General features: G+C 46.3%; 14 protein-coding genes and 4 long non-coding RNA genes across 24 annotated transcripts in view; 8 read left to right on the plus strand and 10 right to left on the minus strand.

Annotated features, from left to right (window-relative positions):
• The window catches only part of LOC139060959 (uncharacterized), a 7,143-nt gene extending 3,939 nt beyond the window's left edge, over positions 1–3,204 (plus strand). The window contains exon 2 of the mRNA XM_070540316.1: positions 1,962–3,204. Within this exon, the coding sequence (XP_070396417.1) occupies positions 1,962–3,083 (1,122 nt within the window). The 3' untranslated portion in view covers positions 3,084–3,204. The remainder of the gene's footprint in view (positions 1–1,961) is intronic.
• A 10,406-nt stretch (positions 3,205–13,610) lies between these two features.
• On the plus strand, positions 13,611–16,346 carry LOC139060960 (uncharacterized). Its single transcript, XM_070540317.1, has 2 exons — positions 13,611–13,924; positions 14,983–16,346. Exons 1-2 carry the CDS (start codon positions 13,754–13,756, stop codon positions 16,099–16,101), a joined length of 1,290 nt encoding a protein of 429 aa, XP_070396418.1. The 5' UTR covers positions 13,611–13,753; the 3' UTR covers positions 16,102–16,346.
• A 16,623-nt stretch (positions 16,347–32,969) lies between these two features.
• Positions 32,970–34,588, minus strand: LOC139046843 (iripin-2-like). Its single transcript, XM_070520755.1, has one exon. The coding sequence runs from the start codon at positions 34,363–34,365 to the stop codon at positions 33,157–33,159; it is 1,209 nt and encodes a 402-aa protein (XP_070376856.1). The 5' UTR covers positions 34,366–34,588; the 3' UTR covers positions 32,970–33,156.
• Positions 34,589–44,669: 10,081 nt separating this feature from the next.
• Positions 44,670–66,941, minus strand: LOC139060961 (histone deacetylase 1-like). 3 transcript variants are annotated; one of them, XM_070540319.1, is made up of 13 exons: positions 66,789–66,941; positions 63,154–63,266; positions 61,960–62,077; positions 59,990–60,064; positions 58,507–58,645; positions 56,875–57,016; positions 56,439–56,531; positions 55,227–55,476; positions 53,755–53,863; positions 52,000–52,058; positions 48,650–49,024; positions 47,240–47,302; positions 44,670–45,300 (listed from the first exon to the last, which is right to left on the minus strand). In XM_070540319.1, exons 1-12 carry the CDS (start codon positions 66,835–66,837, stop codon positions 47,247–47,249), a joined length of 1,578 nt encoding a protein of 525 aa, XP_070396420.1. In that variant the 5' UTR covers positions 66,838–66,941; the 3' UTR covers positions 44,670–45,300; positions 47,240–47,246. The 3 variants fall into 3 exon arrangements, with proteins under 3 accessions (XP_070396420.1, XP_070396421.1, XP_070396419.1); XM_070540320.1 differs by lacking the exon at positions 66,789–66,941 and adding an exon at positions 66,718–66,744; XM_070540318.1 differs by lacking the exon at positions 66,789–66,941 and adding an exon at positions 66,177–66,315.
• Positions 66,942–67,267: 326 nt separating this feature from the next.
• Positions 67,268–102,167, plus strand: Src64B (Tyrosine-protein kinase Src64B). The gene is made up of 12 exons (XM_070540321.1): positions 67,268–67,575; positions 72,949–73,073; positions 79,924–80,250; positions 80,522–80,615; positions 82,506–82,604; positions 83,599–83,702; positions 87,772–87,921; positions 88,688–88,852; positions 90,232–90,491; positions 91,711–91,864; positions 92,346–92,477; positions 93,467–102,167. The coding sequence occupies exons 3-12, from the start codon at positions 79,968–79,970 to the stop codon at positions 93,679–93,681; spliced, it is 1,656 nt and encodes a 551-aa protein (XP_070396422.1). The 5' UTR covers positions 67,268–67,575; positions 72,949–73,073; positions 79,924–79,967; the 3' UTR covers positions 93,682–102,167.
• LOC139060964 (uncharacterized) lies at positions 90,490–92,326 on the minus strand. The gene is made up of 3 exons (XR_011515120.1): positions 91,986–92,326; positions 91,732–91,891; positions 90,490–90,599 (listed from the first exon to the last, which is right to left on the minus strand). It is a non-coding gene; the product is annotated as an uncharacterized lncRNA (long non-coding RNA).
• A 2,882-nt stretch (positions 102,168–105,049) lies between the features above and the next one.
• Positions 105,050–135,912, minus strand: LOC139060963 (uncharacterized). The gene is made up of 4 exons (XR_011515119.1): positions 135,827–135,912; positions 129,152–129,209; positions 110,930–111,049; positions 105,050–105,834 (listed from the first exon to the last, which is right to left on the minus strand). It is a non-coding gene; the product is annotated as an uncharacterized lncRNA (long non-coding RNA).
• Positions 135,913–139,732: 3,820 nt separating this feature from the next.
• LOC139046844 (uncharacterized) lies at positions 139,733–141,316 on the minus strand. The gene has a single exon (XM_070520756.1). The coding sequence runs from the start codon at positions 141,157–141,159 to the stop codon at positions 139,918–139,920; it is 1,242 nt and encodes a 413-aa protein (XP_070376857.1). The 5' UTR covers positions 141,160–141,316; the 3' UTR covers positions 139,733–139,917.
• Positions 141,317–146,378: 5,062 nt separating this feature from the next.
• On the plus strand, positions 146,379–176,384 carry LOC139060965 (chitin deacetylase 8-like). The gene is made up of 10 exons (XM_070540322.1): positions 146,379–146,548; positions 149,033–149,161; positions 149,871–149,999; positions 151,330–151,434; positions 151,505–151,591; positions 151,662–151,751; positions 154,774–155,083; positions 157,856–158,041; positions 166,888–167,136; positions 170,925–176,384. The coding sequence occupies exons 1-10, from the start codon at positions 146,425–146,427 to the stop codon at positions 171,280–171,282; spliced, it is 1,767 nt and encodes a 588-aa protein (XP_070396423.1). The 5' UTR covers positions 146,379–146,424; the 3' UTR covers positions 171,283–176,384.
• Positions 176,385–176,527: 143 nt separating this feature from the next.
• Positions 176,528–187,559, minus strand: LOC139060966 (uncharacterized). Its single transcript, XM_070540323.1, has 2 exons — positions 187,090–187,559; positions 176,528–177,850 (listed from the first exon to the last, which is right to left on the minus strand). The coding sequence occupies exons 1-2, from the start codon at positions 187,372–187,374 to the stop codon at positions 176,609–176,611; spliced, it is 1,527 nt and encodes a 508-aa protein (XP_070396424.1). The 5' UTR covers positions 187,375–187,559; the 3' UTR covers positions 176,528–176,608.
• Positions 187,560–188,843: 1,284 nt separating this feature from the next.
• Positions 188,844–196,275, plus strand: LOC139060968 (transcription factor MafK-like). Its single transcript, XM_070540325.1, has 3 exons — positions 188,844–189,028; positions 189,672–189,996; positions 195,606–196,275. Exons 1-3 carry the CDS (start codon positions 189,013–189,015, stop codon positions 195,820–195,822), a joined length of 558 nt encoding a protein of 185 aa, XP_070396426.1. The 5' UTR covers positions 188,844–189,012; the 3' UTR covers positions 195,823–196,275.
• A 514-nt stretch (positions 196,276–196,789) lies between these two features.
• On the minus strand, positions 196,790–215,721 carry LOC139060967 (threonylcarbamoyladenosine tRNA methylthiotransferase). Its single transcript, XM_070540324.1, has 11 exons — positions 215,335–215,721; positions 214,629–214,730; positions 210,767–210,997; positions 209,648–209,768; positions 207,373–207,476; positions 204,979–205,145; positions 203,167–203,312; positions 202,969–203,029; positions 200,962–201,081; positions 199,860–200,006; positions 196,790–197,917 (listed from the first exon to the last, which is right to left on the minus strand). Exons 1-11 carry the CDS (start codon positions 215,489–215,491, stop codon positions 197,600–197,602), a joined length of 1,674 nt encoding a protein of 557 aa, XP_070396425.1. The 5' UTR covers positions 215,492–215,721; the 3' UTR covers positions 196,790–197,599.
• Positions 215,722–219,594: 3,873 nt separating this feature from the next.
• LOC139060970 (DNA mismatch repair protein Mlh1-like) lies at positions 219,595–222,810 on the plus strand. Its single transcript, XM_070540327.1, has one exon. It carries the CDS (start codon positions 219,822–219,824, stop codon positions 221,844–221,846), a length of 2,025 nt encoding a protein of 674 aa, XP_070396428.1. The 5' UTR covers positions 219,595–219,821; the 3' UTR covers positions 221,847–222,810.
• Positions 222,811–227,198: 4,388 nt separating this feature from the next.
• Positions 227,199–238,244, minus strand: Vamp7 (Vesicle-associated membrane protein 7). Of its 4 annotated transcripts, none has more exons than XM_070540333.1 (9): positions 237,992–238,244; positions 234,671–234,854; positions 233,109–233,166; positions 232,748–232,797; positions 231,534–231,621; positions 231,377–231,470; positions 229,902–229,969; positions 229,682–229,774; positions 227,199–228,067 (listed from the first exon to the last, which is right to left on the minus strand). In XM_070540333.1, exons 2-9 carry the CDS (start codon positions 234,814–234,816, stop codon positions 228,005–228,007), a joined length of 660 nt encoding a protein of 219 aa, XP_070396434.1. In that variant the 5' UTR covers positions 234,817–234,854; positions 237,992–238,244; the 3' UTR covers positions 227,199–228,004. The 4 variants fall into 4 exon arrangements, with proteins under 4 accessions (XP_070396434.1, XP_070396431.1, XP_070396433.1 ...); XM_070540330.1 differs by having other exon boundaries at positions 234,671–234,874; positions 237,992–238,243; XM_070540332.1 differs by having other exon boundaries at positions 234,671–234,874; positions 237,907–238,243.
• A 207-nt stretch (positions 238,245–238,451) lies between these two features.
• Ddx1 (ATP-dependent RNA helicase Ddx1) lies at positions 238,452–281,686 on the plus strand. The gene is made up of 30 exons (XM_070540326.1): positions 238,452–238,587; positions 238,950–239,001; positions 239,399–239,462; positions 241,770–241,899; positions 242,271–242,390; positions 244,826–244,870; positions 245,678–245,764; positions 246,944–247,027; positions 247,185–247,261; positions 249,022–249,094; positions 251,283–251,359; positions 252,997–253,050; positions 253,150–253,210; positions 256,321–256,379; positions 256,506–256,582; positions 257,606–257,666; positions 259,060–259,131; positions 260,624–260,650; positions 262,153–262,242; positions 263,379–263,429; positions 264,387–264,461; positions 266,920–266,979; positions 268,080–268,278; positions 268,724–268,815; positions 270,961–271,033; positions 274,154–274,226; positions 276,403–276,445; positions 279,175–279,273; positions 279,529–279,649; positions 281,427–281,686. The coding sequence occupies exons 1-30, from the start codon at positions 238,572–238,574 to the stop codon at positions 281,552–281,554; spliced, it is 2,340 nt and encodes a 779-aa protein (XP_070396427.1). The 5' UTR covers positions 238,452–238,571; the 3' UTR covers positions 281,555–281,686.
• LOC139060974 (uncharacterized) lies at positions 266,025–268,790 on the minus strand. Its single transcript, XR_011515122.1, has 2 exons — positions 268,707–268,790; positions 266,025–266,278 (listed from the first exon to the last, which is right to left on the minus strand). It is a non-coding gene; the product is annotated as an uncharacterized lncRNA (long non-coding RNA).
• LOC139060973 (uncharacterized) lies at positions 276,562–284,954 on the minus strand. Its single transcript, XR_011515121.1, has 5 exons — positions 284,816–284,954; positions 282,331–282,408; positions 280,728–280,749; positions 279,889–279,958; positions 276,562–277,228 (listed from the first exon to the last, which is right to left on the minus strand). It is a non-coding gene; the product is annotated as an uncharacterized lncRNA (long non-coding RNA).
• Positions 284,488–286,939, plus strand: part of LOC139060971 (homeobox-containing protein 1-like) — a 41,095-nt gene continuing 38,643 nt past the window's right edge. Inside the window, exon 1 of one of the 2 annotated variants that reach the window (XM_070540329.1) lies at positions 284,488–285,305. In XM_070540329.1, coding sequence (XP_070396430.1) covers positions 284,834–285,305 — 472 coding nt within the window. In that variant the 5' untranslated portion in view covers positions 284,488–284,833. The remainder of the gene's footprint in view (positions 285,306–286,939) is intronic. The other variant, XM_070540328.1, reaches the window with a different exon arrangement.

Consider the following 286,939-nt stretch of genomic DNA (forward strand, 5'->3'; position numbering starts at 1 on the left):
GCCTAGCACTTGCAACGTGCCCATAGCAACTGATTTGTCTTTACTCCCCCTTTTCAGCATTAATTTTTGTTGTCATAGTTTGGGCAAAATCACCGAAGCGGTGCCAGGCTACCTGACGCGAGAAGTCGCATTCTCACTTAGAGGAATCGTCGGTCAAATTTTTTATTACATTGATCAGGTGAAGTAAAACATGTGACGCCGACGTTTTTTTTTGTTGTTGTTTGTTTTTTTCTCCTCGGAGTCGATACCCGCCGCATGCGAATGCTGTTTGTGTTCGTTTTGAATGCGTAATTGGAAGGGGAAATCTATAATCTACGTGTCCGTTTTCTAGCTTAATTTACCTCTTGCCGGGTAATTAAGCCGTTATTCGCTTCTATTTCATTTCAGTACTTCCTCGGAATAGGCCGTGTGCATATTCTCACTAGCAGATAATAATTTGTTAATTGTGCGGTATACGGTACGAAGCGACACATTGCCTCTGCATTACGCCATAGAGGTGGGCATCGCATAAATTTGGAGAGTAGGAGGAATTGATTTCTTTCCTTTTTTTTTCTTTTTGAGGGGGTAGGAGGGGGCTGGGCATAGTATGTAAAACTCAAATGCAGACAAGCGATGCAGTTGCCGTCCTGGGGAAGTGGCCGGTCCGTGTGTTGGACGAACGCGGCCACGATAATTAAATCGGCGGTCATGAGGCCGGCCCGGTGTCGCCTGCCGACAGCATGTCGGTGGTCGTCAAACGGGCTCGCCATTTGTAAAACCCAAGCCAGATTGCTGTAGTCGGGCCAGTTTACTTTTTAACTGACCATGGGCGTGAGCCCGATCTGCCGCCGAGCCCCCTCTCCCCCCCCCCTCTTATTTTCTTGCTTAGGTCATGGTATGCCCCATCTTAGCTTAATATGATGATGCGGTGTAGCCAACGGCTACTCAACTGAGTGACCGGCCGCTCACGAGTTAAAGATTCTCGGATGACTCGTCAAATCGAAAGACACCACAGGTGTTTCCCTTAAACGCATTTCTGTCGACTTGCATGATGAATTGCATTTTGTTCGGTTACTGGTTGCCATGGCACTTCGGCGATAAAAACGCTGTCACATTGCAGGATAATTTCATTTCCCCGGTGCACTTTCGGAAACTAGTCATGTCGCGGGTAACGGAAAAAAGAAAGATGACGCATTGTATATCTGTGCCTACAAAACTATTCCCAAGGCGTTATATCCGAGGTGACAAAAGGGCCACTGAAAACTGTGAATAGAATCGCTAGGCTTATAAGAAGGATGGAGGAATTTTACGGGATGCTCCCCGTAAAGTTCGGCAAACAGTTACCACTGAAGCTGAATACATGAGCATTGTTGAGCAAGTGAGCAATACATGAGCAAATTAACAACAGCCTCAGGTTGGGCGACGTCTCTGACACGACTATCATGCCTCTACGACTATCTACGACACGACTATCTACGCCTCAGCCTAATAAAGAGCACGAAAAAACGACTGTATTTTTGCCCTCATCACTTATAACACACTAAATGATTTATGTGGCGAGAAAGTCGTTTCTGCTAATGTATATTGATTAAGCAGGCAGTTCACAAGCTCTAGACCGAACCATCTGGGAAATGCTCCAGTTGGTGAAGTGCGCCTTCCCGCGACGCCGCCTCTGGCACTCAGTCACCTGTGGGTCCGGCGACGTGTGCTTTGCAGCAAAGCCAGAGCTCCAGCGCAGTAGCAGACGACGCGAAGCGCCTCCCCGAGGTCCACGTGCGCATGCGCCGCTTCGCTTCGATGAGCCGCCGCGCCGGAGGCAATGGAGCCCCGCGGAGCGCGGCCACGGTGAGCCGTGTTCACCCTAAGAATGGACGACCCTGTACGTTCTAAATGTTAGGGGCAGAGATGGTACGCGCCTTTAGTAAAAATAGTTTGTGTGGCGAAAATTCTAATGCGTGTAATTTATTTTATTTACTCTTAAGGCATACTGCTGGAACGAAGCGCACGGCTGCGAGTACACGGGCACCATGGACCGCATGCTGGAACACTACGAGAACGAATGCACATTTCACACCGTGGAATGTTTGCGATGCGGCGATGGAGTCCAGCACAGAGACCTGCCGACGCACTACGCGGCCGGATGCAGGGCCGACGTTTCTACTGCGATCACAGAGTCCTCGCAACCTACAGCAGTGACACTCGAAGACTTGAACGCTGCCCTTGAAGACGTGAAGGCGATGCTGGGATGCCTCAACCACGACCAGCTGCTGCCAGTGATTCGGAGTCAGTTGAATGAGCTGACAGAACAAGCCAGAAACCAGGAAGCCAGGTTCACTCGCGAGCTGGGAGCACGCGAGCAGAATTTAAAGGCCGAGATGGAACAACTCATCGCCACGATTTCCTCGACCGTGTGGCACCAGCGGACGTCTCAGCAAAATCCAGTGGAAGAAGCCAGCACGTCGAGGTCACTGTCGTTGCGCTCGGAGCAAGAAGATGAGATACGTCGAAAGTGTGAACACTTAGCCCACCTGGAACACTCGCGGCAAACTTCCCCGAACCCTCATTCCAGCCGTGTCATTGCCCGTTGTGAGACTAAGTACGGTGACGTTCGGCATTTGAACAGTGCGCTGTCGCAACCCGCGATACTTAAAGAAATGTTCTGCATGCCATATCGGCTGACCCTCGAAAACTGTGAGGAAATCATTCAGTGGCAGGGAGACAGAAAAAAGTTTGCCGAGATTACGGTGCGGCACATGCAGGACACGTACTTTACCATTGCCGTTTGGAAGTACGGCGATTGTGCAGCTGACCTCGTTCTGAAGATCGAGTTTAACGGGACGCTGGTGGACTCCAAGTGTTGGCCGCCTTTCTGGAGCGTGTCCGTGCTGCATCCAGCAGGACCATCCCTTACACGTTCGTTGACTGTCGCTGTCGAGCGTTGTTGCTGCAACCGCGATGACCCCTCATTGCCACACTTCCACCTCAAATTTACTACAGACATTGCCTCGCTGAATCACTGCGGATGCTTCCGAGACGGAAAGATAGAGTTCTTTATCTTCCTCAGAGATACAGGTGAGTTCGGTGGGATCAGAGGAGCACCCTAACGTTCGTCATCGCAGAATGTGCACTGCACCGGAGAATCCTCCTCGCCGCTTCACAATATGCGTCACAGGAGCATAACGAATTTTTTTATCTCCTTTCTCGTAAATAAAATGATCTCTGCGACATCTGGTTTTTGAAAATTTGCTATCCCTAGTAACCGTCAACCTATTCTGTTCTGACTTTACTGGCCGTTCCTTTTGTTTATTTCTTGTGCTAATACAGTTTTTGTTGCGAAACGTTGTGTTCCTCGAGCGGTTTCTGACCTTATGGCGTTCACGTAGATACTTTTCTCTCTATTATTGCCGTGCGGCTGGTAAAGCGATTGATTTCAATGCGACGTTCGTGTTTGATATTACGCTGGAGTACCGCGTTGTCCCGTGTCCCAAATACACGACCAATGCTTATGCGTCGCATCGCAATTATTTATTTTATTTATTTATTTATTTATTTATTTATTTATTTATTTATTTATTTATTTATTTTACCTTAATTCAATGTCCGAAGGCGTTAAAGAAGGGAATGGATCAAAATACAGAGCATGTGCAGATAACAGGGTATAACAATATTAAAAAAAAGTGAAAGTGCGGATTAACAAATGCATCCTTCAATAGTAGTTCTAAAAACAGACGTATCGGTTATGTTAACAATTGAGGCCGCCAGATGATTCCATTCGATGGTAGTATTAGGAATAAATGAATAAAAAAATTGGTTCGTGCGACAGTGTGGAACGCTCAATTTATGGCGCTCGTCAGTACGCGATTATGTGTATGCAGGTTCGGACAAAAGTTCCCTTTTTAATTCCGGATTGTAATAATAAATCTTTTGAAGCAGTGATAAGTGTGCTAACTTCCTACAGGATGAGAGGAGAGGGAGGTTTAAAGTAGCCTTCATCGATATTACGCTTGACGTCCGACAATTTAGTAAGAATGAAACGTGCGCTACGATGTTGTATAGACTGTATTGCATTTGTTAAGTAATCCAAGCCAGCGTCCCATACAGAAGAGGCATATTCAAGCTTAGGACGTATTAGTGTTTTGTATAGAAGTAGCTTTAAGTTAGCGGGTGCCATAGAGAAATTGCGACGGAGGTAACCAAGCATACGGTTAGCATTGTTAGTGATGTGGTTTAGGTGTCTTTGACAGGAAAAATTACATGTTATGTGGACGCCTTAGTATTTATAGGAACTGACTTCTTCGAGTACAGAGTTCAAGTGATAGTTGGATTGGTTAGACGAAGCAGTATGGCGGGAAATCCTCATTAGTTTGCACTTTTGGCTGTTAAGTGGCATTTTCGAAGTGTTGCACCAGGTAGTTACCGTATCTAGATCAGATTGTAGTTTTAGTGTAAGAATTTGATGATATTACTCTGTAAATGACACAATTCGTCTCCAAATAACCTTATGGAGGACGCTACACACTTAGGCAAATCATTAATATAAATCAGAAAAAGCAAGGGTCTGAGAACCGAACCTTGCGGCATCCCGGAACTGACAGGGCAAAGCGAAGAGTCAATTGTTAGCAGCGACAAAATGTGTTCTATTCGATAAGAAGCGTTCAATCCATGAGATAATATTACGCTAAATGTTGAGTGTAATTTTAGACAAAGTAATTCGTTAGAGACGAGATCAAATGCTTTAGAAAAGTCTATGAAGATGGTGTCAGTGTGAAATCCATTATCCAACGCGGCACCGATTTGATGTTTAAATGAAATAGGTTTAGTACCACAGGAAAAATTTTACGGAACCCATGCTGACGAGATGAACAAAACGAATTTGTTTCTAGCAAGTTGACGAGATTAGAGTATATTATATGCTCTGGAATTTTGCATGGCACACTTGTTAGAGAAATCGGCCTATAACTTAAAGGTGAATTCACGACGCCAGACTTAAATAATGGAACCACCTTGCCGACTTTATTCTATCGTGCTGATTACCAAAGGATTTTAGATTGCGAAAAGATGTTCCACAAAATATGGATGAGTACACTCCGGTAGTTTTCAAAAACTTAGAATTAATATCGTCTATTCCTGACGATGACGAGATCTGCAACTTACGAATCAAGTTCACGACACTATCGTAATCAATTAACAAGGGCTCGATCTGAGGAAAATTGATCTTAACAACTTCAGGTAGAGAAACACAGGGCAACACGTTATGCAAAAATGATTTCGAGAACACTTCATTGAGTGCAGAAGAACATTCTTCATGCAGAACAACAGCACCATATAACTTTTGGGAACCCTTGACAGTTTTCCAAATTTTTTTAGTATTTTCAGTCAGCAGAGATGGAAGTGTATTGTAAAAGAAAACGCGTTTAGCTTCTTTGACTGCGTTTTTAAACAGTGAAGCAACCTGCTGATACGCACGCCAGCTATCAGTTGTGTTCCGCTTTCTTAGTTTGACGAAAGAGCCGCTTCTTCCTGTTCAAGATACGTTTTAGGGATGCATTAAACCACGCTCCTCGATGGTTAATTACACCGGACAACTCGCAGGGGTATGTATTTTTCTACTAATTCATTAAAAAAAATTTTAAAAAGCGACCAGCTCTGTTCAACGCTGCGAGTGTAAAAGTCCATTTGTCCAAAGTCCATATGGACCATTTACCATCGCTAAGGTTTACCGCAATCGCTTGAATCTCTGTCTGTTGTGCCTCGCCTATCCATTCCGCCGTCCTGGAATGGTTGCGTCCTTGTGATCAGCTTCTGATGCGTCACACCCCCTAGCAACAGCCAATCGCGCCCACCGGTGACCCCCGAGGATGGAACCCCCGACCCTTCAGAAATTAAAAGTGAGGAGCAGAACACAGGACTGATTGCGTCACCGCGCTCCTTCAGTGCTCGGAAATTCGGGTGGCGTGTTCCACGTCATCCAGACACTGCCTGTCGCATCCACTACTTCGTTAAAAAAAAAATATGGGGTTTTACGTGCCAAAACCACTTCCTGATTATGAGGCACGCCGTAATGGTGGACTCCAGAAATTTCGACTACCTAGGATTCTTTAACGTGCGCCTAAATCTAAGCACACGGGTGTTTTCGCATTTCGGCCCCATCGAAATGCGGCCGCCGTGGTCGCGTGATTCGATCCCGCGACCTCATGCTCAGCAGCCGAACACCATAGCCACTGAGCAACCACGGCGAGTGTCCACTACTTCCTCTGGCGTCCCGTCTGAAACCGCAATTCTTTTCCTCTTTAAACAGAGATTCGAGGCCCCTGTGCTCGTATTTCCAGCACCCACAGAAGGCAATGCCGTAGCGGAAGAACATGGCATTATACTACTGCGTGTTTGATTTAAATGTTGACAGAAATACTTATTTTTTTATTCGCCTGTGGAGGTCGGCACAAATCTACTTATTCAACTGAAGTACTCGGATATGTATGCATTGAACAAAAAACCAATGCGCATACGTCACTAATAACATAATTGAATTGAATCAGTATTCACCTGATCACTTGAGCAGATATACTGCAACGCTCGCACGGCAACCAGCGATTTCACCAGGTTCGTCTGATGAAATCTAGAGAGTAGCACGAGGTTTGAGAAAAGCCCCGTCAAACTTCCGGTGAGAATGGGCTGTTGTTCCGCTTCATTTTTTTAACAAAGCACCAAACACGGCCGCAGCGGCCGCATTTCCATGCGGGAGAAACGCAAAAACACCCGTGTACCATGCACACTTACGTGCACGTTGACACAATTCCCGGAGGTCAAAATTAAACCTGAGTCACCCACTACGGCGTGCCTTACAATCATATCATGATTTCGGCACGTAAAACGCCAGAATTTGAACAAACACACACACACACACACACACAACAAAAAACGCTTTTTTTGCGCATTCAGCCTAGAATGTTTACGCAGCACCATCGCATGTTGTTGCAAACTTTCAAAACGCGGATCCCAAACTGATGTCCATACTGAGAATTCGTTCCTACTAAATATAGCCGTGTAATTCACCGGAACATGTGGTGTAAACGAAGTAGCTTAATATCTAAATAACACAAAAATTTAAGCTTTAATTGTACGCCAGAATTTGAACACACACACACACAAACACACACACACACACACAAACACACACACAAACACACACACACACACACACACACACACACACACACACACACACACACACACAACACATAACGCTTTTTTTGCGCATTCAGCCTAGAATGTTTACGCAGCACCATCGCATGTTGTTGTAAACTTTCAAAACGTGGATCCCAAACTGATGTCCATACTGAGAATTCGTTCCTACTAAATATAGCCGTCAAATTCACCGGAACATGTGGTGTAAACGAAGTAGCTTACAATCTAAATAACACAAAAATCTAACCTTTAATTGTACGTATAATTAGTTTGATAACGGGGAAATCGGACATGAACCAGTACGTAGCAATTGCTACAAGGGAAACCCATACGGGTTCCTCGAAAGAAAAGCCTCACAGTTGAAGAAAAATTCGTCCTGGTCCGGTACTCGAACCCAGGACCACGTCCTTTCCGGGGAAGCCACTCTACCAGCTGAGCGTTGCGGGCTTCCGCAGAACTACTACGTCAAATAATTAGTTTGATTTTTTATGCAGATAATGTCTGCCTCTGAGACCAACTCAAAAAGTGGAATTGTGCAACGTGTCATAAGTGCTTTGTAAAGATCATGTTGACAATACAATTAAACATCCCGTATGTATTGCAAGCATTAAGCCTCTCCCGGGTCTGTGTTTGCTGTGAGGCGTCCTTCGCTGCTTCAGTAGATACGATATCAGATTAGGAGATACTTCGGATAGCTTCCCTGCCCTCCCCTCTTATGGAACGCTTTTTAATTAATTTTATTTTATTTTATTCGCGAGCATCCGATATATAGGAAATGCGTTTTTTCTCTACTTTAGACGAACTAGATTTTATCTTGGTGCCCAATTCAATCAATCAATCAATCAGCTTTATTTCCTTGGAATAGGAGTACGGGACTAAAAGTTTGAGCAGCTCGTCAAGCCGACCCTAACTCAAGCCGACTCTAATTCCAACTCTAATTCGCCGATTTATGTTAATGCTACACTGTAAGTGTACACCTAGTGGACATTGTTACAATAGGCCAGCAGGGTTAGTGACCTTCTAGCTGCTACCGCCCCCCTGCGACGAATCGTTTCGCGAAGCCAACAAATGTGTCTCCCTCGGACACTCTAAAGAACCTCCTTCCAAAGCCCCTCCATCCTCCATCAACCTGCCTTGCAAGGCGAGGCAGGTTTGGCGGACCGAGTATTGTTTGTTGGTCCACTGTTGCCTTCGCAGACCGATGGGAGCAAGAAAGAAACTACTGGAAAAGAGTGTTCTAAGGCGTTCCCTCAAGGACTCCGGTAACCGCGACAGTCAGCGTCATCCCAGGAACCGAGACGCGCCAGCTTTAGTAAAACGAGACAACCCCTGTCTACGAGTCTCCCCCCTCCTTTCTGTGTGTTAAGAACGGCCCAGCTGAGGTGCAAGTTTTGCCAGTCAGTTACGACAGCGGCGGCAACCTCATCTTGGAACGCCATCGTTACGCTCTACCCTCGTCGTGATTGTGACAAAACGGGTTCGGAGGACCAACTACTGTTACTGTGCCCGCCATTGCCCCGAGCGCGGGGGCGCCCGCGGGAACGTCTACTGGTGCCTCTTCCCAACCGCCGTCCGAGACGCAAGACAATGGGCACCCGGCCGCGCTGCGGGGGTCAGCTCGGGGAATAATGTGCCCCTACGGTGCCTGGTCAACTTACCGACGGTGTCTGGTCGAACGTTTCCGTCACCTTGGGATCGACTGAGGACCGAGTGTTTATAAACCGCTGTTGTGCGGATGCTCCACACACTCTCTCAAGCAGTCATGTTAGACTGATGTACTTTCTCAAGCAGTCCTGTTAGACTGAGGTACTTTCTCTCGCACTCATGTTAGACTGTTGTAGATACTGTAAATAAACCCATATTCCTTGATCTCGATGAGAAGCACTCCTTCCCTTCATCAAAGTCCTCAGCGCGGATAAGTTGGACAACGGCATGGGCCAGCTACCTTCTAATTCATGCCGGACTCCAATCTTGACAACCTGTTATGAGCGAAGGGATTGAACCCCCAATCCTGACAGTGTGCAGTGAACAAAGGTGCGGGAGTGAACTCGTGCCCTCAACGAGGTTTCTTCGACGACTTTGGACGCTCCGACTTGATGACGGATGGACGGCAGTTTCCCTGGTCTAGGGATCTAGGAAGGACAGAGCATTCTCAATTGGATGTTTGTAGGCTCCTCGGTGTGCTTTACTTCCGTCAGGCTGGACTGATGGGAAGTAACGTTCATTATTCTTCAGGTAGATATCGTAAATAAACCCACCACTCGGCGTTCTCGACGTGACAAAGTTCCTCCCTTCAAACACGTCCTTAACGTGGATGAGTCGGACGACGGCATGCGCCAGTTACACCTTTTTACATGACCGGTACCAACCCTTACAGCATGTCCATTTCATCTGCTGCTGAAGTTTTGGTGTGCTGGGCTGGGTATGCGTCTAAAAGTGAGAGGCGCTCAACAGACAGTCAGCAGCTCAGCGACAGACGAAGTGGACATGTCCACAAGGTGGACACTTACAGAGTAGATCCCACGTGATGCCTTCTGGTGGAGACTGCAGTAGACGGCCGAAAATGAAAGAACTTGCACTTCGTGCTGGCACGTTGTGTCTTTCGACGTGTTGCCCCGCTATTAGGGCTCTGTTGAACCCTTCGTTTGATAGCACTGGCACAAGAAACAGGTGTATTAGTCCCACAGAATGTCCGAGTGGCACCCACTTGCCTGCTCCCACAATGAGAATTGCAGACCATTTAATGCGACATCTCTTTCGTAGAAATATCTAAGCGGGCGCCAGAAGCACATATACAATTCCATTTTCGTGAACTTCGGGAGAAGTACTCCTGCACAGTATACTATACAGACGCTTCCAAGTCCCCTAATAGAGTTTCTTACGCAGCTCTGAGACCTTCATTTTCAGTATCCGGGGCACTAAATACACACATAAGTATCCTTACAGCGGAAGCCTACGCTATACTCTCGGGTATTCAAAAGATAAGGTTCACAAACCTTGCTAGGGATATTGTGTCTACAAATTCATTAAGTGTAGTCAAAGCCCTACTTAGTACAAGAAAATATAGGAACTCAATTTTCAGTGAGCTGTACAATCTGTAATAGGAACTAGGGATTGGCAAGGATCAGATGTATGCGTTAAGAGACAAAGCTGGAAGTATCATTACTAATATGGATGCGATAGTTAAAGTGGCTGAGGAGTTCTATAGAGATTTATACAGTACCAGTGGCACCCACGACGATAATGGAAGAGAAAATAGTCTAGAGGAATTCGAAATCCCACAAGTAACGCCGGTAGAAGTAAGGAAAGCCTTGGGTGCTTTGCAAAGGGGGAAGGCAGCTGGGGACGATCAGATAACAGCAGATTTGTTGAAGGACGGTCGGCAGATTTTTCTAGAGAAACTGGCCACCCTGTATACGCAATGCCTCATGACTTCGAGCGTACCGGAATCTTGGAAAAACGCTAATACAATCCTAATCCATAAGAAAGGGGATGCCAAAGACTTGAAACATTATAGCCCGATCAGCTTACAGTCCGTTGCCTACAAAGTATTTACAAAGGTAATTGCAAATAGAATCAGGAACACCTTAGACTTCCGTCAACCAGAGGACCAGGCAGGATTCTGTAAAGGCTACTCAACAATATATCATATTCACACTATCAATCAGGTGATAGAGAAATGTGCAGAATATAACCAACCATTATATATAGCTTTCATTGATCACGAGAAAGCGTTTGATTCAGTCGAAACCTCAGCAGTCATGGAGGCATTGCGGAATCAGGGTGTAGACGAGCCGTATGTAAAAATACTGAAATATATCTATAGCGGCTCCATGCACAGCCACTGTAGTCCTCCATAAAGAAAGCAACAAAATACAAATAAAGAAACGCCTCAGGCAAGGAGACACGATCTCTCCAATGCTATTCACAGCGTGTTTACAGGAGGTATTCAGAGACCTGGATTGGGAAGAATTGGGGATAAGAGTAAATGGAGAATACCTTAGCAAATTGCGCTTCGCTGATAATATTGCCTTGCTTAGTAACTCAGGGGACCAACTGCAATGCATGCTCACCGACCTGGAGAGGCAAAGCCGAAGGGCGGGTCTAAAAAATTAATGTGCAGAAAACTAAAGTAATGTTTAACAGTCTCGGAAGGGAACATCAGTTTACAATAGGTAGTGAGACACTGGAAGTGGTAAGGGAATACATCTACTTAGGACAGGTAGTGACCACGGATCCGGATCATGAGAGTGAAATAATCAGAAGAATAAGAATGGGCTGGGGTGCATTATCAGATCATGAACAGCAGGTTGCCATTATCTCTCAAGAGAAAAGTGTATAACAGCTGTGTCTTACCAGTACTAACGTACGGGGCAGAAACCTGGAGGCTTACGAAAAGGGTTGTACTTAAATTGAGGACGACGCAACGAGCTATGGAAAGAAGAATGATAGGTGTGATGTTGAGGGATAAGAAAAGAGCAGATTGGGTGAGGGAACAAACGCGCGTTAAAGACATCTTAGTTGAAATCAAGAAAAAGAAATGGGCATGGGCAGGACATGTAATGAGGAGGGAAGATAACCGATGGTCATTAAGGGTTACGGACTGGATTCCAAGGGAAGGGAAGCGTAGCAGGGGGCGGCAGAAAGTCAGCTGGGCGGATGAGATTAAGAAGTTTGCAGGCGCGGCATGGCCACAATTAGTACATGACCGGGGTTGTTGGAGAAGTATGGGAGAGGCCTTTGCCCCTGCAGTGGGCGTAACCGGGCTGATGATGATGATGATGATGATGATGATGATGATGATGAATAGGGCGCACCCACCAACGTTTGCGGCTTAGCAGCGTCATGAACATTTTTTGCTCACACAATTCGTTTAAAAGGAGAAGCTGCACGCTATACAGGTCGGGAGACGCACGCCGCCTTCAACATAAGGCGCGTACCCACTTGATCGCCACAGTCGTCAACCTCTTCATCGCTGCGAATTGCGCCAGCTGCTTGTATATGCACACTCAATGGTAGCTCGTTCTTCTGCAAAAGCAAATACTCATCCAGGAAAAAAGTTGTCGCCTCCATAGTAACAACAAAACTACAGTGTGCTAAACGAAACCACTCCACCGACGCCGCACAAGCCGCACGCTCATACGTGCGGTGTTGTGCAGCACCTCACTCGCCGTATCTGCAAGCTGTCGTAAAGTCTCAATGCGTTTAAACGTTAAAAAAATGGTGTACCCATTCTATTATCGAATAATAATAGGAAAATTCGAATATTTGACTAGTTTTCATGTTGTTCTACTTTCACGATGCAGGCATGGATACTTCGTGGGCAGGAGGCAAGCTTGCGCATCGCTGCGACGAAAATCGCGCTGCCGCAAACGCATGCTAAAGCTGTCAGCGAAAATCGCCATGCGACGAAAATCGCGCTGCCGCAAACGCATGCTAAAGCTGTCAGCGAAAATCGCCCTGCGACGTGCGCGGCAGAACCAATTTTTTTTGACACTTATCGCGCATGTGAAACAGCCTAAAGGCGCCTACTACGGCATCCGCGATTCGGGTGGCCAATGCCGTAGCAGACGCCGCGGTTGTCTCCACTCTGTACGGTGCGGCGGACGAGGAGGGCACCGAGACACCGCAGCAGCCGCCGGAGAAGAGCGCCCCTCCTCCCTCGCCTCACCCCCATGCTTCGCACGCCACATGAGGGGGCAAACATCCGGGCCGCGTTCCTGGCTAGCGCACGCGAGATTGAACCGTGCTCCCCGGCTCACACACTTACACTCATACGAAACATCACGGCGACGGCAAAAATCGACGTGGAGCGTCCATATAAATGCTATCGCAATAAAGGCGTGGCAAAAAAAAGGGGCAATGTAGGAGAAAGCCAAGACGAAAATGGAACCCTCGATTTCCGCTACATAAACGAAGTTGGCTGGGCCAACTTCGTTTAGTTAACGATTTGGCTGCCGCAGCCAAAATCGCAAGAGGGCCGCTTCGCGGCTGCACTCGGTTATCGCCGGCGAACAAGGCGAAAACGTGGAAATATGCACGCGTGCAGACCCGGAAGAACGCGCATGCGCGCAGAAGTCGGTCTCCACGACAGGGGGTGCGACGCCAGTAGGCGAGGAGGGCCGTTTAGCCACGCGCTCGCGTGTCCCGCCATACTTTGTGGCCGAGTGCATACGTGACAACGGAGCAAGCCCTATGTATATGCACCTGCTGCTGCGGAATCGGCGGTAGATATACGGAACGGCTGTCGCCGACGATGACGAAGCACTCGTTCCCCGCCGCGTTGCGAAGGCCAAGGTGCGATAAGTGTTCGTCATTGAAAGCGATAGTTCGTGCACAGCTGATTCTATCTCACGTTGACGCTACTCTAGCCAAAGTATACGAGACCCCTCAGTAACGATAAACTTGGTATAAAAAGGCGCCGCGCTGTTTGGTGAGCGTAGGATTCGTACCTGATGACGACGCCATGCCGGATCACGGACGAGGGCGGCTGCACCGTTTTCGCGACCACGTCGTCGCCGGCGTCAACTGGCGACCGACGCGGCTCTTCGACGAGGTGCCGAATTGACGTGTCTGCAGCCTCCGCCGGATGATCCCAAAACGGACGGTGCTGTTGCCGTGCGGTCACGCTCTGTGCCAATCTTGCCACGCAGCCAGTCTCGAAGGGGGCGTTGGCCAGTGTCCGTTGGATCGAGAGGCATTCGAAGAAGCGGAGTGCGTCGGTTATGAGTTCCCTGCCAGGAAAGCGAACACCGTGCAGGTGAGGAACTAAGAAACAATTTCTGTTGCTTTTCTTTGTGTGGGGTGGGAGGGGGGGGGGGCTGAAAGCAATTATGCATTCGCATAATTCCGCTGCGGCATATCCGCAAGCCTAACGATTAGAGTGCCCCTTTTACTATTGCCGAACGCTAATACACAAGTTCACCCTGACTAAATGTTACTTTTTAGCATCTATCAAAACTAACTCGCTGTAGGGTCATGTGAAATGTTCTGTTGGAACTATTTATTCATTTCTTATTGCGACCGATAAGAGAGAAATAAAAAAACTAAATACTTTGAAATGTGCGACGTCACACTGACGTTTTGCGGTTGTCGTTTCTACGCTAAACTGAAAGGCAAACCGGCGATAATTAATCAGGAGACTGACAATCAGTTTCTATTCATTCTTTTTCCCTTGACATTCGCACTGAAACGTCAGAAAAGTTGCGTACATCACAAAATAATTTCATTAGATATTCTTCTAAAAAGTAGTGCTGTTTCTGAAAAAGTACAATTTCTGCAAATTTTTATTTTATGACATTTTTTTTTTAAGACTCGGCCCCCCCGACTCCCCCCCCAAGCGCCGCAACCACCCTATAACAGCTATCTCGGCCCGTAGTGGGTGAGCGCATCTATATGAGGAGCAAGCTTGCAAACGAAAACAAGATGGCGGTCTGCACTGCACAAAATGCCGCTGTCGCCAAAGATAAGCTAGGAGCTGAAGAATAGTTGGAATATGGCGTCCTTTCTTCCTCGATTCTGGCTTACCAAGCCTGCTTTTTCTGTAAGAGTAGATAAGGTGCTATTTAGAAGCACAATTAAGTGATTCCCCTTGACTTAATATTCATGTTTGACGCATCTTTAGTGCATAGACAGCGGCAAATGCTACTAAGTGATTTCAGCATATTTACTTCTCCATCGAATCTCGCGTATGTACTGGTTCACACCGGAATTCAGGTAAAGGTACGTTCTAAAAGTTAGGGACAGGAATGCATCGCGCCTTTAGTGAAAAAAAATTGCCTGCCAAAGAAACATTATTTTCTTTTGTTTGCTGTTAAGGTGTACTGCTGGAACGAAGCTCACGGCTGCGAGTACACGGGCACCATGGACCGCATCCTGGAACACTACGAGAACGAGTGCACATTTCACACCGTGGACTGTTTGCGATGCGGCGAGGGAGTCCAGCACAGCGACCTGCGGACGCACTACGTGGCCGGATGCAGTGCCGGTGTTTCTTCCGCGATCACAGAGTCCTCGGAGCATACAGCAGTGACACTCGAAGACTTGAACGCTGCCCTTGAAGACGTGAAGGCGAGGTTGGGATGCCTCAACCACGACCAGCTGCTGCCAGTGATTCAGAGTCAGTTGAATGAGCTTACGGAACAAGCCAGAACCCAGGAAGCCAGGTTCACTCGCGAGCTCGGAGCATGCGAGAACAACTTAAAGGGCGAGATGGCTCAAATCGCCGCCTCGATTTCATGGAACGTGTCGCACCAGCGGACGTCTCGGGAAAATCCGGAGGAGGAGGTGCCAGCTTCCTCTCGGCTGTCGTTGCGCTCGGAAAAGGCGCTCATACTTCGAAAGTTGGAACACATGGCCCACCTGGAACACTCGCAGAAAGCTTCCCCGAAACCTAATTTCGGCCGTGTAATTGCTCATTGTAGCATTTCCCGCGGTGGCGCTGGGCATCTATGTAGTGCGCTGCCAACGACACTCGCGTCGATTGAAGAAATTGGGAACGTGGTGTATGATCTGACCCTGGAAAACTGCGAGGAAATCATTCAGTATCGGGGTTTCAGAAGAAAGTTTGCTGAGATCACGGTGTGGCACATGAGGGACACGTACTTTAGGGTCGCCGTTTGGAAGTACTGCGAATTCTCCCCGAACGACATCACTGTTCTGATCGAGTTTAACGGGTTACTGGCGGACTCTAAGTGTTTGCCGCCTATTTGGCACGTGAGCGTGGTGGATGGCCTAAGAGACAAAGTAGATTTGACTTCCAGTGCGAGGCTTTGTTTCTGCGGGCGCTACGATGACCCATTGGCACACTTTCACCTTCAATTTCGCACAGACACTGCCTTGCTTAAGTATGGCGGTAACCTCCGAAATGGAAAAATAAAATTAAATATCGTCCTCAACTATACGGCAACGGACCACGGGATCATAGGAGCACCCTAACGTTCGTCATCGCAGAATGTGTACTGCACTGTTGAATCCTCCTTGCCACTTGCAGTGTGTGTGTGTTTGTGCGTGACTACCTTAGCGAACTTTTGATGTCCTTTCTCCTAAACAAAGTTTTCGCTGCGAAATTTATTTTTTGAGATTTGCTATCCTTTGTAAATGTCAACCTATCGTTTTAGGACTCTACACTGGCTGCGTTCATTCAGTTTATTTATTGTGATAATACAGTTTGTGTTCCTAAATATTGTGCTTCTGGAGCGGTTTCTGACCTTATGGCGTCCACGTCGATACTCTTCGCTCTATTAATGCCGTGCGGCTCCTAATACGATTGAATGAATGAATGTGTGGTGTTTATTGGCGGAAGGGCCAGGTATGGCCAAAGAGCGCCAAGCCAGTGTTGAGTTTGCAGTGGAGTTGTGACTCCACTGAAGTTGGTCTGACGTGACTCTAAAGGGGCCTTATCCTAATACGATTGCTTTCAAGGCGACGTTCGTGTTTGATACTGCGCTGTAGTACTGTGCGTTGTCCTGTATCCGAAATGCAAGCTCAATGTTAACGTTCGCAGTGCTGAGGCCTTCGTTGATGACCTCGAACCCTATTTTTCACAAAGCTCATTGTACTCCGCCATCGATGAACAGTGTATTCAAAGCTCTAATATCGCAGAAGATCAGACCATCCACTGGTACATCAGCTCCACTGGCCATATAATTGTCGTAGAGGGAGATAACGTCTTGAACTGGGAATATCTTGTTTCGATACTTCTAGATTGGGATAAGACTCTAGACTAAACTAGAGCTGCTGATGATGACGAGCCTGCGTCCTGACAACAGACTGAGTGATCTTCGTAATTCTACTGGCACGTCTGCACGAACAACCGACAAGATCTAAAAAAATGTGCGGATCCCACGCATTGTGTGGATCGATATAAGGGAAGCTTTCTGTGATGTCTCCTTTGATTGAGGACAATTTGCGGTGCTGTTGGCGGTGACTGCTTCGTTTCTTCAACGTTTAGTCCAATACGCGAGTGGTGAGTTCGTCTTAAACGTTATCTTGCGTGCAATACTGCTCTTTGCGTAGTACACAGAACAGGCAGGGTAGGTGTTTGCTTGAAGCGTCCTTGTACGGCATACTTCAGAGCATTTGAGGAGGTTGAGCATATTCATTGCCTCACATCGAATCTTGGCAGAAGCACCAAACTATACTTGAATTACTAGCCAAAACCATAACTTGTTTAGGGAAACAAACGTGTCCCTAAATCTAAGCGCACGAACGTTCTTTTTTTTCGCTTTTTTTTTGCCTCTCGAAATGCGGCTGTTGCAATCGAGAACAAACCAGAGACCTCGAACAATGCCACAGCCGCAAAGCTACCGCGGCGGGCCCAGAAGCGTTGACGTGTGACCGCTGCCGTAGTGTCGCCTAGACCCTACGGTGCGCCTCAATGCGGCTCTGCGTCTGCACTTCCTATACACAAGTTGTCCGCTCAACAAATTTGGATGGTGTGTATTTTTCAGAAATAGTAGAACCGTACCGGATGTCGAACTTAAATTTATACTAAGTATCTAGGAGTTACAATAACGAAAAACCTTAGCTGGAATAAACATGTATCAAACGTATGCTCCTCAGCCTTTCGTAAACTCTGCTTTCTTAGACATAAACTAAAACTTGCCCCACCTGAACTTAAAAAATTAACCTACTTTTCAATAATAAGGCCATCACTAGAATATGCGTGCACCGTCTGGGATCCCTACACTAAACGTAATATCGAGGCCCTTGAAATGATTCAACGCAAAGCCGTCCGTTTTATTTTTTCAAAGTATCGTGCAACTGACTCACCAACGACCGTCATGCGAACTCACGGTATTGAAACATTACAGCTGCGCCGGAAAATTCAAAGACAAACTACTTTTCTTACTAAAAAACCATAAACTGTCTATGAATGCAGACCCCTTCCTTAAACCTAACACTACGCGCCAAACACGAAATCATCATGCACAATCATTAATCCCTTACAGTGCTAGGATTAACGCCTTTAAATACTCATTTTTTCCACGCACCATTGAGGAGTGGAACAGGTGTCCGCCAGATCTTTTAAACAGAGCTGATTCTTTTGACTCAATGTTTTCTTCACAGCATTTAATTTGAGAGCCATTTATTTCTACGTTTACTTTTTGTATTTTGCATCTAAGCCTTGTATTTATTACTGTATTTTGTGTTACAACTTGTATTTAACATTTTTCAATTTTGCTAATCCTGTTCTTTTTGCATATATTATGTATTCGCCCCTCCTGCTTGGGCCTACTGTAGGCCTGCAGTATGTTCTAAATAAAATAAAATAAAAAAAATACTGTCTGCCCGCAACCACTGTCGCGTCCGTAGTAGTAGCGTTTCCTTGCCTTCTCACGTCACCTTTTTCCTTATCACCCCCCGCCCCCTCTGGTATGGGAACTGCAAGCGAAGAGTGGAAAGGCTGTTATTGGAGAGTTTTAGTTTAGGGGACGCAAGCTGCTTGCGTACTCAAGAACTAGGGCCCACGGTACTGCACAAGCGCAGAGCCCTACATCTGGGTCTGCGCATGCGCAGTACCTTCACCCCCTAGTTATTGCGTACGCAAGCCGCTTGTGTCCCTTAAACCTGCGTCTGGGTCTGCGAATGCAGACCCACACGAAAACTTTCTAATATGGTTTAAGTTTAGGGGACGCAAGCGGCTTGCGTACGCAAGAACTAGGGGCGACGGTACTGCGCATGCGCGGTACCGTGAGCACCCACTTCACCTGCTTGTCATACGACGTCAAAAAACCACGAAAACTCACCGCGTCCGACGTGTACAGCGACAGCGACGTGTACGCGTTAAAGATGCATTAATATGCCGAACAAAACGGAATTTTTTTCTCAATAGCCGCAGGCTGCCCCGCTCGGAAAGGAATAAAAGATGGCTGCTGCCGATCACTTTGGCGCTGGCTACTGGAACCGGCCGGAAAACATAGGTTTATTTGCGCACAATAAAACTTTTTGCGCTGCCGTGTACCGTTTTCGAACACTTTCGGCACGTTAACGACCTCTCTCTGCCCCGTTGCCCCACCATATAGCTTTCTTTTATTTACTTATTTACGTACCCTTACCTTACTTACTTGCTTATTTACCTACCTTACCTACCCTTACCTTACTCACTCGCTTATTTACTTACCTTACCTACCCTTACCTTACTTGCTTATTTACCTACCTTACCTACCCTTACCTTACTTACTTATTTACCTACCTTACTTACTTAGCTACCTTACCTACACTTGCTTGCCTACTTACCTTACCTACCCTTACCTTACATACCTATCCTTACCTTACTTGCTTACTTACCTTACCTTACTTGCTTACTTACCTACTCTTACCTTACTTACCTACCTTACCTACCCTTACCTAACTTGCTTATTTACCTACTTTACCTACCTTAACCTTACTTGCTTATTTACCTACCTTACCTACCCTTACCTTACTTGCTCATTTACCTACCTTACCTACCCTTACCTTACTTGCTTATTTACCTACCTTACCTACGCTTACTTTACTTACTTGCTTATTTACCTACCTCACCTACCCTTACCTTACTTACTTAATGTACCTACCTTACCTACCCTTACCTTACTTACTTGCTTATTTATTTACCTACCTTGCCTTACCTTACCTGCTTGCTTGCTTACTTATTTACCTACCTTACCTACCCTTACCTTACTTGCTTACTTATTTACCTACCCTACCCACCCTTACTTACTTGCTTACTTATTTACTTACCTTACCTACCCTTACCTTACTTGCTTACTTATTTACCTACCTTACCTACCCTTACCTTACTTGCTTACTTATTTACCTACCTTACCTACCCTTACCTTACTTGCTTACATATTTACCTACCTTACCTACCCTTACCTCACTTACTCATTTACCTGCCTTACCTACCCTTACCTTACTTGCTTATTTGCCTACCTTACCTATCCTTCCCTTAATTGCTTATTTACGTACCTTACCTACCCTTACCTTACTTGCTTACTTATTTACCTACCTTACCTACCCTTACCTTACTTGCTTATTTACCTACCTTACCTACCCTTACCTTACTTGCTTATTTCCCTACCTTACCCAACCTTACCTTACTTGCTTACTTACCTACCTTACCTACCCTTACCTTACTTATTTCCCTACCAAACCTACCCTTACCTTACTTGCTTACTTACCTAGCTTACCTACCCTTACCTTACTTGCTTACTTACATACCTTACCTACCCTTACCTTACTTATTTTTTACCTACCTTACCTACCCTTACCTTACCTTACTTGCTTACTTACCTCCCTTACCTTACCTACCCTTACCTTACTTGCTTACTTACCTCCCTTACCTTACTTATTATTTTACCTACCTTACCTACCCTTACCTTACTTGCTTATTTACCTACCTAGAGTTTGAGTTTATTCAACCACATGCCAGGTACATGAAAGTGCACATGAACGTGGGTAAGTGTGATGGGAAAGAAGCTGCATTTAACAGCTTGACTGGCCCCAACCTTACCTTACCAACCTTACCTACCCTTACCTTAGTGACTTGCTTATTTACCTACTTTACCTTACTTACTTGCTTATTTACCTACCTTACCTACCCTTACATTACTTGCTTACTTATTTACCTACCTCACCTACCCTTACCTTACTTATTTACCTACCCTTACCTTACTTACTTGCTTACTTATTTACCTACCTTGCCTACCCTTACCTTACTTGCTTGCTTATTTACCTACCTTACCTACCCTTACTTACTTGCTTATTTACCTACCTTACCTACCCTTACCTTACTTGCTTATTTACCTACCTTACCTACCCTTACCTTACTTGCTCACTTATTTACCTACCTCACCTACCCTTACTTACTTGCTTACCCATTTACCTACCTTGCCTACCCTTACCTTACTTGCTTACTTATTTACCTACCTTACCTACCCTTACCTTACTTACTTGCTTACCTATTTACCTACATTACCTACCCTTACCTTATTTTCTTACTTATTTACCTACCTCACCTACCCTTACCTTTCTTACTTGCTTACTTATTTACCTATCTTACCTACCCTTACCTTACTTACTTATTTACCTACCTTACCTACCCTTACCTTAGTTACTTATTTACCTGCCTTACCTACCCTTACCTTACTTGCTTACTTATTTACCTACCTTACGTACCCTTACCTTACTTATTTACCGACCTTACCAACACTTACCTTGCTTACTTATTCACCTACCTTACCTTACTTGCTTACTTATTTACCTACCTTACCTTACTTACTTATTTACCTACCTTACCCACCCTTACCTTACTTATTTACCTACCTTACCTTACCCACCCTTACCTTACTTATTTACCTGCCTTACCTTACCCACCCTTACCTTCTTTATTTATTTACCTACCTTACCTTATCCACCCTTACCTTACTTACTTATTTACCTACCTTACCTTACCCACCATTACCTTATTTACCTACCTGACCCACCCTTACCTTACTTACTGACTTATTTACCTACCTTACCCACCCTTACCTTATTTACCTACATTGCCTTACACACCCATACATTACTTACTTATTTACCTACCTTACCTTACCCACCCTTACCTTACTTATTTACCTACCTTACTTTCTTATTTACCTACCTTACTTACCTACCTTACTTACTTAGTTACTTATTAAATGCGAAACATTTCTTCGCGGACATTTGCCACTTTGATTCTATCTATCTACCTAGCCGCCTATGTCCTGGTGCTCTCGTGGTCGTTTCGTTAACTTGGTATGTATCAAAATTGGCCTGGTATGACAAGACCCTGTGACGAAGACAAATGCTAGGTCATGACATGCGTGTCATGTAGGTCATGAAACAGCAGCCTACCTCTTGGCATGTACCAAAAGTGGCATGGTATGACAACAGTGCATGACGAACATAAATGCTAGGTCATGACATGAACGTCATGATATGGGCATCATGTAGGTCGTGAAACAACCGCCTGTGTCTTGGTGCTGTCGTGGTCGTTTCGTTAACCTGGTATTGGTAGGCTTCCTGACCACTGCTTCGCACAACATCGATTCCCACAGGGCGTGGGATCTGCCGGTTTTTTTATTTGTTTGTTTGTTTACTTATATATTATTAGTTGTTTTTTGTTATTCACGGTTTTCTTCTCATTGCTTTCTTACTCTCACAAAAGCTTTGCTTACTTAAGCTACGACGTTCAAAGTGTTAATTCCCTTGTCTTTGTACACCCGCCGTGGTTGCTCAGTGGCTATGGTGTTCTGCTGCTGAGCACGAGGTCGCGGGATCGAATCCCGGCCACGGCGGCCGCATTTCGATGGGGGCGAAATGCGAAAACACCCGTGTGCTTAGATTTAGGTGCACGTTAAAGAACCGCAGGTGGTCAAAATTTCCGGAGTCCTCCACTACGGCGTGCCTCATAATCAGAAAGTGGTTTTGGCACGTAAAACCCCAAATATTATTATTTTCTTTGTATACCCAATTCAACCACCCGATTCATGGCCAATCCCCCACTGTACATACGCGCCACAAGCACTCAGGACAACAACAACAACAACAACAACAATGCGATCGGGATGCAGTAGCAGCCGGCAACACTTTGCAGCAAGGACGGCTGAAGTTCATCGTTGCAATTTTTCTCTTTGTTCGCGTGCCAGAGCGCTACTTGAGCGGTGACAGCAGCAGGAAAGGCGCACTGCTTGTATGAGAGCAGACATGTATACGTAACTCGGTGTAACCGAAGTTTGGGACAAACCAGTCGGCAAACATCCCGAATGGGTCCCGCACACAAGCGGGACGATGCCCATTTATATGAAGTGGAGCTCCCGTTAAGTGTCCGCTTCGTTTCGCTGACGAATGAGATGTCTTGATTGCTGTTTCCTTCAGTTCTACCCTTGTAGCAATTCTTCATTCAATTCTACCTTTGTAGCAATTGCTACGTACGGGTGGATGTCTGATATTCACTTTATTCATTACTTCTCTCCACCTTGCGAGTTTCCGCAGAACTACTACGTCAAATTCTACCCTTGCCGTAATACTGTTTCTTCACCTCGGTAATAAACGCGCGTCGTTCGAGCAGAGTTATATCTTAAACGACACGACACATTTACCTTGTATATTGTATGTACCATGAGTTTCTTACGTCATAGTCTTCCTGTGAAAACGTTGCGTGATAAGTCCTGGTGCTTGCGTGAAAAGGTTATTTGATATGTAATCTTGAACCCTGTACGTTGTATGATGGAACCATTCAAGAGATCAGGAGTAGCCGGCGCCTTCAATTGTGTATCAACATCTCCTTATATCATGTCAATAAAAAAAAAAGCAATCACAGCGATAGCCAAGCACGCGAGCCTCACGCTGCTACGCAGTGCAAACACCGTCCCGGGACCTAGGTACCTAGGTACCTATGACCTAGGACGTCATAAGTATGTACATCCGCCGTGAGTGCGTATGTGCCCGAACCACGTGGTCAAATGTGAACCCCGGATGGATGGACGGATGCTACGAGCGCCCTCTTTGGAGCGGGGTGGTGGGTTGTGCCACCAAGTTCTTGTTATTATATTGCCTAATGTTCTACCTAGGTCAAAAAAAATATGAGAAAAAAATGAAAACGAAAAAAAAAACATGAAGAATTCCCATAACCAAACTTTCTGAACCCCTATTGGGAACATTGTTTTTGTACGCCTCCGTTGTTTGTCGTTTCCCTACTTTTCTTACACTGATCTTCAAGTCACCTATTACTGACCTCTAATGCGGACGTGTTTACTGCTCACGCTGAACCCAAGGGCTTCGAGGAGGCCAGAGGTGCCTAAACCAACCACTGGGCACATTGTAATAAAACGTGATCCACCGTTTCCCTAGCTTTACCGCAGCAAGCACGTGCTTCTTCTTCCTTCTTATATCTCGCTTTATAGGTGCGTGTTCTAAGGCATCCTGATCTCGCTTCGAAAAGTAATGAGCTTCCCTTTGAGCTATCATAAATTGTTTCTCTCCTGATTTCGTTTCTTCCTCTTAAGTACTTACTCATAGCAGGTTTCTTTTCGATTGCCGCCGCCCATGAGATTATCTCGGCCTCTCCGACTTTCTGCTTGACGATCTTTGTTGATATATGTTGCTCACTATACCGGTCGCACACTTGCTGGTAAGCATCCTAGTTATTTTCTTCCACTGTGAATCAATGTTTTCCATGTGAAAATACCTGAACACTCTCCCAGCCCATTTACTTTCTTCCATATTCCTCAGTCGCTCCCCATAATCAATTTTACTCTGAGCTTCTCTCACTTCAAAGCTTGTCCAGCCCATATCACCCTGCGCAGCTTCATTTTCAGTCTTCCCGTGAGCGCCCAACGCGAGGAGTCCCACTGACCTTTGGTTCACATCGAGTCCTGATTGCACGGCTGACTTCAAGCAAAGATCCGCATTTCCAAATGTAAGTCCTGGAAACATTACACCTTTCCACATACCCCAGAGCACCTCGTACGTATTAGAGAGTTTTAGAATAGGGGCCCCAAACGTCTTGGGCCCCAAAGAAATAGCGTCGAAGGCACTGCGCATGCGCGAGACACGAACTGCGTTTGGGTTTTGCGTTGGGAACGCTATTTCGCCGATTTAGCGGGAGCCCAGAAAACGGCCCCAAAAGCTTTGCGTCAGCAAACATGGCGGCACCCATTGAAGCGACGGCTCCAACCTAGCACCAAACTGGGTTCGATTCGTAGTAACGCGTGAAGTTCGCAAGCTAGGAGAAGTGACTGCGGTTATCGCTTTCTCTCAACTAGCGTGTGCTGTGAAAATTGATTCATTAGATGCCACAGATTCCGATTTCAATTGTGGGTTTTATGGCTGGTAGGCCTAACATGGCTAAGCTTGGCTGGTGAAGGCACGTAAAGTTGGTTTGCTCAAAACTAAGCGCAATTAATTGTTTGCTGCTTACAGAATAACCTCTAAATTATAATAAAACGCGAATACACGCAAGTCAAACTTCCTATTCCTATCATAAAATGGTATACCTTATTTAATTATTTCTAATAGCTTTTCTTCGACGCCGTCGTGGCGCTGTCAGCGCAAGAGGCTATCTGCAAACGTAAAACCCTATTCTAAAACTCTTCACTCCTGCGTGCCCCAACGCTAACACCCGCAAAGCTCTTTGGGGCCCCAAGCTATTGGAGCCCCTATTCTTAAACTCTCCATTGTATCCCCATAGCGCTCTGTGCTTCATTATGGCCGTATTTCTGTTTCTCTTTACTGTTATTGTTCTTTTTGTGCGTTTACACATATCTATTACCTTCGTTTATCGATATACCAAGATATTCACATTCTTCTACGCGAGATATTTCCTGGCCCTGTATCGACACTGTAGACTGTTTTCATTGAACATCATATCACCTGATTCTTTCAAAGCTAAATTTCAGACCTATAGAAGAAAGGAAGGAAGGAATGCATTCGAATGCATTCTGTTAAGAACGGCCAGCTGCAGTGCAAGTTTTGCCAACCAGTTGCGACTGTGGCGGCAACATTCCAGGAGCGTCACCGCACACCTCTAGCCACGGCGTGACTAAGTCGACTGTGTGTGAACAATACGTGCGTCCTCGACTCTCCGTCGCTGGAGCCGAGTTTGACGAAATCGCCATTGTAACTAAACGGGCTCGGCGGACCAACTATTGTTACTGAGCCGCGGGAACGTCTACTGACACCCCTTCCCACGCGCCGGCCAAGACGCCAGACAATGGACGGCCGGCGGGCGCGCTGCAGTTCGGGGAATAAATGTTAGCAATTCGCGCATTCGAGCTTGCAGGCGGTGAGAGTGAGAACAATGCGGTTTAAGCCGTAGGCGGCACGTTTTTGTTTGGATGTGCGAGAACACTCGGATTGTGTAATTAATGAATACAGCTCCGCATAGCCGATGCAATCGAGGCAACGGCGCAGCTATTTTCAAACGATGCACAACGCAAGCACAGCTAGAAACTGGCGGGCGTGGAGAATTAACTTCCTAAAAAAAGCGCAAACAACTAAGACGTTTTTCCATCCCGGCTTAAGTACCGCCCTGCGAATCAACATCGAACAGGGACTTCGGTAGGTAATTTCTAGATGCACCCGCTGTGGTTGCTCAGTGGCTAAGGTGCTGGGCTGCTGAGCACGAGGTCGCGGGATCGAATCCCAGCCAAGGCGGCCGCATTTCGATGGAGGCGAAATACGAAAACACCCGTGTACTTAGATTTAGGTGCACGTTGAAGAACCCCAGGTGGTCAAAATTTCCGGAGCCCTCCACTACGGCGTGCTTCATAATCAGAAAGTGGTTTCGGCACGTAAAAACCCCCGACCGCAAATAGCTCGGGCAAGAGAACTACAGAAGCAGAAAGAGTTAAGTGCCACAGAAGTAAATCCGCGCGTTATAAGGGCGTTTCACAGTGAAATGCTAAACGAAATATACTTAAGCAAAATAGAAAATTGGGCGGGTTGGTATGGGCTGAACAATTTGAAGCGTAGGGCAAGAGAAAAGAACGGAACACGAGAGAAAAGAAGGCGCACACGTTGTGTGTGTGTCACCTCTCCTCTCGTGCTGCGATTTATTTTTATTTATTTTTTGCACTGCAGTTCGAAATGGCAAACGAAATGAGTGAACACAGTGCTTCATGCCACTAGCGGACGATAGAAAATCAACATATAGGAACCTTAATGAAACCAACACTGCAGCACCCCTACCGGCGGAGAAAGGAATTAAGAGCGAACAGGGCCGTATAGTCAACACACTCCGCCGGCAGATGGCGTCGTTGAGACATCTTTCTATTATCTTTCACCGTGTTCTGCGTCAAATTCCGCCACATTGTCAAATGCTGCAGTGGGGGCGCCTCCAGCAAATCAGCATGCAGGCCGATAGCGGCGCTGTGAGCCAATCAGAACTGTCAATATGGCGGAATTTGAAAAAAAAATGATACCGCTCACCGCGCCGTCGTCGTTGCTATTGATCGTCGTCGTCATTACTGTCATCCTTTTCAACGTCGCCGTATCCGCTAGTCGCTGTCAGAGGTATGAGTGCCGCCTGAAAGGAACATTCACGACTGCCAAAGCATTCTTTCAAAACTCTGCCTTCCCTAATTTGAAGGGACCTGCCGCGGTGGTCCAATGGCTATGGCGTTTCTCTGCTAACCTGGAGGTCGCAGGTTCGACCTCGGCCGCAGCGGTAACGTTTCCATGGGAACGAAATGCAAAACCGATTCTTTTTTTTAATTTCGCGCCGCAACCTATAGACGCCGGTACGTCATGCGTTTGGCGTTGAATTGTTGATGCTCACATGCTCGGTTAATTCTAATTCTGCTCGGTTAACATGTTCGATTAATTCTAAGGCTCCTTTAGAATGCATTTAATGTGTAGTTTCTTCTTTACCGATTTAACTATAGACCAGGGAGTTGCCAAAGCGCATGACCTCAGGGATAACTGTAGCGGGGACTTCAGGATGGCGCCGGCGCTTGATCATTTATGCGTCTTTTCTAGCGTACGAAAACTTATGTCACTCTAACGTTTTTGCAGTTGCTTAATTTACATCTTAACTCTCCGCCCTCTCGAAATGCGGTCGGTACGAGAAATTCCCGACTAACGTTTTTAGCAACAAAACACCACGCCAGATCGTACGTTAGGCACGGGTGCGCGTGTTAGAGTAATGTATTGCGGTGTAAGCCATAACAGGAAGACGCAGTGAGTGTTCTAAGAGGAAACGCCAAACGATAGTGACTGCAAGACAGGCTGCTTTCCGTTCCTCTGAGCAAATAAACAAAGCAATAAAAGCGCAATGGCGAGGACGAAGGTCTACCTAACTCCTCAGACACCGGCGGCAAATTACGTCACGGCGAGGCGAAGAGCAGGCAGCCTGCCCGAAACGTCGTCGGCTCGCCGAGGGAGGGTCGTCGACGAAACCGGTTAGCAGACGACACGCGCAACGCCACAGTGGCACGCACGCGTGCCTGCGTTCGCATCTGGGAAAAAAGAAAGCAACAGTACACGCGTCAAGTGCGGTTGATTCAAAGCGCCCGAAGCCGCCTTGACGTGCGCAGAAGAAAGCGTGACGAAATCCCTGAAGACCCTTGGAACAAAACTACATACGCGACTTGGCAACGCGGGGGCGCATGCAGTGACAGGGCACGTTACAGCCGCGCCGCGACAAGACGAGCAAATCATTTCCGCCAATCAAAAGCGAGCAGACGACTTCCGCCGCGTAAGTCAGGGGCATCAGCAGACGACGACCGTTAGCGTAGCAGACGATCCCAGTTTCGAGAGGCCGTCTGCGATACAGCATCTGCCAGCGCTGTATCTTACAAAAACGGGCGCCGTCTGTTGCGAAGAGCAAGAGGGCGGAACAGTTCCGCGAGTAGGCAGAAGCCGGAAGTGGTGTCGCTAGTGGATTGATGGAAACAATTGCTTTCGCCGCGAACGCCCGGAACAACGTCCGGGAATGGCTTCTCGTTTTGCCCTCCGCAAACGTGTCGACGTACAAATGCGGCTATTTTGCGACGGTAAGTAAATACTCGCCGAGGCCCCGACGAACCTCCGAACAGAAGTATGCCAGAGCTCCCGTGAACGGAAGCTAAGAGTAAATGGAATGTACACCGCGACGCATTTGATCGACCCTGTGGCTGTCAGGCCAATTGCCATACGCGAACTAAATAGCCTTTTCCGGATTATTCGTATTTATGTCATCATGCGTTCAGGAGATGTGCATGCCAATGCAAAAGCCGCCATATTTGACACACATCTACGACGACCCAACGGCATTCCATTGCCCACGACGACATGACGTGTACGCGGTCACGCGTTCGACTCCCCTTCTATGCAGTCGTGCCATACGTATAATCCATAGTGCAAAAACAAAAGCGTGCCAAACACTTTCGCATACGAATACCTGGTGGCTAAAGCTTTTTGGTTCGAGCGTGATTCGTGTCGCTGACTTGCCATTATAGCGTAGCACTACATAATGATAACATGCCAGAAGTCCACTGTAGGCTGTGAGGCGGGCCGTAGTACAAAAATCCGGATTAATGTTGACTTGAACGCGCTAGAAATCTGTTTGCATACTGCTTTCATCGATATGTGGACGCCGCAGCAGTAATCCGGCAATATATGCGCGGGCACCTTGACGTGAAAATCATATGAACGTACTCCGTCATTACGCCAGCGCATCAGCTTGAGAAGCGGCTAATGAATTTGAGCACGCAAAAGGTGAGCGAAAATCGAGCGCTCGCAAAGCGTCGATACAGTGCCATGAAAGAGCGAGCTACTTGAACAGAGGACCGAGTCGTGCTTAAAAACTGTGTTGTAGCGCACAGTCAAAACATAATGTGAAAATACGGGATATGGTGAGGTCCGCGGAAGCATCTTAACTGTGTTTCCATCGCTGGGAATTTCGTTACTCCAGCAGAGACTTGACGACGACGTTGACAATCTTGAACGCGTCCATGGCGCTGCACAGCATTTCTACTTGAAGACGAACGCATTGTGGAAGCGAATATTTACGAAGCGTTGATTCGCGTCGGTTGGTAATCGATAGTTAATACTGTAAGTACTGTTTAGGTAAACAGTATTAAGTACGGATATTTACGCCCATTTCTAGAGCGCGCATGCAGTTATGTTGCTAGCGCAACGCGGGCAGAGCGGTCCGTGTGTGCCAGTGTTGACTCAAGCTGCCGCCGGAGGCGTCGATTGTTGTTAGTCCGACGCGCCACCTGGGCAGTGCCTGGAGCCTAAGCATGCTTCAGTAGGCGTTTTTTCCCATCTCGGTCTCCGTGTGTCTCCGTTGGCGCTTTAACGCCATACGAACTAGGCAAGCTCAGAATCAGATTTTATTACTATGCATATAACCGTTGTTATTATAGAGAACGGAATATACAGTAAAGGTGCGGGTTTCGGAGTCGGCGACTGAATTGTCTATGGTGTAGGGGTTGAGGACGGACTTCGGGATGAAAACAAACTTGGAGGATTTATTTTACATTATATACAGAGAGGTGACAGTCAAGTAACAGTCGTACAGTCATTACGGGCCGGCAGCAACTCGGACGCTGCGGCCCGCGGCAAGAAGTTCGAGAGAGGTGAATCAGGGAATGCTCTGGTCTCTCTGGAATGCTTCTTTTAAACCCTTCGAGGACTGGAAGTCGCGTCATGTTCGGCCAATGGGAGAGTCCGCTCAGATGACGCCATTTTCGGCCAATGGTTGGCGCCCGTGTCGCGGTGTCACACCCGGCGGCTCTCTGCGGTCTTGTCTTGCAGACTTGCAATGTGCTTCTTCAAAGGCGAAGAAGGGGCTCCATTGTCCGAGGGCTCACCTACTCCCGGCGGTAAGGCCCCGCTGTGGTAGCAAATGCCTTCTTCAAAGGCGAAGAAGGGGGACGCTTGGGCCTTCCCGGTACATCACAGCCGTCCGGTTGTCACGGCGCATTACAGCCGTCTTGGTTCGAGACCCCCTTTTCTTCCAACAGTGCCGGGCTATCCCCTCGCTTTCTGGAAGACGAGCAGTGAATAGTTCCCCGGCGGCACACGACCTGGGGCACCGCCAGCTTGTTTGCACCTGTCTTGCCTCAGGAATGTGGCATCCCTGCTTCTGCATTCCTCAGTTAGCTGTGCTGCGATTCGATGTGGTCTGGGGAACTCGAAGTAGCCTCAGGAAACGGCGCCATATCTAACAATGGTAGACACGAAAAGAGAAGTAACGAAGCAATAGCAGCCGCAGTGAACAAAAAAATTAGGTATCAAACAAATCAGAATGGGATCAATTATCAGAACATACCAAGGCATCACGAGAAGAACGCATTTACACAAAGAGGTTCATAATGAACGAGTAAATAGAAAAGTTAAACTATTTTTAGACGTAAAAACACAACGCAATAGCAAAGACAACTTGGACTGTTTTAACTATTCCGCAGGTAAATCGAATATAATGTCCATAAAGCCAGCAACCAGCTAGCACATCTAAGTCTCCTAATCGAACGTAGCAAGTCGTAATTATTTTAATTAACAATGAAAATGCAAACGGATGCATTATATAATACATGCACAAAAAATAAACTATGTTGCGATTCGTCTTACGCAAGATAAACCTCAATTCCGTGATTAAGGAGTGTAGTACGTGTCGTTAACTTCAAAACAAATCGCACCCAGTTCCAGAATGAAAAAGCGATGAAATGAGTATATAATATAATATAATATAATATAATATAATATAATATAATATAATATATATAATATAATATAATATATAATGAGTTATAGTTTACATTGCCGCAGTTCGGGATTTGGGCAAGATGAGGTTCTTGTTTCTATCAAACCTTGTAAAATAAAATGGCGGTGCCAAACAAAGACCAACGGTTCACCCTTCTGAAACTATGGGTGCGATCTTGTACGCGTCGTTCCAAATAGAACGGAGGCGGTCCGTTCCACCGAGCCGCATACGATTGGTCAATTTGAACCGTGACGAACGCCATGACGTCAATTGTGACATGATTATCTGCTGTCAATCATTCCGTGTCGTCTGCTATCGGAGGAACGCAACGGAACGGACCGCCTATTTCGTGACATAAAGAACGGACCGCCTCCGTTCGATTTTGGAACGCGCACAAAGATCGCACCCTATGTCTCTGGCATTGTCATATCTGTTTCTAGATTGAAATTGCTGCGCATATCATTATGATGAGCCGTCAGCGCGCCAGGTTGACGGCGAATTCGCTTCTTGATTAATTACTTCGCGGCACGTATCGCAATTTACGAATTGCAGGTGGTTAGTTTGCACGTATCCATTTGAAATGAATCTCCAGAATAACACCTGTTTCTAGATCTTTTCGCAAAGTGGGAGACAAAACACATCGTCGTTTCAGTTACTTCTGTGCCTCAATGCATAAAAGAGCATTTTCAGTAAATGGAACGTTGCATTTTTTACGGCATCTGATGTCGCATACCTCCAGAGTGGTGTCATTTTGGAAGTTCATTCCAAGTGGCTACAAGTCCTAAATTGCAATATGCAAGGTAATCATCTATTATGTTAATCAGTGAACGTTTCTAATTAGTTGAATATGTGTTTCGATTTCTCGTGCATGTAATGTCCGACTCTATGAAAAACCCAGCTCAAGGACTAGCACTATGTTACCTGCAACAGGCCACCTTTAAAAACTCCGTAAAATACGTACGTGTTTATCCTGCTTCGATCTCTTGTGAGATTGTAGCAGTACTATTTTAGATACCTTCACTAGCCATGTTCTGATCGAGTGGCATTGACGAACGCGGTAAACGGCTGTATCCTTTTCAGAAATTAGGGTAATCGACTCGCGCATGTGAGATATCTGCCTGCTTATGTGGGCGGTGAAGCTGTACACACAAGTGTTGATTGAGGATATAAATAAACAAGACTTATTTTTTTCACTTCTTCCTGCACACTACATTTTTTATATAGAATAACTATTTCCATCTTTTTTGTGTGTGTTCTCGTTTTCATGCCTGTCTTTTAACTTTCTCATTCATGGCCAATCCCCCAGTGTGGTTATGCGCCACCATTATTCCGTACGGCGATAGCAACTGGCCTCTCTTTTCCACCGTTGCAGGCGATGATGATGACAATGACCTCAATCCTTGGCGCATGGCCATAAAAGTGGATTGGCCAAAACCTGACTGACGCTAATTGCGTATGCATTTGAAGCTCAATAAATGAAACGAACAAGAGCAGAAAAAACAAGTGGAGTTTGTTGTGCCCCTTCAGACGGCAGCTGCCAACCTGCACTTGTCCTTCGTTACGTCCGGTTGAGTTCAGGTTACATAACCTTAATGATAAAAGACGCGAACCCAATTCTCTGCCCGCAGAAAATGGTTTATTGTTAAGTCCCAGAGCAACACATGGAATTCGCGCGACGACGTCGAAGCGAAGAGCCTCGCGGTACAATTACCATGCAATAACTCCACTTTGCAAATTGCTCACACACTCTTGGGGAACGTTTGAGGCACTTCGTTACACGTAAACGTAACGACGGATCAGTTGAGACTCCTAACCGCCCCCATGAAAAGCGCCTGCATGCTCACTTTGTCCCAAATGAAGAACGCGAACGGGTGCTCGACGCGGAACGCAACGGGAGGCACACGTCGAACGCTTGTCGTCTTCCACCTCACACGGACCGACGTGACGGCAGCAGCCACAGTGCCTTCCTCGCCAACTTCCACCGTGGCCTTGTGCTTGACGTCGGACACCGCCAGGTCGTTCCTGCCGCTGATGCCCGAGAAGTCCGCACCGTCGCCAAAGGCGCTTTCGAGCCCCAGCCGTCGGAGCGGCTTCACGAGGTCGTAGTCGGTACGCAGCTCGAACTTGGGCAGCCACAGCTGGACGTCGCCCCGCGTCAGGTGGTTCGCGATCCTGTCCACCAGGCCGGCTGTCAGGCGGGCTTCGACCGCCGGCAGCCCGGTCCTGCTCTTCGGAAGCACGATGACCATGCTGAACCTGTCTCCCGCGTAGGGGACTTCCAAGGCCCTCGCCTCCAGTTCGTCCACCACGGCGTACCCGAATCGCCGACGAATCGACATGGTGGCCACTTTCACCGCGTCTCGACCGTGGTTGTAGAAAGGTAGCGGCTTGGTGTCCCGCGCTCGGAACTTGGTCGCCCACGTCCCGTTGAAGTAGACGGCGTTGATGAGAAACGCGGCGGTGTTCATCGGCAGAGCCTCGTCCAGGAGCTTCGGGATCTTTCCCCCGGTCTTCTCTTTCACCCATTCGTTAATTTCGGCCGTCGCTCTGGAGCCGTCCCGAATGAAGTCCACCGACCTCACCTCTGCTTGGAAGTACTTGACCACGTCACTTCTGTACTGGTCCAGGATCTCGAAGTCCTTCTGGATGAGGACCGTGCTGGCTATGTCCAGCGTGGCGTTTGCGGGCTTGGTCTCGAGGAGCGACTTGTACGCCGTTAGCACGACGTCCCTGTCGACCGGCCCGGCGTCCGAGAGTCCCAGAACGGAAGACAACTCCTCGAGGGTCTCGCCCCCAGCTCCGGCGTACAGCATTCCCAAGGCGATGCTGACGCTCGCGGGCGAAAAGAAAACGTTCTGGTCCGCCGTCTTCGAACAGAGTTCCTTGAAGAGCGCAACGCCGAAACCGTTGTTGGCCCGAGCGTGCCGAAGTTCGGCATCTTGTGCGCAGCTTGGAGCTAGGAATGCTCCGCACAGCAGGACTGCGGCAACGACTGAAGCCATCATTGAAAGCGCCTGTGCTTTCGAGCGATGCGAGGTGCTTCACCGGCGAACGCTTATAAGCAAGCGCGGACTTTCACATTGTTTCCTTATCACTGCCCGTGACAAACATCGCTTGAGGACACTCCACGAGTGAGCATGCGGGACGCCCCGTGATTTCCGTTATCGCCTTGTCCGGGGTCCTCGGGTTTTTACGGATAGTTGTTCATTCATAGCACCGTCAAAAAAAAAAAAAACACTGATTACTTTCTGCACGGTCGAGGTATCGAACTGAGTGTTTCCCACGAATTAACCGCGCAATGTCGTTGCCTGGCGCAATTGGAGAGCACGTGTTTCGAAGTCACGACAGCACGAATACTTGGTCGAGTACACTTCAATCCACATGTTATTTCAATGCAGCGAGTTGTAAATTATATTTTAAAAAAACAAATCTCTCAAGGTTTGCATCGCACACGGTGAAAAATGGGGGGGTATTGCGATTGAGACAAATTTAAACTAGTGCTATAAAGTGTCGGGCTTCGTAAAAAAAAAAAGCGCGACTATTGCCTTCTCCATTAATTGTGTTGTCAGTGTTCGACTAGCAACTGCTAGCGCCCGCAAAAATCTTTCGGCTGTTCGGATGCCACGACTGGACGTACCGAATTTGTGCCCGGGGTTCTTATTTATTTATTTATTCATTTATTTATTGAGTGACTAACATCCCAAAGGGAGCCTGTGGCTACGCAGGACACTGTCGTAAAAGGTTCCGGATTGTATTGAACATTTGAGTCCTCAAATGGGCGCCTGAATGTAAGGTACATGGGCGTTTTTGGCATATGATATTTTGGGCAAGGGCAGCTTCCGAGCGTGCATACCCAACTCTCTCCCACCTATTGGACACGTCATCAGTGACGCCACAATTGCGTCGCTTTGTTTTTTTTTCTGATTTGAATTGAGTAGGACGCTCGGCAACCGATAGCGATCGAAGCGACACCGTCGATGCCACCGCGGGCCATTTCAAATTCCCAATGGAGGTAGGTACACGGAGTTTCCGCACTCTGGTTTGGTAGGAAACTTCAGCTACCTTCACACGGGGGGCAGGAGGGGGAGGGCAGCGCTTCAACACCAGGAGGTGGGAACTCCGTATTGGACCCTTTTCGCGGAGCAGTTTGTTCTAGAGAAACGAGATGGCGCTTTCGGCGGCGCGCCGCACGTCGCCTCAGCGACCAGCGCACGAATACGAAAGCACTACCGCTTCCACCTTGCTTCTGCGCGATCAGCTGTCGGAAATGGCACTGAGTTTTCGATAACGCAGTGTGCTCCAATCGCGCCGGATTGAATCATGTGGATTGGAGACGTGTGCAGTGGTTGGCTGCGAAAAATAGCGACTGGCATATCAAGGAAAGGTATGAATCCGCGTAGCCAATTTCGCGGACCGCTGCTGCACCTGCCCGCACGTGTTACCGGAACTTCGATCTGTACGGCTTTCTTCGAGATGCAGAAATTTGCTCATCCGCCGGCGTTGTAACGCTAGCGTTCAAATAAAGGGCTTCAGCCCCGGGACGTCGGCATGAGTGAGTCATCATCATCATCAGCCTGGTTACGCCCACTGCAGGGCAAAGGCCTCTTCCATACTTCTCCAACAACCCCGGTCATGTACTAATTGTGGCCATGCCGTCCCTGCAAACTTCTTAATCTCATCCGCCCACCTAACTTTCTGCCGCCCCCTGCTACGCTTCCCTTCCCTTGGGATCCAGTCCGTAACCCTTAATTACCATCGGTTATCTTCCCTCCTCATTACATGCCCTGCCCATGCCCATTTCTTTTTCTTGATTTCAACTAAGATGTCATTAACTCGCGTTTGTTCCCTCACCCAATCTGCTCTTTTCTTATCCCTCTCTTCTTATCCCATGAGTGAGTACGGCTTGTTAAACACTAACAGAACGAGTAGCGCCGCTTCCTGTCATAGCAAGTTTCACGCACCTTATCTACACACATATACCCCAACTGGCCCGGAAACTTACGCCCACTCTATCGCCAACGTGTCAATAAGCGAATGGGCGCGCACTTGAATACATGCGCACCATATACGCAAAATAAATGACGGACCACACCGATAGCGCACGAATGGTCGAAGCTGAATGTTTCGCGAAGGTCCACAAGAGTAAGCGAGTTACTAGCGTTATTTGCTACAAAGTGTTACAATGCACAAAACGGCTACGTTTCAAGCCTTCCGCGCACCACGAACAAATATATCGGAGCTGTGCACACCCGCGATCGATTAGGCAGATATAATCAAGATAGTGACCGCATTAAGGAAATTTACTGAGTAAGAAACGCGACAAGCCGCCGCTTCAAAATGAATGAGGAGGAGAGACACGAGGAACCCTGCGAGACTTATTATGAAATAGCCCATCGGTATCGCTTGAGGCGTCGCGCGCTCCCACCACCGGCCAAGCAACTCGACAAAACGCAAGCGGTCGCGTTTCGGCGACTTCAGACAAACACATACCCACACCCAAAATACATTAACAAAATCACAGGGGGCAGGGAAAGCGACAAACGTAGGCTCTGTTCAGAAACAGGAACACTCACACACATAATGTGGGAATGCACCTCGCTCCCGTTCTCTCATCCCCCGTCAGCAGCGAGACTGACTGGACAGCCTGGCTCAGTTCCGGGGACGTCGACCGACAACTTGAACTGGTGGACTGGGCGGAAAAGGCCAAGCAGGCCCAGGGCCTTACTTGAGCCCTAACCCTCAGCCACGTCCCTCTTTACCCTTCCCCCTTTCAATAAAGTTTATCACCACCACCACCAAAATACTTCCCAAATAAAGAACGAAGAGCAAAACACACTAATCCTGATTCAATTCAGGAGAGGAAGGTTTGAACAACTTGGAATACATATTTTGTCTCGATAATAAAACAAGTACCATATACGCTGCTCGCACCGTTTGGACATAGCTCAATCCGCTTCCAAAGCGCTTTTGCATGTTCTCTGAACCTGTGGCGAAAGCTTAGTGTCGTCCACCCAGTCATCGTCTACGATATTTCCCGAAACATAGATTTGCTAAGCCGCACAGGCGTAATACACACCTATTGTAAACACGGAGGCAACGAATGTAGTAGAGGCAAACAATGGATGCGTTACCACGTGATCAAGCATAGCAGCGTCCACGGGGGATCGCCGCGTCAAGGGTCAATACCTCACGCGAGCCGTGTCAAATCATGTCGCAATTACGCCAGGCCACGGCCGCGTCTCGCCCTTATCTAGCCCGGCCGTGGTTAGGCCTACAATCAGCGCCAATTTAGAGACCTTTAGCTTGTCCGCTTTTCCGGCAAACGGCGGTGGCTATGGCGGATTGCCGGATGGGCGGGGCCGTAAACATGAGCGACCGGAGCAGTGCAGCCGCCTGGTGGCGCAGAGCCCAACCAGACAAACACTGCTAAAAATGCAGCAATCTGCTATACTCTGCTTCGCTGCTGGTGCAAACCTACCGTAGCGGCGTAATTGTGAACACGATTACGCCGCTGTCGAAAATTTACTCCAGCAGCTAAGCAGAATATAGTAATTGACTCGGTGTTTGTGTGGTTCAGCTTTGCACCACCAGCTGGCGCCACCAATCTGGCCGCTCACGTTTATGCCCCCGCTCATCCGGCAAATCACCCACGCTTGCCGGAATACTGGACGCACTAAAATCCTCTCATAGAGACTTTTAGCTTGTAGGCTATTCCGGTAAACGGGAGCGGTTTGGGCGGATTACCGGATGGTCGGGGCGTAAACGTGAGCGGTGAAGCCACCTGGTGTTGTAGAGCTCAACCAGACAAACGCATAGCTAAAACTGCAGTAACTCACCATATCCTGCTTGGCCACTCGTGCAAATTTTTGGCAGCGGCGTAATTGTGAGCACGATTACGCCACTGTCGAAAATTTACGCCAGCAGCTAAGCAGAATACAGTAATTAGCTCTGTGTTTGTGCGGTTGAGCTCTGCGCCACCAGCTGGCGCCACCAATCTGGCCGCTCACCTTGACGCCCCCGCTAAACCGGAAAACCGCCCGCGCTTGCCTGAATACCGGACACGCTAAAAGTCTCTATTGTCTCTCCTGGCGGTGCACGGCGTAAAACAGTAAATCGCAAACAAATCAAAGACAGCGGTGGCGTCACGCTACCCTCCTTTCGCACTCTGCCCGCATCTCCACCGACGGCCCTTTCTTCGCTTCACCGGCCTCCACGTACTAGCGCTGACCGCTGCCAGCGGCTAGTGACCTTGTATATATAGCATATACAGGAACACTAGGGCTAATGTTTTTACCTACACTTCGTGCAGGCTAGTCTAGACGAGTGTGGTGTCGGGCAGAGGCTATGACGCTGCGTGGTGTACTTGGCTGGCTGGGCTGTAGCCAATCAGAGCAGACGGCGCGTCGTCTTCTGCATCAGCAGACTAAACGCGCCTGACTCTGCACTTCGCCTGACTTCGCATTTAATGGCTGCGCATATGACCTTGACTGAAATGGAACGTCAACGTACGATCTTCCCTTCATCAATAAATATAGACCTCTAGCGAAATACATCACGAACGCGCAGTGCACGAAGGCTTGCTTCTCAATGGGTATAATACAGCGTGGAGTCTGAAACAGCCCGCACCATCCGTGAGTAAGATACATTGAACTTTTTTGGAAGATTAGCTCACCTTAACCTGTGACCTCGGCCGCGTCTCGCCCTCTATCTAGCCCGGCCATGGTTAGGCCTACAATCAGCGCCAATTTAGATACTTTTAGCTTGTCCGCTTTTCCGGCAAACGGCGGTGGCTATGGCGGATTGCCGGATGGGCGGGGCCGTAAACATGAGCGACCGGTGCAGTGCAGCCGCCTGGTGGCGCAGAGCTGAACCAGACAAACACTGCTAAAATGCAGCAATCTGCTATATTCTGCTTCGCTGCTGGTGCAAATCTGGTGGTGGTGGTGCTGGTGCTGCTGGTGCAATTAACCTCACGGCAGCACTTCGCTACCGTACTTGCAGCGAATATTCGCTGGTATTCGCCGTCGATATATCAGCGCCGACGGTCAGACAAAATGGCGCCACGCGTTTGCAACGCCAGCCTGCTTATTTGTAGTCTGCTGCCTACACTCATCGAAACCGCAGCGTAGAAAGTGTAGATTTCAAGCTACACTGCAGCTATAAAAAATGGCTTCGTATAGGTTGGCGGAGCTACTCCTTTCTACACCAAGTGAAAAGAATGGCGACTTCTTGCACTAGAGTGACTTCCATCGGTCAGGAGAACGCGGAGGAGGAGATCTGGAGAGAAAAGGATGGATTAACAAGATTTGGCGATATTACCAAATTCTATCAGAATCGGAGGCGAGTATTACCACCGCCTCACACTCAACTAAACAGAGCTGAGTCCGTTACTTGGAGGCGATTACAAACAGAAACTCATACGAGTCCAGTGCAACTAAAAACTTTCTACCCCGCTATATACGAGAGCGATATGTGCGAGCTATGAAAGTCTGTTAGAGCCACCCTTCTACACATGTCGTGAGGAAGTGAAATATATATCAAAATAAAATGGCAGTCTCCCCGGAAAATCTACGGGCGCGGTGGTCGGCCGCGCTGCTCAGCTCCAGGACCAACTCTGGGCCGTCCAGCGAGCCATGGAGGCCGCACGGGAGCAGCAGCTCCCAGTGGCCATCTATATAGGCGGCCCCAGGCCCGGGCCTCCCAATGGGCGGATGCCAAATGAAGTTATGACATCACACCTACTACCAGCGACTAAAACATCTTGATAATTTGAAAGTAGCGACGCCCTCTTCTCCTCGGCGCTCTCCTCCTCGATCCCCCTCGCCCACCGGCTGCGCACGGCACGCTTTTTCTCCTTGGCTTCCGCGGACAGGCCGCAGCATTCGCTGGAGGCGCATGATTTTAGGCCAATTTCGCGCCTCAGTTGGTGCAGTGAATTTTGAAAAGTGGCGATAGCAGCATCGAGAATGCTGAGGGTAACGTTCATGAGGAGGTTGGTTCCTTCTTAAAGCCGTACGAGTGGGGCATATTGATGTAAAAGGAGCTTCGAGGCGAGTTCTATACAACAGACTTTTTTTTTTTCTGCCACATGATGGGATGCTTTACTTTGTGCACCTGATCTAGTGTTGCTTGTGGCCCATGCCTCTGTGTACGGCTCTTTATTTTTTTTGTCTTGCATGTGAGCGCAAGTGCACCGCAGGTATTATATTCAGCGTACCTTAATATAATGAATTAGTCGCGAGCGCATCGTCCTTCCATGCGTTTGTCTCCTCAATGTGAAAGTATCTTTTGCGCTGTGGTCTCCAAACTAAACAGGACGGTTGCACAAATTCAGTGCGACCAAGCGTGCGCGATCATGTGAACATCTCCTGCACCTTGACTGTATCCGTGAGAAAACCAAATAATAATCGTCACCCGCTCAGGCGAGCGAGGCAGCCCAATTGAAAGCAAATTCAAGGACTGAAAAAAAAAACGCAACGTGAACTAGCTAGCGCGCTGAACCGCAATACCGCGGGCATACTTGCTTGCCATTAACTTTTTCAGGGCCTACATTCATTGTATCTAAGTCACTGGCGCACGCATCGAAGTAAGCTGGAAAGGGAGCTTCTCCTCAAGCCACTATTTCGACTTTCAGTAAAACAGGCAACGGTATCTTAACAATCACGATAAGTGTGGCCGAGACTGCATCTTCGCACACAATTGTTCACAGTGGAAAACAGAACATGCAGTGCTGTATTTCCGACTGAATAACAGCTGACGACGCACGAGGTGATCGAGTACCGGCAGAATATTTAGTATACTGAGGACAAACCCATTTTTTCATGCAACGTACACGAACTGTCGCAGCAAAAACGCTGATGAGCTGGCCGGAAGAATTTTGAAAAATGCAGCGTTGGGGGATGCTTCGATACGGGCGATAAGAAAGGAGCCTTATCTCGCAAACAACGCTGTACTCTTAAGGAACAGAGTTGTTTCGGCCAATGTTATGCAGCCACTGCTTCCTGCGCAAGCCGTCGCGCTTTTCTCGCGGTATCATAAAAAAGACTGCATTACCGGCTTCAGGCTTCTCGCTGCAGTCGCATGCGCTACAGCACAGCATACCGCTAGCACTACGCCGCAGGAAACACAGCGTGCAACGTTCGCTGCGCAGGGCCGAGAAAAATGGCGCCAACGAAAAAAGAAAAACACAAGCAAAAACGCGGGATCCGCGCGTTTCCTACGGCAACGGCAGGGAGACCAATCGTCGCGCAGAAAAAAACAGGCGCGAATCCGTTTCCCGCGCAAGGGCTGAGGAGGAGTCGAGGAGGTCGCGCGGCGGCGGCAGAGTTTCAAAGTGTGGCGGCACTGTCGAATTATCGAGGGACTTTACCAGCGACAGGAAACCAAACACAAACCTTAGTTTCACTCCTTGCTTTGAACACATCAAACGAACTGTACGGTAAACGAAGCTTCCATCAAGCAAGAGTCGCAAAAAGAAACTGAGCTGAGTTCGTCTGCAGTTTCCGCGGCTACGCGGAAACGCTCGAATAACGGAAATGAAACGCGTGCTGTACAGAATGTCGCTTACCTGTCATCTTTTGGGAGTCGAAAAAACCCTGGCGTAGAGCGCAGAGCCGCACAAGCGTTGTGATGCCCCAACATGGACGTCTCGTCGTTTGATCCGAGATCGTCTGCTTCGGTCGTTTCTCAACGCCCCGCCAATTCGGACGGTTCCGAAGTTTCTTACGGTCAGTCTTACAGTGAAAGCAGTAACTGTTGCCAAAGCAAACGAATACGCGCACAGCACTCACAGCAAGTACGAGCACGTACGAGCGGCTAAGTCATCTCTGGTCAGCTGAGCTGGGCATCCGTCAGCAGTCGCTGGACATCATCAATGCCGGACTGACTATCGAACTGAGGTGAGGGGGAAGAAAAAGCTCTTTCGTCGTTTATTTCACGCTGTAAAAGTTATTTTAGTTTATTAATGCATTAGTTATTAAATAACACTGAAGCCATGGCAAACACAAGTGATACATCTTGATTTACGATATTTATAAATTCATGACCAACAGATCTTGCGCGCCCGTTCACAGACACACTGCGCCATCGGACGTGAAGGAGGAAAACTAGATTTTTGTTTTCTAAGCAGTTCTATTTTTCCCCACCAGGCGGTAACTTTTGAACGCGCAGGTTTTAAGAAATTGGTGAATTTTTATAACTTACAACACAGTTAAGCAAAGATAAAAAGCTGAGCATGGTGGCAACTGCCATCACACCGTTTCAAAGGGGACCCATGGAGACCCTCCTACCTTCCATCCATCCATCCAGTCTTCTGTGGTTTCGCTATGGTTCCTAGCATCGTGGCTCCTAGTTGCGCGATCTGGCCGCCTCTGGAAGCGGCACGCGCGCTTCAAGAGATCGCAGATCTCGCGATTCCGCTGCATCTGCGGCTGATTTTTATCGATGGATCGAGCAGCCGCGAGTCTGAGTATGCTGCCTTTTTCCCCGGACTTTGGAAGCGACGACAACGCAAAGCAGTCCGGAACAACTGATTACTTTATGCCTAACCGCTCGCGGTTCTGCTCAGTTCAGACAGAGTTGTTCTAGCTGCGCACCAGGCTTGAAACGTAGCTATCTCATACATTTTAATACCTTGTAGCAAAGATGAAGAAGTCCGAGGTAACGAAGCCACTCACGAGCTCGACCGAGCACTGTACCACCGGGCAACTCTTGAGCAGCCAGTTCCAGGGATCAAAGATAACATTATCACGTACAGGGGAATCGTAGATCATTAAAAGGCCGTAAGAATCTTTTCACCTCCGCATGTGTCCCTCTGTGGAGGACGCTCGCATTTGGCGGCGCCTCCAGGGAAACAATTTTACATCACCATATTGGATCTAAACTCAGACGAGAGACTATAACGACGCCCTCTGCTAAATTTGTAAGGAGAAAGGTACGCTAGACCACGTAAAATGGGAGTGTGCTGGCTCCCCAGGGGCCAAGGAAAAGATTGACAGTAGAGAAGCCTGGGAGGCCTTTCTCCAGATCGAGGCTGATGACGAACAGCGTCGAGCAATCAGTCTTGCCGTTGAGGCCGTGAACACTCACCGTCCTCAACGCGCGGGGACTGCTTAGCCCCCCCTACCTGGGTGTAGGCCAAGAGGCGGGCACCCCAGCTCGGTGGAATAATGAAGTTTTCAATCAATCAATCTGTCGCTAGTGTCTGGAGGGTGCATGCATTCAGTGTGTATATATAAATACATATATTGCTGTTCTGCAGTTCTTAGCGGCATATTAGCTGAATTGTGTTTAAATAGCTGTTTTATATTTTGTTATTAGTCTACTATTTTTTCTCATTGCTATACTGCTTTGTTTATTAAGGCACAGTTTCTTGTGCAAGTTGTCAAGTCTTTGTCATTTCAATCCTTGTCATGGTTTAGCTGCACTAGTGAATTGTGAACAAGTTTAAATTGCTTTGCGAAGTTTGAATTTTCTCATTTGCTTCACAGCCGATAATAGTCCACAGGCCTCAGCTGTAGAGAGATTTGTTTCTGGGTGCAGGTCATCGGATTCCGAGAAAGATGTAGCGACTGCTGCATAAGATACTCCAGCATGTGACTGAAGCATCGGTGTAAAATTCTGGGCAAAAGCATTTTAACTGAAGTTTAAGCACACGCACTTGGATGGACACTTCCGTAGCATGCTTCACGATGTGAACAAGTGATGTGTCACATGCTAAAATTCACTACTGCCATGGTGATAAAAGCTTTGCCAGAGGTATTACACTGAATTACATTACATTAAATTTTCAGTACGTTTAGCTTTGAAATACTCAATGCTCGGAATGACAGTCTACAATGATGCCTAAAAATGTATGTTCATTTACTGGTAGTTCTACAACAGGATCTACTACTAGCACTCTCTTTTGCATGAATAGAACACGAGTTTGTATTTTCGGTACCACACTTACGTACTTCTTTCAGGGTACTTGAACTTTTCGCTCACACACTGTAAGGTTACAGGACTTGTAACCCATCTGTACATCGTTGACATACACAGAATATGGTCGAAAGTAATGATGCTCAGAGTGGATTCACCTGGATGAATTGGTCACATCCGTATTCACCTATTTAGAGCCGGGTGAAAATTTCTCGTAGCGAGTTTCGGCTGTACTGCCGCATCCCATGCTAAACTACCCAGCACTTTGCAGAACTCTACTTTCCAATCTGCAAAATAAAGCCTACTTATGTGCTAGCAGATAAACAGGGTTTATTTATTATTAGGCTTTATTTATTTATTAAAAGGCACACAGACAAATAAGAAAACAAGATCCATCCCGAAAGTTTTAATGAACAATGATAGACAGGAGCACAATCATACAGGGCAGACCAAGAACCCTCAATCGCGTTAGAGACTCAATTTGTTGCCAGCCACTGCAGATGCAAGTCGGCGTGGTTGTTTTGTTTCTTTAAGACCTCCATTTAAAACTTGCAACACACTTTCGGGGGAAGAAAAAAAGAAAATGCCTATAACGGAGAACAGACGGGTGCAAGGGGCACTTAGATGACGAGTTGAACACTTTGTACACATGGGAATGCACCATGGTTGGACTGGAACACGAGCAAGAGAAGAAATGCGTTTTGATGAGAGAGATGACAAAGACAGACGAAGGAAGGAGGGGAGGTGTAGGCAAAGGGTGGGGGGTACACATGTTTGGGGCTGTAGGGTGCACAAGCGTGACGTGACGATAAAAACTACTTTTGTTTCTTCTTTTGAAGAGTCTGATAAATACAACTACTATGTTCCCACACGCGCGATGGCTTCTTCGCCAGGGTTCGCACCATCGTTGGAAGTGGCTGTTTCCATCCTCTCAGCAGGGTATGATGGGGCGTGTGATAAAAAGAAAATGTCTGTTTGCATCCCCTCCTCCTTGCATGAAATGTGGGCGGAAGGCATACTCCCTGCAAAAGAAGTAAAAAGAACCTTTAGCAGATCAGTGATAACTAATTGATACACACATCAATAACCGTAAGCTATTAAGTAACGAACGTCTAAAGGCCAGCAAGGATTTCTGTATACAATCTTCAGCTGATCTCAGAGTATTCACTCAAGCTATCTCAAGTTTGCCGAAGTTTGGAAACACTGAGAAGGCACAAGAACTGTTGCCGCAGCACCACAACGCTCTGCCAAGGATTAATTTAAACTAGTTAATCACGAGCTTTATATAACAATTTATCCTAAACTCTCCAAGGGATTCATTAGTAGTAACATAGAAGTTAATCATATCAAGGTTTAACTGTACTAATGCAGCGTCTACATGCTACAATAGGTTAGTTTTAAGGCTCTTGCATTTATCTCCTGCTGTTTTTTTCCATAGTTTCCTACGAAAATTTGCAGCGGGAACTCTGGCGTTGTAGGAACAATGCACATGTACAGCAAGCTTGACCAAGTATATCTCGAAACTGGTGTCATACTCGGGCTTTGTTCCAAGTGGACATGTCTTGCCGAACTCACTATCTACAATTTGCAAATTGCAATGTGTGCCTTAAAGTGATTACTTATAACTTAATTAGCACAGCTTCTTTAATTAGTAGATTATGCATTTTGATTTATCGTGAAAATGATGTCAAGTTTGAAGACTACAATTGCGCTATCTGCCACAGGCAACCTAAAACATTTCTTCTGAGTTTAAAAAAAGAAACAGCCAGCAAATAATGACTATATTTTGTTACATTTACCTATGCCATACTTCATAAATTCATGTTAGCTTTACACCCATGCTTGACGACATAAATGATGCCTGTCACGAATGTGCCAAAGGAAACACAATGAGCACATTGGGTATGCTCACAGCCGTTGCAATTTAGATCAAGTCAAGCATGGGGCTCAAGTTAAGATGCATAAGAGCCACACCACCAATTATAAAAGCCCTGGATAAAAAAAAAAAACTTGCATATACCCTGCATAAAACAATGCTAAAGTTCTGGCAAAATGTCTCCCCCCACCTCTTCGGAGATACCGATAAAGGTTGAGTCACAACGGTGTGATCCCAGACGAATCAGATACTTGATATGTGACGTGAATCAGATAACTTTGCAGCTAACGTTCACATGACAATGTATCACGGCGCGATAAGAGCAGGTCTTGCACAGGCAACGGCAATGAAGCAAACGCGACTAAGCCATGTTGTAAAGCGCTCTGCGCAGACCGAGGGAATACCGCGGGCACTGGTGACATACGTACAATTCCGTGATATGTGCAATCCGCAAGCAGCATTCATAGCCTTATCATCAGCTTCTGCTATGCTAGAATGGCTGTTGAGCACAGCTCATTGTGATCCGAGTTACAGTTTGCCGGCACCGCTTGCACTATTCGCTAACTACTAAAAGCAAAATGGCAATCTGTAAAGAGGAGAATGGGCGACTACGAAGAGAAGGGAGCATCAAAAACACGCAAGAGTGGGCAGAGGGTGGGGTTCCCCAGGAGATAACAAAACTAAATTGCAGAGAACCTAGCCTTAAAGCTTTGTACCTTTGTACTTGATTTTATGTTTTGTTTGTGGTACCCACTGCTGCATGGGCCCAAGGATAAGCAGGAGTATCAGCTAAAAAAAAAGAAAATAAAGAAACGGCAGCGTGTGCCGCAATGCCGTGAAGCCACACTTACAAGGCTGAATTCGTATATAACACGCGCACCTACTTTACTGCTAAATTCTTTTGCATTTTTGTTATGGGTTATACGCATTCTTACCTCCAGCAACACAAAGGTTGACATAACAAAGTGTGGATGAACTCTTTAATATCTGGCACTGTAAAACATGCAGTAGAGGGTCTAAAAAAATCAACAAGGGGAACAACAAAGCGTTGAACTAAGCTAAATGCAGTCACACTACACACTCACCTCCAGTTCAAGGCTTTGCATCTTTATCTGACGTTGAGGTGTCCATCTTTTTGTCGTCCTTATCTGCAAAGCAATAAATGAAGAGAGAACCAGGCATCATTAACAATCTGACATTTGAAATAATTTAAGCTTAGGCTGTCCTTCTGTCAGGCTAGCTGCGCAACCAATCCATTCTACTAATACTAAAATATGGCGTGGAAACTTCACATAAAAGCTCGAGAAGAAGCCAAAGACTGTGCAACGAAGCGATGGAATGAAAACCAATAAGGCACAACGTTAAAGACAGGAGGACAGCAGCGTGTATAAGCAAACAGGGGAAAGGCCCCCAATATCCGAGTACAAGAAGAAATAGTTGGGCAGGCAATGTCATGCATAGGGCATATAACCGATGGTCTACAGTCGGCTTCCATTAATTTGACTCGGACGGGACCAACGAAATTGATCGAATTATCTGGCGGGTCGAATTAAAAACAAGATGGAGGAAAAAAATGGCAAAACACAACGCCGACTTATTTGAAAGTATTTGCTCAGTTCTAACAAGCCCTTGAATCAAAAGGATGTCCGCTTTCTATGTGTCCAATGTATAAATGATGTTAAAGCTCCTAAACAATGTAGAAATCTAACACGTACCCAATTTTTGGCCAAGAAAAATTGGCAAGGGTTGTGTGTTGCACAATGACAGCTGGTTTTCTAAAGCCAGCTTTGCCACACAGTTTTCTTTAGTCAGCTTCGCCGCAACGCATCCCTGCTAGGCGGTAAAGCATATGAATACCGCAAAGGTTGTTTTGGCTGGGTATCCAATTGCACCACGCAGGCAAATTTTGGCCCAATCTTCTCAAAAGAAGAGAAAGGCACCCGTTAGAATAGTGCAAATACTGTAATCTGACACTGTGAGCTATTGTTATTGGTTGAAAATCTTCCTAGTGCAGGTCGAAAATAGGCATTTCCGATGAGAAATGACATGTGTTCGACATATTCACTGTCCCTTAAACTACACTGAGACAGGCACTGCCACTTAACATCGATTGGTGTATATTGGTGCCAGAACGGAACGACAATTAGGTTGGCTAACCTGGTTAAGAGGCCACTATTGGGGTAATTATAGGGGTCAGGTGTGCTTGTGCGTGCTGATTGGTCAAGTTCCTTATCTGGTGAAATTTTAGGCATTGAAATAACGCAAGTTTCAGCCCATAAAAATGCACGGGCACCAGCCAGGACCTTCGGTGGAGGTCGGGTTAGCTGGAAAATCTAATGAACAGGAGCCTGCAGATTTAGGTGTAGTGATGAACTTAGAAAACCTGCAGGCACTACTTGGAATCAGCTAGCACAAGACGGGGTAATGAAAGACGAGCTGGGAGGCCTTCGTCCTGCACTGAACGTAATATAGATGATGACAAATATAATACTCACCATCAACGTCTTTCTTCAGTGCCTGTGGTCCGTCCCCACCAGCAGGCACGGCCACCTTGACGTCCACGGCAGGTGACGTCCGGGCTTCGTCGTCACCGCCCGTGGGCGAAGGGGCGACCGCGGCTCCGCCCCCAGGTGTTGCGGCTGTGTTGGCGCCAGGAGTCGCGGCGCTGGCCGACCCAGGCGCCGGCCCCTTGCGGTGCTTCTTGGGTCGGTGCGAGCGGTTGTCACGGCGACCATCGCCCTCGTCCTCCGAGTCTGAGAACTCCTCGTCGCAAGCGACGCGCTTCTCCGATGCCCGGATGCTGATGCGCTCGTCTGAGTTGACCTTGTCCTCGTCCTCGCTCTCCTGATCCATGGCGTCCTCGGGGATGGCTGCACGTTAGAAATCATATGTGCTGTATTTTAGTGTGTACTGTAATTGAAGAGCTGTAGTGATGGCTGAGCGGTTACTGTAGACGACTTAAAATGCAAATAGCTAGTCAGGTAACTTTTCTTTCTTTGTGTCCAACTGTTTTCGCGAAGCATCCAGAACTAATGGGAGCACCTGTGTTCTGCAAAGCTTTGCATTGACATCGAAGTTTTGAAGAAAATTTGAATAGAGGACCCTCGTACTGGAATCGCTTCTGTTGTTCAGCTGAAATAAGACTTGATTTTAGCATGAGTGACGATCTGCGCTACAAAAAAAAATACCGAAGCTTGTGACACTGTGAGGGGCCACACAAGTGTGATCCTGTTCTGGTCATGTTGCTCCCACAATGCTCCAAAGTCACAACGTGCGCTCACTCCGTCCTGGGCACATGTGGATTTCTGGAGACTGCGTGTTTGATTGACGAGCGAGTCTAACCCATTCAGTGCACAATAATTATATTTTCATCTCAAGATAATGCTATTCGCATTACCTAGACAGTCACCGTAGGTGAGCTCTGCCCTAACCTTTTTATTACTTGTTGAGTTATTTACACATGACTCATCTTTGCAAACTATTGCCTAAGCAGCCATCGTGCCAAAATTTGTCTACTAAAATTACGACTACTAGACTACAACAACTATTACTACATTTACTGCTTATACCGTCATCTTGCATACAGTAAAACCTCATTAAACTGGTACCGCTTAAACAGTAGTTTTGTTTTAAACGTAGTAAAGTCAAGTCTCCCACTCAGCGGCCATTGAACATAATGCATTTTGTATCCGCATAAAGCATACCAGCCTATTGCGTACGTATCAGTTAACACGTAGTGTTTCTACTTTTCATTGTGCAATCGCAGGGGTACGTCGGCCCGGCAGAGCAACGAGCCTCTGATATCAGAACGGCCTCCAAGCGCAAACACAAAGGGCGCTTGGAAGGGAGAAGCCACATCAACACCATTTTGGCGCCATGCCAGAGACTGTTGTGGCACCATGCAAGCTAGAATTCGTGTCATGCTGAAGCTTGGACAAAAACCGGGTGCTCAGCATAGAAGAAACATTGGTCATTGTTCGTGCTATAGAACGTGGCAAGAAGTTGGCGCTGGCACGCAAGAGGGATCTACCGTTTACTATGGTGCGCGGCATTTGGAATGTGAAGGAGAAGTTGGTCGGCAGTGATGCTGCGACTGCAAAAAGATGTCGGCTACGAGTTTCCACTTTTCGAGTTTCGACTTTATGGCATCGTTGCCTCTGTTGTTGTCAAAGTGTTGCCTAACGACAGTGATGAGGACGACACAGAAAGCGACAGCACGGGCAATCAGGCCCTACAGTGGCAGAAGCTGCGTGTTACGTCAGCCTCATGCGGCTGTTTTGCAGAGAAGAGGGGGCTGGAGGGAAAGCTGGCTCGCAGCTTAAGCAAGCTTGAGGGTGCTGTCGTTGCTGCTAGGCCACCGCAGCATCAAAAGAAAATAAGACTTTGTCATGCGAAGTGAATAAATACTGCATATATTTTGCGCTTTCATTGCACTCTCGCTGAGTTTCGTTTCTGACATGTTGAGTGATCTCACGCTATCTCAAGGCTACCATTTAGCACATACTATTTCCGAGCTCTAGCCAACTACGGTTTAATGAGGTTTCACTGTATAGCTTATACAGTCGCCGACCGTTTATTTGGACCTCACGGGGACTGCGGAAATGTCCGAATAAACAGGTGTCCGAAAAAGCAGATTAAGAAAAAAAAAATGAAATTCTTTATTTCCACGCACTTATTCGGGCTCGGCAGTAGGCTTGAAGAAATCGTGAATGCGCCGTTGCACGCTGTTCCGTTTACACGCAATCAGATAAGCCTGAATCTCGGAGAGGGTCGTACGGTCACTATAGGCGGCTGAAAGCACAGTCACTACTTGTACACGCTCCGCATGCGACAGCAGCGTAGCACATGGTGCGTCATCTTCCGACTCGAGAGTCATCGTCCGGCGGTGCAACAGAAACCTGACTAATGATCTCGCCATCGTCAAGTTCTGCGCATGTCAGTACAGCAGTGTCAGCACTTGTGAAGCTGTCAAATGAGACGGTGTCCGGAATCACAATGCAACCACTGCGCAAGTCTTGGCAGAACATTTTCCGCATCGGTAGGGAGCACATCGGAAGGCGACAAATCTTAGGCCTCCCGGCACCCGCTTGCCGGCATTCCGCAGCGCAGTCTGCGCGGGCACTGTCGTCGCCATTAGAGACTTGACGCGATGTTTCCGTATGCCGCGTTGGATCACCAAAACCTCGACACAGCACACAAAGCAAACACCACCGTGCCGACACCAGTCACACAAACGAAAAACCCGCGGCCTGCTCGCAGCATCGTGCGCGAAGAAACAAATCAGCTGCTGGATTGTCTTGACATGGCTTACTAAGCTGAAACCGGAACTGCTGCAGAGCCAGTTTATCGAACTAGGCCAATCAGAAACGATGATGATGAGCGGGGATTTCCAGTAGCGCCACTTCGTGGGGCAGCACGGAAGCTCCGTTCAAAAGAAAAATGGCGTTCAGCAAGTCGAATCATGCACCGGTCAGAGTCGGTGCTTGGTGCTCTCAACCGAGTTGGCTAAGGAGTGTCCGAAAAATCAGACGAGAGGTTGCAAGGTGTCCGAACTTTCGGCAGTTGTTATACATTATGGTCTATGGGGAGAATGGCGGTGCCGCGAAGCTGACCGAATAATCGGGCATGTCCGAATTTTTGGAGTCCGGAAAATCGGTCGGCGACTGTATTAGGGTTGTTTACCCAACCTGCAATGGCCTGGTGACCAACAATTTTACAAACAAGCATATATAAATTTTAATTATTGTAAAAAGTTGCACATCCAGAGCCAGTTGCTGCACAAATAAGGAGTTAGCACTCATTAAAACGGTGGCAGCTAAGCAAAATTATGCATCTGCCAACTCACGTTGCATCTGGACACCAGGTGCGTGCGGAAGCATGCGGAGGTTCTCGAAAAGCCGTGTCCTGCAACAGAAGTTAAGGACACAGTTTGTAGCAGTTCTAGTGAAAGACAAAAACAAAACAAAAGATTGCGGTTTCACCAGAAAGGCAAAGAAGCACTGATAGTAAGAGCATGCAAATACTGAATAGTAACTTTTGAATCAAATATCAAATATCAGAAAATTTAACACAGTATTTTATGCTCCCAAATTTTGCGCAGAAACCTCGGAGCTGCACGTGCTCAGAAGGCTACTAACATTACTTAACCAGAATCTTGCTAGCTGCCATTAACTTAGGTAGTTAGGAATCGTGATGCCTAGTATGCTGAACTCTTATTACAGGGAACCCCAAATTAGTCTGGAAGGTCTGGAAAATATCTTTTATTGATAGAATGCCTGTCAAATAGAATCAAGTGCTTTTTTCCTACCTCTGAAACTGAGAAGTAGTGAAGTTGTTCTAAATACCAACGGGGGTTTTCAGTTTACTAGTGGGTCATACTGTGCTTATGGCAAGCTTCTGTTGCTTAAAAAGGCCTTCTTTTCAGTTTTCTTTCATAACAATGAGAGTTTTTCGCTCTCTATGGAAGGCTGTTTCCGTGGGTCAGCTCATCAAGACCAATTTGCGCGACAGACAAAAGCGAGGAATGCAGTTATCACGTGACTCAGCCCAGCTCCGCACGCGGTCATCGGTTCCACACCCATCGACTGCGGTTGGTGTTAACGGTAAAGAGTTCTCAAATTGGGAGGCCCATGTAAAGTTTACACGACGAAATCATGCGCCACAGCGCATGGGTTTGGAAAACCCGAGACGGCGCCAGAGGAGAAAAACGGAGGAGGGTAAATTATTATGTTTTTTATTGTGGAAGCGACGATGCATCAGGTTTTGCGAGAGTATGCTCCACCCAGACAAGCGTTGCCTAGCAACGGAGGCACGTCTCTTCCCTTTTTCTGCAACTGTACTAGCTAAGCATGCTGAGATATGTAACCACCGTGCTCACGGGTTGCTACACGGTCCCGTGAATCATTGAACTATGGTGTTGTTTACACATGCTTGCACTTTGGAATAGTTCAAGTGTCCGCCTCGAGCGAGACAGTTGCGGCGTGCATGGCAAGGTATGTGAAAAACAAACAAAAAGAAACACTGCACTTTGAAAAGCAATATGGAACTCCCTCTGTCGGTTGTTTTCTTTTGGCACCAGCGTCTCTTTTGTGAGCATCACTCTTACTGTACGGTGCTTCATCGGTGTGTAGTAGAGGAATCAATGGAAAATAGCAACGTCACAGGCCGAGGGTCAACAGCGACGTTTCTGTGAATAGCTCACACGGCACCAAGTGATAATCTGATGGGGAGAATGGATAATTTTGGAGCTTTCAATTTAACGACCTTTTAGAATAACGAACAATTCGCCACGGTCCCTTGAAGTTTGTTATATAGAGAGAGAGAAGGGAAGACGGAAAGGCAGGGAGGTTAACCAGACTGAGTCCAGTTTGCTACCCAACGCGTGGGGAGGGGAATGGGGAGTGAAAGAGAAAGAGAGAGAACTTAAGTGTAGGTTGTTATATAGAGATTTCACTGTAGTCCTTTGAGACGCTCTGTTAGACTTCACTGCCTTGGGAACCAGTGCAGATTTTATCTTAGATGATGGACACTTCCAAAGTGAGTGTAGTCCACCTGCACCACCACCGATTTAACAAGATACTTCAAAAGTGCTCCACCATACCTGATCTTTTCAAGGTACTCTGGTGTGTTCTGATTGGCCATGTTGGAAGGACTGATGTGCAGCTTGAAATCAGGCCCGAAGTACTCAAAGTAGTCATTGTACGGAAGCTCTGCAAGAGGACAGCACAAAAGCAGGGAGCACATTTGAACAACCTATCAGTGATAACATGAACACTGGAACTTCACAAATCAAGCAGGAAGAGGTGGTGAGAATACACGACAACACAGGGCAACGGTGAAGTCCTGTAAGACCTCTTTCTTTTCTCTCGTAACAAAACCTCTGTGGGAAACCTTGGTACGTCCCCCAAAGTAGCCATGCTATAATACAGCGTTGTTTAGAGGGCACGCAGCCATCGCCTCGAGGAGGTTATCTGGCATGCGTACTTAGAGCTGTGCAACATGTCCTATTGCGTTGTTGCAGGAAACAGCTTAACAAGCAGTGCATTTAAGTGCAAACGCCACAAAGTGCACATCTTTAAGTCGAAAGCTGACAAAAGCCCGCTAAATGAGGAGATTTCAGTGCAATTGCTAAATTCAACACCGATGCAATGATTTTCAAGTTTGTGAAGATTATTCTGGTAAAAATGCATGCACGAAGGTGGGCATGATGTCATGCAGGAGGAGGTCCCATAGTGAAAACACTGTTGGGGGACTTCCTATAAGATGCAACGTAAAACTACCAGAAATTAAAAAATAATAATGATAACAAAAACTGTTACAATATAATACCAGCAGTGACACAATTATTAATACAACAGTTAAACAAGTACAATCATTTATGTGATTGAACAATACTAGTCATTAAATAAACAGTCATTATACCCGCAACTTGAAGTTAGTAAGAAAATTAATAAAACACGCGAACTTAAGTGTGCTCGGTTCGAAATCAATAGAAGTCTAGAATTCTTGTTCTTGCTTCGCTTGGTACAGGTTTAAGGCAAGGTAGCTAGCTAAAAAAATTGGCAGCGGTGCATAAAGAAGTGCTGTCCCATTTAAAGGAACACAAGAGAGAAACGCAGAGTCAGTTTGCACAAACTGGTACTCCTTCAAAGCTCTATTTTTCATTAGTTCGGCAGCGAACCCCTCGAAGTATACGTCCGACAGCGCACTTGGAACTAATAGCGAGCTTGGCATAGTGCCAGAAACATTTGCCGGGTACACTTCCGGTGCAGAGTCGGATGAAATTTCGCAGAAGTGAAACGTATCTCTGAAAGTGTGATAAGTAGGAGAACTCACTCCCGAATGGCAATTCCTTGAATAAAGCTACCATTTCTTCTTAGGTTCAACTACCGTTACATTCACAGTTGTATGTTTTATATTTCACCTGACTGAAAAGTCGAACCTCGTGTTATAATCGCAGTTGCGTTACCCTCAAGTAAATATGGTTATACAGCTTAACTTATCTTTATCTCCTTTTTAAGAGGTTTCAGAGGACTACAGTATGGACCACCACAATGCACAGCGGACACCCACCATTGGCAATGTCGACGCCCAGTGCGACGGCTGTCTCGTAGGTCCAGCAGCGTGCCACGTTGCGGATGGTGTATCCGCCTCCCCCAAGTTGGAGAAGGGGCAGGTTGTAACGTCGCACGAATTCGGCACACTTGCCGTGGCCTTTCAGGGTTAGGTTGAAGCAGCCGAGTCGGTCGCCCGACAGGGAGTCGGCGCCACACTGCAGCACCACCGCGCTGGGCTGGTACATCTCCATCACTTTCGAGATGAGCTGTAATGGCACCGCAGCGATAAATTTAAAAAATAATAATAAATAAATAAATAAATAAATAAATAAACAATTGACATAATTTGGCAAATAATTATCACCGTCACTTCGACTTTTCACTATATGTAGAGTGTTGTGGCCGCAACATAAAAGCTTTGTCCGCAAAAATCTGCCAGCACTGCTCTAATCCCACAAAGTGCTCAATGCACTCCGTTTCTGAAAGCAACCTCTAGTGATCTCTTACGACTTTTGAAGCGAAAAGCTTCACTACGCTAGTCAACACCGCACTTCGCGCGAGCCGGTGTGTGTCGGAATTGGCTCCGTAAGCATGTTTGGAGTCGGCGCAGGGGGCCACTGCTGCGCGCTATGCGTCATCGCTCGACGTTCGCCGCAAGCGCGTGTTTATCGCGAAGGCCGACTACTCGTATATAACCGCTTGCCAGAGAATAGGCGTGCACATTCAACATGGAAGGAGAAGAGAGTGATACTACCGATACAGAGAGCTGTGCTTATGGCTGTACAGAAATCGCAAGACAATGTGCCGAACAATGATGAATAAAGAAGTTTAATAATCCTGCATAACTTATGGTATATATCATTAATAAGCAATTTGCATAACTACACAAGGCACACGTATAGCATAACCATAAGCTAACCAAAGCATATCCATAAGTTAAACCGTAAGCATAACTATAGGCTAAATCATAAAGCATAACCATAATCTAAACCATAAGCATCACCGAACCTTTTCACTTCGAGATATCCTAACTAAGCCCCATCCAATTTTTTTTTTATTGAGGGAATTTGCCACATTTTTTGAAATTTTTCTTTATGGACATCGAATAAAGGCATGATGTCCCATTTGGTGCAGGTGCTGCGACAATAAGTTAGCAAATTCATTGTCTGTTATCTAATGATACGGCCCTCTGGAACATTATGCCCGTGTTTAGCCATCCTGAACTTACCGGCTGGAAGATGCTCTCGTACGACTCGTCATCGATGCCATCCCTGAGGGGAAAATTGACAGCATAGTACTTGCCCTTGCCAGCTCCAATGTCCTGGGCAAAAGACAAGGCGGTGGTCAGAGCTGCAACAATTGTTTAACAGGGCCAATCATGAGCAAAACATGGTAATTACCAGTGCATTGCATTACTTTCGGCTAACGGGGGAATGCTGCAGTTGTAACTACTTTCACTATTTATGCAGCTACAGTGAAGCATTGATACCAGGAACATGCATAAAATGTATTAATGGTTATAGCACATTAAATTCCACACGTTTTTTTGCCAACAACAGAGTATAAAAGCAGTTTTGGCCATGAACGAACTGACCTCACCTAAGCACTTTCCAAGTTTTTAAAGAAAACGCATAACTCGAGCAGCCTGTTGCAGGGCTACCTACCCTGAGATCACCCGTGCCGGGAAAGTACTCCCCATACTTGTGGAAGGAACACGTCATCACTCTATCTGTTGTGTAGAAGGCCTCTTCGACGCCATCACCGTGGTGGATGTCAACATCTATGTACAGCACCCTCTGGTGGTACCTGCGGATTTGAAGAAACGTTAAACAGAGACCAAGGTGAACATCTCCAACCACAGCAAGTTGATGTGGCTGCCTCCCAAGTTGGCCAATTTGGCTTCGTGCACCGTCGTTAAAAGATGTGGTGCATCTCTGATGTGATCCACTATTTCAAAAATGGCAAGGTGCATGGCATGCCTTCAATTGGTATCACGACTTTGTGGTGCTGCATGTGCTAAGCCGTTTTTATTTTTTATTCTGATGTTGAGGAGCTTCTAAAGTGTTCAGGAGGCATGCCCTCTAATAAAGCTCTTCAATTTCAAAACACAGTGTTTTGCTTTTTCGAAGCAGTAATTTTCTGGCTCTCCACCTTGAACTCTGCAGCAATACCAAATGAGAGTGCTCTTCCCAACATTCTCCATACAATGAATCCTCAATTACACGTCCCCAGGTCATGCAACGACCCGCATTTTGCGATGAATTGGTCTGGTCCTGGCAAAAACCCCATAGAAATAATCTATTAAAAACCTGGATTATACGACATGATTTTGTGTAGACTCCACCTCGTATGATGCCTCTCTTCCTTCGCCTCTCAAGCTTGGGGTATATTTCAGGTTTTTGACACTCCTGCATAGCTACAAAATGATAATGTTTGTGTTACAATATCTACTCTTTCCACTCTTGCGACGACTGTGCTTGTTCAGTGTTGTGAGCTGTGAGTTTGTTAGAGGAGACTTGTGATTTTTCACGAGCACCAGCCTTTGTACAGGCCATCAAACCGATCACTAAGGTAGGTGCGTTTGCGCTACGATATGAAACCGTAGACCACGCTTCACAGGCAGCTAAGATAGCAACAAAGTGGTGACCTGAGCTTGACATGCCCAGCTGAGTGAGAAGCATGTATGCATAGGCCAAGCTGGAAGACACGTCAATAAATGGCTTAGAGAGCCCCTTCACGCATGCCATACACTGCGTAATGTGTGCCTGTGAGCCACAGTTCAGCAATACAAAAATCAACACAGTCAAAGTACCAAACTGAGCAAGAGATAGTTGACGTATTCGAAATGTATCAAACTGATAAGTGTGGAAAGTGTACCATCCCTATTGAAACATTCTGTATGCATTTCAATAACTCTGTACAATTCTTATGGAAATATTACGGAATCCGTATAGATTCCGTAAGAATTATACAGAAACATACGGATTTAATGCAACGCCATTACAAGAAAGGGATTATCTGATCACGGCGTGAGCCTGAAATGGGAGACAGCACACTCTTATGATAGCGAAGAAAATGCAGAGGACAGAAATAACTGCTTCGCTTGCAGATATATATTTTTTGACATCCACCAGTTATGTGTGTCCATGTCCCTCGGTGCCATAAGCGTTTTGCCGGAGAGCAAAAAGTTAATGCACGTTTCAGCTGGATTGCAACAGGGTCCCAAGTGTTGGCTTACCGGACAGACAAATGACAAGAGGCAGTTTGACAAGGGGCTACAGAACCGAGCTACTCACTTGAGCAGTTCGAGGATGGCCAAGACAATGTCGTTGACGTAGCAGAAGCCAGATGCTTCCGACTTCTTGGCGTGGTGGAGGCCACCGGCCCAGTTGATCGCGATGTCTGTCGCTTGTTTGTTCAGTTTCACTGCCCCAGCTGCCGAGAAAAAGACGGGGAAAAGAGGACGCCTTATAAAGAAACTAATTCACTGTGAGCTCCCTTTATGTAAAGGCAACTGTCTTGCACCTTTCATCTTACAGTGTTTCATATTTTCCAACCGTAGGGATGGTGAGGAAGCAGGAGACACTACTAATGACAGCAGTGAATACAGTCGCTCACCAATTATTTGGACAGCACCGCAGCAACACCACTGGCCCTACAGACTTAATGTACAAAGACAATCGAAATTTCAGACACCTTATAGGTGGGCCGCGCAATAATTCGGACTCCAACTGCGTGACTTGTGCAAATTTGCCCACCAAGTTGAGCAGAAATGGCGATATTTTGGTTTTGATATGCCGCTTGCATGATCATCAGCCCTGTCACCGGAACCTTCTTAAAACTGGAACTAGTGAAGTCTATTCAATTCAGCAGTCGTTAACAGTGCCTACGTCTCAAAAGAAGTCAAGCCAAGCCTCTAAGTTGCAACGGCAGTATTTGCAATTTGTCATGCAAGTTCTGCGCATTCAGGATTTGTTCATTTGTGTTAAATAGTGAGACAGTCCTGGATAACTTCTTGAAGCAGCTTTAAGTGGCACCAACATTATTTTCGATGCCTGTGCCGACAAGAGCGCCAAGAGAAGCGCTGGTCCGTAATAATTGCGAAGAGACTCGTGATCATTTGGCTATCACAGCACTGTAGATGTTTCTTGTGTTGGCAGGGGATGGAGATCTCGTGCACACATTTACTTTATCTATCTGTAGTCACAGCATGACAAAGGTCGAGGTACGGACTGTGTAAGGTGAAAGGCTAGCATATGTGCACACAGCAATGCGTTTACAAACTTGGGTCGCATTCTCAGATGATCACCTTCAAATAAGTGGTACTTTTACTTTCACAATATTTTGCGTGACTAGGACCCAACACGTCTATGGGGAATTGTGTTCCGAGAACCGTGCCAAGAATGCTGATGCTCGTAGACGCTCATGCATCTTGCACTAGACGTGCAATGGAACGTATCCCAGAAAGGAGCCATCCAAGAATGTGCACACATTTTCTGGCAACTTGTACGATAAGATCACTTATTTTCTGGTGAATCTAATATTTTGATCTCCCAATTATTCAAAATTTTCAGTGGTTTCCAGCGAATCTGAATTATCGGTCAGCGACTGTAGTCCTTTCACGCTCAAACAAGATTTTAAAAGTAATAATAGGAGAGAGAATACGAAGAAGAAAAGAAATACAGACAGAAAGAAGGAAGTATAATAATCATAACAGGACTATCGGCTTAGGAATAAAACAGCCAAAATCGCACAACGATCTTGCAAGCCCCAACTTACCTACGGAGCCACCTGTGGAGAGCTGGCAGAATTCATACAGGCCGTCGAAAACAGGACAGTCCTCACCAACATTGACTGCAAGCAAGAGCAAGAGAGACACAAAGTTGTGACACAATCTGCAAATGAAATGGGGACTGAAAAATTGAGTTTTAGTAACTAAAGATAACACGAGTTAAAGTGGCTAAAAAATAAGTTAAAATGAAAGAAAATACGAAAAGCCAATTAAACGAGGTGGCTATAAAACTTACAGTACTGCAATGCAGCCTGACATGAAAACATATCAAAGCTTTTTTTTTAGTTTTATGTGGTTTTATGTGCCAACCCATGACATGATTATGAGCCGTAGTGGCGGATTCCGGAAATTCGGACCACCTTGGGTTCTTTGATGTGCACCTAAATCCAAGTACATGGGCGTTTTCACATTCCGCCCCCATTGAAATGCGGCCTCCGTGGCCAAAATTCGACCCCGCGACCTCGTGTTTAGCAGCTCAACACCACAGCCACTAAGCAACCAAGGCGGGTCAAATATATCAAAGTAAATCAAAAATGTTTTCCCCTGATATCAGTGTGTAAAGAATATATATGCCTATAGTGAACATCTAACATAATAAAGTTATATTGAAGTGACATGACACTACCGTATATTGAGGTTCAACTATTTCTGATCAGTGATGTCTTTTTGCCCCTGCTCTTGCCAACATGGCTTTCCTAGAGTGCAATCTCGATGATACGAACCTCTCGGGACAGTGCAAGGATTTTTATCACCTAAAAACTTCTTGCTTTCTTCTTTTGCATAGGCAGCGCAGCAACTACATATTCTACAATCTGATGTGTGCTAAAGTAGAAAAGTTTCGAACTGTCATCAGGCACCGAAGATGACGGAAGGCATGGAATGCAGAGATAAGGCTACCCATGGAAGCGAATGCCACCGATCTTGCAGACGTGGCAAAAATGGGTCGCATGATTGCTGGCTCCCGATAAACTTGCAAGGTGTCTAAAAACGGCCAACAAGTTGCATGATATTGCACAAAGCAAAATAATTAATTTTTTTACGGAGGGGCGCACGAGGGGGTGGGGGGAGGGTCAAGGCAGGGAGGCAGAGGTCGCCTTGGCAACAGGAATGCGACAGATGCCTCAGCGTGGCTGCTCTGCTGGCCTGACAACAGTCAGTGTCTGGAGCTACCAGTACATCAGCGATTGCTCAGCGAAACCTCGTGATAGCGAGCATATGTCCAAAAGCGATTAACTGAGAACACCATCGCAGCACCACCATCGCTAACCGGACGCATGGTGCACGCTTTAGTCTGTTGTTTGAAACAGAACAGCGCGGTTTTGACGGGGACAAGCAGAGAGAAACGACACGGACGAGCGCTGAGTTGCAAGTCAGCGCTCGTCCGTGTCATTTCTCCCTGCTTGTCCCCGTCAAAGCCGCGCCATTCTGTTTTCAAATATGGCTTACCAACTTGCCCGAACGCCCGTTTTAGTCTGTTGGCTATGCGATTACACAGCCTTGAGCAAGGCTTGCCAAAGCAGGTTAATGTAATTTGGACAGTAATGTTTCACTTTGCAATGCATTCCCCCATCTGTGCTGTCTCATTCTACAACAATCTAATTCTATGCAAAAGTGATTTCTTTTTTTTTATTTCCCCGCCAGCTTCATTATTGCGAGGTTCAACTGTATAATAGCCCCTTCCCTCGTAATGCTCCCTTGAAAATTGAAATTAAATTACATAGTTCAACGTCCCAAAGCAACACACCAGCTAGGAAAGACGCATTATGGAAGGCTCCAATTTAACCTTAAACACTTCTGGTTTTTCTATTCTGCCCCCATTGGAACATGGCCGCTGAGCTAACACAGCAGATAATACTTCCTCAAGAGAAGCATGGAAGGTAAATGAAAAAAAAAATGTTTTAGGACTACAGTGAAGCAGCGACAGGTAAACAAACAAAGTGTAAGACAAGGCACTCACATCTCTGCATCTGTTTGTTGTACTCGGACATGTTGTCGGGCCGGATGCTACGCAAGAAGCGAATGTAGTCATCACTGTGGTACTTGGTCATCTCCTCCTGCGTCGCCTTGTGTGGCCGCTGTACGAGGGAGATAAGAAGGCAAAAGATTAGCCATGTCCAAAACGGAACGGTGTCATCACAATGCTTTCAACACGGAGGCAATGACTATTCTGTCCTAAATACAGAATTAGCACAAAGGCACCCCGGTGACGGATAGCACAAGAAATCACACGCGTGTAGTACACGCATATGTATCTGCACACATAGTGAATTACGCATCCATCCTTGCAGGCATGATTCTTGCACACACCTGGATTCAGTGAGAATGCACTAGCTGCAAAGGTTCATAGATGTACAACCTGCGCCAAAAGCAATGTTTTCTTTCTTTGGTTTAAGAATTGCATGCAATAGCAATCAGTTCAATTTGTAATGAAGTGCGTGCTACTGACAAACCAATAAAAAGATTAGGACACATCAGACAAAGATGCGCAAACTACCAAATGTTTAATTTCATTGAAACATTGCCCTTTATACGGGCTACGTCAAGAAAAGGCGTGAAAACACCTAAGGGCATTGTCTAAAAACGAAAGTGCATATACACACCCACACAGAAAAAAAAAGACAGGTTTCTTCGACGGTTTGAGTTACTGTTTTTAGGCAATCTAGTCTAGCCTAAAACATTGCCTCTTGGCGGAAGCCCACATCCTCCCAAGACTGCCTGTAATGCATATTGCCGCGGTGTTCCAATTAACCCTCTTTCATCTAGCTCTCTCAAATTACAGCAACAATGCAAGTTCATAAACATAAACCATTCTTGGTGACAGCCCAAGAGTTTCGCATGAGCTCAACCCACAAAACTTCCCTGTGCTTGAATGCCCTCGGTGGCTCAATGTTCCAAAACACATTTTGTGAGGGATACCAATGTTCGAAGAAGTCTGCCTCCACCATGACATCACGGAATTGAGCAAATGTCCTTTGAATTGAACAGTGGTACATCTGCCATTCTATTTCTAGGCTGTCAAGTTCTTAGTTCAAGTTAAGGACTTGTCACTACAGCGATTCATAAGCCAGATGATGGAACACATCTAGCACACCACCCAGCTTTATTAAAAAGAGAAGAAAGAAAAAATAGACTCAATGGTTCACCAGCTTACATAGATTTCCATCTTCCGGTAGAGCCCATAATTAAGAATCAGATTATGTGTCATCCGCATGCGATGGGGTTTCATGGGGTGCCCTTGGCCATAATAGTAGTTTCCAATGTCCCCTGCAGTCATGAAACGAGAACACAACGTCAGTGCACATTTCTAGCAAGATGTGCTTCTGCATTAAAACTCATTCATACACAGACCCCGAAGTGTGCCACCTTGCGTGTATCGAGTTGCTGCCACAATATATCCCTCCCCGTTACTGAACGTACTACACTACGTTTCACACATTGCGGGCAACACTACAGAGGCTAGAGGGACCTCTCACACTGCTTGCATCTGCAACCACAAAGCAACATGCCCCGCATGAAAGAAAGAGAAATCTGCGCCGTGTAATTCAAAGCAACATTAAGTGTCTACCTTTATGGCGTAAAGTATGACATACCTGTTACACAGAAATCGTCACATATACGAGCCTATTTACCGCCAATTCACACAATTATGTAACCAAACGGCCACGGCGCACCACTTGCGACTAGAACATAGTACATCACATAGGAAGCACTAAGATGTGTAAATAATGTCAGATCACGAAAATAAATGTCCGATTGTGTGTTACTATACGCGATCTGACATAACCTTGCGCCCGCGAGTTGTAGCTGTAATATATGACGTTATTATTCCGAAAGTGTGTGATAGATCAGTGTGATATTGTCAGTGCGAAGAAAGTGTGATAGATCAGAACACTCCATTGCAAATGCACCGAATGAGACTTTTTACGACTGCACGATTTGCATACGTCCCCAACATTGTATGCTATGTATGAAAGGAATACTGACACGGACACTTTTTACCTGTCCGTTTTCTTACATTAAATGAAGGTTTAAGCACTAAAAAAAATAATAAATTTGGCCGTTTGCCTATATAACTATAAGGGGCATGCGGGCCATAGTGGGGGACTCTGGACTAAAATTTTGACCACCAGGGGCTTTTCCTCTTTAAACGTAATCTAAGCACACAGGTGTTTCTTTCTTTAATTTTGCCCACATTAATACGTGGCCACAGCAGCAGGAATTGAGCCCACAACCTCAAACTCAGCTGCACAATGCCATGGCCACTGGCCTGCAGTGTTGGGCAAGGTTACAAGCACTCTGAGCCCTAGAAAAGATACAGGCACGCATCATATTTGACTTAGCTATAACACTTGTTTCTACGACATTAACATGATTTGGAGACACGTACATGTCACACCATCTTTGCACGGCGGCACTATGCCCTGTCGTCGCTGAATCGGCGAAAAAAAAGGGAAAATCACACACAAAATTTGTTATCAAATATGCCTCACAGCGATACATACTGAAGACCCACTGGTCTATGAGAGCGCCTATCGGGAGTCTCACAGGATCTGTTGCGAAATATTTATGTCCCGGGGACATACATGTTTTGTAGCATGATACTGGAATTTCACGAGATCGTCGAAGTGGGTCTCTAGTACGTATGAGCGTGAGTCATTGTTGATAACCAATTTCGTTTGTGGAATATTTTTTTGGTCTGTTCCCCGTTCAGTTGAGGCGCAGCACACGGCCACTGGTGAAGGATGGTGTGACATGTACAGGCACCGACAAAAGTGGTATACTCCACGCAGCGGGAGCCAGAGCAACGGCAAACTGCATTGCAACGCCATCGACAGGCAGCATCTGGGATCATGCCCGCAGATAATAAAGGGCACCCATTGGCTGTCTCGATCCCAGATGCCGCCTGTAGATGGCGTCGCGATGCAGTGTGCCGCTGCTCCGGCTCCCACTGCGTAGACTGCGTGGAGTATACCACTTTTGTCGGCACCTGTACATGTCCCAAAATGCTGGTCACGACTGGTTTAATGCCATCACTATACGCTGGCTCACTAAATTTCAGTGATTGCCACGACTCCGACACACAAGCACCACGAGAATGCGCACAAGTATTAACACTTATATTTTTTACCCGGGTAACGTCATCCCACTTAGGCTTACAGCTGCACATCAGGAAATTTCGCTCTGTGCCATGATGTCACAATAACATCTGTGAGACCAGGTACAGCATTTCATGAACAACTTTAGCATGAAACTAAAATATCTTACAGGTGCTTCCTAAAATTGGCACTTGCCAAGCGTCACCCCCTTACTTGCAACGAATGCGTGAGAATTTTCAAACTTCAATAATGTGTTAGCACACCTCTGACAGGTCAACAAATTTATTTTTAAGTGACAAAAATTAATTGTAATGCAAGCCAATAATATATATAATATAATCACATTGATTCCTATCATGCCTGCTAACTGGCCAAAATGAGTGCTAGCCAAACTTCTTTCACTACTCGAAAAGAAAGATTGACATTTCACAGAATTGCATCATCTTACAGCTTTCGCGAGCTGTCGGTAACAGCGAGCGGAAAAAAAGGAAATAATAGAAAGGAAAGGAAGTTCGAGCCCCTCAGCGTTAAACGATTCCTTTATCAAAATAGCAATTTCGCAATTTTCAATGTTACACATTGCACGAACCTTCGCGGCGATACATTTCACGGCTAGCATTACATTACAACGGCGCAAGCACGAACGCCAAGAGGTTTCTAATAGAAAGACCGCTTGCGTCGTTGTGCAACCTTGTTTGCTTTCTTGTAAAACTTTGCAGTTTCGCAATTAAACAGGTCGGCGAGCCATCGATGACAGAATGCAAATGAAATTTCGGTTCCACATATTTCCGTTAGAAGACATCTACGGCGAGCTTCCTTTAACTTCGGTTTAAAAACTCGATTTGGCGTCATAGCCGCGAGTTAACTACATTCGTAATGCGCGGTCACAAAAATTCGTGCAGGGGGCAGTCCGAATATTGTACCGGTGCGAACTATTCGAGATTGCCGCCCCATAACAAGCTTTTAAGTCTTACGCGAATTGTTACGAAATTTCGCGCCGTGAACATCGCTGCTGAATGCTTTCTTTACAGTTCTGTATCGGGGGGAGGACGAAAAAAGAAAGAAAAACGGCACTTACGAACACCAATCGATCGCGCTGCAACATGGTTTCGAAAATAGTTTAGAAAATTCGGCGAGTGCGAACCGAACCGCCCCGCCCCGTTTTTGAAGCGAAATGCAAGCAACACAAGTGACTGCAGCATTCCAAGTAGCAAAAGTGCGCGAGCTGCAAACTATAAACAATGCATGCAATAATCTGTATACCTAACACCGACTAAGAATGTTTACACACCCCAGACGAACTTAGGCGAACTCTAATGCCGAACTGGCGAACACACATTTTCGAACTTTTACCGCAAAAGCGCATATTTTTTTGACCGGCTTGACGTTTTTGCAACCGCCGGCTTTGTCACGAGCTAACTCACGAAACACAACGGACGTAACATTCTATTTGAGAAGCTAACGAGCGAGTTTTCCTGTAATGTAGGCGCGATAGTTTTAAATTCGCCATCGTGAACAAAGCGAAACGTTTTGTCAAAGCCGCCGATGCTTGTTGACGCAAACTTCAGCCGGCTCGCGCGACAGTAGTGGTTTGACGCAATTAATAAAATTGCACGTACGCAAAAAACGCTGCTACGGCTTTTCGCAACACCAGTAAGTTTAACTATTCACAAAAATTAACTAAACTTACCATCGTAATAGTAACAAACCCGCTTTTTTGAGTGCATCGTGGCGGCCATATTTGTTGGAGGTCACGTGTTGATTAGCGTTTTTACAAAAGCGGTGCAATTCTTTATGTAAATGCAGTCGGCGTAAAATAAACCTTCTAAATCGTTTTCAGGAGCATGTTATGGAACCTAAAATTTACACAACTATGCAAATGGCAATTCCCTATAAAAATTTTGCTTATTACTTTTGATGCATAGATGGCGCTAAAGTATTAACAATAGTAATGTGGCGACAGCTCGTGGGACGCGTTGATAGAGACACATCAAACTGCATAACAACTAATACTTCATGACTAATATCTTTACTTTATCTTGAACAAAACAGAAACAAAAAACATTTACATAATATTTTTGTTGTAAAAGATTTTTTAACTGTTTTACTTTCGCTTAGCAGCGTCCTCTACTTTAAAAAGACCAACCACCATCAACATTTGATTGCCTGCCGCCGACGCTTTCTGCAAGGGCTGCCAACCACAAAGGTGGCCTTCTGTGTCGATGCCCTGTCAAGATGTCTCCCCGCAAGCTCTCGCCGTAACGTACTCGCTTAGCATGTAGGTCCCGTCGCTGCGGCGAGGAGCGAGGGAAACTAAACAACAGGAAAAAAAAGCGAAGAGCCGGAATCGCCGCAAAACCTCGCCGTCTCCCCCCTACCTCCGTTCCTCTGATCTCCGCCGGCTCGGCTGAACACCACTACGCTTTGGAAGACGATTTTTTGGGGGAGCTCAGTCATGAGCTGATCATCGTGGCGAGGTGAGTGTATTGTCTGTAGGCCTCATTCACACACGCGCGCAAACCGTGCCTTGTTTGTGACGGGGCCACCAACGCACCATCACCTCGGCTAGGAAGGACGCCCGTTATAAAAGTGACATCGCCACGACTGGGTCACGGAGATGCGTCGTCCCATTCTTATGCGCGCCCCGGGACCGTCCTTCGCTGGACGTTCGTTTACGCGGTCGGTCGGGACTTTGCTCTCTTGGGGGTGTTAAAACCTCCGTTTTCGCGAACCCCCACTTCGGTCCGCCGCGTCTCCTTTGCAGGCCGGGGCAACTTTCGAAGAGTGCGACAAGTTTCTGTTCTGCTTTCTTTTGTTTTTTTTTTTCTCTCAGCGGGGGACTATTTTTAGAAAACGCGTCGACCCGAATGAAGCCAAAAGCCGCGGCTTGTGTGAACGAGACCTTTTTGGTGTGAATAACCAGTCACGCGTGTAACCAGTTTATAAACGGGCGGCTTCTGAAAGCGCGCTGGCCGAACTTTCTCCCCGATGGCTTGCCGCGTAGCTTCTGATGTGCATTGAAACGTCTCGTTTCATCGTTTTTGCTGGTTGTCGGACGTCGTCTTGCGAGTTTGATCCGACGACACAGTGGCTCGCTTGCAAGAAGTCTCTGGCAGCCCGTGTAGTATCGCCATGTTGTACCCACTGATCAAAGCGTAACAAGCTGGTCGCATCATCAAATCGAACTCAGACGTTGTTACGCGGCCCCGATGATATGACGTTGCGCAGAAGGACGCTCTATTGTGTTGCGGGGTGGGCGCGTATACCTGACGGGACGGTTGGCATACGTGTATATAAACTGGCCGGGCGACTATACGAGAGAAGATGAAGCAGCGGCGGTCCGTTTCTTGGAAAAACGCCAGGTCACGGTTTAGCGCGAACTTTGCGGCTCCTGAGCGGGGCGATCATTATTTTGCTCCCCCCCATCACCGACCTCCGCGTCTTTCGCTTTAACGCGTTCTCCCCTTTTCTACTGACGGCCGGCAGCTTTTAGTCATCGCTTGTTTGGGTTTGTTTGTGTTCACGCGGTTCTCGACGGGGTTGCCGACGGCACAGTTCTCCTCTTGTACATCATTAAAACTTGCGGTAACGGTCGGTGTCGCTTCTTCTCGTGTTTGTCGGGGAAACCCCCCGTCTTGGATGCAGCAGGTCTTTTTCGCATGAGCCGTTTTTTTTTTTTTTCTGTAGTCATTAGAAAGGGTCCGCAGCCGTGACAGCTCAGTTGTGACGTTTGTGAAGTGTTGAAGCAAGCGTGCGCCACTTCACAGGCGTTAAAAAGAAGCTGTCATGACCACTTCCCTTCGCAATCTCTTCAGTGGCACTGGAAAACAGTTGGGAAGCTGTCATATTAAGCAGTCTTTGCTGCTTAGTAGAGTGCCAATCAAGTATTTGCCTCCTCAAAAGCAGTTAATTAAGACGGCTTTTAGTGACACTTGTAGGCATGCTTGCTATAAAGTGTGGCTGTTGTGAACATTGTCCAGCTGCCACAAATTTCAAGGCATGCTCGTTAGAGTAGTGCAGCTCTTACTAGTGTTCAGCTGTCTTGATTTTCAAGAGATGCTTGTTAAAATGTTGCTTTTGTGATTGTTGCCCAGCTGTCACGCTTTACAAGGCATGCTTGGTCCAGTTAATGGTGCTTAATTCTCCTAATTTATTTTCTAGGCATTTTTGTTGAGTAGTGGCTCCTGTCGCCATTGTTTAGCAGTCACATATTTCAAGACATGCTTGTACCTTGTCCTGCGTGGCATGGGGAAATGACAGCATGAAATGTAGGGCGATTAGCTCACTGCGATGCAGGCTTCGCGGAAACTGTGGTGTGCCTGCCCCATGTGATAACAGCTAGCGCGTCTATTGCGCAAGTGAATTGAAAGTTTATTGATATTATATTCCTAAAGGACAACTGTGTCGAGCACATGATTGACAGACTTATAGGAGGCCTCAAAATTAAAAGTATTTCTGTAGTATATACAGGAGTCTGCGATGAGCTGGTAATATTAGATACAAATGTGGCGATCACAGAGTCTAATGAAATTTGATACATCTCAGTTCCCACATGTTGCTTCTACAAGATTCGTTTAGTGGCTATGGTGTTGGGCTGCTAAGCGTGAGGTCGCAGGATCGAACCCCGGCCACATTTCGATGGGGGCGAAATGCAAAAACACCGTGTACTTAGCTTTAAGTGCACATTAAGGAATCCCAGGCGTTCTAAATTCCCGGAGTCCTCTACTACGGCGTGCCTCATAGTCAAATCGTGGTTTTCATCATGGTTTCAATAAAATCAAAGCACGTAAAACCCAAGGACTTAACTTATAGGATATTCTGCCATTAGTTCATTTAAGTTCAAGTTCCATGCTTCCTTGCAATATTCATAAGCTTTATTTAGTATCTTTATGTAGTTTTTGTGTTTGCATAGTTACATTGTTGTGTTCATCCATGTATTTACGCTCGCAGTTTATCTATACAACACATTGCCTACTGCTGTAGTAATTTTTATTTTTTCTATTTGTTAGTGTTAACTTGAGCTGTAGCCTGATGGTCACTGACTTTGAGACCTCCTTCTGTATATGATGAATAAATAAATTTACTTGTGCATTATATAACACAATTGAAGCAAAAAGAAATTTAAAGCGTTATGCAACAGACTTTTGTCGTATAATGGCATAATGCAGTTATCAGAAAAGAATATAAAATTAGTGGATATGAGAGGGAAATTAACAGGCAGTTTTTAGGTGGTCCTAATGTGTTGGCTCCCATGAAAGGAGCTATTTGTGTTTAGCTACTAATGTCAGTAATGCAAACAGATACTGTATTCGCATTTGTTCCATTCAGTGCCTTATGGTACTTGCAAGCACTGCATACCGAAAAGTGCATTGTTTTGTTGTCGTCGTAGAACAATTATTGTTTGCTGAGCTCAAGTGGCAGACTGTTTCCAGGCATGGTGTCATCACATTTGAAATGTGTTCTGTCTCCTTTCATGGGCATAGACTTTCAGAGAACAGTTGTTTGCCTTACTTTAAAAGCCTTATGTTAATCTGTGAGCGCTCGCAAAATTCATTGGCATAGGTAAATGCTTTAGAAACAAAGTGTTCAAATAATGATTTACAAAATTGCATCATAATGGAAGCACAAATGACACAATTTTTTTTAATGAGTACTGCCGCACGATCAGTCTCACATACAGACACTTTGAGCATGGCTAGCACTTACTGGTTTAACAACATGAGAAACATTATAACTTCATTTGAATTTTAAAGTGTTAACATTGCAGTTGCAATGTCAGCTCTAAAGGATGTGACAAAGCATTCATTATTATGATTATCCTTTTTTTTAATTACCTGAGGTTGTTCAACATGCTCCTAAATTTACATTCATAACCATCTTTTTCCCCATTGTGTTCCCACCAGTGCATGGCTGTCATAGCTGGGACCCAAACCTCTGGCCTTATGAAAATCAGTTGAACACAATATCCACAGTCACTTGGTCAGAGTGTGCCTGTACTGTCAGGAAAAGCCAAGAATTGTTGGGAAATTTTGCAATTCTAGAAGAGTCGGGGAACGGACAGCAACATTTTTAGAGTACATTTGCCCACAGTGAAAGAAATTAATCTTTAACAATAATGGTAAGGTCAGGGGGGTACACAAAACAAATAAAATTTTCCCCCAGACACATGAAATTGATGACTCCAACCCACTTTATAACTTACGTAAGTGCTGCAACTGACCTAGTGGTTAGAACAAACTACATATGTGGTTCTATTCAGCATCAAGACCCCCTAAAGAGCATATCCTCATTGGTTGAAGTTTGGGCACCTGCCATTTGTGATATCGATTGGCACAATAACAGGATGTCTGTCATAGCAATGGCCGATTGCCACGGCCTATGAGATACTGATTGGCATGATAACAGGATGACAGCCACGGCAATGGCCAATCATGCAGGACGCTTTAAGGGACACTAAAGGCTAATATTGAGTCAAGTTAAAGTGATAGATTCATTCTCAAGAATCCCTAAGGCGTCATTATTATTGCGAATCTCCCGCCTTAGAAATGGAGTTAAGTGGAGGACATGATTAAGACTCCCCTGGTACATTCAAGCACTTGCTCGATGACTAAGGCACTCCTCATTTAAAATTTGTCGCTAGTACTCAACCGCTCGTCATGAAAACATCATTAACGTCAGCATTATGACATGAACGAAAATGCTACTTGTCCAGTTCTATTTCATTTCTTGAAAAAAAGCGCTCATTGGCATTACCCTTGACGACAACGCGAGTGATCAAAAGGTTTTGTTTTCGCTCGACTCTGCGCCGCCCGCACTTTCAAGTTTCAGTAGTTTTGTTAATGTGTATTGGCATGCTGGTTTTCTTGGCTCGCGAAACACACAAACTGCAATTAGCAGAGAACTGCACATCCATGTGGTGTTATGGATGCCCAAACAGTCCACACCCCATCACCAAAAGCAGCAGTAGGGAATCCGCTGCTCTGTCCTGGTTCAGTCTCTCCGTGGCCACACATTTGCGTTTTTTGCAAAATTCCATACTGCCATCTGTCAGGCAGTGTTTTAGTCACTGATGGCAGCAAAGGGCAGTGATGGCGTATACAACGTCACCACTCCCTGATTGGGTGGCGGGAGATTGGAATTGCGATAAAGGTATTTGTAGCCTTCATACACAATTTTCTCGTAAACTGAGTCTTTTCTTGGCACGAAACAAGTGCTGCAAGGTTTCTGGAGTGGGATATTAACAGTCCACGTCGACTTAGTATTTGCCTTTAGTGTCCCTTTAAGAGAAGTTTATGAATTCCGGCCCAGAATATGGGGGCGGGGGCTCCAATCTAGCTTAAGACTTGCTCGCAATATTGCGAATAACTGGCCGGCATAATAAAGTTAGCACATATTTATAAATCCATTAGTCTTCCCCATCATTTAAAGCCACAATACTACGAATTATAAAAAGATGCTGTATCAAATTAGTCGGAGACAGCCTGGAGAAACTGGAAGAATATGAAAACACAACTATGGGGAATATCCCTACGAAGGTTCCGCCTTTGGTATCTTTTACAAACCAAACGATTTCCCCGCCTCTGCGTTCAGTTCGTTGGACTTTCCGTCACCCACACGAGATCCGCGATCTTTGCACCAGCGTCTTAGCCATCGAGCCTGCCTGCAAAGGAAATGGTTCTTGCATGACTGCGTTGACATCTTGACACACACGCGCATTCTCAGCTCGCTTTCGTGGCGTCTCCGCGCAGAGGGGGGTGGTGACAGGAAGCGGCCAACTTCCTCTCGTTGCGATTATACTTCCTCGTGTGAGCCTGTGGGCCTCGCCGCCACCTCCTTTGCCCCCGTCGCAGGGCGAGCGTTCGTTGGCGGCGCACGTCATCGCAGTGTTCAAGGGGGCCCGTGTTTCGTGGAGGGCGGGCATGGATGGGGACTGGCCAGCCTCCCACGCCAGCTGTCACCACTTCCAGACGGCCAGGTGAGGAAGACCTCCTCTGCTGCATTTGCTTGCTTTATATTTTTTTATCAAGTTGACACTTTCACTGCCTCTTGAAATGGCCAGGGCGTGCTTACGCTTTCCGTTAACAGTGCAGAAACAGACTTCACGCAGAGAAGACAACATGCACAAGCACCACTACGAAACTGTGTACTGAAAGTAAGGCTTCAAAAGAATTAATAATTTTCACGCATGCGCAACACGAAGGCAGTCCAAGCATTGCGACATGTTTCTTTTTTTTTATGTGTGTGACGCCATTTGCTGTGATGTCTGCCTAATGTGTGCAACAGCGTGAAATCTCTTTCAAAGCTGTTTCCTATAAGAGGTGTTCTGCTTTATACCTACCTGCTCATGTTTGGCTTGAGGTGTCTGTATTGAACTTTATTTGTCTATTTATACACGAACCCAGGGGTTCCAATTTAGGGACATCATTTCATTATGTACAAAAAAAGCAAGAATTATCGGGGTTCAAATTCCTTTAACCACTTATTTGTAGTCAGAATGGCATGCACTGTGATGTCTGGTTTTCATCAGTTATGTGTATCTAGCCTACACTTGAGGTCAAATTAGTCAGTTGGTAAGACATCATGTCGGGCTGGTTAAATGCCTTCTCCATCTAACAACGTGCGAGCTGTTGCGCGAGGTCAGAAGTCTTACTTGCTTCGCCTGTTCAATTCTGTACATTCTATAGTAGCCTGACCTAGCTTCGAGCCATCATTTGACAGGAGAACTTGTCTTCATAAAGGCCACTGCTCTTTGATATCACTTCTATTGCATTACGCAGTTTACTCTTTGGCTTGTGTAAGTGAGTGAGTGTTAAGAGTGCTGGAGTGCCAAATAAATTGTGCAAGTGTTATCATCCATTTGTTCTCGTGGCATGGTAAAAACTAATGTGCCTGTGTGACGTTTCTGACTAAAATTACATCTGTCACCTTTGCTTGCAGCAGAACAGGCGATATCTCTTGCAAAGCTCATATAGCTTATCTTCCCTCCTATCACATGCTCGTAGGAATGAAACTATGTTTCATTCTCATGAGCAAATAATGCAGTGGTAGCACAGATATGCCTAGGAACATTTTTTATCAGAAATTTCAGACCTGCAGCAAAGATGTAGTCATTCACTGGAGGCATGCTGGAAACGGCAATAGTTGGTGAGCACGATAGCAATTATACGCTAGCATTGGTGGGAGGCAGACAAGTACGGTCCTAGCTGCAAGGAAGTATTATTTTGTTTATCGAGCCAACGTTCCTGTGATCCCTGTTTTTTTTTTTTTTTCGAGGTGTTAAATTATTTCTACAATAATAGCTATGTGTTTTCGCGTCCCGGTAGCTGTGATCATTAACAAGTCGAGAGTTTTTTAGCCAAGCCAAGTTCTCTAAAGTGAAACTATGCTTTTATAAGTGATATACACAGTTCAGCATCTTGCCGTAGCCACGCAAACGCTTTTGATTTCCAAAGCATGTCGTCTCTTGAAGACTTGAGCAAGCTGGAACAAAGGATTTTAGCTCACACGTATGCTCAGAATATCACGCAAGTACAACAGCAATCATGTGCGCGCTGCTCGTTAGCATGGACTTCTCTTTTACATCGCAATACACATAGAACAAAGTACCGAAGCCTAATAACATACGAACTGCAATATTCAACAATAAGTGCGCAGTACCTAATAAAAGCCGACTTGCGTACAGTAATCTCGTATACTGTGTCCAAAGTACCAAGGCTTCACCACGAGTTTGCACCACTTACTGGTTTTTGAGACTTTCTTTGCCAGTTTAAAATTGTAATTCGTGCTTAAATCGCGAACAGCATGCTAGATTCTATCGCTATGAGTCATGGTCAATTTATTTCCATCAACATCTTGCAACACATTTTTGCCAGTTGTCAGTCCCTTTAATTCCACCTGTATGTTGTCATTGTCATCCTGATTTGTCATATGCCATTTTATTGGGGCACCCTCTTATCTTTACTCTTTATTAGTTGTCGTGTTGGTGCTGCCCTCTGGTTCTTGTTAAGGTCTGTACTCTTGGCATTGTTTTTTGCACCCCACCTCCGACTTATTGAGGTTCCATGAGCTTCCCCCGTTTGGTTCCCATTTCCATTGTTATTACGCCCATCTATTGAAACGACTGCGTAGCCTTGCCGAGCTGATGACTAACGGCAAACGTGAATGGGGAGCACCTCAATAATGCAGAGGAGATAAGCTTATCTTTGTCGGCATGCGGCAATAGCCTCCTATCAATCATTGATGTTTGGTACTTCAGTCTCAGGTGTCACGATCGACACTCGTTGGATGGCAGCATCAAAAGTGCTTTGCGCTCTTTTTTCGACTGGGTGGGGAAGTCGACGTGAGTGGCTGGGATCGTTTACCCAGAACGAGTTACTTGCCTTTGGTGCCACTTGGGATTGACGCACGTGTTTGTGTGTTTAGGATGTGCCGAGAATGTGAGCATGTGTTGTGAAACTTGCCACCTGCACCAGGTGTGGTCGTCATCGAGTTCTGTTCGCCACTAGGTATGGTTGTGTCGTCACTTTTTGTTCCCTGGACGAAGATCGCTAGCAAAGTGCTCGCATCCGGTATAGATCAAGATTTCAGTGTCCAGGCTGCACAGTTTGAATAGGTTATTTGGTCTTTTGTGTTTCGATGGAATGTAGAGTTGGAATAGCAGAAAATGACTGCTGGTTGCATTGCACTACGCCTCCTCATTATCCTGCTACAATGTGAACTGCCACTACTAGGGACATAAAGTTATAATGATGGTAATGAATGTGGTTGTTGCATGCAACAAGAGGTGGGGAGGCACTGACATTTGTCACCTGCTTCAACCGACTCATGTTATCATCCGTCATAGTAGCTAAGTGGCTATGGTTTTTTGCTGCTGAACTCAAGGTCGCAGGTTCAACTCATGGATGCCTCGGCCGTATTCTGATGGGGTTGGAGTGCAAGAATGCTAATGTACCATTCTAGCGTATTATGGAACTCCACGCATTGTAAATGTACCTGGAGCCCTGCTTATAACTCACTATGCAGTTTTGGGACTTGTTAAACCCCATAAATTATTAGTAATGTTATTCAGGAGCAGCATTTGAAAGATACGTTGCATGCGCAGCAACATCAGCAACAAATTGAGACTGGAAGAGGCGTGAAATTTTAAATTTTTCAGTTAATTCTTCGTCTCTGTTAGTTCTGTCTCTGAATCTTCTGTGTTTTGTGCCACAACTTTGAAAGCTTTTTCAGTTATGAGGGCAGGATAACATATCACAGTATCATGTGAGATGCGTACTTAAAAATTGCCCAGCTATTTCGGGAAACATGAGAGAACCCTTAACAAGGCCAGGTACTGGCATCGCCACCACCCAGACTCGCCTATCTTCCAGCACCCCATTTTGTGATTATTTATGCATAGAATTGGCCAATTTTCGAGCACATGACCTATTAGAATTGTTTTTAAATACAGGCAGTTTGTCAGAGTACTGACAAAGCATTTTTGGCTCGTCATTTTTTGTGTGGTATATGCTGTCCAAGCACCCAGTAAATTCTAAAAAGAATACTAACAAGCATCTGGGATATGCTCTAAATAATGTATTTTATCAATTGTTCATATGAAAAGCTTCCGATTTTGGTACATTTAGGTGGTCATTTGCGCCAAGTCCGGCATAACGAAAACACCTTTAGTACCAAGTTGGAATATGTGTCTCCCAACCTTTATATACTTGCCAAGTGTCATCCTTTATTGTGCAAGGAACATGTGGCAGGTTTTCTACAACTTCAGAAATGTGTCTTTACTTCTTTAACTTCGCATGTAAGATCGTAGATATGCATGTTTGATTTTTGTTTATTTATTTATGCATTTATTTATTTATTTGTCCCTTCTTGGGCCGTTAGTGTGGGCACAATAGAGAGAAGAAAAAAACACATTCATAACGTATGCAAGTGTGCGTATGTGCATCTTTTCATACACGGTAAGAGCAGCACTACATTTCAAGGCGTAATACATAGAGTGCAGTGATCTTGGAACACGGTCACTGGTCGTGCACAAGCCTAATTTCTTGCAGAGTCATTATACAATGCACAAGTTCTATGGCAGATAGGATAAGTATCTTAGTATACATTGGAACTTAAAAGAAATGCAGACAAAGCATGAAACAAAGAGCCAGTACGAATTATTACTTTTTGTTCCCACAAAGATTAAGAAAAAGGCGTGGCCGTATCTGTTAAATTCATCGATGTTCAATGTTTAGAGTGGTTGAGGGATTACATTTTTTTTTGCAATGTGCAGAAGAGGTTACAAAATGCGCTTACAAAATGCGCTGCCTCACTTGAGAGCCTTGTGTATTGCACATTGAATGATGTCAATTGGAAAAAGCCAGCGATATGGAATTTCCTGGTTGGCGGCTGTAGCATTGTGCCCTTCACGTAGGAAGTCTGCATCATGTGGCTGTTGTTTCCAACATTGGTCTGCAGGCACCTTTTTCTTATTGATTATTATTACTCGGGCTGTGAAAGGCCTTGGTTGCAAAGTAAGATGAATGCCATGAGGTTGCCTGGGCATTGTTATGCTCGCAGCTGCCACAATGGATATGTTACCATGACATTATATTTCTGATGACAAGGTTGTGGGTTTGGTTGCCAGTTGTGGTGGTGGCATTACAATTGAGGCGAAATGCAAGAATGCTTCTTTCTATATGCAGTAGAACCAGGTTGATGGGGTCATGTTACGTACGATTTCCCGGCTCCAACGTTCGTGATCGAGAACACAAAAAATGACCTAATACAGTTGCGCTTATTTTTTACCGGTTAATATGTTCCCAGAAAAAATGATCTTTTGGCACCAACGTTGAGTATATTGCTAAACTGCAATCGTATATGTTTACCAGCCCCTAGAGCCCATGTAAACCAGAAACGGCGCAAGGCACACATGATCGAGTATAGTAAGCCACCCGCCCCAGCAGATTCTCTGCAGTACTCCCTCGTCCTTCCCTGCATGTGGCACAAAGGGAGCGTCATGTATCCCTCTGGCAGCATTGTAGGCATCGTGTTCCAGTGTCGCCCACACGCGTGTCAGGTCACTTAGGCCCTACCAGCTAAAGCGGGGCAGCGCGTCTGTGTTTTGTGCCACCACGATTCCTGCCGAGTGAGCTTGTCAAAACTTTCCGCCAAGACCCAGGCGAAATTCGAGGAGCGCAAACGGCCGCTCAAGCCCCCTCGGCTCACCGATGCTGCAACACTTCACGCAACACTTCGCATTACGTAAATGTCAACTACAGTTAAGTCTGTCATTTGTTAGTGACCTTTGATTGTACATTTTCTCAGTTAGTACGTCTTTCTCATATTTTTTTCTAAAACGTATGAATGAGGTTTTACTTTATATATAAAGAAGCGAAATTCTTCAGGCTACCTTTCAAAATAGTTAATTTCAACAGTTTTGACTGGTGGGTTGGTCTTCATCAGGGTTTACAAGAAACAATTTAGAAAAATTAAGATTAAAGAACATTTTTGCTTGAACATTTTTTAGAAGGTACGCTCGGCCTTCCTCCTGCAATAGGCATTTTACGGTTTAGGTTAGCAAATTTCTCAGTGTTGAAAGACAGTATCGTTAAAGTTTTATCATGCACTTTGCCAGTGTGCTTTCTGCCACTTGTATAACATCATCCTTATTAATTCAGTTCCATTCTATTTCACGTAGAGCATACAACGCTATTACAAAAGCTGTCTGGACTAGGACTGGGAGATTGATCTATTAATCTTTCGATTATTCAAATAATGTTTAATCACAAACCTCTTTTTTTTATCACAATTAGTCATTTAGATCATGTGAACAAAATCAGGCAAGCCCTGGCACTGGCATCCTGAGTTCATTTGTTCAAAGGAATAGAACTGCTGACTGACTACGTGTCCAAACTCAGTCCGTGCCTGCGTGCATGTCTCCCAGAGTAGGGAACAAATGCCGCATATGCATGCTGCACTTCAAACCAGCGGGAGAGTTGTTCAAGTAAATAGCCTAACTGCGTCTGGCCTTACGGTTTCGTCTGAGTGATTTTTATACACTTAATGTAGGTACACTCAAGCGAGGTGTCGCTGATGCGTTACTATATACTGTCTGCTCGCATGGCATGGCTTTTCTCTTTAAAGGATTATGTACAAAAATTATCAGTTCAGATTCTTTATTTTTAGGCTACATACATAAATCTACAAGTCCAGGGAATTGAACAAAAGATTCCAATAATAGCATGTAAAATTTTCATCGATGCCCAGCCTCAATTTCGAGTAGTAGCCAAAGACTGGTTAGTAATAGGTCTATGATAGAAGTGCAATTTTGCAGGAAAGTATACAAGGGATTAGTATAAATGGAGTATAGCAAGCATCTTCTAGTTGTTTACACAATGAATGGCATTGCCCGCAGGTCAGGACAAGATGAGGTGATCGACCTCCTAATGGGCTCCTTGCTTGTGCTGGGTGTAACAGCAGCAGTGTTCATTTTTATAAAAACCTCATGTTCTGAAGTAACTTGAAAATGTTCTTTAGACCTGTTATGCAATAATTTCAGGTTACATAATAGCCACAGGTACTAATTAATGTGGCAACATTTCACACTTTTTGTAAGCATAGCTGCCACTCATTGTACAGACAATACAGAATAAAGAGCCAAAGGAGGCAAGAGACGCAGCAAGGTCAGATCTACGACAGGCTGCAGTTAATCATAGCCAAATAGAATTTTGTCAGAATCAAAAAGTGACTGAGTTTTTAATTTGAAACTTTCTGCAACTGGTGTACATATACATTTCATGCAAATCATATACGTTTGTTTGTTCATTCATTCATCTACCCTTCAGACACGCCAGCTGAGTGACGGTGCAGCCCATAGTGTGCCACCAGCATGGGCAACCTCAACTGCCTCACGTCGCCAGATGCCCGGGTGTCACACGATGGCACCTCGCGGCACGGCGATGACGGCCTGGACAAGACCGGCGTCGACAGCACAGCGATGCACCAGGTCTCGGGCAGCACTGCCGACAACAACGGCGGCTTGCGGCCGCACGACGGCCGCTACACCAAGGCACCGGTGGGGGCCGTGGCCGTGTTGCCGACAAACGGGCCTCACCTGCTGCACCACGAGGGGCTGCCCCCGAGGGTGCCCAACATCGCCGGCTCAGCTCAGGGTGAGCGAATGGTGTTGTGTTGCATGGGCAACCCGTGAAACGAAATTATCTGGTAGACGAGGGTTGACATAAGGCCTGGTTCATGTGACAGTCATGTTGGAAGTACAGGATGACTCTTCTACTTGCTTTCAGTCTGTATCTGTGCTAAACAGGAGCTTAATGCACTTAATATATATGAATTCGTCTATGCAGTCAGAACACTCCTAGATCACTAGTGCATTCTGTATTTTTTCTTCAACGTGTCATTTTCTCCTGCCTGTTTCCATTGCAGGCAAGGTGGTAGTGGCCCTTTACACCTACAATGCGAGGGACGATGGTGACCTCAGCTTTAGGAAGGGAGACCGGCTTCAGATTCTCAACGACAGGTGAGCAGTAGTCAAGTGAACTGTAACACACGCTACAGTAGTACTTGCATAGTTATCGCGTACATAGGGGCTTTGGACATACTTCTGAGTCATGAATGTCATGTGAACAGTGCATGATAAACATGTCATTGATGCGATTTCAGGTTCCCAACAGCAGGGGAGCATCAATCCGGTGCACTCGAGCACTCACTAGTCCTCCCACGGTGCTCATAAACATGGGTCGTATTCTCAAACGCTCGCCTTCCGCGGTAGTTTCACCGCCGCGATAGTCGCTTTCAATAAATGAAGTGACTGCTTACCTGTGATGTCAGCCTGCACTACCAATACGCGCTGTCGAACGCTTCACATCACATGAGAGAGCGCACCATGTGAGTGCAGAGCGGCTGAGGCTTGTTGTTTTTGAGTGTAGTGGCCGCAGTACAGGTTCTGCGCACTGATATGAGCCGCGTTTACATGAATGCGACAGTGTCGCATCGCATCGCATTTCCAGCGCATCACATTCATGTAAACAGCAGTAATGCGCTAGGAAGGCGCATCGCATTAATGCGCCAGGCGAGGGTAGATTTACGGGCGCGAGTCGACTCTCGCGGAGCATGTAAACGCAGGATCGTCGCATTAGGAATGATGGGAAGGAATTACCCGCCAACATGGCGGCGGTCCCGGCTGCCCGCTTCGAATTGAATTTGGCGTTGCTTTTGTAAACTGCACTTCGTTCGCAGCAAATGATTGTGTAAACGGCTTTCGCTTAGTCTCGGGCCGCTTCGACGACAGGGTATTATGGATAACCTTGTGGTGCTTTCGAGATCGCTTCTTATTTCGAACGAGGCGAAGCCTAACGAAAGAAACATTCGAGATGTCAGCAGTACCTATCGCTATAGTCGGAAAATAGCTGCAACGACGACTAATGGCCTCCTAGATCCGAAGATCTCGCTGGCCAGCTAAAGCTGCTCAAAACGTGCACTGCTTCGCGTCCGCTACACTATAGCATACGCTATAAATTGCGTACGCTAAACTAAAACTGTCTATTTCTCGGCACTCAACCACCAACGTGCCCTTGGCCCACAACCGGAAACCAGTTACACCGGAAGTCGGTTGCACTTCACTTATACGACACCATGTGGCGCTACGTTTTTGCGAGAGTTAAGGCGCTACATGTAAACGGCGTCGCATTGCCTTTCCCAAATGCGCTTGGAAATGCGATGCGCCACTGTCGCATTCATGTAAACGGGGCTATGGTTAGGCTTTAGGTAAAATACATTGAATAAAGAAGTGTGAAACGCTTTGTTTTAAATGAATCAACAAATATCGCTGCGAAACAATGCGTGTAAGGCGCCACCGATAAGGCTACTATAAACTACCACCTACCTTATCTTTACTACACTCCACCACCAACCGAATGCCAAAATACGTGTTCGTTAATGCAACATATGTCAAGAGCACCCATCGACACCATGACGTTAAAATGACATAGGTCGGAACTACTAGATGGCGCTGTTTATTTTCTGGTTTTGCTAAAACTGCCAATCAGCGCGCGCCGTTGGCGGAGGCGTAGCCAAGGCGATAGTTTCGCGGAAGGCAAACGTTTCAGAATACGGGCCCAGAGGTGAACACAGTTAAGCAATGAATGTCACGTTCACAAAGCATGGTAAACATGTCACTAACATGCTACTCAGAAACAAAGGCGGCTTTGGACGCCGAGTGATGAACGCCATGTTCACTGTGCATGATATACTCTTCGTTAGTGTGGCTTTAGACTCGCAACCAAGAGCATGCTAACACTCACTGTTGTCTTTACATTCTGCTCATAGACAAAGAACTTGTACACGATTTTGAGTCATGAATGTCACATTTGTAGTGCATGATGAACATGTCTTTGATACGGTCTTCCAGTGATCCAGACTGGTGGCATGCTAAACAGCTCAACGGCCCACAGACTGGCTACATTCCACAGAACTACGTGGCATTTGAGAAGACCGTAGAAAGTGAAGAGTGAGTCTTGATTTTCTCTCTCTTCAAATGCTATTTCTTCTTGTCACTTTTGTAATTCCCTTTCTCTGTGCATTGAAATTCAGGCAGTAACACTTGAAAGAAGATGTGAAAACGTAAGTTGCCGTGGTAAGGCTCCATGGTAGCACATGCCAGCCTCGGGTCCTCTGGTGTTAAATTGTCGAGTTGTATGCCCTTCTCAAACATTCGGAGCAAATGTGTGTTGACAAAAGAGTTCAAGTTTAGAATCTTACTCAAGGACCTGGCTAGTTTGAAGCGAGTCCATTTCTTTTTCTCATCTTGCTAAGCTGTCAAATCTAAGCCGTCATTTAACTCTCTGTGAGCTAGCTGGGCTCCAGCAAGGAAAAAAAAATCTAGAGCAATGAACAGTGTCATCTCATTAATGCCCTTCTTCTAACCAGAAAGCTATGTAATTACACTATTTCACTGGAAACAAAGAAATACTTTTGTATTGTGCTTAATGCTTATCTCTACCTCTTAAGCAGTTTTGTAACAAACCCACCTTGTCATCAATCGGGACTCCTTTTATGGTCCATGACAAACCGTCAGGTCATGTATAGACATTGGCATTGCTTAGGCATTTTATGACTTTACGTTTATTTCTCCATCATGTTAACTTCGATTTGGAGGGCATACACTGAACTCTTGAGCAATTAAATTTTTCTTTTCCTTCTTGTTCTCCTATCCTATCCTTGACCCTCTCGTTGTCCTTCTTGTTCCTTTTGTGTCCTAGATTTCAATGCTTAATCTTTCAAGCTGTGAAGATATCTGCTGAGTGTGCTCCTTATTTTGACCAAGCGAAAAGAAAAATGCAGATCTGTGCACTTATTAGTGCCTACAGAGTCTTGCACATCAAATAGCTGTTTTGTTGTAGCCCCTATCCTGCACCATCGTTTATCATTTGGTCTTTTGGCTGTTAACATTTATTGCCAGCATGCCATTTCTTGCCTCATGCTTGCGAATTCTTATGTTACAGCTGGTTCTTTGGCAAGGTATCGCGGAAGGACGCCGAGAAGATGCTCATGCTCGCCTCCAATCCGAGGGGCACGTTCCTTATTCGAAACAGCGAGCAGACAACAGGTTTGCACCTTTCCCTATACTGCCATTGACTTAAGCCCTAACCCCATGCAAGCGATTTTGTGTGCTTGATTGCTTGATTCTGAAAATCTAGAATTCGTCGCCTGGAAATCCTATGAGAGACTAGCCAATAGGGCCAAGCCAGCACAGGATCTATACCCATGACCCAAAGTATATGGACCAGAGATTGCATAATAAAGCTTATTTTTCTCCTCCACCTGTGAACGTAACTTGAGATTGAGGACAGCAGTTCAAACTTGGCCTTGAGTCCCCATCTCTCACATGAGGTTCAACTTGAAAGCGATGAGAGGATGCAACAGCCATCGCTGTTGCGTCACTTGTCACTGACGCAAGCAAAATCGCTTGAATGGGGTTCATGCGTTATATTTTATACATTGGAACTGTGAAGATAAAAACGAATATATTTGCATGCGTTAGTCTTAGCACATCAATCCTAAATTTAAAGAATAACCACCAAATTCTCAAAGTAGCTAGAAACTAGACAAGTTAAGCCTCGGTTAAGGGGGGACGCGGGGATCAGATCGCGAAAATCGCAAAAAAGATCGATTTTTGGCAACGACGCGTTTCGGTATCTGCAATGCCTAATCTACATTGTATCAAAATGGTTTGACTGAAAACGCGCTAAAAGTGCCCGAAAAAAATTAATTTATCAGTGCGTAGGACGAGAAAACGGCTTTAAATCGCGTAAAATCACCGCAGTTCGCGGAGCCCTAACTCGTCTTTCCCGCCACCGAACGCCGCCATCTTGGTATCGTTCGAAAGCTCGAAGTTTCGCCATTCCGTTTCTGAATTCCTCGGTCGTCGCCATCTTTTAACAAACACACAAACACAAAAGTGCGGGTCTGCTAGAGGCGGTCACACGGGCCCTGCGATGAAAGCGGGCCTCCGATTGGTTGCCGTACTGAAAGGCGTCTCGCCATTGGTTGCTGCTGCAGCAGCGGGGAAGCTGGCAACCATGGCGGTCCGCAGTTGTCTGCTTTGAAAACCACGCCGGCGACTTTCTTCGTTTGACACTCGCAGAATTCGGATTTATGAAAGCTCCCAGCTCAGCGATGGGTCGTCGCTCGTTCGAAAAGAACTTTTATATGAAGCATGCCTTCGGAAAACGGAAGCGCAAGCCTCCTACGGCGAGGAAAAGACGGCGGCCAGCGGGAGAAGCGGAGAACCCGACTGAACACGCGGATAACGTGCCGCGTTATCTTGCACCGTGCAATTCCAGCAGCGAAGCCGACAATTGCACTGTGACATCGACACTGATAACACCGGAAGACGTGCCAACGGAGGCTCTCGCACCTGTGCGTACGGCCGCGCGAGTCGGCAAGTGAGCTCGCGTTGTTGGAGGCGACGCGGGTCGAAGGTCTCCATCGCCGGCAGAGACGGTGTGCGTTTCCGATGCATCGTGCGATAGGGACACGCAGCCTGCGAGTGGGCCCCAACCGTCGACGAGCTACATACTGTATGGTGACTCAAGGCTCACCAGACGAATCGTCGCACGATTCTGACGCGCCTCGAGCCGCGTTTTGTGTCAGCGGTGACTGCAGAAGCGCAGGCATGCAGTGTTCGCGACTCCCTTCGCGCAGTGTCCGCGACTGAGCGGAAGCAGCAATGCCAAGAACAAATTTCGGCCCCTTGTGACTGTGAGTTCATTACTATGCCTGTTTCCGCGATGAACTCTCTGATCGCTAAAGCTCTCTGCCCAAGATGCCAACAGCGTTCTGTGGGTGTACACTGCGATACCAGGCTCGGTCTGGCAATGAAAATGGTGGTCATGCACTGCTCCAGACGGCGCAAGAAAAGGATAAAGAACGCCTGAAGAAGGCATCCAAAGCCGACCAAACAATGAGGCAAAGGTGTAAGAAGATGCCTGACAGCAATGATTCAAAATATTACAGCCCTGGTGCTTTTTAATAAATTTGCAGTGCTTTTAAAACTTTGCAGCCTGTTTTCTCAATTGCATCTTTTTTGTCAATCACCTCGCTCGTGGAAAGCGTAGCACAACAATGGCTGGACCGATTTTGGCCCAGTTTGTTTTGCTGTGATCCACAAGCTGTGCTGTACTTAAAGACAGTCTTGAAATGTTTCTTTATCTTTCCATTATTTAATTATTTCACAATTACTACATGCCTCCATGCAGCGAAGCACAGTCACGTGCATGTTATGTTGAGCAAAAAATTATTAGCGCACTAAAAAAAAATCGAACACTGTCTTGATGTAGATTAGACATCTGGGCAAACATGCAAAGTATTCCCAGCTCCTTATCATGTTTCGTTACTGTGCCAGGCTTTCCACGAGCAAGGAACCTATAAATTCTTATAAAACAAAAACTAATTAACATATCCTAATGAACTTTTAGATCTGTCTCTTTATTGCAATGTGCAGTGTGTGTGCCAAATTTCAGCCCTTTCTGTCAAGAAACAAAAAAGTTAATTCTGATCCCCTCCTCCCCCCTTAAGAAGGAAGTAGCCAAACTACTAAAAGTGGTCATCAAAGGAACCCTCATTATGGGCTCATCAAGGCAATATGAAAAGGTTGCCGACTTCATGTTGCATTTCCCCATTGCCGAAGTCAGAAACACACGGTGTAGCTGGCTGCGTGCTGTTTTTTTAGTGCAAGACATGGCTGTTTGTGCAAGATCCAATGAGAGTACTGGAATTTTACGGTGCGTCTATGGCATCTGTTATTGGTTGCAATAGTAGCCAAGCAGTTCAAAGAGACGAAGTTATTCTAGCTATCAAGCTCCGGAAGTATCCAGTTAGCCACAAAGTAGCAGTGAAGGTATTAGAGGTGACTTCGTTCGACTGGTGGCTTGGTGTTACATTTCAAGCTCACCCAAAGACAAAAATGCCAAGTGTAGCACAATACATAGCCGACCCTTGCAACCTTGCCACCAATCCGTGCATCCTGAAGGCAAAATGTGCACTCTATCACGCCTGTACATCGACCATCATGGCGTCCCTTACGTTTCAGGCTTCTTTTGGCAAAGTCTCGAGCTGTACTATACTCATGGACAACTTTCTGTGACGATGAAGAGAATACTGCAGGGGCGGAGCATCTGCACTTTTTACTGCACCAAGTATTCCAGCAGCATGCAGCAACGATTTTGTTTTCTAGGAACAGATACTGTATCAGCATATATCCACATGCCGCAGTTATTCATTTGCCCATACGAGGGAGAAAGGAACAGAGGGGTTAACAGCTCAAGTTTAGCACTGAGTGGCGTATATTTTGTCTTATGTTGCTCTTGTAAATGCAATGTTTGTCTTTTCTCTTCCCCAGCTGAAACTGGCACTAATGAGAATGTGGGACACTATTTTCAGGAGCGCTCTTGTTTGTACGCGCCTTGCCTCTGCAGCCTTCCATTCACTGCCATAAAAATGTCCGCGAGTGTAGGTTTTTTTTTTCTGATTCACGAGTCTGCTTCTCTGCGTTGCACACTTGCCCAACTGATCTCAGTTCATTTGTGATGAAGTTCAAACTGTGTGTGCCAGTGCTTTTCTGTTGCTCATGGTTTCATCCCTACAACCACACCCGCCTTGTGAAATGCAAATGAGCTAGGTTTTGTTGTAGAAATGCTGTCTGGCGTCCTGCCTTCCTGCTATACCACTTTCTGGTAGCCTGTACTGTAAATCGCAGCATTTTGGCAATTGAACCTTAGTTGGAAGTTATCGCTCGTCCCTGTCTGTTGTCGTCCCATTGTTACCGCTTCGCCCCATACGCCCTTGCAAAATGATCATTACGCGATCAATAGTTCTTGGACTTGAAACTTCCTATTAAAAATTTGCAGGCGCAAGTTTGAATGGATTGATGCAGGACAGGGGTAGTTGGAGATCACAGGGAGAGGCCTTTATCCTGTAGTGGGCATAAAATAGGCTAATGATGATGATGATTAAACAAACGAAAATGTTTTGAGAGTGCGTTGGAAATTAACCGAGTGGTGGGGGAAGTGCAATCTGGGCACTGGGCATAGGCTTGGAAATATTGGCATTGAAGAAAGCAAAGCATCGTGCACTTAGTGCTGCCAATCTTGCCTCTGGATTTGTCTTGCACCTAGGGGCGTTCTCGCTGTCGATCCGCGACTTCGAGCCAACCAAGGGGGACCACGTGAAGCACTACAAGGTGAAGACCATGGACAATGGTGGCTTCTTTGTCACCACCAAGAAGACCTTCTCCACCCTCCAAGAGCTCATCTCCTACTACATGGGTGAGTGCCACATTGGTGCCTCTGCCCCCACATTTCAAGGCAGAGAGAGAGAGGGATATAAGGAAAGCAGGGATGTTAACCAGTCAAGAGTCCAGTGCGCTACCCTTTGCTGGGAGAAGGGGAAGAAGGGAGAGAGATAGACACAGAAGTGCTTTAAGGGGTAATGACACAAAAAATTTTGCCTCCCGCTTTTTTTTGCCTAATCAGACAGCTGTCAACTCTGTTATTAAAGTGTCATGCCAGAATTTCTTTAACATGCAAGGAATTGCCAGTTACATCCTGTACACGCATTCACACTTCTGATGTTAACTACAAACATCACACTGACAAATATAGCGAAACAGGTACTACCAGCATAACTCAAAACGTGAACAAGTTGTGAACAACTGATAGGCACTGCTGTATTTCCATGTTCACCTGCACTTGTAACAGCGGCTTAATTCAGGCTCCAAAGTCTGCATTTGGGAGTACATTACGCTAAGAAACACTGGCCACAGGGCAACTACAGATCTCTCTTTCGTGTAATTACGTGTAAAAGGTGTTGCCATTGACATTCTTCTGTTCGCAAGTTTGAATTTGCGCTCATGGTACAAGGGTGTCCAAAACACATCATCAGTTTTCAATGTGGGCATGTGAACGCTTCTCAATTTTATGGCAAGAAAGAAAAGTGATGCAGGCCATTTTGTGAAAAGAGCTCTCTAACACCCTCTCCTGAAGCATCCTGAATACTTCACCGTGTTCACCATCTCGTCATTCGCATGTGCAGAAGGTGCAAATGGCTTGTGCCACAAGCTCACAATCGCATGCCCCAAGCCCAAGCCCGTGGTCTGGGACCTGTCGCCAGAGACACGCGACGAGTGGGAGATCCCACGCAGCTCAGTGCAGCTCATCCGAAAGTTGGGAAGTGGCAACTTTGGCGAAGTCTGGTACGGTAAGTGTCGCCCACCCTTTTCACTTTTTCTTTTTTTGCCACATAACTCTTTTTCGTAACTTTTGCCCTGTTACTAAAGAAAGCTTAAGCCTGGTTAAGTGTTGATGAACGACCTGTTTGTTAACCTTTATGTGTAATAGTTTTTTTTTCCCTCTATCTCTCTCCAATGCTGTTATGTGGTGAATGAATATTTTTGTGCTTGGAGGCCTTGTCACGTGACCGTTGATTTCAATTTTGTCTCTAGCATCACGATCAATAATTAAAATAGATAAATAAGGTGGGCAAACAGAAATATGGACAGTCACTCTTATAAGCAGTTCAGTATCTCCATCTATAAGTACAATGTAGACAACTTACAGCATAGCTTCCTACATTGGATAACGGAGTACTAGGGGAGTGCAAACAGTAATATTTGAAATCTATACTAATATTCACATCCTGGCATAAAATATGTTGGCAAGTTACTTCAGTGATTGCATAATGAATAGCAAGAAGCATGGTTTATTCATAGGACATTGAAGAGTCCTTTGTACAAGTTTGCTTCTGTGCGTACCATCAAGACTAAATTGAAGGTGCACATCATTTGAAGCCATGCAGAAATTTTAAAAAAAGGGAAGTATTTTTCTATAGTTGGAATAGCTGTGGAACAAGGGGATACTAGTATATGCAAATAATGTTTCAACAAAGTGCATTCAGATTTAATCTCAACAGACTGCACAAGTGCAGCATCCATAAACAGGGTCAAGCAGTGCCTACTGCCAAATGTCCTCTACAAACAGTGCTTATTTGCATCTTAACCGAAAAAAAAAAAAGTCTTGTGCTTCCACTAAAGTCCACAATGACTGGCATCAATGCTGCAATTTCGCTTCAATTTTCTGTTTGATTCAGTATATTTGACGATGCAAAGCATTTGAAAAATATTCTAAATATATTCAGATGTTCAACAGAATTTCAAATATTTTAGTGCCCCTGCTAGATGCTATTATTGTGTGCACGCTGAATGGTGGTGGTGGTAAATTTTATTGAAAGGGGAAAGGGGGAAGTGGCTCAGGGATCGGGCTCAAGTAAGGCCCTGGGCCTGCTTGGCCTTCTCCGCCCAGTCCATCAGTTCAAGCTGTCGGTCAACGTCCCCAGACCTGAGCCAGGCTGTCCAATCAGTCTCGCCGCTGACGGGGGGATGAGAAAAAAGGGAGTGGAAAGTGCAGGCTGTGTTGTCGTCATTGTTTTTAAGTTTCCACGTGCGCCTTGTTAGCTTCACATGTGCATAATTCTGCAAATGCCTATAAGGCCAATGAGTTCTGCGTACGGAAACCGGACGCTGCGTACGGAAACACCGGTCCAACAGTGGGAGTGTCATTTCTCTTGAAACTTGCTCGCAGGTTTGTGGAAGGGCAGCACGGAGGTGGCGATCAAGACTCTAAAGCCGGGCACAATGGACCCGGGGGCGTTCCTCCAGGAGGCGGCCATCATGAAGAAGTTCCGCCACGAGAAGCTGGTCTCTCTGTACGCCGTCTGCTCCAAGGAGGAGCCCATCTACATCGTCACCGAGTACATGGCCCACGGCTCGCTGCTCGAGCACCTGCGGGGACGCGACGGCCGTGGGCTCAAGCTGCCCGCACTCATAGACATGGCCGCACAGGTCAGCTTTTGTTGCGATAGCAATTACGCGAGCACCCGCGACACATTCACGCCGTTGTGCTGTCCTGGTGTCGGTGGCGCAATTACCCAAGTCGCGCAGTACATTTGGCTGCAAATGCAACAAAGCCAAGTGTTATGCACCATTACTCAGCAGTGCAGCCCGTTCTACGATCCTCTCGCTAGCGTGAGCATTGCGTACACGCACTAGCGTTCTGTTAAGCATCTGTGTGCACACGCTGGTGTGAGCCGAATGGACAGCAAACGTCGAGCTAAAGCTGTCTAATGCTTTGCACTGACTAATGCCAACAGTTTTCTGTCTCTTTCATCTCGTGCGTCACCAACAAGAGATGCCTGTGAGGCACTGACGGCACTTGTCATGCCAGCGTTGCGAGACGCCTGATAGCTGACGGGGCTCTGTTCTTGCTTTGCAGCAGCAGCTACCGTGCGTATGGCGTCATGCCGACATGTTCTCTCCATGTGTTGTTAAAACGTTGTCACTGGCATTCACGTAGATACTAAATAGTAGAATGGTGTAATTGCACATGCGATTTGATTATACGTTCCTCTGTCGTTGAATGAGTTCGTGAAGTTTCGGCAAGTGCATCATGGGCTAAGCGATAACTTGCTGCAACTGAAACCCTATGGCCCTATTATGTGATGATGAGGATAGGGATACAGTAGACTCCCTCTGTATAATACACACGACGGGACTGTGGAAATTTGTTTTGCTGATAGTGAACTTGATGGTTTATCAGCGATGTATGATGCATACCATGATAGCAGCATGTTGAACTTGTTGCAAAGTATGGCAAGTTAGCACGTCTTGTGAAGCTAAATTATCTGGAAAAAGTCCATTTTGAGATGCTGAAGAGAAATGGGCCTTCATAGCTGTGATGCTTTCAATGTGGTTATATTTGAAAGAGGTTATGTTATGACTGCCCCACATTTGGCTACAAACTGCTAAGCAACTGAAACGTTTCATTCCACTAATCATCTGACATTCATTCATTTAACAATTTGACATCGTGGAAAAGCCACCAACCAGCACGTTGTGTTTGTTGCCGTTTTCAATTCATAACAAATGAACCAGTCAGTCAATTATAGCGGGAACATACTTGGAAAAGCTAAATGGAGCCATATGCAAGCCCTCGGGATGTTGTTATATGCCATTCTTCACTGAAGCGAAGACTGAGCAGGAAGCACTCCCATGTTGTACGCAGATTGCCAGCGGCATGGCCTACCTGGAGAGCAAACAGTTGATCCACCGTGACCTGGCCGCACGTAACATTCTCGTCGGTGAGAACAACGTGGTTAAGGTTGCGGACTTTGGACTGGCCAGGATCATTGAAGACTCCGAGTACACCGCAAGGCAAGGTGGGTGTTGGCCTGTGACCTTGCCACCTGTGTTATCACAGTTTTCGTTGAGATAAGGTAAGTGTTGCATAATTGTGTGCAGCTTACTTGCAGCAGTAGTTGTTATGGACTGTTGACTTACTCGGACTGGATACGTCCAGTGCCATTGGTGCCTGTCAAGTCACAGAGGTTTGTGGAGGTTTTGCTAGGTCAGCTAGTTTTGTAGTGTAACTAAAAGGAGGGCATGTGAACACAGCAAGAGCTAACGGTATCTATAACAGCCACTGCAGTTTGAAACACTTGTGATTGCTGCATTGACCATTTAATGTAAGTATAGATTTATGAAGCTTACCTAGGTTAAATGCATGGAGATGTGCATACGGGGGGAACGAGGCCTGAAGGAATCCATAAAAGCTAATGAACTTTACAACAGTCGGGATTACTGCATTGACCAGTCATCTGGCCCTCAATGAAGGACCTGCATCCCCGCCTACATACGCAGGTGCCAAGTTCCCCATCAAGTGGACGGCCCCCGAGGCAGCCCTGTACGGCAAGTTTTCCATAAAGTCCGACGTGTGGTCCTACGGCATCTTGCTTTACGAACTCATCACCCATGGGCAGATCCCTTACCCGGGTATGTACCCTTCCCCCCCCCCCCCCCCCGCCTTTTTTTTTTTCTTCTTGTGATGGTGACCATAGCGCAATGTTTTTTTTGTTTTTTTTTGTCATTACATATTTTATAAACATCTTACTGCACCAGGCACTTGCAACACTCAAAGCAAATAGAAGTGCCCTATAAAGAAAAAGTGTAAATAGCTGTGTCTTACCAGTACTCACCTAGGGGGCAGAAACCTGGAGGCTTACAAAAAGGGTTCTACTCAAATTGAGGACAACGCAACGAGCCATGGAAAGAAGAATGATAGGTGTAACGTTAAGGGATAGGAAAAGAGCAGATTGGGTGAGGGAACAAACGCGAGTTAATGACATCTTAGTTGAAATCAAGAAAAAGAAATGGGCATGGGCAGGACATGTAATGAGGAGGGAAGATAACCGATGGTCATTAAGGGTTACGGACTGGATTCCAAGGGAAGGGACGCGCAGCAGGGGGCGGCAGAAAGTTAGGTGGGCGGATGAGATTAAGAAGTTTGCAGGGACGGCATGGCCACAATTAGTACATGACCGGGGTTGTTGGAGAAATATGGGAGAGGCCTTTGCCCTGCAGTGGGCGTAACCAAGCTGATGATGATGGTGATGATGATGATAAAGAAAAAAAGAGACTGCTACTTTGCACTGCTTTAGAGATCTTATTCTAGTCCTTTGTGTATTACGTTAAGGCATAATCTGAGTTGATCATTTTCGGTTTTGCATTTCATTTTGCTTGTTGCAAACAACCATCACAACATCTCCCTGAAGTGAAGGTCATGCTTCTGACAGACAGGACATATTAATAAGGCTGATGCAAGGTGTTACATCCATTCTCACTGGCACAGCTCTAATCAACTCGTTGACTGTGGGAGGTAACCGATCAAGAACACGGACCGTGGAATTGCAAAGCAAACACCATTCTGCCCTGCAGTTTAACCGCCATTCTTCTGAAGCTCTGCGACTTCTTTTGTGTTCCAGCAATGCCCAACCGGCAGGTGATAGAGTACGTGGACCGGGGTTACCGGATGCCCAAGCCTACCAACTCTGAATGTCCGGACTCTGTTTACAACATCATGCTCAACTGCTGGGAGGCCGACCCCGAGAAGCGGCCCACGTTCGAGTACCTTTTCGGCTTCTTCGACGACTACTTCGTCTCCACTGAGCCCAGCTACAGGGACGCCGAGGACTTCTGAATTGGTAGTGAGTGTCAGGTGCAGTTGTGCGGGAGACATCTGTAATGTGCATTTCGGAGGTCGGTGCACCAACAGTTGCCCGGAGGTCATGAGACAGCAGGAACGTGAGTCGCACCAGTGGTGCATTGACTTCCATCGGCTCAATCCTAAAGCGAAAGAGCCAGAAGACAACAGAAGCAGTCTTGTTGTGTATTTTCTAGGGCTTTCGCATGCTTTATGGTTTGCACAAACTCATCATACATCAACCAGATGAAGATCAATGCATGCATTGTGTTTACATTAATTCAGCCTTGGATTCCATTGGCTCAGTTCTAAACGAGAGTCAGGACACATCAGCAAGTCTCATCTTGTATAATCAATAGCCTTCGTGTAGACTTTGCGAACTCTGTAGGTTGCCTTGATTTGTGTGAAGGCCTCGTGCATCAACTGAATGGAAGTGAGTAATTGCATTGGTCTTATATTGGTATGACTCTGGCTTCCATAAACTCAATCAAAGTGAGACGGCCAGAAGGCATTAGAAACACTCTTGTATATTGTCAAGGGCTTTTGGCGTGGGCGTTGCAAATGTGTAGATTGCCTCGGTTTGCGTGAAGACCTCATACATCAACCGGATGGAGGTGAAATGAGTGCATTGCTTTCATATTGTTATAACCTAGGCTTCTATTGGCTCAGCTCTAAGATGTAACAACCAGGAAACACTATAAGCAGTCTTGTAACGGTGTTCCCAAAGGCCCTTGTGTATACTTCACACACTTTGGTTTGAGCTTCACACATCATCCAGATGGTGTTGAAGCTAATGCGAAAAGATAAAATGTCTTATTCGAAAGAATCAGACGGGCACATGAAGTACGCTGTGTATGAACATTCACGAGCTTAAGTGTGCAGAGTGGGAATGCCATGGAAAATCTGAATTTCTCACAGGAACCTCGTGCTTTGAGTAATCAACACATGATGCATGCTCACCTGAATACCCTTCATCTATGTAAATTGTTGAGTAACGGTCACAGTCTTGTGCTGTTACTGTAAATGTTGCACTTTCCTGCAATACTGAACTAGGGGTATGCTAATAGTGGTATCTTCTAATCGAATGCCAATATCAGAGAAAAAAAAGGGCTTCGAATGTCGAAGTGAATATAGAATATTTTATCATTTCTAAACAAAGCAAGATATAAAAACTCCCATGCAGTCTGTCTGGCAACAAAAGGCTTATTTACATTTTGAACATTTAATGCCATCATCAAATGGATTGTAGCTCATTTGAATACCTCGTAAATGAGAACAAAGCAAATGTGACTATCTGGCACACTAAGACAACGACAGTAATTCAGCAAACAAAAAGCATGTTGTCATGCACATAGAACTGTAGCATTAAGCGCATTGCCATACAATGCTATGCATTGTTTTGTAGCGTGAGCTACACTGGCCGACGTTGAGCAGTTTTGCGTGGCTCCTGGAAAGCCGTGCTGCGCATGCGCGAGGAGCAGTAACGTCGCACGACGCACAGCCGCAGCTGCGCGCCTCGCCGGTCTGCGCATTCCAGAGGAGTGACATCATAGCCGCGGCAGATGCACTGGCGCCGGCGCGTGCCAAGCTGTGTGCCTCTGTTGCGCAGTAGCCGCAGCAGACGCTGCGCCGGAGCCGCTTCATAGTACCTCTCATTTTATGCGCTTGCGCAGAGGTATCAGTGGGGGTATACATGTAGCGGGGCGTTTGCCAGTGTGGTATAGTCAGGGAGGAGGAGAGCAAAATTGCTGCTCAGCGGCGCAGAAGAGTTGGAGAAGCTTAACTCATCGGATCCTGAAGTAGTTGCCTGGCAATTAGCGGTTGAGCGTACGAAGAATGAACAGAAGGCTAAACGTGCTGCGGAGACACCGGAGCAAAGGGAGGAACGTCTAGTAAAGCGGCGTCGCCAGGAGGCTGAGCGACATGCCCGACCATGAACCTTGGCTCACGCTACGTATATCCTGGCATAGCCGAGCTAAGCCACTGCAAATTTTTTTAAGAGATCCAAGCGTGGTGACATTGCCCAAATAATAACTAGATTTGCCTAAATTGGAAGACAGAGTTGGAGGCAGAATTCGTAGACTGCCTAAGGTGAGACAGTCATGTTATAACTACTGGAAACCGTTGTACATGAATGATTTCCTCCGTGCGTTCATATCACAAACCTGTGCATCTGCCCAGCAACCACGGTTCTCCTGTAGAAGAATCATTCGGAGGACTCTCCGCTTGACTAGTCTTTCCTACTCTTTCTGCGCCTTAGTATTCAAATGAAATGAATATTCGAAAACTTGAATAGTTAACTCTTGCATCGAATAACGAGAATTGTCTGATTCATATTAGAAATATTGAATATTCGCACCCACCTAGTAAAAAGTAAACTTCGCTCCTAGTATTATGCTGACGTAACCCCTGCAGATTGTGCCGTTGGGATTGACAGAAGGTGGGCACTCAGTCAGCAAGCCGACTAATGGGGCGAGTTGTATGTTGGAAAGGCAGTGCTAACAAACATGACCGCAAGAAAGTAAAGCAAAAGATAGATAGCACTGCGTCTGTGCTTTGCCCTACTTTTTGTAGACCCGTCCATTAGTGCTGCTTTTACAAAATGTTAGAGTCCATTCTCCTCCCACTTGCAGCCTTGGTCCCTCTCTCAAAAAGGAAAGGACTGTGGAAGTATGCCCTGGCCTAGGCTCGTGAAGTTTCTATAGCTAGATAACGCAGCTGGCTGCTGGAATAATACTGCAACTGAACAGCTATCGTATCACAGACTTGTTTAGAGTGATAGGTATATTAGTGGACTTGCAACTCCAACAAGTGATGCCGCACACTTTACCTGTTTACACCCTTTGGGGTCTATCGTCGTCTGAAAACAACCATCATCATCTGTCTTGCTTGCGTTTCCTTTCTTCAAAGCTCTGCGCTTGCTACTTGTCAAGAATGCGATGTCATGTTCATAATGCGCATGCCATTCGTGACCTAGAATACCTGGCTCCTGGCATTAAAGAAAGGAAAGGCATTCAAGATAGATTCAAGATAGATCATGATTATTGTTTGTGGAACAACAATGTGCCCCAAAGGGTGTGAATTGTTTTCAGAGTGCAGTCAGTTTTTTTCTCATGTAAAGACTTCATTGTATTGCACCTAAGACTTATTGCTAACCTTGTATTATCGCTTTGCGGAGCATTCTTGCAGAGGTCCTTTGCATTGCTTTGCCTCAAGAGGGATGCTTTCTTATCAATCCTCACTCGAATGCTTCGCTCTGTACATGAAATCTTTGAAGCGCCCAAAGAAGTTCTTGAGGTCACCGTGATAAGGTGTCTGCTCCTGTGCTGATCCAGTCATCATTGCATTAGGCAAACCTTCCCCTTTCAGATATTTTCTTCAGTGGTGGCCGTTTGCTCGTCTTGCTGTGTCCGCTTGAGCACCCACAGGTTCGGTGAAAGGATCTGTCTGACTCTTCTAGTACTAGTTTGTACTGTGTTACAATTTTAATTAACCAGATTTTGTTAGAAGGTTAGAGGCACTGCCCACTTTCATCTGAACTTGGTTCCTGTTCCAAGAATTGCAATACTTTTGTAGATCTTTTTGTGTTCCCTTTTTCAAGAACTGCAGTAGTTTTTGTAAATCTTTACTTGGAAGCTTGTATAATAGTGTGAAGGTTATTTTTATGACATGGTTGTGCTGCGAAAATTTGTCACTTTGTTCTCTCATTCTTTGGAACATTTACATTGTGTTATACTATGTACAATCTCATTCTTGCTATGTAGTTTTGTGTCGCTGTTTCATATGCTGCGTTCCAGTAGGTTAAAGCAGAACTTCAGCAGCCTATCTATCAGCTTTATGCAAATAAGCCAGTTGTATTCAGTTCACTGTCGAGTACTTAATGCTGTGCTGTTTTAATCTTCAACAAAGCTTGCTACTTATGGTGGACATCTTAATGCAGTACTTAATTTTTGCTTTATTAACCAAGCCTTACAGTCCTAGATCTTGCCATGTGTCACACGTCAATGTGTTTGTCACATGTGACAGGTGCTGCAGTAGTCATGTGACAGCAGACATGTTGTGCATGTCAGATCCATTGGCAGTAGTCATTTGATAGACATGTATCTTGTCACAGATTGGTGCCCACCTTCATTTCATTGGGCAGGCCTTGCAGTCCTAGACCTTGTCACATGTGACATTTATGGCAAATCTCATGGCATGTTACAGGTGTATTGCGACAGTAGTATGGTGTGCAACAGATTGGTGCCTAATCCATTAAACACGCCTTGCAGCCCTAGAATTTGCTTGATGTCACATGTCAATGCGTGTGTCAGATGTGATGGTGGTCATGCGACGGTCAATGTTTGTCGTTTGGCTAACTGGGGCCCGATGTTCACTTCAATGAGCAGGCCTTGCAGTCCTAGACTTTTGCCACATGATGCACGTCAAATGTGACAGTAGTCGTGACGATATGCGCATGACGTATCGCAGGTCAGTGCCTCGTCACTTTGTTAGTTTTTTCGTGGTCCAGAACAAATTTGTGCAAAGAACAAAAGAATATCAAGCTAGTTGTTGATGTGCTGGAAGGCTAATCACTACTAGAAGCCATTGGTCAGGCTTCTCTGGTTTTATAACATATCAAGAATTGCTTTCATGACCACATGACATACAAGATGAGTGCTTCGCTGATAGTACAAGATATGCACTGACCAGTGTTTCATCATATAAGGCTTATCCTTGGTTTACCCACTATCCCACTTCACCTTTAACATCTGTGCCCAAACGCACCATGTGATGTCTGTCGGCACATTGTAAAGCTTGCAGCATGAAAAAGTTATACTGTAGCATCCGAGTTTAACATGAGCTGTATTGCATGTGTAAAATAATTCACTGCATTTTGTGCATCGACAAACCTTTAGCTCACTGGGGTGCACACAGCAATAGGTTGGGTTACTTGGAACTACTGTCATGGATGAATGGCACATGAATGGGACAGTTTCAAACGCTGACAAGACGGCAAGGTTACGCTTGGTAAAAGTCAATTAAATGTGCCACTGGTTTTCACTTTCTAATCAGCGGTGTACCTTGCAGTAAGTTTCGAAAAACCACGCGTTTCTTTTGCTTATTTCAACCATGGTTGTTGGCTTTTACCGTTAACATTTGAAATGTCCCATTCACACTTCACTTGTCAATACATAGTAGTAGTACTTACACGCATATCACTAGGCCAAGCCTGTGCATATCAAAAGCATGGTTGACTATTTCCTCTTTGCTCAGCTCAAACGAAAATAAAAGGCAATAGAACTTGAAAGTGTTACCTGATTGCTCAATTTACTGCATGGTGGACGGAAAGCTTTAACAAGCCAAATGCAGGTTGTGGACAGTACAGCAATCACTTTTTCTTTCTCTGTGAACTATGGTGCAGGACTTTTATAACCTTGTCACATAGGCGGGCACCCGATTAAAATGAATAGAAAATTTCCGAGCTCAGTTGCAGTAAAGCGCTTCTCAACAGTGCAATGCTCATCGGGACATTGATCCTGGTTGTTTCCCACATATCAGACGTCACTTTGTACATCTGCAACAGAAAACAGTAGTTTACCAATTCTATGTTGTAGCAATATTAGCAGTGGAGACAGTTCCTTTCTCAAAAAAACCTACTTTATCCCTCTGGTTCTAAGTATAGGGTGGGCTGCACCTTATTGATGTGATATGCACTTGCAACTGCAAGCATGGATTTGCAAAACATGTGCTATATTGTGCAAGTATCTTAGCACAACCCATATTTTATTTCAGATGTATACCTTTCTTAAGATACTTGTTGGCTAAATTTTGGTTCCTTTGCATTTGTGTGAGCTAACTTACTGAGCCAAGACATATCAGTCTCCGATTTTACTAGAGAATTTTGTTTTCTGATTGAGCACTTCGATTGCGATTGACTCGTGGTCGAGTGATGGAACAAACAGCATGCTCGAACATTACCATGTATCAACCCACTATGTGCTTTGAGTTTGATTGTGATAGACTCAAGCATGCTTAAAGGTACCCATGTCGCTGTGGTAATAATCATACCTGTTATAAGCTCGTGAGAGTGCTAAATTCATGCACTGTGCTTCATGGTGGGTGGCTAATGGCGTTGTTCCATGGCAAATAGTAGTAAAATTGGTTTCCTGCAGCCCTGTGCAAAGTCTCTGGTGCGTATAGTGACTACAAGGCAACAGCATCTGATGAGATCAGTAGTGTTTCAATACTTGGACACAGTTACTGATGCCTGTGCTGTTTGTGTGTCAGCTATTTCCTCCTTAAATCCTCATGACCATATCATCTTCCTTCATTGCCAAAATTTCAGATGATATAGCGAGTTCTTACTGCCGAGGACTACCTAGGGTCCTCTAGACTTGTACGGCATTTATGCTATTCTTCTCCTGGTTCCAAAACAAATGTGGCCATGTGAAAGGGGGGGGGGGGGGCCTGGGTGCAAACCTACTTTCACAGGCCATTATTTTTTTACATCTCTGGCAACTTTACTGCCATTTTTTTGTATCGCACAGTAGCTTTATTCTTTTATGTGTTGTCGAATCGAAGTAACAGCTCCTGCCCTGCCCAGCTTAGTTACTATACCCCACACGTTTATCAGTAGATAATAGAACATGTACAAGCTGTCTCAACGTATTCTGTCATCACTATAGGTCTATTGCCTTTTATATACATACATAAATATATATATATATATACATATATATTACAGAACTTTTGCTTGTACACAACTCTAGCCCTGCAAACTTGATGAAAGGTATCCACTTGTATTCTGTCCCCCTTTTTTTTTTATGTGAAGTTATTGTTGGTGCTGTACTTTTCTCGTGTTAGACTGTGATTCTTGCCTCAGTACTTGACGTTTTGACAGTGCTGCCGCTCGGATATGCTGAATGCTGTGTAAATGAAACTGCTCTTCCAACAGAATTATTGGCTTGTCTGTGCTCAGATTTTGTGCCCAACAAATGCCCGACTCGATATTTTTCCTATTAGTATCAAGGCGGGCCTTTTTTTTTCTAATAAGTTTGACAACCTATACTAATACAGCGATTTATAATTTACAACGCACTACGAACATTCAGAATCGATTCCGCGAGCTGTACGTTACCAAACAAGTTGCTGTTAGTTGGCTAATTAGGCCGTAAACAAAGAACATGCTGTTTTGGATATCAAAGTTTTATCATGGAAAAAAATGTATTTCTGAAATCGGCTGGTAAAAATACATTAGTGTAATTTAAAGTGCCTCGTCCCCCTTAAACTGCACCACAAAATGCTACCTCCATGTGAGTTTCGAGCACCATCAATCCAATAGTTTGGTCAGAAGAGCTGTTTATATCTGTGTGGCTTACTTATGCAACATCTGGTACTCCTTGCAAGCGTGTTGCTGGAGGACCACGCGACCATAACAGATTTGCAGCCATGTCTCATGGCCAGTGCATTAAACCCACGTTTTTAACCTCATTGTGATGTCTGTAACCGAGACGTACGATTTGCTCGTAGGAGTGATCGATTTTGGACGATACAGTAAACTCTGGCGCAGTATTGTTTCACTGCTTGCGCAAGCTAGCCAAGGCGTATTACGATACCCGGGACATAGATGTAGCACGGACTTTTTGGATGTTCCGGTGCCGGGACTATACAGACGCATTTGCAACGAATGAGAGTGCAACATTGAAGTGCGTGGACCTTTGTTGGTGTGATTTCATTATTGACGTAACAGTCCTGAGCATGTTTGGACTGAAGCGTTGTGTTGTCGACGCGAGCCAAAAAACAACACTTGTGTTTGTCTTGCAGGCTGCCGAATGTGTCGTATTTATATTTATCTTTCGCGATTGAACCTTTTTACGTGTACATATGCTGAAATTTCTTTATTAGTGCTCTTCTTAGGTTAAAGGTCAACTGCAGCAAAATTTTCGGGCTGCATACAGATAGTGTAAATTTAGGGCAGCCTCCACGTGAAATTTAATGTTTCAATTATGTGTGGCTGAGTCGTGAGGAACTAGCTTAACTATATATTTGTGGTACTGAAACTGAAAAATGATGCTGCCATTACCAAACGTCAGAAATGACGCAAAGCCCAGTATGTTGAGAACTAGCACAGTGCCCTTATGCGACCTCCAAGAAATCAGTTATAGATTGTTTTGATAGTGTAACTAATAACCAATTTAGTCAGGGAAATTTTGTTGAAGTTGGCCTTTGATTTAATCTTTGTGGCTAAGCACAAGCTCACACTACTTATGCATATAACCTGTGATGCCAGGTTACTTGCGACCAATCTTCTTGGGTGTCTTTTTTTTTTTCCTCGTGGTTGTTTTGGCATGGAGCAGACATGTGGCCCAAGTTGGAGCTTATTTGTTTCAATCTGGTGACGTCATTCTTTTTCCCCTTGTCCGCCAAACGGTGTAGCCATATTCACATTTGCATTCAATGGTAGCAACACCTGGTGTACAATAAAGGAAATGCTTCTTTTACTTGCTCGATTCCTTATTCATTATACCATTCTCATAGCATTTCATAAATGTTCCTTCATTATGTTTATTGGTGTACTATCCATATACCCGTAGTATCTTCTTTAATCTCACAAAATTATTTTACAGCAAAGCTGTACATGGCTAGGGTTTTGTGCATTTTTGTTCCCCCGTGAACAAAAACTATCATCATCAATGGCTCATGCCCCCATAAGCATTCATACCACTGTAAGCAAGCAAAAAATGCATTGGCCTATAGCCCCGTAAGGCAGAGGCTACAAGTACTGCGCTGACCAGCTTAGACCCGCAAGAGCAGTGACAGCCGATCTGGCGGGCACGTGGAGTGGCGCGAGCCAATGGAGCCGTGAACTAAGGGCTCCACCCTACAAGGAAGTCGTCCTATCTCATTACAAATAAATATTTTCTCTCTCACTCTCTCTCTCGGCAAAGTGAAATGAACAGTGCTTAAATTCTTTCTAATCAGGCATACAACATACAGAACAGCACATCGCAATACTGTCATCATCAATGGCTCATACCCCCGTGAGCAAGCAAAAAATGCAATGACTCGTAGTACTGTAAGGTTCATGGCTACTCACTTTGCGTGAATCAGCTGCGATGACACTAACTCTGTTGTCATTGTCGGTGATTTAAATGTGGATGTGTCGGTACCAAAAAGGGAGCGATTTACACATTCCATGTTGCAGAGGTATCCCTAGCGATGCCACATCAACCCGGCTCAACCAACCACCCAGTGGTGTACAGGCATCGATTTGACATTATTAAAGGATATGATTGCAGTTGCAAATAAAATGACCACCGATCAAGACAATAAACGACTTCGTGCCTTCGTTCAAAATTATGTGTCCCCTCCGTATCGTGTGCTAGACAGCTTCGCCAGTCAACAACCTTTATGGAGTGGAATGGCTCATGATCTTTTTCTTCTTTTACCACTCGGTTCATGGCTGATCCTTTAGTAGTGATTTGCGCCTTTCCATGTAGAGATCAACCAACCAACCAATCTCGTTGCAGCATACTCCGATAGGGGTTGATGAAGTACAAAATGCTACTCCTACAGCAGCCATTGCAGGTTTTCGGCAATTCTTCTAAATAAAAAAAAATGTGCGGCCTAAAAAAATAAAATATTGCTGAGAAATTTGCAGACCGAACTCCATACAGTAGACACCAAGCAACCCATTTCTACGCTTCGTGCATCTATTTTAATGTGAGCTTCCTTCAATGCGAGGCAGAGCTTCCTTTTAAAGATTCCTGCGGTTCTGATCACATTTATTGCTGCCACAGCGGATGCCGGCTCAAGAAATACTTTGCAATGCATCCAACATCGTTCCGATTGCTACAGTATTATAAATGCCATGGCCTTAGAAATGCATGCGCAAATGCCATTATAGCTTTTCATCGTCCCCAGTCCCAGAGTGCAGTATTTATTATGAGAGAAAAACAGAGGTCGGCCTGAATCAATGTTCTGACCTGCTACTCGGCGTTCGGGGAAGGGGAAAGGGTGTAGAAAGAAAGTATAGGGAAGACAATTATAAGAGTGGTGCACAAACTCCCGAATTAATCGCCAAACATCTAAGCTTCACTACGGCAGAGTGATTAGTACGTCCATCTCCCAACTTCACATTGTCATAGGGACAAGGGTTTATTCATCGCATAGCAAATGTGAAGCCAGAACATGAGGTGGGCGACCTGAAGACAATTCGTTGACGTCAGCAAGGCAAATGTGAAGCCAGATGATGATATGGGCGTAACAGAATGGACGGACGGATAGAACAAGCGTAGGGTGAGACCTTGTAATGGTTCGAAAAGCAAACCACTTGATTGGTCAGAATCATGCTTTTGTGTCAAAAACGTCATTCTGACAAAATCGCAAAAGGCCAAGCGAACGATTCACTTCCTGAATCGCATCCCCAGTTTCGAGGAGTGGTTGTTTGTTGCCAAATATGCAGCTTCGCAAAATGCAAAAGAAGGGGGGGGGGGGGAGGAAACACTCCTATACCGTGCTACCACTGTATATAGGCATGTTATTGACTTTCCTTTTTTTATTTTTGTTAGGTGAAAATCCTAGCCTTTAAAACAATGTTGGCAAAGCTAAGAGCACCCATCATCATGTGCTAAATAGCTTTTGTATGAACCAGTTTCAGTTTCATTTCCCTAGCACATTGTGACGCAAAACGAGGTCACGTGGGAGCACAATATAGACGTGTTTGCACGCACTCTTGATTCCCCTGATCTTGCTATGCGGCCTTGAGAGCCGCCACTGGAGAGACCGGCGCTCCTATTGCTATGACGTAGGAAGTGGCATCACGGGACCCGCATTCGCGACTTTGCCACCGCAGCTCACTGGTGACTGAAGCCTTCATTGTTCGATTGTAGTGATTCATGCCCAAGGCACAGCATGCTTTGCTGCTCGATGCTGCAGCAACTGTCGGACGTATTCAACGGAGCCCAGTGCGAGCTCTCATGCGTACCCCAAAAAACGAATTGGCAGCGAGATGCTTGGCTCATAATTACAAGCTCAAAACTAAAGCAAAGCACTGTTGTGAGCCACGTGTGGCTGCCAACGCAAACTGCCCGCACAACAGCTACAGAGGTGCGCGCATTCGCTCATGCCTCGGTAAACACAAATCGAGCGAAGTGTGAGCACTTCCAGTGGTAGTTTAGTACCTTAATTTCATGGTAACTCACCTTTTACACGAGTAGCCTCTAAATGTTCCTCGACCATAGCACTACGTGCACACGCTCCTACGAGAGTGGACGATGCGGCAATTCGGCCGGGCTGCTCGCTCGCTTAAAAACTTTGCTGCCTTATACTACACCAGACTGGGATGTATACGTGCTAGGTCTTGCAGTCAAGATGCCACACATACAACACTTAAAACATGCAAATATTCGGAAATGGCCTTGGCTACATAAACCGTACCTGAGATGCCGAACATTTCGCAGGCGGTATCACCTGATATCGCTTTCTATGTCACAGAGAGATAACAGCAGATGGCACCATGGTATGTCCTCACAGGCTCGCAGGAGCTAGTGTCAAACCACCGCGAGCATAGAGTTTCATGCAATAGTGTATTTTTGGAAACTATATAGTCGCAACATCCTGTTCCCTAGTGACCATCATCCGTGTTATGATGTCATGACACGTACACCTTCTGAGAAACGCAAGGCAACTAGTTTGCAGAAACGCAATTTAGTGCGCCCTGAGGTTTGCCACGATTGACAGTGACTGAACAAGGATTGTCGCTGTAACAATAATAATAAATATCGCATATTTCAGTTTATCATGTATACATTGCGTAGGCACTCCTTGTACATTACAGGCATGTGTGTGGTCTCGCGTGGGCGCTCTCGCTTTAATTCACACCATGTCACGCGAAGTGCTTACTGCACCTTATATGCGTTCGTCAATTAAAAGGTATCGCACAAGTCTCTATCGAACAGTGCACACGCTCAGCCCCGGGCGGTAAAAATTCGCGGCGTGTTCACGTCGCGCTCTTCAGGGCAGATGCGGTATGCGCCCGGGCCTGCCTTGGGCTACCAGCCAAACGAGCGGAAGGGTCTTGCGGCAAGCTTTGGGCTCCATGTCAAACTCCACATCAACGGCCCATCCGAGGCGCTTGCCGCTGTAGAGCTTGTAAGCGTGCGCCATCTATAGTTCAAGAAATCGTGTGCGAAGAGAGAGAGAAATTCAGTGGGGATTTAGCGGTAAATGTGAGAGAAATGTGTTAGCATTACGTACATCACACCTCTTTGAGGTCATGGATACATGATTTAAACCATGTTCACCTCATTGTAAAGTGTTGTTCAGGAGCTCACTCAACACACGTCCTGCCTCTTCCAGAGCCGAAGTGCAATTGATGGGGGCCCGAAGCAGACCACCATCAGTTTCAATATATATATATATATATATATATATATATATATATATATATATAGTGAAACTGATGGTGATGATTGCCTAAATTTGGCTGGAGTGTCCATATTGCTATTGAAATAAAAATGGCTGTGGCTTAGCTAAGGTTAAGCCCAGGATGCGAAGCATACTAGCCTTTATTTTAGTTGTTGAACCACTGTTTAGCCTGGTGAACTGCTGTTGCTTGGCTATATTTGGTTCGGCTAGATGAAGAAACAACTCATGCGTTACTCTGCTTCGCCTTCAAGAGTGGAACGCGACAGCGTTCCCGTCGACCCGCCAAGGGGTGTAAGACAATGGGCTACGGCGCAGCGACTACGCGCCCCGCATTGGACGCGGTGAGCGTCGAGCAACGCAGCGTTCGGCACGGCAACGAAATGTGCGCCTGAGCAAGCGACGCACGCCTGAGCCTTAGAAACAGCTCGTTTCTAAGGCAACACCGCATTCACTAGAGGCACTTTTGTACCGCTTTGAAGCATCGTACTCGTGGCTCAGTGGTAGCGTCTCCGTCTCACACTTCGGAGACCCTGGTTCGATTCCCACCCAGCCCATCTTGCAAGAGTTGAGCCAAAGCCACCTAGAAACAGTCTCTGTAGCACGCCGCAACCTTCACTTCTCATTCCAACGAGCAGCTCTGTCTCCAGGAAGCATCTCACCTCGTGAGTGTCTAGCAGAGGCAAGCGCAGCTGCTTATAAACCGCCGCGACGCCGCGAGCGACGGCGCGAGTTGGAGCCCCGTTTCTCCTCTGTCGTGACGTCACGATGTCACGTGGTATTGAAGGCGACACCGCCGCGCCTGAGGAGCTGGGTTGAGCTCTAGTAATATGCTTCGCATAAAAATATATCCAGATGTGACACATGCTTTGGAATCGGTGTGAAGCAAAGCTTTCGTCAAGCGGCCAATTAAATTTTATGTATGACTGTTTATCTGCAAACGTGTTTTGCGGCACAGTGCATCTTCCCGGCAAATTATCATTACTGTGAAATTGATGGAGTTTTATACGAACACGTTATCAGTATAAACTAACTGTCCCTATAAAGCAAAGCGGTCACGTGAAGGCTTGTATTGATTGACATTGGGCTAACAAAAGAACCGAGTTGATGCTTTCCGGGGCAGAGGGAACAGTTTTGTGCTCCTTTGTTGATTAATCTTGGTAGTTCTATTCGAGTTTTAGGAGAGCAGAGACATTTACTTTCAGAGTACGTCTCTGCTGTGCTGCGACTAAGTTCTCTTGGCACTTCGTGATATAGAATGGTGCGAGGTTATGGCACATTCATGCTGGCGATTGACAGAGGGTGAGCAATCGACCGTGTCTGGTGACTGGCTCACGGTGACTGATGTTCACACCGGCAAATGAGATCACTGAAATGTCAGTCCCACAATGGGATGCCACCTTACCCTTTGCCTCATTTTTCTATCCCCTTCCCCTTTCTCTCTCCTGTCTCCATTAGGACTACAGAAGTATGTGTCTCTTCTTCACCTCAATCTCAACCCCCATTGCATTTCCTGCCATTCACGTTTGCTTGCACATAGCCTCCTATTTAATGTCTGTGTTGCCGGATGACCGCAAAATGGCCGTCGTCTATGCACATGCCACTTACATAGGGTGAGAGTCAACATATTGAGGATAGTGACAACCATCACCAGGCACTAGGTGACCATGGTGTGCTGTTGCCACTGAGTAGCAGCAGCAGACAAGAAAAGTCGCTTGCACTCTTCACATAATAAAGGTTTCGAGCGGCAGTTGCAGGCGGTTCAAATAGTGCGCCGGAGACCCCCATGTGCTTGGTTCCCCCAGCATAAGTTCCAAGAGCGGCTGCTTTTTGTTGCTTCGTTAATAATTCAGCAAGCACAATGTGCTGCTGCTCTGTTTTGATGCACATGCTTATCTTTTTTAATTTTTTTTGTCAGCAACGAGCACCTAAATGTAAAAAGCGTGCTCGAGACAACCCTACATAGGTTGAGCCACCGCCTTAGTTCAGACAATGGCCGCTTCCCATCGGTTTGCTGATCATCTGGCAGGCATAGAAGTTATATAGGAGGCTATGGCTCGCACAACCATCGACACATAGAATAGCCATTGGAGTATAGACAAGAACGGCATCGAGAGCGGCGCTGCTGCGCCCGCGTTGAGAGCGCCGCATGCGGAGCAAAATTCTATTAGCGGTGGTACCCTTCTCCCATCTCTCGTTCGCGCCGCCTTGATTGCCTCCTGCACTGCGCGTGTTTGGGCACGTTTCGCGCCGCGCGCGGTGTGTGCGCGTGGACATTTCCTTCGAAGGGCGGTGTACAGTCTCTCTCACATTTGGGGGAAAACTCGAAGCGCAGCAGCTCGCGCAGATGCTCGAGGGGCAGGATCTTGAACGGCGTCGTCTGCTACGGCGGCGCACGCTGGCCGCATTGTCGAGAAACGTTCTACTGTCAGGTGCAGGGCGCTGATCACATCGTTACTGCGTGAAAGGAGCCGGTATTCTTTGCTAAGCGTTGCGCGACGCCCACTGATACGCCTCGAATGTAAGTTCATCGCTGCATGGCAGTCATAGACGACGTACTGATTCCATACATTCTTGACGGCCCGTTTCTGGAAGGCGACTATATATATTCTAACGCGATAGGACGCCGATCCACACTGCTCGTGCTGTGCAAGAACTGCTAGAAGAGCGCGCAGTCACTCTCTTGGAGCGGCCGCCTCAATCCCCGGGCGCCAACATCATTTAAAAATGTCTGGGGCTCGTTGAAAGTATCGCTGGCGCAACATCCCCTCTATCAGTCGCCCGAGGATAGGCTTCGATCCACCGTTGTCAGCGACTGAGACGTGCAGCGAATGAACACATCCCTGATCAAGTCATTCTACACTTCACTGCTTTCCAGGATGAGCGCTGTCATCGCTGCCGCTGGGGGCATGACGAGATACTAACTGAAGTTCCGAGCGTGACGTGTCCAATTCCCCACCGGCGGGCAGGGTCTGTTTGGTGTAGCGAATGATTGTCGAGAAAAATCACTTCCAGCGCATTGTCTGAACCTAAAACGTTCATTTAATCGTGTCCGTTTGTTTCACCGTGTTCCACTCCTATTGTTGAGTGCTTTGTTTTCCTTTCGAGTCAAACAAAGACTGAGCACGTTGCGCGCACATCTTGGTGCGTTTTGTCGCTGCTCATTACGGTAGCACACACAGTGAAGAAATATACGTGCACACGCTCAGTACTCCGGACTTTCGAAAGAACAAATGAACCATGTTGTCAAAAGAAGTTTGTGGAACTCCATTATCGCCAATGAAGGATCAGAGTGGGGCGACGCACAACGTTTAGTAAAGACGCAGCTCAGTTCCTGCAGTACCGATGAAATCGATGCACTGCCCCTGACAGTACCACGCTTCCTGAAAATGCGGCCAGCGCGCGCCGCCGTAGCAGACGACGCAGATCACGACACTGCCCCTCAGGCCTGTGCGCCTTCTCGAGCTGCTGCCGCCGCACGACTCATTGCTTGCCGCATCGCGACGCAATACGTTCCGAGTTTTCCCCCTAGTGTGAAACAAGCTGCACACGCTATATTTGCCTTTAAGAAGATCGGTACGCTTCACGATTATTTTTATGGCTGCAATGCGGCGAAAGGGCGGCGTCTGCTTAACCATGTAAGGGACGCTGAGCAGGTAATTGGAAACGACATCGTATGTGCCGCCGGAAAAATCGTCAGCACATACGATGCGGCACATACATACAGCACCAACGAGCTAAAGTCATTTTTGCAGTTTCTCACATTATGTTTGCTACAAATCCGTGTTGTCTCTGATGGCGACAACGGACTTCTATCGACACTGTGCGGAAATAAACAAGATATATCGCTGCATAGCACAAGTACGACATGCGCACACAACTTTAACTAGTACGTCCCCTACAATATGGAATAGAGGCAGCAATGTAGACAGCTTGGTCATTTTTTAACAGTACTCAAGAGACGGAAGTTGAAAGTATTATTAATCATTCCTGCTTCAGCAATGCCGGCGCGACCAAGACGCGGTTGTGTATCGTCCAGTAACCCGATCGATCGGTGCAGTGGTGAAGCGGGAATGAACTCCGGTCATGTTCAATGCATCATGCACATATTCAATTTCTCGGCACGCGTGAACTTCGGCCACTGCTAGCGCATACAACAGACGTGGTTTCCATTCTTAGACAGCGCACACACAAACGAAACACGAGAAAGAAGACAGGACAAGCGCTCGTTTAACTTAAAGTTTTTATATGAATAAAAGGATTATGTACCGAGTAATTATTAATTTCACGTGGGTTACATATAGAAACCGTCATACACTCAGGAGGGATCAATGAACGAGCTCGCTTCGTTTGCCAGATGTTTACTTCGCTCGGCGCACCGCAGTAATCCATGTCTGTCGTCTGCTTCTTTCGTACCATTTTCTTATGAATCGGCAGAATTTCACTGGTGGCATCAACCTTTTCATGTTTACATTGCTGTCGTGACAGTTAACAACACAATAATAATTTCCGGTCATCCGAAGAGGTGCCGTCGCAAACAAGAGACGTTTCGCGCGCAGCGCGAACTGAACGCGGGCGCGACCGCGAAGGGTAGCGGCGACGGAAACCCCCGCTGGAGATGAAATCGCTCCGCCAGGGGAGAAACGAGCGCTGGCGTCTAGGATGAAACTTGGCGTGCGGTCGTCTATTCAGACGTCCTAACCCTGCACCCCTGGTTGGCTCAGCAACTTCAGTCACCAAAGCGACCATTTGTGAACAACTTGTTTGCGCGACCTGTCAGTCAGCTGGTGTGAATGCCCCGTTAGAGGAACCACGATAGAGTTGCTCATGCATATACCTTTGGGCCGACGGTGGAGTTGTCATCGAATGTGATCACCTGCGGGTTGCGGTGGCTGTCCGTCTGGGCCCAAGCCATCTCCTAGCCAGCCTTCATAATGGGCGGCAAATCATAGCAAACCTAAAGGAAGGACACTCAATTATTTCATTAATTGATTAATTAACTAATTAGGCATCTTGACACTGTTTGGTGTTGCCTATTATGTGTATACTTAAGTAATGTACTGCAATAATAACATGCAAAAAGTCTAATTAAACGACTTGTTTTCAAAGTGTAATGAAATCCTACCTGCTATCATGTACACTAGATTATACCGTTCAACCTCGGTATAACGAATTTCAGTATAACGAAATTCTCAGCATAACGAAGTATTTAACTTTTTATAACCTCTTGTGTATAAACACCTTCAATTTAGAACCTCAATATAACGATGAGTGTGTGTATGCGGCTTCAATATAACGACATTTCGCTTCCGCCGCAAAGGAATGCCGAAACAACAAATGCAAGCTTCCGGGGACGCAGACGGTCAAATTATTGAATTACAAGCGGCTGCTTGCAAACGCACTTCTCAAACCGCGCACGTGGCGCTACAAGAGCGACCGCCCCGCATCATGTTCCGTATAAAGTCCAAGTGCGATAAGATCCTATCGCGTCTCGCGCACTTTGTGCTTTAGGTGCGAGCGAGTGTGTGCAAAGGTGAGGGGTGGCTTCACTAAAGCCCCTTAAACTTCGTAAAGTAGTGCTACTCTCCTCCTCCGTCTTCACTTCTCCTCGTTTCTGCTCTTTTTCACGCTCCCTCCTCGACCGTGGCGCCGCCTACACTGCTCGAGCGTAGCAACGGCGCCAACACGCGCTCCTCGCCGTTCCGTAGACGCTTCTCGAGCAAAAATGGCGCTGATGCACGGCGCGAGGACCCACGTGATGCTATTAGGCCAATAGCGACGTGGCGTCTGCCTCGGCCAGAGCGCGCGAGGAGGAGGTGGCATTCTTGAAAGCGTGGCAGTACTTTACGAAGTTTAAGGGGCTTTAGGCTTCACGAGTGCCGCCTTCCCGCACGAGCAAAGGGAAAGAGGGGGTAAGGGAGCGACATCGCGGTAACGCAATCAAGCGAGGGTGGGGAAAGGGTAAGTTGGCGCGCGCATCTCGGCCGTGGCTGCGCATGGCTGTAAGATTACGCGACAGATTACCCCGCTTCAGAGGTGTTGTGTCGGCAGCGGGAGGCAAGTGGGGGGCCAGCGAACGCGCGCGAGCGCCGGCGCAGTGAAGGAGACTCGGAGCTAACTGCTCCCGATGAAAACCGGAACGAAGACTCAGCCGACCCGCGGCCGTTTATTGCTAATAAAGGCTTCACACGCCAGATGACACCTCCTGATTGGTCCAAGCTCGTCACGTGACAGAAGGGGGTGCGCCATCTAGCTAAACAACTACAAAACACACACGTACGATGACACAGAGATCTGACAGGAGGCGACACTGTACTACAAGAGGTAATCTGCCGCGTGTGCACAGAGTGGGCGTGGCATCACAAAAGCTGTCCTCCCGCGCCTTTAGTATTGAAAGTTGCGTAATCTCGACTTTCGGTGACTCGTTGGAGCGAGAGGCAGACGAAGCGTTAGCTCGCCGCTGTTGGCGCTTTTCTCATATGATAGCGTCGCACCGGTGCGGGTGATGCGATCAGCCGTGGTGGCGGAGTGCACGCGAACGCGTGGCTGGCTTCGCCGAGTTCGTACCGCCGATGCGAAAATATCGTCGACGTGGCATGAAACCGTATCATTCGTCGCCGACTCACAAATTCATCAAAATGAATTGTTTTCTCTTTCAAATTTGCTTTTTTCTTTCGATTGCCCGATAATTCGGAAAGCTTTGCGGCTCCTTGTAAGAAAAATCGATCCGCGGCTGTACTTGATTGCATAAAAGGTCGAACTTCAGTACAACGAAATTTCGATATAACGAAGCAAACTGCCGATTTTACCTACTCTATGTAGAGGTTTAACTGCAATACGATATGGGCTGGCATAATGCTCAAGCATCGTGTTGGTTTATGTTGTACTTACAATTTGTTTTGTGTAATGTTCATCCGCACACATCTGCTACCACCAGTCCTCACTCTGCGGTGCATCCGCTAGCAATTTTCTAATTTCTCACTCAATGTTCGATTTTAATGTTACTTTGCTCAACTGTGCGATGTCGCTGGACAGTGAGGTCGATGTCGGACAGTGCATTCAGCTTTTAGCCTTTCCCTTCGCTGATTGCCAATATGTATAGAACAATAAATAAAACAAAAACTAAGGCTGTTATTATTGATTGGCTTATTGATTGACTGAATTTTCATTCATTCAAAACATTTTTCCTTTATAGAGAGGAAATTAATACAGTAGATAACTTGAGATGATCTCATAAACAATGGTAAATGCATGTAGGCGATCACTGAAAACATTTTGATCGTAAAATGCATATAAATTCAGTGCCCGTAAGCACGGCTATACCCGCCGTGGTTGCTCAGTGGCTGTGGTGTTGGGCTGCTGAGCACGAGGTCGCGGGATCGAATCCCGGCCACGGCGGCCGCATTTCGATTATGGGGGCGATATGCGAAAACACCCGTGTACTTTGGATTTAGGTGCACGTTAAAGAACCCCAGGTGGTCGAAATTTCCGGAGTCCTCCACTACGGCGTGCCTCATAATCGGAAAGTGGTTTTGGCACGCAAAACCCCATAACTTAATTTCTTTAGCTCGGCTATGTCGACACTGAATTTGTGGAAAGAGTGTAGCAGTCTTGGAAGAGCGCTGGAAATCATCCGAAGACCATAGTTGGTACCGGAATGAAAAAAACTTTGCAATGTACAGGAATCCGTGTAGCACAAGGTGAAGCATACCTCCGCAGCTTTACTATTTGAAGGTTTGGTTGATTGATCGATCGATCCTAAGAAGCCAAAGCAACAGCATGAAATACGCTATCATTCTGGTCCGCTCTGGCTTTTGAATTATCCGCGCCTGGGCGTTGCCAGCGGCAACGGCGGCCGCCGCCGATGCCGTCTCCACTGGTAACGAACTCGCGACCTCGGAACTAGAAACGAGCCCTCTCTGTTACTCGGGTCCGGTTAGGGCGAGCTCGATGATGTCGACCTTCTCTGGCGAATTCCCAAAATAGGCAAATTTTGTATCGGCGTGTCGCCGCCGCTACAAATTTTACCCTACGATGTCCACCCGAACCCTTGTATTTCTGTAAGTAAATCTGTATTGTATTGTATTCTGTTGCTTTCTACGGGTACAAGGCTTTGTTACCCAAGTGTTATTGTTCGTTTAAGTTCGCTTTTATCGGAATGTGGTCTCGAATTCGGGCTAGTACACTCGATGACGCTACTAAAATCGTGCTCAGTGCCTTGACTTAAGACACTGAGAATGATTTCACAATTCATAATTCACTTATTGAGAAAAATAAATACTAAGTCTGTTATCGTTACTTTGCTTCGAAATTTTTTTTTTTTGCATGCGAACAAAAACCGTTATAGATCTGTTTTTTTTTTTTTCGCGTTCCAAAGCAAAGTCGGAGTGAAACTTTTTTTTTTTTCAGTGGAACGAAAGTAAAACCACAACAAAGAAAAAATTCATCGACGGTTACGATACTCCCCAATGCGAAATTTGAGCGCAGCTCAATACGTGTTTTCAATTCGCCATATATTGGCTGGCACGGGCAATCTATTTATTTATTTATTTATTTCCTCAAAGGTCTCGCATCTGTCTCGCGCGGCACGTTGCAAACTGAGCGATGTGTGGCACGAATGCCTCGCTAATCGGGAGACCGCGAGAGCCATCACGTGGATGCGTGATCACAGCAGCCGCCGCTGACAAGACCTCCCAGACGACGCGCGATCCACTGGCGCCATCTCGTAGCCGTCGTCGCCGCACTACGCTTTGCATCTCACCCTTTCCCCATGCCCTCTTCCGCTTTCCACCCTCGTGGCTCCACTGTAACCCCTTCCTCCAAGCATATTTAGCGCCAGCAAACAAGGACGGAAGGGAGACGACAACACAATGCGCCAACTTCAACAACTTGATTTTTCAGGAAGTACACCTATATAAACCACGCACAGTGGCGCCACCTTATCCAAATCTTATCCATCCAAAAAATCCGTCTCCTTATCTAACAGGTCGATTGAAGGGGCACTAACACGCGTGTCTCTATTCCGCCAGATAGCCTGCGCTTCAATGATCTCTCGCACGTCTTTTATCTTTGCGCTTCGCAAGAACCCGACAGGATTCATAGACCGGCGCACAGCCGCATTCTTGACAGTGGGTTGACAGATGACCGTATTGCTTATTTTTCACAGTTTGTGTTGTGTACTGATTTTGGCCGCTGAGTTCAGCGGATGACGTATCTGCATCAGTTAACCCTGTGTTGAAGAGCGCCCTCTCCCGGCCTCAAGAATGTATATATTGTAGCAGTTATCAAGTTCCCACTGTTCTGTATCTGTTTCGTGACGGCAATAAAAGGTTATTGCCGATACGCCTTGTCGCGATGGTGCCTCGCGATACGACCCACGCAGCAACATAACACTGGCTACGAGGGTGGGACTGAATGAGACCGCCGCAATAGGAAGCTAGCTCCTGTCCGTACTCGTTCACAATGACGGCCACCACAACGGAGGGGCTCGAGCCTTTCGACATCACCCACCCTGAAGAGTGGGAGGACTATGCAGAACGTTTCCAGTTCTTCCTCGAGGCGCAGGACGTTACGGACGCCAGCAAGAAGAGATCGATATTCCTCAGCCGCTGCGGTCCCGCCACTTTTCAATTAGCCAGGGCGCTCGTAGCACCGGCCCAGCTGAAGGATACACCGTTCGAAACAATCCTCGCCGTTCTGCGTGACCACCTAGCGCCGAAACCACCGGAGCTTGCCAGACGATATGAATTCCATCGCCGCGACCAGGCACCAAGTGAGTCTGCCGCCGCCTACCTCGCTGCTCTTCAAACGACGGCACAGCACTGCAACTTCAACGACCTCGACACCGTGCTACGGGATCGATTCGTGTTCGGACTGCAGAACGACACGGTGAAGCGGCGACTACTGGCGAAAGAAGAGGTGTCTTTCACTAGTGCTGTCGAGGAAGTAGTCGCCGCTGAGGCCATTGCCCGGGAACCCAGCCTAGCCTCGTTTCAAACCACCAACGCGCCACGTTTCGAGCCCGTGCATCAAGGGACGACGACGGGCGATGATGGCGAGCAAGACACCGCCGAGGATGTTCTTCGGTTACGTGCGAGCTTCACTCAGCGACGGGACACCGAGAGATTGGTGGGCGGCCCCTGCGCCAGCTGTGGAGGCCCGCACGAACGCCGCCTGTGTCGGTTCCGTGGTGCCCAGTGCAGGGAATGTGGAAAAACCGGTCATATTGCTAAGGTCTGCCGGTCCCGGAGGCAGCTTAGCCCACGTCGAAATGCCAAAGATCAAGCCCGGATGCAACAATTCAAGACCGCTCCTCGCACAAACATTTCATACTGCGACGACTTGGCAGTTACTGCTATCAACGAAGTGTCTAAACCCGCCAAGAGGAAGATACATGTGAGTGTAAAAATCGAAGGCACACAGTGTCAGATGGAGGTGGATTCGGGATCAACTTTTTCCATTATCTCCGACGCCACAGCCAGACGCATTTTTCCAAAGGGGCGTGTCAGAAACCTACAGCCACTTGATGTTGTCATGAGGGACTATCAAGCAAACCGTATCGCTGTACGAGGAGTTGGTACCGTCCGAGTGCAGTTCAAAGATTTTGACGGCCCATTGCGACTGGTCATTGTCAAGGGCGAGCGCCCAAGTCTTCTCGGGCTGGATTGGTTTCCGGCACTCGGTATCAATATCACGGGAGTGCAACGCATCGATCAGCAACCATCCTCACTTGATAGCATATTCCGGGATTTTGCCTCTGTGTCCGACGGGACGCTAGGCTGCTACAAGGGACCGCCCGTTCAGTTTGCACTTGACCCTGAGGTTGTGCCTATCCGCCTGAAAGCAAGAAGGGTTCCTTTCGCACTGCGACTGAAAATCGACGCCGAACTGGACAAGCTGATAACACAAGGAATCCTTGAGCCGGTTGACCACGCTCGTTGGGAAACCCCTATTGTTACGCCACTGAAGGCAAATGGGGACGTCCGCATCTGTGCAGACTACAAGTGCACCATCAACAAAGCCTTGCAGCAGCACTCGTATCCGGTACCAGCTGTCAACCACCTGCTGGCATCCCTCTCTAGTGGAACTGTCTTTGCGAAGCTAGACTTAGCACAGGCCTACCAACAGCTCCCAGTGACTGATGAATCTGCAGAGGCGCAGACCATTGTGACGCATCGGGGTGCTTTCCGCGTTCGACGATTACAGTTCGGTGTCAGCGTCGCACCTGGCATCTTTCAGAGTTTAATGGAGAACCTATTGCGCGGACTACCAGGCGTCATTCCATATTTTGATGATGTCCTCATTTCAGGTGCATCGCACCAAGAACTACTTAGTCGCCTTCGAGAGGTCCTTCAGCGGTTCCAAGATGCAGGGCTTAAGGTCAAGAAGGAGAAATGCCAGCTAGGAGTGACTCAAGTGGAATTTTTGGGTTTCCGAGTCGATGCTGAGGGAATCCACCCCACACTGGCCAAGACGCAAGCCATCCTTAATGAACCGCGGCCGTTGAACAGAGCCGAGCTGCAGGCCTTCCTGGGTCTTCTCAATTTCTATCATGCATTCCTTCCACACAAGGCCACTGTCGCTGAACCCCTGCACCGTTTGTTGGACAAGAAGGTCCCCTGGCTGTGGGGAAACCTACAACAAACTGCGTTCGACAATGTGAAGAAGCTACTGGCATCCAACCAGGTGCTGACACATTTCGACGAGAAGAAGCCGGTGATCCTTGCATGCGATGCGTCCCCGTACGGAATAGGAGCAGTGTTGAGTCACAGAATGCCGGATAACACGGAAGCACCAATCGCTTTTTATTCAAGAACCTTGTCCTCTACGGAGCGTAATTACGCCCAGATTGATAAGGAGGCACTCGCTGTGGTTGCCGGAGTAAAGAAGTTCCATGACTACGTATTCGGCCGCCCATTTCAGATCCATACAGACCACAAGCCGTTCCTGGGGCTCTTCACATCAGACCGGCAAACGCCACAGATGCTTTCACCACGAATGTTGCGTTGGTCCATTTTTCTTAATGGATACCAGCATACTCTCCACCACCGACCAGGAAAACAGTTAGGCCACGCAGATGGTCTCAGCAGACTGCCTCAAGCGGACCAGTGCCAGGACGACCCTTCGCCAGCAGAGGTCGTCATGCTTCTGGACGTACTTCCAGAATCTCCAGTCCATGCAGACGATGTAGCTAAGTACTCCGCCAAGGATGCTATCCTCTCCCGTGTCCTCAACTGGGTGTGGAAGGGGTGGCCAAGGTGCGCTCCGAGTTCCGAGTTCACACCTTTCATGTCCAGGCAACATGAACTGTCCGCCCACAAGGGATGCTTACTGTGGGGTGACCGTGTGGTGATTCCACAGAAGATGCGTTTCCGGGTCCTCGAAGCTCTGCATGTCGGATACCCTGGCATCGTCAGAATGAAAGCGCTTGCCCGCAGTTATGTATGGTGGCCTGGCATGGATGCGGCCATTGAGGAATGGGTCCGGCGATGTTTTCCTTGCCAGGAAACACGGCCCGAGATGCCTCAGGCACCTGTGCACCCATGGGAGACGACCCGGACACCATGGTCACGCCTGCACATTGATTTCGCTGGTCCCTTCCAAGAACATACCTTCTTGATTGTGGTGGACTCTTATTCCAAATGGCTGGAGGTCATACTAATGTCGTCAATGACATCGAGTGCTGTAATCACTACCTTACAAAGATTGTTCGCAACTCATGGCCTGCCAGATACCCTTGTTTCAGACAACGGCCCGCAATTCACATCCACAGAATTTCGAGGGTTCCTGGATGCCAACCTCATCCGCCAAGTGACATCTGCACCGTTCCATCCATCCACGAACGGGCAGGCCGAAAGGATGGTACGGACCACCAAAGAGACATTAGCTCGAATAATCCGAGGAAGCTGGGCGAAGCGCTTGGTAGACTTCACTCTACAGCAGCATGTAACTCCGCACACAGTCACGGGGCACGCCCCGTGCGAGTTGTTGATGGGCCGCCGACTGTCTACCATGCTGGATCGGCTGCATCCAGACCGGGCCCCTGACAAGTCCTCCCGGCTGGCAGAAGTTCTGCCGACACCACGCATATTCCAGCCCGACGACCCTGTATTTGCACGTAACTACGGCCAGGGCCCACCATGGGTATCTGCTGTGATTTCCAGAGCAACTGGCCCGATCTCTTATGAGGTTGCTCTTCCGGATGGTCGTGTGTGTCGCCGGCACGTGGACCAGCTTCGTCGGCGGAGCAGCATTCGCATGAGGTTAGCCGAAACTGTACCTGAAGGACAGCCTGAGGTTCAGCCTTCGTCAAGCCCTTCACCTGGCGGAATGAGCAGCAGCAAGACACCAGATCCCAGTGAAACCGAGGAGCACCCGACAGCCATGCTACCTCCCGAGGCGCAACCAACAGTCATGCTTCCTTCGGACGACGTAGCAGCACCTCAGCCAGCACCAACAGAGCAAAGTGTAGAATTGCCGGGCCCACGCCGTTCGCAGCGTTCCCGGAAGACACCACAACATCTTCGGGACTTTGTGCTGGCATTGGCTGACTGTTGAGTACCAACTAAGGGGGAAGGAGTGTTGTATACTGATTTTGGCCGCTCCCCGCAGGGGCGTCTGCGTCAGCAGGCGTTTGGTGTGTTGCGACACCACGGACCCGAGCACACGAGGGTCGGACCCTCCCGCGTGTAGCCGTGCGCGGCTTAGCCGTGTCCGGGGAAAGGGGGATCCTGGGGGTTGAGCCGATGCCGGGTGTTCGGACCTTTAAGGCCCCCCGGCGGAGGCAACACATCCCTTTGGCCTCTGCTTCACGTAGACGGCACCCCCGGACTGACCCACCCGGGGGAAATCGGCAGTCGCCTTTTCCTGTCTCTCTCTTCCTACAACCTTCGTCTTTCCCTTACTTTCCACCTTTCCTGTCTCCTTCTCTCTTCTATTTACTTCCTTATTCTTGGCGGCAAGGGTTAACCCTGTGTGGCTATCCAACCTTGGGTACACCATATTTGGTTATAGTGGCGGCGTACGACTGGCGTCGTGCAGACTTGCATGCAAGCTCTGCCGCGTCCCCTCGTTGGGCTCCGTGGTGGGCGGTCGGCGCTGTTGCCGAATTTTTATATATTTTCATGGAAACTTCCTTCCCCAAACTTCCAGATCGCCCTCAGAAACGAGGGCGCACCGAAGATGTATTTCAGTTTTTTGGACACCAAATGCAGAATTTCCCCCGGTTCCATGTTATTCACTCCGAAAAGCCAAACAAAGCAGTGCGAAACATTTCACCATTCCTTGTGTCAAAGTCCTTGACTGATGTTTTTGGTCCAGGTTACAAGGTGTCCAGGATGGCAAGCGGTGACCTCCTCTTGGAGCTCCGCGATTTGAAACAATATCAAAAACTATCGAAACTAGTGTCGTTTGGGGAGACCCACATAACAGTAACCCCGCACCGTACATTGAACACCACCCGCGGTGTTGTGTCGGATGACGATCTGCTTGAACTGACTGAAGCGGAACTCCTGGAGGGCTTCAGTGAGCAAAATGTTATCAATGTCAGAAGAATTAAGATAAGGCGAGATGGCAAAGAGATCCAGACCAAGCACCTAATAATCACATTTGGTTCAAGTGTTCTGCCCGAGTCAATCGAGGCCGGGTACATCAAGCTCCGTGTTAGGCCGTACGTGCCCAACCCACTCCGTTGTTTCAAATGCCAGCGCTTTGGCCACAGCTCGCAGAGCTGCCGAGGCCGCCAAACTTGTGCCAAATGTAGTAATCAAGAACACACCTCTGAAGCTTGTGAGAACGCTCTCCACTGTGTAAATTGTGACGGGGATCACGCCGCGTACTCGCGGTCGTGCCCCTCTTGGAAAAAAGAAAAGGAAATTTTAACAATTAAAGTTAAGGAAAATATAACGTTCAAAGAGGCACGCAGGCGGGTAGCATACCTGCCAAAGAAAAGCTTTGCCGAAGTGGCGCGTCAGGGGGCAGCGTCACAACGGCATCCGGCGACTGTCCGACCCACACGCAGTGAGTCGGCAGTTACGCCATCTGCCCCCACGGTGGTTGCAGCTAGCGCTGCTCCGCCAACCGAGGAAAAGGGGCCATCGACCCCGAAGGTGGGCGCAGCCGAGGCTGCCTCAACCTCCCAGGTCCCTTCCAGTGCTGGCAATGGCCGGCGCAGCCAAATCCCCCAGGGAACCCCATCGACCTCCGGGCTGGTGGGCGCAAGGGTCTTGCCCTCCAAGGCGGGACCCTCTCGGGAAACTTCTCGCTCGCAAGAGCAGGTGTCCGGCGCCTCACAAGAGGCAATGGACACTACACCTACCCCCAAGGCGCCCCAGGCGCCTAAGGAGTGGCGAGGTTCCCTCGAACGCTTCAAAAAGAGCAAAACCCCGGTTACAGGGCCTAGAAAGGGCTCTGTAATCTAAGACATCCCTTCCGTTTCCGTAAGCACAGCACCAATTAAATTTAAAATATGGATACACAAATCATTCAATGGAATGTCAAAGGTCTACTTAGGAATCTTGATGATGTTCAAGAACTTATCCATAAACACAATCAAAAAGTGCTGTGTTTACAGGAAACACACTTAAAATCCAAACACACAAACTTTCTTCGACAGTATGTAACATTTCGCAAAGATCACGATGATGCCGTCGCATCATCGGGTGGTGTTGCAATTATAATTCAAAAAAGCATAGCCTGTCAACGTGTACAACTACGAACGGCCCTTGAGGCAGTGGCGGTTCGGGCTATTCTGCTAAAGAAACTTATCACTATTTCCTCGCTTTATATTCCCCCACATTATAAACTAAGCAAACATGAATTTCAGTCCTTTATTGATGAATTGCCGGAACCCTATGTTGTTCTTGGCGATTTCAATGCTCATAACTACCTGTGGGGCGACCCTCATATAGATGCGCGAGGACGTCTTGTCGAACAATTCCTTTTTTCTTCTGGTGCGTGTCTGTTGAATAAGAAGCAACACACATATTACTCGCTAGCAAACAGAACCTATTCTTCCATAGATCTTAGCATAGTCTCCCCGTCTGTACTGCCTGAACTTGAATGGGAAGTTGCCGACAACCCTTACGGCAGCGACCACTTCCCTATACTGCTAAGATCACCTAAAGAAAATGAATATCCACTACACGCTCCTAGGTGGAAGATTGACACAGCAGACTGGGAGAGGTTCCGAAACTTAACTAGTATATCATGTGATGACATGTCTTCTTTAGAGATCGATGCTGCTGTGGAGTACTTCACAGCCTTCGTAATAGATGCCGCATCTAAATGCATACGTGAATTAAGCGGCTCGGCATGCAAACGGCATGTCCCGTGGTGGAACAATGAATGCAGAATCGCACGTAGGAATCAGAACAAAGCGTGGGAGTTGCTACGCGCTTCGCCCACTGCAGAAAATCTTGTCAACTTTAAAAAAGTAAAATCCCAAGGTAGGAGAACCCGCCGACAGGCCAGAAGAGAAAGCTGGCAAAAGTATCTATCGAGTATTAACTCGTTTAGGGATGAGGTCAAAGCCTGGAACAGAGTTAATAGGATTAGAGGGAGGCAAACATACTCAGTCCCCCTGGTAAACACACAGGGCGATACACTGCAAGACCAGGCAGACTCACTTGGGGAATATTTTGAGAGCGTGTCAAGTCCAACAAATTATACACAATCCTTTCTCAAATACAAACAAACAGAAGAACGTAAGCCACTTATAAGAAAAGGTCGAAAGAATGAGCCTTACAACCGTCCATTTTGTATTGCCGAATTGAGAGCTGCCTTGAGCGCATGCAACAGCTCCGCACCAGGATCTGATAGAATCATGTATGAAATGCTCAAAAACTTACACAATGACACGCAGGTTACACTACTCACACTTTTCAACACCATTTGGGATGCAGGGTACCTTCCAACCGCATGGAAGGAAGCCATTGTGGTCCCTGTTTTGAAACAAGGCAAGGACCCTTCCTCAGTATCAAGTTACCGCCCGATAGCCCTCACAAGTTGAATTTGTAAGGTGTTTGAAAAAATGATTAACCGGCGACTCATTCATTTCCTTGAACAGAGCAAAATCCTTGATCCCTATCAGTGCGGCTTCCGAGAAGGGCGCTCCACAACTGACCATCTTATACGTGTAGAAGCAAATATCCGGGACGCATTTGTGCACAAACAATTCTTCTTATCCATATTCCTCGATATGGAGAAGGCGTACGATACGACGTGGCGTTACGGAATCCTAAGAGACTTGTTAGAAATAGGTATCCATGGAAATATGCTTAACCTAATAGAAAGCTATCTGTCCAGTCGTACCTTCCGGGTAAAAGTCGGCAATGTACTATCACGACCTTTTATACAAGAAACGGGTGTACCCCAAGGAGGCGTGCTCAGTTGCACACTTTTCATCGTGAAGATGAACACGCTTCGCGCTTCATTACCACCGGCAATCTTTTATTCCGTCTACGTGGACGATATACAAATAGCTTTCAAATCTTGTAACCTCGCAGTCTGCGAGAGGCAGGTACAGCATGGCCTGAACAAAGTCTCAATGTGGGCAGACAATAATGGATTTAAGATCAATCCTAACAAAAGCTCTTGCGTTCTTTTTACAAGAAAGAGAGGAATGATCCCAGATCCTTGCTTAGAACTTTGTGGACAACAAATACCCGTAAACAAAGAGCACAAGTTTCTAGGTGTTATACTAGACTACAGACTCACTTTCGTCCCCCACATTAAACATATTAAAGAAAAATGTCTGAAAACAATGAACCTAATGAAACTTCCATCCCATACATCGTGGGGTAGTGACAGGAAGTGCTTAATTAATCTCTATAAGAGCCTGATCCGTTCACGATTAGATTATGGTGCCGTGATCTACCATTCTGCAGCCCCGAGCGCGCTAAAGATGCTAGATCCGGTCCACCATCTAGGTATCCGTTTAGCCACAGGAGCTTTCAGAACGAGTCCCGTACAAAGTTTATATGCAGAATCGAATGAGTGGTCGCTTCATATCCAGAGAACGTACATCAGCCAAACATATTTACTGAAAGTCCACTCAAATCCTGAACATCCCTGTTTTAATACCGTTAATGACGTGACATATGCTACACTCTTTCGCAATCGTCCCTCCGTAAGACAGCCTTTCTCGCTGCGTGTGAGGGAGCTTAGTGAAGAAATGCATGTTCCACTCCTCGAGCTTCCCCTAATGCATCCAACCAAGCTGCTACCTCCTTGGGAGTGGCAGCTCATACAATGTGATATATCTTTCATGGAAGTCACAAAGCATGCTCCAGAGATTGAAATCCAAATGCATTTCCGCGAACTCCAGTACAAATACTCCTGCACTGAGTTCTACACAGACGCATCGAAGTCACGCGAGGGGGTGTCATATGCAGCCGTCGGTCCATCCTTCTCGGAATCCGATTTACTGCATCCGGAAACTAGTATCTTCACGGCTGAGGCCTACGCAATATTGTCGACCGTGAAGCATATAAGGAAATCAAAACTCGAAAAATCAGTTATATATACAGACTCCCTTAGTGTTGTGAAGTCTTTGATGTCGTTCTGTAAGCACAAAAATCCTATAATAATTGAACTCTATTCCATCTTATGTAAAGCATATGTATCAAACCAGCATGTGATTATATGCTGGGTGCCTGGCCATAGGGGCATCCAGGGTAATGTTCTAGCGGACCAGATGGCCACATCAATTGCATCACACACTGTTAATTCTACCGCTGCGGTCCCTGTCACAGACCTGAAACCCTTCTTAAGAAGGAAACTGCGAAACTACTGGCAACGATTGTGGGACCTGGAAACAAATAATAAGTTGCATGTAATAAAGCCGAAATTAGGTTTCTGGCCTCCTGTAACAAAGTCACGCCGGACAGATGTCCTATTCTGTCGCCTAAGAATAGGACACACTTTTGGCACGCACAACTTTTTACTCACTGGAAACGAGCCTCCAACCTGCGGTAGATGCGGGGAGAGGCTGACCGTCCTCCACGTCCTGCTGGAGTGTCGGGAAGCCGAATATGAAAGAAAGAAGCATTTTCCCCTAGCATACCGGCAGCACATCCCCCTTCATCCTGTTATGTTATACTCGGTGCAGAACCGCTCTTTGACACCAGCACTGCCCTAGGTTTTCTGAAAGATGTTGTATTACATGTAACTAGCCCATACGTTCGTAGCGCCTCCTCTCTATAGAGGATAGCGCTGTGATAGTTGTTTCGAATAGCACATGCCTCTCGTCCCTTGGGTTCAAGGGTTTTGACGAGGCAGTGGTGCCCTTAGAAAATTTTAGCATCTCACATATTTTGTACAATGCATCATTTTTCCCAATACATTCTAGTGTTCATAGTATTCGTCATTAGTCATCGCCATAATTTTATAGCACGTAGATTTTACGCACTTTACAGCGACAATTTTTAGGCCACTTTACAGCCAAGTCACATCTCCATAATCCATCGTCAACATCACCACTTGTCATGGCGCTCTTTGGCCAAACCTGGCCCTTGCGCCATTAAACACCACATATCATCATCATCATGATTTTGGCCGCTGAGTTCAGCGGATGACGTATCTGCATCAGTTAACCCTGTGTTGAAGAGCGCCCTCTCCCGGCCTCAAGAATGTATATATTGTAGCAGTTATCAAGTTCCCACTGTTCTGTATTTGTTTCGTGACGGCAATAAAAGGTTATTGCCGATACGCCTTGTCGCGATGGTGCCTCGCGATACGACCCACGCAGCAACATAACAGTTTGGCAATGTTCCCGTAATCGGTCATTAAGACATCTCCCTGTTGGGCGTCGAGAGAGAAAGAGCGAGCGACTTTTGGCTGTTTCTGACACGACATTGCAAGTTCCCTGCTGCATGGAGTTCAGTAAGATTCGGCTCGCACGTTCACGGCAGCCTCTATACGCCAGATCAAAGAAGATGCGGGAAGTGCGATCGTGTGCCCTATCTTATACATTCTAAGAACGGCTTGCACCATTTTCGGCTTTATCACAGCCTTTGTCACAGAACAATAACGGGCAGCCATCTTGATAACGTCATTCGTGCTATTGGCGTCATGGGAAAGTAGCGGGTGCAAAGGCAGACAGAAGACTATTATCGTTGTGGAACAACGGTACGATCTAACGGGTCCAAAGTGTTTTAGAGGGCGTCTACGTATGCCCTTGTTACGCCCTATAGGCGACGTGCACGCCGACGGACGCGCCACTGGTGGCGGCCTTGCGCAGAACACGCGGGAGAGGATCCTGGCGCGCGCCGTAGTTTGTTGTGTCGTTGATCGTGCTTCTCTGTCTTATCCCCGTTTTCATAGCAAGATAGGCAACACCATTCGCACGTGTGGGGTGGCAAAAGCTTCAGGGAATGTCGAAGAAGAATTGTTGCAGGGTGGGGGGCTCAAACACCGGTGAAAACGTGCAGCGATACGGTTCTAATCATTCCCGGCAAAGCCTCATCAGCGGGAGCGACGGTAGCAAAAATGGATCGTCGCTTCGAAAGGAAATTCCTTGTTCTCATCCTTTCCTTGGTCTCGTCGGTGTTTTTTCCACTCGATCATAGACGCGTGAGCAACGAAGTTCGTCTGCAGTGCAGCATGAGGTTTAAAGGCATTTCGCTAAAGTTCGGAATGCTGTTTGCCGCTGATATTGTTTTCCGCTTCTTTACCGCGTTGCGCTAGCTAGGCAGCACGACTGCACGAGTGCATTGCGTTGTAGGTTAAAGCTACTGAAGCTTGCAAGGACTGGAATTGTTGGTTTCAGGTGGCGCGGTAAATCATTGCACCAGCTGTCGCGCACTTCATGTTTTTAGATCTATTTTATGCAAGGCTTCGCGCATGTTTAACTGTTGCTAGTTGCTCCATGCATAACTCTTGTCGATTCTTTTAAGCTGCGAAGTTATCACCCCGCCTTGTTTATAAAGGGTATAAATCACGCTGTGTCTTATCGGAATGATACCGAGGAAGTGCTTGTTTAACAGCTTTATTCTTTTCGCCCGAGGACATCTTAGATATTGTTTGCGTTTTTGGAAATGTGTTTAGAAAATAGGTAGTTTAGGACCAAAATTGCTAATAGCTGCTGCATATGGTATTTTTGTTCCATTTCTCGCTGAAAAGTTCGCGTCCCGTTTGGGAAGTCATCACACCTCGATGCTGCCTGAGCCAGCTTAACACGCCGAGTGATTTGTTTGTTTCACAACGTAGTCCCTTCTTGCATGTGAGTTTTGTACTCAACTAAATTCTTTCTTATACTTACGCTGCAGACGACTAAACCGGGCCTTGCCGCCAGCGCTCATCTACTTTGACTGGCGCTGCTCTGCCTTTAAATGTATCATGTGGCACCTCTTTCTAGTAATATAAAAAAGTACTGAAAAGCTAGTCAGTCTTTAGCTTTGTACGTTTCCAAGCAGCTCCCTTGGGGAATTTAAAATTGCACAAACTGCAGCGGGAACGGTAGTTCATCGGCGTATGCGGCAGAATTGCATCGGCACCCGCCGTGGTTGCTCAGTGGCTATGGTGTTAGGCTGCTGAGCACGAGGTCGCGAGATCGAATCCCGGCCACGGCGGCCGCATTTCGATGGGGGCGAAATGCGAAAACACCCGTGTGCTTAGATTTAAGTGCACGTTAAAGAACCCCAGGTGGTCTAAATTTCCGGAGTCCTCCACTACGGCGTGCCTCATAATCAGAAAGTGGTTTTGGCACGTAAAACCCCATATATTATTATTAATTGCATCGGCGGTACAACACTAACACGCGCTTTTATTAACCCGTGTGTTTGCCGACTTCGTTGGCTAGTGTACGCGTTTCCATCAATAAATTCGCAATTACTCTTCTTGAGGCGACTTCGACTGCAGCTATTCGGCGATGTCACATGTATTCATCGGCAGAAAAATCACAACGGCATATGCAGAGATTGCACCGTGCGGATTTGTTTGACATAAGTCTGCACTAACGACGGGTGCTTATTATTCAGCTACAGAAGCAGCATTGCGGCAAGGGTAGAATAAAAAAACCATCGAGAGATCGCATAACTCAACAAAATTTATCGGCTAGTCAACATGAGCTCCACGTCATGTAAATGGGGTTCATGGTGGTTGTCTGCGGGACACACCTTGCACGTATGTGGACCATGTTGTCCCAAACACCGGTAATATCGTGTTCATACCCGCTCGCACAGAGGTCAGCATCTTCCCTATAGCTGTCACCGCAGAAGAAGCAGCCTGGCACCCGAACAAAGGAGAAATCGCAGCCGCGAACTTCAGCCATCCTTGCTGCAAAGTGTTGTCGTCTGCTACTGCTCCCGCGTGTGTTGTTGGAAGCGTCCGCTAGGTGGCTTTCAGTGGCGCCTCTATAGGCGGTGCACGAGGCGTTTTACGCCCTTAAATGCCTAAACGGTATATATTGGTCTATACCTCGCACCCTTTTTGGGCGTAAGGTTGCGAGTATTAGACCGGTTTACACCCTTATTCACTTTTAAGGGTGTAGATTATTTTAGTGTAACCAGGCCTTTTTTTTTACAATACGCTCCAGGAAAAACGTGAGCCTTTAGGGCTTATCGTGGTCCTTCAAAACTCTTGGCGTACCTCGTCGCCAAACAATTAACAATCGTCCCCTGTCGTGACTTCGTTCCCTTTGTGCGAACTCGGCGCTATCGCTAAGTTCTTGTCAATAACGTTGTTTCACGCTGATAACGCGCATTCCGTTTGTGGCCAGGAAGTACCGGGCGCGCAACGTTAAAGAAAGGAGAGGCACACAGGACAGGGGAGGCGACGATTATTCTTCAGGCACAAAATGCGCCCCAACAGTGGCAACTTTTCTATAGCGTATTTTCAGTCTTTCTTTTTTTCTTTAAAAACGTAGAGAAAACATTTGCTTCATTTTTACTTCTTTAATGATTAGCTGTCGGCCTAACAATCACACGCGAGTAAGCCGCGATCCCCTCTAGAGCGCAACACACAAAATACTCCAAATGGCGTAAAAAATTTGTTTAGAGCGCATCAGTCGGAGCTGCCCTTACGTTCACGCGGACACACAGTTTAAGTACTGTTCACTTACCAGTATCCGCCATTGCTCATCAGGGTGACAAGCGGAAGTAGTCTGCTCCGCGCAAGGCCTGCAGAAGAACACGAACGTGAATTTGACGATCGGAACAACAGATATATGTCGCTCAATGTCAGTCCAACCGCGATCTAATGAGCACTTATTGCGTCACTTATTCGACCATAAGGACAGACATTTCTATGCCGTTGTAGGCTTGTGAGACTAAAGCACTACTGTGGTATATTACTAGGGATGCATGTACAGACTCGGCCACAAAATTCCCATACTGAAAAGGATAACACTTCGCAAGTGTGAAGGTTGAGAAACAAGGTATATTAATTCAGGCAAAACTTGTCTCAAAATGCCGGTCCAGCACTCCTTTCGATTTGTGAGTGAGTGAGTGAGTGAGTGAGTGAGTGAGTGAGTGAGTGAGTGAGTGAGTGAGTGAGTGAGTGAGTGAGTGAGTGAGTGAGTGAGTGAGTGAGTGAGTGAGTGAGTGAGTGAGTGAGTGAGCGAGCGAGCGAGCGTGAGTGCGTGTGTGTGTGGACAAGTTTTGTGCGACGCGTCTCCCGTTGCCAATTCGCGCAACATCTGCGATATTCCTGGATATATGGTTAACGAAATTTTCCAAAATATCTTTGCAAATGCTAAATTTGTGAGAACTCCGCTTGTTCGGCTCTTTAGTCTTACATGCTTACTGTTGGTGTTCGGCGACGAACGCGGCCTTGCAATTTGGTAGCGCGACAGCGTGTGTGTGAAGTGACCTTTAAAGAGAAAGGAAGAGATAAGTGCAGTGCCGTAACTGTAACTCACAGGAGGACACCTCAACAGCACTGCACGGGGAAAGAGGTGTCGGGAGAAAAAGATGAAGAGAGAGGAAAGGAGAAGGCGGCAAAAAAAGAATGGCCAGGCTTAGCTTGGTTAAGCCAAGAATGCGTTGCATATTGCGCGGCCGCGCGCGACCGCGCCAGTTGGGGCCCAGCTTTTCCTCCGTGACGTCACGCGCCAGCGCAGCGCCCCTAGCGGGAGAAGCGGGAGTCAGGTGTCCGCGTCCGAGCGGGAGTCTGCGTCCCACTGCAAAAGTCAAGTAGTGCCGCAAGCGCACTCTTGACGATAGACGTGTGGGCTACAGGAAAAAGCCACGCGTTGGTCGCGTCGCAAGGCAGTCCCAAACGCCGATACGAGGAACACGAAGTCCGTGCGCTCCACACTGAAAGCAGGACAGTGAAGCCCGTGCATCGGGGGCGAAAGTACAGGAACACCGACCCCCAACTTCCTACCACGAAAACCGGCGAAAGGTCTAAAGAAAACTAACTCGTTTTTTTAAAGAAAGAAATGTTGGTAGGCGCCAGAGAGTTTTAAATAATTTACTGTAATACTTGTTTCCAAGAGCTATAAGCCGCGTTTACATGAATGCGACAGTGTCGCATCGCATCGCATTTCTAGCGCATCACATTCATGTAAACAGCAGTAATGCGCTAGGAAAGCGCATCGCATTAATGCGCCAGGCGAGGGTAGATTTACGGGCGCGAGTCGACTCTCGCGGAGCATGTAAACGCAGGATCGTCGCATTAGGAATGATGGGAAGGAATTCGCCATCAACATGGCGGCGTTCCCTGCTGCCCGCTTCGAATTGAATTTGGCGTTGCTTTTGTAAAATGCACTTCGTTCGCCGCAAATGATTGTGTAAACGGCTTTCGCTTAGTCTCAGGCCGCTTCGACGACAGAGTATTATGGATAGCCTTGTGGTGTTTTCGAGATCGCTTCTCATTTCGAACGAGTCGAAGCCTAACGAAAGATACATTCAAGATGTCAGCGCTACCTATCGCTAGAGTCGGAAAATAGCTGCAACGACGGCATGTTGCCTCTGAGATCCGAAGATCTCGCTGGCCAACTAAAGCTGCAATACACGTGCGTGGCTCTGCATCCGCTACACTATAGCGTATAGCGTACGCTATAAGTTGCGTACGCTAAACTAAAACTGTCTATTTCTCGGCACTCAACCACCAACGTGCACTCGGCCTACTACCGGAAACCAATTGCACCGGAAGTCGGTTGCACTTCCCTTATACGACACCATGTGGCGCTACGTTCTCGCGAGAGTTCAGGCGCTACATGTAAACGGCGTCGCATCGCCTTTCCCAAATGCGCTTGGAAATGCGATGCGCCACTGTCGCATTCATGTAAACGAGGCTATAGTTTCGGTTTCCGCGCCCAGAAGGTGTACGCGTCATGACCTCGTTAAAACACTGGCTGAGTACTCCGTTACCGCGGAGGCAGCCGCACGCACGCGCAGCCCAAATCTGAAAAAGTACAGCCTATTTTTTTTTTCACGAGCGATGACATCGTACCTAGGAAAATTTCGCGGTGTCACGACGTCATGACGATGTCAATGACGTCAACGACCGCCGTTTCCAAACCAACTTTAGCATAAAGGGCCAACTCCAACGAAATTTCACTTCGGCTAACTTTGTTTTAAATGACTATAGCACATTTACAACCGAAGGAAATCTTGGCGAAGCCGCAGGGGTGGTAATTGCATTGCTTTTTTTTTTGTTAGCAGACGTTAAACAGCGCCTAAGCAGACGATGCGTGCACCTGGTGGTTGTCGCTATGGCGTAAGTCCATACACGCTGCCTCCGAGATATATTTCAGCGGGCCGTGGGCCGCCGCGGGCTCCGCCCTATCTCTGAAACCATGCCAAGAAGCCGCGCGATAAGCGCGCGACACACAGTGCGATTTTACTTGCTATCCGTCGTACGGCACGTCGTGTCAGACTGGATGAATGCGTCGATTCGGGACACGTGGTGCGAATGAGTGAGCGGCGTGTAGCTCTGCCCAGAGCCGGCGCCACTGCATGTACGATATAACTTCGCAAATAAAGTAAAAACAAACGTCTTTTCACAGCCCTCTCTTTTTACGCAAACGATGACAATGTAACCACGCCTATGCGAACAGCGTAGCGTAGACGTAATCGCACGCAAAATCGCACCACGTGTCTCGCGCTTTATGCGTCACTTCCGGCGAGCGCTAATGGCGGCGCTTTTTAGAAGGTTCCGTTATCAAAAACGGCAATTTTTTGCGAGCTTTTCGTGGCGTTTCTGCTCCAATTTCAAACGTCAAATTTTGCACGGAAGGCCCTCCTCTATAACTAAACTATTTTAAAGTAGGCTTTACACGCGGTCCAAAACTTTGTCGAAGATGGCTTTTAAGAAGCTACACGGGACAGACGTCACAGATGCATGTTTCTGGTATTGTGATCGGCCGTTCACCTCCGCGACAACCTCCGACCACGGCTAGGGCGATTATGGAGAACGGGCCGACGGCCTCGTGAAAATGGTTCTCAAAACGAATGATTTATGGCCATCCTGGGAGTACCTCGGTCAAGAGAGGTTTGGGCAAATAGTGCAAGGATACGGTCCGTCTCCTGTCAGCCGCCCAAATTGGCCCGTCCACGCCTGGGACGGAGTCAGTGTACGATCCCCCTTCCTCTGTTTGTGCCCAGTGATGTGCGTGTGTTTCCGACAAAGCTCCCTTCGGACGGAAAGGACAACAGAACTCCGGATTGGTCAGACCTGATGTCATCGGTACCCTGATGCCGGATTGGGGGAAGTGGCTGAACAACCACCACGCAGGGCATAAAAAGAGCGACGGACGGCGGGAGTGATCGGCTGCTGCAACTGCTTCATAAACTCTTTCTGTACTAGCAGAAGCTTGATGTGGGTGAGTTGGTTATGCATACTTGATTTGGCATACTGAGTTGGTTATGCATACGCAGAGAGGGCCATCAGCGCGATTGAGAAGAATTTCAAGGCCGTGGATTTCAACCACAAAAAGCAAAAAGCCAAAGCGATCAAGCTGCTTGATAACTTCAACCTGGAAGCTCTTCGGAAGGCGACGAACCGGGCTGAGGTAGGCGTCTTGGAAGTATTTTTCTCCGGCAAGACCCACAAACCTGACTGCCCCTTTAGGGCTATTGTTTCTGAGAAGAAGACATGGCAGATGGAAGAATGGCACTACCTGAAGCGTCATTTATGCCAGTTACCCCTTGATGACCCTTTCCTTGTGCGGAGCTCTAGAGACGTGCTGACTTTAGAACAAGGAACTTGGAGCAATGTGTACGCGTTTTCACTGGACGTTGAAGACCTGTATTATGCGATTCCTCATGAAGGAGTGCTCAGTGCCGTTAGGAACAAAATCGAAGACTTTGGTGAAGTTAGGTTCAGTTGTGCAACCGGAGTGAATAGTGGCCAGTTTTTAGAACTGTTAAGCTTTTACCTTCATTCCACTGTCATTAGTTTCAAAAACCAACACTATGTACAACGCAAGGGCATTTGCATTGGTTCGTCGCTCGCTCCCCTTCTTTCAGACATCTTTCTCAGCGCCTTTGACAAGTGTGTAAACAGCATTCTGAATCAATCATGTGCTCCCTCTATAATGAGGTATGTCGATGACTACCTCGTGGTTGTTAACGACGTTCCAGGGTCTAGGCTAGATGACACTGTAGAATCGATAATTAACACATTTAGGAATGCATCGGAGGCTCTAAACTTCACGTGCGAAAGGCCTTGTGATAACAGCATTCGATTTCTGGACCTCAATCTCACTCTGATGAACACGCATGTCTGTTTCGAATACCAGCCCAGGTTGAACAAGCAGCTAATGTCATACGACTCTGCGCATTCCAAGCTAGTAAAACGAGGGGTTGCAATGACTTGTCTGAAAGAAGCGCTAAACAAATCTTGCAACCACAAAATAGAAATTTCAAAAACCAAGTTTCAAGGCTACGCCTAGCCGGTTTCCCTTCACTACTTGATCTCTAGCGTTTGCGACAAGCTTCTTCAAAAGATCAAACAGGCAAGATAGGGTACTAACACAAAAAAGCCATTTGATAGGAAGAGATTACATGTCATTCCTTATTGGCACAGGGTATCCCACAACCTCAAGAAGGTGGCACAAAGGCACAGCATCAATCTTCTCTTCAGTGCACCATGTAAGCTGGCCAAGATATGCCCTATGATGACAAAAGCAAAACCCGAAGCATGCTCTAAGAAACATGCCGCGCAGTACACTGCTTGCAAAAGTAATGTCGTATACGAGATACCCCTAAGTTGCCAACTGGTTTATATCGGTCAAACCGGACGGTGTTTTAATGAAAGGGCGCGTGAGCACAATGGGGCCGTAAATAACAATGCGGGGGGTCATCTGGCAGAACACTGTAAACATCACAATTGCCGTCCGTATCTTCGCGACACCAGGTTTCTGGCATGGTCTAAAGATAGACTGGAACGGGAGATATTGGAAGCTTTTCACATTGCTGGGGCTGAGGGCACGTGCATTAGTTGCCCTTCAGTGACGCTTACTGAAAAAGAGATAGCTTTTCTGAAGAGATAGGGAGGTCGTGATGTCACGATGGGCCTTTCTTGGTTGCATCTATTTAAATTTCTGTTTCTTCAAAAAACATTTAGTTGGAAGTAGCGCCTTGTCTGTCGTACAAGTTGTTCTTTAGTCCGCGTCTTCGTAGCGCTCATTTCATCAAGTCTTTCTGTACTACTTTGAATTTTCTTGTAAATATGTAAATATAATCTTGCTTGTATAACGTCCTGGATGTCGAGCCCAGACGCACGTTTCCTTAATCCTCCACGAGCAAAGTGCATTCCCACATCTTCGGACCCCCAGTCGCAACACTCGGTAGAATTACTGCATCTGGCTCTTTTGGAGCCATACCCTACAAAAAATATATACAATGACAAGCCTCATAGCGCAAATAAAATTTTGATATAACTGCTTTGCTCGAGCCAGTTTCGGTCTCGTTTCCCAAGAGGATACTGTGCCACGACGACACGACACAGTATGCGGTGGTTTCATGGGAGCAGGGCATTGCGACATCTTGAGACATTCATTCCGGCTCGCTCGGTCGCCTCGTGCGCTACGGGTAACAGCATACGAGACGTCCTAGTGTGAAAACGTCGCAATGTCCTGCTCCCACGTAACCACCACGTGACCCTTCAAGTGTTTCAGAAACTTCGTACTTGCCAAGTCTAACGTGCGAGAAAATCGAATTCAAGCGTCTCCACAACTGCGAAAATGTCCCAGTGCTCTTTAAGACCAACTTGATGATCTGCAGTGAATCCAATATTCAACCTTATCCTTCGTTCACAGACCATTTGTTCACAGTGAGCCGGTCATTACGAGAATCGTTTATATTCATGCTTGGGCACTCTTGCCAGGGTTCTAGAGTACACGTTGTGCACATTTTCGTCTGCCAAGTTGGGGGTGCGGCCCTTACACGAGTGCTGCCCGTTTCAGAGAGTACAGTCGGCGTCACCCTTGCGTAGAACGCGAGAAGGGCGACCTCCGGGGCGCTCCTGAGGCAGCCATCGACGTCTAACGCTAGCTGCTGGGCCTGACGTCCAACGGTAGCTGCTGCGCAAGTTTGGGACCAGAAACTACCGTTAGGCGTCGCTGGCTGGCTCCTTTCTTCAGTGGTACGCTACCTGGGCGCCGCGGCAGCCGCCGTTCCGGCGCTCTACACAAGGGTGACGCCGACTGTACATGCATATACGGCATACGACGCAAAGCACGATTCTCCTAAATTAGGAGCTTGATCAGAACAAAACACGTGGTCAGCGCAACGCCCGCCTCCTTGAACTTGAAACGCGTGATTCTATCCGTTGCGATCGAGCTTACCGGAGCGAACTCCTGGCGCAAAAACAGCAGAACCAGGCGCAGACCAGATCGACCGCCGAGGACGTACTTCTTCTTCGCCACTGGTGAGCTCTTGTGCACTCACGTGAGGGATGATGATGATGATGATGATCATGATGATGACGAGATGATCACATGGAGCATACTCGCTAAGGATGACTGGCTAAGAATCGAGTGGCGTAGACAGAGAGAGAGAGAGAATCCCTTGGGAGGAAGCAAAGGCAGGGAGTTTAACTAGACTTTTTCCACTTTGCTACCCCACACGGGGCGATGGGGGAGTGAAAGGGCGTGAGTTAATTGAGCATATACGAGGTTGGCCAACGCGACACCTCCTGTACAGTCTACCTCCAGCCTACTCCTGCGGTCGAACCCACTGGGCCCTCCCGGCCGGGCTGCTCTGGTGCTGCTGAAACGACCTTCTACCTTTCTCCCCCCCCCACCCTCTCTTTCTTTTAATTCCATCTCCCCCACCCTGCTGGTGCTGAGTCGTGCTCCCGCACGGGTTGCAGAAGATAGTGCCAGCCTTTCCTCCTTTCCCACAAGGACCACTTCTCTCTCTCTCAACGCGACATCGATGATGATGATGATCGCGCAGCGCTTCCGCGTTTGGAATCGTTTCCGATTCGCAATCCAAAAGCGCAAGAGCAACCTTGCGCCAGCCCTCTCTCGTTCAGCTAAAACAACGACAAAGTAACTACTACCAATTAAATGCGCACGAGTTCTAGCCGCGACATCGTCGCCCGTTCTAGCCCGATATATCGTCGACGTCGAAAGCATGACTCCTTGTCCAATCTCAGGAGCGACGGTAACTGGCGACTGAGCACACTATGCAGACACGAGTGCATTCTCCGTTCTTGCCACGAAAATCATAACCCGCGCACCCGCGTTACGCGCGCGATCTTTCGATGCCGAACACAAGGTCTCCGGTTCGATCCCCTCAGCAGCGGCGGCAGCCTACCGACGCACACGAAACTCAAAAGCGCTCGAAGCTTTGTGTGCTCGTAAAAGAACGATCCAGGTGGTCCAACCATGGTCTCCGAGATGGAGCGGCCTCCTTGATCAGCGCGCGCCGCCCAATCTCGGAGGGTACGGCCAAACATAACCACATACGTCCGCATGGTTTATCTCATAGTCCTCTTATATTGTTTTGGAACGCTGAACATTGCCTAGATAATTAATACGCATGTACCTTAAAATTCAAGCCCCGTGGCACCGCCTCCGGCCGGAAACAGACAGACAGACAAGAAACTTTAATTGGTCCTAAGGGACTACCGTGTCGTAGTCCCTTAGGACCAATTAAAGTCCACTGAGCAACATCAGCGCAGATCCACTGCCGACATCCGCCTTTCCAAGAGCAGCGTCTCCACAAAGGTAACGTATGGCCTCCAGAATCAGTCGGCGCTGGCTAATAGCGGGAATTAAAACTTTCCGCGACCCACCGCAATATACAAATGGCTCTGACGTCTATGTGATGAACACAAGGTCGCGGGTATACGGTGTCGGACAGCGGCGGCCCCATTTCGGTCGATGCGGGATGCACAAACGTTCTTGTACCGGGGCTTTGGGCGCACGTTAAGCAACCCTCCAGTGTGGTCGCCCAGCGGCCGCCCCAGTGGCAACGTGGCGGACCCGGCTATAGAGCTTCGGAGCTAGTTCCCCGCGTATAACACGGGACCTCTGTACCCGCGACTTCGTCCTCGTGCTTGGCGGACGGCGCCACCCGGTTAGGCCTAGCGCAACGGGCGCCCATATGCTCGATCGTTCTCGACTTTGCCCGCGAGCGCCGTGACTCTCGCACTGCGGTGCAGCTGCAGCTAACGTACGGCGGCCAACTCGGTTTCGGTGTGGCGTCATAGCAGGCCCCTTCACCGCCCTCGCTACTGCCGCTGACCCCCCTGGCATATGGACTTGACCTTCGACGCGCGCGACACCGACAGCACGGGGCACGTTCACCTTGGCGTATCTTCCGATTGTCAAGGTTCCGCAATCTTCCGATTGCGGAACCTTCTCGGCGCCGTATCGGAGGGTCGACGAACCCCTATGGCGCGCCTTTGTTCGTTTCGGAGTGGAGGGGCGTTGTGACGTTCCCTGATTGTCGCTCGTGGGGTGAGCTTTGTGAAAACCCGTCTGCACGCCGTGCAGAAGGCACCCGCACAACTATACGACTATACTTCCGCGTGCGTATACCGTGCCAACCTCTTTGTCTGCGCAGTGATATGGCAGAGTGGTACTTGAGTGACGCTCTTCGCCGACAACTCGGGCGAGCGTTGTCGTCTGCACCTTCGTCAACGTCATGCGGTGCAACGCTCGGGAATGCTCGGAAACAATTCACGTGATTGTCGCAATTGTTTACGTGCCGTGTCAGAAACTCAGTCAGCCATGTGCAGCAGACGACGTACTACTGCCGCGGTGCGGCTCTTTGACGCCACAGGTTCTTGCAGAATTGTTTTTTTTTTTAAGTCACCTGTGGCTGCAGTCAGCATAAGTCCGTTCCATGAGCTGGAATATTCCGAGAGACTGACATTACTTGCACGGGAAATCTAAACACGTATATTCATCTGATGAAAGGAATCGCTAATTACCATCCTAATTAATTACTTCACCGCACATACTGCAATTTACGCATTGTAGCCGGCGAGTTGAATTTGCGGGATGACACCATTTTCGAAATATCCATTGCTGTTGTCACTTTTGTGCTTCACACTAAAAACGAGTGTTTTGTTAAAAGAGTAAGTGTAGCGGTAAAAACAGCGCGTTTTTACCGCTACAGTTTGACGGCGCGTATCTAGACGCTCATGCCATCCTCAAAATTAGTTCCAAGTGGTTATGCCTATTTTAATTGAAAATAGGCTATGCCTATTTTCACCGGTCGCTGCCGGTGAAGGATGCCTGCAACTCGGAATGTTAGTAACCGATATTGGGCAAGCGAGCCTGCAGAGCTCCGAAACTTCCAAATCGGCGAAAGCGGCCTTCTGCTTTGCAACGCAATATGAAAATCCAATATTGTCCATCAACTACGTCACGCGTTCCCTCTTTTACGTATCATTCCACTGCTTGGAGGCGAATAATTTGTGGTTTAGCCGAAAACTTCTGCCACTTCAGGTGCACTGAACAATGCTTACGGCGCAGAATGATCACGCGAGTAACACGATGCAGTGGCCGTACGGCTGCCTGTCGTTAGCGGACACGGAAACGGACGACTGAATGGATACACTAAAGTATCATCATCGCTATCAACCTATTGTTATGTCCACTGCAGGACGAAGGCCTCTCCCTGCGATTAGCCCTGGCTTGCGCTAGCTGATTCTACCAACTTGCGCCTGCAAATGTCCTCATTTCATCACCCCACCCAGTTTTCTGCCGTCCTGACTGCACTTCCCTTCCCTTGGCACCCATTCTGTAACTCTAACGGTCCACCGGGTATCTACTCTATGCATTACATTGCCTACCCAGTTCCATTTTTTCTCTCTCTTAATGCCAACTAGACTATCGGATATGTCCGTTTTCTCGCTGATCCACACTGCTCTCTCCCTGTCTCTTAACATTATGCCTAACATTTTAGAGAGCAGCTCTTAGGCGCCCATTCCTGCGGCAAGCGTCAGCGTCCTACCTTGTAACCGAACGAACAAGCCCGGAGAAAGCTGAGAGCGAACGCGGAGGGCAGAGGGGGGATGCAAATAACGCGGCGAGAGTGAAGAGAGCGCGGAGGAGGAGGGTATGGCGGAAGCGTGGGAAGAAAAGCGTATAGTGCCGCGCCATAGCCTCCTATATTTTTTCATGCCCGCTCACTGAGTGGGGGAACAAAGCGCGCCGTCCGTACCGCCTAGTTCATGCGCCCGCCACCAGACCGCGCTGCCTTCCCATACCCTGTCCCAGAGCAGACGACGCGACGCCGCCGCTTGCGCACGCGCTCGTGGAGACAAGTTTGGGGTTCGTATTTGAGATGGAATTATAAAATATAATCGCACGTTAAATTGATGTTCGTACACAATGTACAGTGGAAGTAAGCAACACAAAACATGTTGTGGAGAGCCAACCCTTCACCAAAAAGCGCCGAACTGTGAGATCAAAGCTCACAGTTTGAGGGTCTTTCGTGACAGCGGTTTTATTTCAAACACTTTAGCCATGTCGTGTTTGTCTGTCGCCTTCATTGCAAAATTTGTGAATATTGGGCGAAAAAACTTTGTCAGCAACAGTTGCAGCAGGTTCTCTTGGTGTCCTGGCGTCGAGCACATCAAAGTTTTGTGCTCGCGGAGTATTGCAGCGGCATTACTCACAGCCTCCTTCAAAGGCTGATTCATGTGCCTTCTTCTTGCGAGAAGAACGCCGATAAATTTCTCTAATGCGTAGAGAACCGCTAAAAGTTGTCCCGATGGGTAGATGAGTCCACCGCGGTCTTGGTGCTTTATCAGCGAGTCCGAGGGCGCCGAGGCGTTTGGCTTTTTTAACAGGCTGACGCACTCCTCGCAATTGATATTTTCTTGTACAACTCTTGCCAAGTAGCCGCCGACCATAGCCAATGCTGCGACATCTGGAGTAGGAAGCAGAGGCTGTCCTCGCTTGAGTCGCTCTGTGAGCTCTCTACATGCATCTGCAGGGAATTCCTCGCTGGTTCCTTCCCTTGTGTTTTTCTGTTGCGGCAGCGTTGACAAGTAATCGCTGCCTTCTGCTGCCATTACGTTGCTCGTACCAGCCGCCGACGCGATGCCAGTCTTCAGAGTCTTCTCAATACCTGACAGAACAGCTCGGGCATCCGTTTGATCATTTGACCCTGCTGACTTCCTCAGCCAGCCAAAAAACGACTCGATTGGGTCAGACGACATTTTTCTCGTTAAAACAAAGTGAAAGCGCATCTCTTCAAGAAGATATCGAATGCACTCAACATTTGAACGAGTTGTCATCACCAGGCCTTCGTAAGTCTCCTTGGTTAAGAAGTTCTTCGCCAGGCACTGGCTTTTGAGATCGGCCAGGTAGTCGAGGAAGCTTGTTTCAAGCCAGATTAACCGTTCATCGCTTGTAAATTCGAACTGCTTGCAATCGGCATTGTTCTGGTGTATGTGCTGGGTACAATTGCTCACGTCCATGAGCATGAACCAGCGGTGCACGGTGTCCATGAATTCAACCGTCGGTCCGACACCCGCGAAACTTGCGTCGCATGTGTGGCCCGCTTGCTCTTGCAGGAGCTTCAGTGCCGCTGTCACCGCAGGAGACAAAACTTGGATTGCTCTTTTTACGTTCATTTTTTCGATGTTTGTGGGGAACACGTGTTTTCTCGTTAGAAATCTAACTGGCTTTACAAGGCTGCCTTGCTGCATTTTGTAGAGGCTCTTCAAGTGGTTCGCCGTTATTTCGCCGCCTTTTCCAATGTCACGCGATAAAAACTGCGAGCGCACGTTTTTGACCAAGTGGCACTGATCGAATGCTAAGAAAAGCTTTCGATTCGGTGTTCCTGGGTGCTCAATGCAATGCGTGAGGCTTCCGTTGCATAGAAGTTGTAACGTTAAGACATTGATTTTGTGGTTGTCGGTGACAATGCGCACGATGAAAAATCCTATGTTTTCAACTTCATTCAGGACGTGTCGCATGAGCGTGTGCAGCTCGCGGCCAGTGCAATTTCTCGTGAAAAAGTATGCCACGGGTATTTTAAACGAAACTGAAAGGCCGTTGAGGACGAAGCACAGAAGTGAGTTGGCTAGCACAGGCTCATTTGTTGTTTCCTTAGGAAAGCTCCCACCATAGTCTACTTCACCGATGAAGGCGTCCCTTTGTTTATGGTAAAGTAGCCTCTGTTTCACGCGCATTTCGTCGACAATTAAAGAGCACGTTCTGGCTTGCGATGAGGGATGAGAAGCGAGCTCGGTTGACAGCCTTTGCTTCGCGAGTTCCGTCACGCCGACTTCGCCACGTGATGTGCCCATAAAACGCTCCAGGGTGCTTCGACTGGGCAGCCGGAGAATGCCTGTAGTCCTTATGTGCTCGTATGCGCGAGTCGAGAGGTTACGTAAAACTACAGCATGGCGCACTGTCAGATCAGACCACGTTGGTTTCGTTTTCCCGAAATTCTTAACTTGTTCTACTAATACTGACGCAGCCAAGTCTTTCTCCTTCGCTTTCTCGACAACTTGGAGGAATGCATGAACAAAGCACTCTTCCTTGAGCTTTTGTATTTCTTGTTTATAATTGTCGACGGTATTCTTGAGCCGCTGAATATGCGCGTTTAAGTCTCGTTCTTTGCGTCTCCACTTTCGTTTGTCCACTGTCGAAACCGAGAATAGTGAGGACCCCTGCACTGCTCTGTCCATCTGCAAAGTCGCGCTGATGCAGCGCTCGCTAGCGCCGTTTTTCACGGGTGGCAACGGTTCGGTAGCGGTGCAGTCCACAGGTGACAAATCTTCAAAGACGACGTCGACAACCGGCGATTCGTAGAGCGGATGCGGACACGACTCCATTTGGTTGTCATCAATGACTGCTCGTCGCTTCGGCGGTGGTGGGTTGGCTAGCGCAGCAGCCTCGCGCTTTTTCACTGACGCGTAGCTTCTCTCTCTTTTTTTAGGAGGCTGCAAGTACGCCGGATATTCTTCGAAAATGCTGGGAATAGCATCTTTCTTAAGTTTCCGAATTTTGCAACCTTCCTTAAAGTCAGAGGAACTGAAGTGTCGGCTGCATACAGTAGAATAGCACGACGTCGTATTCGGCACCCAGTTTTCACGAGAAATGACTTTCAGCCATTTTGCGCACAGTTCCGGATCACTTGGTATTTCGTGGAACGATATGCCCGGCGTCCGTTGTTTACTGGATGACTTGCAGCGTGGCACACAGCAGTACGGCATCTTGTCGGGCGCAGGACACCACAACCGATTCCACACTGCAGATAGAGAACTGATTGGGTATCAAAAAGAAAGTAACGCAAGGAAACGATAAGAACTGTGCATCGTAAATCACTGATCTTACACTAGTAAAGCAATACACGTTGCAACAACGCCAACAACTAACACGTGGTCGCGGAAAATCTAGTAAACAAACGTTCGCTTCATTTATGTACACTGCTTACAAGTTCGGTCATGCATCCCTGATATTTCAAGAAAATATGTATATAAACATGCTGCTGTTGCAAAACGCATACGCTTACCTGCAACCAACACGACGGAAATCGCACAACTCTTGCTTGACGGATCGGTTAGGGTGCTTCGATGGGCCTCGACGCGTAGCTCGGTCTGGCATGTGAGGGCAGCATTTTAGGTAGTATTAGTGTTCCTGTATATGCTCCCGCAGGGAGCAGAGTTGCGCATACCTTTTCCGGCGCCGCTCGCACTGCTATTGGCCGAGCGCGAAAAATGACGTCAAATGATCCGCGCCGCTGCGAAGCCAACTTTACGGGTGCATCGTCAACTCATGCGAATTTGTCGTTTCCGTCAGTGCCATCGCCATTGCAATCAGCGGACCGTCGATCGTGCGTTGAGAGGAGCAGCTGCGGGTTTCAGGTACGGTATTCGACGATGTCAAGGACCTTGGTGAAGTGATACGAAACACATCGTACTGGCACTTGTATTCCAGTATGACGGGGTGCGGCGCACCACACTGCACAAACCGCACGGAAGTCAGCCATAGGAGTAAATGCTTCAGCCAAGCAAACTAGCTGGAGACACACTGATACTATAGTGAGAGTGTTGTTGCTAACAAGTCTGGGCTTCTTGAGTTTGAATGCACCCTTCAGAGTTTAAAATTGAAATGAATAATATGTACCTCTCGTCAACCGCAATTTCTGAAGAGCTAGGACATCGTTGCAGAAAGCACACAAGGGAACAAGGATAAAACGGGTGCTAAGTTGGCATATGCATATTTAGCTCTCGAGCTGTGATAATTGTAATATATTCCTTCTCCGTGTGAAGTTTTGAGAACAGTAAAATTGATTCTATTCAATTTATTGTCTTGAAGTGCACAGGCTTATTTATTTTGTTAATTGCTGCCATAGAAGCTAAGCCTCAACTGTATGTGTGCTAGCTTGTGAGCATCATGTATCGGCCAGTGGAACAAAAACTTGTCGTTCATTTAAACACGCTAGAAATTGACGTTGTGCTTTGGTGAATGCTGTTTCCTGTGGGCGGGAGTGGAGTGAACGCACTCTTCAATGACGTAAGCTTTTCTTGCCTCTGATGCGATAGGTCACAAAGCTTTGTAACCTGGCTTTTTGGCCAAAGCCTGCTTCAGTAATTTCGTTAATTTGATACAGTGTCTTCAACTACTGGCTTTTCTCTGAGTGGTAAGAGATCAAGAAAAATGTGTTGTCAGATTACAGTCTGCACATGTGTGAATAATTACTCTGCAAGTTTGCCATCTTGATGTGATTAGTGCAATAAAAATAACCTACTCTTAATAGCTTGTTGCCTTTCCAGTTTCTTTGAATTCTGCCCCCAAGGTTCCAAGAACCAGCACACTTGGCCTGCTGCCAGCAGCCATTCATGCATTTCCTTGTATGAAATAAATTTGATCTAGAAGCTCTTGCATCTTGAATCTTTTTCTACTTGCAGATTTGCTGCTACTATATAACTGATTAGTCTGCGGTATGAATGAATCGTAAAAGCAAGCTTTGCTTAAAATGTGCGCATGCGAACATTTGAAATGCGCTTAAATCTGTGTCTGCACCGCATGTATCAAAAACGTGCAGCTGTTGTGAACGATGGTTAGTGATAAATGACGCTCTGTTAACGGTCACTGACATAACTGCAGGCACGATAGCTCTCTTGGCGACAGTCATTATAATAATATTTGGGGTTTTACGTGCCAAAACCACTTTTGATTATGAGGCACGCCGTAGTGGAGGACTCCGGAAATTTTGACCACCTGGGGTTCTTTAACGTGCACCTAAGTCTAAGCACACGGGTGTTTTCGCATTTCGCCCCCATCGAAATGCGGCCGCCGTGGCCGGGATTCGATCCCGCGACCTCGTGCTCAGCAGCCCAACACCATAGCCACTGAGCAACCACGGCGGGTAGGCGACGGTCATTAATCGGCTGGTTTCGGCAGCCAAAATGCGATAAGTGTCCACCTTACGTGTGTGAAGTTTTAAACACTCTTTAAAACATTTCTTGCTTGCTGACAGTGATAAGACAACTTCAGATGCATGCTGCAAATCATTGCACCGCGTTTTGTGGCAACGTACTGCGCGTTTGCGAGCGAACTTTGGAGCTGTTCGAGCCACGGGAGTATATTATTTTGGGGAATGGAAGGCGGTCCTACCCCCTATTTGTACGTTCATGTGTGTGTTTGTATATGCGTGTTTACATAGGTACATACAAAGTTTCCCTTTCCTGTTACCTGTGTATATGTGTATATGTGTGCAAAACAAATAATAATAATAATAAAGTTTCGGTTGGTTGGAAGCCCACCCCCTACGACTGCACGAATGACTCGTTCGAGCGTAGCCTGTATTAAGAAGTGCCCTTTGCTAAGCGCCTGCGAACAATTGGCGCTTGTAGCTCGCGACCCCTAGAGAAAAAGGCGGAACACCGCGCGGCATTTGGCTCCTGCGCGCACGAGGAGTGGCTTCGCTGCAGAGCTGGATCACGACGGCGGTCCTATGCGCAACTCTGCTCCCTGCGGGAGCATATACAGGAACACTAGGTAGTATGGGGTGTGAGCGCCTCTCGCGGAGAGCCGAGGCGTAAATCGAGGAGGAAAGGAGAGGGCAATGGACGGTCTCCGCGGCACCATTGCGCGGGCATGAAAAATATAGGAGGCTATGGCCGCGCACGAGGGGCTTTGCGGCCACGATGGGCTACGAGATGGCGCCAGAGTAGCGCGCGCCGTCTGCACGGAAACAAAGCGCTGCATGAGCGAAGGCTGTCTGCAGCGGCTGCTGTGGATCGGACCCACGCGTCACCCACGCGCCTCTTCTCGCGATCTCCCGATTAGCGAGGCAGTCACGCCACGCATCGCTCCGTTTGCACCGTGCCGCACGAGACGGATTGTCCGCGCCGGCCAATATATCGCGAAAAATCAAAACACGTATACAGCTGCGCTCAAATTCCGCATTACGGAGTATCGTAATCGTCGGTGAACTTTTTTTTTTTCGTACCATCACTCGCTGCGCGGTTCTTAACTCGTTCTCAAGCTTCGTTACTGACCTCCGAATTTCTGCCTCATCAGTTTGTACCGGCAGAATGTAATGATTGCACACTCTTCAACGACAACGTTAAGTTCCCGGTTATGATCTTTTAATGTCTGAAGCCGTGTGCGCTCCAGCCCATTTTTATTCTTCTGCAAATGCCCTTCTCGTAATCATCAGAGCATACTAGCTCATAACTGCTTTTATCTGCTAAAAAAAACTCGGTTAATACAGACATTCCATAAGACGCCCGCACTTCGACCTTATCGAGCAATCGGGTCGCGGTGGGCGTCGTACGCGCATCACGGAATCAGTGGAACGAGGAAACTGCCCGCCTCCTCCGACAAAGCCATTGTTCTTATCTATTAGCACAAAAGGTTCTTATCTCCTGCATTTCCAGGCATTATATACTTCCATTCCGAGCGTCGATCGGGGAAACAGTCGGATACACAGCTGTCGGCTTCGAGCGGACGCGATGCTTCGAAAAGAGCTCCTTGTTCAGTGCGTCCTTTTGTTGGCGGCATTGGGATGGCTCGGGTCCGATGCTGCGAGTGCCGCAACGGTGAAGCAGACGACACCCACTTCTTACCAGAAGTCAGGTAACCGTTCGCCGCCTCGCATACGTCGCCTCATACTCGCTGTCCAGCCGTCTGCTTGCCTCGGAGTATTCAACCCCCATCCCTATATATAGATATATATACTCTCCGCCAGCACAAAGATATGGTCAACATGCTAGGTTGGCGAGGTCTATATATATAAATATATGTGTGTGTGTAAGAATCAACGGAGGATGTCTCAGCAACCTAGCTGCGATCAGCAGACGACGTTCTGCAAGGCAGTGGCGACGACTTGCAACACGTGATCGAGAACATTTATGAACTGCACGGTGTAAAAGTCAAAGTGTAGGTTTCAAGATCAGCATGTGAAATGGTTAGGGGGAATGGTCGATCTCGACTGACGAGGTGCGTATCTTCAGTGAGCTTTATTTTTTCCCCGTAAGTTTTCCGATTTTCGGCAACGCTTCTCTGGAAACTGAAAACCTGAATGAGACATGCGCTCCCAGCAATCGGGATAGAATTTACCTTTCCGTTTCAAAATGAAAAAAAAAACCACTCCCATTTAGGACGGTTCAGCAGGAATAGCAGCGAGTAAGAACATATGTGTCACGTGCATCACGAATACTGAAAGCCTGATATAAAGCGTCTTTTAATGTATACGATCATGGAGAAATAGAGCGCAAACAGGTTAGGGCTAACTAGCTCGCGTTACTTTGTCTCTGCTTTCCCTATACTTCTGGTGATGTCGACATCATTTCGTTTCGCCAACCTATAGAGTGGCACGCACTGTACTCGGCAGTATAGAATAGAAGCGGTGTACAATAATGACGAGCTGTCAAGCCGACATTTATTTAAATATCAGCACTGGCTTCATTTCCTGCGCGCGGAACCTTAACACATTTCCAGAAGTTCTGTTTTATGAGATACTTGTGCATACGTATTTTTCGGTTATTGTGTCGAATTCACAGTGCTGTATTCTTGCTCCGCGTAGATTTTCATAACTTTCGTGCGCTAGAGTATTTAACTTTCAATAGGTGAAGCGCCAATAGTGACGGCACACAAGAAGGAACACAGACAGGACTGTATTCCTTCTTGTGTGCCGTCACTATTGGCGCTTCCCCTATTGAAAGCTACGCACCAACTAGCCCCACAACGTGTGTTACTGCAATAGTATTTCGCGTGTGCTTCATTGTACAAAAGTTGTCTTTCCCAATTCGCGAAAATTTTATGTTCTGCACCGCGTCTGCTCTGGGGGACGTCGTATACAGTGAAGTGCTCCGGCTTAATTTTGACCGCCTGCACACAAAGCACGGTATACAGTACGACTGTTTTTTTTTTCCCCTATTCCACTCCCATCGGATAATGCGATTGCCAGCGAATCGAACCCCCCCCCCCCCCCCCCTCGTGCTCGGCGGCAGCTGGAACGCCAAAAATTGAAGGGTTACTGAATGCCAAAGCGTTGCGACCACTGCGCGAAGTCTATGCCCGTTCGGTCGTCTTAACTTCGCCTTAATTAACAACAACGGTCGTACGTTCGACTCCCACCAAAGATCGAGGGCTCGGGCGCCTTAATTCATAAACTTGCATTAATTAACACCATAGGCCGTGGGCTCGAGTGTCATTAACCATATCTGAATTAACCGCGTGCCCTAATTCGCCTTAACACCGAAGGTGGTGGGTTTCGAAGCCTATACCAAAGGTCGAAGGTTCGTAGCCCTTTCGGACAGTCGCGTGGTCACGCCAACGCTGGACTTGCCGCCTCACAAGCCACGTAATGCTTTCGCATTAACAAAGATAGACACAGCCACCGCGGCGAATGTTGATGCTCCGTTGGTTTACCCTTTCACTGCGAGAGCAATGACATCGTCACTCTATTCGAATTTTCGCTGTCGCCTCGTGATGCTCCGCATAAAGACCACGTGCGATAAGAATTAGCGTCCCGCGCGCGCACCACGTGCTGCTGGTGCGAGAGAAAGCGTGAGAGGTCGCGCCGAGAACTATCGTCACTCTTATGCGTGCCCGTCTTCCAGCACGACCTATGCCAACACCACCTATAGATAGCACAAGGCCTTTTCGCTCCGATCCATGGCGTCATGTCACCTGACCCGACTGCCATGGTATCTAACGGGGACGCCCTCAAAGTAGGCAACGGGGATTTTGACGTCACCGCTTTTAGCACACCAGCCTTGTCAATAGAAATTTCGGGCCAAGTAGCGTGACGTCATGGATTGGAGTCAACAGGCCTTGCGCTAATTCGCATAATTCGCATAATCGGTCGGTATAATAACGCTATTATTAAATTTACGCTATTATTACGCTATTATTATTAATTTAATATTTTTAAATTAATTTCACGCTTGTTAGCGTTTCGAAATGTCCGAAAACTGTTCGTAATATATTCCTTACGAATGGTGACTACTCGACTCGAAGACCAAATCGAATGGGACACTGTTCGATTCGTTATTCGAAAGCTTCAAATATTTGCACATCCCTATCTGATTACCGAAACGTCTTCGACAATTGCAGTTTCCTGGACGACGTCCGTAACCACTGCAGCCACTGCAGGAGACGCTTCCACGCAAGGAAACAGAACAACGGTGCTTCTGACCACTCCGAGTACGTCTACAGCGAGCGCAACCATTAATGCCACAGCAGGTATTGACTCTCAACTTTTCCACCGGCGGTGGCGGTGGTGTTGCCTATGCGGAAGTGTGGAGGAGGGCGTGCATCTCCTCCTCCAGCCCGGCCGGGGCTGCGCATGGCCAAGGCTGTCGTGCGGCTTAGCGCGTACCCATGCCCGCGAGCCGTGTCTTGGAGATGATCTGTGGCGGGTGCAAGGTCTAAGGGGGAGCCGAGCTGGCTGATGGCTTCGTCCGCGGTGTCTTCCCGAGCGCCCTAGTGTTGGAAGCTTCGATTTAAATCTGACTTCTGCTAGCTAGCCACCTATAACACGTTATGGCAATTGCGATGCGACTGTCGTCATGACGCGGTATGTATTTTTATTTCTGTATTTTTTTTGCGCGGTGGCGTTGGTGGCAGTTTTTTTTTAGATTTATGGCCGCGGCCGTACTACCGATAGAATTGGTGGGAATTCGGGAGGGAGTCTACCGGACAAATCGCCGCGAGAGTTGGCAGGTATAGCACCGCGTGTCCGTAGGGCTTCAAATTTATCGTACTATTGCTCCAATTTTACGCTTGTTAGCGTTTCGAAATGTCCGAAAACTGTTCGTAATATATTCCTTACGAATGGTGACTACTCGACTCGAAGACCAAATCGAATGTGACACTGTTCGATTCGTTATTCGAAAGCTTCAAATATTCGCACATCCCTATCTGATTACCGAAACGTCTTCGACAATTGCAGTTTCCTGGACGACGTCCGTAACCACTGCAGCCACTGCAGGAGACGCTTCCACGCAAGAAAACAGAACAACGGTGCTTCTGACCACTCCGAGTACGTCTACAGCGAGCGCAACCATTAATGCCACAGCAGGTATTGACTCTCAACTTTTCCACCGGCTTTGTTAGTACGTAGCAGTTAAAGGGGTGGAGACATGAAAATTTTCGTTCATGCTTGATTCAAACGTTGCGTCATGCTTCAGGAAACGATACACACAGCGGGATTCATATATATCCGATAAATAATTTAATAATAGCGTTATTATAACGACCGATTTCGGTTTCTGGGCTCTGGGGGATGCTATGACGTCACAGAGGAGGAAACGCAACATGACTTGGTCACGTGGGCCACAAAAAATAATGACGTAAAACTATGGTGCGTCGTCTGCTCGCGCATACGCGTGCTCTGCCAGCAGAGGTCAACAACTGGTGATTCGAAGTGCATGTCGCGATTATTATAATTATGGCGAAGAGCGACAGCAACGGTAAGAAAATATTGCGGCTTGTGAGAGTCGGTGATCCATTCCGAAGCGCCGTAAGCTTTAGCTTTTAAGTGAACCGGAAAAGGCCTAGCGACGATATCGGCGGCGCCGAACGATCAGAGGCGGTGAAGCTGCCGTCAGTGCCAGAGTGACCACTCCTCGGTCGCTGATTGGCCGCTTCGCCGTACGGCTGCCGCACAAATGGGTCCCGAGCCTGTCCTCTCTACGGCAAGGAAATCTCGCCGTTCACGAGCAAAACCGCCGTTGCACGGGGGCCTACGAACGGCAAACGGCGTGCGGCGAGTTTCCGTGCCGGTAACGTGGACAGGCTCTCACATTGAGAAAGGCCAGGCGAACGAGAGACCGCTCCGAGCTGCCGAACTATGCGACTACGCGAGGAGAGAAGCGGACAACACGAACGCCGCATATCCTGGTCCCTTTCGGAGTAGGCCGGCTAGTCTTACACTCAAACGTGCGGCAACTCTCCGCACGCAGTTTTCCGTTCGCGGGCCGCCGTGCGGCGTTCGTGTTGTCCACTACTCTCCTCTTGTGTCCGTGTCTGCACGCCTTATCCTTTCTTTACATTAAGAAAGGATTTCTATATGCCTGTAGCTCGGTCATAGTGGAGGCTATGCTCGGTCGCGCGGCTCAGCAGGCTCCGTAATCGGCATTTCATCGCTATACTCATCATACGTCACGTTTTTGTGCTAGTGTGCTATGACGTCAATATTTTCGTTCCTCCTCTGTGACGTATTAACTGCCGCGCTAGCGATGGGTCTCGACTACGAGGAGGAGTTATTATTGACTTTTTGGAGCTGAATTGCAATTATTTTGAAATGTTTGCAGCGTCCAATACCTCGTTCTGGGTGTCCTTGCATACGGAAGCAGCCAACAACATGCTTTTTATAGCCTCAACATTTGGTGTCCCAACCCCTTTCATAGGGTCCGTAACCACTGCAGTCACTACAGTAGCAGTCTCCACGCATGGAAGCACAGCAACGGTATCTCGGACCACTCCCAGTGCCTCTACAAGTAATGCCACAGCAGGTATTGACTCTCAACTTTTCCACCGGCTTTGTTAGTACGTAGCAGTTAATGGGGTCCGTAACCACTGCAGCCACTACAGGAGCAGTCTCCACGCAAGGAAGCACAGCAACGGTATCTCGGACCACTCCCAGTGCCTCTACAAGTAATGCCACAGCAGGTATTGACTCTCGACTTTTCCACCGGCTTTGTTAGTACGTAGCAGTTAATGGGGTCCGTAACCACTCCAGGAGCCGTCTCCACGCAAGGAAGCACAGCAACGGTACCTCTGACCACTCCCAGTACGTCTACAGCGAGCGCAATCAGTAATACCACAGCAGGTATTGACTCTCAACTTTTCCACCAGCTTCGTTAGTAGAAATTAATGGTTGCAGGTTTGAAATGTAACCTCGGAGGCTGCATACGTTTACGGGACAAAAGTTTGATAGACGTGTGTTCCACGACAAATGTCCCTTTGTACTCTATTAAGGCAGCAAAAACTGCTACAGACTTCGAGGTTCGAGGTTATGTGGCCGCGCGTCAGGGGAATTCACTTGTGAACTTTTGTGGCCGACTGTACAAATGACGAATGTGTGCGAGAACGTGCCCCGATGTCAAGCGAGGGCGGTCTCTTCTCCAAAAATATCGTGACTTGAGGGACAAAATGATAATATATTGCTGTCTATATATTAGACACAAGCAGGCACGGGGGCCTCCGAGATCTCCGCTGTGACGCATCCTTGGTCGCTTCCATAGAGTTTCTCACTATAACACCTAGAGGGTAATCTGGCGCCACCGTCTATGGGAGTTTTTAAAGGGAGCACCGTGCCGTCATGGGAATGACGGTATACGTGTCTGCGAGGCTCGTATTGGCTGGTGTTGTAAGAGGCTTCGTCTAAAACGTGAATATGGCTACGCAAACAACGCGTTTTCAAAGTAAAATCTTCATAAAATGTTTCCATTCACGCATATTACATCTTTACTCACCCACGATGCGAAGAAAAGCAAGAACAGACGACCACTTGTTTCAAAGCGAGCGCGAACCTTGTCGTCTGTCCTCCAACTTTAGCGGCCCGCTGATACTTCTTATGTAACATGTAGTCGTACACACAATAACAAGTTCTCATAGTCAAACAAAACATGTTTTCACGTGATAATAAAGATAAAACTTTTTTTTCACGTGCTGTTCTAGTAGAAAATGAATCATTCTGACAGACGGAACGGTACTTGCCAAGCGCGTCTTCAAGGTGTCCTGTCTCTAAGAGACCGATGCCAATCCGAATCCACAACATACCGGCATTCCCATGCATACCACAGCGCAGCAGCGCCAAATTTCCCTCTAGGTAATATAGTGAGAAACTCTATGGTCGCTTCACCGTGGGGATCTCGGAGGCTCCCGCCTCTCGGCCCTGCCAATGTGGATGTCCAGCGAAGCTGTCGAAAACCGCCACTATACAACTGCCGAGGAGGGTATGCAATGCCTTATTGCTTTAGAGTAATGGTAGTAATGGTAATTTAGAGTAATTAGTAATGGGAGTAATGGTAATTTTGACAGCACGCCAAAACAACATTGAAACAGTTGCAAGGCTGGTTCTTGTATATACGAAAGTGAGGGTAGAGAAGTCGCTCCCCACGTCGCAAGCTCCCGCCGGGGCGGCAGCTTGAGCAACGGTAATCTTTACCGGGAAACGTGTGCGCGGAGCGCTACGTGCTTCGCATTGTTATCAAGAGCGCCTTATCATCAACTGTGCGGTTCGGACGATTGCTTCGTCATTGTTCTTTATCGAAACGCGTGCTATTTTTGCATGCTGTACGCGTGATTCCAAAGAATATACGCCCTGTTCGCTTCACTTTGGTGGCTGCTTGAAGCCTCCGCCTTACGGGGTACGATCGACGCTGCTCCTGGCCCTGCACTGCCGACGGGATCGGCCCACTTTTTTTTTTTTTTGCTGACGGACGGGGACACGAAAAATGACGACCAACCAGAGGCTAACAGCTTCGCTGTAAAAATGCGCAAAGTGCGACTTGCACACGAGCTTCGGACGTGATAGCTTCGCATTGAAATACGAATATACGAGATGACATATGATTATGTCACGCGGAAACTTAGAGCCAAAGCCTACTTTTTTCCAGATGCCGTTTGAGGTCTGTCTGTGTGGCGGCGGCCGCTAGGTGGCGGTACTGTTTTTGGACAGTGTACAAAAGCAAAGTTCGCAATAAGGGGTTCAGAAAATTAGATTGTGGGAGTTCATAGTGTTTCTATTTTGTTTATTAACCTAGGTAGGACATTAGGCAGTATAATAGCGAGAGTTTGGTGGCGCAACCCACCGCCCCGTTCCAGAGGGGACGCTCGTAACATCCATCCAGTGTGCGCCATAATGTCGACTACGGTCGTAGCACACGTTGTGCGACAGATGCAAAGGGCAGAGCGGCCACGCATCAAGGACACATACATTGTGTGCACACGTTCATCACGCGCGCCCGCACGTGTGCGGAGGTGCAGCGTAAGCCTTCATTCTTGTTGGCCCACCGCCTGGTGCAAGTTCGTTGATGAGCTCTTTGAATTTCTCTAAGTAAAATGCGTCAGGAAATTCCTAAACTACGACTCAAACGCAACCTAGAGACATGATAGCGTGGTATGGCAGTTCGAATATACAATAAAACATAATTCTGTTACACAGAAACTCAAATACAAACCCCCTTTTCCAGCTGCCGCTTAACGCCTGTTTTTGGGGTGAGCACAGACCGAAAAATTCCTACCAATTACGTGGCTGAAGGTGGATGGTTGATGCAGTAACGAGATTTTGTTACAGTTGTTTTTGATTTCGTTGCGTAATTCCGCGAAGAACGGAGTCTGTCACCTGACCCCTACGTCATCTACTCGAAGAGAAACACAACCATGCCAAACTCTCCCCTCCTCCCCAAACAAAATTTCGCTTTAATGATGATTTGGGAAGAAACCAAGGCGTGTTAGGAGCAGATGCTTGCAACCTCTATACCTGATCTTTCAGCTGAATCTAAAATAAGGAGCGAAAATATAGTGCAAATGCGAAAAGAAATTACTGCCAGCCTGCATATATATATATATATATATATATATATATATACTGCGAACATCGTGCTGCACAAATATGCGCCTTCAGACGCGTAGTTCCCTTTCTTCAGAATTAAACCTGTCTGTGCTAGATCTCACCGTGGTGTGGCGAGTCTACTCCGCCCGTATTCTCGCCCAATAAAGCGGGCCAATCTCAGAGATTGAAAAGGATAGGAGAAGGGGGTTGACGTAGACGGCAATCAGGGCCTCATAAAGCCTGCTAAAAAGAACTACTAAAATCGTGTCTCCACCGCATTTTCACCTCATAGCGCTGGATCTGGCCGCCGGCTGCAACGAGGCCGTCTGCTCGCGCCCTCACTGCGCATGCGCCACCGACAAGCCCCCCGCAGGCCTGCGACCCGACCAGGTGCCGCAGTTCGTGACGCTGACGTTCGACGACGCCGTGACGGTGACCAACATGGCCTTCTACCGCGAGCTGCTCCAGGGTTCCGCCAGGAAGAACAAGGCGAACGGCTGCGGAATCGCGGCCACTTTCTTCGTGTCGCACGAGTACACGGACTACACGGCGGTCAACGAGCTCCACTCCTGGGGCAACGAGATCGCCGTGCACTCGATCAGGTGACTGGGCGGGCAGAGGTCACGTGCGCATGTTTCGCAGTCCTCAAACCATAGAGTTTCTCACCATAACACCTAGGGGGAAATCTGGCGCCACCGTCTATGGGACTTTCCTAAGGGGCGCTGTGCCGTCATGGGTATGACCAACGTTACTAGATTGGTATGACGGTATGTGTGTATGCGAGGCTTGTGTTGGCTGGTGTTGCAAGAGGCTTCGTCTAAAACGTGGATGTGGCTACACAAAGAACGCGTTCTTAAGAGTAAAATATTCGTGAAATGTTTCCATTCACGCATATTACATCTTCCAGTGAAGTTTACTCACCTACAATGCATAACCAAGCGAAGAAAAGCAAGAACAGACGACAGACTGTTCCAAAGCGAGCACGAATCTTGTCGTCTGTCCTCCAATTTTAGCGGTCCGCTGATACTTTTTACGTTTCATATAATTGTACATGAAATAACAAGCTCTCATAGTTGAACAAAAACATGTTTTTCTGTAATAAAAAAGCTAAAACAGCTTCTTAGTGCTGTTTTAGTAGAAAATTAATCATTGCGACAGACGGAACGGTGCTTGCCTGGCTCTTCTAGAACAATGCCAATCCGAAGTCACAATATACCGGCATTCCCATGCATGCTACAGAGCAGCAGCGCCAGGTTTCCCTCTCGGTAATATAGTGAGAAACTCTATGCCTCAAACGACGCAGGACATGGCACTGCGTTTCTGTTCCAATCCCCGTAAATGCCGGAGATGGGAGGGGGGTGCAGGGGGGGAATCCGAGATGTCTATAGCGCGCTCTCTCGGTTGGCATCATCTCGATGCTCCGTAACTACACGTGGTGTCGAAATCGACGATGATGATGATGATTGGCATCCCTTGCGAAACGGGGAAGGGACAAATAGTCCCCTAGCTTGCTTGGTTTAACCAGGTTTTATTACACCTATCGCTAACTAGCCTTCTGCCTATCTGATCTTGATGCTAGCTTTAGCATCTAAAATCTGCATCACTATACTATACCATTACCTACGGCTGCAATGACTCCGGTTCTATCAATATCTTCCCTGCTTTTCTTCCGCCAGTACTATAAACGTATCTTGCTCATCTCCGACTGCTGACCGGCCGCCTCCCGTGCACTTTAAATCGAAGCGCTTCTCGAATGTGTACGTTAGCTACAGGTCTCACTGGGCGAGTCCCTTTGCATTCAATTAGGACGTGCTGAGTTGGCCTCCGGATTTTAGAGCGAAAGCTCTATTCCTCGAGGTGCAACTCCCAAGGTCGATCTCGGCGAGCGTTTGGCCTTCAGCCGCCGGCGCGCAACCATGGCGCAAGCGTGAAGGTGTGACGTCACGTCACGTGATCCGCTGCGGAGAGGAGGCGCAGCTGCGCTCGCTCGAGCCTCGCCGCTGTGTGCCACGCGATTAGGCAAGGGTTTAACAGCTGCTTCGCCGGGACGCGTGTTTCTATTTACGCCCAAGCCCAGCGCTCGACCGCTGCGCCACCATGCGCCGCTCGCGTGTACCACGTTTCTAGGTACTTTTTCCCCAAAGCTCCACGGCGAGCGCCCTAGATCCTTGTAGGTACTTGGTGGGACTAGGGAGACGTTATGCCTGGGCGCACAATGTGCTCACCCAGCTGTCGCTATGAGAAAATAGGTTTTTCGAAACAAGCCGCCTAGGCTACTTCGAAATAAGATCAAGCGTCACTTACAGCGCATACATAGACGGAGGACAAAAAAGGACGACGTAGACAAGCGCTGGAGGGGACAAAATTTTTCAGTTTGGATAAGGGGATAAAGGGATGTGATAAGAAGTTGGTCGTGGTGTGCGAGGCTCTTCGATCTACAAAAGCTAGGATAATCGTGGGGCATGGAGGGTTTCTCGCACCACGAGCCACGTCATCGCTGCGCTCAAGCTTCCTTTCCTTATCGACATCACTATCTCTCTTCCAGCAGAAACAATAGCAATGCGCTGGCGCCATACACGACGCATATTAAACGTCCAGGTACAAAAAAGAATCTCGCAGAAACTCCCCTGGGAGTTAGACTATGCGTAAGCATTGTGCCACTAGCTCATCTCCGCGCAGCACGGTGTCATCACCAGTGTTATGTAACTTGATAAGGCCATTACTAACACAGCTCAGTGGCGACACGAACTGGTGCCGACGGCGGCGCAAGTAGCATTGATGACGCAAGCAAAGTACTGCAGGTGGAGGCCCGAGGTGCGCCGATGACCGTTCCGATCATTTTATAAGCCGTTATCACTCTTCAGGGCCTTATTCATCCGCGTGAAACCATTGGAAACCTTTAGTGTGTCCGGTATTCCGGCAAACGGGGGTGGTTTTGGGCGGATTGCCGGATGGGCGGGAGCAACGTGTGCGGCCGGAGCGGTGCAGCCGCCTTGGTGGCGTAGAGCTCAACCAGAGAAACGCAGAGCTAAAATTGCAGTAAGGCTACTATATTCTGCTTCGCAGCTGGTGCAAAATTTTTGGCAGTGGCATAACTGTCCACAGGATTACGCCGCTGTACAAAATTTACACCAGCAGCTAAGCAGAATATAGCAATTGGCAATTGGCGTGTCCAACAAGACATTCGGAAGAGTTTCTCAGTATGCGACAGTAGTCTATTGTGGGCCGGTTACTCTTGGAACAGCGTATTCCCTTGTCGGCATTTCTTCACAAAACACTGTCTTCCACAGACTGTTGCTCAAGCATAACTTTTTTGCAAGCTCTCGCTCTCTCTCTCTCTCAGCCTGCGCACTTTTTTTTGTCGCGTCGCGCAGCCGCCGAACCGACTGGGCCTACTGGAACACCATCAACAGCACCCAGTGGGCACGGGAGATGCTGGATCAAAAGGCCATGATGGAGACGTTTGCGAATGTGCCAGCGTCGGACGTGGCCGGTGTCAGGGGCCCATTCCTCTACACCGGAGGAGACCAGCTCTTCCGCATGCAGGCGCAACACTTCCGGTAAGCTTAGAAATTGTTAAGCAGAAAAGTGCATATACGGTGTCTTGCGTTCTTATTCGAACATATAGAAAGGGTGCACGAATAAACAGACAAAATTTGAACAGTACTGACATTACGTTACTTAGTTTTCAGTTTTGTGTGTTAAATGAAGGTCCTCCAATCTCGAAATTCAAGAGAGCAAAATACTGCCAAACCTCCCAGCACCCTATATATATATATATATATATATATATATATATATATATATATATATATATATATATATATATATATATATATATATATATATATATATATATATATATATATATAGTTACGTCCAAGCGCGTAAAAGGGACGCGGGGATCAAGAAGAGAAGGGAAGAGGAGAACGAATACTGTGCAGCGGCCATTCCTGTTCGTATAGCCTGCCGTTTCTGCTGTCGCACGCCTAAATAAACCCCTTTTCCCCGTGCTTGTAACAAATTGTTGGAGGTGCGGGGTACACCTCGTAACCACGGAGCCTACCCTGCTACAACTTCGCCGAAGCCGTCGATTTGCCGGACTTCCGCCACCCTCACCTGACATGACTGAATACGCCTGCCAGATTCCCGAAGATTCTGACGCGGCTTCAAGGCCAGCACCTGGCGTTCCGTGGCGATACTACCGGGTGCCTCTCACTTTCGGAGGAAAAGCCGGAGAAGATGTCGACGAGTGGCTCACGAACTACCGAAGGGTGAGCCGATCTAACGGTTGGAACTCGACCGCACAGTTGTCCAATGTTGTGTTTTCTCTCACCGACACAGCGCTCGTCTGGTATGAGAATCACGAAGACACGCTCACTTCATGGGAGCTTTTCGTAGAGGAGCTCAGAGCGTGTTTTGGAGACTCTAGCGCAAAAAAGGAAACGCGCTGAACAGACGCTTTCGCAAAGAGCTCAGATTCCCGGCGAGACCTGTACGACTTATATCGAAGAAGTGCTGAAACTGTGTAAAATAGTCAACTCTCAAATGTCTGAAGATGACAAAGTTGGACATTTGTTCAAAGGAATAGCCGACGACGTCTACAATTTTCTGATCGGCAAAGAAAGCTTGGATTCCGTGTCTGACGTCATTCGCCACTGCAGGACCTTTGAGACGCTGAAGATGCGACGGATAATGCCGAAGTTTGGTCGCCTGGCTAATGTCACAACGGTGGCAAGTGTAGACCCGAGTTCCTGTGTCGACCTTCCATCAACAATACGGCAGATTGTTCGCGAAGAGTTGCTCCATCGGGAAGAGATGTACCGTTGCACACCCGGCATCGCTGGTGCGTACTCACCACACGAGATGAGAAACACGGCCGTTTCGACCGCATGGCAACCCACGGTTCACTCAGCGACCGTCGAGTATAGGTCTACCCCACAAACGAGAGGGACCATAAGCTATCAAGATCATGACTACGACCAACGCCCTCGCCGCACGCACGCCTCCCGGCGGCCGATGCCTAGCCATGATGAATGTGACCCACCCGGTGGCTATGCAGTCGACAGCAACATGCGTGACTACATGGAAGAACACCGAAATTTGCGGCATCTGCCGATGTGTTTCCAATGCGGTGTCGCGGGCCACATTGCGAGATTTTGCAATCGCCGCCCAACGACGTGGAATCGTCGATCGGGGTCTTCAGCAAGGACCACACCTCCTACGAGGACAACTCAACAGCCGTACACCACCTCTTCGTCAGCCGGCGTCCCTCCTGGCGACGATTACTGGCAGAGAAGCTTCCGGAGCCGCTCGCCGGCATCTGACAGGAGTTTGACGCCACCGCCAACTTCTCGTGCACCGCGTTTACGTCAATCGCCATCGCCAGTGCGCCGCTCCGCCTCGCCTTCACAACCGGAAAACTAGCTAGCGCGGCCGATGGGGGCGAGGTCGCTCGACACGTGCTATCGACAGAAATGCCCCCAGCAGTTGCTATGATTAAGAACAATGTGCATGCACTTGTTGATGGCGTTTCTACAATGGCTTTAGTGGATACCGGGGCAACTGTATCCGTAATGAGTCTGGGTTTTGTAGGTCGGTTGGGGCGCAAAGTTGTATTTCCGTGGGACCAGGCTGCAACGTTTTGTGGAGTGAGCGGCGAGTCGTTGCGCCCTGTTTGTGTGTGCACTGCTGAAGTGTCCCTGGCTGGTGGAGTTTTCGCGACGGAGTTTGTAGTTGTTCCCCGATCGACGCACGAAGTGATTTTGGGCATCGACTTTTTGCGGCAGTGTGGTGCGACCGTTGATTGTCGCACGGGGGAAGTTTGCGTCGACGGCCATGTTTCGTCCGGGCTCTTAGAGGAGACTCGCAGTCAAGGTGAACTTTGTGTGTCTGCAGATACTGTCGCGCCTGCGTCCACCTCTGTGTGCGTGCCGGTTGTATCTCGCGATGAAGTTCCAGACAGTTTCGATGCCTCCGTAGAGCCAATGCATCTAAATTGTGTCAAGAAGAACGTTTTTGTCCCTCATTGCGTGGTGTCCACCGGCAACGGGCGTGCTGGCTTGTGGACGGCCGACTGCTCGGCAGAACCCGTCCTGCTTCCAGACGGCTTGAAACTCGCCTACTTTACAGAATACACGTCTTCGTCCGTAGCCGTACTAACAGACCCGCCGTGTGAACCTGCTGACCTTCGCCACGACTCAGACAAAAAGCTTCTGCCTATGATAAACAAGTCGCTCAGCACAAGGGAGCGCCGTACCTTGGTGGATACGCTTTCTAATGCTATCTTCGGCTGGTCGTTTCTGAGCACTCTGGAGCGCTCTCGCAAGCGGCGTTGTCTTCGGCTGGTTGAAAGAGGGTGCGCGCCCTGCGTTCGGCTGGTTCTTCTCGATTGCTCTCCTCCATCTTGGAGCGCTCTGAGGCGCTCCGAGCCCTGTCGTCGGAGCAGTCATCGAGATTGAAACGTCATTGCAGCGCCGCGTCGCTGCTGTTGGCGACGGCCCACCGTAACCTTGGCAACCTAGGCCACTGCATGCTGGCGTCTCGACGAACGTTCGTCCCGCCGGCACGTCCGCCGGTTTTTCCGGCAGCGCCGGGAGCTTTGGATAGGCGAAACATCGGACGTTGGCAGTAGTCACGTGGTTTCGCATCAGCAATTTCCTCCTCCGAGAGCGAGTCGCACGTTCGGCTTGCGCGCTTGTCCCCTACCTTCGAGCTCGGGAAACGACCGATCTACCCGACTCTGCTTCGGGGCATACAGGCGACCAGTCGAAGATACCATAAGCATCTGTCGGTGTTTGACGTTGCGCAGCCGGACAAAGCGTTCTCGATTCCCGAGTCACGAACGCGCCATACTATCGATACGGTATCTGCGCGCCCGAACAGGCAAAAGCCTTATCGCGTGTCGCCTAACGAGCGCAAGATAATCGGGGAACAAGTGAGTGACATGATGAAAAATGGGATAATACAAGAGTCCTCGAGTCTTTCCGGTCATACTCGTCAGAAAGAAAGACGGTAACTGGAGATTTTGCGTCGATTATCGAAGATTAAACGCCGTGACTAAGAAGGATGTCTATCCGCTACCCCGCTTTGATGATGCAATTGATTGCCTTCATTCGGCCTCTTATTTTTCTTCAGTGGACCTGCGCTCACAGGATATTGGCAAATCCCGATACACCCGGCAGACAAGGAGAAAACAGCCTTCATAACCCCGGATGGATTATTCGAATTCAATGTGATGCCATTTGGGTTGTGCAACGTTCCAGCAATCTTTGAAAGGTTCATGGACACCATTTTGCGTGGGTTAAAATGGAACATTTGTATGTGCTATCTTGACGACGTTGTTATATTCGGGCGCACATTCAATGAGAACAATACGCGCCTGGATGTTGTCCTCGACTGCATCAAAAACGCCGGCCTGGTTCTGAACTCCAAGAAATGTAACTTTGGTGACCGTCAAACCCTTGTGCTGGGTCATCTTGTTGACAAAGACGGTATCCGGCCTGATCCCCTCAAGACTGCAGCTGTTGAGGCATTCAGTGCACTGCAGTCAGTGAAGCAACTTCGTAGTTTTCTGGGTCTTTGCTCTTACTTTCGCCGATTTATTCCTGGTTTTGCTGACGTCGCTTATCCTCTGACAAATCCGCTACATAAAGACGCACGGCTTGAGTTGACACCCGAGTGCGAGTCTGCATTTCGTGAGTTGAAGTTCCGGCTGACCTCCCGACCTATCCTTCGCCACTTCAATCCCACTGCGCCGACAGAAATCCACACAGATGCTAGTGGCTTCGGTCTGGGTGCCGTCTTGGTCCAACGTTATGATGACCGTCAGCACGTGATTGCTTATGCAAGCCGCTCATTAAGCAAACCTGAACGAAATTACACGGTGACAGAGCAAGAATGCCTCGCTGTAATCTTTGCAGTTCAGCGATTTCGCTCGTACTTGTACGGACGCCCATTCCTAGTCGTCACAGACCACCATTCCCTGTGCTGGCTCGTGAACCTTCGCGACCCTTGTGGTCGCCTTGCGCGCTGGGCTTTGAGGTTGCAGGAATATAACTTCACTGTTGCCTACAAGAGTGGCCGAAAACACGCTGACGCAGACTGCCTTTCCCGTATGCCGCTTACCACGACAGACTGCGACGCAGACGATTTTGATCATCTCGTCGCTTCTGTGACATCCGCTTTTCCAGATATCGATGCGTTCAAAGCAGAACAACGGACAGGCACCAAATTGGAGCCACTCTTCACTTCTGCCCATTCAAATGCAACAAGCAGCTACTGTCTATGTGACGGGCTCCTGTACAAAAGGAACTACTCAAGGACGGGTGCACGCTTCCTTCTAGTGGTGTCGGAGCGTCTCCGGCCAGCAGTCCTTCAGGCTATGCACGATGACCCTACCTCCGGTCACTTAGGCACTGTGCGCACCCTTTATCGCATTCAGGAACGCTTTTACTGGCCCCGGATGCGACATTCGGTTGAGTTGTATGTCGCCAGCTGCATACAGTGCCAACGTCGGAAACGCCCAACCACTGCCCCATCTGGTCTCCTTCAACCTGTGCCGCCTCCCAGCTCACCATTTCGGCAAGTTGGAATTGATCTGTTAGGCCCTTTTCCAACGTTATCTAAGGGGAACCGCTGAATAATTGCCTGCGCCGACTATGTCACGCGCTATTGCGAGACGGCGGCTACACTATATATCAGCCACCGCCACCGAATTATCGGTCTTCTTACTTCACGCTATTGTTCTGCGACATGAACCGCCTGGTGTTATCATAAGCGACCGGGGGCGCCAATTCACGGCGGATATCGTGGAAGAGCTTGTGGGTTTATGTAACTCGCACCTCAGGCACTCGACGCCGTATCATCCGCAAACGAACGGCCTCACCGAGCGCTCTAATCGAACAATCACAGATATGCTTTCCATGTATGTTGCGGCCGATCACAAGAATTGGGATGAAGTTCTACCGTTTATTGCTTACGCCTACAACACCGCCAAGCACGAGACAACCGGCTACAGCCCCGTTTTCCTTCTATATGCTCGGCCGCCCCGGTATACGCTCGACACTGTCCTCCCTTTTTACCACCACGACAATCCTACGGTCGCCGATACGCTATGCCTCGCTGAGGAGGCTCGGCGACTTGCGCGTCTGCGGACTTTGGCATCACAAGAAAACTCCAAAGCCCGCTACGACGCACGACATCGTCCTGTTACGTATCACCCTGGTGATCTCGTTTGGCTTTGGACTCCCACAAGGAAGCGCGGTTTGTGCTAAAAGCTGCTGGCAAACTACGATGGACCGTATATTGTCATCGACAAAGTCAGCGAAGTGAACTATATACTCTCGCGCGACTCACGAACACTGGTAGACGTTTTGCTAGGACACAAGTCGCGCATGTCGCACGGTTGAAATCGTGCACGCCGCGACAAGCCAGCTGACTCGCCCAGTGGGCTTTGTCTGCGAGGAGAGGTATGTTACGTCCAAGCGCGTAAAAGGGACGCGGGGATCTAGAAGAGAAGGGAACAGGAGAACGAAGACTGTGCAGCGGCCATTCCTGTTGTTCGTATATCCTGCCGTTTCTGCTCTCGCACGCCTAAATAAACCCCTTTTCCCCGTGCTTGTAACAATATATATATATATATATATATATATATATATATATATATATATATATATATATATATATTGGAAGGCTGAATAAACGTACACTCGCCAACTGAAAAAATTTTCAAAACACGGATTGACGTTTCGGCGCCCAATATGGGTGCCTTGTTCACAATGAGCGAATGCATGGTGGTCTTTATTATATATGCGCCGGAAGACGTAATGCGCTTGCGTACAACTCAGGGAGGGGTCCCCGTGTCCGGTTTATCTTGTTAGTAGTAGATTGTATGCGGAGTGATTCAAGGCGCAATCGGGATGATAATTTTTTCTCTCTTTCGATGATAGAAGCCGAATTCCAGTTAATACTGTGTCCAGTCTTTTCGTGGTGCTCTGCCAGGGCACTGGAGACCGTGTGTCCTTTGGCTACATCACTGCGATGCTGCTGTAGCTTTCTTTTGGTGCAATGATGTAGCCAAAGGACACACGGTCTCCAGTGCCCTGGCAGATATTACAGCTACCATTAAAAAAAAATGCGTGTGAAGCCACGTGGCGATCCTGCCACAATGCAGTCACTCATAGCTGCGTGTCCTTCAACTATACACTTAGTAAATGTCTTGTATTTGACACATCATCGAAAAAGAGGTCAAATGTAGTCAAGTAGCGTACACAGGTGGTGAAGTAGAGTCAAAATAACTAGCCACTACAACTTCACTGTACAGGAATACCTGCATTTGTAGAACCAGTGCGAGAATAGCAGAAAGTTGAGTTGTGCAACAACGTGAACAGAATGCACAGAACACAAGCACCGTCGACGTACTGGAATAGAAACTGCGTTTGTGGCATTGGAGAACAATATAATTATCACTTCGCTGCATTCAGTGCGTTTTCCTGGCCAGACAATCGGCCCAGATCGCCCACAGCGAAGTGCCGCCGAGTACATTTCAATGCGCGCCTTCGACTACCGATGCCCACAATGGATGGATGTCATGAGCGTCCCCTTTGGAACGGGGCGGTGGGTTGCGCCACCAAGCTCTTGCTATTATACTCCCTAATGTCCTACCTAAGTTAAACAAGAAAAAAAAACGCTATGAACCCCCACAACCAAATTTTCTGATCCCCTATTGCGAACTGTGCTTTTGTACGTCTCCGTTCTTTGTCGTTTCCCTACTTTTCTTCCGGCCACCAATCCTCCAATCGCCTCTTACTAATCTCTATTGCGGATATGTTTACTTTTCCACTGCTCTCGCTGAACCCAAGGGCTTCAAGGAGGCCAGTGGTGCGTAAATCGACCGCTGGGCAGACGTCTTCACATTCGAATAAAACATGCTCCATAGTTTCCCTAGCTTTACCGCAGCAAGCACATGCTTCTTCTTCCTTCTTATATCTCTAGGAAACCCGCCGATGGTGCTGCCACCTATAGCCCGTGCTCGCGGTCAACGGAGTTTGCAATGCGTCGTTCACTTACGTTCTTCATTGGTCGATCTGGAGCGGCCGGCGAGAATATAATCGCGGAGCGAGTGCTCGCATTTCACCAATCCGAATCTGCCAGCGGGAGAGCGAAAAATACGCCGCGGTGGATTGGTCCTCACCGGAAGTCTGCGCAAACACGTCACACTAACCGACTTCCGCGCTGTGTGAGTTTCCACGGCAACGAATGTCACCGAGCGAGCGGAAGTGATCACTTACGCTTCTCGCCCTATTTCCGCCCGAATCTGCGCCTCCATCGGAAGCGGTGCAAGTGAAACCGATGCCGACGCGGACCGAGCTGATCCGACACGACCGGTGGAGAGCGCGAACCCGCTTCCAGGCAGACCAGCGAAATGTGGATTCGCCGCCTTGGAGCAACAACAAAAATAGAGAAAAAGAAATGCTGTTCCAGATCGACTAGTGAAAAAGCGCCATTAGATTTGAGACTTTTAGCTCGTACGCTATTCCGGTAAGCGGGAGCGGTTTGGGCGGATTACCGGATGGTCGGGGCGTAAACGTGAGCGGTGAAGCCGCCTGGTGTTCTAGAGCTCAACCAGACAAACGCATAGCTAAAGCTGCCCTAACTCGCCATATCCTGCTTCGCCACTCGTGCAAATTTTTGGCAGCGGCGTAATTGTGAACGCGATTACGCCACTGTCGAAAATTTACCCCAGCAGCTAAGCAGAATACAGTAATTAGCTCTGTGTTTGTGTGGTTGAGCTTTGCGCTACCAGCTGGCGCCACCGATCGGGCCGCTCACCTTGACGCCCCCGCTAAACCGGAAAACCGCCCGCGCTTGCCCGAATACCGGACACGCTAAACGTCCCTATTGGTTGTCTCTGCTGCCAAACGCACTCCGCGCCGTCCCTGGAGGCCCTCGCACTAACCCTGAGCGCGCGCCGAGCATACGCCACCGTAGAGAAGCACTCGACAATGGCGGCGGTGCGAACGCGCCCACAGCGTCCGGTATTATAACTGCCATTGCCATGGAAGGTGCACAGTTTGGCAGCTTGCACCTATATTGCACCTATAGGGCATTAAAAAGGGGTAGACTGCGACACGCCTTTAATCTTTACGCCCTTTCAGCAACCCCCGTAAGGCAAATGGTGTAGAGTACATATGAAGCACCCTTGCTGATAGCACAACACCCTCGTAAAAAAGTGTTACACCTGAATCCTTACGCCATTTCGCTTGACCCGTTCGAAACGGTTGTTGAAAAAGGTGTACTTTTAATATCGCAATCGGATAAACCAAGCGCGCATTCCCTGTCGAACCCGTTTATAACACACTTCTTTTTTTTGCGATATATCGAAACTGTCACAATACGCCTGCAGGTACGACAGCACCCTGGTACACCAGCGCGTGGGACGTGCTGAAAACCCCGTCTACCCGTACACCATGGACTTCGGCTTCCGACGCAGCTGCATGGTGTACCCGTGTCCCGAGGACACCTACCCGGGACTCTGGGTGGTGCCCATGAATGTGCTCTTCCGCGAGCGCGAGGGCCAGGACTACCCGTGCTCCATGGCAGACCAGTGCGTGCCGCAGCCGATCACGGCCAACGACACCTTCGAGTTCCTCAGGTGGGCGAGAAAGTGGATGAGGCAAAGTAAGCAGGATGGTTGGCGCGTGAATGAATGGATGAACGAGAGAATAAAAGATAACTGCGCATAGAGAGAGAGGTTATAACCAGAATCACCTGTTTCGGTTGACTACTGTGCACTGTGGAGGAGGGGATGGCCAACATCTTCGAGTACCTCAGGTGGGCGAGAAAGTGGATGAGGCAAAGTAAGCAGCATGGTTGACGCGCGATTGAATGGATGAACGAGAGAATAAAAGATAACTGCGCATAGAGAGAGGGGTTATAACCAGAATTACATGTTCGATTGACTACTGTGCTACTGTGGGGATAAAGAAGATGGAGAGAACAAAAAATAACCTGTCCATGCACAAATGCAAGAGACTTCTCAACAATTCAATACAGTATCGATGTTAAAAAAAAGCACCGTTTTTGAAGCAGCTTAGGCTGATGTCGGCTGCAACCACAGTCCAAGGATTCTGCTTTCCATATAAAGACTGTTGTAGAGCATGTCGAGCGCGGGGCGGATACGCTGTTCTTCGCATACCGAACAGAGAACATTCATGCAACATTCACGAACGCGCAATGGTCTCTTTGCACCAATAAACTTCACATGACAATATATTGGTGCACATAAGCAACTCTGTAGAACCAAACATGGCATATTACGTCAAGAGGTATTCTCTCCATGAGTCCAAGCGTAAAAAAAGAGAAAAAAGTCTGACCGCATTTGGAAGTCACTCTAGAGTCACGAAATGCAGACGAAAAATAGTGCAACGCTTCTGTTGAAATTTTTGGCCTTATTTTTAAGCTCTACGCGCATGACGTCATGTATCAAGTGTGCGGGCCTTTGATATAAGTGTTAGGTGCATTCCCCATTGTGGCAACTCCGCGCATCCAGCCCGACACAATTAATTCCGAAAACTCGAAGTGTTGCACAAATTATTAACCAAACAGGATCTGATGAAGTTTTGTAACAGGGCAAGCTGAAGATCCACCTGAGTGAAGCATCAGTCCTTAAAGGAAAAACCATACAGGCTCCATCCAGTCAGCTTTAAAAATGCTAACAAATTTGTGGTGTAGCTGGTGCTTGTGGCACAACCGCAACCGACACTGACCGCCAAAAGCATCAGCAGCGGTCTGTTGATGTTCATCTGTGACTGTGTTGTGTCCAAGGACAAAGACTGCATGAGAGAGAGAGAGATGCTTAAATGTACAGGGGGTTGAGTATTGTCAAGCCATCTCCTTACATCTTTTTTCAGTGGTAAATAAAGCTTCATTAATTCATTCATTGATTTGGATGATTCATTCATTAATTCATACACAGATGTAGACACACCAGCCTGCCGACCACGAGGAGTTATCTATAAGTTCATGTATAAGTTCACGATTCGCTTGTAATTGGCAACTAGTTTGAGAAGCACTTGTACAATTTTTTCACGAAGAAGGCATGCATGCATTTATCTAAATGGATTCTAAAGGAAAATATTAAGTCGAACTAGATCAATACATTATTCGTCTAGAAATCCATAATATTGCTTACCGAGTGCGATTATATCACTTTTGTTTTTGCATAGAGAATTGCCACCAAGGTCCCGCCACACTGCTGCTCAATTTGAACCACCCACGCCTAAATGGACGTGTTGACGTAATTCAATTCAATTCAATTCAATTCAGTTTATTTTTCATTGATAATAATTTGTACAAAGGAACTGTTGGGCCTGTAGCCAAAGGCTAGTGTAGGCCCATAGTCAAATTTGTAGTAGCAGCTACAATGTCATGCGCTTATCTAGTTTTTTAATAATACAACCTAATACAGTTAGGTGGATACATACAATCAAAAACATTACACAAGAAAAACAGTGCATATCAATCAATGGTAATAAATCAGAACTGTCAAGAGAATACATGCATATACACAATGAAAAAACCGAGATAGCATATTATACATAGAAGTGACACATTTGCAAAGGTCTGTGTTGAAGTGTTTAGGCTTTCTGTATAGATCCAGCACAGTATGAAACAGGTGGAGAACCAGACTGACAAAAAATCACGTACTTTTTGATAGGTATAGCTTTTTAACAGCAGACACGAAATTGTTGGCCATTTTTATCTCAAGAGGTACTGTATTCCAAATTTTAGCACCATGAAACTCAAGTAGTCGTTCGCCATACGTGTTACGAGCGATTGGTAGGTTAAAATTTATATTCGTTGCACCCCTTGTATTGTGATTAGGTGTAACAAACAGGCTTGGTGATAATGAGTGATTCCCATGTAAGATATTGTTAATCAAAATGGCGACTTTCATTTCGCATGCCAGAGATAAAGGTAATATACCGAGCCGACAGAACAGCATGTCAGTATTATCATGTGGGCTTGTGTATGTCATAATGCGCAAGGCCCATTTCTGTAACCGAAAAACGGGATCTATGTATGTTTTATATGTGCTTGACCATGATTCAGAACAGTATGTGATGTGACAGTGAAATATGGAAAAGTAAACAACTTTAAGTACGCTAAGGTCAAGATATTCCCTGCATTTTATTAATAAATAGCAAGCCGAAGCTAATTTCGCGCATATACTAGATATATGTGGTCTCCAGTTCAAGTTGCAGTCCAATAATACCCCTAAATATTTTATGTGATCGAGCTGTTCTATTGTTCCACCTAGAAGGTGAATTTGCATGCCAATTGTGTCACCCCTGGAATAACGGGAGTTGAAAACTATGTATTTAGTCTTATCTCTGTTAAGTGTTAATTTATTACAAGCAAACCAAGTTGATATGTTGGATAACTCGCTGTTTATAGTGTTCTGCAATATTCCAGGAGATTTACCTGAAAATAATAGCGTGGTATCGTCAGCGTACATGATACATTTTGATGACTTTAGTATTGTTGGGAGGTCGTTTATATACAGCGAGAACAGTATGGGCCCCAAAACTGATCCTTGCGGAACTCCTGTGACTATAGTAGTATACTGGGAAACAAAGGAGCCAAATTTTACATATTGTTTTCGACCATTTAGGTAGCTTGAAAAGAGGTCCATTGTCATTTCGCTAAAACCATAAGTTCGTAATTTTTTTAGAAGTATGGAATGACAGACCGTGTCAAATGCTTTCTTTAAATCTAAAAATAATCCTACGGCAATCTCGTTTTTGTGTAGGGCTGTGTTTATACTCTGGGTTAATTCTAACACTGTTGAAGACGTTGATCGATTGGCTCTAAATCCATGTTGGCAATCTGTTAGAAGCTTGTTTTCGTTTAGGTAGTGCTTCAGTTGAGCCGCGATTACCTTTTCAAATACAGTATTTATTATGCTAAGCACAGAGATAGGCCGATAGCTTCCAGGGTCATTGACGTCGCCGTTTTTGACGTCGCCGTGACCTCCCTCTATGCCACTTTCTGCGATCAGCTAATGCCGACGTCACTTGATAAACAAGATTTCCCTCCGATTTTTCATTTTCGTCACTGTCGCACATACAGAAGCTCTGTTCTCGCTAAGAATGACGAATCCGTTATTACAGAAGGCTAATCTGTCAACCTAGTCTGACTTATTTCTCTTTAGTGACCCGTTAAGTATGATAACGCCGTGTGGAAACTCGTGCACAAATAAAGAAAATTGCTGTAGGTTGAAAGAAGTACACTAGGCATTATACTCTGCTTTACGACGCGTCCACAGGGTGTTTTTTTCGGTGACTAAGTCTATGTTTAGTCCGAGATTTTTACATGACTACAGGAAGACTGGATGGATGCACACGGTATATATGTTAGCGCTCGCTTGTATCTGTGCAGGTCAAACTTTGAGGACTTCTACACGACCAACCGAGCACCTTTCCCTTTGTTCCTTCACGAGGCTTACCTGCAAGAACCCAGTCGCAAGCAGGGCTACCTGCAGTTCGTCGACTGGCTACTGCAGAAAGACGACGTCTTTCTCGTGACCAACTCCGAAGTGCTACGCTTCATGCAGGACCCGAAGCCGCTGGGAGCCTACGTTCAGCATACGTGCCCTGGCGGCATCGTGCAGAGCACCTGTCCCAAGCCGAACACGTGTACCTACAAGAACACATCACTGGGAGGCGACCGCTACATGACGACCTGTTCTCAGTGCCCCAAGAACTATCCGTGGGTTGGAAATCCCATGGGCAACTAGTGAACGTGCCACCTGGTGCCCAACGACTGAAGTGAACACCGCGCTTTAGCAGTCCAGCACCTACAAATGGACGTTGACCACCTGTTGCTGTGATATCTGGCAAGGAACGCGGGCTACTTTATAGAAAAATTGCAGACATATGCAAACCTACCGACTCTACAAACTAACCGTGTCCTATGCGTTAGCTCATGAACAACACATTCTAGAAGCCCGTTTCTATACCTACATGAAGAAGGTCAGCGCAATTTCATTTCGATATCCATAGGTGTTAATGGGGAAGTTGTTCGAATTAAAACAAAATTACTCAAAGCCAACACTGCCCTTTCTTCTGCAGTTTCTTTGGGGAGCTCTTTGCTGTGTTCAAAGCACAGCGGCATCAAAATATACTAAAAGTATTCTGGTGAACGTTATAAAGGATGCTGTGATAGTTTCTTGACGCCAAACAGTAGGATTTATGCTATATAGCCTCGCACCTGCCCTGACAAGCATTGCAACCAGCGTTGCCAATTTAGCGGTTCTCCCACCAAATGTAGCGGTTTTCTGCACTGCCTAGTGGGGAAACTTGTGCTCTGGCGGGCGGCGCGTTTCTAGCACTTTTCTTCGTTAGCTTTTTTTTTTCATTACAGAAGCTTAAATTTTCTTGGCAGCAGTTTGTGGCTCACGTGTCGCGAACATGCAGCTCATACATGTTTCGTTGGAAGAAGGAATTATCATCGTCCACAAACAATGTGCTTTGCATTTCTTCCTCAATGTCTCCATGCCTCCTCTGAACTATAGCTCTGGCAGTTTCGGCAGTTCGTAGCATTTTCTTTCTTCACCGTTTTTGCGGACAAACTTTAGGGGAATTTGCATCGCGAAATGGCTCCCGTGAGATACATCCGAAAATTCAGGAATTGTTACGGCAACTAGCTTCGAGACTGGTTGATGGAAATTTCCTTATAGTATACCAGAAGGCCTCAAATTGAAATGAAAGTGGCCATATATCCAGATCCCACAAACCCCAATATCAATCTGCACTCAGTAAAAACCTTTTAAAAAAATAAGTCGGTGTTGCATTTGTGTACATGTTTTAGAAGAAAGTTTCAATTGAACCACTGAATGCTTCCAAGCGTCATCCATCATTTACGCTGCCTTCAACGCGCACCACTCCATGCGGCGTGACAAAAACACAAATTCTAAAAGCCCCTTGATCCACACAAGTCCGCCAAGTGGTAGGCGGAAAACGCCCTGGAGGTGCTTTAAGGGATGTCTGTAGAAAGATCACGAAATACATTGGTCAAATTAGGCTATGTCGCAAATGACGACAATGTGACGTCTTGCCGGCCATCTGAATCCGCGAGTGCAAGTGATCTTAGTATGCATTCAATTAGCGTACATGTACATGGTCAGTCACAACACTAGATCGGACAGGCAGCAACAAATTCCGTTTTACAGCGAAGCTGCGTACGCCTAGGGTACCGTACATCTTTGTTCTCCGTCAACAAAAAATATCGTCTTCATGGCTCAAAACTTCGTAAGCATTCACGCTCCCTTATGTAAGCAAAAAATGCAATGGCTCATTGCCCTGTAAGGCAGAGGCTACAAGCGCTCAGAAAAGTGAAGTGAAAAGTGCTTAAATCATATTTCATCACACATACAACATACAGAACAGCATCTCGAAAACTGTCATCACATTGAAAATGGAGTGGTTTAGGCATTCCGTGTTGCAGACATCACTTGAGATGCCACACAGATCCGGCCCAACCAACCACCCAGCGGCGTACTTGTAACTGAAATAATGACCAAGGATCAAGACAATAAATTAGTGTGCGTACCTTTCGTCACGATGACCACCCATGTAGACAATAAATCAGTTCATTCCTTTCTTCAAAATTATGTGTCACCTCCGTGTCATGTGCTCATGTGCGTGTCAGCTTCCCTGGTCAACCGCCTCCACAGAGTGGAATGGCTTTCTTTTTTTTGTAATGACCTCCAGGGAAAAGAAACCAAAATTGGCTGCAGAGAAGGTATTACATCAAATTATGTTTGCCAGTGTTTTTTCTAGGGTTTGGCGATCATGACGCAGGAGGTAGACACGTACTGTAGGCGTTGAGGGACGGACTTCGGGATGAAAACCAAACTTGGGAGGGTTTATTTTACATTATATACAGAGAGGTGAGAGTCTAGTAACAATCGTACAGTCATTACGGGCCGGCAGGAACTCGGACGCTGCGGCCCGCGGCAAGAAGTTCGAGAGAGGTCAATCAGGGAATGCTCCAGAATGCTCAGGTCTCTCTGGAAGGCTTCTTATAAACCCTTCGAGCACTGGAAGTCGCGTCATGTTCGACCAATGGGAGAGTCCGCTCAGATGACGCCACTTTCAGCCAATGGTAGGCGCCCGTGCGATGGTGTCATACCCGGCGAAGAGAGTCGCCGCTTGGGCCCCCTTGCTTGATCACTTGATCCCCCTGCGGTCTTGCCTCGCAGAGTTGCAATGCGCTTCTTCAAAGGAGGAGAAGGAGGGGGGCACTCATGCTCCATTGTATGACGGCCCACCTGCTCCCGGTGGTACGGCTCCGCAGTGGTGGCAAATGCCTTCTTCAAAGGCGAAGAGGGGTGACGATTGGGCTCTATTGTCCGTGGGCCCCTTCTAATCCCGGCGGCGTACGAACTTGTTTGCAAGTGTCCTGCCTCAGGAATGTGGCACCCCTGCTTCTGCATTGCTCAATTAGCTGTGCTGCGATTCGAAGTGGTTTGGGGAACTCGAAGTAGCCTCAGGAAACGGCGCCATATCTAACCGTACATGGGAGCAGGACATTGCGAGGCACCCGCCGTGGTGGCTTAGCGGCTATGGTGTCGCGCTGCTAAGCAGATGGTCGCGGGATGAAATCCCGGCCGCCGCGGCCACATTTCGATGAGGGCGAAATGCTACAACGCCTATGTACCGTACATTGGGGGCACGTTAAAGAACCTCTGGTGGTCAAAGTTATCTGGAGTTCCCCACTATACGACATGCCTCATAATGGAATCGTGGTTTCGGCACGTAAAACCTCAGAATTCAATTCACTTTGTGGGGTATTTACACTCGCACCAAACCGCTCACTTGACTCCTATGGTGCTACACGTATTGTGGGCCATCAGTGAACAGGAGTGCGTGTCGACATCCTGCCAATGTCCTGCTCCCCACGCAACTACCTTCTGCGCTATAAATGAAACAGGCCGTAGAAAAGCTATTAAACTATTTCGGGTGCTCTGATAAGCTTGCCAGTACATTATCTAGGGTTAGGAGGATCCCACGTCTTTGCTAGAGCGAAATATGAATAGTCGGAAATATGCCAGTAATTCTTCAATTCAGTCCAGCAAAGTATCATCCGGATCGGAAATTTACTGAAGAAGTGATGCAAGATGACCTAAATGCGAGAAAAACTTGCGTGCGCACATAAGATCACGTTATAAAATAGGAACGCAGATAGCAGGGCAAAACATAGTCAGAATAAACAGTCCTGTACACGGTGAACTTTTCTCTCAGCAGACGTCGCCATCTTACCAAGTCTTGCAACACAACATGGTTTACACAACTTAGATAATTCCCGTTATACTGCGACAGAATGAACGTAGCACAGCTCGATTCACGGGGATCGGTGATTCAATGATGCCAACTCTAGGCTTATATCCCGAGATTTATGCTTCAAGGTGGTTTTGAGAATACGGTGACATAACAGCAATCACTAGGATATTTTTGATCAACATATGCTGGGAGCTGGTCTAGGGTATACTTCACGCACCCTAATCAATGCTGGCAGCTAGTCGGCTCATGAATGTTCAATCGGTCTGCTATGCTGTTGCATGAGCCCTCCAAATGAGCAGCAGCATATAGGTGGCCAATGAGCACCCCGCAGTGTCTGAATGTTGCAGTCTCCTACTCCCACGAGGCTACCTTCCAAGTCGCTAGGTGACATAATAGAAACGGACATAATAGATGCCACACAGATGCGGCCCAACCGACCACCCAGCGGCGTACTTGCAACTGATTTGACATTATCAAAAAATGTGACTGCAGTTGCGAGTGAAATAATGACTAAGGATCAAGACAATAAATTAGTGTGCGTACCTTTCGTCACGACGACCACCCATGTAGACAATAAATCAGTTCATTCCTTTCTTCAAAATTATGTGTCACCTCCGTGTCATGTGCTAAACAGCTTCTCTGGTCAACCGCTTTCACAGAGTGGAATGGCTTTCTTTTTTTGTAATGACCTCCAGGGAAACGAAACCAAAATTGGCTGCAGAGGAGGTATTACATCAAATTATGTGACATCACAGCAATCACTAGGATATTTTTCATCAACATATGCTGGGAGCTGGCTCATGAATGTTCAATTGGTCTGCTGTGCTGCTGCATCGGCCCTCCTAGTGAGCAGCAGCATATAGGTGGCCAATGAGCACACCGCAGTGTCTAAATGGTGCAGTCTCCTACTTTCCGATTCGCTATGTGACATGGTACAAACGAAGCAAAAATTGGCTGTAGGAAAGCTAACTTATTAAGCCTGCTCTGAGGCTCGTCAGCATTTTTTTCTGTAATTTAGAGGTGTAGGACCTTTATTTACTGCAAGAAGTAGAATAGCATATCATTGGAGTAAAAGAACAGCAATGAAGACGTTTTGTTCCCTTGCCCGACATCTTTATTTTACCTGTTTTCTTCAGGAGAAATAAAGTAGTTGTACATGAAATCTTTATAGGTACTGAGATAGCTATATAGATCAGTATAAGATACATCTACTTCTTGACTAAGCAGTGTCTCCATGACTGCTTGTATCTCTGCTGAATCTAACACCGAATTTATCACTTGATTGCAATTTCTTCCTGAATATGCCTTTTGAAATCCTGCCAGCATTTTCGGCTGATTGAAGTAATTGCCAATCTCATTCGGAAAATTTAGTGAATGAATATTTCGTACAATACATAAAAAGGTGAGCGGTGTGTGTGTGTGGGTGGGCAGGGGGGGGGGAGAAAAAGGTACACGAGATGGTGTTCTATTGCAAATAAAGATTTCCACAAAGAAATGAGCTGTACGTTTATCACAATTCCCTGCACACTTTCAAATAATTGAGAACACCATATAGAATCTTGGCCCTTAGATCAAACCTCCACTTTGCATCGAAAGCTAAACTTGTTTAATTAGCTTTCTCGTTTGAAAAGGCTTTATAGGAAGAAACATTTTGTAAGATTCCTACCGGCAGTAGAGAAATAACCACTTACAATAGGCTGGTCTTATATTTCCTTTATTAGCTTTGTATTTGCTTTATTCCTTGAAAAGGCATGAGACATCCGAATGATAAATGGTGGTTCATTGTTCTTCAGCGGTTAAATCATATTCCATGATGAATTCTATCTTTCCCTTTTCATCACTGTCTCCAGGCTCTATCAGGTTGCATACAAACAGGAGAGTCCTAGACCCCGGTGTGAACACTCTATTTCCAGGATAGCAATCCGCTGGTCGCATAATCCACGCCTTCACATCAGGTGAGTTGCGGTCACTGGAGCAAAGTTTACGTACAAGCGGCAGGTTTCTGTATTCATGTCGTCTCTTGTCAAATGTTGCGTACACCGCAACCAGGTTTGCGTCTCTGGACACATAAAGTGACATGAGCACTCCAGTATGAATGTTGCCAATAATGGCTCGAAAGTCACTCACCAGCTGATAGCAGTTACGCTCGTTGTTCCACTTATCCATAACTACAACGAGAGCCACGAGTGCCTTGTTGGGGCCGCCATTGGTGCCGAATACGGCTGGTGACAATGCACTCTTGTCCGGGCAAGTCTGTACACTCTTAGCCGCGACCGTTTTGCTTTCAGCCCGGTCTGCTGACCGCGGGATCGTCCCCTCATGGCAAATAGAGTGGCTCAAGTTGTCTAGGCGCTGTATAATCTTCTCGCTTAACCCCGCCAGCAGGGCCCCCACGTCTACACCCGACACAGCGCCACTAATCACGCCAGAATCCCCGCATCCGTGCTGTTCCCACGCCGCTACTCTAGTGGCACTACCCCCGAGTGTCTCGCCGCTCGGGGCCCGCATAAGGGCCGAGGCCACTTCCTGAAGCAGAGAGCAGTTCATACTGTCGAAACGCTCAGTAAGTGCAGCACTAGTTTTTGTAAACGCCGCCAGGATGGTGTCTAGATCTGCGCCCAGCTGTGCTCCTTGTTCGGTGGTGGCGCCGGGAAGAAGCTCTAGTTCCCGATGCTTGTGCTCCACGATCGTAGCGTTGATGCCAGTGAGCGCCTCCACCAGCTCATTAATTCGGCTTTGTATGGACGTTAGCAAGTCGTGGTGCGAGCACTGACCTGCCTTGTGGCTCAGCAGTTCATCCGTCTGCATCAGGACGGCCGTGTCGCCTCCGCCGTCTATGCGCGGCTTGGAGACGACATCGCATCCAGCAGCGTAGTGACTTGGCAGGTTGCCGCGCGTCACGGTCTCCTGGCAGCGGGGACAGGTGGTGGCATGGAAGGAGCAGTGCTTCTCAAAGTGCTCCAGCAGTTCTCCGACAGGACCCTCGAAGCCACAGCCATTGCTGGCGTTCCAACAGCTCACCTATAACAGGGAAATGGAAAAAAAGGAGGGGGAAGGGGGAGATCACTTGCACATCATATAGACCAGATTGTTTTATAGCTTCACAGTGCCAGTGTCAGCCACGCTGCTACTCTTGGCACCAGGTGCTGCCCTATGGTGAGAACTGAGGGAGACAGGAGAAATTGGCTGTACTTGCAGTGCATATTCGGATGTATGGATGTAGTGTTTCAGACGTATTACTTCCGCATCTGCTTATGATTGTTGTGGATGTGTTCTTGCCGCATCTTCTGAGCGGGACGTACCAAGGTTAATCATCCGAGCAGCAGTGTGTCATTGCTGACTGCACCAACAATGAGAAAGCAAGGAAGCTGTTCATGCAAGAACCCCTCATTCGACGTTCACGGAATACACAAGAAGTTGGTGTGAAGTTGATGTGAAAGTGTGGTGTTAAGTGAATACAAGGGTCCTGCTGTGCCTTAGAAACGAAACTATAGGTTAGTGGCTTTATATAGAAGAGACTTGGTGCCCATCAACCTTGCTCGGGTGCGTATTGATTTTATCGTGAACCATGCAGTAGTGTGCCTTTTGCGCACCTGTGCTGCGGGCCTGCGATAAACGCATAAAACAGTGCCGTCTAAGACGTTTCGGCAGTCTTTGTTTTGAGTCTGCTCATATCACTTTCAGAACGAAAAGCCCATGGAGGTCAACCCTTACCAAAAACTGCGTTTTGGATACGAAAGAAACATAAGCAGAAATCTTTCGGGTGGGCATGTCGAATTCGCAACTTGAGCAGCGAATTTTCTATTATGGCAAATAAACAAGACTGCACGGAACTTGACGGTTTTCGTGCCGTGTGTTATTCAGGCACATGATCGAATGAGCCGCATTCGAGTACTTGTGACCTCAAAAAGAGAACACAGCATTTGGCTAGTGTGCTCGAAAACGGCCGTGCACGCGTCAATTCCTCGCTTGAATTTTTTTTCTTTCACACGATATATGGGTGCTTGAACTGCTTCCCAAGTAACCACGGATATCCGTGGGACGTCCACCATAAGTCCCAACGTCTATCCATCTGGATATCCAACATGGACGTCCATGGGACGTACAGGAGAAGTCCATATCCTGTTTGGATGTCCGAAGGACATCCCACCGGGATGTCCATGGGACATCCCATTTTGAACGTCCGCTGGCTGTCCATAAATAGGCATATATATAAACTAGCATAAATATATCACTGGAAATTTTAGTTTTTTCATATTATATTTGTTTATTTTTGTTCTCTATCGGACACAGTTCATTCGTTTTTCAAAGCAAAATAAATATATTTCCAACTTTATATAAATTCTGCCCGCTTTAACATCGCAGTAATAAAATAAGATTTTTTTTCTATCGGTGGGTCATACAAACAATTTGTAGTTTGCTTTAAAAAAATGCTTGTGGATGACTAGCAGAATATATAAGCGCCCATTTGAAGCCACTTATTCGACCTAGAGCCAAGCACTCAAGTTACCCCTCATTATGAAAAGTTCCTGATCATAGAGTTTTGGTCCTGACCTCCGAACATGTAACTTGGACTTAGGCTATGTAGGTTCAGGTTTATCATTGAAACAGGAAGTCAAACACGTTGTTGGGCTAGTTGGTGCATTGTATTAAGAAAAAAACAGCAAAAAAAAAGACGGACACAGGAAACATACACAAGACAGGCCTCTTCCAGCCTCTTTTCTGTCTTCTCGTATGTTTCCTGTGTGCGCCTGTTTTTGGCTGGTTTCTTAAAACAGGAAGTTGTCTGCAGTGTTCAATTGTGCATACAATAATATCATTATAGGTAACAAAAACAAATCTCAAAGAGAGCAGCATTCCGGGCAGTTTGTCCACATTGCAGATAGCTTTCAACATGCGGCGCCTGCGCCGTAAACAGCAGCCGAACCCCGCTCTCTCTTACCTATACCCCCCCCCCCTCCCCGGTGCCTCGCACGCGAAGGACAGCGCAGCGCATTTCCGCGATCGTCGGCTGACCCTCGCAAGTCAGTTGTCAGCCCCTGTCGAGAGGGCAAAAGTTCGTTTTAAACGCCCGATTGCGACAAACATTGTCGCTAATTTCGTCCGCTGTAGCCAATAGTTCGTTGTAGCGCGGTCCGTTAAAAGAACTTCTTTCGTTGCATAAATAAAACAGGTAGCTAGAGCAAACTAAGGTTGAAATATGGTCCGTTATATCAAAAAGTCTATTGCACGCGGGTTCGTTGTAACGAGCGTAGACATTACACGGTGGTGACGCGCGTGGCACAAATATGATACACGTCTTGAAAAAAAATAAGTGAGTGGGTGAGAGAGAGTTTTAATACAATGCCTCACGCCCTAAAAGACATGTATAGTTAGGCAGATCTCGCAGAAAAAAAAAATGGCTGTAGCTTAGCTAAGGTTAAGCCCAGGATGCGAAGCATACTAGCCTATATTTTAGTTATTGAACCACTGTTTAGCCTGGTGAACTGCTGTTGCTTGGCTATATTTGGTACGGCTAGACGAAGAAACAACTCATGCGTTACTCTGCTTCGCCTTCAAAAGTGGAACGCGACAGCGTTCCCGTCGACCCGCCAAGGGGTGTAAGACAATGGGCTACGGCGCAGCGACTACGCGCCCCGCATTGGACGCGGTGAGCGTCGAGCAACGCAGCATTCGGCGCGGCAACGAAATGTGCGCCTGAGCAAGCGACGCACGCCTGAATTTCTAAGGCAACACCGCATTCACTAGAGGCGCTTTTGTACCGCTTTGAAGCATCGTACTCGTGGCTCAGTGGTAGCGTCTCCGTCTCACACTCCGGACACCCTGGTTCGATTCCCACCCAGCCCATCTTGCAAGAGTTGAGCCTGTTACGTTTCGCCTACGACGCGCGGTGTAGCCGGCGCGGATGCAACGGACGCCGGGGCTTCGTTCAAAGCGGCGGACATTTTGGCCCGTTCGGAGCGGCCGCGACGCATCCCCTCCGAGCGCGTCCCGGCATGTTCAGTGCCACGTGGCTTTGTGTGTGTGTGGGTGCCCACGCTTGTCAAAGCGCGGCAGCCGGGGAGAGGAGCTTCCCAAGTGTGAAGCGAGGAGGTGTGACCGGCGCCGGCCCGGCTGATGCGTCACTACACTCGTCTCTACATGTCTCTCAGCTCGTACGTGCCTCGCTGTCACGTGGTGTCATCCCGTGACCTTCTTTCTTGCCCGCGACGCCAAGAGTATAAAAGCACCCCCCCCCCCCGGACGCCAAGAGAGAGGCTCCGATTTCTTCTGCTGAGTAACGTGCCCTCCCGTCTCTCCACTTCGGTCGACCTGACCGGCCGCTCTTTTGCGATGCTAGAATAAACAAGTTGTTCTGTTAGCAGTCGACTCATGCTTTGCCCGGACCTTCGGATGCTTCCAGTTATGCCCCAGGCCGCCAGGCCAACGCTACCCTTGGGGCTTGCGACCCATTTGCAACAACTCGTGCCAGCGGTGCGACTGCAATAACGGGTGTCCGCACTGAGGTTCCAACAACTGATGCCATCGGTGGGATCTGAACAGCTGGTTGCCAGCGGTGAGATCGCGACAACGGAGGCCAGCAGCGAAGATATGCGGTTGACTGTATGCTGAGCAGCACAACGACCATCCGGGAGCAGTGCAACGAGCCCTGTGTGATGACTGGTTGCCTGCAGCGGAACGCCTGCGCTGAATTCTTGGCTGCGAGGTTTGATGAGTGCGGGACTTTCTTCTGAGTTTTGCCAGGCTTTTGTTAGTGTCAGAAACAGAGCTGGTAATTGTGGTTGTCGTTGCTGCCGGGTTAGTTTGCGGCAAGACAATAGTAGGCAGTAGAGAAAGCAGCATTCAGAGCAGCCATGGATTGGAAGTCGTTGCGCAAACCGAAATTGCTGGAGCTTGCAAGAGAGTTGGGTCTGGATGTCTCAGACAAACTCAGAAAACCAGAACTGCTAAGGGCTATTCTTGAGTTAGGAGCTGAGGATGACGAGCTGTCGGAATGCCTTGAGACCATTGAGGAGAGGAAGACTGCAAAAAGATGAGCGCGAACGAAAAGAGCAGAAAGAAAAAGAACAGCGCGACCACGCATTGGAAATGAAGCGTCTCGAGGTAGAGATGGAACGCGCTCGTAATGGAAGTCAGGCACACGGTGCAGGAGAACGAGTACTGTTCAAAATGACTGACCTAATGCGGCCGATTAAGCTTGGAGAGGACATTGGTTTGTTCCTGGTTAACTTTGAGCGAACGTGCGAGAAGCAGGGGTTCTCTCGGGAAACGTGGCCACAGCGCTTGCTCACTTTGTTACCCGGCGAGGCGGCCGACGTAGTCGCTCGCTTGAATAGAGAGGAGGCAGAGGATTTCGACCAAGTGAAATCGAGTCTGCTAAAAAAGTACAGGCTGTCAGCGGAGGCGTTCCGTCGGAAGTTTCGGGAAAATGAGAAAGGCAAAAGTGAGTCGTATACAGAGTTTGCCTACAGGCTTATGTCAAACATGCAGGAGTGGCTCAAAGAAGAGAAAGCGTTTGGTGACCATGAGAAAGTTCTGCAGTGTTTCGAGCTTGAACAGTTTTATAGTCGGTTACCTGAGAACGTGCGGTACTGGGTCTTGGATAGGCCAGACGTTAGTACGGTGGCTAGAGCTGCTGAGCTAGCCGAAGAGTTTGTGACGCGTCGGGCTCGCGGAGCTAAGGACGGTCAAAAGGGTGAATTTGGCTCCAAGTTTGAGAGGCCGAAGTTCGCGCCCATGAGAGCAAAGGGGGACACACGTAGTGCAGATGCGAGTGTAAGCAGTCCGACCGAACCTAAGGAGACGGCGGCAGCCGAAGCCGAACGTAGAAAGCGGTTCGAGACAAGGCAAGTGCGCGTGTGTTATACGTGCCAAAAGCCGGGTCACTTTTCGGCGCAGTGTCCGGAAACAAAAACAAAAGTCGTGTTTTTGTCGTTATGCAGCAGTGACGAGAACATGAAGCTTCTCGAGCCTTACATGCGAGATCTCCTCGTGAACGGGAAAGAGTGCCGAGTGCTTCGCGATTCCGCAGCTACAATGGATGTAGGTCACGTACCCCTCTTACGTAGAACCCGATATGTTCACGGGCGAGTGCGCATGGATCAAGCAAGCCGTGGAAGCTCATAGCGTGTGTCTGCCCGTAGCAAAAGTGCTTATTGAAGGACCTTTCGGAGCACTTGAGACGGAGGCGGCAGTGTCATCTATGCTGCCCCCCCAGTACCCGTACCTATTTTCGAACAGGTCTGATCACCTCCTGCGCGAGAAGGGGCTTTTGTTTGGTGAGGCGTTCAGGCCTTAACCAGATCGAAGGTTCGGGAGCTTGCTGCAAAGGCGGTAGCTGCGGGGCCGACGTTGTCGAACGATGAGAAGGGTAGAGGCGCAGCAAGCTGATATTCAGAGCACGCCCGAACGGAATAAAATTGAGCCCGTAGCTCTTCAGAGTACAAGTTCTAGAAAACGAGCAAACTAAGCGCGCTGAACCAGTGAGTATGGAAGTCGCTCCAGCGGCAGCTAGAGAAGCTACAGGTAGCGTCCTAGAGGCCCTCTCGAGCCTTAACAATGGCGGGCCACACTAAAGAATTTATCATATGGCAGTGGAACTGCGCCAGTTTTCAGAGGCGAAAGGCCCCACTGCAGCAACTTATCGCGACACAGTCGAACAAACCACATGTTATCTTACTACAGGAAACTAGAACTGAAATTTCGTCATTTCCAGGTTACCGAGCTATCTCGGCAACCGGAGAGGGCAAACTCGGCCTGGCGGTCCTAGTTGCAAAGAAGTGTTCCTTCCAAGAGCACACATTGCAGTTGGGCAACACGAGGGCGGAGGTAATGCTTATCGAAATCATTCCCAGCAGCTGGCTTAAAAACAGCGTTTTCATTTTAAACATTTACAGTTCCCCGAGGGACCGTCACCAGGCATTCTTGTCGATTATAGCCAAGGCGGCGGCGAAAGCAAGGGATGCTCCACTTGTGGTAGCTGGAGACTTCAACGCGGCGCATCAGCCGTGGGGTTTTGTGAGACAGTCCCCTAAAGGAATAAATCTACTTCAAGCGGTTACAAACTGCTCATTAGAGCTAGTTACGGACCCACAGTTTCCCACGCGCATCGGTAATTCAGTCTCGCGGGACACCACGCCGGATCTGGCCTTTGTTAAGAATGCCACCTCCGTTAGTTGGCACAATAAGCAAGAAAACCTGGGAAGTGAACATTTTATTGTGGAGATTTCTCTGTAAGTTGCCGCAGCCCCCCTTAGGGCGTTCAGCGTAGTAGACTGGGACGCCTTCCGTAAACGCCGGGGAGAGGACTTGGAGGAGTACGAGTCCTTCGAAGACCTCTTACGGAGAATCAAACAGGACGTCAAGGCTGTTACTACAACAGTCGAAACTGATTTAAAAGTAAACAGGATGGATGCGCACTTGGCGCACCTGGTAGAGGCCAAAAACTTATTACTCGCCAGATGGCAAACACAGAGGCTCAATCGGAGGCTGCGTAAGAAAGTAGCGATGATAAATCGTGAAATCGAAGCGTATTGCCAAGAATTGAGCAAGCAGCAATGGAACGAGGTTTGCTCGGCAGTCGACGGACAGATGCGTACGGGAGGCAAATGGAACCTCCTGAAGCAACTGTTAGATGACTCCCAATCCAAAAGCAATCAGGCCCTAGCTGTTGATAGAATAATTCATAATCTTAAAGGAAAGGGGCTAAGGGGCTAACAGATGCAGACATACTTCAGAGCCTAAAGGACAGGTATCTCCCCCTAGGCCCCACGGGGGGAACGCGGACTACCCAGAGTATATAGGCGAAACCATGGAGGAGCTTGATGCCCCGGTGACTAAAGCGGAAGTCAGAAAGGTGGTACACGAGCTAAACGGCCGCTCGGCGCCCGGGCCGGATGGCATCTCCAACAGACTCCTGCGTAACCTCGATGAGAAATCAATTGAGAAGCTTACGGAACAGATAAACCGCACGTGGGAAACTGGCTGGGTGCCACAGGACTGGAAAACGGCCTCTGTTGTCCTTATCCCGAAAGCAGGTAAAACACTGACGGTAACAGCCACGGGGTACCGACACATTTTGACTGTGATCTGCCCAGCGACAACGTTCCCTGAAGCAGTGCCGCCTAAAGAACTCAGCTCAGTTGAGATAGTCAATGCACTGCTGTCCATATTTGCGCGAGTTGGTTTTCCTGCGGAAATCCAGTCAGATCAGGGCACAGTGTTTACTAGCGCTTTGCCGACAGCCTTTCTCGAAAGGTGCGGGGTAAAGCTGTTACACAGCTCAGTGTACCACCCACAGTCAAATTCTCTTGAGAAGCTTCTCTCCGTCATGAAGCGCGTGTTGAGAGCATTGTGGTTTTCACAACAAACTGACTGGGAGCTGTGTCTGCCTGGGATGATGTTTGCATTAAGGACCGCGCCGCATGCCGCTACGGGGTTTTCGCCAGCTGAGCTCGAGTACGGTCGCTCGCTGCGATCTCCGCTTCGCATGCTTCGAAACGGATCACTGCCGTCTCCAATGGCTGCAGACCATCTCTTTCACAAATGGCCGCCTCCTGCGCTGGAGCCTCGCTTTGCAACAACATTCCTTTGAGGTGCGTTACAAAAAGGGGAGTCTCAACGGTAACGCCGATGGCTTAAGTCGAAGCCCCTAACGTGGGAATCAGCCTCAAAATTGTTTGTTATTGATGTTTTTCTTCCTGAGGCAGGATTTTTAACATATTGCTTTTGTGTAGTGTTTCAATGTCAGGACGTGCTTTCTAGTGCAATTTTCCAATTTGTGGACGCGTTCTGGGTGCTGTTAGACTACTGTCAGGAACTAGGCAGTAGTATGAAAGGGGAAAGAGCCTGGCATGGCTTAGTGAGGGTTGTGTCGTGCTTGCTGACTGAGCGGCTGAGTTACGGCGCAGTTCTAACGCTTGCTGGGAACGAGAGAAAAACGGCAACTCTCCCGAAGTCACTTTGCAGTGTCCTGTGTGAACCTGAACGTGAGAACGAGGCCTTCTCGGTGCGCTGCGCTCAAGAAACGCCGAGGGACGACCGACTTCGGTTATGAGCATCATCGAGCGACATCCCTCCGGACAGCGGATGCAGTCCCCTGACCTTCGGGATCTCCTTCCCCCGGCGGGGCGGTCTGTTACGTTTCGCCTACGACGCGCGGTGTAGCCGGCGCGGATGCAACGGACGCCCGGGCTTCGTTCAAAGCGGCGGACATTTTGGCCCGTTCGGAGCGGCCGCGACGCATCCCCTCCGAGCGCGTCCCGGCATGTTCAGTGCCACGTGTCTGTGTGCGTGTGTGTGTGGGTGCCCACGCTTGTCAAAGCGCGGCAGCCGGGCAGAGGAGCTCCCCAAGTGTGAAGCGAGGAGGTGTGACCGGCGCCGGCCCGGCTGATGCGTCACTACACTCGTATCTACATGTCTCTCAGCTCGTCCGTGCCTCGCTGTCACGTGGTGTCATCCCGTGACCTTCCTTCTTGCCCGCGACGCCAAGAGTATAAAAGCAGCCCCCCCCCCCCCCCCGGACGCCAAGAGAGGCTCCGATTTCTTCTGCTGAGTAACGTGCTCTCCCGTCTCTCCACTTCGGTCGACCTGACCGGCCGCTCTTTTGCGACGCTAGAATAAACAGGTTGTTCTGTTAGCAGTCGACTCATGCTTTGCCCGGACCTTCGGATGCTTCCAGTTATGCCCCAGGCCGCCAGGCCAACGCTACCCTTGGGGCTTGCGACCCATTTGCAACAACGGGCGCCAGCGGTCCGATTGCAACAACCGGTGCCATCGGTGAGGTTCCACCAGTCTGATAAAAGCGGTGGGATTCCAACAAGCCAAAGCCACCTAGAAAATCAGACTCTGTAGCACGCCGCAACCTTCGCTTCTCATTCCAACGAGCAGCTCTGTCTCCAGGAGGCATCTCACCTCGTGAGTGTCTGTACACACACGCACACACACATATATACAGAGACAGAGAGAGAATGAGGGGGGAGTGGTAGTTATCGGCGGAGAACGCCACCCCCCCCCTCATCCCCGCCAAATAAGTTCCTGCTTAGGCCACTGGTAGGTACTACGCCCTTTGTCACCTACAATATTTTTACGCTTGCACATTAGCAGAACACAATTCTGCGGGCTCTGGCTGAACCCAGCAGAGTTCTTCGCGGTTTGTGACAGCTAGGAGGCCTTGTAGCGTTTGACACACGTTTTCAAATCTAAGCGAATCCGAGGGAGACGTAAGAAAATGATACCGGCGTTGGGGCACTCGCACCTACCAGCTGTTTCGCCAAGTGGACTCGAGGGGGCGACAGAAGCTGGACTTCTTTGTCCACCTGGAACGACGTGTTGTCCATGGGGCAGCAGGCAGCGCCTTCGCCCTGTGCACAGCCTCCAAGGCAAGAACGACACAAGAGGTGAAGGCAAGGTAGCACTGCTAGTTCCATAGGCACGAATCCGCACAAACCGCAGACACGGGCGTGGGGCAGGGGTTCCTTGAAGTTGACAGGTCTCCCATCGACTCCGCTGGCGAAGCCACAAAGGCGATACGCATACCCCGGCATACCCGTATGAGAACGGCCGCACCGTTTTTTTTTTTTTCACACGAATCGTTGCAGAAGTCTCTCGTCACTGGTACGTGAACGTCTAAGCAAACAGTGGAAAATAAACCGAAGGCTCGAACCCCACCTTAGATCGCCACGTCCGTGTACCGCACAGTTTCGGAACGTCCAGAGTTTTCAACGTTTCAACCACGCGCTTTCTTGCAAATGGCGTCGAAAATTATATTGTGGCGCCCCCTCAGTACGTTGGGCCGGCGTGCGATAGCTTGGCAGTTTCGGTTTCGATCTTCACAGCGAAGTCCCCCCAGAAAGCACAGTTCATTTGATGATACAATTAAGAGAGATCGCAATTTTTTTTTAAACAGAGATACGGCTGTCCTGGGTTGTTACGGGGCTCATGATGATGCCCATAAACGTGTCATAAACATGGTTGCAGTACGTAGCAGGAATACTTTTATGCAGCCAGGGGAACGTGTTCGTTCGCTGCAAGACTCGCGTTCATGTTATTATTTGTTCCTTCAGGAATATAATAGCACATTGATGCTAGTGCGTTGAGTTGAGAAATACTACATATTGTACGAATGACTTCCTACACTCTAAGAACAGTTTACACCCTTTCGCTTGCCCCTTCTGCCACACAAAAATAATCGTCATCTGCCTTGATGCGTTTCCTTTCTTTATCGCTGCGAGCCCGGAACTTTCCAGTAACGAACGGCACCCGCGTTATCAGCATAGAACAGTTTACACCCTTTGGAGTGCCTCTTCTGATAACGCCCGTGCCGTTCGTCACTGGAAAGTTTCGGGCTTGCAGCGATAAAGAAAGGAAACGCATCAAGGCAGATGACGATTATCTTTGTGTGGCAGAACACTCTTAAAAAGGTTGCACCCTTTGGGGTGTATATTTGTCCCACAACAATAATCGTCATCTGCCTAGCTTGCGTTTCCTTTCTTGAAAACTCGGCGCTCGCTACTTTCCTGTCGAGAATGCTGCGTCACACTGATAACGCGCGTGCCGTTCGTGACTGGGAAGTACCGGGCTCGCAGCGTTAAAGAAAGGAAACGCGGGCAAGACGGATGACGATTATCGTTGTGGGACAAGATAAGCCCCAAAGGGTGTAAATTTTTCTAAGAGTGAAGAAGCAAGCCAAAGGGTGTAAACTGTTCTTAGAGTGTAGCACTGTTCCAGTCTTTTCGCATTCAGTTGAAGAGATTCCCGGTAAATTTTAGTCCACACTTCTATTCTTTTCAGGAATTTCAGTGTCACAGCGAGCGGACGAATGAAAAAATGAAAAGGTAAATGAGACAAAGAACAAAATCAAAACTGTCCGCGTATAACTTGCAGCAAATAAGATTTTATGGTTGTCACTTTATCGGAAGCGTAAGGAAGCTTCAAAAGTTGCTGTAAGCGAATGATTAATTTTTTTACCTGAACAGGGGCTGCGAAAGTGGCGCACCGTGCGGCTGGTGCGACTGTAACTGCACGTCTTCGTGGTGGCATGTGCTGGTCAGCAGCAGCAGCAGCAGCTGGTCGCGCCGGTGGACACCGGTTTTACAGAAGTTAAAGGTCGAGTAACGGTACACGGCAATCTTTAGCAAGACTGCAAAGCGCCATTCGCTTATTCTGACCGTACAACGAGTGTCATGAACCCTATAACTAGTGAGTAGTTTAGGTTTCGGAATGTCGCCTTCGGTGTCTGTTGTCTACCGCTGCAGTGAAAGTTTTGACAAGGCGTTAGTATAAGAGAGTTAAAAGTGGTGTATAATCGGAGAAGCGTTAGCAATAGCTACCGTGCGGTTCTTGAAGCGCTTGACAACTAGGAGTTCCGGTGATATTCGTTTTGTCCGTTGCTGCAGACAGCTTCCACCCTCATTTTACACTCCCGCTTCTGTCGACCAGACGGTCACCACCGCTCTTTTTACCACATGCTTTAATCAGATTTTTTCTTTCTTTTCAGTTCACCCTAAATGACCACCTGCTGGTACGCAGAGTAGGTCGTTCCGAAAGCAATTTGAAACTAGTACGCAACACTTTTTTGAAGGGTGGTGAACAGATCTGTAACTGAGAACGATGCGCGCAAGTTCTGAGCTGGACTAGTTGCGCGTTTGTTCAGAGCATGGCGGCCAGTGCAGACGGCGGGACAAGAGAACAGCAGACGACGGGAGGAAATGACCGAGCACGTCTGTCTGTCCCGTGTCCGCACTGTTTTCGGCGCAGTTAAACGACAAAAGATTCGTCGGCTTGGCGATCGCACGTAGACGGTACGAGCCACCTTTTGAGTTCCATTGACGCTGTCACGCAGATCCCGACGTGGAGAAGTTCGGTTCGAGCGACGCCGCATCAGTCGCCGAGGCCCCCGACGGTCGCAGAGAGCCGGAGCAGCCCGCCGGAGTGGGTCTGCGTTCGCAGAATGGTTCGCAGGCTCAGACGGGCGGAAGTGGCGCACTTGTGGGCGACGCGTTCGCCATTTGCCAAGCCCTGGGCCTCTCCAGAAGCGAGCTCGTCAGCATGTCGGTGCGGCAGCTCAACGTCCGGGTGCGCACGGCCAATCTCGGCGTCCATCAGACCCGAGCCGTCAAGCACCTACGGCGCATGCTCAAGAACCGGGGCTACGCGGCGATCTGCAGGTATGCTAAATTAAAAAAATATATATATACTTTTTATATTATGGGGTTTTACGTGTCACAACCACGATCTGATTATGAGGCACGCCGTAGTGAGGGACTCCGGAAATTGTGGACCACCTGGGGGTTCTTTAACGTGCATCAAAATATAAGTACACGGGTGTTTTCGCATTTTGACTTTGTGCTTGGCAACCCCAACACTATAGCCTCTAAGCAACCGCAGCGATCTGCAGGTATACGCTGAATGCCTGTTTAGTCGACTCTGTATACAGCATGAAGAACATATAGATTTCAATTCTCTTTTCCTCCTTTTTATATATATATATATATATATATATTTGCAGCTCAAAAGACAAAGATGTAGGTTAAGACGAACACGTACAGAGGAATGCCGTAAGACAGTTTAAATGTACAGACTAACTTCGGGGTGCATGCCACAGTTACCACGAACCAACTAGCCCAGACAATAATGTTGTTGACATATAGACATACAATCAATTGGGCTACCCAGGTTGTATGTTACATTTTGAAAATATACTCTTGAAGGTGCAACACAAATTGACAGACCGATGCACAAGTATATAGGACAAAGTGCAGCTGAGTTGCTAGTCACACTTTGTCTTACTTGCCGTGGTGGCTATGGCTAAGCAGGAGGTCGCGGGATCAAATCCCGGCCAAGGTGGCCGCGTTTTAATTGGGGCAAAATGCAAAAACAGCCGTGGACCCATACATTGAGGGCACATTAAAGATCCCCTGCTAGTAAAAAATTAATCTGGATTCCCCCACTGCGGCATGCCTAATAATCAAATTGTTGTTGTGGCACATAAAACCCCACAATTCATTCATGCTTTGTCCTGCATACCTGCTCGTGCGTCTCTTTTATTTGTGTTGTGCTTTTTTTGAGTGAATGCGCTATCAAAAATTGTACAGACGTTGTGTGTCTAGCTGTACCCCGTTTCATACATCAGGTGCAATGCTGTGGCAGCTACGCAAGAAGCCTGGTCACCAAAATTGATCACTCCGCGCGTTCCCGTCTATGCTTCGCTGCGTGCCAGGAAGCGTTTTTTTGTGCGAGGATGCACGTGAGGCTGTCGCTATGGCTAACGAAAAGAAACTATGAAACGCAAATTGATTTAAAATGTGTTATCAGCCATATGAGTACATGCTGTGTTTGTTTCTAAGAATAAATTCTTTCTTTTCTTCATTCAAAACAGCTTATATAAAGAAAATTTTCACGAAAATCGGGTCAAGAAACACTGAGCTATTTCTAAGTGCGAACTTAGCCACTGCAAAAAGTATCTCTAGCTTCCACAGTGTTGCACCTGATGTATGAAACGGAGTATAATTTGTCTGAATCCTTGTCCTCTCTGTTGCAAGTAATTTCTGCTATGAAGAACAAACTTGGATTATAGAGTCAAGAATAGTCCTCGCCTCCGGCTAGCTTATTATTCATTGTGCATGAAGCACTCATATCATAATTCGAAAAGAAATTAATCAGTTGGAAGTTGGCACTGTCCTCCTCTCCTTCGCTCTCCAGGTGTGATTCTTCGCACTTTTAATAGTAATCATTATGGCTGACCGATGGATCACTTAACCTTCCAATTAATTTACTCAAATTTTAATTGCAACAAATAGTTTATTGCAGTTAGTTGGTTAAGCTCAAATGACTAAAATCTGCCTGGGAATGTCGACAAGCTGCTGCTAAAGATTGACAGGAACTGCCAAAAAACTTCCAGATAACATTAACAAGCTTCTTTGCCTCCGCAGATGGATCTGCAGTTGTATTTCACCAAGTTTGACATGCTTGAATGTACATTTGTGCAGAGTTTCGTTCAAGTAATATTAAAGGCACCTCTCGATTCATACAGCATATACATTCTTTTTCTTTCCTCAAAAAGTATGTATTGTGCAAAATCAATGGCATCGACTTTTTCCAGCTATGTAAATCTACAAATCCAATTAATTGATTAGTTAACCATTTAAAATGTACTGATTAATCATGCAAGAGTGCTCTTATTACATTGCGTACACTCCATATATGTTGGGCTTATTGGGAAGCTTTCTCTTTAAAAAAAATAAGAACTTTGTTTCTTTTCTCTTGCAAGCTTTGAAGGTGTGTTATGGCTACTAGCAAGCTCTCAGGGTTGTAAAAAAAAAAAAAAATCAACGCTTGTAAAGGTAAACATGTTCGAGCTAATTGAAGCTGCTTAATGCTAATGCTTAATGCTTATAATATTCTAAACTGGAGAAAGAAATGTGCAGCCTCTGCACAGTGTCACAAAGTCATGTTGCAAAATGTGAATACTTTCACTTGGGACGGATTTGGAGTTTTAGGGAAACGAAACATAGGTCTCCATATTTTGTGGGACCTCCTTTTATCAGCAGTGTCAATGGTGCTGTGCTGTTTTATGAAGAAGTATAGCAGAATCTTAATTGAAAACAGGAGTGCAGGCCAATGATCTCTCATGGGTGTTTTTATATGCAAAACAAGGCTTTATATCCCTAGTCACACAGGCACTCTCGAGCACACTCGAATCTGTGCCGGAATACAGGCTAAGCATTGCTGCATTTCACTTTCAACACACTTTCCAAGTGCATTGGACTTCAATCCTGTTATATTTGTGTCGTGCATTGACTGCACTAGAAAACGTCAATGCTTGCGCCTGTCACAGCAGCATCTCCTTTAAAATGATGCTGGTTGGGGAAAATTTTACATGCTAATATATTTTGTGTAGAACTTTCTGTTAGCACAGCATGCACATTCCATTCTGCACCATCAGCCATTGTTAGCAAATGCAAGTTGCATCACCATGCGTAGACAGTGTTGCTGCAGAAAAGGAGTTAAATGTTCGAAACTGTACTCCAATTCATACACAGCAGGCAGTGCTGCAAAGACTAGGCAGACTTCTCTTAGTGTTCGCATTTGCAACCTAAAAGTAGGACACTAAAGTGAAAAGTGATTTCTTCTGCATCAGTAAATCACCGTTCTACAACACCAAAAACACCACCCTTACAACGATAGGACGTTTGGTAAGCGAGAAAAAGCGCAAGAACGAAATACGGGTGGCGACGCCTACTTAAGTTCCCGAACCTGGGGGCTGTGACGTCATGGATTTTGATAGCATCTTCGAGGGCCTACTAATTATATATAGCGGTACAGATTGACTACATTGTGTTCTAAAGGAACCAAATATTAAACATGCCAAGTTTCGGGAACCTTTATTCAGCCAACGCGGCCCAAATGCGAAAACAAACTTTGGAATCCCTGACGTCACGCTGACGTACCGGCACTGGCGTTTCGGCGCGAAATTCAAATACTGATACTTGGACCTTCATTTTCTCATCTAATATTCAAACTATTTTCTTGAAATGACTGCCTGCAGGGTTCTCAAACAATGCTTTATTAGTCTACACTGATTTATTGTTTCCCTTTAGTGTCCCTTTAAAGAAAGATATAGGTATGTGTCACTTAATTCAACGTAACATTCAGTTATATGTCACAAAATACGATTTAATTATTACATGGAAGGTATCACAGATTTAACCTGTTTGCTATTGAATGAACAGAGCGGCATGTTTCTGCGACCAGTGCTCACATTATTTTGCCTCCGCATGCAACCAGAAAGAGGCCCTGCACAGTGTCGCAAGGTTATGTTACTTTAAAATGTGAATGCTCTTACTTGGGACAGATTTGGAGTTTTAGCATTCAGGGAAATGAAACATAGGTCTCCATATTTTATGGGACCTCTTTTCATCAGCAGTGTCAATGGTGTCATTGCATACTAGAATCGCAAAAATACACCAATATGCAAGTTGACCTAATATAAAATATAATGTAATAAAAGTATGTATTCCGTAAAGGTTTCTGCAAATATAAAATTGCGCAGATCCAACCCAACACACATTTTAAAACCTGTGTGAAGAAAAGCTTTCGTGAAGCGGTTACTTGAATGCTATAAAACTAAATGCAATGCATACAATGCTTTCTCTCGCACTGGAGCCGAGCGACTGCATCACGTGATGAGCCCCGTCTCCTTTTTCCTTCTGTTATTTTATTTTCTGACTGGAGCACTTTAAGTGATGGCTTGCACATTCCGCAATGGATGATTTTCCAAAGTCACTTGTCATGGTGCTAACATTGCTAGCAGTGCATTTTTACATAGAGCCATTTGTGCATGTTACTGTGACTCTCTGGCCGGGAGCGCAGCTTCTTCGAGAGCTAGGGCACACGGCATTTGGTTTGATAATTTCATCTGTTTCCGCAAAGTGCAGCGCTGTAATACTTTTCAGGCATGGTAGCCAGTACATTACGCACACGCTGCACTTCCATCTGTTTAAAATGAGCGAACCTAGTGAGGGGCCCTTTAAAAAAAACTGCATCGCAAAACACGGGGACTGAGACTTGTAAGACTGCACTACTCGTTTAGCTTTCACATCATTATGTAAGCAGTGGAGTGTAACATGCAGTAATGATAATAGACAATTTTAGCATAGTAGAGAGATGTACACAAGGACTTGGTGGCTGGCTGTGGTGTCCCGTTGGTGAGCATGAGAGGACTTGGGTTCAGGGGCTGTATTCTGGCAAGGGTGCAATGCGAAAGCACAAATTCACCAAGTTTCCGGAGCACATTGAAAGAACTTGGGTGATATAAATAAATCCAGGCTACTCCACTACAGTGTCACTCACTCACTACTACTGTGCTGTGCTTTGGGATGGGCCAATTGCAATGAAATTTCACTTTGTATCAATTGGTTATAAATTAGGGGTAAATACTACATTTAAGCAATCTTGGCAAAGCTCCAGACATGTACTCTGGTTGACCTACTTGCCCTTCATCTCTATTGTATTGTGTATATTTCGTCTCTATTGATGCATGCACCTGGTTTTTAGCGGATAGAATGCAAATCCCAGCATTTGACGCTTTGAGATTTCCAGTGCACCACGGCGCTGCATACTTTCGGAAATCATGCAGAAAAGTTGCGTTGGTTCTCTATGTTGTAGGCTGTGCATCGTTTCTGGCTAGCAGTAATCAGTGTGTCTAGTTTCGGTATCAGATACGTCTATTATTGCAAGCTTTCGGTGATGCAGCCGCTCATAATTTCAAACGTAAAATGTTGCGCAGAGACCATTCTGTGTCTATACTATCTGAAACTTTTACCTGTTCCAAAACTTTTTTGCAGTTGGTTGTTAAACCCTCATCAGTTTATAAATACTAGAATATCAAAGAACGTATTAGAGAAAAGCTGCTTCGTTGGCGACACCTTGTGATAATGTGACTAACCAAGGCATGCCAGGGAAGCTTTTGTGCTCTGCCACTTGATTTCAAGTTAACAAATAACCAATACTTTCGCGATTACCATGATTGTATGCAGTCATTACGTTATACATCCAGCCTGTAGTCCTTACATGCTCACACATTGTAATAATGTTCACTCATTCCAGTAGCAGTTTCGTGCTCTTTGGCTGAACACATTACTGCATGGCTTTGGCGCCAGCACAAACACTTTCTGTTTAACGTCTGTGGCAGTAGCTCTTCGCTGTACCTAAGCTTCCGTACTCCAGCGTCTACATTTCAATTCGCTTAATTTGTTGGGATTTCTCTGCAACATAGGACACGCAGAGTCGAGCAGCGCAGCTACTTGGAAGAACAGAAGGAAATCATCCGTGCACACATTGAGGCTCTGGAGGCCGACAACAGCGAACTGGCTGCGGAGGTTGCGCGCATCCAACGGGACTTTACTGGGCTTCTCACTTGGTGCGCTGAACACCATGTGCTAACTGCCGAAGAGGTCCAGTCGTTCGAGAGCCCTCGGCAAGAATCAAAGTAGACTGCTCTTGTGGACAGCGACTGCCCTTGATCTCAGTGGCTTTCTTTTTTTTTTGCCGTTTTTGTTTGTTTGTTTTGAGCGAACAACACATCAGAGCAGAGCACAGCTTTAAGATTGTCAATGTTCAGATGGTGTGGTTTGAGTTGTGGCCAGAATACAGCCAAGTTTTACTGGTTCTGTATATTGCACTTATCCGAGTTCTTTGGCAACATCCTTATATAGTATATTTTGTGCCTTTGCTGTTCTATGGTGGCTTGGTAGTTGCACGAGTCGCATAAAACATTTTAGCCCGATGACTGCCGTGTTGTATGGCAGCATTAACTTGAAAAGGGCACCTTGAAGGCAGTAGTAAGACAATAGGAGATTGTGAATACTCATAATCCTGCCCCTGTTAACTTTGTGAAGTTATGGGTTTTCAGTGGTCAGAATAATAAATTATACTCTGCAATATGTTTTCTTAGTGCTATTACATATTAGTTCTCTAGCGCATCCATATGCTGCGCTTTCTTCAAAATAACTTCCCTCTCTCACTCTGTGAAGTCAGTCTAACTTGCACAACTTTGGAGTGTTTACTTCATGAAAATGACAGTTGAACTGATTCTATGCTAGATTGACACTAAAATGATAACTGTATGTTGTATACAAATGTAAAAGACAGTGTATATATTGGTGAATTGTAGCACTTTTTATAGAGAAGGACTCACTGATGCTATCGCCTCTCCATTGCACTACATGCGGGAATGTGTCTTCCTCTGTGTGGAGTGTCCTGACTCATAAGAGGCAGTAGTGCACAACAGAGCATGGCATTGGAAATTGCTAGCACAGCAATCTTGTGCTGTGCCTATGTTTGGATGACTTGTATCCAGCCCATCTTCCCATGCAATCTGCTGTCCTCAAAAGACGTGCAGCCTTCAGTTGCACTTTTCTCGGCGATTTTCTCTAGGCAGAAAAGAAACAAGGCTCTCAGTGAAGGCAATCACTTTATTTTTATTATTTTTAATGCCTCTCTAAAGGAGTACTGACACAAACATTCTTTGTCTCTCTTTTACTGCTCTAATTGCGTAGCTCTTCATCAAGCAATGACGTTGTGGCACTTAAGTTTCTCAATGCGCAACAAATGCGAATTATTACGATACCTTATAATGTGACCAGTTTAAAACACGTGCCAAGTTCAGCGTAGCTTCAGATGTGAAGCCTCATATACACACCAAATAAATTCTAGGTTTTATGTGATAAACCCACAATATGATTATGAGAGCCACCTGGGGTTCTTCACTGTGCACCTAAAGCAAAGCAGATGTGTAAACACACACTGTGACAGGGCTACTGAAAGCGGAATCTTTTCAGCACTCTATGGTTTCCTGCATTTCCAAGAGACGTGCACACTTGGTAAGGTCACTTTAGCAGCCTTAAGCAACACTGTTATTGTATGGCCTTCAACCACAACTATTCCACCAAGTTAACTGGCGCATGTATGAGTATTTTGTCTTGCCATGTGACCACTACCTTAAGTTTCAGCGACGTGGATAGACTTCTGCTTTATGTCCGAAGCTGCCGGGCACTTGGCGCACGTGTTAAATTGGTTAACTAAAATTTATAATTGCTTATATGTGGCGCTTTCAAAGAACTGGGTCTTCACACTGCTATTAATAAGTCTACAGTTATGCAAAAAAAGCAAAAAAAAAAGGGATAGAGAATGTTCGTGTCAGTAATCCTCTAATATGATACAACCAGCAACGACCGATGGTGCTGCTATGAACAACCATGTGTCTTGATTTTATTTCAAAACAAGCCTTTTTGTGCCTATAGAGAATTCTAAGACAATGCCAACGATGGCTACTAACATGGCTGTCACAATAACGGTCAAGCAGTGTCTCGAGCTCGCCCCATACGATCGTTGTGCTTGCTTGCTTTGGATGGCAGCTTGGCTTGGCTTGATGCCCGAGACCTGACCTTTGGGGAGTGGCTTAGGAAGTGTTCGGTCCATTGACGTGTTGATCCCGATGATGTTGCAGTGCATGAAGTGCTTTCCCACACTGGTGATTTCGACGTCGACTAACTGCCCCATGTACTGGTCATCCATGGGAAGCAAGATCTGCGGAGGAGGGAAATCTGCTTTTCAAACTCTGTTGCAGGCATTGTTAGAGGTACACACGCAATTGTCTTGGCTCGGTCTGCTATAGGAATGCTCCGATATGCATGACTAAGCACGAATACTCTGAATTATACATAACAGGCTACGCTACAGCTAGACACTTCTCTCAGTTCTTGTGCGCGCGCGCACACACACACCGAATATTCTTTTATGGTGCGGAAATAGTGCGTCATTTAAAGGTCCACTAGTGAACGTATCAGCAGGCAACACTTCAGAAAGCATTCTTATTATTGCGATAGCAATTATATGAACACTCCAGACGGATTTTTGCTGTCGTCATCATCATGATGTCCTATATATATAAATGTATATGTACGCTGTATGTTTACCTATGTTGTAGAGGCAAGTTACATGCTATACCATCCAACCGCAGTAGTTGCTCAAACCAGGTCTTATCTCCTCGACTGAATTATTTCTCAGAATTTTTTATAATTGCACCGCACATCACGATACATTTCATTCACAGCACGTGCTTTTTATCTTAAATCTTCTCAAATTATTGAGAAGCGTAAAACAATGTTAGCGCTCCCAATCTGAAAGTGACGTAATTTCACTGACACCACTCTGTACGGGCAGTGTAGTGGCACCTGTGGAAACCCATTACAGGCCGGGAATACAGGCCGGGAATCCCACGAGTCCCGTGAATAAGCGCACTGCGGCTCTCTGAGGACAGCTGCGTTTCGCTTACGTTTAGCGCGGCAAAGGCACCAAATCGGAAATTTGAACTGCGTGCCATGGTGACGTCTCCGCCGTAGCCTTCACAGTGCAAGGCACTGGAAGAGGAAAGGGAGCACAGCTGAGGCTGTGTTTCATTGCCCATAACTCCGCTTCTGCTGAACGCATTGAAGTGCTTTTTGTGGCAAAGTGGTTCTGAAATAGCCTATCTTCACTTCAAATGTCTTTCTCCACTTCGATAAAAAGTGGTTCAGGGCCCCTTTAAATTCAGTCTTTGGCTCTTTTAAAATTCAGCGTAGACCATCTTTACCCATGAAAAATTAACTAGGCCTGAGTAGACATCATCGAACTACTTGACGTCGTGGTGAGATAGTGTGGGAAGTTACGGGCGGCGGGCCCGTTGTTCTTGTGCCTTTTCTGCCTTTTAGATCTACTTATCACAGAAAGAGTGGCTGTTTTTGTGTTGTGAAAGCATAATTTACTAATATATGTCTCTATTTTGCTCTTTAGCGTCCCTTTGAGAATCTGAATTTTTCAGCGAGTTTTGTTGTGTACACAAGTGTGAACGTCTACGCCACGGCTCCCAAACACGCTTCAACTACGGAAGCACAGCTGACCAATTCACACGCAAGTGACCCGCCACAGTGGTAGGTTCCGTTTCCAGCATCATCGACCACATTCATAAGAAGGCGGAATGCAAAGACACTTGTGTTATATGTTTTGGGTGCACGTTAAAGAACCACAGTTAGCGAAAATTATTTCGGTGCTCTCCGTCACAGCCCACTGTGGAGTTTGATTGCTTGATTTAGCTATGATTTAGCCTATGATTTAGCTTAATTTCACTTGCAAGTGTACTTGAAGAACAAGCAGTGGCTGGCTAAATTTGCCTGCTGTAAATCATTATTGTTGAAAAGACTAAAAGAAGCCAATATGCTACTGTAACACACAGTGGTGCCACAGTCAAATGCCCAGACATCAGCCTTCCTGTTTTCTGTGGCCACATGCTGAGCATATTATAGACTTTTCACTGCAGGACCAATCGTGAAAACATAAGCAGCACATTTTACATGCCATTATTTTACTTGGTTGTTCCAACTTCGATGCATCTTCGCTTGTACGACTGCTCACTCAAGTGCTTAAAGGGAATAAGGCGAGGTTTTTCAAGTGATTCGAAAAAGCACTGATAAATGTGCCTGGATTGACTCACCTGCTCGTAGAACTTGTTGTGACCGACTAGGTGCTTCTGGTCATGGGCTACGTCGGTCACGAGGACCATATGTCGCTCGCCAACTCGATGGCTGTAGGGCATGTATGACTGGAACAGTTCTGACAGTCGTTTAGTCCTCTCCTTAACCTGTAGGTGGCAGTATCGACACACATACACAAAAGGATGAGACATGAGCATGAGACAGAAGAGACATCCACCACTAAAATACCTTTGTTATACTTGATATTCATTGTAAAAGCATTGTCAAAGACAAATTTCAAATTTGGTCTTCCTGAAAGAAGCGTGAATGTGGCATCATGCATCGGGCAACACAAACTGCCAACGGCGTCGCCTCCATGCCTGCCGCAAGTAACGGGGCACACGAGACATTGCTTTCTGCATTGCTGCCGCCTCACTGTCAAACACTGTGACATGTAACCGTTCCAGCCGCGCAACACGATGCCATGATAATGGCATGATCGGTGTCATAATAGGGTCACCTGCAAAATTTAAACTTGAGGGAGTGTTCTTCGAAGTCTCGCAACTCTTGTTCTAGGATAGTCAGCGCAATAAGGCTAGTCTTAACGACATTCCTCAAATCATACAGAAGCCATTGATACCCTGTTTATCAACATCTGAGGAACTTGTACATTGCAAATCTTTCTAGAAAATTAACTGAAGCTAGCATAAAATTAGAACCAAAGGAGGTAAACAAAAATAGACCTCTTATTAGAAACAAGTGCATAATGTTACATGTAGCACAAGTTTTCAGCAGCATACCTCAAAGAATAAAGATTTAAAAATTTTTGTGTTTCAACAGCAGATGATATGACACATCACTACAGTAATGTATTTTTATGCTGTCTTGATGCCTGGAGGTCCTAAACTGTGTGCACAATTACATGACCCATGCTTTATTGATTATGGCTCTTGCAAGAGGAGGCAGATGGACCCTGTTTGTGGAACAGGAACACCCTATTGGGGTTCACGCAAGTTCATCATTGTCGACTCATAACAACAATTAATTGTCGGGCTAGTTGGCCTTTCCTTTCTATGCGCATTGTCTTTTTGTTGCACTAAGTTTCCTCATCAAGCAACTCACAATGTGCGTAGGAATTCGTTTCATGTTGGCCGCAGGGGTGCCGGGCCTTGGGTAAAACTGGTTGATGAAGAGTGATGGAAACTGATAGTCTCGGACAAGCTGCATCGTTTCCTCGAAATCCTGGGCAAGAACCATGTGCACCAAGACACATTAGAGGGAGCGCTAACACGAAATTCTTGACTTATAATTTTTTTTGCTTAATGTGAAGGTTCTCTTCATCGATACCTTAAAAGATATACTGATAAGCCTTAGAACACCCTGAACAGTTAACTATAATAGCTTTTTTATGAGCCACTCCTGGTTTATTTGTTTTAAGGAAGTGCATATGTTGTGACGTTGCAACACAGAAGATAGTCACATGGGAGCAGGGCACTGTGAAGTTTTTGGCACTCGTTCATGCTCGCCCAATGGTTTAATACACTGCTACCTCGGGTAGCGCAACAAGCCGCAGCATAGGAGGTTACCGAGCGAGCCGAAACAAAGGTCAAAATGTCACCATGTCGTGCTCCACATGTGACCACCTTGTGCGTCACGCCACAACACATGCGCCTGCCAAGAAACAAAACCGAAACTGATTCACAGAAAAGCTATTATGGTAAATTATTTCGGCCGCTCCGGTCTATTTTCAGGCTATCGAGGACCTTCATTTAAGGGCAAGAAATGTGTCGGTAATGAGCAATGTAGCGAAGGAGGCTGGCAGCCACATTTTGTAATAGTCTAATCAATTTGCAATTCCTATTGCCCTTTCTTAATGGCTTGGATTGGCCACTTTCATTTTTCATTCTTCTTTCGTGATCATCCATTGTACCAAGTGGCAGAACCAAGCCAATGACCAAGAGTGAGAAATGGCCAATCCAAGCCAGTGATGAAGGGTGAAAATAAAGGAAAAATGAAATAGACTGTTTACAATGTTATGTCTGAATAGTAACATGTACACAGCACTAAACTGCATAGACACTGCATAGACACTTTATTAGTGATACCTACGCATGTGTTAAAATAGGGTGTACAGACTATTACAGTCTACAGCAAAATTTTGGAGACCACGCAAGTGGGTGCCAAACAGTCTCTTTATGACACTTCTGGTGCGTTAGCTGCTGTCATGAGAAACGCTAGGCTGGAGATGTGTCCTCTTGTTCTTCACTGGCGTGTCACTTTTGTAGCTCGACAAAAAGGTTTTGTATTTTCTCTTTCTCGCACAACACGCTCTTTGCTAGCCATGGCAACATGCTTCTGTTTCAAAAGCAGTGTCATTGGAATTGATATCAGCCACGTACCACTGAGCACCTTGTGTAAGAATGAGGAAGTAGAGAAGCGTTAAGCTAAAAAAAATTAATAAAAAATCTGACACACCATCAGACAACAGGATACATTTCCAGCCTAGAGCTGCTCTCAGTGGCAGGTCCGCAATTAATAATATTGTAACGGTAGATGGTGCGGAGAGGCAGTTTGGCATGGGCTCGTGTAGTCCACAAGCTTTTTCTGTGGACTGTAAATCAAGCTGCCGATCTCTCAAGGGTGAGTGGTAATCTGTCTGACTCAATCATGACACCTGCCATGCAACTAAAAGCAAGCAAGCCTTTTCCTATAATAGATCCATATTATTATAACTTAAGAGAAGCCAGCCAATCAATGAATGAGTGAATGAATAAATCAATCAAATGTTTACCACAGTGCCCAAGAGTAGCTGTCTGCTACTGGTGCACTCAAAGAGCCAAGAAAACGTGGCAGAACGCAAAATACAAAGGAAGCAGGTGCAACGGTGAAAACATGAAATGACAGAGGCATAAATAATAATAGTAAGCCTCGTCAATGGTAAGTCCTGACATTTTGTCGTTCATCCCGAAAAGCTCATGGTAGCAGATTATCGTTGAGTGAAGCATGCTTTATAATGAAAAATAAAAATGATGGGCTTTGAGTTGACACAGCTACAAAGTTTGATTTCAATGACAAAGATTACTTTGGGATCCAGTATAGCTGCAGCATACTATCGTGCTTTCAACTCACTTCTTCAGTTTCTGTGGGAAAGCCGCATATGATGTCTGTAGCAATTGTGATTCCTGAAACACTGAAAGAAAGAACGAACAGGGAGGAAGAAAGAGTTGGCACATGAAAAATGACAAGTGAAAAACGTCACGTCCTTGCTCCATTAAAATAATCCACAAAGCAGTTGGAATACCTCAAGCAGGCTCTGGCAATACCTACGCTTTCCGCAGGTGGTCCACTACGCTGCGGAACTGCGCAATGGTGTACTCTCGACGCATTTCAGTCAGCACCGGGTCACTCCCAGATTGCACTGGGACGTGCAGGAAGGAGTAGACGCGAGGATGGTTCAAGATCTCGGCCATGTCCTGTCAAGAAAGAGCACAATTCACTCAAATTCCTAAGCAGAGTGAGACACTCTGCAAGCATCCAGACTGTGGCCACAGTAATTGTTACATATACCAGGCATTTTTCTAGTTTTGATCACATAAAAAAATGTTCCTCTTAAGTTGCCTGTTGCAGATAGCAGAATTCTATTGCCTGGGGTGGACTGCTCAAGGAGGCAGAAATAATTTAATAGCGTGAGAGATCACAGCAACTACTTAACCAGTAAGCACATTTTCATTATATTTAGCTAATAACTTTAGGGCACATGCTGCAATTGATGAGTTGATGCTAGTGAGTTCCGCACTTCCAAAGCTCGCCAGCAGTTAGCGTTTCGCGGACCGCCGGCCAAATGCTCATGCATTCCCTCTAAGAGTGGACCATACTGTATACATACATATATGTATTACAGAGCGAGTATCATTCCTGTTTCCTGTACAAACATGACGAAAAACACAGATTTATGAGTATAGACAGGATGTTTAGGCGCTAAAAATTGCTGTTTCAGGCAGTTCTAACAGGTACTGTAACTGTCATTGAAGGCATGTATAGGTGCCAAATACTGTCTAAGGTTTAAGTACGTACAAGCAAGAATAAAAATTTCTGCAGTGCAATTGACGACAAATTATAACTTTCTAAGGAACACTGTCCACTAGACTAGCATTCAGTGAAATTCACTATTTTATCGATAAAACAGCATAAAGGAGGTTGCATAGGTGTACACCGCGAGAAAAGTTGTGGAAGTAGTGACAAAAAAGCACCTTCACAATATTTATGAGTTTCATGTCGTGTCTTTTTTCACTGAATATTGGTTTACATACAGAAAAGGAACACTCAACATCCAGTAAAGTTAGGGGCACATATTTGTATTATGGAACCTTTGATAATCTGACACCTTCTGGAATTTCAAGATGTTTGCTGGTCAGAACCTTTGGCAGTTCTTTCAGGACCAAAAAGCCGGGAGTTTAGTTCGAGGCCACTGAAGGTTTGAACTGACTCTTATCATCAAGAGGTCCACTGGGAACAGTGGCAAACCTTTCCTGAAGGTCCTAAATGAGCCCCATATTCTGAGTAAGAGTTGCGTTCGAGCATTCAAATTTCTCAATGATGTTGGCTAAAATTGCAAACTGAACGCACAAGTATGCTACGTGACCTTTAAGTATACTGTCATGTAGCACAGTTGAGCCCTCCTCTCACAGCGATGCTTTTGTCGATTGCAAAGTTGTTAATAACATCATTTGCACCTGAAGAGTGTTTGTGGTAATAATCAGCTGCCTTCAGTCAAGCTCCCCAACGATTGACAATATCAAACAGAATAAGGCTAGGACAAAACAACGAAAAAGGCATTTTTAGGCTCTGAAAATCCAATATAAGCACCAACATCAATATAGGTGTTCATAGGCAACAATACAAGTACCACTAAGATGTTTCTACACCCACTGATTGTGCTTATACTATGTTAAATAGGCAGGATAGGAATGCAAGGAAAGGATAGGCAATTGCCTGAAGTTCTGGTCTCCGATTATGAGAATGCACACAAACCGTTTTCAGTAGAAATGGAACCCATTGAACATTTACTGACATTCGCTGGCACTGCTTTAGAAAAAAGAAAAAGAAACAGGCAAAGGGATGGAAAACGGGCCTCCTCACCTCCAGGTGGTCAAGAATGTATGGCGGGTTGGTCATGCCAAGCCGCAGCATGCAGCCCTCCGGGATGACCTCCACCATCTGCCGCAGCAGGTCGGGCAACGTGACCCCGATGTCCCGACCGTAGGCCCCCGTGTCCTCCGAGGTCAGCCAAATCTCACGCACGCCCTCTGCAGGTTTAACGAGGGGCCCGACCGGCCACGTAATAACTGATTAATTTTGACCTTGAAAGTAGTTCCGTGTAAGGCTACCAGTTGTATGGCGGGAATTCAAGGAATACTGACATAGTATTTTCGACTGTCCATTTCGTTTTATTTTGTTTCCACGGTAATTGAAGGTCCTACACCTGTGAACCCCGGAAAAAATGCTGACAAGACAGACTACAAGACGGGTATAAGCAGCTCCCCAAGCCAGAGGTCTGCATTTTCAGAGATTCGTTACTTGGGAGAGGCTTCGCACAAACCACAATGCTTGCTGTGTAACAAATAAATAAAACAAACGAATCACCACACCAACACTTGAAAGGATGCCTCCCAGTGCCACGCCGGCAATTTCCCAAAAGTTAGGAGCCCTTTCCAAGCATTGAGGTCCCATATTGGCAGAACACCTGACCAGGAGCGTGCACATACATATTTCAAAGGTACGTACCGTACCTGGCGGCATCACAAAGGGCACTCGCAGCTGACCCTGATCGCTAGAAGGAAATTCTCAAAAGAATAAAAAGGGGTTGGAGTGCACAATGCAGGCATTACCAAGTCGTAATCGGCAGCTAACCACTATCCTTGAAACGAAAGAGTGTACAATTACTCCATTCTACCGGTACTAACATACGAGGCAGAAACTTGGAGGTTAAAAAGAAATTTGAGTAGTTCAGGACCATGTGAAGAGTGACGGAACAAAAAATGTGAGATGTAACATTATGGAGACGGGAAGACAACGGTGTCGATTAAAGAGCAAATGGAATAGTTCATACATAAGAGGAAAAAATGGAGCTGGGCAGGTGATGTGCAGAGCAGGTAACCAATGGTCTATATTAGAGTTAACGAATGGGAGCCAAGGGAAGGAAAGCGCAGTCGTGGACTGCAGAAGAATTAAATGGGCGGCGTGATGAAATGAAGAAATTCATAGGCATAAGGTGTAATCAGTTGGCTCAAGACTGGGGTAATCGGAGATCATCCTGCAGCGAATATAAATAGGCTGATGATGAAATATCCACGAATACCGATTGGCCCAGCAGCTGACAGCAGTTAGCAGACAGCAGCAGCAGCAACCACACCAAACCCAAAAAGATAGAAAAAAAGAACTTGAAAACACTATTGACACAATATTTTTTATTCTTCTTTTGCTTACTTTAAAGGAAGGTTAAGTACATCTAAACCCTAGAAAATATGGTGGAAAGGCTCAGAGCACCCTAAATAATTAAACATAATAGCTTTCTCTACAGCCAGTTTCAGTTCTACGGTGTTGTGGCATCACGACACAGTATACAGTCATACGAGGGCAGGACATTGCAATGTTTTGACACTTGCTCCGGCTCGCTCATTTGTCCACTATGCTGCTACATTAGTTCTCACAACGAGTAGCAGCGTATGAGGTGCCAGGCGAGCCGATGCAAGCGTCAAAATGTTGCAATGTCCTACTCTCACCTGGCCATATACTGCGTTGTGATGTCGCAATACAGTATATTCCTTGGAAACAAGGATATACTGTATTGAAAGTGGGTGCAGAAAAGCTATTAATTAAATCATTTGGAGCACTTTGATGCTTGTCAGTATTTTTCCAAGTCTAGGACCTTCTTCATTTGACACACAAAAAATGATTAGTTGAAGGTACCATGTCAGTACTCCTGTCATAACGCTGCTAGAATATGTCTAAAGCCGTGAGCACAATGATTAGACAAATCCATGTGCCACCAATAATTCCCATGGTAGCTGAACCATTACAGCACCAGGGTTCCTGCTAACAATTCTTGTAGGAAGCTCGATGCTTGTGTGGACATGCATCATGCACTGTTATGAGCATCAGCTGACCCACACCACTGGTTAGACTGCGTTCAGGATCAGCCCCTTTTAGAACCCGCTTCTACACACACTTGCAAGCACACATATTTTGCGCACTGTGATCAGGATTGGCCTATCCCTCACCATGGATTATGATGTCTTTGGGATCGGCAAGCTTTATGTGATGCTATCTTATGAAAAACTGAATACATCTTCTTTTTAGAGTATAGTGTTACTTATTTAGAAGACCAGTACTGTGACTTTCGTCGCAAAGAAAACAATACAAGTCAGTTAAAGCAAGGTCAGAGGAGCACTGCATTTACCACAGCCTTTGCTTTTTATGCTATAGATGCCTACATCTGGGTCTAAATGTGTACGGTAATGGGAGTTGGTTTACCTTCAAATGCCTGCCTGGCCCGTGCCACAAGTTCATCGATAGGGTAGCTGCCCAGGTCCCCACGGGCATGCTTGGTTTTGCAGTATGTGCAGCGGTTGAGGCAGCTGGAAACAAGGTGGCACTCAATACCGTCTTATTTACACTACCTTTTGCGCCTCGCAAACATTAAAAAACAAAAATAAACATAGTACACTTGTCACTGGACAGCTATCACCCACACCGATTCCAGGCTCTTTTTTCCTCATCGCAATGTGAAGTGCTTTGTGCAGATCAGGCATTTATCTATGAAACGCATCTATGACTGCGGCAAAGGAGATGGTGGAGTGGCCAGACATGTGATGCAGTCTAACATCGGCATCATGAATTGCATCGAAAGGGTTTCCCACCAACATCAACACGCAACAAATATGTGCTCATAATGAATACTGGACATAACAAGGCTTGACTGTACTATTATGAGAAACAAGGCCTTAGTGGACAGACATTGCTGCAGTAATATGGTTCCAGCAACAGGCACTGGGTACGTTAGCTGCGGTAACTAAACAAACCTAGGTGAAGCAAAAGCTGATGCAGTGTCACACTACAAAAGTGCACTATGGGCTATGAGAAACATCACAGCCATGGACTCCAGATCAATTTTTGACCGTGCGTAGTTTATCCAGGTTGATCGCCGAGTTTCACATTTTGGCAATTCAGTTCCATGGAAGGGAAAAAATGCCATCCACCTGACTGTAGCACAAAGCTGCGTACGTAGTAACGAAACCCATTTGCCACATTCAATATCCCTGTGCTTTGAGTTGTCAATTAATTCAGCCTCGCTCTGCGATCTGCTATCCTCCTGGTTAGCTCAGATGGTAGAGTGACTGCCCCAGAAAGGTGTTGGTCCCGGGTTCAATACCCGGATTAAGACAAATATTTCTTAACCTGCAAATTCCTGCGAATTTCTTTCCGAGAAACCCACATTAGAATTCTGTACACACAGTACTGCAATGTGTGCCTAATGTTTGGCACATAAATGTATTCGTGTTTTCAAGAAACCTGCAACCTAATGCTCAAGAGCAGAACATTGGAGCTATTGGGAACAAGCGGTGAGGAACGTGTACTTAAGTTTCAGTGCTATTGCAGATAAATGCGAACGATAAGGTACAAACATCTCTAGAGAAAAAACAGCATAGGAGTGCAATTTCACACTACTTTGTATCAGACCACCAAAGATATTGGAAGCCCCCGATGTGGGCTGGGACCCGAAATTGTACTGACATTACAAAAAGTGATCAAAATATAAATGAAAGTTCTATAGTGCTTCATTTTTATACACAGCAGGCAATACTGTGGATGCTATGCAGGTGGTGCGGTCATAGAAGTCTCTCGCGGGGCGTTTTGCAGTGCAGTTGTTTTTTATTCTGCAACACTTTCTAAGGAATACAACTACCTGATACGTTACAACTGGTGGCCGTAAAATTATGTCAAATGACGCATTATTTGAGTCTCTTTGTACTTCCAGTATGCAGCACACTATGGTTTGGTCACAGCCACAAGCAGCACGCTGTGAAGCTAGTCAAAGAAATGTGTCACTCTGCACCTTCTGTAATAATTACCGTATTTACTTGTGTAAGGCCTGCACCCTTACTCTGGAGAGCAAAAATTTGGGAAAAAAGCTTCACCAAGCGTCATGCACATACTTGTGTGCTGGGGAATTCCCTCAAACCGCTACAAGATGGCGCTACTCTGTGACCGAAAAATTGGTCAGCAACTGTAAATATGTTCATAGTCGTCCACCAGTGGCTGCAATTGTTTGAATAGCAGTCTGAGCACAGTTCAAGGCTTCAGTGAGTAGCCATAAGCCCACCTCGTGTAAGGCTCACACCCAGCAAAAGCTTAAAAGAAAAAAAAGAAGTGCGGGCCTTATACGAGTGAAGACGGTATGTCATATCTTGTAACATAAAAGTGAGACTTTTAATGTTACATTGAATTAAATGACACATACATTTATCTTTCTTTCATAAGTGACATTCTATTTTTTGGTTGCAAATGCGAGTAGTTAGAGAAGTGTCTCTAACCTTCATATCATTGCCTGCTTTGTATAAAACGAAGTACAGTTAGCCCTAACTTGCTCATGGTTTCTTTGTCCATAATAGTACCTGTAATAATCGGTAATTCTGTTTAGGACCATCTCGTATACATACAACTTCAAATAATTCAAGCAAAATCTGTGGTCCCCAGTCGTTTGATTTAATGCTAGGTGACTGTAATAAGTGAAAGCGCCTCCAAGTACCCCGTGTTGATGGCTATAATCTCGATGAGAGGGTTGCGTCGAATCTTTGGAAGGGTCAGCGGGGCACCGCCAGCTTTCCGTCGGCCCTCCTTCTTGGAACCTAGAAGCCGCACAGAGTTGCCTGCAAGAAACGCATTCTCTCAATACCCCTTGCACATTGTGAACACTGCCGGAATTGTTGCTCTAAACAAATTGTTGCAGAAATAATTGAAGATAGTTGTCAAATTAAGTGAATAGAGCGTAGGTTTGGGCATGTTGGTATTCCATATCTTTTAGGTTTTTAGCCATCTTCCCTTTTTGTGCACTAAAAACCTAAAAGATCAGTAAATAGCTTTTGCAAACTGCAGGAATCAAGTGGATTCACTAGCGATACTTTGGAAGTATGCTGCCGATTTTGATAACAGTCTCTCATGATGATGGCACAAATTATCATCAATATGTTTTGGTAAATGGCATGAGAGCATGACAATAAAGATTATGACAGCGTGACAACAACAGCAACATGACCAAGGTGGCATGACGACAATGTGAAAACAATGGCGACATTACGGCAACTTGTCAAACGATGGAATGAGAACGATGGGATGAGATGGAATGATGGCATGGCATCTACACTTTCTTCACAACTTGTTTATTCCAAGGAGGCCAGATACTCCTATCATTCATTTTAATATCATGCAAACCTCATGCACTGCGGAACTTCGTCTAGACAAAGCTCTAGGAAGCCAGCAAGGTGAAAACGGTGCATCTCGATGAAGAGACATGCGTCGCACTTTGGCGACAAACTTGCCTCGCAGCCAACGGCACAGGTGGCAAGGAAATGCTATACAGGTGCTACCACAAACCAAAGCATCTAAACCATCAGCCTCCACAAAGCTCTCGCATGACAATCCATGAATCTCAAAGAACCAGTTGGCCTTCGGCAATGAACGCGTCTCACCACTCTGTTTTGCATTGGCAGAGAAAGTTTGGTCGCCGACCACAAGAACAGGCAACAGTGGACCGACTACGTTTAGTCTAGTGTGCTATGACACTGATAATGGTGATAAGACAATTGTATGACAATGCAACGATGTCAAAGCCAGCTAAGAAACAGAATGTGCAGGAAGGCTTGGGTACCTTTGAGAGTCTCCTCGACTACCTCCACAACACGGTCAGTCTGCTGGACTCCCACAATGCTGAGACCACGGAGGTAGCCCACATTGGGGGTTGCCTGGGCGACACATCCTGCCACCACAACCCTCTTGCCTTGGTGCAGGCCTGCTTCGATGGCGGTGCGAAAGTGGTCCTCGGCAGGGTTCTTCACCGTGCAGCTGTTGAGCAGCCACAGGTCAGCACTGCTCGCATCATCTGCATCGACGGCAACGGCCAAGGACGGACTAAAATTTTGAAGCAGTGACCTTAGACTTAGATCCAAGTAAAAAAAAAAGTAAAATGAGTGCTCGCCTAAGCAGAAAGTTCCCTCTTTAATCAGTACAAAAAGTTACAGGAAGGGATGATTGTCCAAAACTGCCACGGGCGCTTGGCAACAGAAAGGCTACTGCTAACTTTGTATCTCTAGGCTACCTAACCATTTACATTAGAACCTCATTTTGCAAAAAAAAAACGCGAGAAACGTACTAACCGGGAAAACGTATGATCCGAAGTAACTAACAAAATTTGACAGACTCAACAAATGTTGACATCTACGTAATGCAAAGCGTCCGGCGGATCGTTGCGGCCCGAGACGCGTTTTCTTGTTTTCTTATTGCGTGGTGCTTTAAGAGGGCGACGGGAAACCGAAGCGAAATCGAGCTGGTGGGCGACAGCGGATGCCGCCGAAGCGAAACGCGATGCCCACATCGCGCCGCCTGTAGCATGGGACGACGGCGCGTTTGCACTATCGCCTACTAAAAGTGTGCAGTATGCCACCAATGGCACTACGCGCCACGGGCTGTAAAACAGATAGGTGAATAGGCTTATCGCAATAGGTTTGGCGGCGATAGCTGCGAATGCGGCGTGCGACGGACCCGGGCGGAGATTTGCTGGTACCGGAATAAGAAACTGCGCGCCGTCGTTGTCACGCGAGACGGGCGGCTATATACTGTTCTCGATCGCGCGCGCCTCGCGCCTTTCCCTGTTCACATGGGTTCTAACGGCCGGAAAACGTATACGATCGCAGTCTAGAGCAGGGAACGGCGGCGAGTTTCGGTTATCGCCTATTAAAAGCGTGCGCTACGCTTCCGACGGCCCCGTGCACTGTGAAACGGATAGGCGAAGATGCCTATCGCAATAGGACTGGCGGTGATAGCTGTGAATGCCGCTAGCGACGACCTCGGAGATTTGCTGATACCGAAATGAAAAATAAGAGAGCTTTAGGTTAGGGGACGCAAATACTAGGGGCGATAGTACTGCGCATGCGCACACTCACACGTATAGGGGTCTACGCATGCGCAGTACCGTGGCCCCTAGTTCTTGCGTACGCAAGCCGCTTGCGTCCCTTAATCTAAACCTCTGTATTGAGTGCGCGCCGGCGCTTTCACGTGACACGGGCAGGCAAGCATTGCGGTGAAGCTGCGATCGCGCGCGCCTCGTCCATTTTCTTAATAATAATAATATTTGGGGTTTTACGTGCCAAAACCACTTTCTGATTATGAGGCACGCCGTAGTGGAGGACTCCGGAAATTTTGACCACCTGGGGTTCTTTAACGTGCACCTAAATCTAAGCACACGGGTGTTTTCGCATTTCGCCCCCATCGAAATGCGGCCGCCGTGGCCGGGATTCGATCCCGCGATTTTCTTGTTTACAAGGGATCTCGCGGCTGGAAAGCGTATCATACGATCGCAGTTTTGACGATGTACTGAACGTTGGTGCCGAATAATCGTGTTTTCTGGGAATGCATGAACCGATAAAGAGTGAGCGCAATTCTAGTAATTTTTTTTTGTCCTTGATTGCAAACGTTGGCGCCGGGAAAACGTATGTAACGGGAACGTATCAACGAGATTCTATTAGGGTTGAAAACTGACCACGTGGTATGCATTCATCTTGTGATTTGTGCAGTACTCACCAAACACAAAACGACAGGAAACGAAGTACACAGGACACGCACCGGCTCACAACTAAGATCTACTAAAAGAAAGCCAACATGTACAGGGTGATCATAATTAAGTTTTCCAGAATTTTTAAAAATCGCCTGTTGCGAATAACATAATTCTTGTATTTGAGCTGGATTATTCAGAGAGCCGCACATTGCTTTTATGATAAATTGGAACACATCCTCAACTAAATGACGAAAATTCACTAATTAACTGCTTAATTACATTATGGCACATATTGCATTTTACGAATTGTAGCCAGTGAGCTTGCAAGGCGTAACCACTTGGAATTAATTGCCGGAATGACACCAGTTTGGAGATATGTGCCATCAAATTTGCCATAAAAAATGCACTGTTTCTCCATTTACTTTTTAAACAAAGCACTCTTTTAGGCACTGAAGCACACAAGTAACTGGAACGTCCATGTACTTCGTCCCACAGTTTGAGGAATATCTCGAAACTGGTGTCATCCTAGAGATTCGTTTCAAGTGCATCGTCTAGTAAGCTCAGCAGCTACAATTCGTAAACTGCAATATGTACCATAAAGGGTTTAAATTTTAAGTTAATTAGTGAATATTTGTTAATTAGTTAAATATTTTTGATTTCTCATACAAGTAATGTCCACGTCTTCAAATAATCCAGCTTAAAGGCAAGAATTATGTCATCAGCCACAGGCGATCTTTAATAACTACGGAAAACTTACAAAATGATCACCCCGTATACGTTAGCACTCTTCTGACAGTTCGTATTTGCGAGTGAGCACAGGGCCTGTGCACTTGCTCTTCTGTCAATTCATGCTTTGAGAGTGCTGCACAAATCACAAGATGAATTCCTAACCATTGCCTGTGAATTAAGGCATCACTATTTAATTTGTATGCCTCACTGTCTAACACTACAGGTGGATGACTCCTGTTGCCCATAAAGGCAATAAAAAAGAAGTTACAGAAAAAATAATGACGTAACTGATATTTTAGAGTGACTGTATGTCCTTTTTCTATCATCAATGCACATGCTATTTATCTTTGAGTGAGCAGGAGATAACACATTCTATTCACACAAACAAGGTAGTTATACATGCAAAGTGTGCCAAGACCACATCTTCAGTGCATTGAGGCGACATAGGTGAGCAGTGCTTCAATGTATTTCGGCCACTGGTTCTAAGGTCCTGTGTGCCGGCTTTCTTTACTGTCTCAGTTCGTCAACCCACACATCCTGCCACTGGGAGATTGGTTTCCCCACACAGCTTAATGGCCGAGCTCATATCATTTCAAGCTGGTAATTCTAAGAAAAAAAATTAACTTGCATTACGGTAACAAACATGGCATTATATCAGCATATGTACTGAAAAGAGAATATGCAAGTGTTGAAAAAAAAGAAGTAAAAAAGGGTGTGGGAGGGCTAACAGTTGATTGTTAGCACCATAGTGCATACCACCAATCAGGCAGTGCTAATAAGAACACAATGGAACGTTGTGGTAGTAGGGTGCAGGGCCAGACTAGATAGCTTGCAAGATGCCACTCATAGCTGTCTTGTCCTTGCAGTAAAGCTAGATACAGTATCACTGGTGCAAAAATGCACTGCAAAAGATCTGTGCCTGTCTGTCGTTTTGGCCTTCGCAGTCTTGATGGAGATACCTCGTGGCAGAAAAAGACAACTTGTGCGAGGTAGTATCGGGCGCGCTGCTGTTCACATTTCATCTGACACTGGCACTATACATATGCATTATCGCTGAAGAGTGCTATTCTCACCGCTGGTTTAGCATGCCAGTAAGAGCTCGCATTCCAGGCAAGCCTGTTATGTCACAAGCGAGCTGATAGTACCAGCAAAATAATATTGTGCAGAAATTACGCTGCTTGTTACTGCCATAAAGAGCACAGCCACTGCGCTTGCCACCTCATGTCCTCACCAACGATGGTGTATCCCTTGGCTGCCAGCTGTCCGGCCATGTACTCGCTGTCCGAACTGTTGTGGGCACAGCCCCACGTCTTCACGTGAATCTTGTGGGTGCCTGCATGTGAGAATGAAGTACAAAGTCCAGTCAGATCTCGTTATAACGAAGCCGCGCCCTACACGAAAATAACTTCGTTATATCCAGTATTCCTTATAAACGTGTATTCGTTACATGCTGACAACGGCGAGAAACATTTTAACTTCGTTGTACCCAATAATTCGTAATATGCGATTTGATTTTTTTTTATTAGCACCTACCTAATGCGTTACCGAGCAAAGAACTACTATTTCTCGACTTTTAGTGAGCTGGTACGTGACGGCTCATGCGTTGCGCACGAACTCCTGCACAAGTTCAGATCATTTCCACTTCCGGCGCAATTATCACTAAGTATGGTCAGCTGGGCTAGTTGGTTGTGATTGGCATTATGATACATCGTTCCAGCGCACAATTGAACACGGACGAGAAGAGAAGGTCACCTTCTGTCTGTTTTGCCTTTCGCGTCAATTTCAATAGAACGTACTCCGTTACGAAAGTCAGCTGGAAGTTGGCGCTCGTTTTCGACTCGCACCTTCCGTGTTCCTTTTCCTTCAAGTGCGCTAGAAGTTGACGAGGAACGGAACACAAACTGCGCCGATTCGACGACCACATTTGACTCCCTTACCAGGCAGGAAACTGTCGCCGCAGGCTTCAGGATGGCCCTTTCGCCTCCTGACGCGAGGGACCACCTCTCGACGCGCTGTCGGAGAGACGACATCTTCGGCCGATCGGACGACGTCCTCGATGTCTTCGACGAAACCGCTCGGGCAGATCTCGGGCATCGCCGATGTGTGCGGCGCCGGACGCAGTCGCACGTTTCAGCCGATTATCACGGAGCCCGATCGGGCGCGCGGCCCTGCTGCGACACCTGTCCGAACAGTGAGCGATGTTTTGCAAGCGTACGTCATTTAAATAAAGACCCACTGCGACGATCGTTATCGAAAGCGCATCGCAGTTCTGTATCAGCTCGCGCAGAGCATGGACGCCGCCATCTTGTACACATAGCCAAATCAGGCCAGGCCGCCAGACGTCTTTATTTGGCATGATTTTCGGCAATACTATTTCTTTATTTAAAGCCGTGCTTTCAATATTAAATAAAATACATAACAAAAGTTAGATTTTACGTTTTCACGGGAGCTATGCGCTGTACGTTACGTTTTAGGTTTGATAGGATTTGACGTACCATTGACGTACAAATTGTCGAACACCGCTGAGGGGCGCCGCGTTACCACGCGTTACCACGCGAAGTTGTGGTGGTTTTAAACGAGATGGGATCCACTTCAATTACAGGCTAGCACGAGAAGTGGGCTGGCGACTTGGGGGTCGCGCTGTTGCTTTTTTAGGGGGCCCGCGGGCGCTCGGGAGGTCAGAGTAGGTAGTAATAAAGAAGGTCCCCTAGGGGAACAGCAGAAGAGCATCGCCGTCGATAAGAGGAAAAGGAGGAAAGCAAGAACAAGAGCTCGCCATGCAATAGGCTACATAAACATGCAGGGCGGCAGAAGAAAGGAAAAGTGGGCAGAGATTGAGGAGCAGTTACATAGAGAACAAATAGGGGTATATGCGGTTACAGAAACGCACCTTAGAGACTCAGAAGAGGCGCCACTTATTGAGAATTATGTATGGGAAGGGTGCAACAGAACTAAGTCGGAAAGAAAGGGAGGGGGAGTCGGAATGCTCATCCACCAGGGAGCCAAATGGAAAAGAGTAAATTCACAATGTCAAGAGCATCTTTGGTTATCAGGTACAATGAGTGGGAAAGAAACTTGGCTTGGAGTTACGTATTTGTGGACCGGAATAAATTGCACAGAGAAGAATAAAGAATTAGTAGAATGCATAAGCGCTGATATTAGGGGTTTCGGGAATGGTGCTGAGATAGTCCTATTAGGTGACATGAATGCCCACATAGAGGATTTAGACGGCTATACCGACAATAACGGGAAGTTAATGCTAGACCTTTGCGAGCAACATAACCTCGTGATTGTGAATACAGGGCCTAAGTGTGAAGGACAGATCACGTGGGAAGTGGGAAACCGGCAATCGACCATTGATTACTGTCTGATGACAGAAGGAATTCAGGATAAGTTGAGAGAAATGGTCATCGATGAGGAAGGGTTTAGCAGCATAGGGAGTGACCATAAACGCATCATTTTGAAAATGGGATATGTAGTTGGGAAAGAGAGCAACGAAAGCAAAATGGCCAGCCCAAATTTGAACGCTGAACAAATAGCAAATATAGTCACTAGAGTGGAGGAAGAAATTGGCAAGTCGCCAAGTAAGGGGTGGGAATATGGTGAGCTTCTAAGTGTAGTAACGACAGAAATACGGAAAGAGAAACAACACGTTCATTGGAAAGGAAAAAAGAAACCGAAAAGCTGGTGGAACAAGGAGATACGAGAAGCGATCGCCGAAAGACAGAAAGCATCTCGAGAGCACAGGCAGGCAAAGAAGGCGCAGTTGCCACAGGATGAAGTAACCGGTAAATGGGAAATATACCGGGAGAAAAAGTCTATGGTTCAAATACTGGTGCAAGCAAAATTAAAAGGTGAAAGTGAGAGTTGGTTGTCAGAAATACGTGAGAAAAAGAAGGCCGCACCTAGAATATTTTGGAATCACATAAAATTATTAGGCAGAAAATCAACAACAATACAACAACATATCCTAGACGAAGATGAAAACAGACTGGAAGGAGAAGCAGCAATAAATTACATCCAAAAAGTAACAGCCGAATCTTTCCAAGGCAAGGACGAGGTTGTATTTGAAGAGAAAAAGAGCATGAAAGAGACCCAAGGGGGAAAGGAGCTAGTGCTTACAAATTTAAACTGGAAGAAAGCGGAAGAGAAAATACCTAAGCGCACAGCCACAGGGCTAGACGAGGTTCCCGTTAGGCTGATAAATGAACTGGGACCAAAAAGTAAGGAAGCTCTCGTGAAAGCAGTTGAAAAAACTTTAAAAGATAGACGAATACCAGACAGTTGGCGACAAAGTAGAATGAATTTAATTTATAAAGGTAAGGGGGAGAAAGACAGAATTCACTCGTATAGACCGTTGACCATTACATCGGTAATATACAGGCTAGCAATGCAGGCAATCAAATTAAAGCTTCAAGCATGGGCAGAAAATAATGACATTTTGGGAGAGCTTCAGAATGGCTTTAGAATAGGTAGGCGTTTGGATGATAACTTGTTTGTTCTTACTCAGTGTATTGAAATATCAAAAGCAGAAAGCAGACCGTTGTATGTGGCCTTTTTGGACATTACAGGAGCATACGACAACGTAGACCGCAGCATTTTGTGGGATATTCTGGAAGGGGAAGGCTTAGGTAACGATTGTATACAGCTTTTGAGAGAGATTTACCTAGAAAATACTGTTTGCGTTGAATGGGAAGGGATGAGGAGCGCGGAGAAAGTTCATATCAACAAGGGACTGAGGCAGGGGTGCCCTTTATCCCCGCTGCTGTTTATGATGTACATGGTGAGGATGGAGAGGGCGCTAGAAGGAAGTAATATCGGGTTTAATCTCTCATACAAACAGGCAGGTACAGTAATAGAGCAGCAACTCCCAGGTTTATTTTATGCAGACGACATTGTGTTGCTCGCAAACAACCAAAGTGATTTGCAACGTCTGGCTAATATTTGTGGACAGGAAGGCAACAATTTAGGTTTGAAATTTAGTGTTAGAAAATCAGGTGTTATTGTATTCAATGAAAACAGTGAACAGACAGTGGAGATACAGGGCCAAGAAATACCTCGGGTAACAGAATATAAATACCTTGGTATATGGATAAACGAAGGCAACGGATATATGGAAACACAGGAAAAAACCATAACAGTCAAGGGGAAGAGAAATGCAGCCATAATGAAGCACAGAGCGCTATGGGGATACAATAGGTACGAGGTCCTCCGAGGTATGTGGAAAGGGGTAATGGTTCCAGGACTTACTTTTGCAAATGCGGTTGTTTGCTTTAAATCAGGGGTACAATCAGGACTCGACGGGAACCAAAGGTCAGTGGGTCGCCTCGCATTGGGCGCTCACGGGAAGACTACAAATGAAGCTGTGCAAGGGGATATGGGCTGGACTAGTTTTGAAGTGAGGGAAGCTCGCAGTAAAATTGAGTATGAAGAACGGCTGAGGAATATGGAGGAAAGTAAATGGGCTGGGAGAGTGTTCAGGTATCTGTACAGGCAAAACATTGATTCACAGTGGAGGAAAAGAACTAGGAAGCTTACCAGCAAGTATGCGGCCTGTGGGGTGGGCAACACAGCAACAAAGAAGGTCAAGCGGAAAGTCAGAGAGGCTGAATTAATCTCATGGGTGGCGGCAATGGAAAAGAAACCTGCCATGAGTAACTACTTAAGGGGAAAAAACGAAATTAGGAAAGAAACCATTTATGATAACTCAAAGGGAAGCTCATTACTTTTCGAAGCGAGATCGGGATGCCTTAGAACACGCACGTATAAAGCGAGATATAAGAAGGAAGAAGAAGCATGTGCTTGCTGCGGTAAAGCTAGGGAAACGACGGAGCATATTTTATTAGAATGTGAAGACATCTATCCAGCGGTCGATTTAGGCACCACTGGCCTCCTTGAAGCCCTTGGGTTCAGCGGGAGCAGTGGAAAAGCAAACAGGTCCGCAATAGACATCAGTAAGAGGCGATTGGAGGATTGGTGGAAGAAAAGTAGGGAAACGACAAAGGACGGAGACGTACAAAGGCACAGTTCGCAATAGGGTATCAGAAAATTTGGACGTGGTAGTTCATAGTGTGTTTTTTTGTTCTCATGGGTTAACCTAGGTAGGATATTAGGCAGCATAGTAGCAAGAGCTTGGTGGCGCAAGCCACCGCCCCGTTCCAAAGGGGACGCTCATAACATCCATCCATCCATCCAAAATGGCGCGCATCGGCTGCTGTTGCAAGAAGGCGGCCAATTAGAAAAATGAGAAAGCACGACTTTTCGATTCGATACGTCGACGCAGTAAGTTGAAAAAAGTTTCCGAAGCGTTGGGACGTGTTTGGTCGTGTGTCTTACGCCCGCGTGTCGCTCGAACAACGTAGAGCTTCGCTACAAGGGCAGCTAGCGTCATTTTTGCCAGCAGTCGAGAGCAAGAAAAAGAAGAATGACGGCGCCTTTGGAACCCGGCAAGATTCGTCGACTCGACGAAACCGTCACGAACCGCATCGCTGCCGGAGAAGTGGTCCAGAGACCCGTTAACGCGCTCAAGGAGATGCTCGAGAACAGCATCGACGCCAAGTCCACGAGCATCCAAGTGGTGGCCAAGAGCGGCGGACTCAAACTCCTGCAGATCAAGGACAACGGATGCGGCATCCGCAAGGAGGACCTGGACATCGTCTGCGAGCGCTTCACCACCAGCAAGCTGGTCAAGTTCGAGGACCTCGGCTCCATCGCCACGTACGGGTTCCGGGGCGAGGCCCTGGCCAGCATCAGCTACGTGGCCCGGGTCAGCATCACCACCAAGACGGAGGACTCGAAGTGCGCGTACAAGCTGTCGTACCTGAACGGCAAGCCCACGGGGCCCGCCAGGCCGTGCGCCGGGAACCGAGGCACGCTGATCGTCGTCGAGGACCTCTTCTACAACGTTCCCACGAGGAAGAACGCCTTCAAGAGCCCCGGCGAAGAGTACAGGCGCATCGTGGACATGGTGAGCCGCTACGCGGTCCACAACGCGGGCATCGCCATGTCCGTCAGGCAGGCCGACGACTCGTCGACGGACGTGAACACGGCGAACGAAGCGAGCGCTCTGCAGAACATCGAGTGCATCTACGGCAAGAACGTCAGCCGCGAGCTGCTGACCGTCGAGTGCGCCGAGGCCAACCTCAAGTTCAAGATGACGGGCCTCGTGTCGAACGCCAACTGCTCGTACAAGAAGTGCACGATGCTGCTCTTCATCAACCACCGGCTCGTCGAGAGCGCCACGCTCCGCAAGGCCATCGAGTCCGTCTACGCGTCGTACCTGCCCAAGAACGCGCACCCCTGGCTCTACCTGTCGCTCGAGATACACCCGGCCAACGTGGACGTCAACGTCCACCCGACCAAAAGGGAGGTGCACTTCCTGCACGAGGAACTCATCCTGGAGAGCATCCAGAAGGCAGTTGACTCCGCACTCCTGTCCTGCAATTCGTCGCGGACCTTTCTCACGCAGGCATGCCTTCCGCGCATCGTGCCGACTAAGTCTGTCTCGGCCGCAGCCAAGAAAGCGGACAACGCGGGCACGTCCACTTCGGTCGACGAGAGGCACATGGTCCGGACAGACTCCCAGATGCAGAAACTGGATGCCTTCCTCAAAAAACCCTCGCCACAGGCCGGAAAGAAAAACTCGAGCCAGCCTGCACGCCCCGATGAGCCTGACGACAACAGCGACGACGACTCAGCTGCAGAGCGACCTCAAGTCAAGTTGCAGAGTGTCACGAACCTCTGGGAGGCAGTCATCAAAAACAGCCATGCGGGTCTCCGGGAATTGTTCCGGAATCACACATTCGTTGGCTGCGTCAACCAACGATATTCGCTTGTTCAACACAAGACCGAGTTGTATATCATCAACACGCGAAGAGTGTCCGAAGAACTCTTCTACCAGCTAATGCTCAAAAACTTTGGGCGCTTTGGCCTGTACCAGCTGTCCGAGCCCGCTCCGATCTATGATCTCGCAATGATGGCTCTAGGTCTCGAAGAATGCGGGTGGACAGAAGCGGACGGCCCAAAGGAGGAACTTGCGCGCTACATGTCGACGTTCCTCACATCAAAGGCCGAGATGCTTGAGGACTACTTTTCATTGGGCATCAACGAGTCGGGAGAGATCACTTCCCTGCCCATAATTCTCAACGACCACACACCACCGGTAGAAGGGCTTCCCATGTACGCTTTGCGGCTTGCGACGGAAGTCGAGTGGGAGAAAGAGCAGGAGTGTTTCGAAACATTCTGCCGAGAGACGGCACGCTTTTACGCGGCTCCCACGATAGACGTTGGTCAGGCCGACGACCCGAATGGCTGGAAATGGGTGACTGAGCATGTTGTGTTTCCGGCAGCGAAGCAAACGCTTAGACTGCCTGTTGAGTACATGGAGAACTCTTGCGTGTTGCAAGTGGCGAGTTTGCCGAACCTGTACAAAGTGTTTGAAAGGTGTTGACTCTTCTTTGAGAACAGGGGGGAAGTGCGTTATAATTAGCTGCTGAATACATTGTTTTGCAGCAATGCAGGATGTGTCAAGTGTTTGTAGTCACGTGTGTGTGTGTGAATATAGTTAGTGTCATGCGAGCTCTGCAGCACATATGCCACAAGGCGCACTACTGCTGCACTAGTTGTGAATCTTTTAAACAGTGAAGGAATGACATAGCAATGCTATCGCTTTTCATGACACACATGTTCCAGAGCAAGTGTGAGGAGCCAGAGGCAGTGCACAGATTGCTTCCTGCATGCAGCCAAAGTACCCTTGAATTCGTGCCCTTTGAAAAGTGACAGCATCTTTTATCATTTAACTGTTTAACAGACACGCCACAGGTGCGCCTTGCTACAATCTCCGTTGCAGATGTGGCGACCAGAAGTTCGATAACTGCCACCCTTGCGAGTACGCAAATGCTGGTCTCGGCACCAGGTGCCTGCCATTAGGTGTCGCTGGCTTGCATAACAGGAGCATGGCTCTTCAAAGGGGAACCACATTTACACTATTTACACTGTTTTGCGGCACACTCTCATTGTCACCGATTTCAGCGCATAGTTCTGTCGTTTCTGTGCATCCTGTAATCTCCATCATTTGAGCTGAAGAAATAATGAACATTTTGTCCTTGCCTGTAGATTTAAATACCTGTAAACATGCAAACTTAAATTTTCCTAAAAATTCCACGCACATGACAGTGGTGTACGGCAGCCATTGTTTTTAGCGTTTACCTTGAGTTCACACCTTTTGTTGTGCAATACATAAGCACTTTGTTACAATTATTTACCTTTAGATGCAACCCAGAAGCAACAGCAAACTTGGAACAACAGAGACTAACAAGTAATGCTGCTTTTATATCAGTGATATTTCAGTCATTTCATTGGCAATTTCCCCTGCTTCAGAAACTTGTCTGAATAAAGTAGCTTGAAACAAGTACCTTTATGGTGTTTGGTGCATTGAGCTGCCATGATAGGGCAGCACAGATACCATCACAGTTTTGTTCTTAAGCATATCTTGCAATTTTGCGCCGACTAATCTTTTAACACCTTTAGAACTTCTTGGAAACATCGTTTACTTTTTGTAAAACTTGATGTAACATTTGTAAACTAAATGAAAAATTCAAGGATAATGCCTTTGCATGATGTGACATCTAGAGTGTACAGTATTGTTGGAGATGGGACATCCTGTTCTAAATTAACATATAGTATCCCAAAAGTTGACTGAGAATAGCCGCCACTAATACTGTTTGGGGTGACACTTGAGGCCTCCATTCGTTATCTTATTGTAATAGTAGGTCTTTTCTTGCTTTCTCCAAAATCTGTCGGGAAGCCAAGGTTTTGCCGTACAATTGGGAAAAGCCTTTCGCATGAAAAAGGTAGACTGGTTGTCCTGAGGAGCCAAGTCTGACTCGTGTGGATGGAGGGGGCAAGAAAGAAAACATGGCAGCTCTCACAGATGGCACAAAAAAAGTCAAACATTTGCCTTGAATCTCTTGCTCTTAACTTGAGGTTGTACATTGCAATAGCTATGGACCAAATATAGTCAAACACTTATAACAAAGTGCTTGAGACCCCAAAGAAAATTCATTATACAGGTCACTTTCCTGTAAAGGTCCTGCACCGTACTGCTCACACAAGTGCAGGCTAAGCACGTTCAACGAAACAAAGCGTTTATTTAGCACGAGTCCAAGAGAGAGCTAGTGAAATAAAATGCTCATTCTTTTGGTGTAGTCTCGTACGATGGAATATGCGAGTGCACCTACATTCACGGCATGCTCCACAGCAGAATGCGGAAGAGACATGAAGGTAGAACTGGAGATTGTCAAATATGCCACTATCGCCTTCCTCACTGTTCTAATTCATGGTTCGTTTACAAGCTCTTCATCAATGTTGCCTTCATTGACATTCGCATCCTTTCCACCCTAGACTTTGATCACATCATCATCAACTGCCTAAATTCCTTCATTGTACAGGCAGATTTGTTGTTGTAGTCTTAGTTGTAGAGGTGTTCACAATACATACGTGTAAAAAAGGAATTCGGCTGGGACATAGTAAATCCTTTGTTATAGTAGTAATATTGTTGTAAAGGCATTCAACTGTACTGTGTTTCATAGATGGCAGGCAATGCGACGAAGGCTAGACAGACTTCTCTTACTGCTCGCATATGAAACAAGGGTACAGGTTGAATTACATCGAAATACATGTGTCATGTAATTCGATGCAGCATTAAGTCTCATACTTTCATGCCGCAAGATGCAATATAAATTTCTGGCCGATAATTCGGGCCCGACGGGGACCGCCAAGAGGTCTGAATAATGGGGAACCCGAAATACCAGATTATCCAGAAAATAAGCGACTTTATTCCACAAGCGGAAAAAAAAAAAGGTGCCTTATTCTTGGATCATCAGTTTCAGGGTACACCTTCAATTTCACTTGACTAGCGCAAGATGCATTGGTGTTGTCTACGAGTTGCAGCATTCTTGGCTCGGTGCCAAGCATGCAATCTATTGCACAGTGCAGAAACATTTCCATTTGTTGACATGTCTGGTGCTAGTCATGCAAAATATCGCAAAAATGAAAGTACCTTCAAACGTGATCATCAAAGACTACAGCCAAAGTTTGTCAACACGTTGCTACGAGCACACATGCTCGCCTATGGCGTAGACATTCCGTGGCCGCGATTTTCTAGCAATGCCTTTTATGCTAGTTCTTTTCGCGTCAGTGGTCAGAGCAACACTTCACACACGTTATCAACAGGATCAGCCAGTCATGAACGGAGTGACAAGAGTGCCATAGAATTGAGTGGAAAGCATAGCTACAAAATCACTGCCCCTATCTCGACCATTGCCATGCTGCCGCTACAGATAATATGAAAGTAGTCAATGCATGCAATGAATTATCGGCAGCTGCTTCATCAACTAGGCTTCACTAGTTTTGGTTTCGAGGCAGCGCCAGCGACATGGCCGACGACATACCAAAACGAAAATCTTGCTATTTCTACTTGACTCAGTGGCCAAATTAACACACAAACATGCAGTTGGAGTCTGAATTATCGCACGGCACACCTACAAGACAACTGAAATTAATAAAGGGAAAATGAGACATTCACCTAAACATAGCTAAGCGCTACAAAGGAAACCCATACAGATTTCTCAGAAGGAAAGCTTTGAAGTTGAAGAAAAATTCGTCCTGGTCCGGGACTCGAACCCGGGACCACCGCATTTCCGGGGCAGCCGCTCTACCATCTGAGCTAACCAGGCGGCTAGCAGATGGCAGGCAAAGTCGAATTTATTAACTCAGAAGGAAATTAAGGCAGGAGTTTACCGTAATAGTTCTGTGGAAACCCGCAAGGTGGAGAGAATTACTTCTCTCCACCTTAGTTTCTTTTGTAGCACATAGCTACATTCAGGTGGATGTCTCATTTTCACTTTATTAATTACTTCTCTCCACCTTGCGAGTTTCCACAGAACTATTATGTCAAGACAATTGAAATTTTTATCGTCCTTATAATTTAAGTCTATGGAGTTAGTGATGGTGCCATGGAGCTTTCCGAACTATCAGTTGACGACTACATTACATAGGTGTCGCCAGTCTAAACCTATTTACCACCACTGAATGCAGTGGCACGTTTTCACGACCAGCAGCTGTAGTGCACCGCTTGCACTTGTGACAAAGGCGTAGCATATTGTGTTCTGGAAGCACAAGGGGTCACAAACGTGAAATTGGGCATAAACTTGTATCTGCATGTTGTAGTTGAAGTGTCTGAAGTATTTTTTTCCCCAGAAAGCGTTGCAGTTTCGAAAACTGCACTGGAAGACGCATGGAGCGTCTGTGGCCGTGCTACTTGCATGGCATTGCCTACCAAGTATGAATACAAGTACAGCTAGGCAGCGAGGATAAGTACGGAGAGCCGATGAGATGAGCTGGGGTTACAGAAAAGACAAAGGGAGCGAGACACACACACACTAACTTTCCTTTTGTCTTGTGCTATAAGTATGCTGCGATACTTGCACGCCAGTAAAGTAATGAGGCAGTGAAGACTAATGCAGAGCCTTGCACAACTACGCCAGCAAATCTCTAACAGTGTCGAAACATGCAAAGCAGTGCAGCCTACAGTCAAGGCCATTTGCACAAATATGTTCCAGACCAGTCTCCTACCACACCTCATACTCTTACTCTAACCAAGCTCTCAAAATCTGCTCTGAAAGTGGGCGGTCGTCCAAGCAAATAAATGTGTGGTCAAGTAATCTGTGCTGCAATTCGTATTCCAGGCACTTGCAAAGAAGATCAGAGTTAGTCCCGCATACATTGCGAGCTCTCACATGTGCTCTTGGGACAAAAGATTGACAACAGAGCATCGTGCAAAAAAATCACAAGAGCATTTATTGCACCTTTCATACACCAATGCCTGCTAGTCGAATTACTGCCCATATGGGCATGTGACAAATCGAGGAAGTCCGACTCACTGCGACCATATAGCGAGCAAATATGTTGGCTCCCGTTCAGGGCTTCAATGCGTAATCATCCTTGTGTACAGTCACACGAACTGTGGCCCGTTCAAACAATCGTGTTTGTTCATTCCGGTGCGCTGCTGATAAGCCTTTCTCGGGATGGTCACGCGAATAGTAGGCGAGCACGCGACATGTCCCCGCCGCTCACCGAACCCAAGCCAAAGAAAAACGGGCTATTCCCTTTTGGGCCAGAGTAAACCCACCATTAGGTAGCATTAGCATCCCATAACTTGCACCATCTCATATTCATCTGCACCACACCGCCGGCGCTTAGCCACGCAGGGAAGCCAGATTACAGGAGACAAGAGTCATGCGGGGAAAACGGTATCACGGGACACGCGAGAGTCAAGCATCTGCCTCAACTTTGGCTGTTATTCTTGGGAGTGCAGATATTGCAGAGAAACGGCCATTCCCAGTTGCTATCTGTGCTGTGAAGTCTTACCGACATGATATTGTTTTTTGGTGGTAGTCGTAATTTAGAGGTCTGTACCTAGTCTAAATAGGCAATATTCAGGATGGTTGGAATCATCTTATTGCAACTTGCAAGAAATGTTTTTTGCAAAGATGGAGATGTACAGAGGGACAACCTGAGCAATGTCGACCTTCTGTAGTCACATCTCAAGTAACCAGGGGCAGTGCTGTTTTGAAAACTGCCATCTCACTTTCACAAGGTTCTATCTTAAATTTTGCCATAAAAACAGCCGGTACAATGGAAGCAGTGCGTGTTGGTTTCGGCTAGTGGAAGGTTCCAGCAAGGTAAATGAGAATGCCGCCAGCTAGAACAAAAAGAAAAGGAACAAACACGATTTTGCAACTCTGATTAAGTGCTAATATTTATTACTCCCTTCAAGTATTGCGAGTACACAGTACAGAGAAAAACTCACTGTTCCCATTTCACTATATACAACACTGCAGGCAATGCGGAACAATTTCATTTCTGGCACTTCATTCAAGCACTCCGTTTATGCAGGCAGATCAACTCGTTTTTTCCGGCAATTGGCATCCGAAATGAGTACCTAGTATAAATGTAAAAAAAAAAAAGACATGCGACTGAGGTTGTACTAAATTGTACACTACAAACACAAGCTCAGAAAACATTGCACCGAGTTATATAGAGTACAATACACAGTTACACGAGTTATTAAAATTACACAATCATTTCTTCCGTGCAGTCGCAGAAATAAAGTGCGCAGGTGCGAGCCCGACGACTGACTGAGCTGCACGTAAATTCCATTCTCCTAAGGTAAACCACTGTGCATCTTCAGTTAGGTCGTGTGTATTCACAGAGACATATTGTATATATATATATATATATAATAAGAATTTAAACGTGCGGGAAAATATCATACAATGTAATTGCAGGAAAACAAAAACGCTCTGTACAATCACTATTCACCAGCTTGCCAGAAGCTGGAACGTTGAAAACAACCCTCGCCATTCGCGCATTCGACACTGCGATGGCGGGTGACGAAGTTAGCCCAACACTACATGCAGGCAAAGTTTGTAACCAATGATAGACGAAAGCATGTGTTGAAGTGTACGCGTGTAGGGTAAACGAAGCTAAACACGAGCACGTGCCGGGCGAAGCCACGTGTGGTGGTAGCAGTGATGGCGACGACCCTCAGACGCAGCTCGGCCAGCTCAGCCCACCGCATGCCGACGAGACGATGATGTAGATTACCACCTGTAACACGGGAAGCGTTGCAGTTATTAGAGAGCTTCAGCCTGTCCGCAAACATGTGATCCTTCACGGAATACTGGAGATGCGTGATGCAGCAATTGGGCTGTTAGCAACGTCTTGTGGTGCTTTGTCCAACCGCAACCATAATCATTTTCGTGTTAGTATATGGCTGTCGTTGGGGGGGACCTTTATGTTCATGATCATGTCACTGCTGACACTTTACAGATTAGGCACATTTCATGCACACGTGCACAGATTAGGCACATTTTCATGCACACGTGGCTGTTCTTGTCGAAGAAAAATAAATAAAGGCTGCATGTTATCAATTAGTTACTGCTAACACTTTACACCAGCAGCCAAGTAGAACACAGTTGGTTACTTGTATACTAACAGCTCTGTCATCGCTGGCTGACTACGTGCCATCAACCAATCGCTCACATTTACATATTTGGTAACCTCGTATTATGCAAATGGCAGTACAGTACATTTTTGGACTAGCTGAAGTGCCCTATTGCGGAACCACATGAAAAACAAAGCAACAGCTTCTAGATGCATTGCAATGCACAAGGAAACTGCCAACAGCATAAGAACCATAGCAGGATCATGACGACACTTTAAAAAACTCTCATTACTGACACTGTACTATGGCTTCATACAAAGCCGTTTCACATACATGTTGCTAGGACGTGCCTATCCCATCAATTTAATCCCGTTATGACATTTACGGGATCAAGGTATTTGGTTACCGAGTTGAGTTATATCTGCATCAACACCCCTTGCACTTATTTGCAAATATTAAATCTTTGCAATTATTCATTTGTTCAGTATATAGTTATTACACTATTCAAAGCTTTAAAGAACACCAATTCCCATAAACACATCTGATAAGGTATCTAATTCACATAACACCAGATTACCTTGGATACCAACTCTGGAAAACACACAGCAGGAGTGATAAAGAAAGCGATGATCCAGGCGCTCCCTGGCTCCATTTATGAATTGCTTCCAGATTTGATGACGAGATAAAATGATGACCAAACTTCCATTTCTTGGATGTTGCACCAAAACCCGAGCATCAGTGCCACCAGGGCAAATTTTAATTTATTTTCTCGTATTTCCGGTCACTGTGGCAAAGAATGTTCTTAAAGCTTGCCAAGTTCAATCTTCCACTCATTTAGGCAACAGTTTAGCCCCATCTTTAAGAATAAAGAAGTAACTAGGACACACAAGACATCATCAAAATCCACAAAATTGGAGTGCTCTGGAGATCATTGTTTGAAATGCATGCTCAGTTTACGTTCAGTTTCTCCTCAAAAGATTGGGCTAGGCCTTGCCGAGTTGTCAGCCGTCGGGCGCATCTGACTACAAGGCGCGGCCTAGGCCAATCATGAGAGGCAAAACTGAACGCAAACTGAACTCTCGTTTCGAACAACGATCTCAAATGGCGCCCCTGGTGTAGTAACTTCAAGGCGGTGGCACAATCTTCCATGTTTCTGGCTTACTATGCGTCCTCTCACAGTAAGAGTGTGTTCGTTGGTATTCTAGAAGCACAATTCACTGACAAACCTTAAATTGTCCCCTTAATCCTACAGTGAAGCTGTGCAGTGAAGTACTCACCAACACTATGACCGCAATAATGATGGCTATCTTGATGTTCTTGATCATCATGGACCGGGCGAGGTTGCGACTGCTCTTGCGGAACGTCACAGACTGCAAACACGGCAGGAAGGGTGCAGCAAGATAGCCACCATGTACAAATGTTTGCTCGGACCTTCACCATAAAGGCGCAGAGCAATAGCGGACCACAAGATAAAATCTAAACCAGCAGATGACTGACCGTGCTTGATAAGGCTTCAGTCTTGTTGACCAGCAGTTCCAGCCTCTCGCCTCTCGACGTTACCGTATCTGCATATGCGTTCAAAACAATGCACGAGGTCAACATAAATGACACTCCAGCTGCCCTCCCCCTACACACACATATTCCAATTCATGCCCAAGAGGGCACCGAAAGCGCATTGAATTTAATGTCTGAACAGAATGCAATTGCAGCACGTATGAAATGTCTTCTTTCACTAAAGGCAAGCTACTCATTTTTAGGGGTGTGCAAATAGTAGAAATTTTTGAGACCTAATGAAATATGAATCGAACAGCTGTTCTCACCATTAAAATAAACCAATGATGCTTACATTTCAGTATTCACTATATTAGGAAGTTTCTGTCATTATACAGCTCATTATGAATGATGACAAGGTTTTATGACCAAAGACCACCAAAACTGCACATTTATCCAATGCAAAGATTAGGGAGATAGCTTAAAACAGGGCAATCTGCAGTGCAAAAGAAAAGGCTTACAGAGTCTAGCTAAGAGTACAAATGCAGGATTGACGTAAAATGTATGTCATGTGTAATTAACATCAAAGGTGCTGATGGAGTTGGCACAGCAAACATGGAATTCATCTAAATCAGTCACAAAACATGTTTTCAATTACTGCACATTTTATGGCTCAACGCCCACAAGCCAATGCAATTAAAGGTGTAGGTGTTTTCAGAGTGTAAGTAAAGGGGCATAAGATATACATTTTAGGTCTTACAATAACATTCACTGCTATGCAATCTTTGCAAGACTGCCATCTGCCAGCCCTATTACTGCCACCGAGGATGCAACAAACAAGCAGGGTTCTTCGGAACTTCTTTGGTTGTGAATTAGTTCCAAGACTGCCTTATCGGTCCTTCGGCATCTGCGATTACCTCCGAGAGGAAAGCGCAAATTTGCCTTGATTGCCACAACAGCAGAGTGAAGAAGCCACTTTTTCTCTCGTGGGAATGGCTGCTGTAAATTGGGCAACTATAATGCGAAGTGTTGCGATCTAACGTATTCAGATTTCATTCTGAGAGGACACACAGTTGCAGCTTCAATAAGTAGTGTCAAACTATACCCATTGCCGAATGTCCATGTGTGGCTCATGAGCAACATGGCATACTCTACATAGCTTCCCGTTCTTTAGGTCCACTGTGGCAGAGTGGAATTTGCTTTATTTAAGCTTCAGCTTCATGTTCGATCATGCACAGCTGGCAACGTGAAGCATTCGAAAATGGAAAGGCAACTTGCATTTGCGAATTGTAGCTATTTGATTCAAGGACCGAATTAAGCAAGACAATATTTGATTCACAATTTGAGCATTTTGAATATTTTTGCACCCCTCATTATTTTACACGCATGAACTACAATATCAAATTGACCCACAGCTTTTCTATGCAACATCTGAGAACTGGTGTTTTAAATTGAAGGCTTCGATGGCCCAGCCAACTCACCAATGTTCTTCACCATGATGCCCTTGAGTTCGTCGATTTCTTCTTGAACTTTGGTTATGTTGTCGCCATCCTTTCCAATGCCAGAGTAGTGTTTCTGGAATGTGGCACATTACAGATATTAGCAGAGTGTATGCTTTCAGCAAGAGCATGAGCTCACCATTTGATTTGCCAGTACCCGCGAAAATTCACTGTTCATAGCATAGGCAAGCGCTGAATGAGCTTGACGGCCATAACTGGCTTGGAACCTGCAATAGAAAGGCAATAATAAAGTCAGTAAAACGTTCAAAGGAAATTGTTACCACATTTACTCGATTCTAACTAAATGTACTCGGAAATTATGTGCATGTTATATTCAAGTCTGAAACAAAAACTGCATTACTGACAAGCTAGTCATAGGCATTAGTAAAAAAGTTTCTGAAATAGAAGCCACATGTCACTGCAGCTATGGGAGCTCCAGTAGCTTTGTGCTTGCTCCTCAAGTTCGCTTGACTGCAATGCATTTAAGAAATGTGGTATTATCTCAAAAGCCGTAAACAGGCCTGCATATTTGAACCTTAAGGTTCCGATTAATTTCATAGCATGATGTCAAAGAGAAGTAAAAAAGTGAGGCCCAACCTCCCATTCCCCCTTTTTATTTAGTTATTTATTAACTATTATTACTATTTAACTTTACGGCAAAACTCAACCAGTTGTGCGTCTCTGTGACATTGCACATTTCTCGCATTTAAGCCACCGTAGTGCAGTGAGTGTTCTTAGATCTCGTCAAGTTAAGTCTTTTGACTTAGAATACAATGCAGTCCACCTTTAGCAATAAAATAATTAGGTCGGAGCTGATGCCATTGAAGCCCACGACATCAGGGCAAACTTATCTTGCATCAAGTGTCCTCTCGTGCTAAAAGTGCTTTTTCTTTATCCTTCGTATTTCAGAAGTGTATAGTATTACTAATTTTCCTCTGAGTCGCATTTTTTTTTGGAGGTGACGCACCCCAAGCAGGCATTCTTTTCCTCGTATTATAAAATGAACACAGCGGTTTATTTTGGTTGTGCAGAAATGAAAAAAAGAAAATGCCAAATAATGCCAAATGATCTTTTAGTGTGGTCCTCACCAAAGGAATGTCGAAAGGAACATGGCGGGACACAGACGCGGAAACGCACCAGCAAATTAGTGATGCTTGAAAGGTTAAGAGCATGTGGCACTCGCAGGGGAAATACTTGCTAGACTGATAAGTGCTCGCAGACCAAGCGCAATCGTCTGTATTTTTTTTTCGAACTGCCATCATTGAAGCTATACTATAGCAGCAGTGATTAATGCATTGACCACATCTAAGGTGGTTAATGAGCAGTGGATCATTTCAGGCTACATTTACTCACCTGCCCTGAATGTCCACCAAGAACTGGAATGCTGTTACCCTTTCGAATTCCTGTAACAGAGGATCGTGCAGAAAACGGTGAAAAGGACCAGAGCAGTGCAAGAATGCATGCAACAGTGCCTTTGCACAGCAACACACAAACAATTTCATCACAAACAAATAGCACTGACAACATCTGAAAATTTAACTGAAGAAAACAAGCACCGCTACCTGAAGAAGTCGCCTACCCTCCTGAATGTGACATTCATCACATAACACCTCTCACAAAGTATAATTGTCCAGTGCTATGACTTCTCGAGCAGTTGTAACTAGCCAACATGCAGCCAAAATGATGCCTACAACTACTAAAAAAAAATTCTTACATCGTCAGTAATGCAGAGATAGGTAATGCCATCTTCAAGGATGTAGTGGAACAAGTAGCTGCAAAGGGAAAAAGAAAAACTTGGGAACATAGTCGTAATAGTGAAAGTTCAAAGAAAGTTGAACTGAAGACATGACACTAAGTTAAGATGAGCTTCTATTAGTTCTGCTTACACTACATCTCAGAGATATTTAAGGCCAAAAGAACTTACCATTAGGAAGTGACACAATGACACTTGCATGCTGAACAGCTAATGACACTTAAGGTCCATTTTATTTGCCTGCAGCCCTATGAACCAGTTAACAGTGCACGAGAAGTTTCGGAATTGTGCAGCTCGATTTTTGTGGTGCAGGCACAACACGACACTCGAAACGAATGCAGAGGTGCAGACATGGCGCAGACATGGTGTAGGTGTTATGTTTTGTCCAACTAATGTGCACCGAGTGCGCAAGTTTGAGAGTCCCGAACTGCAGGTGTGACTGGCTTCTGAGGCATAAATACACCCTGCACTTGCGTAGACACAGCCGACGTGCACAAGCGAGATTTTGAGGCACTTGCACCCATGTGTCGCACCTGCTGCACCAAGTCTGCAAAGACAGTTGAGAAGGTGCAGCAAAATTGTGAACCAGCCCTGCACCTTCTGAAACGAATGGCAAGGTGCAGTACCCCGTGAACTGGTTCAGGTGGTGCAGGTGAATTGAACAGACCTGCAGTCTAACTGAAAATGACCAAACTTGGCACATTTATTACACAGCTCTTGACTAGTGCATGGCTCTGTGCTAAACTACTTTAGATAAAGCATGCATGATGGGGTGGTACCTTTATCTTAATACTAAGAGTTCTTTCATATGTTACACAGAAAAGAGGAGTGAAGGTTTGCAGGCATCAAAGCATGCACTGGAAAAACAGCAAAATGGTCCACTTGGTGCGAACCAGCCTGTTCAAGCTAAAGAATACAAAGTACTTGCTGCACCATTGCTATTACACCTGCATGCACGTATGCACACATTGAGCGAAGAGTGTCTTAAGCACATTCCTAAATTAATGCTACGATGAGCTAAGCTATCATCACGCTCTTGCCAAATAAGTCAGTGTATACTAACACAAACAAGAGAAAACTGTTACACTGAACATTACGCAGGTGGGTCTCCAGATCTCGCATAAGAGATCACAGGGGACAATGACACACCAAAACGAGATTGCAGCCAGTAGCATCATCAGCAGAAAAAGATCATAAAGAACTAGAACGCATGTTCGCAAGTTAAATGCTCAAAGATTTGTGGCATCAGCTGATCCATACAGCTGGCTGTAGCAGTTGCTGCCCATCTGGCTGACCACTGCCATAGGTGCTCCCGCACCCTGCAGTTTCAAAGAACCTGTGCGCTCATGAATTTAAATTTCAGCAAAGTAAAGATTAGTGTCATGTCCCCTGTGCTTCTCACTGTTGTTGTAACTTTCTTTTCAGCGATAATTAAATGTGCCTCAATTCTGAAACAGATATTAACTAGCCAAAGCTCAACTTTCTTTTAGAATTGAAGCGCACGAGAGTTGCATTCTATTTACCTTCCGTGGGAGTAAGTAAGCTTGGGAACTTCTGGCGAGATCTTGCCCAGGATCTGTTCAGTGACCTCGGAGAAATTGCCTGCGCAGCTGGCATACCGAGACAGCACCGTGCTGCCTCGCGCCACCACACAGTACAGCAGTGGCATGGCGGTGCTCCTTCCTATTTAGGGCACACTGTCAAGGCCTGCCGCAATGCAAATATCACTGCAGTCAAACAAGACAGGGAGATCAGAGGAAAGAAAGATGCGGAGCAACAGAGATAAGGTGAGACAATGGAACACACAGGTACCCCTTGCCACGAGAGCATTTCCACACTGCTTCTTCCTCAAAAACAAGACACCAGCTATGTTACAGGGACACTAAAGAGGAACATTGAATCAGGTTAGATTAACAAAGTATTCTTGAAGCACTTTCATTGCTTTCGTGGTAATAGGCCCACTCAAGCACTGCACACGTAATGGGAAAGGTGCGAGTTCTGCTCCAACCTGCAAAGCTGTCATTTCGTGCACTCCCCCCCCCCCTTTTATTGTCTTTACATGTTAAATGAATGCAATAACTGATTTCTCCTGTGCTTTCTTTGGTTTCATCGTATGCTTTGTTGATATGGTTATGATGAGAAAAAAAAAAAAGCAAGCCCCTTGGATCCTCATTTTTCTCCCCTCTATTCCAATGGTATTGCGTAGGGAAGGGCAGTAAATAATGCACACTCGTAAGTATAAAAACAGCACAGGTAGAGCATGGCGAGTTCAATAGGATGAATACATCCTCTATCATGACTGTCAAGAGCACTGTAGCAGTGCGCTGCGAATAAAATAAAGGGTAATCTCGCAGCAGTTTCCAGATTCACAATACTGAAATGAATACTTAAAAAAAAAATTTCTGGTCGCCCGTTTTTTTTACCAGCTAACCACTGTTGCAAGTGTGCGTTGGAATGTATGCCGAGTCATGTACAAATAGCCAGTGCACTTGGCCCGTAGACCAGATTTAGACATACGATGCGAGTGCGTGCCTATGCTTTGAAAGTTACTTGCTGTGGGCACAAATTCACCCAATAAATCGTTAGGCTCGTGACTCAGTTTTGTTGCTGACTGGTCCTCCACTGTCACTACAACGTGAAAACACGATGTTTAAAGATACACGGTTGGTTTGCAGGTTCGTGCGAGTTTCCCCAAGCTCTAGCACCATCTCTCAAATTCAACATCTACCCTCAGATATACAATTCTTCAATCAGCAGCACAGCGTTCCATTGTTTTACACGAAAAACCATGAGGGATGTTCAATACAGAAATATGAGAATATACAATCAGTCAACTAAAACTGCAAGAAGCCTTACTAAGGGGAAAATGAACATGGAAAAAAGTTGATCAACAGCAGGAAAATGAAGGTAGTAGCAGCCCTCAAGTCAGCGTTTCAGCAAGGGCGCTTGTTTTTGCCAGGATGTTGAAGGCAAGTATCCTTGTGAAGACGCTGACTCTGTGGCTCAGACTACCATTGTTCACCTGTTGATCAAACCACTGACGTCTGTAAGGAGAAATAAAGTGTGGCATTACTGCCCTTCTGATACTCAACTCCGACGTAAGCTTGAATTTACAGCTTTATGCAGGACTCAGAAATGTCAGAATTTTGAAAATTTAGTCTTCATTTTGCAGTCAGAGGCGATGCATTGCTCCCAATCAACAGCAAACTTTACTTTGTGCTAGCACTTCAGCAACATTGTTTGCCACTAATCTGGTTAGTAATAATAAAAGCAATGAGTTTTAGCATTTCGAACCTGCATACTGCTTTGCGAAAGATGCCTCAATAATGCACAACAGTTTAACCTTGACTTTTTCTATTTGTACCTCAACCTGCGTGCATGAACTTTTCTTTCTGGATTCTGCCATCAGAACACAGCTGCTTTGAACTAAAATATAACCTGCAACTATGCAATGAGCAGGCGTGCATCTCATAAAATGTATCACGTGGGTTGTTTTACTCTGCCATTGGCAAGTGCCGCGGGCCAGAAGAAAAGTGAATCCCCGACGAAAGCTGAACAATGGTGTGGATGTAAATGAGGGCACGCTTTGCAACAGCTTGTGAAGGTTTTTCTCAACTTCTAACATAGTAGAACAGTCAACATTTGGTCTGTCTTCAAAAAAAAAGCAGTCACTAACCTTGTGAAAGGCATTTAAATCAAGCAGAGCAGCACTACTGTAGAGAAAGGAATGTACCAACTGCCAGAGCTACTAACAATTCACTAGCAAGGCCCCATGCAGCAGTTCACACAACAGCGCCATTACGAAGATAACCAAGCTCACGCAACTATTTTGTTGCGTTGCCACATACACACACACACGAAATAAAAAAAAATGCTTTTCGCAGCACCTGCTGCCTAGACCTGTAGAGGCACCGATCCTTTGACGAAGAATTTCAAGAAAACCAAACACTCACTGGCGGAGCATCGCATTACGACATATGTCAGCGGCCTCCACCTACCTTTTCACAAGCCACACACTTGCATATTGCATGCACGACTGCTCAAGCTAATTCCTCAGGTGTTACGGGAGTCGCATGGCAAAACGAAACAAAACCCATGGCAAGAGACGACGGTTTCGCAAAACGCGGAATCCACAGGTTAGCGAGGTCAAATGTAGTTTCATGTCCCTTTCTGGGGAAAAAAAAAGAAGAGCGAAATGTAGACGATGAAGGATGTTTGGTGCAGTACACAACAGCTGTGCGTAGTACGTGCCAGTTACTCGGAATAAAAAGTAAAATACCTCACGGAGACTGCGTGCGAAGGAACCGATTTCCCTGCTTTGATCCGCACCGAACAACGTGCAGGTCACGGATGAAGAACGTGATCACATGCTCGTCACCAGAACGTCGCTGGCGTCTCCGAAAAGACTACAGTGAACGTCCACACCGCTACCAGAACCGTTTCTGTGACTAAGCGCCGTGCCGTGCAAGCGCTAACGTCACAATCCTCACACGAAACAACCGCCCGCTACACGGCAACACAACCCGATCAACGTTTGACACAATGAATGCAGAAATATGATGCAACTACAATGCGAATGCAGAGCGCTGCTCCACTTCACGTACGATAACTGATAATGTCCGGCTAAACCAACTTCGACGCAGGCGATTCTAGAAGTTCGCTGGCGTCACGGGAGACTGAAGGTGGTCCCCAAACGCGTCCATCGATAATTAGAAGCACGGAAACAAAAACAAACACACACTTGCAACGCGCTACGCACTTTGTGGGAGGCTACGGGCGGGAACACGCAGTAGTGTCGTCGCTGTAGCAAGGCAGCATACGCACGACCACAGGGAGACACTCACCTCCCACTTTTGACTACGGCAGGGGACACGGGACCCCACAACAAACGTCGACCCTCTGCTGTGCTCGGCGCGGGGAACCAAGCGTTCGCTAGCGCCGCAAGTCACCGCGCATCACCACAAGCCCGCACAATCACGTGAACAAGCACAAGCGATCGTCGAATCTCGGCATTTTTATCAATTTTTATCACGGCGACACGAAAGGAGAAACACGAACCGACTAACGAACTCTCGTGGACAGTAGTGTTGACGACCGGAAACTGATGTGGTCGCCCTTTCCGAGGAATGACCTGGGATGAGTCACGCGCACCGATCTTTTAATGTTAAATATCATAATCTACCAATGCAACGGACATAATCAGTCGTGTAATAAAGACCCTCAATCGCAATCCAGTTATAGTGACTGGCTCTTTTCTCAAACAGCCTTGAATCCGAGAACGCCAGTTTCGGTCCAGTAGGTCGTGGTTTCGGTATTGTACCGTAGTTTCGGCTTGCATACTTGCGTCGACTCCAAGTCAATCCGCTAGCGCTGTTGTTTTCGTTTTTGCGTCGGTAGTAACGCAAGCGTGGCTTGGAAGTAATTATGACTGCGTTTGAAGGTGATATTTCAAGTCACAATTGGTGTTAATTGAAAGAAGCGTTGAACGTTATCCTAAGCATGCTGTTGTGAATTCTAAAGTGACGATGTACTGAACGTATTAGCTTGCAGTTTGAATCGCCGGTAGCGGCAGCGATCGCCCACGTTGGCATTTCGGGACTCCAAAGTTTATCGTACATATAATTAAGTCAGTGGCTGAAGCCAGTGACTTTCTCAGTTTTCGATTTCTGAGATTAATTTATTTGCATGTTCCCACTGTTTAATATAAGTTTACTGTTAGGGAACGGCGTGTGGGGTTGCTGTCATCTTGGATGTGCCGGCATGATCTGCTCACGATTGTTTCTCGCGTTGTTTTACTTGCAGAGATGGGCGTCTTGCCCGAGATCGCGCGGGCAGTCGAGGACATGGAGTGGACGTGAGTTTTACTTGTTCTAGTTGTTTCCTTTTTAGCTAAAAGTTCGTGATCATGAGAGTCAAACCTACCCCTGCCAATCTCAACGATACGACCACTGTAACTCGTTGGCGCTTTGAAAGCGTCTTTTAAAGCTATGGCGTTCACGCGAGCACTTCAGTAGACGATTGTGCAGGTAGCTTGTTGACAGGTGTCCGTTTTCACTTCTGCAGCCTTTTGCGTGTGTGCATTGAGTTTGTGTGCCTTTGGTTCCACAAGCGAAACTCAACCAGAATCTCGAAGCATCACATACAAATGTCATTAGGTTTCGTGCTTCATTTGATGTTTTTTTTGCATATTTGTTAAATTAATGTTTGCTGTGAGAATAGCTTAGGTACAATTTGTCTTTTCTTGCTTCCAGACTCCCGACTGATGTGCAGGCCGAAGCTGTACCGCTCATTCTAGGAGGTGGCGACGTTCTTATGGTATAAAGGGGTTCCCCATGTGTCATGTCATTATGACATGTCATTATGTCTAATTTCTACTTTTAAGGCCGCTCATACATGTGAGGATGTAAATGCACGTGCAGTATGGGGCAAGTATTGACCAGGGGTTCTTGTGTTGTGTCTGCGTTCTTTAAATTTTATTATTTTAGAAAAGCGTTTGACGTCGTAGATTGCAAATTACTTACACGCAAAGTACGTTTCAGCGAACAAAAAATCACATTGATTCAGGAATACCCTTCCTTGCTTCCCCAGTATGTTGTGGGAAATGGTGCAAAATTTGATATTTTTGCTATAACATCCAGTGTCCCTCAGGGTTCAGTATTAGGCTCGTTAATTTTTTTATTAATTATAGATAACCTTTCAGACACTGTCACTTCTTCCATGAGATTGTTTGCTGATGATATAATAAGATGTGGAGATATTACCAGCGATACCGATACCATTATTTTACAAAATGATTTAGCTAAAATAGAAAACTGGTGTATGGAATCACGTATGCAAATAAACTCACAAAAAAACGTTCACGAGAAAGAAGCATGTGCCAGCAACAACATATAAAGTAAGTAACTCTCCACTGCAAACTTTTTCCTAACATAGGTACTTAAACGTGTTTCTTACACCATCTACGAATTAGCACGGGCATGTCAATTTCATTACAACAAAGGAATGCGAAGTGTTAGGTTTTGCATTTTTTTGCATTGAAACGCGAAGCTATTCCCTCAGCAAGGCTGTGATCTGTGCAAAAGCCACGTCAGGCCATTGTTAGAGTGTGGGTGCACTTGTATGGAACCCACCGTTGGGGCAATGGCTGGGAAAAAAAATTGAGAGAGTCCAGAGCATAGAAGCGCGTATGTAATAGGTAGTTACACAAGAAATATTAGTATTACTGCTGCAAAGCAAACATTAGGATGGAAGCTCCTAGAAAAAAAGAAGACAAACTTTACACTTAAAGCTTTTTCATAACCTATTTCATGCCCAGACTGGAATTGACTGCGAAAAGTACATATCCCAGCCACTTTATTTATCCAGATGAATAGATCACGAGCTCAAGGTGAGGAAATGTAATTGCAGAACAGACCATTTCAAAAGTACTTTTTTTGCCCGAAACCATTTCAGAGTGGCTGCCTGCTACAGTTAGCATAGTTGACAAAGAAGCTTCTGCTACTGCTGTTTAAGTGAGTTAAGTTTTCCTTATTTCTGACTTCAACTGCGGTTGACGTTTTTCTTGTAATGTATTGTAGAAATCACTGTATATTTGAATAGTGTCCGTGTATTGTTGCGTGATGCCATTTTTACTTTACAAAAGCTTTTAAGCGCATCTTTGATTTTCCTTTTTTGTTGGAAATGTGCATTACTATTTCAACGTATTATATTATTACATTTGTTCGTTTTTTGTTTGTCTATGTTGTACAAAGTGTTTAATACGTAGTGCTCTAGTTTGTTTCACTTTGTTATGTAACGCCTCCTCCCCCACTGTAATGCGTAAATTACACATGATAAATAAATGCCACGTGGGATGTTACTGGAACAAGTAGATATCTGAACATTCAGTAGATGTCACGGTTTTAAAGTATCATGAATCGGTATCGCTGGCAATGGAGGTAGTTCCAGCTGGATGCTGACCTTGGCATGGAGGAGTTTGAATGAAGGTTTCTATGGCAGTTTATTCTTGGGCGGCGCACACGCAAACATTTGTCCTGTCCTCTTGTGTTTTGTTTATGTGTGCGCTGCGCAAGAATAGATAGGTTCCAACTCTCCCGATTTGCAATCCTTTGTATGAGAGCGTGGGACATAGACCTTGATTTTGGAGTTGACACAAGGTTAGGCGTAGTAGGGCTCTCAGAACAACACCTTCTTGAGATCACAGTTCGTGTGGCAGATCTTGTGAAAGAGAACAAAATGTGCACCCTTTCATCCTACTGCAAGAAAGGTCAGGGAAGTCAAGGTGGAGTTTCGTAGAATTCACATTCACGAGTACAGGGGTAACTGGAAAGGGTAAAACGAGTTGCATGGTTTGGGACAGTAATTGATGGTTTCATGGTCACCTCATTCCTACACTTCTTGGCAGTATCATCATGTCAGCTGCAGCACCGCATACCATAGTTTCACCGATCTTTTGTGTTAATAGTTATCACTAGCCACCGTACGCAGTGTAGTCTCTGCCTAGATGCACAATCGCTGCTCCAGTCTGCATGGAATAAGGAGGATGACTGGTAACGAGTCGCTGAACAGGCATGTCCAGTGTGAGTATGCAAGTGATAGGCTTCGTGACGTTTTCTCGTGCAGGCCGCTGAAACAGGTAGTGGAAAGACGGGTGCCTTCTGTTTGCCAATCCTGCAAATAGTGTGGGAGACACTGAAAGATGACGAGCTTGGCCGAGGCAAGAAGGGCGGCGCAGACAAACCGGCCAGTGCCTGTGAGTTTTGCTGCTGCTGTAATAAGATCTTTCGGTGGTATACGTGTTGCCAAATGTTCAGCAACGAAAATATCCTGTGTTGGCACAAGTGGGCACTCGTGTGAGAGAAAAAAGACAAAAAAATAAAAAAAAGCAGAACGCCTCCAATTATTGAACTGCAAGTGTACTAAGTGTAATAATCATAACAATTAAAAATTAATATTCCTGCCATAACTGTGTAGGCTGGATGCTCGTGTCTAGAAGATACAAAGAAGAAAAAAAATGTGATTTGAGTATCTTTGTGCATTTTGCTGGATATTCACTAAAAAAGAAAACTGCATGCACTTGTAGTATGTGCTCTCAGTCATTCATCGGCACAATAACTTGCCAAGTTATTCTGTTGGCAAACAGTGCCTTCTGTTTGCCAATCCTGCAAATAGTGTGGGAGACACTGAAAGATGACGAGCTTGGCCGAGGCAAGAAGGGCGGCGCAGACAAACCGGCCAGTGCCTGTGAGTTTTGCTGCTGCTGTAATAAGATCTTTCGGTGGTATACGTGTTGCCAAATGTTCAGCAACGAAAATATCCTGTGTTGGCACAAGTGGGCACTCGTGTGAGAGAAAAAAGACAAAAAAATAAAAAAAAAGCAGAACGCCTCCAATTATTGAACTGCAAGTGTACTAAGTGTAATAATCATAACAATTAAAAATTAATATTCCTGCCATAACTGTGTAGGCTGGATGCTCGTGTCTAGAAGATACAAAGAAGAAAAAAAATGTGATTTGAGTATCTTTGTGCATTTTGCTGGATATTCACTAAAAAAGAAAACTGCATGCACTTGTAGTATGTGCTCTCAGTCATTCATCGGCACAATAACTTTGTTGGTATTTCTAAAAAAAATTAAATTATGGGGTTTTATGTGCCAAAACCACCTTCTGATTATGAGGCACGCCGTAGTGGAGGGCTCCGAAAATTTCGACCACTTGGGATTCTTTAACTTGCACCTAAATCTAAGTAAGTACAGGGGTGTTTTCGCATTTCGCCCCCATCAAAATGCGGCCGCCATGGCCGGAATTCGATCTCGTGCTCAGCCGCCCAACACCATAGCCACTGAGTAACCATGGCGGGTGTTGGTGTTTGTGGCCGAAACGTTGTGCTTGTGGGTGGGGAACTGGTGTGCCGTGCCATCAACTACAGTAAATAAGCGTTTTTGTAACACTGCTGTCTGTAAGACAAATCAAGAAAGGGGAGTGGGGTTACAAATACTCAAAACACGTCTCTTAGCATCGGTCATTTTTAGCATTAGTGCTGAAACCAGTACAAGTTGGTTGTTCATCGTAGATGACTCACTGCACTATCTCTAGCACAAAAATAGAAACACCCCAAAGACTAAAGCATCAACTAGTGCGCTGTTCCAATTTTTGTGTTGAATAAACAGCACAGTAAATCATCTATGCTATTAGCAGACCACTCCAATTGGCACCAAACTAGAAGGCACATTGTATGCTATTTTTGGGCACATAAGTTGACAACTCCATTCCTGTGGCGTGCATTGTTGAAACATCGAGCGGGCACTTGAATCTACAGATCTAGAGCATGCAGGGGTGCTTGGCTGTTAGCAGCAGGCAGAGTTAAGTCTGCACTCTGCTTTTGTTCCAGCTAAATTGTACACAGCGTTGTGTATGTTTGCAACTTGATGTGGCTGTTTATGTGATCTAACTTGAATAAATTAAACCAAGTTATGTTGAACCTAAACTTTTCACATGTTTCAGTTATGGGACATTACCTCAGACTAAAACTGATTAATCAAGGTGAAATAAGAAAGAAAAGGAACTTCGTTCCACTCAGTTGGCAAGGCAATCTTATTTACCATTACGCATACCGTTATGTAGCCTGGAATATCGGAAATGCGAGTCTTAGCCTGTGCACAGTCTTGGTAAACCAAAAAAGATGCAAATTAAGTTCCCGTGCAAGCTCCTCGTGACATCATGAGATTTTGGCAATGTCTTTTCGGGATTAGTTTATAGCTTACTGGTAAACCAGATCTGCATTGCCTTCTATAGGAACCAAACACTCAACTTGACAAACTTTGAGAACTTTTTTTTTTCATATGAACAGGCCCGTACATGCCGGTATACTTTGAAATATGTGATGTCATATTGACATCGTAGCTTGTGTCTCATGGGTGATATTTTGACCTTCATTAACTCCCCTAGTAATCCATTTTATTTTCCCAAATAAATGCAAATCCAGTCTTAAAACAGAAAAATTAGCGGACTCAGTTAACCTGAAGTCGTTTGCAGTACTGCCGAAGGTACGAGGTTTACTGAGGTAACATCTTAACGCAGCAGAATACAGTTCCGGGCGTAATTGTCAATATTGGCAGGATTAGAGAGCTTTATGTTTGCTTGGAACAGGATACGTTGCAGCCATACGTGACATGTCAGGACCTTTGAATGTGATGCCATATACCACTAATTACTGTGGCTGTGATCAGGTGACCACAGATGAACACATCTCGAGGGGCATTTGACCTGCAATGAGTCCTGCAGCTTACACGGGCTGCAAATAACTTGTGAGATGAAGATAGTGTTCAAGTGCCCCCTTAAGCAGCATTTGTCTACTTGGAAAGTGCAAGCACACTTTTGGAAGAGCAAGTTAGCCCTTTAGTTTGATTTAGTACTCAATTACCTTTAGTTGCTTATTGTTAAAGATTCAAAACTTGGATGACCTGTGTTTGTGATAAAACGTTCACTTAGAAGCAGGTCCTTAAGGAATTCTTTGTTTGATGCAAGGCTTTGTGGTGGGGCTGGTATCAGTCTCTTCTCGCGAGAGATAGGTCGGCAGTGTGACAGTGGTGAAAAATTTGGTTGCACTTCGAGTATTCCTTTTCTTGTGGCATTTTAATGGCCTGCTGATAGTTCTTTTTGGTTTTCACTTTCCTCCAGCCACAAAATGGGCCATGAGCTTTTTCGACCGTGGATCGGCGCTCGGTAAGAAAGATTTTTGCTATTTCAACGTTGATTTTCATGCAGCAGAAATGATAGTTGGGCGAGTCGGTACGAATTTTCATGCACTGCGCAAAGCAATGATGTTTTCGGGAACTGAGTTTCAGCATTAAGAGGAAGCTTTTAGCTCTGAAGCTCCTATTGAATATATAGGAATGGAGAGATAGTGTTTCTCAGCGATCACTGTAGTAATATTTGTGAGAATGGTTTCGTTAAAAAAAACGAAAAGAAGCAAAATCTAATAACTCTAGAAACTGGATTTTCAGTTTGTGCCATAATTTTTTAAGGAAAATCCTTGAAATTGCTCATTAAAAAAAAACGCAAGTATTAAGTTTACAACTCTAACTCAGCAATGAAAAATGATATCAAAATTCTGTGAAATGCACCTAGCAATATACCTAAACCGTACAAAGTTGATGTATTATACACTGAGCTGCAACATACCACTCATTTGTGAGTATGTCTTTTGCAAAGCTCTCGTAAACATTGTAACAAATTCATGTGAGCTGTAAATTTATATATCAAATTTGTCCACTTTAGATGCTCCAACAGATGCAATTGACAGAACTGCAATACCTGTTTTTGTTGTAGAGTTACGAATTTAAGTTCTGGTGTCTTTTTTTTTTGCCTTCTTTTTATCGTGCCACTTCCCCCTTCCCTCCCTTCCTTTTTTTTCACACTTTCATTGCATTCTCTTATTTCTTGCTTTTAAAACTTTATGCTAAATGCTCTCTTGAGTAAGCGCAGCGATTTATGTAGACAGAGTTTTCAAGCTATGTGCATCCCTTGTAGCCGTGAGCCCTGATGGTCTGACGACTCAGAGCCGGGACCAGAAAGGCTGGCATGGATGCCGTTGCACCAAGGGAGTCCAGTACAGAGGTAGGCTGTGCCATTCCTTGATAAATACCCTTTGGTGAAAATTTTTCTGGTCTTGTATCATGAGTAACATTCAATTCCTTGCTGCCTGCATCAGTCCTGTGCCTTATTATGTATAGGTATATATTAAAACATTGACTCATGACAAGCTTCAACCCACTGTGGTTGCTTAGTGGTTATGGTGTTGGGCTGCTAAGTACCAGCTCAAGGGATCTAATCCTGGCCATGGCAACTGCATTTCGATAGGGGCAAAATGCAGGAAACAACTGTGTACTTAGATTTAAGTGCACGTTAAAGAACCCCAGGTGGTCCAAATTAATCCGGAGTTCCCCACTAGGTGTGCTATACAATCAGGTTCTGGCATGTAAAACCCCATAATTTTAAAGACAAGCTTGCTTTTGTGTTTGTGATTGCAAGTTATTGGCTGCAATGTTTGAATCCTACAGGTTCTCTCAACTCCTACAGGTTCTGCTAGTTGAAATTGTAAAGCTGTTTATTTTTAAAAAATTTATTATCGTGCCTGTAACTTCTACCAGACATGTACATAACAAGTTAAATGAAATCTTCCTCATACCATTTTTAGAGAAACTGATAAAATTGCACTTTTGCCAGCTTCCAGGCAATGTATTTAAAGCCATTGAGACATCTGTGCACACAACAGTAGACAGAAGTAAAGTTTTACTTTCACTGCAAGCACAGGTTCGCATTGCTAGTAGCCATTCTCACCTCTGCGTGGTGGCAAGCAGGGAACACAGGTTTTTCACCAGCACTTTTCACAGTGGTGCTACATGTCCGATTCGAAACAGCAAGGCACAAGTCCTATAGCCATTTTTGGTGGCGATGTCCACCGGTGTGCATAGCATCTATCGTCTAGTGTAAAAAAAAAAGTTCCGAAGTTCCATCCGGAATCATATCCGAATACTCTGTGTGCAAGTCGAGTAACTGTAATTGTAATCACTTACTTTTTTTCTGCAACATGTACAAGTCTGACTTCTACATATATTCCACTTCTGCACATTGATACAGGGCCTGCATATTGGATTTCTTGCACGTTATTAGTGCTTTTGTGCCATTATGTGCGTACATGTGATTGTTATACTTGTATATAGCAGGGATTGATTGATTGATTGATTGATTGATTGATTGATTGATTGATTGATTGATTGATTATCTGCACTCCAGGAAAGTACTATTACGAAGCCAAGGTCACTGATGAGGGCCTCTGCCGTGTGGGGTGGTCTACACAGGCTGCATCTCTTGATCTCGGTGAGGAGAGCTTCCCTTCGTTTTAAAAAGTTGTTCGGTGTCTTTTTCTTTAGTTTATGTGTATCAGACATAGCTCAGGCTGATGTTTTGTAAAGTCTCGGCAATCGGAGCTACCTTGGAAACCATTACATTATTGTAATTTCACTTCTTTACTCAGGAACTGACAAACAAGGGTTTGGATTTGGCGGCACCGGAAAGAAGTCCTTTGGAAAGCAGTTCGACTCATACGGGGAGGTGAGCGACTGCATCGGACCGGGTTTTCATTTTTGCAGTAGATTTTCTGTTGCTGGACATGACTGCTGCGACCAACTTGTCAAGGCTTTTGTATTCGTGGATAAGCCCATCAAATAAGCGCACTAAACAACCCTCACATTTCTGCAGGAACGTTTCCACACTGTTATTAGTACAAAGCCAAGCTCTAGAGAGATTATCATTTATTGCTGGGTTAAATTGCAGAGTCATCACATTTCAATGTACAGTTAAACCTCGATATAATGGAGTACGTAAAATCGACAATTTGCTTCGTTCTGCCAAAATTTCGTTGTATTGAAATTTGACCTTTTATGCAAATAAGTAGTCTCCAAACGATTTTTCTTACACAGAAAGGGTCTGCAGAATTTTCCGAATTATCGGGCAGTCGAAAAAATGCAAATTTGTATGAGAAAACAAATCATTTTAGATGAATTTGGCATTCGGCAATGAATGATACAGTTTCATGCCATGCGCATCACGATATCTTCACATCGGCGGTACGAATTAAGCGAAGCCATCCACGCTTTCGCATGTACTCCACCCCCGCAGCTGATAAGGCCGCCTGCACCGAGACGATGCTATCATGAAAAGCACCGGCAGCTGGGAGCGAATGCTTTGTCCACCTCTCACTCCAACGAGTCGACAATCGATATTACGCAACCTCCAATACTAAATGCGTGGTGAGACAGCTTACATGATGACAAGTCTTCTTGGAGCGCCCACTCTTTACACATGAGGCAGGTTACCTCAAAAGCAGGGTGCACGGATGCGTATGCGCTCAGCCGTGCTTACAGCCATATGCAGCCACAGCTGAGATGTGCGCCACCTTACCCCTCCCCCACCCTCGTCGCGCTCGTTTGATCGCGTTACCGCACGCTCACTCCCCTCCTCCTCTTTCCATTTGCTTGCACAGGAAAGTGGTACTCGAGAAGCCACCATCTTTCTTGCCTCACCGTCACACACTTTCACTCGCACCTGAAGCGCCAAGTGCTTGGGGCACCATAGAACCTTATTGCACTTGGACTTTATACAAAACATGATTCGGCTTCGCTTTGGAGGCTGTACTTGTAGCGCCACATGTGATTTGAGAGGTGCATTTGCAAGCAGCCACTTGTAATTCAACCATTCGGCCATCTGCATCCATGGAAGTTTCCATTTATTGTCTCGGCATTCCTTTGTGAGGGAAGCGAAATTTTGTTCCATTGAAATCGCATACAAACACACTTCGTTAAATTGTGGTTCTAAATACATGGTGTTCTATGAACAAGAGGTTATGAAAAGTTCAATTCTTAGTTATATTGAAATTCGTTATGTTGAGGTTTAACTGTACTATACTGATGGTACACTTGTGAAAGTGATGGAAACTTAACAATGAGTCTAAAATTTAGCTCTGGTCTTCTGTCATCTGCTCTGAATGGCACCTTAATAATGTGAGGAGTGTGTAAAATAAATCTGTCAATAGATAGAAGTGGGTTTTGTTTGGGCAGGTTAAACGTCTTGAATTTGTGGTGCAGGAATGTATGGTACATTTCTAGGCATGCTTTGTGACATTCAGCATTTCTTTTGTACTTGTCATGAAACCTTCAAGCATGTAAGTGAATTTGAGGTCTCATTCTATTGCCTCTACTGGCCAACTATTCGGAGTTAGAAAGTTGTGGCTTTCGTTTGGCAAGCAGAGTGCTTAATTTGCAGCTGAAAAACAAAAACATTGTTTGTGTGCGTGGTTTTCATCTCCTGTGCAGCCCTTTGGGATGCATGATGTGATTGGCTGCTACCTCGACCTGGACAACGGGAGCATCAAGTTTTCCAAGAATGGTACGTGTGGAGAATAAATTTGCATTCTATTATTCCAATGCTAATTATAGAAATACTCGTGCTGTATTTTCACTGCCGCTGCTGTTGCTGCCACTGTGTTGTCCCATATAAAGTTCAAAGTGTGAGGAAAAGGGAGAGGCTCGCTGCGGGTGCGACATTGATCTGACGAAGATGGAGGTTTGGTGCATGTTGTCTTCCCACAATGCCGATCTTGGAAGTCAAATGATCAAGTACGCGCTGCCTCAAGGCCAGGCTTGGGAAGGAGAGTACACCTCTCTCACTCAAGAAGAGTCTCTTCCCCTGACCCAGTTGTGGCTGCCCATGGCAACCTTCACGACAATGAACGTACGCCACAGGCGGCTGAATAGGCAGCCAAGGGAACAACGGCCATCTTAAAGGGACATTAAAGGAAGGTATTAAGTCGAGCTAAATTGATAGAATATTCATCTAGAAGTCTATCATCGTTTTCTGCATGCCATTGTACCATTTTTTTCCCTAGGATATTGTGGTCAAAGGTCCCGCTGCTGCTTCTCAATTTGAACTGCCCACTCCACAGCGGAGGACTTCACGTCACCTCCACGTGACTGCCTTCTATGCCATTGTAATGTTTTTTTTGTAGACTTCATTTAGCTCTATATACAAAGCGTACTGCTTGATGGATGTAGGTGCTCAGTTTGAATCACTCTGTAGCTCTGCTTGGGTTCAGGTCACCATGTTATGGTCACTTGAGCCTCTACTGCTCGGAGCCGGCTTGGCCGTTGCCGCCTTGGCCGTTGCAAACTGAGAAGAGCGAGGCCGTTCGCAGTGGCGGGTCGCGGCCGCTCTCTGTGAATCAGTGGTGTTGACGCTATGCATAAAAGGTATCATAGTCAACAACAAATGACGCTACTCCAATTTTCAATTTTCGTCATTTTCTCGCTAACAAAAGCTCTGTTTTTATGACGAATGAAGAATTCGTTATTGCAGAAACACAATCTTTCAATCTAGCTCAGCTTAATATTTGCCTTTAGTGTCCATTTAAGTTTCATTCCAAATCTGATGAAGTCAGCAAAATGGATAGCTTCGAGAAGTCAGTGTGGAAGTAAAAAATGATGCAGGCTACTTTGCTGTCCAAATGAAACGTTGCCTTAGCAGAAGGCTTGGAAACTCAACAGCAAGGTTGTCTGCTTACAGGAAAATGTAGTTGTGTTTTCCTCTATGCTTAATGTAAGCTACGTTGTGTTTTTCGTAGGTTTGCACATCAAAGTTTGAACTAAATAAAGCTGTGATATGTGCTTTTCGTTTCTTGTTCTTGTCAACGCAAGAGGGCGTCACGTCGCACCAGATGGTTCCAGACGGTTCCAGAAGGGTTTCATTAGCTGGGCTTGAAGCTGTCTTCTTAGCTGTCCATGTATACTGTCTCTGACGCTGGCCAGAATTAGAACACACCCTATGTTGAACGTCATCTGCCAAATGTGCCAGGGCATGCAAGAGTGGGCATGCGAGGGCAAGCCAACATGGCTGGCGGCTTCATGCACACTGTCTTCCCGCACGTGCCTACAGTTGGAGCTTGGAGCTTATTTTTTTTTTATTTGGGCTCTTTGCTTGCTCTTTCAGTCGTGGATGCCAGGTTCCAGGCACAGAAAAGCAGCCACGAAATTTCCAATAGCAGCCAAACATTAGATAACTTTGTCCAGGGGTGAGAAATCTAGTCAAAAATGTAGCCATGTTACGATGACCACTGGCATCTATTCCAGCCACTGCATCTCCTTGGGCTTAGCATCTGTACTTTTGTACGCTACAATACACATTATAATCAGGAGCAGTAAAGGAAATATTCATCTTTAAAACTTCTTGCATCCACTTTAAACACTTATTTTAGTGTTAATGCATTACTTTTTGGGTTTGTAAAGTTTCAGTGCAAGCTTTAATTCCTCCGGTGTTGGTTACCCATCCATGTTTTTTGTATTCTCTTCTTCATGTCATAACAACCACCATTATTATTGTTAGCCCTATTATTATGCTTCTAACATTGTTGTTGCTAAGAATAATAATAACAGTATAAGAACAGTAAAAGCAAGAAACGGGAATGGCCACAAGATTATTCTGCTAGAGCTACGAGGTGCTTTATTTTGTTTCAGTCATTTAGGTTGTTCGAAAAAGCAGGACTTCATTTGAATTTATTAATATGATCTGAATCGTCATGCAGGTACCGTCTTTGAGGAAGCTTTCCAGATACCACAAAACGTGAAGCGGTGCCCCATATTTCCATCTGTTGTCCTCAAGGTATGTCACTTAAGCATGAAACATTATTTATTAGCCTGCTAGCAAGGGTTTAACTCCCAGTTGATGTGGCCACAATTTTACTGGCTGAAAGCAAAAATGTGCACAGGAATGTGCGCATGGAATATTGACCTTTTCTTGTCCGCCTCATACAATCAGTAGCCCAAGGCGTTTTGCCGTGGCATCACCAATAGTGCAACATCCAGTCATGGAACTTAGAACCTCCTCAATTTAGCTTACAACCACTGTGATTAAAGCTTGGGTCAGTAGTTCGTAATGGTTCAGGTAAATTTAAAAAAAATTTCTGCCCTATTGCCATTGGCTTGGACGTCAATATTGCTACGGTTGGCCACTGGGTGCAGCAGACAGTAAGAAAAGTTTGAAAAATGAAATGGATCGTTATAAAATATGACCCTTGACCTGACTTTCACCTTAGCTTCTTTTTTATATCAATATATCAATGATTTGATCACATTCAGAGCATATGTGCAGTGGCCATGATGCTTCTAGGATGAGGAAAGTAGTCCTCTCCATTTTTTAACAGCGGAGCTGTTTAAGCTTTTGTTCCACCGTGGAGCGTTACCAGAAAACTCAACCCAGCTGTGCGCCACCTCGCGTTACCTAGCAACCACCTGAGAGAGCACCGAACCGCATAGCCTCTTCGCATTCACGTGCGTAAGATGGAGCTGTGACATCACATGCCTCGGAACAGCCGGTGCGGTGACACAACTTTCGCCTCCTCTACTCCGTGTGTACGTGCTGCTGCCATGGGAAGACCGAAGAAAGTCCGGACAGCCAAAGAAGAAGCGGCGTACCAGGAAGAGCGTCGTGCCAAGCGAGAAGCGATGCATCGCCATCGAGCTGATCTGAAACACCGCACCAAAGCTGCGGCTGAGAAGAGGCGACACCGAGTCGAGGATCCGGAGTTTCAGTCCAGGGAACGCGAGAGTTGGCGCCTGAACACTCGACTTCGCCAAGAAAGCGATCCTTGTCTGCGGCTGCTCGAAAACTTCTAGCGTCAAGCCTGCCGAGACAATGACTTAGCAAAACCTAGCACAACCTCGCAAAACTTAGCCAAGCCTACCAACAACTTAGAAAAACCTACAAACAACTTAGGCAAGCCACGTAAAAGCTACATTATCACAAGCTCACTCCAGCCTTGCACCACTAGTGCACACTTCTTTTTTTTTTTTTTTGCTGTGGTATGTGCTTGGGTGCGAGGTCACATTTAAGGGTATGCCAAAGACAATGCCATTATGGTTTCTTCCAGTGAATTTAAAAGGAAGTTTGAGGGGGGGGGGGGGTGCATCTACTTGGCCCCACACCTATTGTATAATCTTTGTTCTCGCCTTCCTGCCTTTTGATCTAGAGGGCTAAAATGGTTCGCCTTTCGTTAGGTGCTGCAGGTAATTTGCATAAATAGCATAAGATAGCAAATGTCACAAACATAAAACACATCTTACCATAGTTGCCTCTCAGTCCGCAGAGGACTGCCGGCATGCATTGAAGCAGCGGGGGAGCGTAGTGAAAGTCATTGTAAAATCAGTACGCCAAGAAAACAAAAATTGCATTTTAACGCCGTATGTCAAGTGGTGTATGCATGGCAATGTTTCCTCCCTTTTTCCTGTCTTTGTTTTCAGAATGCCGAAATGGAGTTCAACTTTGGTGCCACACCTTTCAAGTATCCGCCACTCGTAAGTGTGGAGGCGTTTTGGTGGCTCTCACAGCTGGGCAAGACTACCTGTTCACTCTCCTGATTTTGCTCTTTTTTTTTTATCTGCCTCTTTTACCAGGATGGCTATGTGGCAGTTTCGTCTGCACCAAAAGAGTGCATCGCCGAGTCCACAGTCACAGGTCAGCGGCCTCACATGCTCTGCTTCACTCATCGCATTCTATTACAGCCAAACTCTTTTGTAACGAACTCTATAGTTATTCAGAAGCGGCCCTTATTTCAGTAGTTTGGTATATGTGGGCTTGCCCTTCAAAACGAGCGGAATGTGGCAACACAGTTGTTCTTCTGCCGTGGTCTGACCAGAAACCACTAACAACCCTTCCAGTGATAAGTTGGCTGCCTGCATGCTTACAAGGGAATTCAACTCCCTTAGCAATGAGTCGAATCTGTCATTACCAGGACAACTCTTGCGCAATAACGACGAAGAAATTCCTCCACGGTGTCTTCAAGTTCTGTACGAACAGCGTAGCGGCTGTAGAACAAAATTTTCAGCGAAAGTTGACAGTTGCACCGTTTTACATTGCTCAGTGGACACCCTAAAACAACGAAGTGCCTTCACGCTCCTGTTGCCTCTGCAAATTCTTCCCCACCTTTTTTTTTAAGGGCCCCCTTTAAGTCACAATAACCATAATGTAGATTACTCCAAAATGGCCCAGATGATGCCCGCTGGTGCCAGTGGGAACAGGTCATCAGTTAAGGTAATGTGTTTGAAGGCGTGAAGCAAAAGGTGAAGAAAGGGAGCGGTAAGCTGCTTGGAAACATTGATTAGAAATGACCCACGCAAGCAGGTCATGAGATAGCATTGTGTGACAGGCATTATCTCCACTGGACATTACTTGCAAAGACTGGAGGACAAGACTGAAGCAGTAGGGTGCGTCGACCTGAGTAAAGCGTCACAGAGAGGTGAAAATATAAAGTTATACTGGCTGTCTTTTTTAATGTCTTTTTAAGGCTGAAGAGAATTTTAAATAATTGTTTTTGGCAGATTGCACAATTTATTTTATTCCTTGAGCTGGATTACTGGAAGAGGCAGGCATTATTTGCATAAGAAATTGAAACATATAATCCAGTAATGAACAGAATCTCACGAAATTAAACTAGTTACCTCATGGCACATATTGCAATTGATTAATTGTAGCCGATGAGTTCGCAAGATGATTCACTCCGGAAGAATTATGAGAATGGGACCATTTTGAGACATTCACTCCCATAGTGTCCGACAAAATACACTCTTATTGCATTATTATGATCTTTCAATGCATAAAAAGGGATTTGTTTTAGTAGAGGAACAGTACATTTTGCTGCAAATTTGACTGTGCATGTCTCGAAACTGGTGTCATCCTCAGAATTCGTTACAGGTGAATATGCCTTGCAAACTCACCGCCTACTGTTCATAAATTGCGGTGTGTGCTGTAAAGTGCTCAGTGAAAAACTTGATTAGTGAAATTTTTAAAGTAATCAGTTATGCATTTTGATTTCTCATGCAAGTAAAGCTCCCCTATTCAAGCAATCCAGCTCAAGGATTAGAATTGTGCTACTGCCACGGGCAATCTTTTAAAATTTTATGTTTACAAAAAAAAAAGCCGCCTAGTATAAGGAACAAAAAAGCGTGCTAAGACAAGGACAGAAATAAAAAAAGACACAGGCACAGCACACGGGCGCATGAGAAATGGCATGAGTGTCCTCAAAACCAACATGAGGTAACAGTTTTCTCTGTGCTGTATTCCTTTCCTATCACGGTGTGCATCTGCAATTGCTGATACATAATGCAAGGGCAATATTCTGAAATGACCCACTGCGGTGATAGTTCGCCTTCAGGTGCTTGCTGATTGGTTGTTTTACCAAAATCGTGTGAGCTACGTCATCCGTTTTTGCTCAACCAGCCAATCGGCGTGTGCCTGACGGTGAACTTTCGCCGAAGTGGATCGTTTCAGAATACGTCCCCAGTGTAGTACGAGCTCTTGCATGCATTGCTATGCTATGAGATGAAATATAAGCCGTTGATTTGATCAGATTTTCATGTATCTAGACAATTGTGACGTACCTTTTATGTGCCCGCTTTGACGGCTTAGTGGCTGTAGCATTGACCTGTTGTGCTTAAGATCATGGGTCCGATCACTGGCTGTAGCAGCAGCATTTAAATGTGGGTGAACTGGAAAGACATTCATACTTGTGGTATTTATTCGAATACAAGGCAAGGTCTTTTTCCAATAATTGTTATTCTTCTTCCTATATGCTAGGCTGACAGATTCAGTTACTACATGTATTTCAATAGGGCGGTGGCAGGGCCACATTTCCAGCGATCCATATTTTAGATTGCAGTGAAAATCCTAACAACTAATAATAAGCCTTGACAGGTGAGGCAGTACCGTATTCTTCACTTGAATAACTCACTCCGAGAATTCAAAAAATTTGAATTTTATGCGAATTTCTCCTTGAGCTGTGATTTCACAGCAGCACGAACATTACTTGGGGTTGTAAAGCCACACCATATGCAAATTTTCGCAGCTCTGAAGTGGTTTTGAGGTGTGACTTCACAGCAGCGTGAGTTTCGCTTAGGGTGCGGCTTCAAGCCAACATTTGTATATAACCCGCACCAATGATTCCAATTATTCTGCAGGCTTCCAGTTGTTTCGCATTTCAAGCAATTCCCACCGAGTCTTAATAATCCATCAGCTACTCTATGTTGCTGTATATAAGTGCACATAATCAAGTTCTCTTTCTTGGGTGCCCCAACTGGGTATTCTTGCCTTATGACCGGGACCACCTTATAACCAAATCAATACAGTATATTGTCACATTGTGGTAATGGTGATTGTACCTGGTGGCAGCCAGGTGTAGCAATGCTGCCTGTTCATGGTGATGGTCACGTGGTGATGGCATTGGTGCCTGTTAAAGAGCCCCAGGTAGTCAAAATTAAGCCGTAGCCCTTAATCCATAGCCCCAGGATTGCTTTGGGACATTAAACCCCACAAACAACTCAAATCAAATAAATCGTGCCAATTTGGTTTCTGTAAAGTAATGTACAGTATTATGGTATGGTGTTACAGAATATAGTGTGTTTTTGTAACACTGTATTACAGAAACAGCTGCAGTGTTACTTTCTATTTCTTTGCCAGTGATTGCTTTCCATTTGTTAAGTTACTGCGTGAAATGCGATTTCATTATGGTTAAGGATTGTGTGCTTAAGGTATGATAAGTCCTCGTTTTTCTCTCCCATCTTCGACTTCAGGAGCGTCTGTCGGTGCTCCCAAGAGTGTCAAGAATGCGCCCCAAGCAATAATCATTGAGGTGAGAGCTTTTGCAATATTTCTACCCTCAAGGATAATTGTGTGCTGCTTTTTAATTACTGTTGTTATGCTTTTTTTTTCTTCTTTTATAAAGTAATATGTTGCCGTGTTCTGAAATTTTATTTAGCCCTCTCGAGAGCTTGCCGAACAGACGCTGAAGTGCATCACAAGCTTTAAGAAGCACCTGAAGGATCCTGTCATCAGGTAAAGGATTCATTCACTCTCGTTCTTGTTCACATCCTCATTATGTTGATCCCATTTTCATTTAGCGAGCCAAGTTCTTTTCTGACAGTGATGGAATTCTTTATCACTTCATTCTGAAAACATAAGGCAGGGGGTTACAGTGTCTCGAAGTTTTCTCTTCAACCCTCGTTAGTCTCAACACTCAGCCTAGCTCGTTTTCCGATATAAGTTAGGGTGTGTTCTGAATCAATGCATTAGACGGCTGTGCTGCCGCCTTCGCTGAACAGCCGCCATCTTTCATCCTCTTTCAACCCTAACGTAGGCAGCAAAGAATACAGCTTGCAGGAGACAGCATCGAAGCCTGCAATGATGCAGACTACCCTGCTGTCTGTCTAACAAGCAGACGACACAGACAAGTGCTGTTATGAGGAGCAGCTGAGTGGAGTCGGGTGTATTGGGCTCGGTTAGCAAGACTTACCACTCTGTTGAAGACCCGTGGATGTAGGTGGTGTGTGAAATTGTAAGCAGTAGGGCTGCTTAGGCAAAACAGAATATGCATGCTTAGGAAAGCGACGTGCGCAAACAGGAAGGTGTCTTTTCGGGTGCATACCCAGCAAATAATATTGTCTGCTTGGCAGTTGAGCAGTCAGCCCGTACCTAGCGGCCCAACCTAGTAGAAAACTTGTGTCACTGGGTGTGTGCACTGTTTATTGTGCCATATTGTCAAACCATACGAAATGGCCGAAATAGCTAAAGAAAGCTATTGCTTTAATAGACTAAGCCCTTTAGTTTCCCTAATTCATCTCGCTCATTGAACCCTGTGAGCTCACATTAGCGTATTGCCGCCGCGATCTGGGCACGAAGTTCGAGAAAGGAAGCTTTGGCCTTTATTTTTGCTTCTAGTAATCAACCTCTTATCTCAAAATTAACGAAACCAGCGTGTTGAAACAAAGTTTTACCGATCTGAATTGGTTTATTGCCTCTTTTTCTTGTCCCTCCCTTCAAATGGTCAGTCACATAATTAATCTGACCTTGATGATGCAGGGAGCTGCTTGTCATTGGAGGTGTCGCTGCGAAGGAGCAGATCGAAACGCTGAGGAATGGGGTATGACATTGGCATCCTGCCAGTCAAGACCTTTTCCTATCCAGCATTTTCCTATAAAATTTACTAGAGGGAATTCTGGCACTACAATTGTCTACCTACCACAGGAATGATAGATTGTACGTGGATTGTAATCTTTGCGATTGTGGCTTCAGACGTTCGTGTGACGTTATTCAATACGCCTTATCTGCCTCTATTGGCCTAGATTTTCAAGCAGTCATGTTTTCTTAAATCCATGAAGGTAGTGTATGACTCTAACAAACACGTGCAATCATTGAGAAATGCTGCATTTATAACACAATATGTATTTTGTTGAATCTGATCAACTTAAAAAGTCAGAAAAGCCACTTGAATCCAGAAGAACAAAGTTCAGGCAGCCTGACTCTGCATACCTGCATAATCACATAATTGCCGCATTTGTAGTGCAATATTTCGTTGAATGTGATCAATTTGGGTCATTGATTCATTTGAATGCGTCAATGGATCAATGCATCAGTGGATCAACGGGTCATTTGAATGCAGAAGAATGAATTTTAACCAGTAGGACTCTGCGGACAGTGATAGTCATTGTGAATCACTGCATTTATGACGCAGTATTTTGTTCAATGTGATCAACTTGCAAAGTAAAAACAAGCCGTTTGAAGCCAGAAGGATGAAGTTTAGGCAAATCCATAGACTACTCAACATTCCCATGCTGGCTGAAACACAGCACCCGCAGCTCCCGTAGACACTAGCGCCAGAGTTCAGCGCCAAAGTTCCCTCTAGTAATTTGAGTAGGAAGCCTTACGCCTTCAATACTCCTCAGGCCCGCTGTTCATGCTCGTATACATCTACTTTTATCTTTTTCGTTATTAGGCCAGAAGAAAAACGAAAATATAAATTCTGGTGCAACCTGAAGCTAGATGCAAGTAACAGTTTATATCAAGCGCTTAGTCGTTATGTTCCATTCCTTTAAAAAAAAAATGTGTATTTTGAAAGATGAACTACTGCATCCTCACAGATGACAAAAAAGGAATGGTTGCAGTACATTGCAAATGTCATGAGATGCTGTGGCAATCCAGATTGAAAAGTAAAGGTAACAAACCAACAGGTCACGTTCAAGCATAATGTATGCATTTATAAAAAACAAAATGTGCGCCCTTATATTATCTGAATATATATATGTTGATAGGGCTGTAGTGCATATGTGTCCATGTAATCTCATCTGACAGCTAAATTTTCTAGTTTGTGAGAGCCTTGTTGACAATGTGAACCACTGTAAATGTTATGTAAATGTGTCACTAAGACTATATTGGGTCTGAGGAGGCTATAGCTTGATTCTAATCTTGTCTAATTCCTTGCTGGTCATGTCAGTTGGGCTGATTTCCTTGCTTTATCTGATGCTGGTTGGTTTCAGGTTGACATCGTGGTCGGAACGCCTGGTCGTCTTGAAGACCTGATCAGCACGGGGGAGCTTAGCCTTACGCAGGTATGGCTACTAAAGGAACTGTGCCAGTTTCAGAGCCACATACTTGCACATTCTCCTGAATTCTCAGTAGAGTTAAGAATTTGATCTCGTTTTACGATATTATGAACAATGCGTCAAGCTTTTATGAAAAATAAATAATGTTGGGGGAATTTTTTGAAGATGTTGAAAGATCAGGTGGTGCAAAATTGCAAAAAGTAAAGTATGCAGAAAACAATTGGGATGATACTGGCACCACACTCTTGCGGTAGCGTAAGGTGCCATATACCGAAAGCATTGCCTCCTTCATTCTTCTGTTGGTGCCTTCTGATGGTGAAGAAGAGTGGTACTTACCTCAAGAAAGTTTGTACAGAAAAGTTCTGAAGCAGGCGAAAGCAGCAACAGCAATCTTGCTGAAAAGTCATTAGGAACTAGAAACGGTGTTGATTGTCAGTCTGTGCGGTTCTATATTTACTACTGCCTATGTGTTAATCTTCATAATCACCTTTAATAAAGCACATACGTATCCTACAAAACGTGTAGCGTTGTTGATGATACAGGGGTCTCACACTATGCAACAAAAATGGCTAACTCTTGCTCTACATAGGGCTGCATGCATTTCACTTCAAGTTTCAGCAGTTGTTTTCCCAGTAACATTTTAAATTTTTAATAGGATAAAAGCAAGGACAATCTGTGTTAAATATGGAGGGCACAATGTTTAGCATCCTCATAACATAAGAATTTTTTTAAAATTATAGTGTTATTTGGCTCTTTCTCTAACATGCACGACGAAGTTCGTCGATAGCTTTGTCATCATTGCCCGATGGTTTTTTGTCCACGTTTTCATTTTTGCTCTGATCTCTGGTACGTCTTATGCGATTCACTGCATAATCTGTCATTCAGAAGGTTTACATATAAATACCTAACCATTCTCCAACTTGTAACTTTCTTTTCTCTTTTTTACTGTATGATGTGATGTACTATAGTCATTTATGTATCCATGCACAGGTCCTCCTACATAAATTATGGGATGGAATTCTGGCCTTCAGTTGTTCAGCTATTGTGGGACTGTTGCATAGTTCAATGGATTCATGTAATCTTTGTGCTTGTGGCTTCAGGTGTCCTTGTAGCCTTGTTTCACTAAACTTTCTCTAAATTTTGGTGAAAGCATATTTTACTAAGTGAGTGAAGGCAATAAGTTTCCGTGCACATGCATAAACATTGTGAATTGTTTCATTTTTAACACAATATCTTGTCGAAAATGGTCAATGTGCAAAATCGCAAAGCCATTTCAAGGCAGAAGGACGAAGTTTAGGTAAACATTGCTGGCTGAATCACCATCCCTGCAGCTATCATAGACACTAGTGCCACAATTTCCTCTGGTGATTTTTGTAGGAAGCTGTATGTACGCATTCCTGCTATGTTTTGTACAGGAATGACAGCATCTGCAAATAAAGAAAGAAAAATAAAAGGAAACAAGTAAACAAAAAGTGATTGATTCTGTTGCTTGTTTCAGGTGCGGTTCTTCGTCCTTGATGAAGCGGTACGTGAACACTCATTTTTACACTGATATATAGTTTATGTTCAGAGTGTCGCAAAGGATCTTTTGCTCAACAGAAAAATTTTATTGCTTGCTTCATTAAAGAAGGAACTGTTCTTATGGCAAACAGATAAATTTGTTTTGCTGCTGATGATTTTTGTATAAGTAGCAGGAGGACAGTATTTGGGAGAAAGTGCCTACATTTGCCTGTCTAATTGTTTACAGCTAGCACGAGAAAGTTGAGCTCTTTGTACAACTACTCTCGAAGTTTTCATAGACAGCAACAATGTCATTTTCATTGACAAAGACATTGCTTTAACTAAGTTCTGGGGTGTTACGTGCCAAGATAGTGATCTGATCATGAGGGTGACTGCAGTGGGGGACACTAGAGGAATTTTGACCACGTGTGGCTCTTTAATGTACATGCAATGCAAGGTACACAAGGCTGTTACTTTGTAAGCTTATGCTCAAACACTGCAAAAATTATGGCCTAGAGAGTGCTTGTCGCACACAAGGACCTGGATGTGCTCAACACACTCCGTGTAAATAGCGGATGCACCTGTGTGGCAAAAACGTAACATGTCGACAACAGTGTGGACTGGTTTCTTGTAGCGTTCTGCAGAACAGCTCTCCTTGTAGAATGTGGTTACCATGTAGTACCATGTGCTCATAGCCATGAGGTTGGCTGTGACCTTTCACACCCCTTGACAGGAAGCTCACCAAAAAGCAGGTGACAGAGAATACAGGGATGAAGATTTCCTGTTCCATGCGCCGTCAGTGTCAGTTGAGCTGCGTTAGGTACTTCAACCCACTTTTAATCTTACAAGAAGGAAATTTACTGAAGAATACAAGTTTACTGGAGCATATATGGCAGGCATTACCAAGTCGTGACTAGCAGCTTATCACTAGTCTTGAAAAGGAAAGTGTACAATCATTGCACCTCACTGGTACTAACATATGGGGTAGAAACCTAGAGGCTAAGTTTGAGAAGGTGAGGACCCTGCAATGAGCGATGAAAGGAAAATGGTAGGCGTAAAGTGCCAGTGGGGGAAGGTAATGCTGTGAGTAAGACAGCAAATGGAGGTAGCCAATATTCTAATTGACATTAAGATGAAAAAGTAGAGCTGGGCAGGCCATGTAATACGTAGGGCAGATAATTCGTGGGCTATTAGGGCTACAGAATGGGTGCTATGGGAAAGGAAGCACAGTCGAGAACAGCAGAGTATTAGGTGGTGTGAGGAAGCTAGGAAATTTGCATTCACAACATGGAATCACCTAGCACAAGACAGAGGTAATTGGATGTCGCTGGAAGAGGCCTGCATTGCAGTGGACATACATAGGCTGATGATGATGATGCGTTAAGCATTCTAGTGATTTGATCCACTGCCTGTACTGAAACCTACAGTTTTGTATGTTATGTGGATCAGCCCAAAGTGAAAGCGCCATCTGGTGCCTGCACCGTGCTTAACGTTTTGTCCATGTCTTGCTTGCTTTTTTTGTTGCAGGACGGCCTGCTGAACCAAGGAAACAATGACCTGATCAACCGGATCCACCGGCAGATACCCCAGATAACGGCCGAAGGAAGGCGTCTGCAGGTGAGCCTCACGTAATGGAGCATTTCAGCTAGGGTGTCAAACCTTGCTTGATGGCTTTCAATTCTGCCACCATATCTTATTTTATTACTTGTATCTATCACAAGTAATAAAATGAGAGAAGAAGAAAGACAGGAAGGTTAATCAAAGTTGCGACAGTAAGGTAAACCTAATGTTTGCACTGGTTTGTGAAATTTCTTGTCTGAAGCTTCCAGTGTGTCGCTCTGAGATTTGTAATTGCGCAGAAGATGGCGAAAGTGTTCTATATTAAAAAATAAAAGAAGAATGCATTTTTAACCATTCACTGCCCTTTGCCTCCGCACAAAAACATCTGCAAAATTCTCTTTAGCAGCTTTGCTGTAAGAATACAGTGCAGAGAATACTTCTAGGTGGCAGCCCTTCTAGTCAGTTTGAATCCTGATAGTTCCAAGCTAAACGAGGTCTGTATTCATAAGTGCGCTAAAAGTAATCTGCTAAATGTACAGTATGTACATACTTGAGCAAGGCTGCTTTGTGGTTAGTGGACTGACAGCTGCAGTATTGCCACTTAGAGCTCTGTGTCAAAAGCTGGTCAGCTCGCAGTGTTTTGTGATGACAATGGAGAAGCATTGATAAAAGACATACACTTTTTTTTTTGTCAGAAGTATACACGGGTTGCATTGCCTGCGACTGCTAGGCTGACTACAGGCTGTTTAAGAGAAGAGTTCTTGTGGTATGCCGTAAGTTCCAGCGCTCTGGGAAATGAGAAGAACGCTCATGCTCTCCATAGGGTGGTCTGGAGTGTCTTGAGCGTCAAAGGAAATGCACCACATAGCCAAACAACACATGATGTGAAAGTGTGAAGCATAACTCGTATATTTTTGATGAAGGCTGTACCACTCGTGACCACTCGTGAATGATGTTTTGCCTACTTCGATTGACTGTAGCTTCTGCCCTGCTACATGTCCTTTGACCTTGTGATGGAAGTGTCACCACATGATTAAACATGGCAGCACCTAAGGGAGCTCGGTGAAGCATGTCTGTGAGATTACTTGAATTCCTCTGTGGGATAGAGTTATGCTTGACTTGCAATCAGCTAAAACCTGCAAGGAAGCCTCTGTCCATGAGCATGACCAGCATTTTTTTTTCCCTTCTCCCAGATGGTGGTGTGCTCGGCAACCCTCCATTCTTTTGAGGTCAAGAAACTTGCCGTGAGTATTACGCCATCTGTTGCTCAGAGCTTTTGTGTGTGCATGTGCATGTGTGTAGTGTTTGCATGTGTATGTGTATGTGTGTGCATGCATGCGTGTGTAAATTACGAAGTTACTGCCAATGATATGTCCACCAGCCCCCCAACTTTCGTTGATATCTGCTTGAGCATAATTTTGAGGACACATGACCATGTTTACAAAGTCACATGACCATGTGTTTATGGTATGGTACAATCTCTGGGATTTTGGATTTGAACTGAAGCTTTGGACGAGGCATACTGAAAGTAAGGGAAAGGCACAGAAAGGCAAATGTGAAGTGAAAATTGGGTTGTCTTGCTTGATTGATTGATTTGGTTTACTGATACAAAATTATCACATAAGTTTGCACAACGAACTGTTAATAGCCTAAACTAGCGGAGGTTAAGTTATTTTTATTACTAATATGCTAATCAGCAGCAAGTGATCTTCTCAGAACTACCTGTGTTGTAGCATGGGGGATGATGAAATCAGTAGTGGATATGACTGGATATGACTGGCAAACTGCACTGAGTTGTTTGAGTCAAATATGAGCTGCAACAAACAGGTGTAAAGGGACATAAGATTGAGAAGTTGATGAGCCACTTGATATACTTTATGTAAGATCAGTCATTACATTGCTTGACTAGAAGTATGCATGTGCCCTTGGGCCCTAAGGCTTCCTAAGCCTCTACTAGTGTCTCTGTGTGGTAGTGATGTCTATCTTAGGTGTCAACCTTTCATGAGAAGTTGGTGAGCCACTTTACATACCTTATTATAAAATAAGCCGTTACAACATTTGGCTAACAGTGTACAATTTTGTCTGTTGGCTTAAAGCCTCTAGTAGCGTCTTTGTGTGGTCATGGTGTCTATCTTGCATGTAAATCTCTCAAGTTCAGCGATGAAGCAATGTGCTTGCTAAATGTTCTCTACCTGATGTAGGAGCGCCTGATGCACTTTCCTACTTGGGTGGATCTGAAGGGCGAGGACAGCGTTCCCGAAACAGTGCACCATGTGGTGAGTAATGCTCATCAATTTTGCATGTAGAGAATGTCTCATCAACATGTGAGCACTGTTGAGCTGTCTCTAGCGTGCATGAATGACTCTTCAAAAAATGTTGCCAGCATAAGGCATTATCAGCATTACTGTGCAAGCTATTGCAGACATTTTTGCCTGACTTCTCACAGAAGTGTCCTATCACTTCACTGTCTGCAAGCACAGGCATTGTACAAGCATTTGTACAACTTGTACAAATATTTACAGGTGTACAACAAGTTGTACACCTGTAACAACTGGTTGAAAATGTCAGTGCCAAATTCCGGCATAATTGTTGCCAGTGGAAGTGTCTGGAAACGTGCACGGGAACCACACCACTGTGGCAGGTGCGAGAATGCTGGAGGTAAACAGTGCTGCATAGTTTTGGGAGACAGGACAAACGGGCAAGCAAGCATGAGTGAGAATGTTGCATGACATGGCACAAGCTGTACATATTCTGAAACTTATCATGTGGCGTTTTGTAAACTGAACAGGTTACTGTGCTATGGACTTGGCAAGGAGATAATAGTGGGCTAGTTGGTTGGCCATTGTTGTAAGGAGCAGCACACTTGTACACAGACAAACAGACACAGACAAAACAAACACTGAACTGGTACTAAAGACTTACTGTTAAAACACCGTTTTTTTTTAAAATGTAATGTACTCGCGGGATGAAACACGTTAGTTTATGGCCGACTAATGTGCATACTTTCTTTTACACTGTCATCAGTTCGTGTGACATTGGCATAATTTTGGCTCGTACGCTTAGGCCAGGGTCCGCATGACCGTTAGTGACCAGATTCATAGCGACATGACAGGGTGCTCTCAAGTAATTGCACATATAGAGCGTTCTGCTGAAAGTTTCCCTCCCACGTTTCATACGTGAGCATTGCACAGTGCAGTCCGCTGTTAAAGGTAACACTCAAATGTGCACCTCTCACTTTGCTGGCATCCTAGCTGCAAGTGGCTCTGGAAGCAATGTCAATGCACCGCACAGGTGCGTCCAAAAGAGTCTGAGCCACCAACCACAAGTTATCTGCTGCAAATCTAGGCGATCGTACTCTGGCGAGAGAGGAAACTCCAGACATGCTCTGCACTCAAGTGTTCCTTCCAACAGTGGGCCCCCTCTGTGCATGATGTGCTAAATGGCCGGAATTTAGCGTTTTATTCCGTGAGAATGGTACGCGCTACATTAAATGCTGACATTCAGCAGTTACTGTACTAGTATAAGTTTAGAGCCGACTTTCTTAGCAAGAACACTCTTTCATCTGCCTTGACTTTCTTTTTTAGTCAACGTAACAGGAAACGGCCACATACCACACACACTGTTCTGTGCCTGGTTAAGGGATGTGCGCATGTTGCGCATGTTGGTACTGTGTGCTTTCAGCTGTCGTGGCACGTTGGCATGGCAGAATGCAGCCAACACACTACAGTAACTCGGTGGCTGTGGCATTCTGTGGCCGAGCATAAGGTTGCAGGTTCAATTTTCAGCTGTAGTGGCTTCATTCTGATGGAGCACGAATGGAAAAAAGAAAAGATCCTTCACAGATGTATGCCAATTTAAGCAACTGAGAGATCAAACACAGCAAAACTGTAAAGTGAGTTGTTGCGCACTTCAGAAGTACTCTGGGTCTATTAGCTGGCTGTTCTTGGTGAGGATTCATTACTGACACCGCCTGTGCATTGTCACCGATGCCCTGGTCATACAACCGCTTCGTGGCTCCCATGCAGGCCTGCGCTTGCTGGCACTCTTTACCACCGCAGCCGTACAGACTCCTAGTTTACGTCCAACATGAAGCCTGTAAAACGAGACGTGAGAAACAAATGTTATGAATTACCGATGCAAATAAGTGCACACGGAAAGTGTTGCCTATTTGTGTGAGGTGTACGCAACGTGTTGGTATAATCATTGATAATTACGTTTCCAAGCGTGACTTCGATGCAGGCTGTACTGCTAAATGATACCGGGCATGCTGCTCCACATTTGCCTTCGTCGTTCATAAATGGCTCTGAAACTCCTCTTAAACAGCTTCGCTATAAATCGGTTGTGCACGTAAATTCAGGGGGAAGTTTAGAAACTCCAGGTCATTGAAATAAAATCTGCAGTTTCTGATTAGCCTTGGGATGTTAAACACACCATAATAATTAAGATGACATAGTATATTAACGCAACATAATACAAGAACAGGACTAACACAGGAGAAACGGACAACACAGGCGGGCATCTGCTATCTTAGTCCCATTCTTACACGGTTTACCGTATGGTGGTGTCATACTGACAAGCTTGACTAACAATGATGTTGAACACCACAATTTGATTCGATTTGATTTGTTCATAGCTTCTCCCTAGATTTTCTTGGCTGTTCGATTGCTACAACTTTGTGAGCAACTTCTAAATGCCAGTGCTTTTTTCTTGTGTCTCATCAATTTTCTTGATCAGGTGTGCATTGTGGACCCAAGAAAGGACACCTCTTGGATGAATGTGAGCAGGCATGTTGTGGTGCGTATCTTGTCAAATGTTTGACATTCTTTTGCTCCGAGTTGTTATGCATAGCGAAGCTGATGCATTCTTCGCTATGCTGCTAGCACATTTGGATCGAAATCAGGCAATGGTTATACATGAAAATCGTCATATGCTAAGATTCTCATGTACATTATCGTCCACTGTTAAAGGAAACAGCTAGTAACAATTGAATAGAATAACGTTCATTTCTTCAACTATTTGCAAAGAAAGTGGATGATGTGAAGGTTTAGATTTGCATCCGTTGATGGAAGAATGTTTCACGGGTTTTCATGTGAAATGTCATCTCTAATCAGCACTGGTGTACTAGTATGGTGTTCCTTTTAATCGTGCATCATACTTGGTTTAAGCACTTTATAGGAGATAAGTCCAGGGCCCCAACTGTATTGTTCATCATAACCTGTGCAAGCCGTTAAATGTTGAAATAGGTAAATAAATAAAATCTTAAATTTGTTTTCGGCATGCTTCCATATCCCGGCCACTGAATTTTTATGTACTTTGTACCTGGAATCCAACAAAACTGCCAGATCTTTTTCTTATGGAGTTATGCAGTACTAAAACAATGCGCTGTACCTGAATATGCTCAGTGCAACAAGCGTACGCATTCAAATGCACAAGTTGAAGCTTTCTATGCCTTCTTTCCTGGGGTTCGACACATCTGCTTGGTTGGCTTCTTGCCAATTAGGATTGCAATAGCCTAAATATAGTGCAGTAGTAAGCTGGGCCGATTCCGGAGGCGATGTAATCTGTGGTCATGTGAATCACATGTGTCAAGTGGCGGGGGGTTTTCTGCGTCTTTGCTGATTTGGCGAGCAGGCACGTAATCGCTGTATGCTGCAAAATGTGTTGCAGAAGATTAACATTTGTGCAGCATTTCATTCACTACTCGCTTTCTTGAAGCGATAGATCTGCATAACATTTTTTTTTCTCATCCAGTTACACAGAATATGCATTTCTTCAGAAACGAAATTCAGGGCAATAAGAGTTTACGAAGTGCTGACTGTAGTGCATTAGAGAGGTTCTGTTGGCAAGATAAAAAAAAAAACGCTAGTACCCTGTGCACTCTATGATATTGGTAGACGGATGGAGTCCATGAGCGGGATAACGTGCGACCCGGTGCCAACACCCCTGAGACCCTGTCAGAGGCTGTGAAGATCCTGAAGGGGGAGTACACGGTGCGTGCCATCCAGCAGCAGAACATGGACCAGGGCATCATCTTCTGCCGCACCAAGCTGGACTGCGACAACCTCGAGAACTACCTCAACCACCTGAGCAAGGGTAGGTGTCTAGGGAGCGCCTCAGCAGGCATAGTAATTGGTGCAGTTGAGTCTCAAGATAATGAATGCAGGTGTCTACTGTGCATCTGCATCAGCTGCCAATTCGTTTTGTTGATTGAGAGAGCTACTTCACACACATTTCTTGCATCTTCAAAATCACGAAAAGTGTACATCTGCAGAATGGATTCAGAATTCTTTAGTTCATCAGCGAGCTTTTGGAGTTCGTAGAATGTGGGCTCCATTTGAGAACTCTATAGAGAGGTGCGAGATATAAAAATGTTGACAATTCCATATCCAACACACTTGGAAAGCACCTATCTAAAGAAGTGAACCCATCGTATGGCGACATGTTGACACCAAGACCAGACACCCAGCTGTCTAAATTCCAACAAATTTTACTATAACACTTTAACTAACACAGGCTATCACCTGTGCTGATCTTACAGGATCCCGTGGTAAGGACAACCCATTCTCCTGTGTTTGCCTCCACGGTGACCGGAAACCACAGGAACGGAAGGCCAACCTGGAAATGTTCAAGGTGAGTTACATACACCTTTCACGCTTGCTGCCAGCGCATACGGTGGTGGACAATGTTTTGCAATTTCGATCTCCAGAGTTTAACTACTCAGAAAGGTGGCGCTGGCGTCATACCAGATCATTAGCTTTGGACGCTAGACTCTTGATCCCTCAATGGCACATTATTGGCACGACGTAGCCTGTCTGCGCAACTTGCATGGTCTCAAAATTAACCTTAAGTAAACCGGATGACCAACCAGTATGTCACGAAAGCCGCACACGTGAGAGAGAGAAAGAAAGCTTAACCATAACCAGTGCGGTTTCGTCAGGTGACAGACTTGGCATACTACTCCAGGTACCGTAGATGTTAACGGGCGAAAAAGAAGGTGGTGGTGAAGAAAAAGAATTTAAACGATCCCATACGATGTGGGAATCTTATGTTAATGCAAAGCATTCATTCACACAGCACGTGGGATTGAACGTTTAAAAATGTTTGTTTCTTGTGGACTTCACTCATGTATATACTAATTGCCTGTCCGCTTGCTCGTGTTGATGTTTGCGGGTTTTTACAGGGCTTTTCAACTGCTGAAACAGCATGGCACAGCGGCAGACACACACTTAAGTGATGCTTGAAATATGATACTGTCAAACCTTGTTAAAGTCGATGCGCATTTGACTGATTAACAAAGTTTGAAGTAGTGCACATTTGATACAATGTTTTCGGAGGCATTGTCACCTCGTTCGCGACTGGTGTTTTCAGTCCTTGGTACCTGCGACACTGGTGAAAGCACACTCATGTTCTTGTCTTGCTTTTATCTTATGTGTGACAATGTTTACACAATTCTTGTTTGGTCTCGCTTAGAGGCCATCAGAAGCAGACTACTGCATGTGCGTTGAGCACCCAGTGTATCTGAAGCAGAAAGCCTAGCGCCTTCTGGAGTACAATGCACAACACATCTGTATGGAGAGAACGAGTACACACCCGTACACAGTGCAGAAGAATGTGGAGGTTTACCCGTAGGACAACACGTAGGTTGTCGTCATCCTGTGGGTTAGATGCATCCGCTTTTTATATATCACTCATTGTATACCCCAGCGTAATCGCTGGCACTTGCAAACATTTTAGAAAAATTTCTTTTTTTTTTCTGAGGTTAGCGTGGTGAAACAGGTGAGTCATCACCTCTGTAAAGATTGCAGTGTTTTCGTTTGGTAACCAGATATGGCTTTGTAGCAGGACTTCACCAGTGAAAAACAGTACAAAATTTAAGATGACAATACCTAACCATTTGAGGGTTTTTGCTCTACATGTACAGCATTGCTGGTCCCTCCTGCATGGTTTTTGAAGCACATGTACGGTGCCAATCTTGTGTTTAACATTTCGTGCGTATTTGACACCACTTGTTGAGAGGTGCCGCCATCTCTGTGGAGTCGCCTAAAGTCACTTTGTGCTTGTGCTCACCGGAGCGCACAAGTAAACTTGTTGACCTCCGAGCGCTTAAGCACATGGTCACACGCACATCGTCTGCTACCTCCAAGGAATGCGTGGAGGAGATGGTGCCATTCTTGTATGGCCACCGCTGTCGCATTTTTGGAAGCTCGGCATGACCAAAATTCAGAGATACTAATCAGCTTTCTTTTTCTTTGGTTGCGGTTCCCCTTTTGGTTGCGATTTACATATTCCCTTACACTGAGGTGCGTGCTATTGCCATGTTCAGTGCCTCATCCCATGGTGACTGCCCAAGCATTTCTTCTTTTGATGAAACATGTTTTAGCGACAACATATTGATAGCCATAAATTTTGCTAGACACCTTTCTCCCTCCCTTCTGTACAGCATATTTGTGTGTGCATATACCATTAGTGAGAGTAAAGCGACCTTGAGAAAAAATATTGCTTGCAATAAATTTGTTCGGTATTCATGCGTTTTCAATCATTTCCTACTATTGAAAACTGCAATAAAAAAGTTTGACCACAGGTGCACAGCTCTTGCGAAAAAGATTCGACCCTGAAAGGGCTAATGCACCTACAAATCAGGCAGTTAACCACAATTGCCGATGCTATGCATTGAATTCATTACAACATGACAAGCAACTACCAATGCTGGCAAGCCTGCCTGCCGTCTCTTCTTTTGTTTGTTAATGCGTTTCGTCACTTCTTGATTCATTGCAGAGGGGTGGTGCCAAGTTCCTTATCTGCACTGATGTGGCTGCTCGTGGTATCGACATTTCAGGTGTGCCGTTCGGTAAGCTGCACATAATTTTCTATTTTCTTCCACAACCCCGTAAGAGTTTCCTTTGTAGCATCATGCTACGCTCAGATGGATGACACTTTTTTCTTGTCATGAACCTTTCTCTGCCTTAAGGATTCAATGTAACTGGTTTGCCATATCCACTATCCCTTTGCTTTGAGCTGTCAATTATTTCACCCTCACTCTGAGATCTGATAGCCTTCTGGTTAGCTCAGATGGCAGAACGACCGGCCCGAAAAGGCATTGCTCTCTGGTTTGATCCTCAGACCAGACCGAATGTTTCTTCAATTGCAAAGGTTTCTGAGAAAGCTGTATGGGTTTCCTCTGTAGCTTCGTGCTACAGTCAGGTGGATGACAATTTTTTTTTCCTCTTGTGAACCTTTTGTTAAGATTTTGAGTTATACAGTCGAGCCCTCTAAGGGTATAGTCAGGGGCATGCAAAACGCATTAGTTTCAATAAATTAGTGTGCACTAAACCCGAGCGCTCTAGTCGTGCGAATTATCGTTTATATGACTACATGAAATGTGCTGGGCCTATAATCATGTGGAAGAGCGCTCTCATAATGAACTGGAGAATGGATATAGCGTTGTGGTGTCTGCTGCCAGTTCCATAAGGTCGCTTGCATGCCGCAAACGCAGCTTTCAGAAGATTTGTTTTTCTGTGGTGGTCGCACTTTCTACATTGGACATGCTGCGCCAGAACTGTGCCAACATTGGCACAGTACCGCATTTCTATGCAATCCCCTATACAATCTCGGTGCATCGAGAATGCCATTCCTAGTGATACTGAGAAATACTAGTTCAAGGCGTGTGCAGGCAAAAAATGTCTGTCTACTAGCTATAGGTGTACGTAGTTGTATTTTCAATAAATAGGTTCCGTTCTTGCTTCTTTTCTACACTGGAACAAATACATTTGTAATGAATGCATCACAAAAGTTAAATTCGTTTCAGGCGTGTTTGGGTATACAGAATTATCCGACATATCGAGTAATCATTATTGCATACGCCTCGTTCGTTGTAAATGGGTTCGACTGTAGTACAAGTGCTGGTAGTAGGATGCTTACCTGTAGCTTCTTGTCAGCTAATTGTGCTATGTAGTTTGCTGATTGTAACTGTTTGTCTACTGAGAGTAAACTTTGTCTCGTACTTTGCAGGCAACACTGGGAAAGCTATGCTAGTAGTGGGGAGATTATAGAAGCCTCAATGCGCATGTTTCACAGTGCGATTGTTATGGATCTGCTGCAGTTTCTGCAGGACAGCTGCTTCACATATCATCACTACAACATGTGAACTCAAGGTTACGTCAAGTCACGTGTTATTTGTGCATCTTTGTGATTCCAGTATGCGACACACTGTGTTTTGGTCGCAAGTGCAAGCAATGCCCTTTGGCCGCTGGTCGCAGAAAGCTGTCACTCCGCCCGTTCATTGGTAAATAGGTTCAGGTCTGCAACGCACTCTGTGTGATACAGTCGAGCCAGGATGTAGTATCGAACTCCAAGGGCATTGCAAAATAGCTCAGTATACTATTGATAACTCAAAATATAAATTATGCTTACCTGAAACTTATCTGAAACCTACATACGTCTCGTACAGTTTCCCGAGAGAGTGGAAAGCGAGAATTTACCGATTTGCTTATTTTCTTTACATACGAGTGCCCCAAGTCGCTCGCACTGGAAATGGTCTTTGATATACTGATCGCAGCGCTAACCCTGAAAGCCTGCGTCGCTCAGATGTAAGACCGCGGTGCGCCTCACACATGTTAAAGTGCTTGTTGCACATTTTTATTCGGAATAAAATAGAAATGAACGCAGCACAGAAGCAAATCCGCCTGTGTGGTTATGCGCCTTGCTACCATCGGCACACTTGTACTGTGAAACATGCATTGAACATGCCCGGCCACATGTCCCTTACAATGCACCGTGTAAAGCACGATCTGGTCGATTCGCAGCTGGTCAACGAGGCAGTTGTGTCGGATTTTGGGTGCAACCGACTTCCCTTTGGAACCAGTCGTCCTCTCTACTCGTGCATTCCACGCTCGAGGCCTCGTGGTCCCTTAGTTCTCGGCTCTTCCCTTGCGGCTGCGCTGCATCGGTGCCTGCCGACACTACACAGACGCTGTTAGGTTTTAAAGTAACTTTCAGCTTGCAGAACAATCCAGAGACCAATCCCACTCACATGTAACCCTGCGAGCATGAATGAAACAAATTCAGCTGGTTCACTCATTCCACAGTGATGAGTCTCGTGCGCCGCTTCCGTAATGGTATTTCCGTGAAGTGCAGATGCGGCGCGCTGTAGTGTGTATTGCCCTTCAGGGTCAATGTTTTTTTCGACAGCAGATGCCAAGACAATGCTGCTTGGTATTCTTTGGCATTAAATATTTTCTGCGGCATGAAAAGGCAGTTGTTTGCCTCTTAGGAGAAGCGCACTTGCAGGGGTGCGGCGAGGTGCAGCATGCGATATTGTTACGTAAAACGATGTAAAACAGCCTTGTGGTGGCGGTGGTGGCTGTTCCCTGTACCCAGCACCTCCACCATAAAGGTGTTACGTAAAACGATGCAGGCGTGGCTATGTACAATCTATTTGCACTGAGGTGCACAGTGACAATCAAGGTGGTGGACAGTCTGCACACTCAACAGACCCGTCTTCTTCGTGGTCTGCTCCAGGCAGAATGTCTTTCCCAGATTGTGTTGGCTTCATAACAGTATATAGAATGCGGTGGTGAAAGAGAGTTCGATGCAAGTGTACGGCTTTGTATACCTTTATACAGGATGTTCTACAGGATAATTTGTGTGTTTGATATTGAACAATAATTCAATATACCCAGGTTCAGTATATCTCGGTTTTACTGTAGTTACATCATATTTTGTGACAAAGATATGAGGTTAATGCTACATCGAATTACGTGATGCAAACCTGACTCTTTCTTTCATATGCAAGGCACTATTTGTTGGTCGCGAATGCGGGCAGTTAGAAAAGGCTACCTTCATAGAATCACCTGCTTTGTATGAAATGAAGTAGACACAAGCCTACCTGAAGGTTCCTGTCTGAAATGAACATAAGAAACTTAATTGCCAGAGAAAGTACATGATGTCTAAATTTTTGTGCTATTTCCAGTGATCAATGTGACCCTGCCGGATGAGAAGTCAAACTATGTTCATCGCATTGGCAGGGTTGGACGAGCTGAAAGGTTGGTCTCACTTCTGCTCTTAATGGGCAGCTTTCCACTGTGGCTAAATTGCTATAGCGCTCTGCTGCTTAGCTTGAGGTTACATATTCGATTCCTTGCCATGGCATCTACATCCTGACGGGGGTGGAATGCAAAAATGCTGACGTACGTATATTTGTATGCACAATAAAGGGGCATTGGTACACTTTTTAAGCATGCTAGGAAAATGTTAGTGATCTCGGTGAGCCATGCTTTCACGAACACACGAGCCAAATGCTGTTGAGCTGCAGGCAGCAGCGAGTGCATAACCTCTCATAAAAGATTGCTTGATGTCTTCTGTGGCTCTCGAGGCCCCCTCCGCCCCCTCTATTGTGCCCCCGTCAAGGACGTCATAACTGGTGTGACACCCCCATAGATACCAGCCATTGCACGATTGTTTATTATGACCATGAGTTCCTCTTATGCCCATAGATGCCAGCTATTCGGCAATTGTTTATGACCGTGAGTTCCTCCATTGTGCCTCGTCAATGACATTGTAGCTGACATGACAGCCCGTAGGCACCAGCCATTCCGTGAATGTTTACAACCTTGTGTTCTGCAATTATAAGCTACATTTATTAAAGGGACCCTGAAACGCTTTTGACGATTTTCTACAAACGTACTGAGTCGTTAGAGTAGCTCCTTCTGATCATTAATTGACACATCTAAGTGCTCTGCGTAAAGCGTGTAATTTATTATAAGGTTTTAAAAATGCACATCGCTGCCGATCGCAGCGCACTGCTCGGCGGAATTTTAAGCCGCCCCTATCCATATGACCGAAATAACCCATATGACGTCAGTGGGGTGAGCTATCCGATTGGCTGACCAGGGCGCGTGATCGATAATTTTTCCAACGTTATGGTAAACAAATGATCTTCGTAATAGTTGGAATGTTAGTTAATTTGTTTTTATAAAGAGAAAGTAGCAGAAAGAGAATGCACAAGAACAATTTTTCAGTACACTTAAGCACTTCCGGCACACAGCAAGTGTCGTCTGCTTGTGTTACAACGTACTCCATTTTGACGAGAGCTCCGCGGTCAGAGTTGGTCTCAGTCTTTTCGCGAGCACTATGATTCGACTTTGTTGCCTTGTGGACTGCAAACGTAGCGACTGGCAATATGTCAAGCTGTGACATCGTGTCCCTCTGCAGGGCAGCGTACGAGCGAACTGGCTGCTGCGCATCAGACTGCCGCTATCCGATCGGCGCCAGGATTTTGCACGTTTGTGGCCGTCGCTTTACACCGGAAGATTACTAACGCACTAGCGTTTCGCGAGTCCCGTATTAGGGCAAACGTAAGCGCAAGGGGACAGGGTCTGGCCGCTTGACTGTGCCGTAACGGGATGAGCCGAGATGAGCAGAAGGGCAAAGGTGAATGGTCTGCACGGTGCAGCCACCTGGTGGCATAGAGCTCAACCATACACAGTAGCAGCAACGAAGCGTATTCTTTTTTGCTGCCGGTGCGTATTTTTCGCAGGAGTGTAATCATCAACACGTTGTTTTTATAAATGTTTAAAATGTTTTACACTTGGTTAGAGCAATATTAGAGCTTTGTTTGGCTGGTTAAGCGCTGCGCCAACAAGTGTCTGGACCGTGCAGACCGATCAGGCCGCTCACGTACGTCTGTGCCAAAGTTCCTTCATCAGCTTGAGTTTATGCCTCCAGTCATTTGCCGATATGACCAGCTTGCCTGTGGCTAACGGAATACCAGACACGTTCGGCGCTACGACAGAATGCTCGCAACGCACGCTGCTTCGATAGCTCTCGCTTGGGGTCGACAGCCAAGCGGCTAGCGGAGAGGTTTCGCGCGGACGGGGGTGGGCTTCAAAACAACCGGAAGTCGACGATGTGACGTCGCATCGTGACGCAGGACCAGTGAAGGCGGAGCTTAGCCCCGCTCGCTCGGCGAACGAGTTGAGGAGGAAAAGCATGGCTGGGGAGGAGGGTAACTTCTAATCGCTTGTAGCTCCATTAATACTTAACGCTTCACTTAAATTGTGGTGCGAATGTTCTACTTAAGCTGTACCCTACGCGTCTACAAAATTTGTCTGAACCGTTTCAGGGGCCCTTTAAGGTTCTGCTTAATAGTGAAAATGATTATGATGACTTGTCACTCTCATCAATTTTGCTCAATTTAATATTGTTGTTCTCTCCTGCCAGGATGGGTTTAGCCATTTCTCTTGTTGCAGCTATTCCTGAGAAGGTAAGTGCGCTTACACTGTTTTTTTTATTATTTTTTAGGAGTACTGACAGAAAATTTGGGGGTCAATTTTTCTTGTTTATTGGATAGCTGTCGACCCAGTAATTACACTTCAGAGCTTGGACTCTTTGAGGGCACAACAAGTATTTGACTACTTTAGGTTTTGCAGAATGAGACCAGTGTGAAACACGTGAGGTGTAGTGCGGATTCGGCCGTGAGAAAGGAGACTCGTCACATAGCGTAACCTGTTGCGGCGGTCTAGCCGTACCAGATACCACTGACATGGATGCACACATGCGTGCGCACATGCCATGCTGCCAAAAGCCGGGTTCATTCAGCATTTTACAGGACAAAAGGGGAGAGCGGTTTTCGCCTGCGTTTCCAAGGGGGAGAAGCGTACTATTGAAAGGACCAGTTTGGCAGCTTCGGGCAATGCATTCGTTATATGGCCTTCAACTACAGTACTGGTCTGATAGGTGCGCTCTTGAGTTATCTGTGATGGTGTACCTTCCTCATTCGCTTCAGGTGATGCGATGAGTCTCCTTTCTCACGTCTGAAGCCACACTGTGCCTGACACGCATTTTGAACGGGAAATGTAAAAGGTACATAGACAAATGTTGCGTTACTCCAGAAGCTGTGGAACACTTGGAATCCCTGTCTATGGCTCGGAGTCCTTAAAACAACAGTTCTTCATTTTCCATGATGCTGCCTGAAGTGTAGGTCTGCAAAATGTAGCACCGTGCAGCCTGGCAGATGTAACGCATCCACTTCTCTGCTGCCTTCGTGCTGCATTGCCGACGCATGTTCATAACAAATCAGAGCTGCAGCAAATTCCGAATGAATGATGCTTTTACTATTGCTAAAAAACGGTAGTTTAAAAGCTTGTGACCACCTTTGGGAGCCACAACCCACAGGATAGATCAAGCAGACAGAATCGCAGAGGTCGGCTGAACTCACGTGAAAAGCTTTAGACCCATCTTTATGACAACATGAGGCACCACTGAATTTTTTTATTTATTTTTTTATTTTAATAAGTTTCTATAAAATGGCAATGCATTCTTGTGGTCAGGATAATGCTGCCTATGGCCTTGCTACCCGTGTGTGCCAGGTGATGCATAGGTTGGCAGAATAAGTGGATCCTCACTTGTACTCACTAACCACTATTCTCACACACTATGTGCTCAATTATACTCATGCGCACTCACTCACATTATTATTCTGGCTCACCAGAACTGACTTGCGTTCATAGGAACCTAACAGTCACGTTCATATTTCATACTTACCGGCACCCACTCACTCTCATACTAGTGTCAACACTGACCCACACTAGTGTCAACACTGACCCACTGGCACTCACGTACACACTCACGTCCACTCACGCTCACCGACAGTCGCTCACATCTTTACTCATCATCCTCATCACCATCCTCCTTTTTATGTCCATTGCAGGACAGAGGCCTCTCTCTGCAATTACCCCTGTCTTGCGCTAGCTAATTCCAACTCGCACCTGCAAATTTCCTAGTTTCATCACTCCACCTAGTCTTCTGCCATCTTCGAATGCACAAACCTTCCCTTGGTAGCCATTCTGTAACTCTAATGGTCCGCTAGTTATCTACCCTACGCATTACATGGCCAGCCCAGCTTCATTTTTTATCTCTTAAGCAGGAATATCGGCTATCCCCACTGCTCTCTTCTCATATTTTAATGTTACGCCTAACATTTATTGTTGCATCGCTCTTTGCGGGGTCCTTAACTTGTTCTTGAGCTTCTTCAAGTTTCTGCCCCATATGTTTGCACCAGTAGAATGCAATGATTGTACACTTTTCTTTTCAGTGACATTCATAAGCTCACAGTCAGGGCTTGGTAATGCCTACTGTATGCACTCCAATTCATTTATATTCTTCTGTAAATTTCCTTCTCATGAATCAGGGTCCCCTATGAGCAATTGACCTAGACTAACATACTCCTGTACAGACTTTAGAGGCTGGCAGGCGATCCTGAATGCAGGTTCCCTTGCAAGGCTATTGATCATTATCTTTGCCTTCTGCATATTATTCTTCAGCCCTACTCTTACACTACTTCGGTTAATGTCCTCAATCATTTGTTGTAATTCGTCCCCAGTGTTGCTGAACAGGACAATGCCATCTGCAAAACTGAAGGTTGCTGACATATTCACCATTGACCCTCACTCCTTAGCCTTCCCAGTCTAATAGCTTGAATAGTTCTTCTGAACATGCAGTGAATAGCATTGGAGAGATCATGTCTCCCTGCCTGACTCCTTTCCTGACAGGAGACTTTCTAGTTTTCTTGTGGAGAACCAACGTAGCTGTGGAATCTTTATAGATATTTCCCAAGATATTCACGTATGCCTCCTCTATGCCTTGATTACTTCTGCACTCGCGTGCACTCAAACTCGCTGTCACCAACATTCATGCCTGCTCATATTCAGTCAAATTCACAGGCATTCACTCATTTTTATACTACTCGCATACATTCAAACCCATCGTGACACACTAACACTCCATGTCGGGCCTGTGAAATGAGCGTGGAGCGAGTGAAAGTCAATGTGCTCGTGAGTGAGTGTGTCGACCTTTGCTTATTGGACAGTGATTAGTACGTCTGTTTGTGTGTGTCCACTGTCTTCCACTCTCCCCTTCTCTCTCTCTTTCTGTTTCTCTTTCTGTTTTTTTCCCATTTTTTTTTTAACTTGCGTCTTGTGCCATGGTTTGCAGGTGTGGTACCACTCCAACTGTTCAAGCAAGGGTCGCAACTGCTTCAACACAAACCTGACAGACCGCGGTGGCTGCTGCATCTGGTACAATGAGCCGCAGGTCAGTCAGTGCTCAACTGAACAATCGTTGAGATCTTATAGCGCAGTTTAACTGACTGGCTGTCACTGTACCCACCTGCAGAAGCATCATTCCTGCATTTTCTGTGCTTTTCTGTGCATCCTTCGGTTTTTTCTCTAATTTGAATTAGTTTTTGAATGGCACATGTTTCGTTTCTGCATTTGTCAAGGGAGAGTGGCAACTGAAGAGATTATGCGTGTTAATATGATACATGTTGTGCTCTTTTTTCTGCTGTAGTACCTGGCAGATATCGAGGACCATCTTAACGTCACAATTCAACAAGTAGAGCCTGACCTCAAGATCCCCGCCGATGAGTTTGATGGCAAGGTGGTCTACGGGCAGAAGCGCCGGGAGATGGGTGAGTGTTGCATGGGCCCTATTTTGAAAAGTGAGAAAGGAATGAACGAGGTGGGCTAACGAAGTGTTTCGTTCGTCCGCATCATTCTTCCTGTTTTTGGACTGTATTTCTCGGTTTTCCAAGTGTACTGACCTGCTGAAATTGGCACTCGTGCAAGAATTTTTTAACATGCATAGAAGACTTGCCACTAGCAAGCAATCGGTAAGCAGTTCAAACAGACACTCCTGATAAGTTCTTACACTAGACTTCTGGAATAGCAGTCTTGCCATGAGTCTTGCCATGAGTAGAGCCTTCGTAAGCCAGAAAGAACTGCAAAAGTAAATGTTTAGTGAACAAAGTTGGTGAATTGGATCTCTGGAATAGCATGAAACCAGTCTTAAGGGTCGTTTATAGTCCAAAGTATCGGTCATGCACACGTGTGCATGTTAAATTACACTGTGTGGAGGTGACTGCTCTGCAGCTCAGTATGTCGCCATAGCATAACTGGCATGCACTGCCGCATGCTGGTGCTATTGACGTAGAGATCGCCAGCAGACTATGATGTTCGCGTTACCCGCTATGCTCGGCTCACATGACCAACAGCATTTGCATGCAGCAGAGCGTAAATGGAGCTGCAGTGGCAGAAGCAGCAAACGGTGTCGTCCTCATTTCAGTTGAGTGCGTTGCATATACAGCATTTCTTAAAGCCAGTCCGGATAATCTCCTGGCTCACTTTAGGGCCTGCATAATGAAGGAACTTCAATAGCTTGCTATTTTTGTTAGCTTTGTTCATGAATGTAGGTCGATAGCTTATTTTGGACAACATATTTAGCAAAAAACAAAAAAGAAGTCGGCCTATATTCTAATAAATATAGTTTCAAAATATACCAGCATGCTCACGCACTGGAAACCGTGATGAAGAAGAGTGTTCAGTGCATCTGCCCATCCATCGCTGAATTCTCGACAATGTTCACAGATGGGCAGCGTTAGACTATGAAAACATTGCCCACAGTTCACAGTGTGAATATGCCAGCCTATAAATGGACTGTATATACAGACTATAAACCTAAATATGTATGTATTATAAACAAGCCCTTACCTTGAGCAGTGGCTTCACAAACCTAAAAGAACACAAAAAGAAAGAAAGAAGGACGGCAGTACTACCTTGAACGTCCCGTTCTGTCCCCTAGTGATGTCACAAATTTTGGCAGCTTGCACTCGGTGCTTGTTAAATGGTTACCATTAAAGACAGATTGTGCAGCATCCAGACGTGAATAGAGACTGATCCCAACAACTTCCAAAGACTAGGCATGAAAAACGGCCTAAGTGCATGGAAATGCCAAATAAATGTGCAAGTTTGCATGTCTATGTGTACTGCCTGCAGCATAGAAAATTTGCATACCTGCGCTGCACGTATGGAAATGGGCTGCACAGCATGAAAAGAAGGAAGAGGAAAAATGAAGTTGAGAAAAGGGGGCTAAAAGGGGTCATGACATAAATGTCCCTCGGCTCTTTCGTGAGAGAAGGCAGTGGACAAATATCACGGACTGTGGGAGAGAGCCTTTGCAGTGGAGAGGGCAGGCTACCTTCTCACACCACTGACTTGTAACATTTAATTTGCTTCGACCATGGCTGTTACTAAACCCTTTTTAAAAGTTATTGTGGAAGAATGCTCCCTGGATGACGCTTTACAAGTTCCAGTGTACAAACAATTCTCGATTGGACCTGGCAAATGTTGCTTTGACAACTGTTTACACCTTGTGGAGTCGTCTCATCTTTTTTCTTCTTCTTCCCGTAGGGAGCAACTACGCTACGCACACGGCACAGATGGCACCAGCTGTACAGGAGCTGGCTCAGTTGGAAAGGAAGTCACAGTCCATCTTCATCCAGCGTTACTATCTCAAGGATCAGTCGTTTCTGAGATAGGAACCCACTCGTGAAAGGCTTTCACATGGAACCTCCTCGTGAAACGGCTTTTGCAGTTTGAGGGTCTTTCTTGTTTTTTGTTTGTCGTTGTGTGCATGTTCATTGTCAAATAAATTAACTTGTCACAGCGTATCATTGCTGTCTGCGGTTGGACAAGGGGCACCTAGAGACCACGCCTAGAGATCTCTATGGGCCCTCTCTTGAAATGCAAACCTTCCAGAAGTAGCCGAGCGCCAGCTGGGGCATATGTATATAAAACTGATATGTACCCATTAGAAAAACCTATGGGTTTCTGACAGCATCGGTGTTCGAACCCTGCACGTACTGCCCGCATACGAGGCGGATGCGCATGGGTCTTAACACACTGCATGGAACAACACGGATATATATTAGAAGCTCCATACGAGAAGCGTAACCATTGACAGCTTCACCATGAGAATTCTCTGTCAGGTGCTATACATGTAAGGAAAAATTTGTTTGGCCAAGTGGTGCCACTGGTTAAAAAAAAATTAGCTATGTTTCAAGCGAGATATTTAACTTCACGAAAAGGTAAATGCTTTTCTCCATTAATCACAACAAATATAGAAAAATATTTTATTTGCAGACACACTGACATTCATAATTGGGGCCATTTAATTGGCATATCAAGCCCTAATGCCAACAATCTTAAATTGGAACCAATTGAGAAACATTCAGGAAGTTGCATATATATATATATATATATATATATATATATATATATATATATATATATATATATATATATCATCACTCACCGCGGCGTAACAGCTGGTGGTTTTATGCCGTCAAGCAGCTCACGAGGTGGGTTCGATCCTGGACATGATGGCTGCATTCTTACAGAAGAAGACGCAGTAAGAAAAAGAATGCAGTCCAATTTGGTGTTTCAATAAGAATGTAATATTGGCTCTTGCAGTGCATGTTATCTACTTCTTCAACAGGGAAACAGTATGAGAAGACGAAGGACAAGAAAGGAAACACACACGTCTGTGTTTCCCTTCTTGTCTTTCATTCCTTCGAGCTGTTCCCCTGTCGAGTATGCACTGACCAGCCCAAGCCGTGCCACGGTGTTGCAATCTGTTTCTTGTTTCTTTTAACTAGATTTGCTTCAACGAAAGCCTTACGTCAGCTGTACTGTGACTGCGGTGATGAGGATGAAAAGTCACATTTGATTGAATGCAGAAGTCTTTCATTGAGTCGTTATGACGTAACTTGCTGCAGAAATTAGTACACGAAACAGAAAAAAAGGAATTGAAGAATTAAAAGCTATGGCACATTCTATGATTGCAGAAGGAAACAATCTTTTCTCCTTCCATGCTTTATACTGACTACAGCTAGGAAGCAGGAGTGTTATTTAAGCTGTAAAATGTGTTTGTGTGTGTGTGAAGGAAGTAGTTCTTCAGATCCGGTGTTTGGTAAATTGGAAGAAGTGCAGGCGCATGCAGAAAAGCAAGAAAGAAACATTTAATTTCAATGTTTCAGTTGGAGTCTGGCCTTCATCAAGAGGGCGATTGCAGGCACCCATTGCTCATTTCATACATTTTCTCTGTAAGAGTGAAGCACATTTAAAAAAAAAAAGTATGGTGTCATGAATACCAAAGGCATTGACCAAACACACGTGTATTAACTGTAGCAAAAAGAAAAAGCGTAGTTAGCTATGAATAAAACTGCAATGGGGTGTTTTTTTTTTTACCTGGCCCTTTCTTTTTATTTGCATGTGGCAAAAAAAATAGCGTAATTCTAACCCTTGATCTCAAATAATCGATCAGACGGCAATTACTTTTATAATACAAGGAATTATATACAAGAAATCAAAATGCTTCGCCCCTCGAAAAGGGAGGAGGTGTGTCGAGTACACACTGAACATTTTATCATGATTTTATGTGGTGAACGCAGTTCAAATCATGGATCCGGGACCCCAAAAACTTGCGATATAATTTTAACGCATTTCTCTCGCATTTATTCCTAATTTGTCCCTGAATATTGTTTTTACTCGATCACAGCCGGAAAGTATTTTGGTCCTTTCATATGGCGCATTTGCCGTCCTGGAGCATAGCAACAAAAAAGTAATAAGAGTGTTTACGTCCGTTATAAAGGCCTTAAGCGTGTAATCTGAGTTACACATCGATATCGTCGGTTGGCTTAAGGATTATTTTGAGCTTTAACATACGCTAGCAGTTAAGAGCGATCGGTGTTGTGTTTTGCTGCGGATCTCGGCAGATTCAAATTTCCCGCGTAACGTGAGAGCGCGTATGGGCAATTTTATTGGAGATTCGACGACGGTTTCGACCATAGAGTTTAGATTACAGTTCTTTTACCTGCTTTTAAGCATATCCAGAGAATTAACGCACGTTGGTTAAAATTGGTTGCCACGATTTACTGCTGCAACCGCTTCCGGCTGCTGCAGTATGCAAAAGAATGACCTTCAAGACTACCTTTGATACTGTGAGAAAGCCGTTGATGGAGGGTACAATTTGGACACCATAAGCACCACTACAAAAAAAATTACTGGTTGCACCATCCAGCGACAGTTTTCTCGGTGTAGTGCGTCTCAAACGCTTCGCGGTAGCGTGTAATAAATTCTGATCTCGAAGGCTTTAAAACAAGAGACGCGATCTTGTCATCACTTTTAACGCATGTTATAACAGTTCTCTTTCCGAACAGTTAAAAGTATAAAGTTAGGTATAGCAACTTTTATGTTTTTATGTGCGGCATGTTTTTAAGTGTTGCTTCTTTTTTAATTTTTCTTGTGCGCAATGGTTTAGCTGGGTAACAATGAATATCTTCCCTTATTAAGCAACCTTGATGTGTAGACTTTTATTTCTAACAAGCAATGATAATGCCAAAATTGGTTTTTATAGTAAAAAGAAATGCTTCATGGTCTCCAACAGTTCTGATTACAGCCACTAGAGTGCCCAATTAAGCAAGTGGCGCCCTCCCCCGGCGCACATGAGAAACATGTAACGTTTAAGTTAGGGTTAGTTGGTTGGTTTAGTTATCGTTAGCGTGCACCTTGCGCAACATGCCTTCGTTGGCACGTTACCGAGGCATGCCCCTGCGCACGAGAGACGCCGACTGCGGCGAGCGAGCCGACGACTTCGCGTCCCCACCCCGGAGGACCTAGTTAAGCCGAGCGAAACATCACCTAACCAGCACGGTTAGCAAGCTAACTATTAGCGGACAACCGAATGCCTCTCTCAACGCCTGCAACAACCTTACAAAACCAATCTCCGGAGACCTTACCAAGCCTCCGGGACGACGATGGTGCTCAAGTTTACGGTCGAACAGATCGACCTGGTCCGCCGGCTAAAAGACACCGGTATCACGATGAAGGAGATCGGCCTCATATACTTCAAGTTGGAGCGGCTGGAGCGCACCATCCGCAGGGGCGCCGACCAGCGCCGCTCGCCTCCCCAGCACTACGTCGGTGCTAACGGCGGTGGGTTTACGGCACCGAACGGAGTCTCGACGCCTCCGACGACCGCGGCGAGCGCGCCAACGCAGCCGCCGTCCGAGCAAGCGGCGCCGAGGAACGAAGAGGACGAGTGCTCGTCGAGTTCGGAGAGCTCGTCGACCGAGTCGCCGGCGAACCAGCAGCAGCAGCAGCAGCCGCAGCAGAATGGCTTTCAACAGCAGGACTGCGCCGTCGCTGCAGTTGCAGACGGGTGTCAGAGGTCGGCGACAGCACCGCCGGACGCCTCGCAGGGACATTCGAACGCTGTTGTGCCCCGAGGTGAGTTTCGCACGCCGCTTCCTTGGCCCCCCAGCATGGCCGCAGCTCGGCGGTGCGTACTAAACAGCTGATTGGCGCCTCTGTGCGCTGCGCGAACTCGGGAGATTTCGTGAACCTTCGCAGGAGAAACGAGACGCATATTTCGGGAGCTTGAACGCTGAGCTTCGAGAGGAAGGTTTTGCGTAGAAGAGCAAACAAACACAAAAAACACAGCGGCGAGCGGGCGCGTTGGAGCGCATCGGAAGTAGATCAGCTGATGGGAAGCCTTAGCGGTGCGAGTTTGGACACTTTCGAACGCTTCGCGGAAGCGTCTTCGAACTGCGTCCGAAGGCACGCTTTTAACGGGCTCTTTTTTTCTTTTGACCGCGGTCTATCTGTTGCTCAATGCGGCGCGCGAACGCAACACCTTTTTGCGGCTTCAGCGAGGCGGGTTGACCTCCCTGCCCCCAGGTCGCAGTTCCTCGGGCACGTTGCTCTCGGTTTGCCGTGATATCGTGGAATTATTTAGCCGAGGAAGTCTTGAATCTGTCGTTGTTCATAAGTATTTTCTGGCCGCGTTGTAACGGAGGTCCCGGTAGCCTGAAATACTTGTGCAAGCAGTTTGTGATTGTTGCTTCTACCTGCGCTCCTCCGGCAGTTGCCGTTGTTTTTGCAGCGATGCAGGAATCAGTTTTATCGGCTAAACTTCTCGCGGGTCTAACAGCCTGATGACTTGATAGAGAGATGGCAGAGCTCTCAAGTTAACGCCGGTTTCTGGTCGTTCTATTGAGAGGATATCTAGTTTCATGCACAGCATCTTTTTGTTTGGGATAAGCTTGACATGCGTAGCATTGTCTGGGAATATATCACGCTTTTTTTTTTTTTAAGACGGCGATGTTTTTGTTATACCTACGTACTCGAGCGAATCCTCAGAGGTCGCGCGGTTTTTTTTTTTTCATACCTAGGTTTTTTTCAAAGTGACTGCTTACGGTTGTGGGTCTCGTCAATGCCGTGAAAGATTTAAGCTGACATTCAAAAAGAGTCAGATCAGCCCCCTACATGTGTGGGTGTATTTCGCTCAGTGGTTCTGTGGTTTTTAGCCTTCAGAGTGGTAACAATTGTAATTGCACCTGTAGTCCTGAGTGTCAACGTCAACAGAGACTGCATTGTGTGAAACGCACATTTTCATGTGCACTCTTCTTTTCTTTTTACGTTTCTTTTATGTCCCCGTATTACACTGGGTGCTTTCTCTTCATGACGTTTGCATACAGGTAGCATGTCATTTATTACAGGTTGCGGCTATGTCATTGTTACGTGGTACAGCGTAGGAAGTATGAAAAGGAGTAGGTAGTCACAAGGAGTCGTTAGGCAGTGTACATATCTGGCTTAACTTGTCGTGTGTGCCATTTAAACATGTTGTAATTACGAAATGAATTGATGCTATGGCAGTCAATGACCTCTACAGCCACACCTACTGTGTCCCAATAGAGGATCAGCTGAAGTTAAAGGTGTATTGCGTCAACTCCTGCATATGTTTAGCAACACGTTTCATAAGCCATGCACAGTTGATTACACCCAGCTGCACTGGTGTTTCCTGGAAAGGTGCGTCTTGAGCCTGTGTTGTACCGTGCCCCAAAATTGTGGTTTCAGTCACA

This window comes from Dermacentor albipictus, chromosome 6, assembly GCF_038994185.2.
Source record: "Dermacentor albipictus isolate Rhodes 1998 colony chromosome 6, USDA_Dalb.pri_finalv2, whole genome shotgun sequence".
Classification (NCBI taxonomy): Eukaryota; Metazoa; Arthropoda; class Arachnida; order Ixodida; family Ixodidae; genus Dermacentor; species Dermacentor albipictus.

Bases quoted from the DNA above. Each gene is read 5' to 3' on its own strand.
- LOC139060960 (XM_070540317.1), top strand. From the start codon at position 13,754: ATGATCCCAAAACGGACGGTGCTGTTGCCGTGCGGTCACGCTCTGTGC. The intron at 13,925-14,982 runs GTGAGGAACTAA...TTTGCTGTTAAG, and splicing joins GGAAAGCGAACACCGTGCAG to GTGTACTGCTGGAACGAAGC.
- LOC139046843 (XM_070520755.1), bottom strand. From the start codon at position 34,365: ATGATGGCTTCAGTCGTTGCCGCAGTCCTGCTGTGCGGAGCATTCCTA.
- LOC139060961 (XM_070540318.1), bottom strand. From the start codon at position 66,300: ATGCTGCAGTCACTTGTGTTGCTTGCATTTCGCTTCAAAAACGGGGCG. The intron at 63,267-66,176 runs GTAAGTGCCGTT...TCATGACTGCAG, and splicing joins AGCGCGATCGATTGGTGTTC to GGGACATTGGAAACTACTAT. The intron at 58,646-59,989 runs GTAAGTTGGGGC...TTTTCTCGGCAG, and splicing joins CTCCACAGGTGGCTCCGTAG to CTGGGGCAGTGAAACTGAAC.
- Src64B (XM_070540321.1), top strand. From the start codon at position 79,968: ATGGGCAACCTCAACTGCCTCACGTCGCCAGATGCCCGGGTGTCACAC. The intron at 82,605-83,598 runs GTGAGTCTTGAT...CTTATGTTACAG, and splicing joins AAGACCGTAGAAAGTGAAGA to CTGGTTCTTTGGCAAGGTAT. The intron at 91,865-92,345 runs GTGGGTGTTGGC...CTACATACGCAG, and splicing joins CGAGTACACCGCAAGGCAAG to GTGCCAAGTTCCCCATCAAG.
- LOC139046844 (XM_070520756.1), bottom strand. From the start codon at position 141,159: ATGCAGCAAGGCAGCCTTGTAAAGCCAGTTAGATTTCTAACGAGAAAA.
- LOC139060965 (XM_070540322.1), top strand. From the start codon at position 146,425: ATGCTTCGAAAAGAGCTCCTTGTTCAGTGCGTCCTTTTGTTGGCGGCA. The intron at 151,592-151,661 runs GTATTGACTCTC...TAACCACTCCAG, and splicing joins TACAAGTAATGCCACAGCAG to GAGCCGTCTCCACGCAAGGA. The intron at 158,042-166,887 runs GTAAGCTTAGAA...ATACGCCTGCAG, and splicing joins ATGCAGGCGCAACACTTCCG to GTACGACAGCACCCTGGTAC.
- LOC139060966 (XM_070540323.1), bottom strand. From the start codon at position 187,374: ATGCCGGGGTATGCGTATCGCCTTTGTGGCTTCGCCAGCGGAGTCGAT. The intron at 177,851-187,089 runs GTAGGTGCGAGT...TCCCTGTTATAG, and splicing joins TCCACTTGGCGAAACAGCTG to GTGAGCTGTTGGAACGCCAG.
- LOC139060968 (XM_070540325.1), top strand. The intron at 189,997-195,605 runs GTATGCTAAATT...TCTGCAACATAG, and splicing joins GGCTACGCGGCGATCTGCAG to GACACGCAGAGTCGAGCAGC.
- LOC139060967 (XM_070540324.1), bottom strand. From the start codon at position 215,491: ATGCCCGAGATCTGCCCGAGCGGTTTCGTCGAAGACATCGAGGACGTC. The intron at 205,146-207,372 runs GTAAACCAACTC...TTAAACCTGCAG, and splicing joins GGCCAGGCAGGCATTTGAAG to AGGGCGTGCGTGAGATTTGG. The intron at 201,082-202,968 runs GTGAGTTGAAAG...GTTCTTGCCCAG, and splicing joins TTCCCACAGAAACTGAAGAA to GATTTCGAGGAAACGATGCA.
- LOC139060970 (XM_070540327.1), top strand. From the start codon at position 219,822: ATGACGGCGCCTTTGGAACCCGGCAAGATTCGTCGACTCGACGAAACC.
- Vamp7 (XM_070540333.1), bottom strand. From the start codon at position 234,816: ATGCCACTGCTGTACTGTGTGGTGGCGCGAGGCAGCACGGTGCTGTCT. The intron at 231,471-231,533 runs GTGAGCTCATGC...GCCACATTCCAG, and splicing joins GGGTACTGGCAAATCAAATG to AAACACTACTCTGGCATTGG. The intron at 229,775-229,901 runs GTCAGTCATCTG...CCGTGTTTGCAG, and splicing joins CTGAAGCCTTATCAAGCACG to TCTGTGACGTTCCGCAAGAG.
- Ddx1 (XM_070540326.1), top strand. The intron at 241,900-242,270 runs GTGAGTTTTGCT...TAACTTGCCAAG, and splicing joins AGACAAACCGGCCAGTGCCT to TTATTCTGTTGGCAAACAGT. The intron at 244,871-245,677 runs GTAAGAAAGATT...CATCCCTTGTAG, and splicing joins CGACCGTGGATCGGCGCTCG to CCGTGAGCCCTGATGGTCTG.